Below are 288,358 nucleotides of genomic sequence, written 5' to 3' on the forward strand. Positions count from 1 at the left end.
CCTATGTAGTTTTTTGGGGAAATGTTTAGAGATTCACAATAGGTGTCCATGAATGAGGGGTGGGGTTTTGTTCTAGGAAATAGGTGGTACAGGAGAGAGGGGTTTCACGTGACGCAAGGGAAGAGAACAGCTGTGATAGTTCACAAGTAAAGTTAAACACATCTAAGGATTGTTATTTAAAATCTAGATTTGACTCTGTTTAACAGGAACCAGTTGTGTGTGTGTGTTTGAGCGCCACAGAGAAAGGGATGGAGAGATGGCTTTTTGCGCCTCTGGAACATGGCTCGCCCACTGCCTGGGAGAGGGGGAGCGGCACCGCGCAGTGGCCGTCCGCATGCGGTCTGCGGAAGCTGTATCAGCGGGTCCATGAATGCAAAACCTTTTTTATAATAATACTTGGTTGTTATTCAGTATCCTATTAATATTTAGCATCACACGTGTTGGCATTTGCACTGGTGGTACAAACGCAATGGGAGGCGAAACGGACGTGTCTTAGCGCCGTCCGGCTCCCGCTAGTGACACCGAAGAGTGTCAGGTCTTATACTCTTCACAAAAAGTCCCAGTTTTGCGTAAGAATTCCCGTGAAAAATCAATGAAAAATTATTAAATTGATCATATGTTGACCCTTGAATACATGTCTTTTTAATGTTCTGTATGACAAAATGACAAGTTTGCATAAAAATACTTCTGTATCAAGAAATATAGTGCTTGTTTCAAGAAAAAGTACTTGTGTCATTGTTTGAGTTGCTGGGTGAACTAGTATATTTTTTCATAGAATGCCATTTTTACTTGAAAGAACTATTGGCAGAAAAATAATGGTATTCAAGACTATATTTGGCTATAATTTTCTTAAAAGTGAACAAATGTGTCTCTTCAAGAAAGGAATTGACAGTATTTGTTGTCAATGACAAAAATGAAGCTGCCAAGTAAAAATTAGAATTATTGAAAACATGTATCCTCCATGGTGAGTTTTCCCAATTAAGAATTTCTGATGATGTGGTAGTTATATTAATGGATATGCTTTTTTTGATATTGTATAATGAATAATGTCAGGGTTTTCCATACAAGTAATACATGATGTTACAAAGCCATACATTGCTAAAAGGTCTATTCAAATTGTAAGAGAAAACAATTGATTTTAATGTAAAACAGAGTGTAAAAAGATAACTGATATGTTTTTACATACCAACTTGCAACTAAGCTTTAAGAAATATCTACTGTTGAGTTTTATTTCTGTTGAGGAAGGAAAGTGAATACAGAATAAAGGAAAAGTGAAAGACGGGTTTCAACTCTTAATTATATGTATATTCTCCTTAGAAATCTATTTAATCTTACATTACTTTAGTTATTTCCTTATTTTATTTTCAACTATATTTTATTTTTATTTGGTTAGCCTGGTAACCCTGACTTTCATCCATTTATACTTTCACATTTCTGATGTATTTTAATCATCTTATATTGGTTCTATTTCATATCTTTTTTCCCCTTTATTATCTTTGATTGACAAATATTTTCCTGATGCTTTCATTGTTCCTTCTGTTAGCTTGGATAAATTCTTTTTTTAGTCACTCATTGAAGTCACTACTGTTACTTTTTGAACAAAGGCCAAAGGTACTCAAGGCCTAAACCTAGAAACCTCTTGCATGTTGAAGCAGTGATTCTTCTCAAGCCACACAAACCATCATGGTCCAGGAATGGCAGATGGTGTAAGGAAAAGCAGAACCATTAAAATTAGTGGCCAATGGGGACATTGCAAAAGGTACAGCTGGAGAAGTCCTTGCCCAGCTCTTTTGAGGATGAATCACACAATTTCTTCTTTGGCTACAATGTCATTGGGAGGAAACAGGGTTTCCTCTCTTTAAATGTATGGCATTGGAAAATTTGTTAACTATTTATAAATTTATATTTTCTTTAAAACTGAAACCCTTCTACATATATATCTAATAGACTAACTTTATTTTTATTAAGCTTTAATTTTTATTGTATCTTTTCCATTACCATTTAGTCCCCTTATACCCCCTCCCCCCCGGCAATCACCCCACTGTTGTCCACGTCCATGAGTCCTTTGTCCTTTTTCCTCCATCCCAACAGCCCAACCCCCCTCCTTAGCTGTCTAATAGTCTAACTTTTAATACATAATTTGCATGTCTTCAAGGGTAAGTTGAATTATCTTAGGGCTTTATACTTTTAGCACTTCTAAAGTTTTCAGCACCAGAATTTCCTTTGGCTTGTTCAACCATCAGTTTGCTCTCCGACTGAAAGGTATTATATGAGGAGATTATGTATTAATCAGTATCACAACATTGTAGGAGAAGAAGTGTTATAAGCATGCTTGAAAGGATTTAAGCTCAAATAATTCCATTATTTGTAGGTTGATTTTAAGTTTTCCAATTCCAAAATGCTATAAACATCAAGTACTTTCTATGATACAGATCCAACCTCCTTATCCTAGTTTAAGTATGCAATCGCATTCTAGGGACAAATATAAAGACTTTTGGTTTCCTCACTCAGAGTTGAACTTAGCTTTTCAAATTTTCACATGATTGATAATACTATTGAAATGAACTATGCCTTCTCTAAATACTCTGAAACAAATATTTTGTTTCTGAGATTAAATAACCAAAATATACCCAAATAGGTTTGAAAATGTCTAATAGTCACTGAAGTTTCATGCTGAAAAATTGGAGTCAAGTGTTTATTCAATAAGGAGGACAAAAATTTTCTTTGGCAGACTTTGCTTTAGCTCATTGGCTAGAAAACCTGATGTCTGAGCCAGAGAAATATGCAAATATGTATTTGATTAAATAGAGATGAAAACTTTATTGCTGAGATGGCTTTTCTTCCCATGTCTAACTTCATTCATTTCATGCTCACTGAATCAAGCCTAACTAAGACCTCCATAACTTTTGATAGGACAGTGACCCTCTGCTTCTGTCAGAATCCTGCTAGTGCTGTGAGTTCCCTATGAGTTTAAGATAGTAGCCATAAGTGGACCTTCTATTATCCTATGGTATGTGTGTGATGGGGGGTATGCGGGTGTCAGGGTCTGGGCGTAGATGGATATGTGCAGAGTCAGACTCTTCATGACAAAGAAGAAAAATCCATTCTGTCAAAAAAGCATGTGCCGCTGCTTTATCACCATGATTACATGGAGCTTTTGCTTTGGAGAACCCTGGGTTTTAAATTGAAAGTCAAATATAATTTGCTACTAGGAGCATGAAGTGAGTGACTACAAAACTACTAGGAAGGCCCAGCATGGCAAATCGATATGTCAGTGATAATGAACCTCAGCAGTTGGTGAGTCACTGAAGCTCAATCCAGGTGGTAGAAGGAAAGTGGATAGCCCAGGATTGGTGAAAGGGCCACATGTTCTGGAATGGTTCAAATGATGTGATGGCTAAAAGCAGATAGATACCATTCAGTTCATTTGTTGTCAGGGAACAGTAGCACTATTTTAACTCCTATGTAAAATCAAATGATGTAGCTGAAGAGAAACCAAATCTGCATTGAGAAACAGTGAGTGCTTTGGGGATGGAAAGCAACATTCATTGAGTGCTTAACTTGTGCCTAGAACTCTAATAGGTACTTTGCACAATGCATTTTCCTATTTAATACTCACAACAGATTTTACTATCCACATTTTTCAAATGAGGAAACTGAAACCTTGAAAAACTAAGTGACCCACAGAAAGTCACACATTTAGAGCAAAGTCAGGGAAATTAACTTTCACTGAGCCTCTTCTTTGTGGTTCCATGTTGTTTTCTGTGCCCAGTACATGCATATGTGATATCTGGAGGTTGGTATTAAGATCATATTTTTGCAGTCTCAGAAAAGATAAATAGACTACCCTAAGGTGAAAGAGGCTAGTCAATGACAGAAGTAGGCTTTGAACCCAACTTTTCCTGATAGAGAAACCCATAGTTCTATTCCTATCTCCTACTGAAGTATGTGATTTGGTAAACTGAGGATAAACTAATTTTCAGAGTGTTCCACACCTTAAAGGTGGTCCTGGGAATCTTTATTTTCTCTCTTGTTGCTTGCTGCTTAATTCTTTCTGGTCCTTCCTTTAGGACTGCCTCATCTGATGCATCAGGCTTTTATAGCATGCTTGATAAGATGATAATATTTATAGCAACTCTATTCAATTTTTCCTCAGGTCATCTCAGGAGGAGGCTGAAGCATAAACTGCCAAGGTTTGCTCACTCACAACCTCCAGTCCCTTCTTGCAACTGACAACTTTATATGGCATGAGTGCATACAGTTCACCTACTAGATGTTAAATGAGGAGTTTCAGTCACATGACCAATGCTGAGGAGATGAGGTGCATAGCTGCCCTGCTTTCAGATACTGCACTGAGAAGGCTTAGTTTTGTGTTAGTAAGGATGAGTGCGTTCTGCTTGCTGTATGCCTTTCAGGAGACCATGTGGAAACACTGCACATAAATACAAATCCTCTTTAATTTTGGTAGCACTGGAGTGGAATTTGTCCTCGTGCTGAGAGCTATAGGTTTGTATTACATGTGTAGTTGCTGATAGCATAACAGGTTTCCCTGCCCGCCCCCCACCCCAGGAGTCTTTAAAATGTATCTAATGACAGCAAAGCTCCACTAATAAAAGTAGTAAAACAGGTGAACATTACTACCGGCTGCCCTCCTACTCTGTTTTCACCAGACATGGGCTTCAATGACCAAGGACTCAGATCTTCCCCTTAAGCCCTTTGAAGGAGACCTTGGGAAGCAGAAAACCCCATGCATTGGATTCAGAGAGCCCTGGGTTTAACTTGGACTTTTGCACTTCCTGAATTGGTTGAATTTGAATAACATAATAACTCCTCTGAAATGCTATTTCTCATCTGCAAAAGACGATGTTCTTATCCCTTTCTCAAAGGCTGAGAACATGACACATCAAGTGTGGAAACAACTAGTGAAAGACTTAACACATATTAAGGGCTTGATAAAAGCTTCTCTTGTTTGATGAAAGCTTCCCTTGTTAACTGTGTGATCTTAGGCAAGCTACTTAACCTTTCTTTTTAAAATTTTTTAAAATTCTTTTTATTTTTTTTATTTTTATTTTTCAAATACATTTGTCTCCATTTTCCCACCACCACTTTCCCCTATCTCACCCACCTTAACCTTTCTGAGTTTTAGTTTCCTCTTCTGTAACACTGCAAAAATATCTAATTTATAGGGTATTTGTGCAGATTAAATGGCATGACATAGGTAAAGCACCTGGCACTGAAGGCACTCCTTCATAGCAGCTTTTACTATTACAAAGACTTTCCAGGTTACAGTGGAAAAGACTCAGGTATTACCAGGCCGAACAGGTGCTGGTTGTTGCTTGGACAGAACCTGTTTATACCTGGTTCTGGCAAAATTATTAATAGCTCATTCATTACTCTCAAAAGTTTCCAAATAAATTCTATGATAACTCTAAATATAACTAATACATGGAGAGGAGGCTGGACTGTTGAAAAAGAGAGAACCTAATAACAACCCCTTACCTATAGCTATGTTTGTCTAATTCTTTCAGTGAAGTAGTTTGTTATTAATAGTGAGCTATTATTAGGCTGTTGCCTATTTTTAAGCAGATTACTATATATGAGTCAGAAATTAATTACACAGAAAATACATGGGCAGATTTTTGGTGAGGTAGTCTTGTCACTCCACTTGCTAATTTTCAACCAATTAGCATCAATTTTTCAAGAGCACGGGGCTCTCATGCTGCCCTTTGCCTGCCCCAAATCCCCTTGTACAGTTAGCTCTAACGGGTGGCCCATTAAGGGTCCTGGCTACCTAGTAAGCTTCTGGCACATGCTGGTGATCCTAAGAAGGCTGGACTTCTCCTCACTCAGCACCTCACTCCCAGCAGCATTACCTCCTCTGATTTTTGCTTCTGGAATCTTCCTGCTCTGCCAAACAGCCTTTGAATAGAGATAGCTATGTTTGCTAATCTATGCCCTGTGACCTAGTAAACTCTGCTGGCTCCCTCTGTACCCATACACACAGGAATTAAGAATCTTTGCCTCAAGATTGGCGTGAATGTAGGGAATATATTCCTGAGTCTTCCTTTGGCACTCTCCACCATTCCCCAGTGTGACCTCTCACTTCATCACATCAGTGTCTTCCTTGTCCATCTATGGATGAACAACTGATAACCAAATAAGAAACAAATGATCCTCTTTTCTGCCATCGGGAACTGTCAAACTTTAATGAGGACCCTGCAAGCAAATCTTAGGAAAATTAGAAGCATCAAGAGGAACAGATAACTTGCTTTCACTTTTCATCAACCCTGGCCCACTGTCTTTCTTTTTCAATCTCCTTTAAACTTCCTTTTCTAGAAAGAAAAGAAAGTAATTATCATGGGGCCAACTTTTATTTGTAGTGGTTACTGTCTCATACCTGTTATATAGCCTTTGAGCCAATCCTTTGGAAGGTAGGTCATCTTCCTTCATAGTCACTCAGTGGAGCTATAGGGGAAGAAAAAGGTTACCCATTATTTCACACGATTTCCTTGAATGAATATTGTCAGATCACTCTGTTACCCCAAAACTGGCCCTTTCTTTTAATTTCTTTCTACACAGTAGAGATTATAGTTGGTAAGTTAAAATCTATATGTATTAAAATATTGAGAAATTAAACAATGTATAAGATATAAGTACATTAAAAAGCAGAGGTTGTAGAGGTTCAGATAATAAATATTTTAGACTTTGCAGGCCACATACACCATTATTGCATAGTTTCCTCTTCCTCATCCTCCTCTTTCTTAACAAAGCTTTAAAAATGTAAAAAGCATTCTCAGCTTCTGGCCATAGGAGGGGGTACCCCCCAAAATCTGGAATTATCTTCTGGAGGGTGGGACCCTTGTAGTACATGCTTCCCTTGCTAGGTGAGTGTTCTAAGAACCCATTTGTGCACCAGCTGGCAACGTTGTGACAGGCTGTTTGGCCTCAGTGAATATTTTTTTAAGATTCTTTTAACACATTTGCCCATTTCATAATGGGTGTTTTATGAGTGTACTTGCCCACACCATGCTGAGCTCAGCAGTTTTTAACCAAAAACGGCATGATGCTTGTGCCCTACCCTCCCTATTCACCCAATCACACCCTGAGCAACTTCTTTTTGTTTGTTTCCCCAGATGAAAAAAAGTTCTCAAAGGAAAACATTTTGTCAATGTGGAAGAGGTGAAACAAAAAATAGCAGAATCACAAAAAGTATGAAAACTGACAAGTTCAAAAACTGTTGTCAGCAGAAGAAAAAGTCTTGATAGGTGTATTGCATCAAATGGAGAGTAAATTGAAGGTGATTGAAGTTTAAACATGTAAGAATAAGTACATAATTTTTAATAAATAAATTCTTTGTTTTATGGGGTCTCCCCTTGTACATAAGTATCCTGCTGGTCAATTTTAACATATGAACTGTAGTTGGCTGATCCTTAGGAAAGGATAATAATGTAGTAATCAAACTATTCACCACCCAGTTTAAGAAATAGAACATTACCAATAATGTTGAAGTTCATTCTATGCCTGACCTTACTGTATCCTTTTTCTTTCCTCAGTGAGTTAATCACTAGGTTAAATTCCTTATCCTTCCTTTGCTTTTTTTCCTCTTGACAGCTTTACCTTTTATACAGGTATCCCTTAACAATAGAGATTTTTTCCTAATGTAAGTCATTGCTTTATATGAATACACCACAACTTATTCATCCATTTTCCTGTTGATGGGCATTTCATTTGTTCCAGCCTTTACTTTTATAGAAAACACTATTTTGTACATTCTTGTCAATATTCCCAGGCTATAACTTGCTTTGTATTTTTTTTTTATTGTTTGATCAAAACAGAAAGGAGGCATAGCATAGAGAACATGTAACATTGGCGTTATATATGATCTTCTCAGAGCTCTCAGTTTCAAACCCCAATTGCTACATTTCCTTCACGGGGCAGCCCTTATTGATGACCTACCTTCTGGAATGTTCCCATGTTTATCTTTATAGTCAAATGCCCAGTAGAGATCCATATGTCCACAGGTACAGAAAATGGTAATTCCCTACCCTCAGTCTTATAACCAGCTTTTTAGTTTTCATTACCTATCCTAGGATGTGTCTCTTCCTCAAGAAATGGAGAATGGGAATACCTACTTCCTCCCAGGGACATCTCATTCTCCTACTATGACATGTGGATGAGTCCTTTGGCTCTGAGAATAAAACTAAGTGATCTTTCAGAAAATAACTATTCAATTTTAGATACCGATATATTTGGCCTTAAATAACATGAGATATATAGGTCATATGGTATTATAAATTGGTCTGGATTGGGCTGTGAACAATCTCAGTATAATCTACTTCCATGTTATAGTTCCCCCTGAAACAAGAAATAAAAATTCACATACATATGACTATCCCCCTTCTTTGCATGTTCCCATTTCTGTTTTCAATTGTTTTCAATTGTTTTAATTGTCAGAGTTTTATGTTTTAATGTAAGGCAGAACAAGTCCCTTATTTCTCAACATTTCTTTTGAAAAATGTCATATCATGTATGTTTTAAGATAAACTTCAGCATCTTATTTTGCTTTCAAGCCTATTACCATTTGTATTTCACTGAATTCATAAATTTATTATAATCCTATAATTTATTTTTTCTGATCATTCCATTTTTTTCCCACATGGTGGACCTATCTTTTATGTCTTGACAATTGAAAAGTTGTCTATGCCAAGAGATGATTTCCATACCTCAAATCACAGGTCTGTCAGTCTGAGACTGAGGGTTGCCCTGTTAGAAAGGTCTTACGGTCAGTGATCTATGCTGTTGCCCAACATCGATGGAATCTGACTCCTCTATTTTACTGGACTCAGAGGGGTCAAGCTGCTACAATCAGTTTCTTTTCAATAGCTACTCATTTTATTTTTTTCCCAGATGACTGGATATGGGTGATCTTTGGCCTGAGTGACCTTGGTGTCTACAGCTCAACAAACACAGAGTAAAAGTGTACTAGGTTAATTTTTTGTTGTTTTAATTCCAATATTAAACTGTGTCTATGTTGGTTCTTCCTCTAGAAGCCAATGCTAATATAATATAGTTTTTGTTAGGTCCAAATTAATACCATGCCATCGCATCTCATGTTTCATCATTGCTGCAGCATTTGTTGTGTAGGGAGTTAGGAAAGGCAGTAGGAGTATTTGGGATCCAAACCCTGGAAGATGGCAGTCATGTAGAAAAATTCTTTATTTTAAGCACTGGAAAGTAGAGTTTCTACTTATTTCAGTTCATGTTCATGCTTACTTTTCATGCATTTAATTTATGAAAAAAACTGTTGTCATGAACTGAAATTCTATTCTACATCAAAATAATAATAATTTAGAGAAATGTGAGTGAAATAAATGTTCATTTTCTAAATTTAGTTTTCAGTTCTAAGAATTTTTTCAGTATTAACATTTGAATATCACTTTTGGATTTGTTCTCACCTAATACTGCCAGTAGTTCAAACCCTCAGTCCAACAAGGCAATGAGAGGATAGGCCAGTGCCTGATATTATAGTGACTGCAAATGAAGTCCCTTCCAGTGCAAAACCTTATTAACATTAAAAAAGAACTAAGTCCATTTATACTTTGACTATAAAGAACTTCTGAGTAGAACTCACTGTCATTCCCAACTTTTCCCTCTTTTGCATTTACTGAAGTTCTTCAATATCAGCAGCACACTAAAAATTCTCACATAAATACACCAAATGAAACTCCATCTTTAGTTTCAGACCTTTCAACCCATTTCCCTTGTGTTCATATAACACTTAGGGCCTAATTTTCAGTAAACTGTCAAAAGGAAAAGTGACAGTCCATTTAGCAGTCAGCTAGTTGCTAATTAGTGTCCAACTAAAGTGCATCAAAATTTGAGAATTCCCAATTGAACTCTTTGAAAGATAAGCATTTTACTAATTTAACTTGGCAGTAGGTTGAGCCCTAACTGAGTTCTTTCACAGCAAGATGAGTCATGTTTCGTCTTTTCCCAACAGTAAGTCTTAGCCCAAAGCTAAAAAAACCTAAGCATCTCATTTTTTAGTCTTGATTGCCTTCTACATGGGGTACAAATTTATGAGGCTGTAGGCAGTGGGTCATCACACTCTTGACACAAGAATTAGAAAAGCACTGTGTTCTTTCTTGAGACAGTGTATGTATTTATTTAAAAAAAATAGGGAGATAGAGGAAGATATAAACATTAGAGAGACAATTGTTCCAATAAGTGAATTGTGGAAGTGGCGATTTGTCTTCATGAGATGCTGAACTTGACTTGGTCTTCCCAGAGATAATTATGCTCCTTTTCATACCTTGATGCATTTAGTCAGGGGACTAAACCTGCCATGGGAACTAAGTACAGTACTATTTCTGCAGAATTACACAGAGCTTGACTAGACCTGGAAGTCATTTTATTCTAAAGACTTGAATGAGTGTTTTCTTCCAGAATGTATACACACACACACACACACACACACACACACACAAAAGAAAGGGGCACAATTTTTCAAAGGTGCTATAAATGGTAACAACCTTGTGACATAGGTGGCAGTGTGCCTGGGAGCCTGAAAATGCATCAGTCACATAGCCTGCCTCTGAGTCCCATGCTCTTTCCACCATCACACACTGAACTTTTGAATTCTTAGTGCAAAGAAACCCAAAAGCACTAATGGTCTATTGGAAGAAAATAGTATTGTCCTAAATTTTTAAAAAGAAAAGGGAAATAGGTCAAAATGAATCTTCTAAGATCACTGAATTGTAACCATTCAAAGGTTTTTGAGAAAGGTATGGAAAAGGTACAGACTGAGCTAGCTTTGATGAGGTTAAAGTGACTGTGCAAACTTCATTTGCTGGAAATATTGTATCAGATCTGAGAAATGTGCATTACTCTTGTAGCTATGGTTCTTTCATGCCACAGCTGGTGTGGCAACATGGTGGGTGAGTCAGAGAAGGCAGGGAGTTTTGGAGAGTTAACAAAATCAATGTATATTTTAGAAGAGTTGGATTGAGTTTCTTAAGCATCTCAGGGTTGCTAGAATAGGTACCTGGGGAAGATGCTGAAAATGTAAGAAGCAAAGTCTTTGAAGACTGAGAAGAGCAACGAACTTTGTACCTTGGTTAGATTTCTACTTCCTAATTCTGCCTTTGGGTAGCTTTGGAAAGGAGAAGGAAAAAAATAGTCTCTCAGAATCAGCTGGATTTAAATATATGTGCACATAACTTCCCCTTCCTTGATTCTGTTCTTTCCACTCAGAAAAGATTTCTCTAGATCTGAGAATTCGGAGACTTTGATTCTACAGCTCTCTGTTGAAATTAAATAACTCCTTTACTTTTTGTGATTCTGCTTTTTATTTATTTAATAAATGGCTTCAACTATATTCCTTATACAGCTATGTACTATGGAGAGTGTAATTCTGAGTTCTTATTAGAATGTTCTACTCCACAAAGGACAAGGCAGATTCCTACCACAGTGTATGGACACATGGCTGTTACTCAGGGAAAAACAAACAGTTGAATGAGTGAATGACAAATTTTTTGTGGGATTTAATTATCTTTTGTATGTTTCCCATTTGCAGATTGAGCACAGTGCCTTGTATAAGGTGAATTTGGGGTAATTGTTGATTGAATACTTCCTGTTCCAAATTAATTATATGTAGTTTTCAGAAATATCTATGGGTAGTGATAACTATTGGACTTACCCTTGTACACAATCTTTACCATGTTAGGCCCCTATTTCATCAGGTTGTAACTTTCAAACAATTATCCATGCACTAGTTTGATCTGGGAACCATAAAGGTAAAAATGACAGAGACAACATGGCAAATTGAATAGAGTTCAAACCTGATGCCACCAACTAGATGGAGGACCCTGTGCAGTTTATATAATCTGTCTTCTTTCACATTACTTACTCTGAAGTTACATAGTTTTCACCAATCAGCCTCACTCTGTGTTTTTAAATTGACTATGTGTTGACAGCCTTAATCCATTATGCTGGCTCTGTTTTCCTGTTGCTAAATTTAGACCTTTAATACCTTGCAGAGTCCTCCTTAATAATTTCTGGAGGTTTCAGGGAATGTCTTTCCCTTTTGAACAATTCCATTAGCTTCCATATAGCATCTGTTATAGATTGCTCCCTATCTTGTGTATCACTCCTGTTTTTTGTATAGTATCATGTCTGGTGGGAATACCTGCTACTCCTTGTATTAGTTTTCTAGGGCTGCCTTAACAAAGTACCACAAACTTAGTGGCTTAAATAACAGAAATTTATTGTCTCACAGTTCTGCAGGCTAGAAGTCTGAGATCAAGATGTTGGCTGGGCCATGCTCCCTCTAAAGGTGTAAGGAAAGGATCTGTTCCAGGCTTTGTTCTTAACTTCAGGTAGATCCTTGGCTTGTGGCAGCATAACTCCAATCTTCACATGGAGTTCTCCCTTGTGTGTAAGGCTTTTCTTTTCTATAAGGACAAATTCTATTGGATCAGGGCTTATTTTGATGCTGTCACATTAACTTGAACAGCAAATACTACTTCCAAATGAGTCTTCATTCACATGTCCTTGGGTTGAAATGTCAACATATTTTTGGGGGACACAGTTCAGCCCTCTAATGAGTGAAGATGTACAGCTGTGTCTGCTACTCATCTTGACTCATTCCCTAGGCCTTGTTATCAGAGCTCTGGATGCATCTTTTCCCCCACTGCTGGCACTCTCGAAGTCTCTAAGTACCAAAGCTGCTCCATGTCGTCTTAAGCCCAAAACATGCTCTAAAAGGGACGTTTTTCTCCTTTTTCACATGACTCTTTGTTACAGGCCTCTCCAAGAAGCATAATTTTAGTGTAAGTGTTTGTGTGTGTGTTTGTTTTTTATTCTCCCTTCTCTTTCCTTAGAACCCAGATATGTATCTGTAGGATTGGTTGAAAACAAAATTTGAATGATAGACTCTGATGGTAAGCAATATTGTCGTTCATTTCTGACACTGAAGCTTATGACCATCTAGTTTCTTTCCTGTCACAGATTTTCTGCCAGGTACCTCTCATGCAATAGTCTTTGAAAAGCTCACTTCACTTATCTGCCAAGCACATTCAGCTTCTCTGAATTGTAGTGGTTAATATTGCTCTTGCCTAAACTGAGGTTCCTGCTACATTTAAAACTGGGATTACTAAGAATGTCTATATATGTAAAATATACCTCATTAAGAGATGAAAGAGAAAACTGATATGATTTTTTCAATTAGATATACAAAAAGTATTCAATAAAAATCATCAACATGCAATTTATACAAGGAAAAAACTAGTAATAGGACTTCCTTAATACAATAGAGTATACTTAAGAACATTACACTGAATGATAAAATGTTAAAAAAAATTGCCTTTGATAATGGAAACAAGATAAGGGTGGCATTACCAGTAGTTCTATTTGACATTGTACTAGACTTCCTAGCCAATGCAGTAAGGCAAGAAAAAGATAAAGTATATGAAGATTGCCAAAAAAAAAAAAAGGTAGTAGAATTATTTACAAATGACATGCTTGTATTTTTAGAAGATTCAAAAGGATCATTTGAAAGTTTATAAGTTTGATGGGTATATGCCAATATTTAAAACTCTATTATTGTATATCAGCAATAAACAATTAGGTGATAAAATACCATTTAAAATAACAAATGACTAAGAACCAACTTAACAAATGATGTGGAATGTCTCAGTGAAGGAAATGTTAACGGAAAAAAAATAAAATTTCTAAATAACTGGAGCTGTATAATATGTTCATAGATAGGAAGGCTCTTTATTGGAAAGGCATTTTTCTTTTCCAGATTTATGCCTAGATTTAATGTAAAGCTAATAAAAATATAAACAGATTTGCTCTGAGTGTGTGTGTCTGAGAGGAAGAGAGAGAAGATGAGTAAAATGACTCTAAGATGTATATGAAAATCCAAAGGGCTAAGTATGATCGAGATACTCTTGAAGCAGAACAAAGTAGAGGAGGACTTCCAATATCAACATTTGCTTTAAAGCTATAGCAATTAAGACAGTATGGTTTTGGCACAGCATAGACAAATATGCCATTGAAAAAGAACAGGAAAAGATCTATGGAGATTTCATTTTTGACAAAGGTGAAGATAAGGCAGGAAAATGTGGGAAAGAATGGCCTTACTTAATGGTCTGGGCCAATTGGGTATTTGCATTGAGAAAAAATTAAACTTGACCTTTATTTTACACTAAAAAGAAATTATTTCAGGTAGAGTATAGATTTCAATGTGAATGGCAAAATAATAAAGCTTTTACAAGACAGTATAGGAAAATATCTCAATTGCTGCAGGATAGGGCAATAATTTTTAAATAGGGTAATCATGCAAAAAGATTAATATGTTTGACTAAACACTTCTGTTTTTTAGAAGAAACCATTAAAAGTGTTAAAATTTAAGTTAAAGCCCTGACCGGTTTGGCTAACTTGGTTGAGCGTCATCCAACAAAGGGAAAGATTGCTGGTTCAATCCCTGATCAGGACACATGCCTGGGTTGCGCATTCTTTCCCAGGTCAGGGTGTTTATAAGAAGCAACCAAATGTTCCTCTCTCACATCAGTGTTTCTCTCCCACTCTTTCTCTCTCCCTCCCCGCTCTCTAAAAATAAATACATAAAATCATGAAAAATAGTTAAAGAAGATGAGAACACATTTGTAATTATTTTTAGTGGTAGCATATGAATTAATATGGATTTATAAAAATGGATAAAAGACTTGAACAGGCATTTCAAAAACATGACAGTTTAATACCTAGTGCACATCTGAAAAAATGTCAACCTTTTCAGTAATCAGGAAAATGAAAAATGATATACCATAGTACATCTACCTGAATAGGTAACGTGAAAAAAGACAAAACTAAGTTTACTAAGAAGGTGAGGCAACAGGAACTCTCCAACACTGCTGATGTAAATTAGTACAGTCCTTCAGAGAACATGTTTCTGTTGTTCACTTAGGTTGAAGAAGCACATCATGAAGAACCCCAATTCTACCACTAAGAGAAACTTATGGCCATGTTCCTCAAAAGACATGCATTAAAATGCTCATGGCAGATTATTCATGATATCTCTAATCCAAAACCCATCAACAGTAGAATGGATGAATAAATTGTGATAGTTTTGTAATGTAATATGATAGTAAAGAAATGAATAACTACATCACAGATTAAATCATGAACATTATAAACATAACTTTTTATTGGTCAAAAGAAGGCAGATACAAAAGGATCCATTTTGCATGAGTCCATTTATATCCAGTTCAGAAACAAACACAGCTAAACTACAACGTTTGGGAATGCATGCTTATGTGTAAAAGCTACAAAGCAAAGTAAGGAAGGAATTGACAAAAGTGGTACTAAATGTTGGGGGAGGGGCAGGTGGTTCATAGGCAGGAATATGCAGTGCCCTCCTGTTACCGAATATTGGACCTATTGGAGGGGAGCCCCAGAGGCTGTTACTGGAACAACTTCCCCCACTTCTCCAGGGTCCCTCTCTGTTCTAGGTTCTTTGCCCACTACCCTTAGAAGTTATGGCTCTCAATGGCAGAGTTTGGTGAAAAGGAAAGGAACTATTTATTTAAAAGTTATACAGGTTTTGAACAATGGCTAAATGTTGCCATTAAATCTCAAAATCCCTTTAAAACACCCACCAACACACACAGCCCTGCCTTGCCCCCTCTGTCCAATCCAGCCAGTCAGGGGTACCGTCCTTCAGAAGAAAAAGAAGAGAAGTGCGGAGCTCGGCTAGGCAGGCAGGCCTCGCATGGTTCATAGCACCATCAGCTGTGCCGTGGCGATCTTCAGTTCTTAATCCAAACCATGTGGCACCTTCTTATGGGCCAGGAGCAAGAGTCCTTTCTCCCCTTTCCTTCTCACAAAGCCTTCTCATTGCTCTCCTGTGTCTCTGTCCTGTTGTCTCTCTTGTAGGCCTGGTATCCCCTTCCCACTTACATCCTCCCTTAAAGTTATGCAAACCTTCCTTGCTTAGCCTTGTTGAGATGCAAAATAACCATCTTTGCATATGAGGTATGAAGCTATTCTGCTGTTATTGACATGCAAAACAACTCTCAATGGCCCTGCTCCTTGTCTCCCATCCTCCACAGCAGTCCACCTTGGGGGGCAGGTGGGAGAATGTCCTATATATTTTTTGGACACCCCAAGTTCTGGACCCCGTTGTACTCCTGAGATCTTGGCCATCTTCTATTCTTTGACCTGTGCAGAGTTATAGAGGAGTTTTTCTGTTTCTATACCATTGTAAGGATGTGGAATTTCACAATAAAATTTCTTTGTTATTTTCTTTCTTCAAAGGAAAAAATGCATACGAAACTCCAGGCCCCAGTAGGTGCCGCCTACACAGCAGCTACTTGGTAAGCATACTTCCTCCCACCTCTTCCCCTGTTCAGCTCTGCACACCTAATCTTAAAAAGCAATGAATAATCTTGGTGTGAATGCACAACACAGACACACATTCCCAGAAGAAAAGTTCCTGGAGCACTAGCAGATTGCAAAGGCTAAAGATGTTCATTCCTGTCTTGTCTGATTGTCCCTTACACCAGCACTGCAGTTGTCACACCAGTGACTATGAGTTTCAGGACCACATGTGTTAAGTCACCGAAACACCTGTGTTAAGTCACTTTTTGCTAAGCCACGATGAGAATGCGATGAGAATGCTCAGTGTTCAATCGCCCTCAAAATTTCTCATCTCTTCCCTGGGGTGAGGTGCTTTAGTTTAGCAGCTGCACATGGGGATTGCATTTAAATCACTTAATGTCTGGAGCTGGATATCTCCTAAAAGCAGCCTCCTTCTTTCACATTCTTCTTCGGGCATACCTGCATGTTTTTACTTCAAAGTGAGGGATGTCCTCATAAGGGGGAGGAAAGCTTTGAAATGCTTTAACTCTTTGAGGGCACAGCACACTTCAGGATGCCTTCAGCTTGCCTCTTCCCAGACTTTAACCTTGCCCTGGCAGTAGCTCTTTTACATTCATTTCACATTTTAGCAGCAAAAGCAGTAACAGTAAATCAGGTGTGTGGATAGCAAAAGGTCAAAGGAAGTAGTGGAGGAGAGGACATGAAAAGTCAAGGCTAATGTTACTGTTACCGAATGTGGACCCGTTGTTGGGAGGAACCCCAGATGCTGTTACCAGAACAACGCCCCTGCTTCCCCAGGGTCCCTCTGTTCTGGGTTCTCTGCCCACCACCCTTAAAAGTTATGGCTCTCAATGGCAGAGTTTGGTGAAAAGGAAAGGAACTATTTATTCAAAAGTTATACAGGTTTTGAACAATGGCTAAATGTTGCCATTAAATCTCAAAATCCCCATAAGCACACACAGTCCTGCCTTCTCCCCTTTGCCTCGTCAGGCCAGTCAGGCCAGTCAGGGTACCGTCCTTCAGAAGGAAAAGAACAGAAGTCCTGAGCTCGGCTAGGCAGGCCTCGCATGGTTCATAGCACCATCAGCTGCTTTGCCGTGATGTCCAGTTCTTATTTCAGAGCCATGTGGCCCCTTCTCATGGCCCACTAGCAAGAGTCCTTTCTCCCTTTTCCTTCCCACATGGCCTTTGCATTGTTCCCTCGAGTCGTGGAGCAAACCATCCCCGAGGTCTCATGCACACGCCCTATAACCAGGGGAGCTGCTCTGCATGGTTGCTACATCTTGCTTTCCTGCTTCCTACACCTTGTGGTCAAGGGAGTCCCCACTCTGCTCCCAAAACCATGAGGTCAAAAGCCTTGAGCATGGCTCCTGCACCTGGGTCCAAACCCCCGGGGAAAATCCTACCCTGCAACCCTAACTCCTACTCTTTCAGCAGGCACTGCAACTGGAGGAGCTGCCTTCCCAGTAACATCCTGGGTTAAATTTATGCAAACCTTCCTGGTTAGCCTTGTTTATATGCTATATATGTTTATATGCTTGTTTATATCCTTGTTGCAAAATGACTCTCAATAGCCCTGCTCCATGTCAGGTATGAAGCTGGCCTGTGACTGACATGCAAAATGACTCTCAACAGTCCTGCTCCCTGTCTCCTATTCCCCAAGGCAGCCCGCCTTGTGAGGGGGGGAACTGTCCTATATTTTTCTTGGACACCCCAAGGTATGGAGCCCATTACAAATCCTCCTTCGAGGGGCCTAGCTACACCTTGTTACATTACTTTTAGATAATGTAGCCTCCCTGACATAACATTAGAGGCCCTGCTACTGAGTTCCTCCAATTATTGTACTGCTTGTTATAGGTGGCTAAGCTTTTCATGAAACAATTAGAGTTATGCCTTAAAATATAAATTGTCTCAGTATCCCGTCACATTGAAAAACTTACTCTGTTCTATAGATAAGGGAGGCCAGAGCCTTTTCTGAAAGCAAGGTTTGGTTGAGAGGTGAAGGAGAACAGCTAATGGTATTTGTGGCTGAAGCAGAAAAAACATATTTTGGATGCCCAAAACAAATCTTACCATTTAATAATTATACTAAGCTCTAACGTTATTATTGTTAATTTTTTTATTGCCCTTAAACCCATCAGTACTGGAAGTGCATGAAGTCAATGTCAGTGAGCTCAGAGTTAAGTCAATAATTTGGGACAATTGATGTTGACTTGGAACAATAGATACCCTATTAGACGAAATCAGATTTAGACTTTTATGTTTAAAAGTCTTAGAAAATACTATAGGGAGATAAAAGAACAAGCTCCCATCTGTATTTTTCCATGGTATCAGGGATAAGTTTTCAATGCAGTACATTTTTCGAAGTATTTGTCAAGCACCTACTGTGGGTCAGGTACTCACTAGTACTTTGTAAAGACTTCTGGATTGGGTGGATGAGTCTGAGTCACTCTGCTCAGAACTGCTTCAGTAATCATTGTGCATGGGGTACCCAGGGCCTGGGAGACTGAACAGTACTAGACACCACAGGCCTGTGGGAGTTTGGATGGAGATTGTTAGAAACCATACAGGAGGCTGAACTCCCCCCAAAGTGAATCTACCGGCCTAGCTCCCAATTTAGACACACAGCTCATTCATTTCAGGATGTTGGGTATAGCTTGCCAGTCACTGAACGACACCAGCCCCGCTGCCCCCCACCCCAGAGCCAACTGCAACTGGTGAAAAATGACCCACGGAAGCTGGTGAACAGTTCCCACTGCTCTTCCTCTGCCTGCACACAGCTGTGACAGATGGCGTCCCAGCAGGGCCTGCAGCTCATCTGCAAGTGGGGGTGCCATCATCGTGGTCCTGACTGTAGGTCTGGGGCTCAGCTTTTATTTGTTCCAAGCACCTCTCACTCTCCCTCAGAACTACACCCTGTTGGAACTTGGCAACAAAAGTTGCTGGCTTAAGAACTAGAGATTCTTTTTCTGTCAATGTTTTAAATCTAAAGGGGGCTTCCGAGATCACTTTTCTAAGTCATCCTTTGTATTTAAGGGAGAGGGACTCTAAGGCACAGACAGGTGCCTTACATAATACTTGTTGGCAAAGCATTAAGCCTAAGGCCCTAGTTCCTGGTCAGTGGTATTTCCATTTTGGGCACAATCCTCATGCTATTAGGTCATGTATTTTACTGGGTATGTGTGGAATTGGCTGAGGAAAAAGGTACTTGCTTTTTGGAAATTTTCTGCTTAATACTTAGTTCCATGTGTTACTCATGTTGGTTTTATCACTGACCTTTGATCTGGTGTAATAAAAATGGTCTTAGGCTTTTTTGGTGATATATGCTGATGCACACTGTGCTTCCACCAGACAATCTTTGTCTTACCCATAGCAAGTAGAGAGACCACACTGAGTAATGGAGAAAGTTTCGGGTTTTAGGGACTGAGTTACATAAAATGGAATTCTGATTTCCCATTTACCAGTTCTATGATCTTTAACTGTCTTTAAAAGAGCAAAAGTTTTTAATTTTTATGGTCTCATTTACTGTTATTTTAATAGTTTATGTATTTCTGTGTCCTGTATTAGAATTCTTTGCATAACCAAAAACCACAAATAATTAAAACCTCTTTATTCTAAGGGTTTGATAGTCTTAGCTCTCAAGTTTAGGTCTGTTGTCCTTTGGATTTAATTTTTCTATATGTTTTGAGGTAAGGATTGTTTTGCTTCTTTTTCCTATAAATATCCAGTGGTTTCAGAGTCATCTATATAGGAAATACTATCTTTTCCTCATTGAATTAACTTGTTACCTTTGTTGAAATCAATTGACCATAAATGTTGGATTTATTTTTGGACTTTGCTCATGCCATACCACACAGCAGAGCTTATTGTAGCTTTGTTGTAAGTCTTGAAAAGAGGTAGAGTGAGTACTACAACTTTATTCTTGATTTCATGATTGTTTTTGGATATTCTAGGTCATTTTTCCTATTCAAATAAATTTTAAAATTAGTGTGTCAATTGCTTTAACAAAGTCTCAGGATATTATTGAAAACGTTACATCTATATATCCATTTTGGGGAGAATTGTCATCTGATTAATATTAGTCTTCTGACTCAGGAGGATAATATAGCACTCACTTAATTTAGGTCTTCTTTAATTTTCTTCTGCAATGTTTTAGAGTTTTCAGTGTTCAGTGCTTGCAAATCTTTTGTTAAATTTATTCAAATGTAGTTTTAATGCTATTGCAGTAGAGTTAAATTTTTAATCAAATTTATGGGGATTATATTGGTTACAACACAAAAACTTCAAGTACAGCTTTATAGTATGACATCTGTAAATATGGTGATGGAAGCAGTTCAAGTTTTAAAGTTTGTTTTCTAACCTCTCATTTCTAGTACCTAAACTTGACTTTGCTATATTGATATTATATCCTGAGGCATTACCTAAGTCACTTATTAATTATAGTAGGTACTTTTTTTAGCATCCTTAGGGTTTTCTATGAACACAACTATCTCCTCCATAATAGAGTTCATTTCATTCTTTTCATTCTTTATGTTTTTTATTACTTTTTCTTGCCTTATTGAACTGGCTAGGCCTTCTGTTGCTATATTAAGGAGAAATGGGGAGAGCAGACACTCTTGCTTTATCCCTGATCTTGGCTAAATATCATTGAGCCTTTTTCAGCTGAGTATGATGTTAGTTGCAGGTTTTCATAGATGTCTTTAATAAGTTTAGAGGCTTTCTCCTTATTCCTAGTTTTTGGAGTTTTTATCATAACTTGTATCAAATACTTTTTCTGCGTATATTGAAAATATGTGTGGTTTTTCTATTTTATGCTATTTACATGGTGAATTACTTCAATTAATTTTTAGATGTTAAGCCAACCTATCTACCATTCTTAGGAAAAGCCTCATGACCATGTTATATTATGTATTTTTTAATATTGTTGAATTTTATTTGTTAAATTTTATTCATGATTTTTGTATTAATATTCATAATGGATATTGATTTATGGTTCTCTATCCTTGTGCTGTTTTTGTCTGATTTTAGTAGCAGAGTAAAACTGGAAACTAAAAGGATTTTGGAAGTGTTCTCTTTTTCACTATTTCTGAAAGATTCTGCATAGTATTGGTATTATTTTTTAATATATAGGCATGGTTTAAGAGAAACATATCATAGAGAAAAAATAATCTTTGGCATTTACCAAATATCTACCATTTCTGATGTTTTTCCTTCTATTCTAACAATCCAAGCATTTCTCTTAAGCCTAAAAAAACCCCTCTTCTTTAGTACTATTATAACTCATCTATGCTGACAACAAATTTTATTAGTTTTCTTTTACCCAAATATGTCTTTACTTTCTGTCATTTTTGAAGAATATTTTCACAAGTTAGGGAATTGTTTTCTTTAATGTTGTTTTTCCAGTTTTACTGACATGCAGTTGACATACAGCACTGTATAAATTTAGTGTGTATGGCATAATGATTTGACTTGGATATATTGTGAAATGATTACCACAATAAGTTTAGTTAACATCTATCATCTCATATTCGAAAGTCCCCCTTTATCTGCAGTTTTACTTTCATGGTTTCTGTTACCTGCGGTCAACCATGGTTAGAAAATATTAAATGGACAAATTTCACAAATAAATAATTCATAAGTTTTAAACTGTGTGCTGTTCTGAGTTATGTGATGAAATCTCGAGCCCTTCTGTTTGGTTGCCCAGGAAGCGAATCATCCCCTTATTCAGAGTAGTCTATACTCTATATGTACCCTGTCTATGCACTAGCCACTCAGTCACTTAGTAGATATCTAGGTTATCAATCAGTCATCAAAAAGAGAATGAGAGAGAGCATATTTATATAACTTCTATTACATTATATGGTTATAATTGTTCTATTTTAGTATTAATTATTCTTAATATCGTACTATGCTTAATCTATAAATTAAACTTTATGATAAGTATGTATTTATAAGAAAAAACATGGTATATATAGAGTTTGATACTGTTTATAGTACTGCGGGGGGTCTTAGAATATATTCCCTTTGGATAAGGGGAGTAATACTGTAGATACATAAAAAGAAAAGGATGAAAAATGTTTTTTCCTTGTGATGAGAATTCTTGGGGTTTGCTCTCAACAACTCTTGAATATAACATACAGAAGTGCTAACTGTACTCATTACATCTCTAATATTTATTTATCTTATAACTCTAAGTTTATACATTTTGACCACTTTCATTCATTCCCTGCCCCCAAACCCCACCTCTGGTAACCACAAATTTGCTGATCTCTTTTACTGAGTTTATTTGTTTAGATATCCCATATAAGGGAGATCATACTCTATTTGTGTTTTTCTGTCTGTCTCATTTCACTTAGCATAATACCCTCAATATTTATCCATGTTGTTGAATATGGCAAGATTTCTTCTTTTTATGGCTGAATAATATTCTATTATGTATGCCACAGAGAATTCTTGATTGACAAGTTTTTTGGTTTTAGCTTTATACAGGTATGTTTCAATCTCTTCTTGCTTCCATGTTTTTAATGAGTAGTCTACTGTTCCATGTATGTGGTGTAATTTTCTCTTACTGATTTTAAGATTTGCCCTTTATCTTTCAAGATTTAACAATAGACTTGACATTGACTTCTCAATTTTTATTCTGCTGGGTGTTCTTTATGTCTTTTATGTTAAAGTTTTTTTTTTCAAATTTGGGAAATTTTCAGCTATTCTTGTTTCAAATATTTTGGCTATTCTGGGATTCAAATTAAATATAAGTTTGGCCATTTTATACTATCTAAGAAATCCTTAAGGATACTTCCTATTGATATATATGTTTAAGTTCATTTATTTTCTCTTCTATCATATTCAGTTGACTGTTAAGCTTATTCAGTGATTTTTAAAATTTCACATGTATTTTTTTAGTTCTTGACTTTCAATTTGATTCTTTTTTATATTTCTTATTTCTTTGATGGGGCTTTTTTCATTCATTGCAAGTTTAATTTGTTTTGTTGTATTTAGGATAATAATATCCAGTAGTCATACATTAATAGTTAATTCATTGTTTTGTTTTTCCAACATCTTGTTCATTTAGGGGACAAAGTAGGTAATTTAAAAAAAAATTCAATTACAGTTAACATACAATATTATATTAATTTCAGGTGTACAACATAATGATTAGCACAGTTATTGCAATATTGATTCTATTTCCTATGCTGTACTTTACCTGCCGGTGGCTATTTTTTATAGCTGCTAATTTGTACTTTTTAATCCCTTTTACCTTTTTCATCCACCCCTCGAACCCCTCTCCCATCTGGTAGCCATCAGTTTGTTCTCACTATCTATGAGTTTATTTCTGTTTTGTTTGTTCATTTATTTTGTTTTATAGATTCCACATATAAGTGAAATCATATGGTGTTTGTTATTCCCTGACTGAATTATTTCATTTAGCATAACATTTTCTAGATCCATCCATGTTGTTGTGAATGGTAAGACTTCATTCTTCCTTTATGGCTGAGTACTATTCCATTGTATAAATGTACCACATCTCCTTTATCCATTCATTTACTTATGGATCCTTAAGTTACTTTCTTATCTTGGTTATTATAAATAATAATGAACATATGGGTGTATATATCTTTTGAATTAGTTTTTTAGATTTACTCATATAAATACCCAGAAGTGGAATGGATGGGTCGTACAGTAGTTCTATTTTTAGTATTTTGAAGAACCTCCATATTGTTTTCCATAGTGGCTGCACCAATTTACAATGCCATCAGTGGTGCATAAGTTTATAGGGTATTTAAAAAAAATTGGATGTAAAACAAAATCTCTGCTTCTTGGAAGGGAGCTCTGATCACTGTTCAGATTTTCTGCCTTTAGTTGAGGTGTACTGAGTTTGTTCTAAATATTTATGGCCCAGGCCTCAATCAGAGATATAGATAGATAAATATGGACAATCTTCTCTTTCTCTTTTATTTTGGGATTTAATTTTTGTTTTTAAAAGCCATGCTTCACCTTGCTTCAGTTGTTTGGTTACCCAGGCAAAAATGGCAAAAAAAAAGGTGTGTGTGTGTATGTGTGTGTTCGCGCACGTCCATGTGTGTATTTACCCAACATCCTAGTGTACCAACTTCACTTCCCTAGACTGGAAACAATTATGTTGGAGACTTTTTTTGTACATCACCCCCCTTCTTTCTTCTGAATGTATACTCCTGCTAAAATCTGTATGTTTTTGTTCAACTGTAAGTACCTTTATGTAGTTGCCTTTTGTATTCCATGTCCAGGTTTTATAGTTATTTCTGGAGGATAATAATCTGGTAGGTTCTTTTTTTTTTTTAAAGATTTTACTTATTTATTTTTATAGAGGGGGAGGGAGGGAGGGAGAAAGAAAGGAAGAGAAACATCAGTGTGTGGTTGCCTCTTGAGTGCCCACTACCGGGAACCTGGCCCACAACCTGGGCATGTGCCCTGACTGGGAATCGAACCAGAGACCTTTGGTTTGAAGGCCAACTCTCAGTCCATTGAACCACACTAGCCAGGGCTTACCTGGTAGGGTCTTACACCATCATTTCTACAAGCTGAAGTTAGTCATAACTTTTTGACTAACTCAATCATAGTTCATGTAGGAGATTTTCAGTAATTTTGAAAATTAATATGATAATTTATAGCTCAATAAATTATTAAATATTTTTATGCCTCTGCTGTGTTACAGCTATGTTGCTTGGAGTTCTGTATACTTATGAACAATTTGACCCTGGTCTTTTCTCTGATGGAACTTTGAAGCTACTGGAGAAGATAGGTATTATAAGCAATTAAAATAATGTGTGATGAATGTCATAAGATGAATTACAAGGTGCTATGTAAGTAAACAGTATAATTCTCTTGTATAAATAACTCTAGAGGAGATCAGGGAGAATTTTCTGAAAAAATGATATTTTTAAATTAAACTTGAAGAAAGTGTAGGAGTTGGAGTCAGGTAAGTAGAATTTAATTTGCATATTAGAAAAATGATTTTGGGGACTTTTTGTGGAACTGTCAAAGTGAATGATGGGGTAGAGGGCAAGAGGAGAAGGAAGAAAAATAGGAAGTAAGTATAACAGTGGTGATGTACTATAAGAGGTGGTGATTATGGGAAAGGGGTGAATTGGAATATATTTGAATGATGTGTAGGAAAAAAATTAAATAAAATTTCATGATTAGTTTAATAAAGATGTTCAGATAGAGAAGGAGACATCAAGGATAACTTTTAGATTTCTGGAGTCAGCCTCTCAATGGATGGTGGTAGCTTTCATTGAGATAGGGCACACTGGAGGAGAAATCCATTAAGAACTAAAATAAGATAATTCATTTCAGGCTTTTGAATTTTAGGTACTTGTATTATATCCAAATTGAAATATTTAACATGCAGTTGGGTATGCATAAGAGAATTCTTAGCTGAAAACAGCACTCTTAATGCTGAATGTCAGGAGGAACACCTTTTCCTTATTATTCATAAGTCTATAAAGAAGGTAAAATTTCCACTCCACAGAATAAAAATATGAGAGGAATTCTCCCAAGTTCTTTATCCATCCTCCCTGACTCCTCACTGATAAGAGTGCCTTATCTTATTGGTAAATCTTATAGAAGGAGCTGAGCAAGCTGGGCTCTGTGCCTTCTGGGTCTCTTCTTATGCAGCTCATAGGTATTCAGGACACAGGTATGGTCTTCCATTTGGGTGGTTTTGGACTTGTTCCCAATGGCTAGGATTTATTTTAACATACCTATCAGTATTATAATATTGTTTATTTTTAGAAAAATTTAGGGATCCCAACTTAAGTCATGGTCTCCAGTTAGTTTGACCTGTACATCAGGTTCTACAATATTTGTTTGCTTCTTCTCTTACATTGTATTTTCTAGTGGATTCTAAACTCAAGAATAGAAGATAGAGTGGGATTTACTGGTTCTCCCAAATAAAAAACAAATTAATATTAATATATTATTTTTCTAAGTAAATTAACTATAGCTTGTGGGTGTTAGATTTTTTTCCCCTATGTTCACACTGATAGTAAATGACATAACTGGGATTTAGTCTAATTGAATATTTTACAAAACAGTTTCTTTCAGTACTTCATACCATTATTCCTCAAAAGAGTGGGAACAAATAGTGAAACATTACTCTTTGCAAATGATTTTTGTGTAAGATAATTGTGTGTATGTATATATATATATATGTGTGTGTATGTGTGTGTGTGTGTGTGTGTGTGTATATTTAACTAGCATGCTAGTGTACCTAAGATGATTTCTGAGTAATTGATTTTTGAGTAAACTAATTAAATGTCACCTAGTAGAGAAGTCAACTTGGGTATTCTGTCATTGAATGAAATGATGATAGAAGCTGAAAAAACAATTTTATCTGTTTGTGGAAACTCGGAAAAGTCAGGCTATGAAATATACATCAACAGGACATCTTCATGTAATGTTTGCAGGGTTTTTCCATCTGCACCTCCACCTTTGGTCACTTCTCTCAATTGAATGTCTGGGGAGGATTAACTGAATGCAATGACAAGACCATGGAAATGGTGCATCTGCTTCCCCAGAACCACAGGATATTGATAGTTGAAGGGGATTTCTGCCAGGATTAAACTTCAATCTCCTAGAATTAATTTTAAGAGTAATTTATAAGAGGATGTAATGAGTATTATTAGAATATTTTTATTTAATGGAGAGAGTATTGAAGTGGAAAGTATATGCTCCTTAAAGGCAAACAACTCAGGCTCTACCTGTGTGATGATGGTCAAGATATTTGACTCCCTGATCTTTAGTTTCTTCTTCCATAAAATGGGAGCAATGTTTTCCGTGGTATTGCTTAAAAGTTTTGATATAGTTTAAATACTAGATATGCATGTGTCAAAACTGCTATTCAGTTGTTGAAATTTCAAGGTAAAATGTTATACTTGCTTGTAAAGCCATCCATGCTCTGCAGAATTTCTCAGTGACTATCTCTTTAGGGGTAAATCTATGCAGTACACTCCAGAGTGAATTACCAACCTAGGACACAAGCCATTTGGTTATACTAGGAAAGAGCGGTTGTGGAAGCCACTGGAGGATTGTCATTGTAGGAATGCAACATGGTGTAAGGGTAAAGAGAGGCCTCTGCAGCCAGCTTTGAAGCTACCTCTGTTATTTCCCATCTGTGTGGCCTTGCACGAGTCATTAATTCTCTCTCTGCCTCAGATTCCTTGTCTATAAAAGGAGAATAGTACTACTATCTCCTTTATTAGGCTGTCATAAGGATTAAATAAATTAATATGTGTAAATTAATATGTGTTACTGTTTGGCACATAGTAAGTACTATATAATTGTTAGTGATGATAATGATGATATGGAGAAATTTCTACTGTCTGGTTATAGGTTTTTTTCTTTCTTATCTATTTCAAATGTTCAGCAAGTTTTCTTTTCATTAAATTAGATCATGTGACAAACAAGTAAATTAAAAGAAACCTGGGTAACTTTAGAAGAATCCTGGATTCTGTTGGCAGGTAGGATTTAGAATGAACAAAGGAACTGAGACATACTGGTGGTGTGGACATTTCTGTCCTGACTAGTGGAAAAGCACAGCCGCAAATGACAGGTGTGGAAATAGCATTGATAGAAGAGCTGGCATGTTTGAGGCAGCTTTAATATTAGTTGAGAAACCCCACTGGGAGGAGAGATAATAGGTCTTTGTTTGCTAAGTCTCAATACTCCAAAGAAAAGAATTGGAAAATAAAATAAAAGGCTTAACGGCTTCCCTCTCTTCCTGAAGAGTTTAGATTATTACTCAGCTTTTAGTTTTGGAGTCTTGTGCAATGCTTGGCCTCGAGACCCAGGAAAAAACCGAAGTTGAGAGGTTGGAGGTAGTGGTGACTTCTGCACAGCTAACGCCTCTCACAGAGCAGATGCTCCCATGAGCCTTATATAGAGCCACAAATCTTCCCCATGATTTGGAGGAGAGTCAGAAACCTTTATAGGAATTAATGAACCAAGACAAACTTCACAGTGGCAGGCTAAGTCAGAGACCATGGCAAGGAAACTTGCATCAGAATTCCAAAAAAGGCTACAAATTCTATGGTAATCATTGGTGAATAGAAATGGAAGCAGAGAATGTTAGACGTGACCTAACCTAATTCAGCCACAATCCATGGTTGCTCTAATTGTGAAAACTTACATGGATTCAGGTCTTATTTTACAGGTAGGTTTGTAGAACACTGTAAATTGGCTTAAAAGATGTTATTTTCTTTAATTTGAAAGCAAATGTGAAAATCTATGTATAGTTGTTCAGATTATTTACTTGTGGTTTTCTCTCTCTCTTCTTTCTTTTTGTTGGGTGAAAGCTAAATTAAATAATTGTAGGAAAACATTTTTAAAAATCCAAAAGTTAGATTTCAGGGAAAGAGAATTTGACAACTTGGAAGGACCATCTTAGGTAGGTTCACTCCCATTTGGGGCAAACTGCTCACGATAGTCTTTGGATAAGATAAGAATAAAAGTGGTAGGAAAAGCAGTACCTGTTAAAGAGAATAGTAATTGTTTTTAGATCTATTGTTTTACCTTTGTTCCTATGAAACTTCATTAGAACACAAAGGTTGAAAAGCAGTAAGAGTTTTCTCTACAGTGTTGTGGGAAGAATAGGTGGGGCAGCTTACTTTGCTCTCCCGAATGTGAGCTCCGTAGTCCAGGTTAGTCCCTCCATTTGTGTGTGTGGGTGAAGAGAAATATATTCAAATTTATGGATGGCCCTTGACTCCATTGACCCTTTCCTTAGACAGGATTGCCAGGTTGTATTATGTGAAGTACTGGGCAGAAAAGCTCAAGCTCTCATATTCAAAGAGTAGTACGTATTGAACCTAGAGTGAAGAAGAACGCATGTACACAAATCATTTTATAACAGTATCCTTCTTTCCACATTCAACTCAAGCGTAAGTGGAGATTAAGTAGATGCCAATTATAGCAACAGATTCCACAGAAGAAAAGATTTTTAAAAAATATCTAATGCTGGAAAAATTGATCAAATATTTTGGGCAAAAAGTTAAATAATGTCATATACTAAGCCCAAAATTAATTTCATGTGAATTAAATAATAACTACTATTGAGTGCTTACTTTGCATCATGTGTTTTAAATATATTATTTAATCTAATATTTACAACAATTTTGAGGAGTAGGTATTATCCCCACTTGAGAAATCGAATATCCAAGAAAGAGGTGGCCTGCCAACATCACTGAGTGAGTAAGGGGAAGGGCTAGGATTCCACACAGATCATCCCACCAAAGAGCAAACATGCTACACAACACAATGGACTTCCCTTAATGAAGCACAGGACAACAAATAATTAAACTACCAAATATTTATCCACTTGTGATTGGAAAGATTATGACTTTTGTAAGCATAAAGTCACTGAAGAAACAATAAAAGACTGACAACATTAAACCAAACATAAAAAAAACACCAAAATCTGAAATTTTCAGTAAGTATAATTTAAAGCAAACTTGGTGAACTGGGAAAAATATTTGATTCATTCATGACAGATCAAAAGTTATAAACCTTAATATGTTCGATGCTATTAAAAATTAATAATAAAAAGATCTCAGAAAAATGGGCAGAAGGCAAGATAATTCAGAAAATACAAATAGGCAATAAGTGTGAAAATATATTCAAACACATAAGTTGCAATTTTTCACCTTCGATTGGCAACACTTTGAAAAAAGATGCTGTGAATCAGGCATTTTCTTTTACAACTGTAGGCTTACAAAATTTTTTAAAAACCTTTCTGGAAACAGCTTAGATATGGGCATCAAAATTATTAAAGAGTTAAAATGTTTTTAATTTTTGACTACTTCTAGGGATTTTTTCCCCTATGGAAATAGAATTATTTACAAAGTGGGCGTCAGAGAACTAAATTCCACTATAGAATTTATCTTTAGTGTAGAATTCAATGTGTGTCACTGGCCAAATTATTTCATCATTCTATCTTTCATTTTCTTCATCTGTAAAATGGGAATGATGCTGATATTTGCAAAGTTTCTGTGATGATAACATGACATTGTGAACATTACAGAGTTAGCCATACACATGGCAATATTACGCTTAAGTAATATTACTATTTTTTATTCATAGTGTTGCTACTTTCATTGTAATTTTATTTATGAGTAAATATAATGGAAGCAAACATTTTGACAGACTAATAACATGAGTCAGTCTTTATAATAGATTATAAAATGAAAAAGACAGCTATCAATTATAACTTATACTGTACCCATGGAAGGAAATATGCCAAAATAACTAACATTGGTTATTGTTGGATGTTTATTTGATTCTTTATCCTTTTATTGATTTTCCAGTTTTCTTAAATGGAAAATTTTTTTACCATTAAGAAAAAAAAACCTATGTATTTTTATTGATGGGAGCATAGTGAAAAATCAGGGAAAACTGTAGCATTCTGGAGCAGGATTGGTGGAACAAGGGCCCGCAGCTGAGGTGGGGAGTCTCTCTGAGATGTAGAGTGATGTTAACTTAATCTGGGTTTCTGTAGGCGGAGTCATATTGCACGAAATTTGAGTCTCTGAATATTGATTCACTCTTAATGAAAGAGAAAACAGAACTTCAGTGCATTTATTTTCCATGATGGACCGAAGGAAGTCAAATGGAAAGAAAAATACATCTTTCAAACAAAGTCTCCAAATTTAGGATACCGGGATAGACTGAGAGTGAGTAGTAAAGGGATACTTTTAGATTCTTTCTACATGTCCTGTATTCTTTGTCTTGGAAGAAGTTAGTAAAGACATGAGTACTACCCTTAAATTCATAGAATATATTGACATGCTATTACTTAAAGCATGTAGTGAGCAAAAAAAGAATTACATACAACACACACAGACTTGGATTGAGGGAGTAGAAGGGAAGAATTGGTGGCATCAAAATGATGGGGTTGAAAATAGGTGTATTCTTCAAGATGAATGGAAGATTCATGCTGGGGTAATTTGTAGTTACAGATATGAGAATGCTAGAGTTTGAAACATATTAATGTGCATTTTTTTAATATTTCCTTGTACAAGGCTGTCCCCTGCTTTAGCCAGGGATATCCATTTCCTAGAGACAGATATAGGCAGCAATGTTAAGACAGGAACACAAACAAGAAGTTTACTATTCAAATTTTGACTAAAAATGAAGTTTTTTGAGTCCACTGTGATATAATATGCTAAGATTCACTGAAAGAGATTTTTTTTGAATTGCCAGAATCTTTCCTTTCCATCTCCAGAGTCAAGACTAGGAGACTTGTATCACAGAATTTTTCTGGAGCTATAGCCTAGGAAGGATTGAGCATGTGACCTAAGGAAAGATAACAGAAACAGGAGGAGGAGGAAGCAGATTTCAGTCCTGGAGAAGTTGTACACTGGAAGAGGATGCTAAGGTAAGGTGCCCTCTGGATCTCTCATCTGAAAATAGAATTTCTGTTCCTAGATCTTAGCCACAAGGTACTGGATATTTGACCAAAGTTCCATACCATTCTCTCCTTTGCATCCAGTGTGGTCTAGAAGCAGGTAGACAAGGAAGAACAGAGGAAAAAGGATGTATACATAGATTTACCTGCAAAAGGGCTCCAAACCTTATGACCTGCACAGGGTTTGCAAGAGACCTACAAGTTCCCACATGCATGGTATTGAGGATGGAGTGGATATTTAGAGAGGTGTCAAGAGGACCAGAGGCCCAACAGATAGTATAGGTATCAGGAAGAAGTGGCCACAGAGCAGAGGACCTCACAGCCAGAGACATATGAATGAGGCTGTGGGCTCTAGCAGCATCTTCAGCAGGGTGTCTATAAGACCAAAGCAGGATGTAGTGTTATCTGGGCTGATAGGCAGGTGGGTCAATACATACCTTCCAGGACTAAAAGATGAACTCTATGATGGTGAAGGCTAGTGACATGTCATAGTGACACTGAGTCTTCTGGAACATGACAAAGAGTCAGTTTCTTTTTGTAACAGTGTGAGAAGAAAAGAAGGGAAGAAGCAAAAAACCCAGCAAGAAGAGATGGACCCAGCTCTTACAGGGATTTTGAACTTCAAATTGGTATGTAATTTACCCATTGGATCAGCAGTTCTCAACCTTGACTTACACATTTAAATAATTACCTCAGAAGCTTTTAAAACTCCTCATAACCAAGCCCAATTAAGTCAGAATCTCTAGAGGTCGGTTTCTGGCATTAGTATTTTTAAGAAATCTTCATAAGATTAAAAAATGCAGCTAGATTTTGGAACTACTGTGATGAAGAAAAAGAAACTTGATGGACACTTAAATTGAAAGTTATCTTTAATTGTAGTTTAATTTACTTTAGTTTCCTCCTTCCCCCATTACTAAAAATGTCATATCCAGAGCAGGATGAATCTAAAGATAAGAAAATTTTCAAAAAAATATCTGAATAGAGTATTTTCATCTCTGTTCCACATAATAAAAACAAGAGCTAATGCACACCGATTGCTTACTATTTCACTGACATTAGTTGAAGTGTTTTATACATATTAATTCATTTAATACTGATGACAGCCTAGGAAGTAAATGCTATTAATATTCCTACTTTGGATAGAAAAACGGTCATGGAGACCTTAAGTAACTTTTCCAGTTGTACCCAGTTGGTGTCAGAACAAGTATTCACACTGGAACAGGCTGTGTCCAAAGCCCATTCTTCACCCAACCAGCTGCTGCTTTAGCTCACTCAAACAATATGATACCTCTTCCTAGGCTCTGCATTTATTATACCTACATCTATTCAAAATTTGTCAAGGTTATGGGAAGAACTTTCACATATCCTGTCTTAGTCATAATTTTCAGTTTTTCTAGCGTTTTTCCTCCTTTCAGAGTATCAGAATATGACTCATTAATGTTAGCCTGCTGAACTAGATTTACTAGGACACTCAACTCAAATGCCACAGCCTCCTTGAAGCCTTTTCTGATCTTGTGAAAGGCAAATCTCAGCTGTGTTGACCGTTACAGCACTCTGCTCTGACTTGCTTTATCACATTAGTACATAGCCCATATTATGTAACCATCTAAGCCTCATTCTCTACTAAGGTCTTCTAGTACTTGTTCCTTTGGGCAAGTTCTGACTTATCTTTGTATCTCTTTAATTATTAACATATTGTCTTATTCATCTTCAAAACCACATATTTAATAAAATTTTATGAGAATGGTCATGATTCAAATCTAACATATTTAAGAAAGAGGTTCCCCTTCAAAACAGTAAGTGCTACAAATATGGAATAAAAAGAGTTTCAAATAGAATATATTAAATAGTAACCTCTAAGTAGGAAAAAAGTATAAGGAGACTAAACAAAGGTACTTTTTTTGATTTCTCATTTCTAGAATAACTTGAGGTATCTTCAGTTATTTAAAAGTTGTGTATTTCTCAAAATAACGGGCTTAAGACTATTTGTCTTAAGCTGCCATATGGGAAAGGATTATTTTAGTCGATGTTTCTTATCCTTCTGTATTCTCATGACATGTTCTTCTTTTGATTATCACAGGCAGCATTGTAGAACTTCACTAGACAAATCCACAGTGAGGGGGAGGGGGTTATATGAGGGCTGAATAGCAATGGAAAAAATCCAATTAAAAAAGACCTAAACTTAAAAAAAAACATTAAACTTAAAAATAAGTAAATAAATAATGATGATAAAAATAACAATGATAAACAGAGGTATTTTGTTTTTTATTCTTTAAATTTTTATTTATCTTTAGAGTGAAAGGAAGTGAGGGAGAAAGAGGGAGAAAAACATCAATGTGTGGTTGCCTCTCGCGCGCCCCACATTGGAGAACTGGCCCACAACCCAGGCATGTACCCTAACTGGGAATCGAATGGGCAGCCCTTTGGTTCTCAGGCTGGTGCTCAATCTGCTGAGCCACATCAGCCAGGGCTGTTTTTTAAAATTTAAAAACTTATATCTTTAACTAAACTACATTTTAATTACTACTGGCATAGATTGCCAGGCTTTTACCTGAAGATTTCGCTTTAGTTTTTCCTGATGCATAAATATTATTCCTAGTGATTTCTAAGTACTTTGTTTTCCAAGTTGTGGGATCCAATTCTTTTTTATTTTATATTTTCTCGATATTTGCTACCTTGGAGAAGTAATAAAGAAATACATATTTTCCTTTTCTTTTATCTTGTAGCCTTTGAACTTAATGCTAAAAATATATCAGGCTTAAAAATAATTTTTTGGTTTTTGTTGTAGTTAATAAACTGATATTGCCCAACTGGCACTGAATTGGCTGGGAAATAAACATTTCAAATTTAATATCTTCATGAATGGACAGGTATTTGGTAAAATGATAGACCAATAGCTTGAAGGTCAAAATTTTCCTTATGACTTATAGTACAAACCAAGAATAATTGTTTTAAATCCTGTTAATATTAAACAGATGTTTAAAAGAGTAAACATTTTTAATCTTTTAAATTCTTATTATCCTATTGATGTGCCTTTCAGAAATAAGTATGCTAAAAAAAACTGAAAAATATTTGGCAACTCTCTGAGGAGAGCTAGGTAAATGGTGTATTTTGAATTCTGGCTCAATTACTTTATGATAAAGGATATTTTTATTCACAAATGAGAGCTGCTGGTTGAAGGTAGAGTTCTTCTGTTTATATACATAATTGCGGCAAGGCAATTATGATGAAACAAAACTCATTCTAGAACTCTGTTGTAACTATGGCAACAAGAATTAAATGAATTCTATTAGAAATATAAAAAGCCACCCAGCAGGATAGAGTAAATATTATCTCATTGATTTATGAAGGTTCCAGGTGATGAAAAGTGGTTAATATATTTCTGTCATGAAACACATTTGTTAGGGTTTCTTTTTATTAATAGAGCCATTGTCTATTTCAATAGTGTCAACCAGATAGCATTAATTTTTACATCTTTTTCCAATCACTTTGCCTTTATTACATGAAGCTATCAGCCTTTTCTGTAACCAAACATAGGTCCGGCTGCCCACTGCTTTGAAAGCCAATACTTGAGAGGCAGATGCTAATGGAAAGGAAAGTAGTTTTATTGAGGGGCCAGCAACCTGGAAGATGAGGGATTCTCATCTCAAAGCCCATCTTATTATCTCAGGCACCATGGCTAGTTTATGTAGGGGAACCGTGGCAAGAGGAACTAAGGAACTTTCGGCAATCTGCAGTTTCTCAGCTCTGCTCTTGGGTGGTTTCAATGTGATCTCCTGTGTGCATCACTCCATCTGCAATTTCATTTCCACCTGCAATTTCACCTCCATCCGCAGTTTTACTGCCAGTATCTGGGAACAGGATGCACAGGCTGTATTTCTGTTGGTTCTGATATGAGTCACTGACACTTGCCGAATTACTTGTGGTCCAGGACATTCCTTTGGTTAAACAGGAGCTGCAACTGCTGATATCTATGCAATACTAATAAGGAAACTTTTAATATATGAGTTTTCTATGAGATAGTACAGACTATTCTATAATTACCACTTGATTAGTGTATTATGTTTACTTCAATCACTATTACATTTCTATTATTTTCTGTAATTTATTTGAACTTTATTTAAGGACCATTTCTGAGTATATCTGGCTAAAATATGGCTTGATGAAAAATTGTTATTATAAATAGTGTGCCCATTTGTTTTGAGTAAGAGTTAGTTCATTTTGATATTTTATTTCACTTGTATTTGGACAAAATATACAACTCTCTTGGCTTCAGGTGGCTGGTGCTTGCAGGGGGATTTGTTGAGGATGAAAAATTAAACTTTTGGTAATATGTTCTGTAAGTAGACTAATTTAAAATTCAATTCAAGTAATAATGCAAGACTAAAATGGAACAGCATTATGTAGCGAGATTAGACTTTCTGTAGCCCAGAGAACTTCATGTGCAGGCGTCAGTGGGGCTCTGCATGCGAAATGCCAGCTCTCATTGTTCTTGCTTCTGCCTTTTCCCTAAAATCAACTCAGCACTCTGTGTCATGATTAAAATGGAAAGGTCACTGTGGCTTTTTTCCTCCAAAATACTGATGACAGTTGTAAGAATGAAGCATCTGTAAACCAGAAGGTAGGACACAAGACACATACTAGGCATTGGTCCCTGATGCCTTTAGAAATTTGGGTTTTATCAGATAGACTGTCCCCAAATTGTTTCTAGTCACTTTTTGTATCAGTGGAAATGCTGTTATGGTGAGTTAAAAAATATGTCTTCTCAAATGAAAGTGCTCAGTCATAGAAACAAAGCAGAAAATTCTGAGAGAGATTGAAAACTTGAAGACATTTAACTAATTTCCTACGCTTATGTTCTCTTAACTTTTAAAAATACTGAATTGTAATGTTGAAGGTGTGTTATATATCTTAATAATTGGGATCTTTTTAACTTCATAATATGTCTTATTTCTGACTAGTTTTTCTTGTTATATAGATATCATAATTCCTGAAATAAACTACAGTCAATCTAAGTGCTTGCCTAACAAGGTAAATAATAAAGGGACTGCACAGGCTTGCCTTGCTCTGGTCCTGATGCAACACTTCTTGAAAGTTTGCTGGGTCAATTGTATCAAAGTAATCCCACAAATGCCATTGCAGTCTGATGCTTTCTGCCTTCAGTTCTAAGGATCACGGAGGTCCAAAGTTTTATAGGCATTTTTACTATACTTCACAGCATTCCCACATCAGGTTGACATTCTTCTTTGAATCACAACATATGAGAATTGTAGGGGATTTCTGAGATCACCTAGTCTAAGCTAGTCATTTTGCAGATAAGACATTGAGGCTCAGAGAGGTGAAATGAATTGTCTAAGGTCACACAGCACATTAACAGCACAGCAGGAGTAAGACCTGTGGCCTTCTAACTCCAAATCCGGAGCTCTCGCCATTTAACCTCAATACTTCATGTTTTCTCATAGGTGCAGAGAAAGGCACTTCAAGCCTTCATTTAGCATGTAAGTCCACAGACCAAAAATAGGATTACCTAACCCCAACCAAGTGCTCCATCTATTACTGCCCAATGCATAGCTCTTAAGTTCTAAAGGAAAAAATAATCCTGAACATTTTGCTTTATATTAATTTTCTTCTTTGTATCTCTTCGTTCCTCTCTCTTTTTCTTTTTTTTTTGGTAATGCTTTTCACTGATTAACTTGGTCTTTGTAATATAAAATAGTGAAATGCATTAAACTGGGTAAATGTGATGTTATTAATGTGTTTTATTCTAGTTATGGGTCATTATTTCCAATAGATGTTATTGTCCCAGCACTGAGACCTAACAGGTGGTCTCACTAGAAGTCATAACAGTTTTTCTTAATGGTCTGGTAAGAACGTCATTTGCAGGGCAGCAAGGGCAGAAAGAAATTGGTCCCAGGGCTAACTTGCTTCTGCACTCATTCCTAAGCTTGAACAAGCAAAAGTAAATACATATTTCCTACTGATCAGTAGGGTATTTTTTCCTGCCTATTTATTTTCAGTAAAAGTGATGAGGATCCATGTACATGTTTCCTATTTACAGCCCCTCCCCCCCAATAATACTACTAATGACCCTGCAATGCTTTGCTTTCCTACTTCTTAGAGGAAACAGGCCTTATTGCCACCTATTGAAGGGACCAACACCCATCCATTCAAGCAATGAGATATGATTAAATCTAGCTGGTCAGACAAAAGACAGAGGCCATTGGGAAGCAGAAATAAAGACACAATTTTTCCATTAGAGATAGCTCACTCTTGGGAGAATGTATGATATCAATCAGTATGATAAGAGAAACATATATGTGTATTTAAATGCTAACAGCTTAGTATAGGTAAGTGGCATGCATGCCTGAAATTACTGCATGATTAAAATGATAGTATATATGATTGTCTTAAATATTTCCTCATATAATCACAATTGAATGACTTAATGTATAATTACAAGCATTAATTCCCTGAAGAGGTAAACTGTCTACTTTCAGAAACATATTTAGTGACATTAGTGTTTCTGGATCTATTCAAGGTGCATTGCAGCGCATGCATACCTATGTGTGTGCCAGCATGCTGTCGTGCATGCTTGAGAGGGAGAGAGACAGAGATACAGAGAGTTGTATGTCCAGAGCCTTTATTAATGTATTTAGTACAGCTGCCTAAAATACTAGATTAGTAATTTATGTTCTTCACTGATACCTAATTGCTGTTGCTGTATTTCATCAATCCTAAGAAGAATGTGCCACCCCTCCCGCCTCCCCCCACAACACATATATTTTAACTTTTATGAAATCAGGAGTATCTTTTAGCTGATAGTGTATGGGGTAGGTTTTGCCATGGCTGCCATCGCCTGTGCATGCTTGAAATTGGTGGTATGTCAGTCAACATATTAGTTAAGGACTGATTGAGAAAGCATATGAGGTTGTTAGTCTGAAGCCCCTCCAGGGAAGCACCAATATGAAATCTTGAATTAATACCAGTAGCTTGGAAGAAAATCCTAGTGCTGTTAGTGGAGCACTCTTTTAAGAAATGATGTATACAACGCTCTTGTTGATTAAAAAAGTGGCTTAGAAGAGCCAATTTCTGCACACGAGTTTTGCAAACATCTAAACCAATTTCTTTCATTTACATTTTCCTTTTTAAATGTATGAACAGGAATTCTATGCGAAAAGAAAAAGAACTATGTCTAAATAAGTTCTGAAGACTTAAATATATTTAAAATAAAAATCCTAAAGCTCAGGCAAATGTAGTTTTATTGTCAGCGTTTTGTTTTGTTGTTTTTTTTTCCTTGTAGTCAATAATGGTACATCTTACCTCTATGGCATTTTAGGTTAACTAAAATATGGCATTTAGTCATCATATCACAGAACTAAATATATCTAAAGCCAAGAGATTTGGAGAACTAGTCTAGCTTCTCCATTTCATATTTGAAAAAGTATGGTTCAAAGAAATGAAATGAGTTCTCCATGATTACATGGCTCTCTGGTATATGACAGTGCAAAACCCAATTTTTAAAGGTCATCACCAGTGACCATCATAAACTAGACTTATTTAGTTTTAATAACATGCTATCATTTTGTCCATAAGTGAAGGTACTTCTTTCTTCTTAGTATACAAGAATATTGTGTGATCTAACAAAGGAAAGTGATAAACTATTGTTTACATTTGAGAACCTCCCAGGAAGCATAAAAACACAGCTTTTCCAAGAATATACTGTAAGTTCTTTGGAGGATGGTGGCAGTTTCTTAATATTTTAGGAACTACTATTTTTGGGGAAAAAGAATAATGTTCCTTTAATGTCTAAAGAATTCCAGATAAAGAACAGGGGCAATAATAAGTGGTTATGAGAATGAAATAATGTAGTTTGACTATCTAGTATTCACTAATATTTTTATGGACTGTCCCACTGTTTTTAACCTTTACAACACATTAGAATTTCTTGTGGATTTTCCCATTTTAAAAGTAATTTTTATTTATTTATCAAAACAATACATTAAGTATAGGTCAAAAGATATAAAAGACATTGAAAACTGACAATCTCGTCTCCTTTCTTTTGAACCCCAGAGGCAGTGAATTTTTCTACCCATTTCCTTGGCATTTCTTTTTTTTTATTGGGTAACCCCATTACCATTTAGCCCCCTTGTACCCTTTACCCCCACAATCCCCACACTATAGTCCCTGTCTGTGAGTCCTTTTTCCTTTTTTGCTCAATCCCTCTAAAGCCTGACCTCCATACCCCATAGCTGTCATATTAGGGGATTTTAACACTCCTGTTGACATCAATGGATAGATCTTCCAGACAGAAGATGAACAGAGAGACAGCAGCCTTAAATGACACAATACATCAAATGGATTTAATTGATGTCTTCAGAAAATTTCACCCCAAAACAGTTTAATATACATATTATGAACTAGAAATCAATCACAAGAACACTGAAAAATACACAAAGATATGGAAGCTAAATAACATGTTACTAAACAATGAATAGATCAAAAATGAATCAAGGAAGAAATCACAAGATACCTTGAAACAAATGAGGTTGAGTACTCAACAATCCAAAATCTGTGGGACACAGGGAAAGTAATCCTAAGTGAAAAAAAAATAATCAGTGTTTTGAACTCTGCATCTTATCTCCTATCAGATTTCCTACCTCAAAAACCAAGAAAAAGCTCAAATAAACAATCTAATTTCACACTTAAAGGAACTTGAGTAGACGGTGGCATAGTTAAACACAGCTCACCTCCTTGCATAACCACATCAAAATTACAACTAAATTACAGAACAACCACCACTCAGGACCAGCAAAAATTGAGTTGACTGGAAGTGTGACAACTACAGAATTAAAGAAACCACAACCATCCAGACTTATAGGAAGGGGCAAAGACATGGAATGGCCTGATCCCACATCTACATGTAGTGGATAAAAATTCAGGAGGGATATCTCAGAAGCAGAGTCTTAGCGCCACACCAAGCCCCCCAGCACAGGGCACCAGTACCAGGAAGATAAGTCCCCATTACTTCTGGCTGCAAAAAATAGCAGAGATTGAGTTGGTGGAAGAACTTCTAGAGTCTCAAGCAGTTCCTCTTAAAGAACCCACACATGAACTTACTCAGACTCACTCCCTCTGAGCTCCAGCACTGAGGTAGCAGCTTGAAAGTCAACAGTGGCATACAGGGAGGAACTGCAGTGGCTGACATCAAGGCAAGAACTGAGGGACAGCTTTCTCTCAGACAGAAAGGCAGGCAGAGCCACAGAGCCTGCAGGTGGGTGCCATATTTAAAACTCCATCAACCTGGCTAATACTGTTTTCCCTGTCCTGGACATTCCCTGAGTCTCCCTCCCATCCAGTGTATAGCTCTTAACAGTAGCTTTTCCATATGAATGACTGGTCTTGGCTCAAGCTTCACAACCTCTTAAATCTTTTCAAATAAGCAACGGCTGGCCTCAGTAAGCCTGGAGCCCCTACACCTCTTGCTAAGTGTCCCCAGGCACAACACTAGCAGCAACCAGCCTAGATTCACAACTTGGCTTTGTGTGGTAATCTCCAAGCCCAGCACATTTGGCAGCCATCTCAGATTGCTCTAGAGCTCAAGCAGGGTGGCCCCAGGAAAAACGCAAGTGGGGGCTGAACTTGGCATGCACCACCCAGGAAACCCCAGGGCCTGTGCACCCAGTGTATAGCTATACCACATCAGAGCACCACCACCTTGCCTCTGCACTGCTGATCTTCCATGGAGGGTGGAGGTTGGTGGTCAGTGCAACTGATTGGCTTAGGTAAGTCCATACCATTGACCTGACAACAGTAACCAAGGCTCAACTACAGAGGAGTGTGTACACAGCCCACATGAAGGACACACTTTGAGTACCCAGAGTGAGTGATAGTAGAGGTTGTACCATAGGACACCTACTACATTACACCATGCTACCAAGTCAGGAAGTCATAACAGCTCTACCTGATGCATAAAAACAAACATAGGGAGGCTGCCAAAACAAAGAGACAAAGAAACATGGTCAAAATGAATGAACACATCAAAATTCTAGGAAAAGAACTAAACAGAATAAAGATAAGCAATCTATCAGATGTAAAGTTCAGAACACTGGTTATAAGGATGCTCAAGACCTTACTAAGAACTTTATCAGTGTAAAAAAAGATCCAGTCAGAAATGAAGGGTACACTAGTTGAAATAAAGAGCAATTTATGGGAAACAACAATAGAGTGAATGAAGCTGAGAAGCGAATCAAAGATTTGAAGCATAAGGAAGCAAAAAACAATGAATCAGAACAAAAGAAAAAGAACCCCCACCCCCCAAAAAAAGGACAGTATAAGCAGCCTCTGGGACAACTTCAAGCGTTCCAACATTTGCATTATAATGGTGCCAGAGGGAGATGAGAAAGAGCAATAAATTGGAAATCTATTTGAAAAAATAGTAAGTAAAACTTCCTTAATTTGATGAAGGAAATAGGCCTACAAGTCCAGGAAACACAGAGAGTCCCAAACAAGATGGATGCAAAGAGGCCCACTCCAAGACATACCATAATTAAAATGCCAAAGGTTAAAGATAAAGCTAGCATCTTAAAAGCCTCAAGAAAAAAAGCAGTTAGCTACCTACAGTAGAGTTCCCATAAATCTGTCAGCTTATTTCTCAAAGAAAATTGGCAGGCTAGAAAGAGTAGAAAAGAAATTCAAAGTCAGGAAAAGCAGGGACATACAGCTAGTATTGCTCTGCCCAGCAAAGCTATCATTTAGAAACAAAAGACAGATAAATAGCTTCCCAAAGAAAAAAAAACTAAGGGAATTCATCATCACCAAACCATTATTACATGAAATGTTAAAGAGGCATATTTAACAAAAATATCAAAACTATGAATAATAAAATGGCAAAGAATGCAAACCTATCAACAATTGAATCTAAAAAACAAACTAAGCAAACAAGATGAACAGAGACGGAATCATTGATACAGAGAGCATTTTGATGGTTTCCACATGGGAAAAGGGTGTAGAGTAATAGGTGAAGAAGTGAGGAGATTAAGAAGTACAGATAGGTAGTTACAGAATAGCCATGAAGATGCAAAATACAATATAGGAAATGGAGAAGCCAAGTAATTTATAAGCATGGCCCATGGACATGAAAAATGTGGGGATTGCATGAGGGTATGGGGGGTGGTGGGTGAAGAGGTGCAACAGGGGAAATATTGGGACAACTGTAATAGCATAATCAATAAAATATAATTTAAAAAGGAACTTGAAAAAAAACAGAAACAAAAAAAAAATCCCAAAGAGCATAGAAGGAAGGAAATAATAAAGATAAGAGTAGAAATAAAAGAAATAGAGTCTAAAGAAAGGATATACTAATACAAAAAATACAAAAGATCAATGAATCTAAGAGCTTGTTCTTTGAAAAGAAAACAAGATTGACAAATCCTTAACCAGTATCACTAAGGAAATAGATGACTCAAATAAATAAAATCAGAAATGAAAGAGGACAAAAATCAACTGACACAAAAGAAATCCAAAAGATTGTAAGAAAATATTATGAACAAATCTATGCCAACAAATTGGACAATCTGGATAAAGTGGATAAATTCTGAATTTCAACATACAGTCTTCAAAATCAGGGAGAATCAAGAGAACCTAAATAGACAGATTATACCTAGTTAAATTGAAACAGTAATAAAGAACTCCAAAGAAATGCCGTGTACTGGATGGCTTCTCAGGTGAACTATACTGAATGTTCAGAGAAAAACTGACACCTCTCCTTCTCAAACTATTTCAAAACATTCAGGAAGAGGAAAAAGCTCCCAAGATCATTATTTGAAGCCAGCATTATCGTAATTCCAAAACTAGTTAAAGACACTACAGAAAAAGAAAATTATAGACCAATATCTCTGATGAACATTGATGCTAAAAGCCTGAAAAAAATATTAGCAAGCCGAATACAGCAATGCACTAAAAAGACCATACACCATGATCAAGTGGGATTTATTCCAGGAATGCAAGGTTGTTATGACATTTGCTAATCGATAAATGTGATTCACCACATAAATGAAATGAAGTATAAAAACCACATGATCATATCAATAGATGCAGAAAAAGCATTTGACAAAATCCAGCACCCATTTATGATAAAAACTCTCTGCAAAGTGGAAATAGAGGGAACATAACTAAACATAATAAAGGCCATATATGACAAACATACTATAAGCATTATATTCAATGGGCAAAAACTACACGCATTCCCCTTAAGATTGGGACAAGACAGGGATATTCGATTTCACCTATCTTATTCATCGTAGTACTGGAAGTCCTAGCCATAGCAATCAGACAAGAAGAAGAAACAAAAGGCATCTAAATTGGAAAGAAAGAAGAGTCTTTATTTGCAGATGATATGATACTGTACATAGAGAACCCTAAATATTCCACCAGGAAACTACTGGACCTGATAAATGAATTCAGTGAAATAGCAGGATACAAAATTAATATCCAGAAATCAGTTGCATTTTATATGCCAATAATGATGTAGCAGAAAGGGAAATTAAGAAAACAATCCCATTCACAATTACTTCAAAAAGAATAACATACTTAGGAATAAATCAAACCTTGGCATTTCTAAATGATATCTATTAAGCAATTAGAATAAGACATGACTTTTTTCTTGAACAACCGTATGTTTCTTAAACAGTTTTATTAGGGTATAATTGACCTATTGTAAATTGTACAAATTTTAAATGTTCAAATCTATAAGTTTTGGTAGATGCACTAATTTGTAAAACCGTCACCACATCATCCATCAAAGTAGTGCTTATATCATTGCCTCTCAGATTTCCCCATGCCCCACTATGATAGCATCCTGCCACTATTCCCTGTAATTTCTCCTGTTTCCCCCTAGGCAATCACTGATTTGCTTTCTATTATTAAAATTAGTTGGCATTTTCGAGGATTTTATATACATGGAATCATATAGTAGTACTCTATTTGCTTCGGGTCTATTTCACAGAACATAGTTATTTTGAAACTCATTCATGTTTTTGCATGTTATCAGTTTGTTCTTTTTATTGCTGATTAGAATCTCATTGTATGGATACATTGTAGCTTGTTAATCTATTTACCTGTTGATGAATGTTTGGGTTATTTCTATTGGGTTATTTCTAGTTTTTGACTATTGCAAAGAAATTCATTAACATTTGTGTACAAGCCTTTCTGTGAAAATGTACTTTCTTTTTTGTGCGAATATTTTAAAACGGAATGATTTAATCATATGGTAGCAGTATGTGTAATTATTTGTAGGAAACTGCTAAAACTGCTTTTCAAAGTGGTTGTACTATTTCACATTCCCACTTCCAGTGTATGGGAATTCCAGGAGTTCCACATCCTCACCAACCTAGGAATGACCAAATTTATTTTAATCTTATATAGTCTAATAGGTGTGTAGATGTATTTAATTGTGATTTTAATTTATTTTTATCTAATTCCTATTGATATGAAGCAGAGTCAATTGTATGATAAAATGAGTGAGACCTCTCACCTTGGGCACAAAAGCTGAGGAGGTGCCAAGACTCTGTAATCAAACTAAATAATATTTTTGTAAATATTTAAAAATTTAAAAACACTGCAACATACCCACAATGAAAAAAATATAAAAATTTTAAATAATGTATTAATATTACTGAATTTTTTTTTTTGCTTCAGATTTTAATATGGCTTGCCAATGTACTTACGTTAGAGATTTTTTTCATGTGCTTATTTACTATCTGTATATTCTCCTTATAAAGTATCTCTTCAAATCTTTTGCTTTTTGTAAACTTTTTAAATTAAATTTGAGAATACCAGTTCATTACCTATGTGTTTGCAAATATTTTCTCCCAATCTGTGGTTTATCTTTTTCTTAACAGTGCCTTTCAAAGAGGTGAATTTCTTTTTTTTTCTTTTTTTTTGTACTTTCTTTTTCTTTCTTTCTTTCTTTCTTTATTTTTAAATACATTTGTCTCTGCCTCCCCCCAACCTCTTTCCCTTGCCCCCTCCCTCTTTCCCTCCCTCAGCTCTTCCCCTTTGGTTTTGTCCATGAGTCCTTGCTATATGTTCCTTGACTTTCCCCTTCCCTTCCCTTTCCCTGCCAGCCCCTCCCTCCTTCCCTCTTGTCTCTGTTGGTTTCTTTTCCTTTCAGTGTTGCTGGTCATATTTTCCTTGCATCTTTGTATTGTTGGTTAGGTTCCATCAGAGAATTTCTTAATGTAATAATATCACTTGAACAGTTTTACCATTTTTAATTTTAAGGATGTGCTATTTTCCTAAAATGTATTTTCACTTTATTTTTTGTTACAAATATAGGTTTAGTACCTCTTTATCTATTTTTATTTTTTATTTTTTTTCAGTGTTTACTCTATTTATTTTTGGGGGGGGGTTTATTTTAATTTATTTTTTCAAATACATTTGTCTCTGCCAACTCCCCACCACTTTCCCTTACCTCCTCCCTCCTTCCCTTTTATCTATTTTTGTATTAAATCATTTTTTATTTTTATTCTATTACAGTTGTCCCAATTTTTTCCCCTTTGCCCTCCGCCGCCCATCCCACCCACGGCTCCCACAGTCAATTTCCACATTGTTGTCCATATCTGTGGGTCATTCACACATACTCTTTGTGTAGTCTCTTCCCCTTCTTTCCACCATTATCCCCCTCCCCCTGCCTCTCTGGTCATTGTTATTCTGTTCCATGTTTTCATGCCTGTGGTTCTGTTTTGTTCTTTAGTTTATTTTGTTCATTAGATTCCTCTTATAGGTGAGAGAAAGAAAGAAGGAACCCCTACTTTTTGTGACAGCATGGATGGAACTGGAGAATATTATGTTAAGTGGAAGAAGCTAGTTGGTAAAAGACAAATACCATATGATGGATGGTGCATTTGATGTTGAAAGAAAACTTTGCTTTATCTGCTATATTTTCTAGTAGAAATTCTATAGCTTTAAGTTTTACAATTAGGTAAATGACCCATTGTGAGAGTTAATTTTTGTATAAATCAAAGTTTCTCTTTTTTATTTTTATTTTTTTTTGCATATGACTATCCAGTTGTTCCAGTACCATTTGTTGAAAAGACTATCCTTTCTTCATTGAATTTTTGTTGAAAATCTGTTTTTTTTCTCTCACGATTTTGTTATTCTTCAAAGATGATTTTGTTACGTCCTTTATCATTCCCTATGAATTTTGGAATCCACTTGTTAACTCCTAACAAAAGGCTGCTCAATTTTGATTTAGATAGTGTTGAACCTGTAGATCCTATAGATCAACTAGAGAAAAACAATGTGTCTTAAATGTAATGAATTCTCTGATCCATAAACATAGTTTATCTCCATTTATATAGGTGTTTGTAAATTGCTTTAAAGAATGTTTTGTAATTTTCATTGTCAGATTTACCCCATAAATTTAATAATTTTTGATGATACTGTAAATTTTTTAAATAAAATCAAGTTCTGATTGTTGCTATTCTATAGAAAGGCAATTGATTCTTGTATATTGATCTTGAATCCTGTAATCTTGCTGAACTTATTTATTATAGTACCTTTCTGATAGTGTCCATAGGTTTTTTTTACAGATACCATGTTGTCTTCACATAAAGAACACTTTACTTCTTCCTTTCCAATATGTATGTTTTTTATTTTTTCTACTTGCCTCATTATACTGGCTAGAACCTTCAGTACAATGTTGAATAGTTGTGGTGAGGGTGAACATCATTATCTTATTAATTTTCTGAGAGAGACATTATTAACGCTTTCAATATTAAGTATGCTGTCAGCTGTAGGTTTTGAGGAGATTCCTTCTGGTTTTTAGTTTGCTAAGTGTTTTTAATTAGAAATACATGAGGGATTCTGTAAAATTCTTTTTTGTATTTTTGAGATCATATTCTTTTTCATTTTTAGTCTGTTAGTATGGTCAATAACTTTGACCTTAGAACATCCAATTGATTTTCCATGGTTTTGATGTATTATCTTTTTTATACATTTTTGGATTTGATTTCCTAAAATTTTAAAATAGGTTTTGCAAAGGAAAAGAAATCAACAGAGACAAGAGGGAAGGAGGCGGGGGCAGGGAAAGGGAAGGGAAGGGGAAAGTCCAGGAACACATAGCAAGGACTCATGGACAAAACCAAAGGGGAAGAGCTGAGGGAGGGAAGGTGGGAGGGGGCAAGGGAAAGAGGTGGGGGGGAGGCAGAGACAAATGTATTTAAAAAATAAATTAAAAAAATAAAATCGGTTTTGCATTTCTACTCATAAGAGTTAATGGATTTAGTTTTCTTTCAATGTCATTGTCCAATTTGGATACCAGAATAAGCTGGCCACGTAGGATGATTGGGAATTGTTCTCTCTCTAGTTTTCTGGAAGTCTATATAAAATTGATATTATGTTTTCTTATAAGTTACTTAGAATTAATATTGGAAAAGAGTTTCTTTTGGGGAGGTGCTTTTTAACTAAAATTCAATTTATAAAAGAGATTCAGGTTATTGATTTCTCCTTCAATGAGCTGTAGTAGTTTGGTTTTCAAGCAGTTTTTATATTTTGTATGTGATATAAAAATCATTGGCATATATTTGTCTATAATATTTTATTATTTTTCTTCAAATGTGTTTTGAATGTATATAACATTGTTGCTTATCTTCATTTTTTGCATTGTTAATGTATATATTCTATCTTTTATTTCTGATCAGTTTGTTTAGGTGTATATCAATTTTATGGATCTCCTCAAATAACCACATTTTGTTTTTTGCTCTTTATTTTCTGTTTTATTTATTCCATTTCTGATCTTTATTATTCTTTCTTTTGTTTTAATTTATTCTTTTTTGAGTTTTCTAAGGTAAAAATTAAAGTCATTCATTTGAGATCTTTCTTCTACTTAATAGTTATTCAGTGCTATTAAATAAATGTTATTATTGTTACTTAAGTACTATTTGGCTGCATCCCCAGATTTTGATACGTTGTGTTTTTTTTAATTGAGTTCAGAAAAATTTCTAACTTTATTTTTTCAATTTTATTTTTTACCCATTGATTATTTAAAAATATATTTAGTTTCCGAATATTTAGAGATTGGCCACATATTAATTTGTTACTGATTTCTAAGTTAATTCTGTTGTCATTAAAGAATATTTTTGTTTTGAATATTTTTTCAAATTACTTAGGCTTCTTTTATGGCCCAGAGGGTGGTCTAACTTGGTAAATATTCCATTTGTATTAAAGGAATGTATATTCTGCTCTTGTTAGGTGGAATTATTATGTGAAGTTGATTGATAGTATTTTTCAAACATTCTTTACACTAAATGATTTTCTGTCTACTTGTCTTCTCAATTATCGAGAGAAGGGTGTTAAAATCTCTGACCATAATTTAGGAATCCAGACTGTTTTCATCTTACAGCTCTGTTATTTCCACATAACGCAGTTATCATCCAGGCTTAGGAAAGATATTGTAGAGAACCTAAGCCACTCTTAAAATTCTCGGACCAGAAATGGCAAATATGCTTAGTAACTGTTGGCTGGAAATAATTACATGGCCCTGAACAAGAAAAGCTGGGAAATATAGGGGAGAGAGGGGCACTTGGTATATTTGGTAAGGAATAACAATATTTTCTAAAATGAATTTTACCCAAAGTTAGAGATGAAAATACTTATATTTTATTATGGGTTTTAGTATATAAAAATGACTCTTTAGGCTTCTATATCATAAATTTTTAGACTTGTCCCAGGACACAAAATGCCACACATCTTGAACATAACCAGTGACTTGTCTATCCCTTTTTAAAGATAAGTAAGTCTAACTCTATGAACCTGTTTGGATGAAACTGGATCATCATTGTCTTAAGAAATAATATAGTAATGATCAATGTTTTGTCATTATGTGCCAACTTGCTAATTATAATATGTAAATAATTTCACATAATCTTTACAGAAACCCTATTTTTAATCCCAGTTTCTAAGATGATGACAATGAAGTATACAGGTGTGAATAATTAGAGGACTAGAGGTCAAACAGGTAAAACAGGTAAAAAATTGGCAGAGTTATTTTGGACCCGCATGCCAAAACCAGCTGATGCCAATGCCCGTTCTGCAGGTTTTCTCTGTTACTACTAAGATTAATTTGTTCTTTTCACTAGCTTCTGGAAGTGAATTCAGTGGGGAAAAGGTGAAAACAGTTTAAAAAGATGAATGATGTGATTTACTGGGTCCGGCAGAACTTATGCCATTGAGTGTGGTTAGTAGAGTACGTGAATGTCTCACATGATATGGACAGCAATTTGAACATTTCACCTAAAATGCCATATGGTGTGTTTGAGTGTGATATTGTTATGTTACAGAATTATGTGCTTATGATTTTGTAATAAAGGATTTTTAATGTAATAAAAAAGAAGTGTTATTTGTGCTGGACCTTATATTTTGAACATAATATGCTATCTATTTTCAACTCTGGAGAACTATCATGAAGAAAAAGATTATACTGGTTATATATGGCCCAGTTTGAGTCTATATGTAATTGGTTTGTACAGCACCATGATTAAAACACACATACACATATGTAAATGCACATATGTATATGTATTTATATATGTGCACATATACTATAATATATAGAGTCTATGCTATATGTACATATGTGTATACAGTAAAAAATACATACATGCATGTATATTTGTGTATATTTTCAATACCCATAAGATTCTTGGGATTCTTACTCCCCAAACTGCTGTGTCAGAAAAAGAATATCTTCCTGAGAAATCAGCACCTTGAATAATTCAGAGCTGATTTTTCTGACCTCCAGAAGAGGGTGTATTGCTAAGAGTAACCAGAACCCATCCTCCCATTCACAATTGCAGAATGCTTTACCTGTGAAGTATGGTTATTTTTTCTCCTACAAAGGTCAAAGACCCATAACTCAAGAAGCCTCAAGCATGACAGAGTTATTCTGATCTCTCGTATAAGTGATGGAACGTAATTATCACTTTTCAAAGGTGAGACTGAATTTATTTTTATTTTATTGCAAAAGTGGTGAGTAAAGAAAAAAGAAATAATATGAGACAAATTAACTTTGCCAACATGAATGGAAAATCAGCAGGGATGAATTACATACTATTCTAGATCTAACTGGAATCTCTTTTTCAATATTTGGTAAAGTTTTTCTTTTGTTTCATTTTTAAATAATCAACTCTCAAGCTTCTGTGTACCTGAAAAGTTTAAATACAGTAAGATATAGCTTTTATGGCATGTAAACATGTGAAAACAAGCAAGTGTAAAAACATGATAGGAAAAATGATCTGCTTTCTTGTACATTTTAGTTTAAATTTCTAAATTTTCTATCACCTCTCTTTTTGAAGTATTTAGTATCTTTTTTCCTGCTATGTTGACACTCTTCTCTCTTCTTTCTTCAAAGTCTGTTCAAATGTTTCTCCCTCTCATTTCTGTTCTATGCAATGAACACTTGAGCAAAACTATGTATGATACTGTGCAGTTTGTATATCCATGAACAGAATGAAAATCTGTGTCTGCTTGTTCAAGAGCTCTGAGTTTACACTTCGATTTAAGGCCTTAGAATCAGCTTTAGGCAATGGTGTTATCGAAAGGTAACTCCAAATAAACTTCAAGTGTAGAATACAATCTACCATATACACTATACAGATTATAAGGTGATTAAAAAAGTTTTAAGAATATCTTCTTTATGATAGTACCAAAAATATGCCACTAATATGATAGTGATTTTTTTAAAAACTTATTTTTTGTGATAGATATGTGAGATAATACAAGGTTTATATTGAATTTTTCTATAGTAATATGCATCTTCAATTTCTATCTCTATATCCATCTCATCTCTGTTTCTGTCTCTATCCTTGGGAAATGTGCTGGTACATAGTGTCCTTGGATGTGACATTTACAAAGGGCTGAAGTTCAGGTCCAAACTAATGGTGCAAACATCTGTAGCCATGGGGCATGTTCTATGTAGCTGGGTTACACTGATTTAATTCAGTTATGATCATGGTCATATTTTCAGTAATACCTAGCTGCTTTTCTGTCATTAGTGAGTAGGATGAAAGATAATCAGTAAAGTGGACATATTTTTGTGGTGTCATTATGCTTCAAAGAATAAATATTTTTCAGATTCTAAGAAATGAAAACTTAAAGCATCAATTGGAAAACAAAGGTAGAAAATAAAGGTGCAGTTTATAAGACTGATTTGGTGATTAATAGGACTCATGCATGTCTGCAGTTTGGTCTGTAATTTTGCATACTGTCCAGCCATTGATGGGATTTTTAGAAAGATGTGTTTAACTGGTAGCTTGTTTTAAGTTAAGATATACCACAATATATATACTTTTTTCTCATGGGTTTACCTATGTAAATTAACTGACCAGTGCTTTATGCAAGTTACTCCTCACTATGTTACTCCTTGTGCTTACTTGCCACCTCTGCAACCCCTTCACCAGCCTGTGCAGTTATTACAATGCTCCTCACCCCTAGGACAACGAATATACACACTGAATTTAGTCCAACTGCTTCTTCACTCCTCCAGCCCATGTTCAAGTTTGACCCATTTTCTGTTCTCTCAGCTAATACCGTGACTTTCTATACGACGCCAGGATCTTCTGTCTATTTTTGGCAACAAACCCGTATACTATCTAGACTTGTGGGAGGAAATGAGAGCAAATGATACCCTTTGTGCACAAGAACACTGTGGTGCAAAGTATGAGATGTTTCCCTTACAGATTGGATGTGGATACAACATGCGTCCCAAAGTAAAATCCTTTTTTTTTTATTAATTTGGGAAAACAGAGAGCAATCTGACATATCTCAGAACTCCCTCTAAAGGGACTATAGGTAATGAGAACTGAAGCTCTGACTGATCCCTGAGAATTGAACAACATAATGAGAGCTAACTCACAAAAGGATCTCTGCTAGAGCCAGGCTAAACTGGGAAATATCTCAAGCGTCCTCACAAATTTATGGTGTCTATCTTGTCAGATCAGAATTAAGGAGCTTCTGATAAATCACCCTTAAATATTAATTTATAAATGGGAAGAAGCTTGGACAGAGAAATACAAGATGTTGGCAGGAAGTCTTCTGAATAAGATTTGTAGAAATGGAATTTCCTAGGGGAGAAATTCTCCATTTAGTTCCTGAGGGATGACCATATATTAATCTAGTTTTTCAAATTATGCATTAAGACTTCTTTAATTATATTGGGAATGTAGGCTTTTTTCTCAGTCATTTTGTTAGCCTGTCATATTTGAGTATTAAACAAGATCCATGGCACCAAAAGAAAGTAAAGGACACTTATTTGCTATCACCTTTTATGTGCCAGCACTATGCTAGTTCTAGACTCTTTTATTATCGCCGTCCTCAGAATAACCCTACAAGTGGAATATTATTCTCACTGTTTGAGGTTCAAAAGAAATATGTTTCTGGTGGGGTTACTCACCTCAATCATGGGAGTGAGATCAGGGCGACAGTATAGTCCATCAGAGCTCATTTTAACACAGCATGAAAAGGACCAAACTACAATGGGTTTTATTTTGTTTTGACTTATAGACTTACGCAGTATGTATAATATCTCAACCTCTAACTTTGTAGTAAAAACATTGCAAGTTTTTCCCTGGCAGGGTAGCTTGGTTGGTTGGAGTGTCAACCCATACACCAAAAGGTTGCAAGTTTGATCCCTGGTTGGAGCATGTGTGAGAGGCAAGAGGCAACCAATGGATCTAGTTCTCTCTCTCTCCCCTCACCCTCTCTCCTTTCCTCTCTCTCTAAAATCAATATACATATCCTCAGGTGAGGATTTAAAAAAAAAGAAAACAACCTTGCAAGTTTTACAACTCAACAATAAATTTATTTTACAAAGCAATAATTTTGAAATCAAAAGTGAGTAATACTGTAAAAGAATATTGAAAGTAGTATCCTAGTTTGCTATTTATAGATGAGTCAGATGTCATAGCCAAGCAAATAGGTCAATGCAGTCTAATATAGTGAGCTCAATATGATTTTTACTTCTGGTTGACTATAACTTAACTATTTTACCTCTTCTTTATCTATTCTCTCTGACAGAAATGAAGGTGCTTGTATAAACCCTGGGTTCTGAATGCTGGAGACTGGTGAGTCGTTCTGCTCCGTGGGTTTTCTCTACTTCCATGAGCACATGGGCTTACTTCCCAGCCTAGAACAGCTCAGTGTCGGTTGAGTGAGGTTTTCCTCTTGACTTCGCATAAAACGCCAGATGTGAGATGCTTGAATAAAAGTGGGTTGGAAGTAGAGAAAGACAGAAATAATATCTTAGCCAAATCACATCCTTTTCAAATCTTTGGATTCATTCCGTCTGTTTTATGTGTTTTTGGCATTGGTACATCTCTTTTCATTCAAATAATTACAGCATGCCTCACTGCTGAGGGGTGGTAGGCTTGCTTTATTTTCCTTCTGCTCGACTTGGAGAAAAGAAAATCCTCCCTTTTGGGCCCTTTGATATTCTTTCTGACTTTTTTTGCTACTTCAAGAATAGAATAACTAAGCACAGGGAACCTTTATTCTTGCTACTGCCTGTGCAGGCGCTTGTTACATACATCTCTGAGATGCATACAAATGATATTGTTGATTTATCTCATCCTGAGAAGCATCTGGGTGATTTTTGGTTTCTAAGATTTGTTTATTTCAGAAGACAACAATGGTGCACACAAGTGCACTAGGCCCTGTGTTCCTGGAAGGAGTGAGAGTTTGAGGAGGGGAGGGATGGCTGCTTTCTTTTGCCTTTCATCAAGTCCTGCAGGGTCACCTATGAAGTCTGTGCTCTGTCTGATGGGAGGCTCAGGTGAGGTGGACATTAGAGATAAATGGATTTGCCTGTGCTCTTTTAATATATATTCTATACTGAGCTGAGTGGGAGAGATTTTCACTTGCCCTTTTAACCCTGATTCTAAAAGATGTTATTTGATATGGTATTAGCTTATTATTTTCTCTTAGCTTACTATTGGTCTGGAATGGACCAATGGGAAGGTAAAACGAAGTAGGTTTTTTTTTATGTTTTGAAAATGGAAATATATGAGTCCAGCCATTGTTTATATAACAAGAATGGTTTGCGAGACCTTGACATAACCTGGCAGCCAAGGAAGCGTGGACTGGAAGCACTGGTGTGAACAGAGGTCACTTCATTGTACTAGTTGGGGGTAGGGGGCAGTAGATGCCATTGAGTGAGCATGTGTACTGTGTCACCTTTGCATTCTAAATAACTGAGCAAGTAGAGCAACGAATCTACATCAAATTTTGCATTAAGCTTGAACATTCCTCTACAAAGTCTGCAGCTTTGGGCAACTGGTGATTGGCAGCTTCATCACAAAAATGTGCCCACTCCTACATCACGTGCAGAGTTTTTTCGTGCAACATCACATCACCCAGGTGACTCAGCCCCTCTACAGCCCAGATTTGGCACCCTGTGACATCTAGCTTTTTCCTAAAACTATAATCACCTTTGAAAGGAAAGAGATTTCAGGCCATCCGTGAAACTCCGGAAAATAGGACGGTACATCTGATGATGATTGTGAAAATTGTGTGAAGTCTCAAGGTGCCTACTTTGAAGGGGACTGAGGCATCATTGTCCTATATACAAAGTATCTTGTCCCCTGTATCTTCTTCAATAAATGTCTCTATTTTTTATATTACATGGCTGGTTACCTTCTGGACAGACTTTGTGTATTTGAAGTAGATTCTATTTTATAAGATCAGAACTTCTTCCAGTTTTTGGGAGAGGAAGAAAAAAATGTAGTCTTTAGTAATTCTTGCTATGGACTGGATGTTTATATCTCCCAAAATTCATAGGTTGATCCTTAACAGCTAGTATGATGGTGTTTGGATACGGGGCTTTTGGAATGTGGTCAGGCCATGAAGGCAGAGCCTTCAGAAATGGGGTTAGTGCTCTTATTTAAAAAAATGCCTTTGAGACATTCCTTCCCTTTGTACCACGTGAGGACACAGTAAAAAGACAGCCCTCTAGGAAGCCAGCCCTCACCAGACATGGACTCTACTTGAATCTCTCAGCACAGTTTTTTGACTACTCATTCTTCAGAACTGTGAGAAATAAATGTTTGCTGTTTAAGCCAGCCAGTATATGGTGTTTTTGTTATAGCAGCCCAAATGAATTCAGGCACTTCCCTACTTGGCGAGCCTGAAATTTTATTGTAGTTGTAACTATTCAAGGCCATTAAGGAATCATAATTTACCCCACTTGCTGGGTGAAGCACAAATATTTATCATACTAACCATTATAATTAAAAAACACTTTGAATTGGGAAATCACTTTCCAAATTTCAAAGAAATCCCCAACATTTTCTCATTTTATGTATGCACATATATAAAAACAAATATAAACACAGTGTCTCATTTTATGCATATATATATATATATATATAAACATATAAATATGTACACATATGCATGGCAATGGCCCCCAAGGTGATGTAAGGAACCTAGGAAGTAGAATCTGTTAAGATGCTTGGAACTCTAAGAGGTTTTCAAAGAAGTTGACTGGGTTGACTAATGGAATCTATCTCAAATGCCAAATCTTTCTCCAGATAAACATGCATAACTACCATTATCTGATATTTTGGTGTAACCAGAGTAAGAATTTTGGTAAAGAATATTATTCAGAGGAAGTTAAAGGAAAATAATTCAACCCATGGAGAGCTAGGAATAAGTTGTTGAGGGCAGAACTTGCCTCTGATTTTATGAATAAGCAATAAAATGCAGTTTGGGCTTATTTTCCTCCATGGCAAGACAAATAAGACAGAAAGAAAATAACTTTTGAACTAAAACAGGATCTTAATAAGAGTCACAATAACAATAAATTGGAAGCAGAGTTTAATTATTGTTTTTCTCTGCATGATCCGCTCTTTGCCTTCTTTGTAAACTTCCTAGCACTTAGTTTTGATTCCTTTTTTATCCTTCATCTGCTCATGCTATTTACATAAAGAATTGTGATGTGTTTACCATATTATTAAAATAGAACTGGATTTTAATTAAATATCAATTCAGGATCACAGCTTCTACCCACTTGCCAGCACTGATGGAGATCAATAGAAGATGCTGAACAAAGGAAATAAATAGATTTTCTGAATAGTCAAATATTTTTAATTTCCTTCTCTTCTTCCTTCTCCAGTTCCCTGCATTCCCGTTCCCCTCTAGAGTAGTTCACTCACTCCCATCTTCATTCCTCCACCTGCTTAATTTTCATACACTGCATATACTTAATTTCCTGTGTGCTTTGCTCACACTCTATAAACGTGCATTCAGACACTGGGAACCGGAGATGTTAACTGCCAGATCATCACGTTTGCTAATTCACAAATCTACTTCCAGTTGCCAGTTCCTTTAGATTAGGCATCTTTGAAATGGTTTCTATTATATGCTTGTTTCAGAATTGTAAAATGTTATTTGCTTGATTGTGCATTTATTTTACAACAATTAATTCACCCTGAGCTTTTATTTGGAAAACCATTGCCTGCAAAAAGTAAACAGTTCTACGTATTCTAGAATATTATAGCTAATTATCCCTTCATTTTTGTAACTGTACACCATTTTTTCCAAGTTTAGCATTTTGGTTAGTTTAACTCTTGCAGAAATTAAAACTCTTTGTAAGAAATACTGCTTAGGAAAATTCAGGACTGTGGGTTCAAAAGGGCTATTCTGAATTGGACATGTGATTTATGGAATGGTATCTTTGACTGTACATTATGACAATAAGGTGATGATGTATTTATTCATATGTACCAATTTACTTCTTTTACTTATGCACTCATGTGTTTTTGCCAAATTACCTGAATATAAAAACCATTTTAAAATTATTTATTGTCAATAGTCCACCATTCCATCAAACCATAATTCTGAGTTCACCTGTAGCCTTAATGTTTAAGTTCCACAAAGTTTATTGAAATAGTAACTCTGATGGTGTATATACAATGATTAAGAAAGTTTTATATTCTTATCCCTACTCCACATTTACATACATGTGTGTATGTTTGTACATGATAATTATACTGGTATAATGGTTCTGTATTTATAATATTTTCTTTTTTAAGAATATGTGTCCTTTAAAATTTCTCACACTTACTCACTTTTACATTTTGCTGACTGAACTTTCTTCTTTCTTTTTGTTTGCTTAAGAAGATTCCTGTTTGCCATTGCTTCTACACCAACAATTTCCAGAGCAAATTGCTGATTACCGTTAATTCTGTCTACTTCTGCTTAGATTTGTTCTCTTGACTTCTGGGCATATATCTACTATCTCTCTCCATTTTACACATCCCTTACCTTCAGTTGATCACAAGTTTCATGTTCATCCAATAAGCAATGAGCATTTGATTATTGCTTTCATGATTTCTCCTCTTCACTTACCTGTGCTCAACTACTACTTTGGCATACTGTGACTGATTCTCCTCTATCCTCATCTTTCTTTTTTCTTGGGAAGAGTACTGGGAAATATGAGGAGGCTGATCTATGCTGCAAGGAGTAGTGCTATGTGGACTGTGGCTGATGTTCATAAATAGAAGTGATTTGTGAACTTTCCTGATAAGTAAACGTGTGACTTGCCTCCCTACTGACTCATGTAGCTTTGGTATATTTTAATGGTTTATGGAATGAGTGAAAGTGTACATGAAATATATGTGTGTACTTATGAGTAATACAGTTGATATATAAAACACGAGCTTTACTAATAGCTCAGTACTATATTTAGCAAGGAAAATTGGTGTGAAAAGGTGGAAATTGAGATGCTTTATCAATAGGAGAAAAATCTTATTGAGGAAAGCAAAACCTGGGAGAGTAGACTAGCAAGAAAAGGCATATGAATTGAGTGAGAATATTCAAATAATAGATTTTTAAAAATAAGTCATAAGAAATAACATTGGAAGTCCCACAGACACTTTTCCTGCTACTCTAATATTTGAAATCATAACTATATTATATGCAATATTAAAAATCAGTAAATAATATAAGCCAGGTATAGGAGGGGTTGAATGGCAGAGGGAACTATGGAAGGGCAGTATAACAGAGCTTTCCAACAATATTAATGAAACAAATGACCAAAAAAAATCAATGGTCAAAGTGCTACCTAGAGAGGTGTTGGGGATAGAAGTTACTTTAACAAATCTATTGCTGTTCTTTACCTGTTTTTGCTGCCTTGAGAGCTGACCTTCTGAAATCCTAAGCATTCTGTGTCCACCCATCTTGACTCTTGTCAAATGAGCTCCCAGTTGTCTTGTTTCTTCCACACAGTTTTGGGGGATTTACATTTTCTTAGTGGAAAATTTTATGACCTATGAAAAGGCAGGAGTCTATTGAACATAGGTTAAACTTTAATAAAATAACATTATCTCCTTAAATTTTTTTTGTGGTAGAAATGGGGTAAGAGTTACCAGTGAGAATGATAAAATGCTCTTGAAATACCTGGAGGAGAATCTCCTAGTCCACCCGTTCACGTCAGGACTTCTGTAACCTTCAGCGTTCATTTGTCGCAGGAAATCACCGTTACGTTAATGGCCCACAGTGGCCATTTGGGGGTAAAGCATTTCATAAACCAAACACAGGTTGTTTAAATACTACTGGTATACTGGCAATATTTTTTGTTAAAAATAGAAATGTGTTTCTGGGTGAGAGTGAATCACCTTATAAAATAAGTAAGCAAGTAGGTTAACACTGCCATTTAGAGAAGAGCAGAAATAGCTTTAAATGTGTATAATCCCTCCACACACCCTCACCTCACAAATATCTCACACATACCTCCACATACATCCACACATCCACATTTCTGGGTATATAAATACTCAGGTATCTTTCTTTTAAACGCAGAAAAGATAAACTTTCTAGGTAAGGAATTACTTTTACTGGTTGCCATTTAAGAGGCTTATATTAGGTACGGAAGTGTTTTGTTGGATAGCTGATTGAGCCATTTAGCTTGGCTGCTGAGATAATTAATTCTGCTATCTTTTTCTAACAGAATTAACTATTTCTTACATGAGACAATTTTCTTCTCACCTCTTTTACAATTCCTAGATTTAAGTGAAATTTATTACTGGTAAGATCATCAGTCAATTATCTATGGGTACTAGGAAGCAGGTAAATCATGAAAGTAGGAAGCTCTAAAAGACATTCATTAACTCCAAGTAACTAGATAGTCAAACTCCCCTCAAACGATTATTAAATACTTATGGAGGGTATATCTTTATTCTACCTGTTCAACTTATTTTTAGGCCATATATAGCAAGATAAGGGGGAGTACTTAAGTAGTTAAATTGTGGTCATGTAAAAAATAAAAATACTTTCAATTTTTTTCAAACTTGAAATAGTCTATCCTCAGACAGACTAATTGTCTTATTTTCTTCAAGGTAAAATGAAGTAAAATGTTGCTGCATTAATATTCTAGATTCATATTGTGGGTAAATTGGCATGCCAACTCTTTCTAAGATTAGGGTTATCCTCTTTACCAGTGAAATAATACAAAGTAAAATGGTTTGGTATTTCAGAGAAAATTTTGTTACAAGCAACTCAGGAGCATTAACATTGAAGATATTTTTCTTTGAATAAACATGTGTATGTGTTGCATATGGATGAAATCACACATCTGCGAGATGGCTTGCCTTATTCAGGGGATATTCCTGGTTCAAAACATTGTCCTTGCAAGCTTGACTTTCCACTTGGAATGCTTATCCTTAGAGTCACTTTTTTTTTGAACCCCAGAAAGCCCCTCTATAAATACAAATATTTGATTCAGGCAAACTCTGGATTCATTAATCCACTATATTTTCATAAAGAACACGACACCTAAGGATGAAAATGCCACACAAGTGCCAGAGAAAAGACTGTTGCCAGGCAGTGTGGTGGGTTACATGCTATTTGACCCATTCCTTAACAGCTCTTTGGGGTGTTATTATTCCCATTGCACAGATGAAGAAAATGGGAGATTAAATAACTTGTTTAAAATCACAGTCTGTAAATTTTTTTCCTTTCATGTCACTGTGTACTTGTAGTTGTTTTTATACAGATGTGGCTAAAAGGAAAGTTTTGTTTGTCTTGTCGTCTTATTAGCATACTAATACCCTATGGAGAACGCTCCCCCAGCTGAGAACGGTACAGTTGGTTTAAGTAGTCCAGGTTATATTTGGAGCTGCACTCATGGCTGCTAAAGAACTTTCTTTTCCTGATGTTCTCCTGTTTTAGAATGTGAGGAGGTGGAGGTAGAGAATGAAAGGTGCCTGGGAGGTAAGAGTCATACAAATTTACCTGAGAACTGCACAGTGTTCATGGGAGGTTAATGGAGAACCCAAGTTCACTAGTCATGTCTTGTTGTAAGAAGGATAAAGCCAGACAGTGGGAACTCAAAATCATCAAGAAAGAACTCTTCTGCTTTTGCTTCTGGTATTTACAGAAACAAATGGGGTTTACAGAAAAGTCTATGCAATAACAATTTTCATGTCCAAGGCTATAGCAAATTTTTGATACTATGTTAAAAAGGAATTTGAGTTTTTCAAAAGGGAAGGCTGAGAGAATGACTTAATTACTATCTTCAAGTATATGAGGGATTGTTACAGTATTTGGAAGATGACAACCAGCTGTTCTCTCTCTCCAAAGAGGAAAACAGAAAATGAATTTGCAAAGTGGCAAGGACTTACGGTGGAGATAAAAGACCATAGTTGTTACATATGTTCTTAACCATGGGGACTATTAAATGCTGAAAGAGGTAACGCATGTGTGGGGGTGGGAGAAGGGAGATCCTGTGAACTTTTCTAAAGTGAAGTTTAGTGTGAATGTCATCTGGTCTATTTCTCCCCCTCTGGGTAAAATATACACAGTATTGAAGACACAATAACCAGGAACACTTTGGAGATGGCTTTGACACTACATGACTGGTATGGTTCCTTTCAAATCCTGTTTAATATTGGATTGATTAAAAAGTTCATTAATTTTTTTCTGTACGATGGCTCTAGTAGTGCTTAGTTGTTTTAAACTTCATTTAAAACAATTTTTTTAGATTGTATTGTGACAGCTGTCATACCAATATGTATTAAAAAACTCATCAAAATTGGTGAATTTTTACGCAGCCATTTTAATATTAAAGATGGAAGAAAATGCACATTTTTGATGCATTATGCTTTATTATTTCAAGAAACATAAAAATGCAACTGAAATGTAAAAAAAAAGATTTATGCAGTCCATGGAGAAGGTGTTATGACTGATCGAATATGTCAAAAGTGGTTTGCAAAGTTTCTTGTGCTATTGACATTTCGAGCAACTAATTCTTTGCTGTGGGGCTGTCTTATGCATTGGAAGATATTTGGCAGCACCCCTGACCTCTAACCACTAGAAGCCAATAGCAGCAGACAGCCGACATACTGAAAATATCCAAATCAATAAAGTTATTGATGATAATGAAAAATGGGTCTTTTATTTTATAGAAAAAGCTAAACAGACTTTTTGGCCAACCTGATACTTAGAAATCTATTAAAAAATAATTTCAGGTAAAAAATTAGGTTTTCTAAATTTATTCATGGCATTCACAACAATTTAATATTTACCTTTTTCTTCACAAAGACTCAATTTTGAACATTCATAATTGCAGGAGAATGCATATGAGTCAAATTATTAGTGAACTCCTAGGAATGTCTATCCTGTGACCTGGTCATCAATGATATGGGAGTAATACATAGATTAAGACAGTTCTTATAATAATAGACCTCTTTTTTTGCATTTCTAGGGTTATTGATGATTTATAGGATAAAATTCTCTTTGCAAGTTGAAACTCACAGTTGTAACTCTTCTACCTAGACAGAAAAAGATTCTGGAAGGTATTTGATGATTCTGTAGGTCTTATGTGTTCTTAAGTGCTAACTGATAAACTGTAAAGTGATGCAAAAATCACCTGGGGTGACTCCACATATGTGATGAGTAACTTTGGCACTCCAGTCAAAGAAACCAACGTGACTCTTTTTAAAGAAGGTAAGAATTTGAAACAGAATCTTCTGTTTTCTTAAACACACATTTTCTCTATACCTTTTTTATACTTCCAGTTTTTTCTGGTTCAGTAAAGTTATACAATATATACATACATATTTAATAAGTGTAATATATTTATATTATACATAACACTACATAAGAATAAATAAAACCTTTCCTGATCACCTTTGGTTAAAAGACATATTTCCAATAGTGGCTTAACTTTTTGAAACTCTAAATGGTGATAGGGATTTTATTCTTACAGAATGGGATTTGTGGCTTATTTAGCAGCTTACTCACATTGTACTTAAAAAAATTAAGATATCATTATCATCATTATTTATAGTTTTTCATATATTGCAATATATTTGAAGAGGAGAAGCAATACTTCTTATAAACATAGTGATATTACTTATTTTTTCCTAGGTAAACCTTAATTTCACTTTATACTAGAAAATGGCCCTTCATGCACTTTGTGATGCCAGTATGAGTTGTTTACCTGCCTGCTAATAACAATTACATTTCTTGTTAATGACCAGTTTGTAATTGAGTGCTGCAAGCAAATCATTAAAACCCAAAGATCAGAGGAAACAATTTCTCAGGCTTGTGGCACCTTGCTCTAAAGGTTTTAAAAATAGCTCCATGTAAATATATATTTTTTCCTTTTAAATTTACTACTAGAGTATAAGGGCAGTCAGTCACTGCTGTTTTTTGTTCACTATAGATACTTCATTAAGATAAATCCTTTCCTTGTGAAATTTCCATTTTAATGTAGCTAATGGAGATATCAGTCCTATGTATTTGCTGAAGACAAGCAGGACCCTAATGTTTTAAAATTTGAGTATCTGTGCCTATTCCGGAGTGCTCTAATGTATGTCTTCACTGTGACCTCAGTAAGCCTGGGGGGCTTGACAATGGCAACACTTTTGCTTAGAAAATTTGATTTGTTATGCTCCAAGCTGACATTTTCAAATTATTGGTTTTTTATCTTAATTTCTAACAGTTTCCTCCATCTTATGCCATACTTAAAGAGGAAACCAAGGCATAAATTTTAGAGCTAAACCTCTTTTCACCACGGGGTCCAGTGGTAAAATAGAGAAGGCAGATTGAGGGAATTCTCTCCCTAGAGGACACTGGAAACATCACTGACAGACCCTTCAACCAAGTTTTCAGAGTTAGTGGGGCTCTGTTGTCTCCCACCCTCTTGGGTCAATATAGAAAGCCCTTCTTGTTTGGGCAATTGGAACATATTAATAACTCTTTTTAGTTGTGCCCTGGCTCCCAAACACCTGAATTTAACCAATTTTGTTATCATGCAAAGTCAGCATTTGCCATATGTAAGAGTACACTTACTATTATATTTCATAAATAGTTCTAAGTACATATATGTGCATGATTAAATACAAATACACATCCATATATGAACATCCTTCATAGAGATTTAGAATTTCTAGGGGGATTGGGTTATGTTTTCAGAAATTGATAAGAAAATTTCTCATTCTGATCCAGTCAGTAAAGCAGCAAGTTTTCTCGAGCCCTCTCAAGGGCTGATTGCTAGGCAGAATAAATTCTTTAAAAGTTTTTTGCCCTTTAACTTTATTAAATGCCTGACATTTAACAATATTAGCTGATGGCAGAAGATGAGCCCTGCTCCGTGTGCTGTATCCTGGAGTAGGATGCAGGACATAAAAAGAAATTTGGTGAAAATGCTGCCATTAGTTTGGAAGTTGCTGTTTAATCTGAGTTATTTTGGGGAGGAAAATGACTTACAGAGGCTAAGCGTTCGTATGGATTGTGATATGGTAGGAGGCTGGCATGGCTCTTCATTAATCTTATTTCAATTAGAACTCTTCACAGCCTGCAATTAGAATGTTGTGCTGTGATGAATCCATACTGTACCTATTTCAGTGACTGTTTCTAATGAAGAAAAACAGGCTGCTTGACATTTTAAAGACAAATTTCCATTTTCGGTAAGTCAGTGAATGCTTATGCTTTGCCTATTCTCTCCTCACCCTAAGAATTGTCCTTCTAAGCTAGTGAGAAGTTTTCTATTAATCCTAATCATGCAAAACTTGACTCTTGCACATCTTCTAGAACATGTCTTATCTGTGATAAAACAAACCCATAGTAAGTAGATTAGACTAGGGATCTGCAATCCTTTTTCTTAAAGGGCCAGGTAATAAATATTTAGGCTTGTGGGTCATATGGTTTCTGTTGCAACTACTCATTTCTGCCATCATAGCTCAAAAGCAGGCATGGACAATATGTAAACAACTGGGTGTGTTTGTTTTCATACATCTTTATTTATAAAAAGAAGTAGCTGATCTGTGAGACATAGTATTTTGACCTTTACCATTTATCTATTTTCTGTAGCTTGGGGATCTGGGGAAAAAAATGTTAGTACTTTCATGTAATAAGTTGTATATGTTCTTTAGTCAAATTTATTCTTATAACACTGTTTTTAATACTTTTTTAATGCTTTAAATACTGCTATATTATATTTGGCTCTTGAGGATTATCCATAAATTTTTATCTTTATATATATATTCTTGGATCTCTGTTTCACCCTGACACAATGAACTAAATAGGACAAATCCCTTTCATAATTTCTATCATTACAGAATGACTTTTCTGAAGCATTAAAAATGTCACGAGGTGATAACAACATTACTTCCTTTTTCAAATTGACAAATATTTACTGTGCAAAGCACCATGGTAGGCATGGCAAAAGAAAATGCACATGTGTTAATTTTTAAATAGAAATAAAGAAATAGACTCTCAAAGAGCGTGGGCCTGTAATCACTTATTCCAGCATCTCATTTCAGACTTGGAATCTTTTTAAGGAGGCTAGACTTGCAGTTGTTAAACAGTAAACAATATTAAGTTTTTGTGAACAAGTAATATATTTGAAGTGCAGGTTCTATGGAAATTCAAAAAGGCTATGGGGATACGAAACTGATAAGTGCAGGGGCCCTGCTCTCACATGAACAGAGCTCAGAAAAATCCAACCTGATTTCAAAGATATGTTGGCTCTTCCATACCTCTCCCATTACTGACAAGATTCTTTTAAAGCGATTCATGCAATTGATATGCTTTTAAGTGAGAGACACTAACCTAGGTGCTGTGGGTCATCAGTGGAGATGACGGATCTCAAACTTGAAGAGGTTATAAACTAGGAGGCAAGTAAGTATACACAATTTAAAACAAGGCAGAACGTGAGTGCAGTTAGAGAGGAAAGAAATGTCTCAGATTCAGATGATGAGGCCCTAACAATCTCAATTTATCCTTTTGGAATTTCAGTGGGGTTAGGCTGTAGGACGATCCTTTCTCTCTCCCTCTGTCCCTTCCTGCCTCCACCTCCCCTTCCTTTCCTTCTCCCCTCCCTCCTCCCTCTTCCCATACCTCCCTCCTTTCACAATTCACCTTTATCATTAATCATCTATGATACACCAGGCATGGAACTATGTTGTGGAAGAAAAGAGGACTAGCACAGGAGTTCATAAGAGCAGACATGTATTTGAAGTAATGAGGGCAAAAGAGCAAAAGCTTGGTACAGTCTGCAGAGGTCAAGAAATATTTGTCAGAGGAAGTATTTAACCTGAGGCTTGCCAATCATATAAAGAAAACATTAAAAGATGGAGAGTCTGGAAAAAAGAAGAAAGTAGCTGCAATATGACCCTACCCTTATGCAAGTGCCATAACAAAATTATTTTATATCATGATGTAGTAAAATAAACAATGGTCTAGAAGAGTAAATAAGGAGTGTTGGAACACATTAATCAGAATGAAGTAGATTCAGATATGTACTCTGATATTACCACTTACTTACTATGTAACCTCAAGCAGTTATCAAACCTCTGAGTGTCAATTCTTCATTTTTAAGAGAGAATACTAATGACACTGTCCCTTAAGCTGTTTTTAGGTGCAATTAACTACGCAGTGGCTTCAAGATGGCATGATGGCTGCAGCAATTCTAGGCATTGCATTCCAGGCATGACAATGTCAAGAGGAAGAAAAGAGATAATAATTTCATGTGGCTTGCTTTACAGTGGATATAATTTTCCCAGAAGTATCTCACCAGATTTTTCTTTATATCTCATGGGCCAGAATTAATCTCCTGCCCATTCCTGAGCCAATCATTGTCGAGGAGAATCAGATAGGCCTCGAAGCACCCAGTGGAGGTGAAGATGTGATCAGGGTCTCCTGAAGAACATAATTCTATGGGAAAGGGCTGAGCACTTGTACGGAATCAGATTCTGGTAGGAAAGAATGGGACTTTATTAGGGTTAAAGGAGATCATGTAGAGACTGTCATAGGATGGCACTAGGTATACAGAAAACACTTAAATAATAGCTAAAACCATTGTTAATTTTATCACTTCATTTCCTATAGATTAAATTTACTGCAAAACGTTTTCTAAGTGTTCTAGCATTAATATTTTATACCAATTTTACTTCATAGTTTTGTGACTTTTCCTTAAACTAGTTTTAAGTATATTTAAATATAGCAAAATGTTCAGATCTTAAGTATAATGTTTGATGTTTAGACAAATGAATATGCTCCTGCAACTACCACCCCAATAGAACATTTCTGTGACCTCAAAGAGTTCTCTTATGTCACTTTCCAGCTCATTCTTGAACTTCGTATAAATGAAACTATTCAGAATGCCGCCTTATGTGTCTACCTTTTTTCAATAAGTACGATGGCTTTGAGTTTCACCAATGTTGTTGCTTATATTAGTAATCATCCCTTTTTATTCCTGAGAAGTATACCATATGGCTATGTTATTATTTCTTTATCCATTCACAAGTTAGTGGACATTTGGACTATTTCTGTTTTTCATCTATTGTGAATAAAATGATTGTGTAGATTTGTGTTAAAATCTGTCATTTTTCTAGAAATATACTTTCATTTTTCTTTTATATATAACTAAAACTATAGTTACCAACTCATAAATGAAACTTTATAAAAAACTATGAAACCATTTCTGAAGCGATTGTACCATTTTACATTTCCACCAGCAGTGAGTAAGAATGAAAGTTATTATTATACATTATCACCAATACTTGATATTATCAGTCTTTTATCATTCTAGTGGATTTGAAGTGAAATTTCATTGTAATTTGCATTTCTATGATGATTAATGATTCCGATTATCTTTTATATACTTGTCAAGTATTCATTTATTCTCTTTTGTGAAATGGCCTTTCAAGTCTTTGCTTATTTATATGTATTTTTATTATAATTGATTTGGTGTATGTAACTCCTTTCTCAGATATCAATATTTATTCCTTGTCTATGATTTGTTTTTTATTATAAAATATATTGGGGTGACAATGGTTAGTAAAATTTTATAGATTTCAGGTATATAGTTCTATAATACATCTGTATACTGCGTTCCATGTTTACCACCCAAAGTCAAATCTCCTTCCATCATCACGTATTTGACCCTCTTTACCCTTTATGACCCCCTACCCCCTTTTCTCTGTGGTAACCACCATGCTATTGCCTGTCTTTGAGTTTTCATTTGTCTTGTTTTTCATTGCTGTTTTCAGTTTTATATCACACATTTTAATGAAATAATACAGTTCTTGACTTTTTTTCTAATTTATTTTGCTTAGCATGATACACTCAAGACTGCAAATAGCTATTTTATCTTTTTTATGGCAGAATAGTATACCATTGTGTGTGTGTGTATGTGTGTGCGTGTGTGTATGTGTGTGTGTGTGTGTGTACCACATCTTCTTTATTCTATCATCTATGGAAAGACACTTTGGTTGTTTCCATGTCTTGACCACCACAAATAATACTGCAATGAAAATAAGGTGCATATACCTTTTCAAATAAATGGTTTCAAAATTTCAGGTAGATATCCAGAAAAGAAGTTGCTGGGTCAGATGATAACTTTATTCTTAATTTTTTGAGAGACCTCCAGACTGTTTTTCTTAGTAGCTGTACCAGAGTACATTCCCACAAGCAGTGAAAGAGGCTTCCTTTTTCTCCACAACCCTTTCAACACTTATTATTTGTCTTCTTGGTAATAGCCATGCTAATAGGTATGAGGTGTAGCTCATTGTGGCCTTGATTTGAATTTCTCTAATAGTTAGTGAAGTTGAGCATCATTTTATATATATGTGGGCCTTTTGTTTTTTTCATTGTTCAGTGACTTGATGAGCTGAAGTTTTTAATTTGAAGAATTTTAATTTTTATACATATATTATTTTTAGTTAGTATTTTTGTATTTGTCAATTACAGGGATGCTATATGAATCTCCTGCATGTTTTCTGAAATCTTTGTAATTTTATCTTTTTATGATTTGAGGCTATCTTTTTAGGTAATTCTTCTAAAACATCTTTCAACTTGGTTAGTGTTCAATTCATATTTCCTGTTTATTGAGACAATTTTAGAAATTATTTTCCAGAGAAATATCCTTTGAAATTCTGTTAGTTAATTTATACACGTGCACACAAATGCAATTTGCATTAATAAATAAGTGTAATTGTATTCATGCATTTAAAAAAGTTGCTGTCTTTTCTTTCCCATCCCCATCTTCCTACAGCATCATCCCTACATAAATATACCCTTATATTAACAACCTAACATCCATTTCTCTCTCTCCCTCTGCCTCTTGATCTATCATCTAATTATCTATTATTAAATAGCTTTCTTTTATTCTAACAGGTGAATGATATCTAGACTTAATAGAGAAAAATTGAGTCCCAGTCTTTTTTCCTTAATTTGTATCTGGTATTCCAGTTTTTTCTATATTCCAATATTGTAGGGGAGCTATCTGATGTAATTCTGATATTTTTGTGTCATTTCTCCCATTTTTTAGTTATATACTTTCATTTTTTTCCAATCATATTTGTATCTTCTTTTTTTTATCTCTAGTGATTTGGAAGGCATGCTTCCTCTTTTTAGTCTATTATTAACTGTAAGTGAAAATTTTCTGAACTTGTTTTTCTCTAATTATAAATGGTAAAATTGCTATTGTATATACTCAGTGTAAGATGAGAAATTCTAATACTTTCTTCCCTCCCCTCTTTTTTTTTCTGGCTGACCACTTAATATTTATAGGTAAATTGGTTTAGTTTTTCCTGTAGTTATTGGCATCTTTTTAATCCCCACACTTAAAAAATTTTGCCAAACTAGATTTAGAAATAGGTATTTTATCTTTGGAATATCCATTCTTGTGTGTGTATTAGTGTCTTCATCTGTGCGCTTGTGAGTGTGTGTGTGTATGCTTTGAAGGTTGGTCGGTATGGAGATACTTTTGTGTGTGTGTGTAGACAGCCTCAGTTTACATTGCCTCTTATTGAAGCTTCAGTACAGTATCTCCCACTCCTGTGACTGTGTACACAGCTTACATTCCAGTGCACCCTATAACACTTCTCATTTGAAACTAGGTGTACATTAGCTTAATAATCTTGTTAAATAATTTTCTTTGGTCTTTTAAATATGCTTCTATCCTAAATTATTCTCATCCCATAACACATAAACTTTGATAAAAAGAAATTTAGTTAAGAGAGAAAATTCTCCAAAGTCTATAGCAGTTTCCATAATATTCATGTTTCCTTCTTGGTGGTAAGAATATAAACTTCAGTTATGAATCATTGTATGTGAATATTAAAACATTGAAATCCATTTTTACTCTAAGTGTTTTAGTGCCACTGGGTTTTACGATCACAACATGTTACATGAAACGGGACATGTTTCTTCTGTCTTTTAATAGAGGAACAGGATACTCTTGAGAGATTGGATGACTAACCCAAAGTCATACATCAATTAAACAAGGTGTTCCATTTAGAACTCAGTTTGGCTGAGAGTCACTGCTTGGGGTTCCTACTGCATTTTAATGTAGCTCTTAAATATGTATGACATAATTCTTAGGTTGCCATGCTGTTTTGCTTGTCCAGAGTCTCCGTTCATCTCAATCTCTTGCCTGCCTGGTATCCTATCATTCCCTAAATTCCAGCATAAAATTATAAGCAAAACATTCCATACGTGTATTGGACAGAATACATGATCAAATTTGAGTAAGTATTCTAATAGAATCAGACATTTTCTTTTCATGCTGGGGTCTGTGGTAGCATTTAGAAATATTTAATCTTTGAATATTGGATCACTCCTTTGTTGTTTGCTTTGAATAATTACTCCTACACATTGTACTGTGAACATTTTGTCATTATTTAATTGTGACTAACGTCATAAAGGAAATAATTGACTTATATTTTTATAATTTTAATTGGCAAATGATATTCTCATATAAATGATATAAAGCCATTTTCTATTATGAATCAATGTATTTAGTGATAACTGTCACAAATGAATTTACTCCAAAGCACATTTCTAATCTTATAGAAAATCAACACCACACACCTCTTGGGTACGATGTATGCATGGCCAAAATTCCTGTAACCACTAACATTTTCCCATGTTTTTAGGTATTAGTTGTATGTATCTAATAAATGTTGAGCAAAGATTCCACAAGTTGTAAACAGGAAGTTAATTAGGTGTCTATATTATACATCATAAGGAAATATACCTTATTGGACCATAGAATCTGATTGTAGATTGTAGTAACTGAATTTGAGGGAAAACAAAAGACATTAATAGAAAATTAATAAACAGCTTCAAGAGCTTAGATTTTATAATCAGAAAGAATGGATAACTAAAATGTGATAGATGTTAACTGTATAATATTATAAAGTGGTTAGAAACAATGGATTGGATATATATTTAGCAGCATACTCAGTTCTTAAAATGTTAATTTTAAGAATAAGAGTAAGAATCACAACTATATTTATACCATTAATGGCAATTAAAAACACATTTTTACACATTTAAATACACTTACAATGAGCAAAGGAAATTTACACATTAGATATTACATATTGGTCACATTTGAATGAGTTCCTATATGGAAGAGTAGAAATGGAGTGGGGGTCAAGAATAAATGGGAAAAACTAAAATAATAATAATAGTAATAGTAATAATAATTGGCTTTATATTGACCAAAGATGATAGTGTGACAATAGCTAAAATTAAATGCATGATGATGCCCTTCTGGAAAGTCTACTGAACTGAGAGTCAGAAAACTTGATTCTAGTATGTCTTGTGCCGTATTTGCTATGCTACTGGCTAGCATTATAAACTTGACCAAGCCACATAAAAATTTGGATGTGAGCTTCCTCTCTGTAAGTGCAGGTGTTTGGCAATATGCTTCATAAAATTTCTTCTGACTTTAAGTTTTGATATAAATATATTCATTTATGTGTATATATACAGCAAGGATTATACCCATATGTATGATTAAAGAAATGGTATACTTAATTTTAATTAAAAATGTGTTGGATGAAATCCTGCTTCTCATTTAGACACTGTTAGGAAGAGAGCTCTTCTATACTGCAGGAATTTTGCTGATGTACATTTTGGGTACCTATGCTTTGGTAATGATCTCGTAAAAGCAAGAGAGCCCTGTTGTTGAGATAAATTATGGCTATGCCCAAGGATCAGGCACGTCCTTCCTGAAGCAGTGGGATGGATTAGAACTTCTGGAATTTTTCACCATTTCAAATTTGCTGCCAGAACAGATTTGCCCCCTGGATGCTCTCCTCATGCCCTGCTGCCCCCTGCTTTGTCACTCACGCTTGGAGTCAGACTCTGACTTCCACTTATCTGCTGGCTCTTTGATTTGTTCTATTGCCGTTGTGTGGCTCTGGCATAGATGGGGTATTTTGTTGACATATTTTGTTGACATATTTTGTGGTATTTGGTTGCAGGTGTCTACTCCCTAGAAGTTTCTCTAAAGAAAAGGCCAGATCCTCATTTAGTGTCTGGTAATCTCTTGGTGTTCCATAAAAATCCATTGCTGCCATCACCTCATCTCCTTTCATTTTGTCATTCTGGTCCCTGTTAGGTTAAGGGATTTATGATAGGCATTTGGTAAAAATGATAAAACTGTCTCGTTTTAGTCTTAATCTTGGATTAGACTAAATTACAACAACAATTCACATCTATTACCTTCCTTACATAACAGCAATGCCCCCCTCCTTGGTAAAAGAACAACATGTTTAATACACAACTGGCACTACCTCTATATAAACTGTTTCTGAATAAGATTTTCTCACCTCACATTTTCTTATAATTTTAAAATATTTTTATTCTTATGCCATGACAACTTTGAATAAAATCTTGGGGAGTTTCTCTTTCCATCTTGACAGCTTTTCATGGAAACCTGTAGTCCCCATAATCAATGACAGGGGAGGAGACTTCAGTTTTTAGCAACTTGGAAGACTGATTTAACACTGGCTTCCTCTTAGTAGAAATAAAAATCTAAATGCATGTTAAGAAAATTGAATATGTAAAAATTGATATATATAAACACTAAGACTGAAAAATGAAAAGGAAAACCCATATGCCCATACCAGGAAGCATCCTAGCTGATGTTACAGCAAACTGGGTTCTAAAACTCCTGGTTCAAGGAGCTAAACACGGGAGCTGAGTTTTTATAATAACATGTAAGGACAGGAGGTAAGAGCCCTGGCTTGTATAAGATGGGAACTTGAATTAAGACTCTTACATAAAGTTGGAACCTGAAGCTTTGGAGGTAAGGTAAAGTCTCCCATGAGTAACCAAAGCCACAAATTGCGTCATTTTTAGATTATGTGACCAAATTCATATTTTGGCATAAAGTAGAAATCACCAAGCCAGGAAATTAATTATAAAAATTAGTCCCATACTAGTACAGTCCTCTCCTCTGCATAAGAAAATGTGTCACCATTCTGTAGGCATTTTTCTATGACTCTGGCTATATGGAACTCCCAGGGTTTAAACAATCCCTGGCAAAAATTATAAACCTTAGATGGCAGTAATCCACTGTGGAGAGCCAGAAGTTACTGAGAACTTGGGTTAAAAATCTGAAGGTTAATATAAAATAGATATGCTTAAAATGATTTAAGGGATAAAGAAAGAATATAAAACAAAATGAAAGAACAGAGTCTGGTCAAGATAGAGGCATAGGTAAACATGGCTTGTCTCCTTGCACAACCACCTAAAAATTACAACTAAATTATAAAAAAATCATTACTCAGAAAGTATCAAGCTAAATGGAAGTCTGACAAGTTCAGAATTAAAGAAACAATCACCACTCAAAATGGTAAAAGGGGCAGGGATATAGAGACGTGGAACCAGCTGGTTCCACACCCATGGTGATGGATAAAAATTCAGGAGGGATATCTTGGGAGCAATGGGTCCCAGCTCTACACCAGGTTCCCTGGCCCTGGGTTCCAGTGCCAGGAAGATAAGATCCCATAACTTCAGGCTGTAAAAACCAGCAGGAAATGAGTGGTGAAAGGAGCTGCTGGATTCCCAAGCTGTTTCTCTTAAAAGGCACACACATGTACTTACTCAGCATTACTCCTTCTGAGCTCCAGCACCAAGATAGCGGCTTGAAAGGCACCAGTGCCATACAGGGAGGACTGATTGGCATCAGGGTGAGAGCTGGAGAAAAGCTTTCTTCCAGACAGAGCTGTGGGCAGAAGCCATTGTCCTGTTTCTAAGGAGTCCTCCTGCACAGAGCCACCGAGCCGGCAAGTAAGTGCCGTATCTGGCTCACATTATTTGCCCAGCTCTGGTGATTCCCTGAGGCTCTGACACCAATTTATGGGCCCACACAAACTGTTAACAGTGTCTTTACCATATGAATGGTTTGTCTTAGCTCCTGCTTCAGATCTTCATAAATCTTTTCAAACAAGCAACAGCCAGCCTCAGGGAGGCCCCAACTCCTGTACTTCTTGCTAAATTTGCCTAGCCTGGCCTGGCCCTAGCAACTGATGGCCTCAGTTCACAGCCTGGCTTTGCTTGGGCACCTCTAAGACAAGCAAAAGTAGCAGCCATTTGCAGATTGCTTAATAGCTTATGGTAAGTAGCCACAGACAGATCATAGGCAATGGCTGACTTTGGCGTGTACCACCTGGGAAATTCCAGAGCATGTGCAACCAGTGGACACCTATAGACCACGCCGGAGCACCACCACCCAAACACTTCCACAAATGACACACTCAAACAGCAGACTCAGTGGGCTCCAGAGCCCTGCTGAAATAAGTCCTGCTCTGTGGAGTGGGGCCCTGCACTGATCCTCCATGGAGGGTGGAGATTGGTGGTCAGTGGTCACAGCCAGTCTTCACAGCTGACTGGCTTGGGTAAATCCCTTCCATTAACCTGTCAACAGCCATCAAAGCCCAACTACAAGAGAAGCATATACACAACATACATAGAAGATGTACCTCACGTACCCAGCTTGGATGCTAGGGGAGGCTGTGCCACTGGACCATACAGGATATCTACTATATTAGGCCATGCTACCAAAACAGGGTGTGATAGCAGCTTTTCCTAATACATAGAAACAAACACAAGGAGGCTGCCAAAATGAGGGGACAAAGAAACCTGGCCTAAATGAAAGAACACATCAAAACTCCAGAAAAAGAACAAAACAAAGTGGGGATAAGCAATCTATCAGATGCAGAGTTCAAAAGAGTGTTTATAAGGATTCACAAGGAACATAGCATGTCAAAAGCATAAAAAAGATCCAGTCAGAAGCAAAGGATACACTTATTAAAATAAAAAACAATTTACATAGAATCAACTGTAGAGCGAGTGAAGCCAAAAGTCAAATCAATGATTTGGAACATAAGGAAGCAAAAAACAACCCATCAGAACAACAAGAAGAAAAAAGAATAAAAAAAATTGAGGATAGCGTAAGGAGCCTCTGGGACAACTTCAAGCATCCCAGTGTCCACATCATAGGAATGCCAGAAGGAGAAGAGAAAAGCAAGAAAATGGAAATCTGTTTGAAAAGATAATGAAAAGAAACTTTGCTAAATTGGTGAAGGAAATAGATGTGAAAGTCCAGAAAACAGAGAGTCTCGAACAAAATTGACAAAAGAGGCCCACAATAAGACTTAGCATAATAAGAATGCTAAAGTTTAAAGATAAAGAGAGACTCTAAAAAGCAGCAAGAGAAAAGCACTTAGTTACCTACAAGGGAGTTCCCATAAGACGTCTGCTGATTTCCCAAAAGAAACTTTTCAGGCTAGAAGGGATTGGCAAGAAAAATTCAAAGTGATGAAAAGTGAGGACCAACAGCCCATATTGCTCTTCCCAGCAAACCTATCATTTAGAATTTAAGGGCAGATAACAATCTTCCCAGAGAAGAAAAATTTAAAGGGGTTCATCATCCCCAAACTATTATTATATGAAATGTCAGTTAAAGGGACTTATTTAAGAAAAAGAAGATCAAAACTATGAACAAAGTGGCAATAAATCCATATCCATCAACAACTGAATCTAAAAAAAAAACACTAAGCAAACAAGAATAGAGACAGAATCATGGATACGGAGAGCATTTTGATGGTTGCTAGATGGAGGGAGGTATGGAGGAATGGGTGAAGAGATGAGAGGATTAAGAATTACAAATTGGTAGTTACAAAATAGCCATGAGGATGTAAAGTACAGCATAGGAAATGGAGCAGCCAAAGAATTTATATGCATGACCCACGGACATGAACAAAGGTGTGAAGATTGCCTCAGGGAGTAGGGAGTGCTGGGTCGATGTGGGAAAAGTGGAAAACTGGGACAACTGTAATAGCATAAGTAATAAAATATAATTTACAAAAATAGAATAAAGTGAGATTTATGAAGAAGAAAGCACTAAAGGGAGAAGGAAAGTTCTGAGCCCTCAAATATTAAAATATTTTATGCTCTTCCTTAGGTTTCTTCATGACTACCATGTATTTATGTTAGTATTATAACTTTATATAGTTATAATTTAACATAGTTAACTATATATAATATATAATATATATAGTACATATATAGTCTCACTTGGGATTGTGTCCATTATAACAAATGCCATTAAAATGAAATCCATAATAGAAAAAATTTAAGTTCCACCCAATGAATGACCAGTTAATCAACTAGTATTCTCATAATGAAGGTTGTTACTTGTAGGTTTGAAAATTTTCTTAGAAAAATCTAATTTTTTAAAAGATCCAAGTGTTCTACATCTACTTTTCTGAATAACTAAATTTCACAAAAAGTAGTTTTTAATCAGAGGCTATGTATTTACATTCTCTAATACTACAATTTAATAAAGTGCTTATCACCTCATTGTAAATTTGAAGTGCATGATGTTTTAGGTATTTTAAGATAAAGAGGTGGGGGGGGGAGGCAGAGACAAATGTATTTAAAAAGTAAATAAATTTTAAAAAATGTAAAAAAAAATTAAAATAAAAAAAATAAAAGCCAACATAAAATACTAAACTACTCCCCCCCCAAAAAAAAGATAAACTGTGTAATAAACAAGATAATTTTTTAAAGACCCCTGAACTACAAACACTGCCTTTAATGGTCTTTTAGTGTGTGTTCTTGTATTTTATTTCATTTTCAAGTCTTTCATTCTAAATTTAGTTCTGTGATTACTACTTCTCTCAGTTGAATTTCAATTTTAGCCTTTCCATTTTTTTAAAGTGCTTAATTCCTTATTTATGTGCAGCAGATTTCTCATACCTTATAGAATTCCAATCAACATTTTTCAGGGCATTCTGAATTCTTTCAGTCTTTTTTCCCAAAGTCAGAAATGCTTGTAGTATTTCATAAGCAGCCTACTTTTTTGAGCATTTCAAATCAAATAATAAGTTGATAACTAGATTTGAGATGCTCCGTAGCTTCAATCCAAATTATCATACATGGCTGAATTTTTAGGAAAGTTTCCAGAAAAATTGTTTTAAAGTAAATTAAGGCAAAAACAAAAACAAGAAAACTTCTTTCCATAAAGACAAACCAAAGAAACTCTTCATAACAAAACACAATGTGACCTGAAGACAGTACTTTTACTATTTTCTGTAATTAAATTGCCATCATCTCAATCAATATCAGTGCAATTACAATCTCAATTGATCACTATTCCATGGTTGTTCACTGTTAGTCTTAAGAAAAGTTATTCCCTACAGTTTCTCTATAGGTTGTTTTTACATAAAGCATGCCATTTTCAAGATTGAATGGATTTTATTTTTAGAGAGAAAAAGAGATAGAGAGCAATAGTGAGGAAGGCAGACAGGCAGAGAATGACAGAGAGAGAAAGAGTAAGGGGGGAGAGAAAAATAGTGATTTTTGATATTACAAATAATAGATTGGTTTTGACTGCTAATTACAGCTCCTTGATACTTCCTGGATTCGCTCCATATTTTCTTCTGAGTAAACATGAAAAAGAAGACTGGTTTAGTCTCTGTTGCATTTCATACATCACATTTACACATGTTCAAGGATTTATAAATGCTCAAGGATGTGTTCGGGGCTAGGGAAGTCAAACAAATATAAAAAATAAAATCAAATCCCTGCCTTCAAGACACTTACGCTCTAGACGGTAGTCAAGATGACACATCAATAAGAAAAGCAAAACATTACACTGATGATTAGTTTAGCTGTAGGATGTCAATGTGTTAATATTTTTCTTTTTGGTTTAAGGATTTGGTTTATGAAAATCTCTCTGTTAACTTTGCACGTCACGTAGTATTTCTTCATTTATAATCAGAGGACATAGACTAAAAGCCTGAATTTATGCCTTGTGGGATTTACAAAATGATATTTAAAGCTTTGAATTATCAGTTGACAGTTAAAATTTGAGAAATTTATTAAAAAATCCAGATTTCTGAGTTTTCTTAAATATGTCAAAGGTCCATTGACAATTGGGCCTGTAATTCTACAAGGAAATAAGTTAGTTACAGAAGACAAAAGGCTGCCCTTTTATGTTGGGTTGTTTGTCTTCAATATCTGTAACTCCCGCCTTGTCTGCTTTTACTCAGTTATATTAATTGACTATGGGCCGTGGATTCACAAACCTTGCCCACTCACTAGAGATACCCAGGGTTTTAAAAAGCATGGAAACCCACATCTTCCTATCACTGGGTTTTACATAGGTTAGGATTTATAGGTCCAGTAGATTGTGGTCATTGGTATATATTATCAAATCCCAAAACCGAAAAACAGTGGTTCTCTGTAACTACAGTAGAGAATCATTGTTGTAGCATTTGAGGTTTTATCTGCTGTTTTACATTTCCAATGGCATAAATTAGTTCTACTTCTGTCTCTTCTGGCTTTTAAATTTGAAGTACTAACTGGAATATAAGCCATGCTGCCTAGTACTTGTTGAGACTGGAAAAAGCATGCCACCTTGTATGATACAGGATCTGGTCACAGATTGGTAGTCCAGAACCTTATTTGGCTGTCTTTGTGCTCAGAGATGACTGGACTCTAGGGAAATGATTTCAGTTAGTTAAACTCATGGCAAGTTGGTATATTTCTTAGTCTCCAGTAAAAAGTTTAAAATGAAAACAAAACTTCCAAACAGAAGAGAATGCCATGTGTCTGTAAGTTTGCAAATCCTGTCCTCAGGATGAAAGCCTACACAGGAAGGCAAGTTATGATCAGAAGTCTTTCTGTGAGCCTGGTATCAGTAGAAAGAAAGTTAAGTCAATTGTCATACCTGTTGAATAAATCACCAGAAGATGAGTGTCTATTACTCAGGGTTTCCTAGATATCTATCTCAATACAACTACAAATTCTGCCATGTGTTTGATTGGATTTAGGTTTTCCCCAAGCTCCTTCAACTGTGCATATGCTGATTCTTGTTACTACTGAAGTCCCTAAACAGATGGCATGTCTCATCCATTAGGGATACAACTTTACTAGTTTAATTTCAGTTATAAAATCTGACTTTAAATTCTGTGGTCATCTCACTATAATCTTCTATATGCTACAATATCTTAAATTAACTTTTCATGAATGAATATATTTCATGCTTCACTGAAGTGGTAGTTCCTTGAGAGTAAAAATATAACATATTATACTTTGTAATTACCTTCAGTTGTCACACCCTAACATTACTGTGAAGACAGACTCTGCACATAGGGAAAGGAATAACTTTCCTAAGTAATTGTTATGGACTGGGATAATTAGTGCGTGTGTGTGTGTGTGTGTGTAATCTTACCTATAATATTTCATAATATTATTCTCATTTTATAAATAAAGATATTAAAGCTGAAGGAAATTAAATAAGTCATTCAAGTTTGTAGCTATTACATCAGGAGGGCCTGAATGTAAATCTCAGATTTGACCTCCAGTTTCTTCTGTACGTGTGTGTGTATAGGGTTGTGAAAGACAGATAATTGCTTTAAGCTGCCTTCTCATAAATATACCATGTTACCTTATACATACAATATGTGAACAATAAATTTGCGGGTGTTTTATTTGTGATGAAAAGTCATTTATTATATGACTTAATTGTTTTTCACAGCTCATTTGCTGTGAGATTGGGAAGTGGAGTGGCTTTTGTTTCAATCATTTAGTGCTAGACAGTCTGAACACATAGTGACTGCTCAATAAAGATCTCACATGGAAAGAAGTGAAGGGAATTACAGGGGAATTTTGACTCTATAGCTAGACATGCCAGGTATACATTTCTAAAGGTGGGTTCTATCATTCTCTTTTTATTCAGGAGGCAAAAAATATAAAATCATATTTAGTAACCTTAGTGCTGCATTATAAGTATGTAGATAAAATATATGCTGTTTAAAATGATTCATTGTAAACATAGAAAAATAAGAAATATTTTTTGTTGTTAAAATACACACACATACACAACAACACTCCAATGGATTGAAGCTTTGTCCTTATGAAGTCAGTGAGCATATATAGATGCCTGTATACACAGAGTAATTTCAAATCAGGCAACTCAGAGAGCACAAGCTGAGAATATTTGGGCTTGAAACATACCCATTTCACCAGAGGCATAGTCCTACAGCCTTGCAGCACTACTAATCAAGGGTGCTAAGAGGAGAAAGAAGCAAACCACAGGTTCTTTTATTATATAGCAAACATGTTCTTAACAATTGGAGAAGAGTCTTAGAAAAGAACTTCTCTGTGGCTGACACCTCACAGCCAGCCCTTTTGCTTACTCCCTCACACTCTATTTGAAGTGTCTGGCACAGATGCGCGTGAACAGTCCCAGATGAAGCTAAGTGACGGCTAGAAATTGAACTGAGGTCTCCCAACACCATGTGCATGCTGTCTTGGGCAGCGTGCACCGTCGCCCCTCCCAGCTCTCACCTACTGAATTTCAGCAGGCATTTGAAATTTGCTTTGGATAATTCACAATTCTTTATCTAAGAAAGTATTGATACAATACATTCATATAGGGTTATTAGTTCTGATTTATAATTTTATTTTTAGGACCATTTACTTTTCTATAGTATGTGCCTATTACAAAGTTTTTATTTTGCATGTGACAAAGTGACATATTTATTACCTATATACAGATGGGGAAAAAGTAGGTTTAAAGCTGTGAGTACATGAAACAGAGTCTATTCTTACATTATTTACTTACTGCATTACAGGTTTAGTCAAAAAGTTCATTTGTTTTTTTCCATTAGATGGCTCTAATAGCACTTAGTTGTTTAACTTCATTTGAAACAATTTTGTTAGGTTGTATTGTGACAGCTGTCATATCAGCATGCATTTAAAAAACATTAAAATTGGTGAATTTTTATGTAGTCATTTTAATATTGAAGATTAATAAAATATACAACATTTTCTCCATATTATGCTTTATTATTTCAAGAAAGGTAAAAATGCAACTGAAACACAAAGTAAGTTTTGTGCAGTGTATGGAGAAAGTGCTGTGACTGATCAAATACGTCAACAGTGTCTTGCAGAGTTTCATGCTGGAGAGTTCTCAAGGGATGATGCTCCATGGTTGGGTAGACCAGTCAAAGCTGATATCAATCAAATCGAGATGTTAATTGAGATCAATCAATGTTATACCATGCAGGAGATAACCAACATACTCAAAATATCCAAATCCATAGTTATTGGTGAAAATGAAAAATGAATCTTTATTTTACAGAAAAGACATACAGACGTTTTGGCCAACCCAGTATTTTCCATACCAGCGAACAACTCTGAACCTACTTTTGTCCTACCCAGTACAATGTCCTCTTCTAAATTCTATTCTCTTGGTATTTCTAGGGCAGTTAATTAATTGCTGAGGATTATTCTCAAAATTTTGTGACCTGGTTCTATAATTCTTGTTTTCTGTCAATCTTTCTATTAAAAATATGTTGAATTCTATATGAATGAAGAAAGCTGATGGCAAAAGCTGATCACAGATCCTCATTGTTCTTATAACTTATTTAATTATTATAATAATTCCTCATATACTACAAAATTCCAAACATTTTTCTTCCTCTCAAGGGCTATAAAGTTGATCTTGTATGTTATCAAGAAAGGTCTACAAATTACTATTCTTAATCCACTAATTGGGATTGTCTCATCCAGTTGTTATTGTTGAAGAATGTACAGATTTCAAGTTGGGGAAAGAGCTAATATCTGTTGAATAACTACTATGTAGAGACTAGCACACTGTTTACTCCAAATGTTTTGTTAAACCGATCCAGTTCTGCGAGGCAGAATACTCCCACTTAGTAGATAAGGGCAAGAAACTTGAGACATGGTAGGCAACTTGCCAAGTTAAGATCCTGATTCAAATGCCAGTGCACCTGCCATTATCCTTTCACTATTTTTGTAAATATTTGTACTTGTGATTTAAAAAATAGTTACAAAATGATTATACTATATATTCTCTAGATATCAGTACTTTCTCTACTTTTGCCTTCATGTATGGCATGAAACTCTGTTTTTGACAACCTTAACAGCCACAATTACTATTAAATTGTTATTTCAATTATCTCCCTTAAATACACTTGCGTCCTATTATTTATACTTCCCCCCTTCAGTTAGTATCTCTTCATGCACTTTTATTTCTGATGTGCACTTCCTTAACAAACATCCAAGAAAAGCTCGGGCTAATGGTTTTTAAGCATTTTTATCACATCTATCAATATTCACCATTCCAACTTACCTTCTTGCTAGTACTATCACTTTAATTACTGCACAAGAAAGAGTATATTGAGAATAATTTAAAGTTGTTTTGTTATTTTCAGGTAGTCTAAATTCTTCTTAGATTGCACTGTCCTCAGATAAGAATTCCAATTGATGTAAGTCATGTAAGCATGACCTGGGAAGACATATTTGGTTTCATACAGTAGTAGTCTTAGTAGTTGGGTTCTGAGGAGAAGAATGATAATGACACCACCATTGTCATCACCAACTTACATTAGCAAGACAGCTACCACTTATTAGGCACTATCAATGTGCAAAAGTATTATATAAGCACTTTATACATATGTATCTTAAATATATGTTTGACTTGATGTGTGAAGCACTCAGAACAGTGTATGCTAGTAAATTTTACACAAAATGTTTGCTTTTATTATCATGATCATCTCATTTAAAGCCATCAATGATCATTGATGTAGGCATTATTCTCATTTTATGGCTAAGGAAATTGAGGTTAATGGAGGCTGAATAACTTGCCTGTTAAATAAATTACAGAAACTTAATTTCAATGCAGGTATATTTAATATCTAAGGTCATTTTCTTCCTGTTCAGCTATACTATGTCTCATAGGGGGAAAGTCCACAAGAAAAATGTTTCCCTGATTCTTACCTTTACCATGTGGGAACCCCTTTTTGTCTTCCCTAGGGGAGCATTCTGACAGGAGAGACTAATCTAGAAACCATGGATGACGTTTTTGCTGCACTGACTGCTGTACAGCAATGTCCCTGTGGCCTTGAGGAGGAAACAGCTGAGTTCCTAGGGGATACTCTAAATGTCTACAATGTTTTGATTGCTCTGCTTATCCCCGTAAAGATAACCACTAAGACCTGTCTTCCCCAGGGCATTCTGATTTTCCACACAGAACTGGACTCTAGTTCTATAAATGCTCATCTTGTCCTCTTCTTTGCCCCTTGTCATCACTTCTGAACCTGACACCAGCTGTGTGCTATCTATTAACCTGTCATATTCGTTGATCTCCCTAAGAAATCAAACCATCCTTCTAATTCCCCTGTCTGATGTTGGTTTGCCAGAGCTTACTGACAAAATTGTCCCCTTGCAAAAGAAAAGTATAGACTATTTGCTTTTGCCCTAACAGCATCAAATGCTGTACAGTCAATACATGATTTTCTGTACACTTGAAACTTTATGGCCTCATTGAAAATGAAAACAGTTTGCAGATAACTCTGATCTGACCTCCAAGGCTATATAAAAATACAACCAAAATAAACCTAAGGATTAAGTAAGCTTATAAAGTATAAAACCTTTCCATTGGTACTTTCATTATTCAACAGCAAATAGACAGGTGTACTTTGTAATTCATAATATCAAATACAAACTGATAACTAATTTTCTCCTCACTAATTTGTTGGAGAATGATAATGGAGGATTACAAAATCTCCAATGTAGCATATGCTGACAATGAAGCTATGTCGTTCCCTTTTCTGCTAAAGGACCTCAAGAAATTCTCTGTTCCTTGGTGACTTTGTTCTTCATTGCCATGATGACTCTGTAAATTCATGACTTCCTTGCCAAAACTAGATCTTAATATTAAAGTAAGTGCATAGTCATTAATTCATCATTTATCTATCCATCTATTCATCCTTTCATCTATAAATTCTTTCATTATTTAGCCCTAACACTGTGATAAAAACTTATATTAGTCAATTTCCAATCAAGATAACAGATTATTTTAGGCATTTCAAGGAGAGAGAATTCAACGTAGGAAATAAGTTAAAACATATTGGATGTGCATTGTAGCATTATTTATGTAGGCAAGACATCAAAACAGCCTAAGAATCTATCTATGGATGAATGGATAAAGAAAATGTAGTGTATGTTATACACAATGGAATATTATTTAACCATAAAAAGGAAGAAAATTCTGTTATTTGCAACAACATGGATGGAACTAACTAAATGAAATAATTCAAACGATAAAAAGGACAAATACTGTTCGATTGCTCTTAAATGTGGACTCTGAACAAATTGAAGTCATAGATACAGAAAACAGAGTGATGTGTGCCAGAGGTGTAGGGAGGGAGGCAGGCAAAATGGGCCAAGGTGGTCAAAAGGTACAAACTTCCAGTTATAAGGCAATTAAGTCCTGGGGATGTAAAATACAGCAGGGTGACTGTGGTTAATAATACTGTGTTGTATATTTGCAAACTGCTAAGAAAGTAGATATTAAAAGTTCTCATCACAAGAAAAAAATTTATGTGACATGATTGTTGTATTGTGGTAATTTTGCAAATACGCATGTATCGAATCATTTATGTTTGGACTAATAACATGTTCTAAGTTAATTATATCTTAATAAAATGGGGAAAGGGAGAAAAGGATTGAAAGGATCAAAAAGAAAAATAGAAAAGCAAGGAGTGACTGAGAACTGGGAGCTGCTGCTCCCTGGGACTGATGGCTAGCAGCTCAGTGGTTATTGTGCAGGGGAGCAGGCAATATCTTTGTTAGTGCTGTCCCTGCTCTGCTGCCACTGAGCAGGTAGCTAGGAGCCTTCTCTCTTACTGATGCTGCTGAGAATGTCCCAGAGGCTGACAGAAATGAAAACTGTTGTCAATCTCTCTAAAAAGCTTTAGATATGCTATTCCCTTGATCTGAAAGTTACCATTTCTATTCCTAAAAAAGTTAGCTTGCTTTTAAACATTTAGCATAAAATGGTTATATTGGGAAGTTTCCAATTCTGTCATTCCTTTCTCTGTCCCTTGCATTACACTTATTATTGCATGTCTCATGGTGTATCTGTTACCTGTGTACTTAGTCTATCTTACTAAGTTGAGAGCTTCTCAAGGTTGTGCATTTTGTTGGTGTTGGTGTTTATACCCTGTCAACTAGCACAGATTCTATTAATTCTTAACTAATATTTGTCAAATTTATTTTAATTGAATTGAAATGTGCAAACACACATAACTATGGCATATTTTGATGGGTCTAACATGCCGGATCAGGAATTGAAAAGCTATCTTGCTGGTAATGGGTAATTGGTGCTTTGGAAGACTTTCAGAGACATGATGTAATTTAGGTAGCCTAAGCTGGAAAAAGTTAGAAAACAGGAGTGTGTAGTGCAGCTCTGTATCTGTAGTATTCAGAGGAGCTGAACATATGGGCTTAGCTTGACTCTTCAGTGACCACTGTTCCTTTCTCATTTGGGATATAGGAGTATTATATTATCTATCCTGCAGATAGGATTTTCTTCAAGATTAAAAACCATTCTTTTTAGATATTCTGAAGGTTTCTGGCTGCCAAGCTCTCTGAGATTTTATAATAAACCATTTATAATCATGAAATGTTCTAATTATAAAAAGTAATGTAGTCAGACATTCTAAATTACGTTTCCATTCACTTTGCCAAGTCCTATTCTAAAGCTTTTTGCTCTAGCATCCTTTTTCTTTCCCTTCCCCTTTCTCCTCCTCCTCCTCCTCTTCTTCTTTTTCTTCTTCTCCTTCTCTTTCTCCCCCTCCCCCTCCTTCTCCTCCTTCTCTTCCTTCTCTTTTTATAATACACAAAACTAGAGAGTCTAACTGTGAAAACAATATAGCTTAGAACAGATTTAAAGTTGTGAGTACCTGTGGTTCAAGATAAATCACAATCTAATACTCTGCCTCCCAAATCTAAACTCAACTGTTTCCTCCTGGAAAAAACCCTCTACAACAACAAGCCCATATGCCTCTCTGGCTGAAATTAAAATAACAGCAATAACCCAGTAGTACTTCCTGACTTGAGAGAGGTTCTTTCTGTTCCTTCCATAAGCCCCTTTCTCAAGACAGAGCCCAATATTATCTAGGCTAGTGGATTTCACACCATGTTCCACAGAGTCTTGATGATGCCTAAAGGGCCACCAAGGGGAGGAAAAAAGAGACAAAGAAGGCAGAGCTCCCACCGCTCCAGCCTCATCCATCTTCACCCCCAGCAGATTCACTCTCCTTCTTTTAATATATTTTATTCCCTATTAAAGTGATATGTACAAACAGAATCTGACTTTTAGAAACATTGTGAAAAACCACTGATCTATTTTTCACAAATATTAGGAGAATATACAACTGCATAAAAGGCTGTGTGAGGAAAATTCCATAGATTTAAACTTAGAGAACTTATTTGATTTTTTATTGTGAGGCCTCGGTCAATTTACTTAACCTCTCTGTACGTTAGTTTTCTCATTATGGATGATGTGAAATTTAAAATTACTAACAATTTTGAAAAGTAGTTTGCAAACTGTAATATTCTATTCAAACAAAAGTTATAATTTTTCCAGAGAATGCATCAGTAATGAAATTCTAGATTTATATTAATATGTCATTATTGATAAACTTTTTTGAATGCCTACTCTAATGGTTAATTTTATGTTGTGACATTAACATATACATTACTGGTCCTGAGTAAGCAGACTGTGTTCTGTAATGTAGGTGGGCCTCATCCAATCTGTTGAAGGCTTGAGTAAACAAAAAGCTGACCCTCTCAAGTAAATGAGAATTCTCCTGTCTGATGGTCTTTGAATTGGAGATCAGCATTTCCTGTTTCTATGGCAGCTTTTGGCCTTTGAACTAGAACTGGGACATTGGCTCTTGTAATTTTGAACTTGCCAGCCTCTGTAATGATGTGAGTCAAATCCTTATGCTAGATAGATAGACGGCCTGTCAATTCTCTTTCTGTGGAGAACCTTAATACACTTACTGAGGTGATCTTGAAATATGTTCGCAATTCTTTGATCCTCTTTTCTCCAAAATGTGGAGCCTAATTCCTCTCTTGAATGTGGTTGGATTTAGTGACTTGTTTCTAATGGATGGAATACAGTGGAAGTGACAGTGGATAGGTGGGTGACAACAGGCACTATAGCTTCCTATTTCTTCTGTTAGATCGCTCTGGGGAAGCAACTGCCATGTCTTGAGAACACTCAAGCATCCCTACACAGAATTACACATGATGAGGAACTAAGGCCTGCAGTTAATAGCTTCATGGGCCATATTAGAAGTGGGCTCTAGCTCCTGTCGAGCCTTCAGAAGACTGAAGCTATCATTAACAGCATCACTGCAGCTTCAGGAGAGACCCTGACCAGCGCTATGCAACCAAACTGCACCCAGATTCCCTACCTATAGAAACACTACATGAGACAAAAAAATGTTTACTTTTTTAAGCCACTATGTTTATGTTTTAGGGTACTTTGTTTTATTAACGGATAATTAATACACTGGCGTTGAGTGTGCATTGTCTTTCCCTGTTAGGTCTTCTTACTGCAGAAGACTCTTCCTCAACTTTCAGAAAAATTCAGCTTTGTTTTGAAAAACTACAATTCCACTGCTTGCATACTTAATTTTTATAGACTTAGGATTTACAGGTATACAGTTGCTCTGCCATCTTGGGAGACAGTTTTATTCCAGTTCTCCCAACTTCACTATTGCCTGACTTTTTCCTTTGTGAAGCTTGATTCCTCAAGTTGAGTTTTCAAGGAGATCTCAACCCTTGCTTAAACTTATGTATATAGTGAACATGATAAAATATATCAGGGTCACTGTCAGGATTAGAAGTTATTTATATAATGTGCCTATCTTACAGTGTTGAGACACCACAGATGCCCAAATACTACTACTATTATTGCTAATCCTGCTATCACTAATGATAACATAATAAAAATAATAACAGCCAGAGTGGTTCTTAATAGAGTGATCACCTGAAATTTTCAGGCTGGTATATTCTATTACATCAATATTAAATTATTGAGGTTATCAAGGTTAATATATGTACCTAGGACACAATGTTAATATTAGTATCTAGGACATACAATGTTTTCTACACAACACTAGATCCTTTCTTTCATACCAAGAGGACCCACCCTGTCCTTTCTTGATAAGCTGTGTTTCTGTAATATAGAGAAAGGTACACGGAACATTTTACTTTTTTTTTAAAGAGCACACTTCCATACCTATCAAGAAAATGAAAGCTTTTCAAGAACATTCCTATGAAAAGCCTAAGATTATTAAAAGAATAATTGTTAGAGAAAAAACAAACTGTTTATTTTTTTTTCTGAAAAGTTAAACATTCTACTTCACAAAAGCTTCTGCAACCTCCAATTTTATTCAAGAGCTAAAGAAACTAACAGTCCCCAAGGCTTGAAGATTTAATTTCCATTGCGTAAAATGCCTCTCACAACAGAATTAATCAAGTTTCACTTCCACCGTCCTATTTCCCTTTAGGAATCCTGTGGTATAAACCTCGAAGGTAAATAACAAATATTCATCTACTCACCTGTTTTGAACAGCAAAATGTTCAGGGAGGTAAATCATTAGCAGTGATGGGTATGCACTGACTTGGGTATAATTCATCTTCTCTATCTAAATGGACAGAGTTCCCTCCAGCCTCTCATGCTCACAAGGGTGGATGCATTGCTCCAATATCTCAGGCCAAATGAGTGGACATTAATGCTTTTTGCTGCCTGTGAGCAGATAGAACAAATTTTGATATTTTTTAAAAGAAATTAAAAAAAAAATCAGATGTGGGAAATAGCAGGTAACATTATCTGGGTATCCAGTTTTGCTACTTCTGCTGTGAACCCTGAGAAGAAAGAAAAGAAGGGCTCCTGGTGGCTAACTGGGCTCAATTTTTTTTTTAAACAAAGCCTAGCAGCTATTTCTACACAGGGGCCCCTCATGCAAACTGTATTTCAGGGAGAAGCCTACACTGAACTGCCTGCCTCTGCACTGAACTTCCAGACTGCACTGTGTTTCTACAATCTGAGCCAGCCCTTATAAAGGAGTTTCTGGAATCCTATTTCAACCAATAGGACTGAGCCCTTTCCCATCCAATCAGAGCTAAACAGTTCCAACCAATCAGAGTAGCACCATTCTGGACAATCAGAACAGTGCAATTGGACCAATCAAACTGTGAGGACCGGTCAGGGACCAGGGGTGTGGACTTCTATCCATATAAGCCAGCTTCCTTTTGGCTCTGAGAGAGTACTTTTCCTTTCTACTGAAGATTTGAGACTGTTTTTGCAGCAAAGCTGAAGAACCAAAAACATCTAGCTGGAGAAAAGTGGAGCTGACCAAACCAGAATAAAGCAAAGCGGAAGAGAGCTGAGCTGGGCTGAGCTGCCTACCTGAAGAGGCCTGGCCTGGGGCCAACTCAAAGCCATGCTGTTTTCATAGCCATATTGTGTCACAGTTGAGCTCTTTGTACTGAATAAAGTTTCCTTCTTTACTGCACCCCTAATTGGGAATTTCTGTTGGTGTTGAATTGGCACCAATGACCATCAGTTGACACTATAAACCTTCATTCACTGGTATTCTAAAAGTATAAGAAAATTACTTTTGATAGTATAAAGTACTTCCTGCTAGCAGTTTGAACATTTGCAAGACTACTTTCTTTGGTCATTTTTTGTTGGCAGAAGTTTAAGTTTCTCTCAAAAGCAAAGTAAACTTTGGCCTCAGCTCCAACGCTGTGAAGTGTTTAATTGGGTACTTACTTGTTTGTGGGAGGATGGGCCTGGTGCTGTGTATTCCCACTGGATCAGCTTTAATTTACCTGTGCATTTTTATTTTCTGAGCTTGCAGTTGTATATTGGAGGAATGAAGGATGAGATTTCCCAGAGTGGCTTTTGTGGCAATATAGGACTTAAATTATCCCTTCTCTCTTTCTTTCTGTTTCAATCTTTAGCAAAATCTGGTAATTGTTCCAGTTCAAAAAGTGGACAAAGGACAGGGAAGTACTAATTTGCAAATCCCTCTTTTAGGAGAGACTGTGGGGAATCAGAAAGGATGAAACATGTCTTTGGAAGCTTTCTATCCCCATGATAATTAGCATTCTCTTCAAATTCATTGGTCTCTGGAGCATTAGTTTTATGTTTGGGTTGGCTGTAAACAATATACAGGTATTGCAAGTAGAGAAGCTCAAGGGAGTTTGGGGTATACATTCAGAGCATAGTAAGTAGCTTAAACTATCTTATTTATAACATGTTTACTCGGTCCTAAAGGATTCAGGAAGTTTTTGAAGTCAAAAGATGCTTTATTTCAATTTTGATTGGACAAGGAGTACAGTACTCGAAGTTACTTATTTTTAGTTTATTTTGGATGTACAGGAAATAATTTAGAAATAAGAGTATAGCTTGTCCTTTCCTTTCTGAGTTTTAACAAATTCAAGGAAGGTAATATCACATTTGGTTCATTGTTGGAGAAGAATGTAAGGAGACACCCAGATCAGCTATAGGTTACCTCTGACTTTGGTAAGGTCAGTTAACAGGAATCCAAAACAACACTAATATTGCTGTTTTTTTCTGGATGTTGCTGTGCCTGGCTTTTAAATCTGCAAAAATACTAGAGAAAGTAATATGCCCCACCAAGCAGAGACTTTGTGGAACAAGCTGCCATGTGGTGGAACCAGCTAACCATTCTTAAGTAAGTGTGTTTAACTAAAATGAGACCATGGAGGAAAATGTCTGGATTCTAAAATCTTTCTTCAATACTTATACAACCTCACCGAAACCTCCCTTAAAATATGCCCTTGAAATTTCCTGTGTACTTGGTCCCTCCAACTACACTGTAAGCTCCCTGAGGGCAAGGACCCAGTTTTTTTCAACCAGGATACATCAGTCTAATGTCTGAATGGGAATAGCATTTGAAAAATGTTTGTTGAATTAATGTGCCAGATATCTTGTGTTAGAGGGAAATCTGACTTTTAAATCCTTATTAAAAATAAGAATAATAGTATTCAGTTATTATTTTGTGTCTGACACTGTGCTGAGCACTTTGCTTATCATCTCTTTAATTTTCACAACTCTGTGGATGTTGGGACTACATATGGTCAAACTAATGAGGCTTTAGAATCAGAGAAATCTGACTTCTAACTTGTGCTTTGCTCCTTCTTAGCTCTTGAGCTTAGTCAATCTATGTGAGGCACCAATTTTTATTTGCAATATGGCTTAATAATTACTTTCTCAAGGAATGCTATGAAAAACATTAATCCTTGTCTCATATATAGCTTTCACTCTTTAGTTGTTATTTCTATGCTTAAGATCATTGTATTCTTTGAGTCAATGAATATTAGAAATAATTTATTAGTTGAGAACAGAGATGGAAAAAGAATATTTTTTCATAGTCAACTAGTTTCTTATTCTTGTGTTTTTCTATACATCTATTCATTCCTTCTAATGTTAATGTAATTTAGCAGCTTTAAATTATTTTGAGTTTACTATATAACCTCAATTTTATAAATAATAATTCCTATTTAACAGAAACTTTTCTGATTATTTTTCATTGTCTATTCTATCCAGTATTCAGTTTTTTGATATCTCTTTGTTTCTCAATCAGTGAGAGACTGTGACAAACCTTACTCAGACACTTCTTCGAGTAGGTCTTGCTAATTACTTTTACATAGCAGTTCAAGTCTCTTCTGCTAGGAACCAGTATTTCAACAGAGGCCAGATGATATCTTTATGTACATAAAATACATTCACCATTAATATATTGCCACTGTTTTACTAAAATTAAAGGTTTAATTATAGTTTAAAATGGTTGCTTTCTATGTGGATTAAATAAATCAACATTTTGAGTCAACACATCCTTATGGACAAATTGTAAATAAGTGAGTCTTGAAGAGGGTGGGCATATTGGATGTTCAGAAGTGATAGGAATATAGCATTAAGAAGTACGAAGGGTCAGAGATTTTACCCTGCTAGCAAGTTAACAAGGTAGCCTGCCACAGTTTCATAGGTGCTGGTGGAAAACATGAGACTTTTCAGTCAGAAATGGATGACTTTATTATTCATTGTGCAAAGACCACAGAAGCCTTATGTCCCCACTGGTTCTTCATGTTCTCCAATTTCCACAGGGCAACACAAGTAGCTATAGATGAATTCTGTTTCAGTAGTGTATTTGTGTTTCACTGAGAAACTCTAAGCTTAGGAAATCCTAATTTTTTTATAATGAGCCAGAAGCAAACTTGTTTAACCTTTGCCCCAAAGGAGACATATTTATTATACTGGACAGCAAACAATGTACTTCCTGCTCTGGTGGAAGAAAGTTTTCAATTACCTATGCTCTTCTCTATAAAATATCCTTGAAAAGATAGTCTAGTACAGAGCTTGCCGATGTATTTATTTGCAAGATGTACAGAAATGTGAGGGGCCCTTGTAGATTCTCTCCTAACCTATGAAAGCCCAGAAGTCATCTGGCTGTGAACTAACACTGAAAAGAAGATTTGAACTTTTCCTTATCCAATCCATATGTTTAGCATCCTCTCTCTCTTAGATAATGTCCTAAATAAACAAAAAAATTCTACAGGAATCAGTGCCAAGGGCCCTTTAAACAGAAACTGAACCCCTGAGATGCCAATTGGCAGTGCATTGCTGAGACCAGTCTATTTTTTGTTTCTCTGGCCAAGTCTATGCATTTGAACTTTAAAGGTTTTGTTGTCATGGTCTGTAGTAAGTGGAAGATTACAAAATCAGATAAATACTCTATCAGCAACAAAAAAGTGAAAGCAAAAGCTTGTTGTCAAACCAATTTGATCTCCTTTTTCTTGTCTTACAATCCCTGCTTATTCACAGCTGTTACAGAAATCTGTAGAAGAAAGACAGGTGAGACAAAAAGTAGATACAAAAGCTGGAAAGACCCCAATGAGTTAAAAGAGAACTGAAATGTACCAATACAAAATGTATGTAGAACAAACTTCAGAGAATCAAGTAGAGAAAAGGTCAGGATATGGTATTTCTAAGAAACCAGAAGTGAGTCATAATGTGTCTTTATTACATTTCTGTTTGTGAAGCATTTCTCACTACTTTTTAATTATTTGTTCTCACTTAGAAACTTGGTTTTAGTATTTATTTATTTTTTTAGCAAACTTTATACCACAGTGCTGTTTCCAATGTGAAATATATTCATCTTAAATATAGGCTTTGTCACAATAGCTCACATTTTAAATTAGAAATATAATGATTTTAAATGCAGGCTTTGGCAAGAGCTCATTATATTCGATCCATGTCAAATGCTGATCTGAAATGAAGAAAAGGAAGTCTTGGGATGACCAGTTAAATTCAAGTAACTTATTTTTTCTCTAAGATGTGATAATCCCTACAAATTGCACAAAACTCTATATAGCTAGAAACCTTTAGCATCTAGTTTGAAATATACCAAACGACATGTAATGTCAATATACTGGGAGTAATTCTGAAGAATATACACATATTGATATCTTTTCTTTCAAAATATATTAAAAAGTAGAGAAAATATAGTTAGTGAGGACATTATAAGATACCTAGAATGAGAAGACTAACTGTAATACATTGGTAAATCCAATGTAAGTCCCAGGTAATTTTATACATAGTATGATAAATAATCTTTAATTTTTAAACAATTTATCAATCCCAACTGAGCTTTTACATTACAGCTTGCTATCATGTAGCTGTTTTATACAGCAAACATTATCTTATCATGTACACGAGAATATATACAGTTTCATCTACTTTTAAGAGTAATGTTAACCACATTTAAATGTGCATTATTGCTCATTTCGTTTCCCCAACTTCTCCTTTTTCTATTGTTGACATATTACAGACGTCCCCTATTTCTATCCCCTGAGACTTTGCCCACTTCCACGCAGTTCCCACCCCCCTCTGCTGCCCTTCACTACAGTGTTGTCTATGTCTATATGTTCTTTGGCTGATCCCTCCACTTTCTTCCATCCAGTTCCCCCCACCTGCCTCCCCTCTGACAGCTGTCAGTCTGTTCCATGTGTCCATGGCTCTGTTTCTACTGTATTTTGCCTTGTATAATGCACATTATTTTACCCAAATTTTTTTGGCAAAATAAGCATGCACATTATATATGGGTAGTACTAATTCTGTATCTATATAAATGTTTTTCATTCTTTTATTTATGCTTATGCATTAAAAGTGTAACTCTAGAAAACAATAACAGTAGCTGTATGCAAAATAATACCCTGGAATATGATAATCAGTTTTGTTTCTAAATATGAATAAATAAAAATTGAATTAAAAAATTAAAACAAAATACTGTTCTCCTGAAAGTTCTGGTAAAAATGTGGGTGTGCATTATACACAGCAAAATATGATATTTTGTTCATTAGAGTCCACATATAAGTGAGATCATATGATATTTGTCTTCCTCTGGCTTCATCATTTACATTTAAGCCTATTACTATTTCAGGTTGATTTTTAGGTATGGTATGAGGCAAGGGTCAATAACTTTTTTTTCCATGTGGAATAAAGATATCTAGTTGTTCTAGTCTCATTTTTTTAAATCATATTTTACTAAATGAATTATGTTGGCACAATCAATGGATCTTTATGTGTATATCTATTTCTGGACTCTATTTGGATTTAAGTTTGAATTAGCATTTAAACAAGTAATCAAAGTAATTCATTATGGCAATAGTAAAATCACCTCGATCGTTGCAGAAATATCATTAATTAAAATTAAAAAACCTAGTGTTATATAACTCTCATAAATTAGGAATAGATAAATCAAATAAAGGACACCTACAAAAATGTACAGTTGGTAAAAGACTGGATAATTTCCCTCCAAAATTAGGGAAGAAACAAAGGTTGTCACTTTTATCACTTCTCTTCATCATTGTACTGTAAGTTCTAGTCATTTAATAAGGTAAGAAAAACAAATAAAAGTCATCCAAAATGGAAAGAAGTAAAATTATCTATATTACTATTTGACATGATCTTCTATGTAAAAAATTTAACTGAATTTACAAAAATGCTATTAGAACTAATTTAGTTTAGCAAGTTCTAAGTATATAATATTTGTGTATCGAAATCAATAGCATTTCTAGGTATATACAACAAATGATATGAAGTGGAAAAACGTCATTTATGAAGCAGGAAAAAAAGAAAAAGAAGTAGAGATAAATTTGTAGAAGTAAAAGGCATGTACTCTGAAAACTATAACACATGGTTGAAAACTTAAAGAAATAAATACATGGAGAGATTGCAATGAATTTATTTGTCAGAATCCTCAGTACTGTTAAGATGTTGGTTCTCTTCAAATTGATCTATAGATTCAATGAAATCTTAGCAAAATCTCAGCAGACTTACTGGATAGAGATCTATGAACTGATTCTAGAATTCATATTGAAATGCACAAGACCTAGAATAACCAAAAGATTGAAAAAGAATAAAATGCTGGGAATAATGGTACATTATTTTATGACTTTCTATAAAGTTATAGTAATCAATAAAGTTTGGTGTTCATGTCAACAAAAACTAATAGAATGAATGCAACAAAATGAAAAGTCTGAAAATAAAGCCTTATATATCTCTCATCATTGATTTTTGACAAATTTAAAGACAATCAATAGATAAAAATATTTTGTTCAACAAATGGAGCTAGAAGAATTGAACACCTATTTCCACAAATTACCCTCTACACATAACTCACAGTATATATAAAAATAATTCAAAATTGGTTATAGACCTAAATGTAAATCCCCAACCATAAGACTACCAGGAGAAACATAGGAGAAAATTTTGTAACTTTGGGTTAAGTGAAATTTATTAGAAAAGACCTCAAAACATGACATAGTGAAGAATAAATTGACAAATTGGGTTTCATCAAAATTATAAGTTTTGATTTTCAAAATGAATGGTAATAGAACAAAAACACAAGCTACAGGCCATGAAAAAGTATTTGAAAATCATTTATCTGATAACTGACTTGTATGTAAATATATAAATAACTCTCAAAACCCAATAATCAGGAAACAACCAGATCAATAAGAAAAGACAAAAGGTTTGAATGACCACTTCATCAAGAAAGAGATACATATGGTAAATAAATAATATGAAAATATTTTCAACATTACTAGTTGTTAGGGAAACGAAAATACCACAGTGAACTACTACTATGTCTTTATTAGAATGGCTAAAAATAAAAAATAAACACAAGCATTCTGACCATAAAGTGTTGGTGAGGATGTGAAGCAACCAGAACTTTCATAGCACTGCTGCGAATGTAAAAGTGTCGGGTACGTGGAGGGAGCCTGGCTCCCTCACCTAGATGCCCGGGTAACTGGAGGGAGTAGTTCCTCACAACTTGGAGGAGTCTGACAAAGCAGTGTTCCCACAACCTTGAGCCTGGGTCTCACGGCCTTGAGCTCTGATGTGATAAACTGCCCTGTAATCCTTGAGTAGGATTGCATACGTAGCTCATGATAGTTACTTCACCTTCTGGCCTGATTGCTTGCTTTGTTTAGGGCTAGTATAAAAGGGATAGGAGCTTTGGATGGGGTGGGGAGTCAAGGTGCTGACTTGGACATGGGCTTTGTGGCCCGTGTGACTCCCTCCACATGGGCTTGTGGTCTGTGTGCTGCGTGGACACAGGATTTGTGGCCTGTGTGATTTCCCCAGACCAGGCTTATGCTTGTGTGACGCTCTCCAATAAAGGCATGTCAAGCATCCCTAAGGTTCCACATATCTTCTTCCATCTACCCAAGCTCCAAGCGGACCTGTCCAGCCCAGAGAGGCTGAAACACAAAAAGAAACTTTTGAACAAAGTTTGGTCACTTCTTTACAGGTGAACATTTAGTTACCTTTTGACCTACCTATTACACTCTTAGATATTTACACAAAAGAAATGATAGTATATATCAATATAAAGATATGCACATAAATGTTTATAGTAGCATTACCAGCACTTTAAAATTGGGGACCCAAACCTGGATTCTTCTGTCCAGTGCCATTTATGCCTATAGAAGGAGACTGAGTTCGGTAAAGCAGAGTGGGAACTTTATATTCTTTGATCAAAGAATGGAGAAGGGTGAGCTCATGCTCTAATGGCACCCACTGCCTGACTGGGAAGGAGTGTTCTGTATTTATAGGTTGTGATATGGAGTGATTAAGTTCTTTTAGGCATGTGGAAATTGTTCATCTCTCGCACTTGGCCCTTTTGCACATGATGCCCCATTACTCTCTTGTATTTTGTGCTAGGACCTTGAACTTCACTCTAGGCCCTCCTTGTTTTGAAGTCTGGAGTCTTTTTTAGTTCTTGTAAGCAAGCATAACTCATGACATAGTTCAGGTATTGAGAAACACAAAGACCCCTGTGGCTCAGTCGGTTGGAGCATCCTCCCATGGACTTAAATTTCGTGGGTTCAATTCCTGGTTGTGCCACATACCCTGGTGGGTTCAATCTCCAGTCAGGATGTGCATGAGAAGGCAACTAACCAATCCCTCTCTCTCTCTCTCTCTCTCTCTCTCTCTCTCTGTTTCTCCTTCTCTAAAAGCAGTGGGGAAAAAAATGTCCTTGGGTGAGGATTTAAAAAAATGAAATGCTAAGGTCTTTTTAATGATAGTCCAGTGATATTAGCTTTATCTAGAGGCCAAAAAATTAACCTCTACACATAACTCTTACCATATCAAAACCCAAAAACAACTCAACCATCAATCAGCAGGTGAATGGATTATCAAATTGTGGTATATCAATTTTATTAAATATTTATTAGGCATAAAAATGAATAATAATTAATACATGATACAACAAAGATGAACCTCAGTATATTATGCTATGCCAAGTAGCTAAGAGTACTTTATATATGAATACATTTATATAAAATTCTTGTAAATGTAAACTCATTAATATTGACAGAACAAAGACCCACTGACTGCACTAGAGAAGGAGCAGTGAAGAAAGGCCAGAGGAAAGGATTACAAGTCACATGAACAAACATTTAGAGGTGATGGATATGTTAAATACCTTGATTGCCATGATGGTTTCATGGGTGTATACATGTTTAAAATTGATAAATTTCTTCACTTTCAATATCGATATCAATATCAATTATAGTTCAATAAAGCTGTTTAAAATAAAATAATTTAAGGCTTGAAATGATAGTAAGTCATATTATTTTCCTCCATATGTATTATTTTGAATGTTGTCATTATAGTTTTGAAGAATAAAATCTGTAAGGTAATATACCATTTGTATTAAACCAAGGAGGCAGAGAGAATAACCCCTGCTTTTAAGAAACTTATAATCTATTAAAAATACCCAATCAAAACTTCAGAGTGAATTTTTAGAAATCAAATCATAGACTGATATTTCGATGTAGAACAAATTCAGTGCCTGAAGGGATGCAGGCTTTAGTTGTAATCAGCTAAATTCAGGTGTTTTTTTTTAAGACTTTATTTACTTATTTTTTAGAGAGACAAGAAGGGAAGAAGAATGAGAGGTAGAGAAACATCACTGTACAAGAGATACATCAATTGACTGTTTTTTGTATAAGCCCATAGAAGCAATATCAATTGGTTTTTTTTTTTGTGTACCCCCATCTAAGCACCTGGCCTGTAACCCAGGCATGTGCGCTGGCTGGGAATTGAACCAGCAATGTCTTGATTTGCAAGCTGGCACTTAACCCACTAAGCCACACCAACCAGGGTGTCACTCAGGTTTTTCTAAGGTTTCTAAGAGTAAGTGATTGTTTCCTATTATAGCAAAACTTTGTTACTTGCAGACTCTCAATTCTCAACTAAGTATAGTACACAAGTAAGTAACTTGCTGCAACATGTGAGTGGGAGTTCAGTAACCACTTTGAATTTACATTCAAGTATCTTATCCTGCACCTCAGTACACACCTGTCATTTCCTATGCACATTTCTGCATACATTTTTACATTAGATTTAAGACTATAAATGATGGTCTCTGTTGTCTTTAAAACAGATTTTATTTTTCTTAAATGAGTCATGGTTTTAGTGTTCCAAATAACGGCATTTCATTGCCTTGTATATTTCTTTAAAACCTAAAAATCAGAATTTTTGAGTTTTTAAATAATAATAATAATATTTATTGAGTACTTTGTATATGCCAACAGTTTCTCATATATTACAATATTTCTCAACTGAACCTCATGTTATTTTTCCCCTAGTTGTTAAGAAATGTTATATTACTATAGATTTTTGTCTATATTTATATACAGTGTTTTCTATTCATTTTCTTCCAAACTTTAAAGGCAAATGCCTTATTTATTAATAAAAAGAACAAAAGAATTACTGTTGTATGGAAATTTATTATGATACAGTAATGAATTCTGATACCCCGGTGGGATATATATGAACTCATAATCTCCCCATAACATAATTAGAATGCTAAATGTGTGATTGTTGTTTATCCTTACATGTCAACATATGTCAGATTATCCTACACAGAATATGTAAAATTTATTTGTATATAAACTATCAAATTCAGAATAAATGGTTTCAAAATACATTAGGGTTTATACAGTGGAGAATTTGGTACTCAGTAGAGATGAACAGTATTCAAATGCTTATTTACTGCCTCTTTACTTAGGAAGCTCTACTGCTTGTGCTATTTGGATGATTTTTAGAATAGTAAATCTATTTCTATGGCTCAAACATAATGTCATAAGAAAGATAACATGCTCTACTCAAAAGTTAAGAAAACATGTAGGTGGGATGCTAGGTTTCAATGATCCATTCAACCTGGAATTTAACCTAAACATAATCCACTAAAAATTAAATAGAAGAGAAACAAAACAAACCTTACCCTCCACAGAGCTGTGTTAAGTTTTGCTTTAGAAACAGATGGCAAAGTACAAAAGCTGTTAGGAAATCAACTGAATTGGAAAAATTAGCTATGGAAAAATCAAGTAACTCAACCAGCCCAATAGGTTCTTTTGGGGTTTAAGGATATTTTTCACAACACACACTCAGAATGTTTTGTCATATGTAATTAAGGTCAACAAGTGATGATGATGATGGTCAAGATGATGATGTTGATGATGATGATGATTTCTTTTTTATTTATTTATTTATTTATTTTTTAATTAATTTATTTACTTTTTAAATACATTTGTCTCTGCCTTCCCCCCACCTCTTTCCCTTGCCCCCACCCACCTTCCCTCCCTCAGCTCTTCCCCTTTGGTTTTCTCCATGAGTCCTTGCTTTATGTTCCTTGACTTTCCCCTTCCCTTCCCTTTCCCTGCCCCCCCCCCTTCTCTCTTGTCTCTGTTGATTTCTTTTCCTTTCAGTGTTGCTGGTCATATTTTCCTTGCTTCTTTGCATTGTTGGTTAGGTTCCATTTATAGGTGAGATCATATGGTATTTGTCTTTCGCCCCCTGGCTTATTTCGCTTAGCATGATGCTCTCCAGTTCCATCCATGCTGTCGCAAAGTTTAGTACTTCTTTTTTCTTTCTGCTGCGTAGTATTCCATTGTGTATATGTACCATGATTTTTTGATCCAGTCATCTACTGATGGGCATTTAGGTTGCTTCCAAGACTTGGCTATTGTAAATTGTGCTGCTATGAACATTGGGGTGCACAGGTTCTTTTGTATTGGCGTTTTGGTGTTCTCAGGGTATAGTCCCAGCAGGGGAATCGCTGGATCAAAAGGCAGTTCCATTTTCAGCTTTCTGAGGAAATTCCACACTGCTTTCCATAGTGGCTGCACCAGTCTGCATTCCCACCAACAGTGGACTAGGGTTCCATTTTCTCCACAGCCTCGCCAGCACCTGTTGTTTGTGGATCTGTTTATGATGGCCATTCTGACTGGTGTGAGGTGATACCTCATGGTGGTTTTGATCTGCACTTCTCTGATGGCTAGTGATGCAGAGCATCCTTTCAAATGCCTCTGGGCCCTCTGTATCTCCTCCTTAGAAAAGCATCTGCCCAGGTCCTTTCCCCATTTTTTGATTGGATCGTTTATCTTCTTGGAGTAAAGTCGAGTGAGTTCTTTGTATATCTTGGAGATCAAACTTCTATCTGATGTATCATTAGCAAATATATTTTCCCATAGGGTTGGCTCCCTTTTCATTTTGCTGATGTTTTCTTTAGCCGTGCAGAAGCTTCTTATTTTGATGAGGTCCCACTTGTTTATTCTTTCCTTTCTGTCCCTTGCTTTAGGAGACATATCAGTGAAAAAATTGCTGCGTGGGATATCTGAGAGTTTCCTGCCAAGGTTCTCCTCTAGGACTTTGGTGGTGTTGTGACTTATATTTAAGTCTTTTATCCATCTTGAGTTTATTTTTGTGTATGGTGTCAGCTGATGATCCAATTTCAGTTTTTTGCATGTAGCCATCCAGCTCTCCCAACACCATTTGTTGAAGAGGCTGTTATTGCTCCATTTTATGCTTCTGCCCCCTTTGTCGAATATTAGATGTCCATAGAGACCTGGGCTTATTTCTGGGCTTTCTATTCTGTTCCACTGGTCGATGGGTCTGTTCTTGTGCCAGTACCAGATTGTTTTGAGTATAGTGGCTTTGTAGTAGAGTTTGATGTCCGGTATTGTGATCCCTCCTACTTTGTGTTTCTTTCTCAAAATTGCTGCGGCTATCCGGGGTCATTTATGGTTCCATATAAATTTTTGAAATGTCTGTTCTATTTCTGTGAAATACGTCATTGGTATCTTAATAGGGATTGCGTTGAATCTATAAATTGCTTTTGGTAGTATGGACATTTTAAGGATATTAATTCTTCCAATCCATGTGCACGGTATATGCTTCCATTTATTTGTGTCTTCCTTAATTTCTTTTTTCAATGTTGTATAGTTCTCTGCATACAGGTCTTTTGTGTCTTTGGTTAAATTTATCCCTAGGTACTTTATCTTTTTTCGTGCTATATCGAATGGTATATTTTTCCTGATTTCTTCTTCTTCTATTGCATTGCTTGTGTACAAAAACGCCTTTGATTTCTGAATGTTGACTTTGTATCCTGCTGTTTTGCCAAATTCACTTATTAGGTTGAGGAGTTTTTTGGTAGAGTCTACAGGGTTCTCTATGTACACTATCATGTCATCTGCAGACAATGATAGTTTTACTTCCTCCTTTCCTATTTGGATGCCTTTTATCTCTTTCTCTTGTCTGACCGCTGTGGCTAGGACTTCCAATACGATGTTGAAAAGAAGCGGTGAGAGCGGACATCCTTGTCGTGTTCCCGATCTTAGTGGGAAAGCTTTCAGTTTTTGCCCGTTGAGTATGATATTGGCTGTAGGTTTTTCATATATGGCCTTTATTACGTCGAGGAATGCCCCATTGATTCCCATTTTGCTGAGTGTTTTGATCATAAATGGGTGCTGTACCTTGTCAAATGCTTTTTCTGCATCTATCGAGATGATCATGTGGTTTTTGTCTTTTCTTTGATTTATGTGGTGTATCACGTTTACTGATTTGCGTATATTGAACCATCCCTGCATCCCTGGGATGAATCCCACTTGATCGTGATGGATAATCTTTTGAATGTATTACTGGATGCGGTTTGCCAATATTTTGTTGAGGATTTTAGCATCTATGTTCACCAGCGAAATTGGCCTGTAGTTTTCTTTCTTTGTAGGGTCTTTATCTGGTTTTGGGATCAGGGTGATGCTGGCCTCATAGAAGGAGTCTGGGAGTCTTCCCTCCTCTTGGATTTTTTGGAATAGTCTGAGAAGGACAGGGGTTAGCTCTTCCTTAAATATTTTGTAAAATTCTCCTGGGAAACCGTCTGGCCCTGGGCTTTTGTGTGCTGGGAGTTTCTTGATGACTGCTTCAATTTCCCCAACTGTTATCGGTCTGTTCAAGCTTTCTGTTTCTTCCTCCTTCAGTGTTGGAAGATTATACTTTTCTAAAAATTTGTCCATTTGATCCAGGTTTTCAAATTTCTTGGCATATAATTGTTCATAGTAGTTTTTGACAATCCATTGTATTTCTGTGGTATCAGTTGTTATTTCTCCTCTTTCATTTCTGATATTATTAATTTGGGTCCTCTCCCTTTTTTTCTTGATGAGTCTGCTTAAAGGCTTGTCAACTTTATGAATCTTTTCAAAGAACCAGCTTCTGGATTGGTTGATCCTCTGAATTGTTCTTTTTGTCTCTATGTCATTCAGTTCTGCTCTAATCTTGACTATTTCCTTCCTTCTACTTGCTCTGGGATTTATTTGTTGTTATTTCTCCAGTTCTTCAAGTTGTAGTGTTAGGTCTTTTCTTTGAAATGTTTCTATCTTTTTAAGGTAAGCCTGTATTGCTATGAACTTCCCTCTCAGGACCGCCTTTGCTGTGTCCCATAGGTTTTGGACAGTTGTCTGTTCATTTTCATTTGTTTCCAGAAATTTTTTGATTTCTTCTCGTATCTCATTATTGACCCATTCATTGTTTAGTAGTGTACTGTTCAGTCTCCATGAGTTTGCAAGTTTTTGAAGTTTCTCTTTGAGGTTGATTTCGAGTTTCAAGGCCTTGTGGTCTGAGAAAAAGTTTGGTATTATTTCAATTTTCCTGAAATTGCTGAGGTTTGCTTTGTGTCCTATCATGTGGTCTATCTTTGAAAAACTGCCATGAGCATTTGAAAAGAATGTGTATTTTTCTTCTTTGGGATGTAAGGTTCTATGTATGTCAGTTAAGTCTCTTTGATTCAGTGTGTCATTCAGCGCCCCAGTATGTTTATTCATGTTTTGTTTGGAAGATCTGTCCATTTTTGACAGTGGGGTGTTGAAATCCCCTACTATCAGTGTGTTGCAGTCTATATCTTTTTTGAAGTCATCCAACAATTTCCTTATAAACTTGGGGGCTCCTATATTGGGAGCATATAAGTTTCCAATGTTGATGTCTTCTTGAGAGATTCTTCCTTTAAGTATGATAAAGTGCCCCTCTGGGTCTCTCTTTATGGCCTTTGTTTTCAAATCTACTTTGTCTGATACAAGTATGGCAAGCCCGGCCTTTTTCTCATGCCCATTTGCTTGGAATAGTTTTTTCCATCTCTTTACTTTCAAATTGCGTAGGTCTCTTGCTCTGAGGTGGGTCTCTTGTAGGCAGCATATGTGTGGATCATGTTTTCTTACCCATTCAGCTACACTGTGTCTTTTGATTGGGGCATTTAGTCCATTCACATTGAGAGATATTACTGATAGAAACTTACTCATCTTTTCTCTTTGTACCTGTGTTCCTCTCTCTCTCATTCTTTTCCTTCATCTGCTTAAACCAGTCCCCTTAGCATATCTTGGAGTGCTGGTTGGGTAGAGATGTATTCTTTTAGCCTTCTCTTGTCTGGGAAACTCCATATTTCTCCTTCTGTTTTAACTGAGAGCCTTGCTGGGTAGAGCAGCCTTGGCTGTAGGCCCTTGCTTTTCATGACTTGGAATATTTGTTGCCATTCCCTTTTGGCTTGTAGTGTTTCTGTTGAGAAGTCAGCTCCCAGGCGTATCGGGCCCCCCTTGTATGTTACTTTCTCCTTCTCCCTTGCTGCCTTGAGGATTCTCTCTTTGTCTTTGACATTTGCCATTTTAATGATGATGTGTCTTGGAGTGGACCTCTTTGAGTCCCTCTTGAGTGGGGTCCTCTGTGCCTCCTGGATCCATGAGAGCCTTTCTCTCTTCAAATTAGGGAAATTTTCCATCATTACTTTTTCAAGGAGGTTCTCTATCCCTTGCTCCTCTTCTTCTCCTTCTGGTATCCCTATTATACGGATATTATTGCGTTTCAGGTTGTCCTGCATTTCCTAAATGCCTCTTCATTGTTTTTGAGCCGTTTTTCCATTTCTTGTTCTTTCTGGGAGCTTCTTTCTACCTTATCCTCCATCTCACTGATTTTATCTCGGCTTCATCCAGCCTGCTTTGGATTCCTTCTACTGTGTTCTTCAATTCAGAAATGGTATTCTTCATATCCTCTTGTGTCTTCTTGATAGTTTCTATGTCCTTTTCCAGGTTGATATAGTTTGTTGTAAGATCCTGATTGTTCCTCTGCAGTTTCTCATAGTTCTCTTTGAGCTGGCTGAGCTCATGGAGCTTCCTTAGAACCATTGTTTTGAATTCAGTATCTGATAGTTCCCTTGCCTCTATTTCATTTAGCTCTCTCTGTGGGGAGTCCCGTTTTCCACTCATTTGGGGGGAACTTCTTTTTTTCCCATTTTTGTGAGAGTCTGTTAAGTAATTTACTTACTTATTTAATTATTTTTGCTTCTGCTTCAATTGGGCTGTCTAGATTTCCTGACTTTGTGGATTAAACTTCTATGGTAGTAGGTGGGTCTTTTTATTTATTTATTTATTTATTTATTTATTTATTTATTTTTCCCTTTACTTTTCTTTCTGGGCCTGCCTCTGATGATGTCAGTTGTTGACCCTATATGACCTTGCGTTGTTTGTTTGGGCCTTCCAGGAGTCTACTGTTTGTGTCTGACTCCTGCCTCTGGCAGCTCTGTGACTCCTTTGGCCGGGGATGTACTAATTCTGTGAGCTGCTCTGCAATTGCCGGCTGCATGGGTCAATTTATGCCTTACCTTGCCGCTCTGTGCACTGCCTCACAGGCCATATCGGTGCCAATGTGTGGGAGGCCTTGCCAGCCCGAGCGAGCCCTAGCCTGCCCACGCGGGTCACACACAGGCTCGCCAACCCTCGCCAACCCTCGCCAGCCACTCGGCACAAGTGTGCGCGCCTGCACTGGGTGGTTTTGGGGTGTCTATGTGTGCTTTTCGCTTTTGGCTCTTTGGGGTGTGGCCTCTTCCCGCACAATGGAGACTATGGAACGGGGAGGGAGTCGGGACTCCCCGGTTCCTCCTCCCGTTCTTTCCCCAATGCCTCCGTTTCCAGTCTCTCTTCAGGGGTCTCCGGGCAGTTCCGTGACCCTTTGGCCAAGGATCCACCCCCTGTGCGGACTGCCGTTTTAATCGCGGGCAGTCTGGTTCATGCACGCCCCGCTTCTGCCTCTTTGGGGTCGCGCCTTTCCAGCCCACAATGGAGACTACAGAACGGGGAGAGAGTCGGGACTTCCCGGTTCCTCCTCCCGTTCTTTCCCCAATGCCTCTGTCTCCAGTCTCTCCTCAAGTCTCTCCCAGCTAGTCTGTACTCAGCCCCCCAGCTCACACACACAAGTGGTGTAAAAGAGGCAGGTTAACTGATTCCCTTATGCCTGAGCGAGATGGTAGCTGCAGAATGGGAGGTGCGTTATCACTGGGGCTCCACCTGCCGCCGTCTCAGGTCTCTTCAGAAAGTTTTCCTCACCAGTCTTTTCCCAGGCACCAGCCCACCCTGCTGCCACCTCTACCCAGCGATCAAGGAGGGTGGCTGCCCCTGCAATTTTTGCATTGGCCCTTTAAATGTCTCTTTGCATCCCCAGCCACCTGTCTCTAGCAGAGAGCGCCCCTAAGCTTTTCAGGGTTGTGTTTTGTCTGTATTTTCTTGGTTTTAGCTGCTGTAGTTTAGAGGTCCCTTTTTATGATTCAGACCCCGTTCTTCTCGGGGGGAGCTAACTGGCCATTTCAATGTCCCTCTGGTGCTAGTGCCCGTGGGCACCCAGCCCACCCTCTCGAGCCTCCACCACACTTCTCACCCGTTGGGTTGTGTGAGAGTCAAATCTACTGTTTGTCCGTGGCTCCAAGGCTCCTCTCCCACTATCGTTGCATTGTTTTCCAGGTGATTACTCCACTATTTAGTCACAATTCCAGTTTGGTCTTGAGGGGAGAAGGTCAGTGTGACTCCCATTCACTCCTCTGCCATCTTAATCCCTCTGTTTACTCAGAACAGATGTTTCCAATATGCCTGAGATTGTGGCATTTGCAAGTTTCTGTTTCAATACTAAATATAAAAGTTGAGCTACTTGACTAAAGAGAAGAAGTACTGGATTTATGACTTTAAGCAAAACATTGTATAGACAAATTATGTTTATACCTACATATAGTGGCAGCTTGCTTGAAATTCACAGGAATAAATATGAGGCAGTGATACAGCCTCATAGCTAAATACTTAATATTAGCATCATACTTAAAATATTTTCATCCCATGATTATTCATAGAAAAGTAGAGAATTTGCTGTGAGAAGCATGTGAAGTGCTATGGTATATCTCTGAGTTTATAAATACAACAATATTAGTTGGCATTAATAAAGCACTTCCTCTGTGCCAGACTCTATTCTTAGTGACTTACACATTCACTCATTTAGTCCTCGAAACTCTGTGGAGGTGATAATTATGCCATTTTTTCCATGGATAAACTGAAGCTCCAAAAAATTAGTAAACCTCCCAAAGATCACACAATTAGAACATGGTTAATCCAGTTATACAGTTAGTCTGGCCCCAGAGCCAGTTACTGAACTTTATTGCCTTTCTGACTATGTACCTTTGTGAGATATCTTTTCTCAGCATGGTGCGAAGACATGAAAACCACTGAAGTGTGCTTCGATTGATGATTGAATAGAGAAGATGTGGTACAAATATACAATGGAACACTCAGCCAAAAGAAAAGATGAAATACTGTCATTTGCAACAACATGGATATATCTTAAGAATATTATGCTAAGTGAAATAAGTCAGATGGCATAAGTCAAGGACCTTACAATTTCACTCAAATATGGGATCTAAACTGAAAGCAACAAATGAACAAACAAAACAAAAACTCATAGACACCAGTACGGTGGTTACCAGAGGGAGGGAAGGGTAGGCAGAAGGTAGTAAAGGGTAGCTGTGGTCATATATATGGAGACAGGAGTTTTTTTTTAATCCTCACTTGAGGACATGCTCATTGATTTTAGAGAGAGAGGAAGGGAGTGGGAGAGAGAGCAAGAGAAACATCAATCTGTGGTCTCTCCTATGTACCCCGACCAGAGACTGAACCTGCAACCTAGGCATGTGCTCTGGCTGGGTATTAAATCTCTTTTGGTTAATGGGATGATACTTCAACCAACTGAGCCATACTGGTCAGAGCAGTGACAGGAGATTTGAATTTGGGCGGTAAATACACCACGCAATATACAGAAGCTGTATTATAGAACTGTATACTTGAAACCTATATAATTTTATTAACCAATGTCACCCCATTACATTTGATTAAGTAATTTTTAAAAACCCAGAGTAAACAGAATTTAGAAGTGGCAGACTTTTAAATTACTGCATATTTAGTTGAATTTCTCACAAAAATATTATTTAAAACATTTTAGTGACAAAATAAGCTTCTTAATTATTAACAAATACAACTAAAATACAATTTTTGTATTTTATCCATAGAATAGTTTTAAGATTTTCTATTTTATGTATATTTCATTACATATGTAGAGTAATTGTAACTGTATATGATGTATGTGTTATTGAGTGTGTATGGGTGTGTGTGTATGTGTGTGTGTGTGCATACTTCCAGTAGGTTATAAGTGCAAAAATGTTACTGATATGGGTAAAATAAATTTGGGGGGGATTTGTGAGGTAAAGAAAGAACTGGTACTAAATAATAAAAAACAATTGAAAAAAACATGAGAGATAGTGGGAAGAGGATTGCAAAGCCTCAGTATTAGGAGTAACCATAGATTGCAGTTGGTAGAAATATGGAGAAGAGAGTATAGGTGAAGCATGGAGAGCAAGAAAATTGGGGGGCATAGTAGATGATGAAGCTGCAAAGGGTGTTGTGGAGAACAGATTAAAGTGTGCCCTGAAGTTATGTCAGAAGGAGGTCAGTAGGAGATGATGGACCTTGGAATAGATAGGGTGCACTGAAATTGATAAAAGATATGTGGAGATTATCTATCTATCTATCTATCTATCTATCATCTATCCATCTGTCCATTCATCTATCAAAAAGGAAATAATTATCATGGTGATGAAGAGTAAGGCCATATAAGGTTAAAGAATGAGAATTCAGTATTTGACCACAGAGATTTTTAATTGCCTAGTAAATTAAAAACTAAAAATAAAAATAAATATGAAAATGGTGTTTTATTTTTCTCAATATAATTTCTGATATTTAAAATTATCTTGAAATGCTTTAGCATAGAGTTTCTCATTGTATGAATTCTTAATAATCTCTAAATAAAAACTTAAAGTGACCTATAATTTTTTTTATAAAATGACAAATTATTTGTATCCTTAATAAGTTTACTCTCTGATGTATGGGTTTGCAAGAGCTGTAAAGTGTTCTTTTTAATCATATAAGATTCTGTCCTATCCAGGGACAAATGTCAAGAGAAACACAGCATACAGCAATCTTTGCAGGTTGTTCTCTCTGAGTTTTTAATTTTTTAATAATGTCTCTTCTTTTGGACCTTTGAGATTTTAATCTTAATTACTACCTCCACACTGTTGCACAAAAGTGAACAAAAAAGCTTTCCTCTCTTTGAAGGGAGGAGAAAGGGTATTATTAAATCTGTGGGGATAGCTTGTCAAGATCACCATGGACTACTATGTTTCAATGCTTGTCAAGAAATGCTGACGAGGGGATCCAAAGTTCCTGGATCTTGAATCTGAAGGCAAGATTGGAGAAGAATTCCTAAAGATTATGGTGTTTTTTCCGTCAACAACATCATGGAAGACTGTGAAAATTTTGCTTATAAGACACAATCTCTGAAGAGACATTGAGACTAAGAGTCAGTAGAAAGTCTTCAGTTAATAATTCTCTAAATAAGTAAATAAATGAATAATCCAGGAAATTATAGTAAGAGGGAGCTTAATGAGCTTTGCAATGCTGGGTGAAAGTGAAATTAGGCTCTACAATGGCAGATACTTCACTTGAAGTCTAAAATAACAGGGATTCCGTAAATTTTGTGAGCATTATATACTTTAACTGAGAAATTTTTTTAAAATTTATTTTTATATCCAATATGAATTTTAAAAACTGTTGAAGATTTTTTTGCAAATGAAGGGTATATTAGCATGGAGGGTGCAGGACCCATTCGTACGAATCAGATTCCTTTGTCCTGATTTGGTAATACAAAAGACCTTAGAATTAATAGCTGCTTTTCCAGATTTGGCAGATTTAGGTGTTAAGAGCCCTTAAATAGCTTCTGTCTCTCTAATGAGACAATAAGGGAATAGAGCATAAGGGGTGAAAAGATGTGAGGGTCATTATTTTATCCTATGAATCTTTGCAGTGTAATAGCACATAGCTAATTAGGACAAAGATTTTTCAGTTAGTTATTGGGAATTTTGAAGTGCCCACAGTCCTTTCTACTTTTTCTTTTTTACTTTACATCTAGATATTTTCATGTTAAACTTAAATTAAGGGCACAGCAAGGTGAAAATGGAAAGTTATTATCTTGAACAAAATTTTGGTTCATCCCACAATTGTGAATTACTTACCTTTTAAGTTTCAAGTTTCCCCCCTCTCCCATTTAGACCTCTCATTAGTGATTCATGAATGAAGTTTTTTCCTAGTGTAATGTGCTTTTCTAATGCCTGGGTTAGATGATTAGATACACTTTACCAAGGTCAAGGAAAAAAACATCCATTCGGGTAAGATATGGTAAATAGTAACTTCAGCCATTAAAAATTTATTATAATTTTTCTATGTTCTTGGCACCCAAACATCATGAAACAAAAATGGAGCACTAACTCTGCTTAAATCACTATAGAATTTTAGGGTGGACAATACATGTTAGAGATGAGTTACACCCATTATTCTCTCCTAAGGAAATAGCAATCATTGTTAATTCAACTTTCTTTACTGCCGAGATTCAGACTCCGTATGTTTGTTAATTCAACTTTCTTTACTGCCGAGATTCAGACTCCGTAACACAGACACCACCAGTAAAGACTTGCAATGTGAATTAAAACAAATCTGCTATTGTGTATTTCCAACGGAAAGACTATAGTCTAAAACTGTATAACAAAGAGAACGTATTATGAATATACAGAAACGTTCATTGAAGGCACCTACAACATAGCAAGCCCAGGAGCAGTGCGTGGCACTGCACCTGTGGAGCCCTTTGACTCCTAGGTCTGTAGATCCAGTTATCGCTCTGATCTGACTGCTTTTCCTTTGTCATTTCCTGTTATATCTCTGCTGGAGAAGAGGAAATGTTGATAAGGAAATCTGATTAATAGTCGTTTAGAAAGTTCTTTTGAGGGAGGATATTCCAGTTGAGGATCACCAGAGGGATTGCTTTATATTTTCTAGAAATGCTAATTTACTTATTGATTTAAATTAATATCATTTTTTCCCAAAACTTCTGAAATATTAAAATATCAATTAAAAGAAAGATATGACCAGTTAAAAAATTAAAAATGAAATCATTGTTACACTATGTTAAGAATCATTAAATTATTCATTTAAAAAACATGAGAACAGAAGTATTTTGGAAGCATCAGTTTTTAAAATCACTACAAAGGACAATAAAATGGTGAATTTCTGGGTGCTAGGATTAGAATCTACACAAACTCATGGGTGAAATATTCATAATTTGAGGTAATTTCTACAGATTCAGAAACAAAGTAGCCTGTTACAGACTCACAAATAATTGTTATAATTGTCAGTGTGGATTCTCTGGGGAATCCCGACATGGGGACCTCCCACAGGCTTCTATCACCATGGCTCCATGATCCAAGCAAAGGAAGGAAATTTCTCCTTTCTTATTGTTTTTGTTATCACTCACATTTTAAGCTCCCCTTTGATGGTATCTCCTTTCTTTCATATCTTTGATTATTAATTTAGCCCAGTGTTACTTGTACACATTATTCTGTAAAAATGTTTCCACTGAGGACACAAAATATAGTTTATGCCAGACTCTGAAACTTTCTAAGAGTGAGCCAGAATTGGTTAACATTTATATTTTTTATTTTATTTTTTAATCCTCACCAGAGGATATGTTATTGATTTTAGAGAGAGAAAAGAGGCAATGAGAGAGCAAGAGAAATATCAATGTGAAAGATAAACATTGATCGGTTGCTTCTTGTATGTGCCCCAATCTGGGATTGAACCCGCAACATTTTGATGTATGGGACAACATTCCAATCAACTGAGACACCCAGACAGAGCAATTTTTAGTTGATATGTTAGTTATCTATTGTTATATGAAAATTACCCCAAAACTTAGTGATGTAAAATGACAAACGTTTATTATGTCTAAATTTCTGTGGGTCAAGCATCTAGGTGCATCTTATCTGAGTTCCTGAGGTTCAGGGTTTCTAACAAGTGTTTTTTGGGAGGTAATTTCCAAATGTGTTGTGCTCAAAGCAAACAGAAAATATTTCTGACTTACAATTGCTGTCCTGTGAGATGGTGGCCAGTTTTCCATGCAATAAAATGGTACATTAAGATTTGTAGGCCTTTCTCACTGTGAACATAGTGCAGTGGGAAAAGCATAAATGGTACCATTAAAGATGCATCCTACAATTGTCACAAAAGTTCCCTATTTGCTACACGGCATTATGTTTAATACAGATTTAGAACACATACTTTCTTTCATTTTACCACTTACATATTTGTGGTTTATTTGGTTTAGCAACCTGTTTCCACGTTAACCTTTCAAGATGGAACACTCCCATTTAGGTTTCTTCTCAATTATTTCTTCAGACTCCCATTAAAAGAAAAGTTTGTATTTTCTTAAAGTAAGTACAACTTGCCCTGGCTGGTGTGGCTTAGTGGACTGAGTGCTGGCCTGCAAACCAAAGGGTTGCCGGTTCGATTCTCAGTCAGGGCACATGCCTGGGTTGCAGGCCAGGTTCCCAGTGGGGTACATACAAGAGTCAACCACACACTGATATTTCTCTCTCTCTCTTTCTCCTTCCCTTCTCCTTTATGGAAAAATAAATAAATAAAATCTTTAAAAAAATAAGTACAACTCATGTCCTCTGCTCATGACCTTCTCAGAGACTGAGACCCACCACTGAATGAGGCTGAGCTTCCCTCTCAAGACATTCCTGGAGCAAGAAAATTTATTAATGTTTGTATTTAACAATATTTTTGGTTGGGATACATAGTCATGTGTAAAAAAGAAAGAAAGGGTTAGAAATCAACAATATTAATAAAGTTTATAAAAATAAGGAAGTGTCTTCAAGGAATATATAATTTGTGTAGTACTTTAGGTGCTGAAAAATATACCAGAAAAGTAGATTTGCTTTGGCCATACCCTACTGTGGCTTAGCCATCTCAGCGCTAACTGAGAATTCCCTGAGCATATCCAGTGCAAGTATATTTCAGGGATTTTCAAAGCTTCTATTTTTAAAATTAATATATTATGTTGTAATTCATATTATTTCATGCAGTATGAAGTATTTATTAGCTTCTAGCTTGATTTTATCTTTAGAGATTCTATCAGTCATTTATTGGGTCACAGCTCTCCATGATTTGATTAATCCATTCATTCAATTAATTTTTTTAACATGTATGTCAGAAACCTTAAAAAAAAGCTGGGTATCTTCTCCCAAGAAAAACTAACTTGTATATAATAGTATACATGCACAATCTTTGTCTGAAATTTTTGGGATTTATGTTCAGACCATCTAGGCATTTCTCAAGTTAAGAACACCTGTTCTATTTCTTCTTTCTCATTAGCATGTAAATATATTCTAAAATTGTTCTCTCCTGGTTAAAATAAACAACACAAATATATCTCTTAATTTAAATATTTTAGACTTTCCCATAGTTAAAACATGCATTCCTCTTTGAATATTCATTGTATTCTAGCCACTACTCTATTTTTATTTTCTTTGTACACCGTAGTCACTTCTCTAGCTTCCCACATCTCATCCATTCTTCAGTCTGCTGCCTTCTGGTTTCTGTTCCATTGAAATTGCTCTTCGTCAGATCACCAAATAATTTCCTAGTTTTTGACACCAATGGGCACTTTTTTGTTGTTAAAATCTTAGAATTTTAATATATGTTTTTCACAAGAGCATCTAAGAGTGATTTCACTCACATCAAAATTAGGATTTACGCACTTTAAATTATTTCAGTAGCTACTAATTATAGAATAATAAATGAATACACTCACCATATAAAATAGAAACATTATGTATAAAGCCCAACCACTTCTCCTGACAGGAAGATTCATGGTTATCAGTTTGAGTTGCATTTTTCAAGATCACTCTCTCAGCTTTTACATAATACAGATACACTCATGAAAGAATATACTCTTGTTTGTGTAGTATGTGTTTTATATAATTGATATGATATTGTTCTTATTCGTCTACAGATTTCTGCCCATTCAAAGATTAGGTTGGATTTCATCTTATAGGGATCCCAAAATAGACAATTCCTTTTTCCTTCTTACTATTTTAATCACTATCTCAGTGAACAGCTGAATTTTCCCAGGTGCAGCTCTTGAAACAATAATTGGAGTGTAGACAGTTTACTTGGAGGCAATTGGTGATCTCAGGAAATAGCAGCAGGGGACTGGGAAAATGAGACAGGAGTGAGAGTGGGAAAAACAAGCCAGTGCGTGTTTCTTCCATAAGTAGGATATTGCTTGGGACAACTGGGATGGGGTCCCACTGGCGTGTTCTCGGGGGACTGGCTGTGTTGTTAGACTATGCTTCAGAGAAGTCCCACTGAGGGGTGAAAAAACAGGTATAAGCCCACCAACTCCAGCTTGTCATTGAATGTAGTCTACTCCCTGGGGCTCCTCATCCTCTGACCCAGCTCAGGTGTGTTGAGCATGCCCCTACCTTCCTGTCCATAGACATTTTTCACTCAGGCACTCACAGTAGGAAGCCACTGGTATGCAGGACCAGGATGGCTGAAAGGCTGTGGGTAGGGCTTCCAGAATTTCTACTATGACACCCTTATGTGCCTTTTTGTGCATTTGTGTCCATATTTAGTAAGTATTTTTGGGAAAAAATTAAATTATTTTAACACATAACAACTCTGCCTTGACTTTTTTTTTTTTTCCTGTGAAACATTCTATTGCCGGGAAATCTTACTGACCTGCTCCATTGTTCGCTTATACACAGAACTGTGTCTGTTCCTTTTTAGCTTCATCTCCTGCTGACTCAGCCATTCACTTTGTTTTGAAACACTCTCTGGCTCTGCTGATTAACAATTCGACTCTGTAACTTTCTCCCAGGGGAGTTCACTGCTCCTATAGGTGGGTTTCAAATGAATAAAGTCAATAATGACTTTGATGTTGAATGCAACTTATGTGTCCAAGAAAATATCTTTGTTAGTACTGACTAAGCAGAGGTAATTTTTGTTGGTGCTCCAGGGGTGAATCAATGATTTACACACAGCCACTAGAGCTTCATTTTGAAAAGGGTGTTATGGTTTCCTCTAGTCCAGTAGCTCAGCAAGTAGGTCATCTTACCAGCAGCAGCAGTATCACCTGAGAATTTATTTCAGGTACACATTCTTGAGCTTCCTTCCTCCACACCTACCCAGTCAGAATCTCTGGAGTTGGACTCAGCAATCTGTTTTTAACAACCCTTCCAAATGTCTTTTTTGTTTGTTTGTTTAATCCCTTCACCTTTTTCATCCAGCCCCCAAACCCTTCCCCCTAAACAGCTGTCTCTCTGTCTGCAGATCTGTGTTTGTTCTGCTTGTTCTTTTACTTTGTTTTTTAGATTCAGTTGTTGATAGATATGTATTTACTGCCATTTTATTCTTTATAGTTTTTATCTTTTAAATTTTTTTTTCTTCTAAAAGAAGACTAAAATTTCATGTAATGCTGATATGGTGGTGATGAACTTCTTCAGTTTTTGTCTTGTCTGTGCAGCTCTTTATCTCCCTTTTGATTCTCAATGGTAGCTTTGCTCGGTAGAGTAATCTTGATTGTAGGTCCTTGCCTTTCATCACTTTGAATACTTCTTGCCACTCTTCTGTTCTGCAAAGTCTCTATGGAGAAATCAACTGATAGTCTTATGGGAACTCCCTTGCAGGTAACAAACTGCTTTTTTTAGCTGATTTTAAGATTCTCTCTTTGTTTATAACCTTTTGCATTTTTAATTATGGTGTGCCTTGGTGTGGACCTCTTTGGATTCATCTTTTGTGAGACCCTCTGCTATTCCTGGACATTTTTTGTCTCTTTCCTTCACTGGGTTAGAAAATTTTTCTGCTATTATATTTTTCAAATGGATTTTCTTTTTTTTTAAAAAAAATTAAATTTATTGAGGTGACATTGGTTAATAAAATAATATACATTTTAGGAGTACAATTCCATAATACGTCACCTTTGTATTGTATTTTGTGGTCAGCATCCCAGGTCAAGTCTCTTTCCATCACCACTTATCCCACCTTTACCCTCATCTACTTTTCTGGACCCTCTTTTCCTTTGGTAATCACCATACTGTTGTCTATGAGGCTGAGGGTTTTTTTCCTCTTAATTCCTTATGTTTTTCTTCCAGTACTCATACTCCCTCCCCTTTGGCAATTGTCAGTGCGTTCTCTGTACTCCTGATGGGAATGCAGATTGGTGCAGCCACTGTGGAAAGCAGTATGGCTTTACCTCAAAAAATTAAAAAGGGAACTGCTTTACAACCCATCAATTCTACTTCAGGAAATATATCTGAAGAAAACTGAAACACTAATTTAAAAGAATATGTGCACCCTTATGTTCACTGCAGAGTTAAAGCAGGCAAGGTTGGAAGGAGCCCAAGTGTCCACCAGTAGGAGTGTATTAAAAGCCATCAAACAGTTACACAATGGAATACTACTCAACCATAAAAAAGAAGGAAACCTTACCCTTTGCGACAGCATGGATAAACCTGGAGATATTATACTAAGTGAAATAAGCCAGTCAGAGAGAGACAAATACCATATGATTTCACTTATATGTCAAATCAAATGAAAAAAAAAAAACCTAAAAAAGTGAAATAGACTTAAATAGGTTTTCCATTTCTTTCTCTCTCTCTTTTCCTTCTACCACCACTGTGACTTGAATATTTGTACACTTGAAGTTGTTCTAGAGGCTCCTTACACTATCTTCATTTGGGGGGATTTCTTTTTCTTTTTTGTTGTTCTGACCAGGTGTTTTTTGCTTCCTGATTTGGTCATTTGCTATATTTACTCCACTGTTGATTCCCTGTAAAGTATTCTTCATTTCAGTTAGTCAATTCTTCATATCTGACTGGTTCTTTTTTTCATGTGTTCTATCTCTTTATTAAAGTTCTCACTAAGTTCATTGAGCATCCTTATAATCAGTGTTTTGAATTCTGCATCTACTACATTGTTTGTCTGTATTTTATTTAGTTTTTTCTGGACCTTTGTTCTTTTCTTTTCTTTGGGACACAGTTCTTTGTCTCCTCATTTTGGCTGCCTCCCTGTTTTGGTTTCTGTGTAATAGGTAGAGCTGCTGTGCCCCCGCCGCCGCTCCCAGGCTTAGTAGAATGGCCTTATGTAATACCTGTTCCTTAGGGTCCAGTGACACAATCTCTCCATTCAACCTAGCTAAACGATCCAGATATCCACCCTCCTGGGTGGGCTTTGTACACCCTCCGGTTGTAGTTGAGCCTTGATGTCTGTTTGCATATCAATGGAAGAGATTTACTCCCAGGCCTAACTACTGCAAGGATTGGCTGTGACCATTGAACACTGTGGAGGATCAGTTGTGCAGAGGCCCACCCACAGAGCAGGACTTAGTTCAGCAGGGTTCTGGTGCCCACTGAGTCAACCCCTTGAGTGTGTTGTCTGTGGAAGTGGTTGGGTGGCGCTTTGATGTGTTCTAAAGCTGTCCACTAGGTGTGCTGAATCAGGGGCCTCCCGGGAAGTCCAGGTCAAGGTCAATTTCTGCCTGTGTTCTGCCCAGGGCCACCCAACAGGAGCTACTAAGCAATCTGCAGATGGCTGCTACTTGTTCTGAGCTTGGAGGTACCCCAGTGAGACCAAGGACAGTTGCTACTAGTGCCAGGCCTGAGGTCACTTAGCAAGAGGTACAGGGCACACTGAGGCCAGATGCTGCTCGTTTGGGAGATTTTTGGAAAGTCTGAAGCATGAGCCAAGGGAAGCCGTTCATATGGAAAAGCCACTGTAAACAGTTTGGGTGGGTCTGTAATGTTGGCAGGGTGGGGTCTCAGGTAACCGCCAGAGCTGGACGAACAGTGTGAACCAGGTTGATGGAGACTCAGATATGGCACTGGACTGCTGGATCTGTCTGATTTTATATGTGTGTGCATGGTGGGGGTTGTCTAAGAAAAAGAAAAGTGTCCTCTGCTAGTACTTTAGTCTGGCAGAAAGCTGCCCCCTGCCCCAGCTCTCACCCTGATGCCAGACATTTCAGTTGCTCTCCATATGTCCCTGATTCTTGTCAAGTTGCTGCTTCAGTCCTGGAGCTCAGAAGGAGTCTGAGTAAGTCCATATGTGGACTCTTTAAAAGAAACTGCCTGGGACACCAGTAGCCTTCTGTTTAACTCTGCCACAATCCCCACTGGTAGGGATTTACAGCCAGAAGCTATGGGGCCTTTTCTTCCTAGCACTGGAACTCTGGGCTTGGGCCTGGTATAGAGCTGGGCCCCTTGCTCCTGTGGTACCTCCACAGGTTTTTTTTTTTATCTGCCATATAGGGTTATAGGACCAGCCCATTCCATGTCTCTGTGCCTCCTAACCAACTCCTCATGCAGTCTTCTTTAAATCCATAGTTGAAGGACTTCCATTCAGCTAAATTTCAGGTGGTTCTGAATGGTGGCTGTTCTGTATTGTCATTTTTGTTGTGGTTGTGGGAAGATTCAAGTACCACATCTTGATCTGAAATGCCTAATGGGCACTTTTTAAATTTTTATGTTTCTTTTTTTCTTTAGCACTGGATTTTTCTGTGGGAAGAAATAAAATAAAATAAAATAAAATACTTTTTATGTTGTTTTGATGGCACCTTTCTGACTTCCTTTACTCTTCTGATCATCTTGATACCATATCATGGAATCTCAACATCATTTTTTGCCTGTAGTATTTTGTAAGTGAATGCATATAGGCTGATGGCTTTCATAAGTCTATTTCTAGCTAAAAGTGCTTTAAGTACTAAACTTTTAAGACTAATAATTACTACTGTACATTTTCTCTTTGCAGTCTCATAGATATCTGAAAATCAAAATTTCAAAATTAAACTCATTTACTCTGAAAAACATATTATCCTTGTATTCTGTGTCTTAATGAGAAGCATTTTCACAAACTTAGTTATCTGATACAAAATTCTGGGAGTCATCCTATGCTTCTTTTCCCTCATTCAACATACCTAATTGACCAAATCTTAATAGACTCAGACTACTTCATATCTTTAAAATTTCTACTCTTCCTCTTACCCTCATGTCAGAAATATTTATGAAGTACAGATGATTAGTAGGAATATTTTCAAAATTATATATATGGCATTGATGCTGTAGTCTTGGGGCAGCATTTCTTTTCTGGGAAATGTCAATTTTTGCTCTTAAGTCCTCCTTCCAACTGATTGAATGAGGTTCACCTACATAATGGAGTACAATCTCCTTTATAGAAAGTCAACTGATTATAGATGTTAATTACATTACAACAGCAAAATACCTTCATAGAAACACCTAGATTTTTTTGATTAAGTAGCTGCATACTATAGCTTAGCTAAATTGACACATAAAACTAATCATCACAAGTGAGAATAGTTCACCAGCTTTCAGCCTAGTTTTGAGCCACTTGGGGTTGTTATGTTATCATTTCTAATAGATTCTTACTATTTGTTCTGGGGGATAAAGGGAGAAGAGGTAGGACTAGAATTGAAGGTACAATCCTCATACATGAATTGTAATCTTTTGCTTTCTCTGCCATTACAATCCCAAAGGGAAGCAACCTGATTTGTGCCAGCATGAGTGACACCCCCTCTAAAGACTGTTTGCAAGGTAGGAGACTATCAGAGAAAAAAGAGGGATCCTGAATATATGAATCTAACACTTTTATAATGGACTGACCTATTTATATCATAGCATGTGACCTTCTATTCATCTATACACGAGACTAGGCTGGCAGGGCACACTCATCTCCTCCACACTCCAAAGCTCATAACAGGAGGCCTGTGGCCTATGGAAGGGAAGTGAGCCCAAAGTACTGTAATGACATGGTCATTAAAACCTAGAGGTAAATAAATATCATCAACATACTACAAGTAAAAAGAAGAATTGGAAACAATGGTCCAATGAAAGACTTGTAGACTTGAAGGATGTAGGGATGATTATATTCAGCCCATGATTTTTTGTCAATTTGTTTGACTTTTCTTTCCCCCCAGGCAATTGAACTGTCTTTTTTTTCTTTAAAGCTGTTAACACTTGAGAAAGAAAACAACATAGGCATTCTAATTAACTTAGATGTTGTGTTTCCTTGAAAAATAGTAACTGAAATAACGTGGTCTCCTCTGCACTGGCAGCAGCAGTTTCAAAGGGTTTACTGGAAGAATAAAAGAGGCTTAAGTTTAAACTAAAAGTAACACAACAGTTACAAGCTCTGCATTCATGCTGTGTTCAAAAACTTCCTCTATTTCAATTTCCCTTCCTTTTTAGAATAAGTAGGGAGGAAGAGAATAAATAATATCTTGCAGAAGCTTTCCTCCTGCGGGACTCCATCTCTCCTCAGTGAGCTAGCACGCATTCCCTTGTCAAAGGACATAAATGCAGACCTCCAGGGGAATTTTAAAGAAGAAGATCACAGGAAAGGTGACACTTCTAGAAATAGTATCATGGTGTTCACTCATTAGCCTTGGCTGGTGCTGAGCTGTACCTCTCGAAGAATTCTTCTTAAAATTCTGCACTCTTAGGCTTGGTATCATAAAAGACATTGGTGACTTCACTTGAAAACAATTTATATTCTCTTACTATTTGATGGACATTAGGAATAAAGGATACAAAAATTACAGAACCTAATTTACCTTATTTACCCAGTATTTTAAGTTGTTCTTGCCTACTCATTTTCTATTAATCTATGTGGTAGGGCCCCTTAGAAGGTCCCCTATATCCTGTATTCTGGAATGAACACCAATGGGTAGTCCTCTACTCTTGTGTATAGATTTAACCTTGTGAGTCTCTCCCAGTAAAAAGCATGTGTCAGAAGTGATGAGATGTCTTTCTCAAGGTTACATTACCAAAGGGCTGTGGTTCTCATCTTAAGCACCTTCCCTTCTTTTACTGGTTCACTTTGTGGGATGCCAGATGCTGCATTCTGTGCGGTCTTATGGAGAGGTTGATACAGCAAGGAGCTGATACCTCTAGTAACAGTCTGCAAAGACTTGAAGCCTGTTATCAGTATCATGAGAGAGGTCAAGTATGTATCCTACCTTCCTTCAAGCCTTGAGATAATTGCAGCTCAGTCAACACCTGGATTGTAGCCTTATGAGCTACCCTGAGCCAGAGGACTGAATGAATGAGACAAGCTATGCCTGAACTCCTGACCAACAGCACCTATGAAATAAATAATATTTGTTATCTGCTAAGTGTTGGGGTAATTTTTAATTCAGTAGCAAGATAATACATATTTTATAATATAACAAATGTTATTTTTCTAAGAAACTCAGTGTGTGTGTTTATAGCTGACCCCCAAAAGGAAGAAAGAATAGGCAGATATCCAGATAATTGGATCAATTTAAATATGGTAGATTATTTGGCTTCAAAGAAGATGCTCTGTTTAATACTACTCAGTTTCAGTGTCGTAATTAGGTTAAATTAACTTAATGAAAGACAAATTCCCTGCTTTACTATTTTATGGCTTATGTAAAGAGACTATAATCTAGAACCCATTTTTTTCCTTTATTTATTTAAAAAAAAAGCTTTTCAGCAATACCAGCAAAGACTATTTAAAGAGGTGTTAAAGATATGTTAATGTCACTAATTTGTTTTGGAATAAAATATTTGGATATTAAAACACACAATAAAAATGTTTCCAAATGTGAAGACTTTAAGTGAGTCTTTACTTACTCAAGGAGGGTCATTTGTATATATGTAAATATGTGTTAAGTAGTGCAAGCCTGAGATAAGACATACATAATTGTGTTAAGCAAGTAGAAGAAAGGAGAATTGTACTATTCAAAATTATTATCATTGTGGTGGCATAAATGTGGAATCTGGTAATGAAGTTAATATTGATTACATAACACAGTTAATAATAACAGACACATATTACATTTGAACACTTTTTGCTTTCTATTCATTTTCATAGTTAATCTTCACAATAAACTTTTGATGAAGATAGTATTATTACCTTAATTTTACAGATGAGGAAATGGAGATTAGGAAAGGTGAAGTGACTTGTGTAAGATCACACAGTAAGTCACCAAGCAAGCACTTAAACCTATTTTTCCTGATCTCTTAGGTTATACAAAAGCTACATTGCATATTGATTGATTCACAATAGCTGGAATCTTCTGTAATTATTTAGAATATGTCTGTAGTCTTTCATTTCCACATTCATTCTATTCTAGGTAAAATGAATCCATTAAATGAGATTTCTATTGATCAGTCTTTTCTTTATATCTGAAATAGAGCTGATTTAAATATCTTCTAAATGATAAAAGAAATTGAGAATTATATGCTTTGAGACCAGGGAGTATACACCATGTAAAATCACATCTATCATTTAAGACAAAGTTTTAAAAATTAAATAATTTTATTTATCTTATTATTAATTTTAATTAATCAATTTTTTATAAAATTTTTAATTTATAATTAATTTTATCTTATTAACTTATTAATAGAGCATAACATCTATGCTGTATTATAAAAGAGCAAGTGATTCTAGCAAGATGGAGGAAGAGGAAGCCCCAGATGTCATTCCTCTGCAGAGGCACTGACTAAACAACAATAGATGGTCCCCAAAGCCCTTATTAGAATTACAAGAACTAGTTAGAAAGTTGCAGTACCCTAAACAAACTCAAAGCTAAGATCAGCTGCATTGAAACTGGTAAGAAATGTTCTTCTCTAAAGCTAGCATAGCTCAGTGCAATTAGGAGGAAAAAATCCAACATGCAACTTCTCCCTTGAGAGGGAGAGAGAAGAGTGGAATATTTGTCCAATGTTCCAGCTTTTCAGGCATCTGCACAGGGGACTGGTTTCTGTCTCACCTGACTCAGAGCACTGGTATGAAGCTAATATACTTTAGATGGCTGTGAGTAGATGGCAAGAAAAGAGCTTCATGTCTTTTTGCAGCAACAGCGCACCTCATGCTACTTTAATAAAGAAACCAACACAGCTAGATCAGGAGAAAACACCCAGTTTGTGGCTTCTCCCTTGGGAGGGAAAGTTTGTCCAACATTCCATATAGTTAGGGACCCTCTTGAAGGACTGGTTTCTGTTTTACCTGACTCAGTGCGTTGATTGAACTGGCATACTTTGGATGTCTGGGGGTCACCCAGAACAAAAGAGAGCTCAGTGGCTCCTTGCTGCACCAGAGAACATTCAGAACAATAGACAGAGACAGCAAGAGATTATAAACTCCTGAAAAATAAGCCAGAAAACTTCTCATATAGGGAAATGACATCAACAAGACAGAAGGACATATCCCCATAAAAGGGTCCAGGAATCTCCTGCCAGGATGACTGATGAAGTTTTTCCTCTGTACAATGCCGTTCCACAACGACTGGGAGAGGTGGCTGATTTTTCAAATGCACAAATTACAATAATGCAATAACAAAGCACATAGAGACAAGGCAACGTCATCCAATTGAAGGAATGAAATAAATCTCTAGAAAATTATTCTAAAGAAATATATACAAATTAACTGATAAAAAATCTGAAATAATCACCTTAAGAATCTCAACACACTGCAAAAGAACATAGATAGGCAACTAAATGAAATCAAGAAGAATATGAATAAAAAATGAGAATGTCAACAAACAGATATAAAGTATAAAAAAGAACAAATGTATTCTGGAACTGAAGAATACAAGAACTGAACTGAAAAATTTACCAGAGAAGTTCAATATTAGACGTGATCAAGTAGAACATAAGATCAGTGAACTAAAAAACAAGTTATTTGGAATGATTAAGAGCAAAATGAAGAAAAAGTAATGAGGAAAAATGAAAACCCAAGGGACTTATCATCGCATGAGTTCAAAGGAGAATTGACGTATGCAAGATTAGTACAGAAGCTTTCAGCATTCACCCTCTCACAGAAACATAAATTTGGAAAACTATCTATCCATACATAAAAATATCTTCATAATGGTCAAAGACTCCAGTTAAGAGATTACAGCACCTGGGTGGAACATAAAAATAAGAAAAGATGCATTGAAGAGGATAAGAAGGACAGTATCACTTTATCCCTGTCACTTCTCCCACAGGCCTGGGCAGCCCAGTGTGGAGAGACTTCCTCACCAAGGAGGAAAAAGAGTAAAGTGTGCCCCCTATCTTCTTTACCACAGACCTCAGCACCAGGTCTGCTCCATTAAATATCAGCGCCAGGCATCTATGGTCTCAGGTTTACCCTAGCAAGAGACTACTCCTTGGGGCTCTACGCTTGAAGCTTATCATAGTCCAGGTCTCTCCTGACTTAATTCCAGGCTGGTTATTATGAACCCAAATTGACAGCCTGCCAGAGTACCAGTCTAGCCTGTGTCATTCCAAGCCAGCTCTTTTAAACCAAGGTTCCCAGCATCCTGCAGTGCCAGTCTGGCCACTGTGGTCCCAGACTCCAGGCTAGCCCCTAAGGGACCAATGCGTCAATCTGTTGCTCTAGTCTCAAGCTCCAGACCTACCCCAGCTCCAGATTGGCCCTGGGGACCCCAGGCTGTAGGCTTACCTCAGTGTTATACTGGTCCTCGAACCCCACTTCAGAAAAACCAGGGTCAGGCTGCTCCAGTGTATTAATGCCATCTTCATGGATGCAGGTATTGGGCTCATCTAGTGTGAGGCCAGCTTCTGCAGCCTCAGGTTCAAGGCCCACTCCAGCACCAGCTCCCTCTCTCCTGCAAACATGGCACAATGCTGGCTACTTGAGTACCCAAGTGACAGGCCTGCCCACCTCCTGAACTGGGCAACAGACTGGCCCATCAAAAGGCTGCAGCAACAAGCCTGCCCTATGGACAACACTAAGTGGCCTGTGTAGAATCTTTGCATAGGCTAATTGGTGACTTCCTCTGTCAAAACCAGTCTGAAGGGAATGCTGCTTCTTCCAATAGGCAGATATCAACTCATGGCCACAAAGATTACAAATAATCAAGAAACACGACATCACCAAAGAAATAAAATGAACCACAAATAACTAACCTTAAAGAAATGGAGAGCTGTGAACTGGCTAACAAAGAATTCAAAATAATTATCTAAAAGAAACTCAGTGAGTTATAAGAGAACAGATAGACAACTAAACAAAATCGGGAAAATAATATATGAACAAAAAATGAGAAGTTCAACCATGAGAAACAAAAACCTAAATGCCCATCAGTAGATGATTGGATCAAAAAATTATAGTACATATACACAATGGAATACTACACAGCAGAAAGAAAAAAAGAACTACTGAACTTCGCGACAGCATGGATGGAACTGGAGAGCATTATGCTAAGTGAAATAAGCCAGGGGGCAAAAGACAAATACCATATGATCTCACCTATAAGCGGAACCTAACCAACAATACAAAGATGCAAGGAAAATATGACCAGCAACACTGAAAGGAAAAGAAATCAACAGAGACAAGAGAGAAGGAGGGAGGGGGGGCAAGGAAAGGGAAGGGAAGGCAAAAGTCCAGGAACATATAGCAAGGACTCATGGACAAAACCAAAGGGGAAGAGCTGAGGGAGGGAAGGAGGGAGGGGGCAAGGGAAAGTGGTGGGGGGTAGTCAGAGACAAATGTATTTAAAAAATAAAAATAAAAATACCATAAGTTCCAGCAAAAAATAAATAAATAAAATAAAGAATGTAAGGCCATAAAATAAATCCAAAAATATTTAAGAAGATTGGAATTTGATATATTTTTTCTGATCTGAATAATATGAGGGAAAGTCAAGGAACATATAGCAACGACTCATAGACAAAACCAAAGGGGAAGGATTGAGGGAGGAAGGGGGAAGGAGGCAAGGGAAAGTGGTGGGGGGAAGGCAGAGACAAATGTATTTGGAAAAAAAAAAAGAAAAATAAATAAATAAAAAATAAAATAAAAAATATGAAATCAGAAATCAATAATGGGAGGAGAATGTATAGATATATGTAGATTAAATAACACATAGATAGCAGGATGATAGCCATGTGGTGGGGGGAGGTTAAGGGGTAGAAGGATTGAGCAAAAAAAAAAGGATTCATAGACATAGACGACAGTGTGGTGATTGTGGGAGAGAAGAGTATATGAGGGAGTTACATGGTAATAGAAAAAATACAATAAAAAGATATGCAGGCAATTATTAATCAAAAGAGAGCAGGGGTGGCCATACTTATATCTGACAAAATAGATTTTAAGTCAAACACTGCCACAAGACACAAATAATTAATTATGTATAGTGTTCAATTCTCCAGTAAAATAACAATTATATGTGTACCTAGCAGCAGAGCACACAAATATTGATAGAATCAAAGAAACAAATAAACAGTATCACAATAATAAGAGATTTTAATGCCTTCCTTTCAATAAAAGATCAACCAGACAGAAGGTCAATAAGGTAAGAGAGGATTAGAACAAACTATAAGCAATTCGAGCTTATAGATTTATATGAAACATTCTACCAAAGAGCAAAGTATATATTCTACTCAAGTGTACATAGAACATTCCCCAGATAAGATTACAGTAGGCCACAAAACAAGTCTTAACTATTTTAAGAAGATTGAAATCATTAACTATCTCTTCTGAACACAGTGTAATGAAACTAAAAATCAATAGCAAAGGAAAACTGGAAAATTCTCAAATGATTTGAAATTAAACAACACATCTGAATAGGTCAAAGAAGAAACCACAAGAGAAGTAAAACAAACAAACAAACAAACACCTGAAACAAATGAAAAACAAAAATACCACACACAAAAACTTACATGTGGCAGCAAAAGCAGTATTAAAAGGGTAATTTATACAAGTAAATACCCACATTAAATAGGACTTGGAAGACATAAAATACCCCAACTCTTTACCTTAAGGAACTAGAAAAGGGACAAACTAAAGTTAGAGGAAGAAAGGGAATAATGACTATTAGAGCAGAAATAAAAGAAATAGAGAATAGAAAAAAAATCAATGAAACTAAAACTTTTTTTAAAAACCAATAAAATTGACAAACCCTTAGCTTGGCTAATGAAAAAGAGAGAAGATTTAAGTAAATAAAACCATTAATGAAAAATCATACATTATAATTTATGCCATAGAAATAAAAAGGACCATACCATAAGAGACTACTATGAACAATTTTTACACCAACAAACTGAGTAGCTTGAAAAAATGGATAAATTTTAGAAATATTGCAATATACCAAGACTGAATGAAGAACAAATAAATCATTTGAACAGAAGTAACTGTTAAGAGGATTGAATTAGTAATAAGAGAACTCCCAATAAAGAAAATCTGGGACCATATGGCTTTACTGGAAAATTTTACTAAATATTTAAGGATGACTTAACACTGATTCTTCTCAACATCTTACAAAAATTGAAGAGGGAGAACACTTTCAAATGTATTCTATAATACTGGTATGACCCTGATATCAAAATTAGACAAAGATACTATAAGAAAACTACAGATCAATGTCCCTGTGATTCCTGGTGCAAAAATCCTCAGCTAATAATAGTAAATCAAGCTAAGCAGTACATTTAGAGGATCATTACCTGTGAACAATTGGGACTTATTCCTGGAATGCAAGGATGGTTCAACTCATTAAATGCCATCAAGTTGATACACTATGTTAATAGAATGAAGGATAAAAAGCACATGATTTGTACCTCAACTGATGCAGAAAGAGCATTTGACAAAATTCAACACTGTTTCATAATAAAAACACTCAAGAAACTAGGAATAAAAAAATTAACTCAACAAAATAAAAGCCATATGTGAAAAGCTCACAGATAATACTATACTCAATCATGAAAAATTGAAAGCTTTCCCTCCAAGATCAAGAACATGGCAAGTATGCACACTCTTGCTACTTCTATTCAACATGGTGCTGGAAGTTGTCCTAGTCAGACCACTTAGGCAAGGAAAAGAAGTAAAGAACGCCCAAATTGGAAAGGAAGAATTAAAATGATCTCTGTTAACAGATGTCATGATATTATGTGTAGAAAAATTAAACAAAGTTGCAGGATAAATATCAATACAGAATATTAGTTGTGTTTTTACATTAATAATGAACAATCTAAAAACAAAATTAAGAAAGCAATTCTATTTGTAATATCATCAAAAAGAATAAAATACTTAAAGAATAAACAACTAATGAGGCAAAAGACTTGTACAATGTAAACTACAGAACATTTCTTCAGCATATTAAAAACACAAATAAATAAAAATGTACCCCATGTTTATGGATTGGAAAACTTAATATTGTTAAAATGTTCATACTACCCAAAATAATCTACAGATTCAATGAAACCTTTATCAAAATTTCATTTTTTAAAATAGAAAAACAATTCTCAATAGCTTAAACCTTGTGAAAGGAAACTAAAGCCAGAGGTCTTATATGTCCTGGTTTCAAGATATATTACAAAGCTACAGTAATGAAAACACTATGGTGTGAAGGCACACAGATATACTAATTTTTTTAAAAGCTCATAAATAAAATAATATACATGGACACAAGATTATTTACAAAGTGTCAAGGCTACACAATGGAAAAATAATTGGCTCTTCAACAAACATTGTTAAGAAAAATATCAACATGCTAATGACTGAAGTTCAATCTTTACATTAAACCATATATAAACATGAACTCAAAATGGATTAAAGATCTAACTTTAAGACATGAAAACAAACCTTGTAGAAAAAAATGAGGGAACATTTTTATGACTTTGGATTTGGCATTGATTTTTTTCAGACCAAAAAAATAGACAAATGGTACTTCATCAAATTCAAAAAATTTTAAACAACATACAAAACATACAAAGGCAATGTAGATAATGGCACAAAATATTTGTAAAGTGTGTATCTGATAAGGAATTAATCTCCAGATTATAACAAGAATGCCTACAACTCAACAAAACCCCAAATATTCTAATTTAAAATGAGCAAAAACCAAATAAATATGTATCTGAAGAAGATATAGAAATGGTCAACAAGTATATGAAAAGATGCTCAACATTACTAACCATCAATAAAATGGTCATCCAAATCTTAATGAGATATTACCTCATATCCATTAACATGACAACTATCAAAAAACAAGAACAAATAAAACCCCCAGAAAACAACTGTTGGCAAGGATGTGAAAAAATTGTAACCTTTGTGCACTTTTGGTAATACTGTCATATGCTACATTATGGAGAAAACTTGAGAACATTATACTAAGTGAAATAGACAAATCACAAATAACATATCTTTATAATTCCACTTACAGGAGGTATTTAAAGTCTTAGAAACTCTTAGACAGAAAGTAAAAATGTGTTTGCCAAGGGCTTGGGAGGGAGAGAACTGTCATTCAAGGGCTATAGTGTTTCAGTTTTGTAAGATGAGGAAGTTCTAGAAATCTGTTGCACAATATTGTGCATATATTAAAGTGACTGTACTTTACAGTAAAATAACTATGATGGTAAAATTTATAGTATTTTTACCAGAATTAAAAAGAAACCAGGAAATATACCTGGTATATTAATTCAGATATACCTCTATTCAGATAATCTTGTTCTTTCTCTGAGTTTCTTCATCCTAGTGATGAGTACATTTTGCTTGGTGCTTAAAGCTTCATTGGGAGAGGCAAGTGGGAAATGCCTGATTTTAAAGTCAAAAGATATGAGTTTGACTTCTGGCTCTTTCAGAGTTATTTTAATCCTTTTAGACAAGTCTCTAAGACTCTATTCTTCCAAATAGAAATAATACCTATGGTATATGGTCATTATGAGGTTTCAATGAAATAAAAAAAAAAGAGTCCTAATTTATAGATTCAACACAATCCCTATTAAGATACCAATGACGTACTTCACAGAAATGCAACAGACATTTCAAAAATTTATATGGAACCATAAATGACCCCAAATAGCTGCAGCAATTTTGAGAAAGAAACACAAAGTAGGAGGGATCACAATACCGGACATCAAACTATACTACAAAGCCACTATACTCAAAACAATCTGGTACTGGCACAAGAACAGACCCATAGACCAGTGGAACAGAATAGAAAGCCCAGAAATAAGCCCAGGTCTCTATGAGCATCTAATATTTGACAAAGGGGGCAGAAGTATAAAATGGAGCTATAATAGCCTCTTCAACAAATGGTGTTGGGAGAGCTGGATGGCTACATGCAAAAAACTGAAATTGGATCATCAGCTGACACCACACACAAAAATAAACTCAAGATGGATCAAAGACTTAAATATAAGTCGCAACACCACCAAAGTCCTAGAGGAGAACATTGGCAGGAAACTCTCAGATATCCCATGCAGCAATTTTTTCACTGATATGTCTCCTAAAGCAAGGGACAGAAAGGAAAGAATAAACAAGTGGGACCTCATCAAAATAAGAAGCTTCTGCACGGCTAAAGAAAACATCAGCAAAATGAAAAGGGAGCCAACCATATGGGAAAATATATTCTCTAATGATACATCAGATAGAGGTTTGATCTCCAAGATATATAAAGAACTCACTCGACTCCACTCCAAGAAGACAAACGATCCAATCAAAAAATGGGCAAAGGACCTGGGCAGACGCTTTTCCAAGGAGGAGATACAGAGGGCTCAGAGATATTTGAAAGGATGCTCAGCATCACTAGCCATCAGAGAAATGCAGATCAAAACCACCATGAGGTACCACACACCAGTCAGAATGGCCATCATAAACAGATCCAGAAACAACAGGTGCTGGCGAGGCTGTGGAGAAAAGGGAACCCTAGTCCGCTGGTGGTGGGAATGCAGACTGGTGCAGCCACTATGGAAAGCAGTGTGGAATTTCCTCAAAAAGCTGAAAATGGAACTGCCTTTTGATCCAGTGATTCCCCTGCTGGGACTCTACCCTAAGAATACCAAAACGCCAATACAAAAGAACCTATGCACCCCAATATTCATAACAGAACAATTGACAATAGCCAAGTGTTGGAAGCAACCTAAGTGCCCATCAGTAGATGAATGGATCAAAAAGTAATGGTACATATACACAATGGAATACTACGCAGCAGAAAGAAAAAAAAGAACTACTAAACTTCGCGACAGCATGGATGGAACTGGAGAACATTATGGTAAGCGAAATAAGCCAGGGGGCGAAAGACAAATACCATATGACCTCACCTGTAAGTGGAACCTAACCAACAATGCAAAGATGCAAGGAAAATATGACCAGCAACACTGAAAGGAAAAGAAATCAACAGAGAAGAGGGAAGGAGGGAGGGGGTGCGGGGAAAAGGAAGGGAAGGGGAAAGTCAAGGAACATATAGGAAGGACTCATGGACAAAACCAAAGGGGAAGAGCTGAGGGAGGGAAGGAGGGAGGGGGCAAGGGAAAGTGGTGGGGGTAGGTAGAGACAAATGTATTTGAAAAAATAAATTAAAAAAAATAGTCCTTTTCAAATTGCCCTATATTACAAGGGAATAATTCTTCCTGCAATTTGTGAAAACAATTTAAAACCACCTTAAATGCTTAAAATTTCTTTCCAAAAAATTTTTGAAATTAGAAAATAAAAGCAAGAGTTTTACTGACTTGACAGACTCTACTATTTGAATCTAAAAATTAATTTTTTCTACCTTTTGACCATTTTTAACCCCCTAGACACATTTAAAATATTTTATTATCATTGCAGCACTATTTGCTATTGCCAACTTATGGAAGCAACCCAAGTGTGCATCAGTAGATGAGTGTATAAAACAACTACGGGACTTTTACACAATGGAATACTACTTGGCCATAAAAAAGAAGAAAATTTTACTGTTTGAGATGGGATGGATGGACCTTGAGAAGATTATGCTATGTGAAATAAGCCAGTCAGAGAAAGACAAATACCATATGATTTCACTCATATGTGGAATCTAATGAACAAAATGAACTAACAAGCAAAACAGAGACAGACTTATAGAGACAACAGCAGGCTGACAGCTGAGATGTAGTAGGTTAGGTGGTGAACGGATTGAGCAAAAAGTCAAAAGGACTCCTGGACATGGGCAGCAGTGTGGAGATTTTGGGTGTAGGGAGGTATAAGGGGGCTAAATGATAATGGAAATAATATAATGAAAAATACTTAAAAGCTGTGCAACTACACAGGTATAGAGTGTATATGTTTTTAGTGGGTAAAATGATGGAAAATTCAATGGAATGTACTTCTCCACTTTAGTCCAGTTTTTTTCCAGCTGGAAGCGATTTTGCCCCCCAGGGAACACTTGGTCATATTGGAGACATTTTTGATTCCCGCAAATGAAAGGGTAAATTCTGCTGATATCCAGTGGCGGAGACCAGGGATGATCCTTAAAATACCACAGTGCACAGGACAACCCTACACAACAAAGAATTACCCAGTTGAAAATATCAATGTGCTGTTGTTGAGAACCCTGCTTCAGATGACACTGTGTAATACACACTGTTTTAGATTAAGCTGCTATGGGATCCTAACCAGCAAGAGGCTATAATGTCTACTATCTTATCCTCTCCTTTGCTTCTTTCCTTCCCTTCTCCACCTAACTTAAGGGCCTTGTCTCCAGTATCCCAAAAGACTACTTCATCCTTTATATCTTAAGTCAAAATTTATGTGGAACTACTGTGGAAACTCATAAGACATGACAGACCACAAAGGCATTAATATGCCACCAACACCAGCTGTAAATGTTCATCTCAACTGCTCTTGACAGTGTGATCTCGAAGAATTCGAAGGGCCTCTTGAGTTTAAACAAACAAACAAACAAACAAACACACAAAAAACCTGTCTTAGGATCAATCTAGGTGATGTAGAGGTAGTGTTGCCCAGTGGGGGAAAGCATTTTGAGAGCTTATCTGTTGCTGACTTCACCTCCAGTTCACATTTATACTGTCCTCCTTCCTTACAGATTTTCTTCACTTTTTTTTTTTTACTCTTAAGCCTTACTACCATACATGATCTACTTGTTATACTATAAAGGTCAGTCTAAAGTTACAATATTAGGATGATAGCTTAATTTCTTGGTGCTTTTTAAATTGGTTATTTCCCCAGTTATTCTAACGAAGGACATGGAGAGACTTTTAACTGATAATAATTAGAAGATGTCTGTAACCTTGAAGTGGAAGGCCAGTGATCTGCAACTTCCTGAGCTTTAGTTTCTATATGGATAGCCCAACCCCTAAGTGAACTTGACTCAAAGAATGCCACAGTTAGGTGCTGTGATACAGGAGAGACGCTAGATGAATACTGAGCACATTAAAACTCTGTTTTTCCTCATGCAAACTGCATTCATAGCTGGGGGACAATGTAGAAAAGATTGTTTTAACTACATTCTCTCTATTTTGATTCCAAGTGGAAAAAAAATAGTTTCTAAAGGATGCTTTAATACTTAGGAATAAGTAATAGTTTATTTAATTTTGGGACGTTAAATTGGCTATTACATGCTTGAGTAAGGCCAACAATAAACAAGGGTCATCAAGGCCACAGAAAAGTCTGGGTGTATGACTCAATTTCCGAATCTGTCTCACTTTAGAACAAAATGTTCTACAGGGAAGTAGTCAGGGTATATTTTTCTGATTATGTTCTTTTGATGAGGTTGCCACTCAAAGCATTTATTCAACTACTTGACCCATGCAGCTCTCTGAATATCAAGGAAATGTGAGGAAGAGGCATTTATACTTTTTAAAAAAAATAATACCTTAATCAAGTTAAATCAGAAAGAGATTTTGGCAACTGTATCTACTTCTGAAATTTGCCTTTAAAGGGTGCACTGTGTAATCAGAATTCTAACAAAGAGTCAACATCATTCTCTCAGTGAAAAAATTACTTTTTAAAATTTGTTTGTCAAAGCTGAACAGCTTTGAAAGAAGATGAAAAGATAGCCAATAAATTCAGTGTCTTACTGAGAGACTCAGCAAATACTGAATATCACTATTCTAACAAATCTTAATGAAAAGCTAAATCTACCTGTGAACAGAGGGAATTGATTGGGAATACATTTACTTCATAAAGAGTACAATCAAGTGGACATACAGTACTGTTTTGACAAGTTTAGGAAAACTTTCTTATTAAAAAGAAGAAATTTCTGTTGTGCTTGATGTTCAATGTTGCACGAGAGTCCTAAAAATTTTGTAACCAGCGGTATGGCCTGATGTGGGCAACTAGAGAAAAGGCAGGAGTGATTGAGATGAAGCTAAACACATCTTACCTTTCACATAAAAGGGGATATGGTATAAATGAAAATGGTCCCAGGAGTCTCCCTCCACTACATTGCCTCCCGCCCCCCACCCCCTGCCTCCCGCCAGTTAATTATAGTGTCTGGCTTTAGGATGTCTTTGGGGAGGAAACACATGTCTTTTCAGACCTGTGTGACCTCAGAAATATATTAGGCTTAAAATGACATGTGAAGAGCTTTGTACTTCTTAATTTTAGAAAAAAATGTGAGCACTGGCCTGTAAAACATTCTCAAACAAATAATTTACCATCTTCTCTAGGCTAAAAAGTAAATTGTTGTTCCAAAGGTTGCAGCTAAATCACATGAAATCCAAGCTTGTGAATTAAGATTATGAATAATTTAGCACACATTGGATTAGGGATTTCCAGGGGATGAGCTAGCAAACTGTATAGTGATCTCCCATCCAGTTTATGAGCAAGTTGAGAAATGAGAAGTAAACAAAGATAAACAACACATTTACTGCTGCAGTCTTCAGGGCAGGATTCTGAGTCTATTAGGAAAATGGGCTTTCTCATACCAAGCCCCAGAATTAGACATATCCTACACTCTAGGATAGCTGGACCAAAACCTTATTAGACGAGGTTGCTCCTGAAAGGATGAAAGATACCACTGATCTGACTGTGTCTAAGTAGCTATTCTTTGAAAAATTACTGCTCAAAACAGGCTACTTTACTAGGAGTAGAATGAGTCAAGGGTAGAGAGAGGCCAGGAAGGTATTTATGGAAATGTCCTCAAACCAAACTGGATTCCTTTTAAGTTCAGTTTTTGAGCTATTGTTTATATGCCAAACATTTGTGTGTATATGTGTGTGAAAGAGCATAATTTTTTTTCTTATGAAAGAAAGCATTCCTACGATACAGTTTATATTCTTAGCCTAAACTTGATTGATACTACAATAAATATGTGGAATCTTTACCAAAATTCAAATGAGATTTTCCCCAGGAATTTAGAAGAAGGAAGACTATAATTATGGACCTAAGCAATGAAATCAATAATTATCATATCAGAATAGAAAAATGCAAATGACATAAGGAGACAATAATAATTGGAATTGAATATTTCAATAAAATTAAAAAATAATATGACTATGAATAGAAGGATAAGCTGAGAGGGAGGGTGAGAGAGAAAGAGAGAGCAATGTTGAATTGAGGGGACAGGGCATTTCTTAGCTGGGCTAATCAGCACTCTCCACCTAAGAGAAAACCTTAGTCAGCCAACTCAGAAACTCAGGTCCCATTGATAAAGCCTTTCCTCTGGTCCTATTAACCATTTAAATTATCTGACTTCCATTGCTCTGATTCCTTGTTTGTTGAGCTAGCTTTGACTGCAGGGATGATGACCATGTAAGTCTTCTGAGGGAGGTAATGTTCTGGTCTTGAAACTTCAAGTTTGTTCAGTACCCCTGAAAATTTCTTTACGGCGCATGACTTTTTCTGTCAGTCAGAGGATGTGATGATCATGTGCTAGTTATGTTTTCCTTGGATACTTGTATTTTCCTTGGAAATTAATAAATTATCACTCCCGGTTTATAGGTGAGTTTTTGTGAACCTGGTTGGGGAGAAGTCTGCTCTTGAGGAGTAGACCCATTATTAGTATGCTGACCAAATAAAATTTCTATGCGTGTAACGCTGAGGGGAAAAATGGTTGCAAAGTAGGTCACATAAGCAGAGATTAGATTACAGAAAACATGGTTACAAGAATATAGCTGTATAATTACATGGGAACAATTCCATCGAATTTACTAAAACTTCTAAAACATTCACCAAATGTTTTTGCTACTATAAATTAAAGGAACATAAGGAAGCATGATCTGGTCATGCAAATTAGAGGAACATAAGGACATCAGTTAAAAATTAGAAGACTAAGAAATCATTTCCAGGTGTCTCAGAATTATTGAGAAGGTTAAATAGACATGTAGTATCTATATTAATGGAGGCATTATAATGCACAATGGTACTTGCTAGTGAGATCCATTTAAAAAATAGTCTAAATTGATTGTAAAATGCTTCCATTTTTTTTAAAGTTGGAAACTAATTTATTACCATAAATCTGCACGTAACAAGAAGACATTATCATTAAGAGAGGACATGGGATTATATAATATAAGGAATATTTGAGAAGGAAGGAAAGAATAAAAGGAGATTAAAAATACAAATAGAAACATGTAGTTGTGATGGCACCGCTATTTCCATGTATAGTGCAGGCCAATAATGATAAGAGAAAATATCCGACTGATATTTATTGAACTTTTGTTTATGACAGGCACGATAGTCATTGTTTTATGTTATATATCTTATTTAATCTTTAGAAGCTTATGAGTCAAGTGTTATTAATTAACCCTATTTTACAGACAAAGAAATGGAGGTTTAGAAGTGATGTCATTTGACCAAAAATATATCATTGATAAATGGAGCAGTTATTTGAACCAGGTCTCTAACTGAAGATCTTAACATTATACTTTATTACCAAAAAGAGTAATAAAGTATATAGAAAAATATATCCACCTTTGTGCTTTATGGGGCAATGTATCAAATTCATTTTTATGCAAGGCTCTTTACTTAGAAGGCAGACTGACTGGATTTTGAGCAATACTTTGAAAGATGGAAGCTCTGCAATTTAGTAGATAAAAGAAAACAGCATTTTCTTTGTTTTGTAAAGAGTAGGCAGTTTATCAATTCTTTTCAAAGAAAAGCAAAATTTAGGGAATAAAATGTACCAGATAATTTTGAGTCTTGTGTCTGTCCTTGAAAATTATACATAGAAAGTCACCAAGACAGTATAGAAGAAAAAAACAAACAAAAGTTTATGATGCTCTTTTACAATTCTATATTGTTCCATAGTTTTCAATGTAACTTAATATATAGTTTATAGGTAAATTCTGCTGAAGTAGATACCTTAGATACAGTATTTCCATTAAATTATGAGAATACTAGTGCTCAGAAAGATTAAATGACTTGACTAATTCATACAGTTAGTAAGATACAACATAGGGTGAGTGTTCATGTATCAGTTCTCTTGTAAAAGTAATGAATTGCTGAGTCATTACTTTCCATGAATCCACAACTCAGCACAGTAAAAAAGGTTGGACTTAGGTATGAAATAAGTCAGGCAAAATAATTATATCTGAAAATATAAAGTAGATAATAGGGATAATTGAGAAGACTTGAAGAAAAGCAATTTCTTCCTAGTGACAGACTCAAATAATGGATTCATCTTATGATTACTACTCACTTTATTTCCCTATATTTTCTTAAGACAAGGGACTTTTCTCAGGACCATTTTTGCTCACAGCCCACTGGAGGCTATCCATGGCATGAGTGATGGATACAATTGTATTCTTACTTTCTAGGAACACTGTTAACATATAGCATTTTAGAATTATATAGTCATTAAAAGCATTGGCTTATTGAAACCCAACTGTGTCACAAAGTGTTCCTGGGCAACTGATATAACTTCTCTAAGCCTCACTTTCCTCATAAGTAGCACAAGCATAATACCTTAACATAAATTTGCTGTGAGGATTACATATCATAGTGTATTGAAATGCTTAGCTCAATAACTAGTATAACAAAGTACTCAATAAATGGTAACTGTTATTTCTTTTACTAGAAAACAAATACCATCCATAGGAGTAAGTGAAGTTTCTAACATGGCACATGAGTTTCACTGAGTTTTAGGAGTTCTAAGGTTATATATGTGTATATATATATATAATCTTAGAACTCCTAAAGATTTATATATATATAAATCTTCCTTATCGAGAGAGATATATATATAGATAGATATATATATATACACACACACATACACACTATAGTGTATGTGTGTGTGTATATATATATATCTATCTATATATATATACTATATAGTATATGTATATAATCTTCAATCTTCCTTACTGAAATATGTTTAGTACATAGATATTCCAAGGGCACATCAAATTCACCATTTCCAAAATTGAACTTATTTTATTTTTCTCTGAACCTGCTATTTATCTTTCTCTAATGAAAGAAGATGAAGAGATTAGCCAAAGAACATACATGCATAATCCATTGACATAAAACAATGTGGTGATGGCCTGAGGAAAGGGAACCATGGGCAGGGTAGAGGGGAGAAGGCGGGGGAGGAAATGGGGACATCTGTCATAGTGTAAACAATAAAAATAAAGTTAAAAAAAGAAATGAATGACACAACCTTTTACCTGATTGTCCAAATTGAGTGTCTAGTTGTAGCAAATCAACCTTCATTTCTTTCATTAACAGTGTCTATTATCTACCGCCAAAATGTTGATGGAATCTAAACTGTCTCCTCCATGTTCTCATGTGGGTTGAAGCATTCACCATTTCTGGCTCAGGCCACAGAAATATTCTTCAGCTGATCCTATTGCATCTAGTCTTATTTTTGATCTAACTGCTCTCCACACTGCTCTCAAAGTCATATTTCTAAAAATAAAAATTTGATGTCATTCTCTTCCTCTTAAAATCTTTAAATAGTTCCTTATAGCCAGATGGATAAAAATTGAATTCCTTAGCACAGAATTCAAAAGTTTTCCTGATCTGGCCTACTTTTGCCTTTCCAATTTCATCTCTTTTCTTGGACTCTATATCTCTCTCACAGCATTAGACTTGCTTATGATTCTGTACCTTGTTCAAACTGATTTTCCATCTTTCTAGCAAATCCATCCTGATCCTCCAAGATCAGAGTGCCCAAGAATCTCATCTCCCTGGAAATCTTGTCTGGCTGGCTCAGGGTTCCCTCCATACTCTCCTCTCTTAGTTCCTACATTTCTCTTCTGTAGAACTTACCACAACTATATGCTTGTAGTTCAGAATACAGAGCATTTAAGGCTGCAAAGGACTCTGAGTTCTTGTGATGGTGGTTATTTAGGAAATCTTTAGATGTGTTTCCCAGACCCACCTTTGATATATATACATGGTTAAAAATCAAAGACAAGTTATTACTTTACCATATCTTATATAAACTCTTCATATTTTGACTATTTTCTTTCAAAAGAATCAATATCAATTTCAATGTTTTCACTGCAAAAGAGAACTAAGAAAAATCACTTAGAAGAAGTGATTATTCTTTTCACTCTCCTCTCCAGTACATTTTCTGGAATGACAGTCAACTCAAAGATCTATTTTAAAAGTTAACATTTCTCCTCTTTTAAATGCTCATTAACCGTGTATAGAATTTTTTTCTATAATGGAATTTGCAATGAGGTAAAGAATTGAGAAAGTTTTCAAAATAACTAGATTTCAAAAAGGCAACAAATGTGGACAATTCATACACTTTGGGAATAACAGCCTATTTGTTAATTTACCCAAATAGCATATCTGTGGAACAAAGATTTATTAAAGAGTGACTGAGATATGAGTTTTCTTGAAAACATAATTTTCTGTGTATTAGGAGAGGATTTTGTAAAATAGCACAAAGGACAAGAATTCAATGACTACACATATAAAGACTATGCTGCTGATGAAAATCAATCATGAGAGAACATTTATAAAATGAGAGAATATTTATAAAAACTTGATAACAAAGATGCAACTACAGTAACTGCCCTGTGATAATTAACTGAATAGATTATTAGGCACGACATAATGAATGCCTTGTTTCCAATCAGCTTTTATAAACAAACAGTGATAGATCCATCATCCAAAATTAGCAAAAAATCAGAGTGCAATGATGGTTTAATTAAAATAGGCAGGGTAAATAAATGCATCAAAAGTGAATGCCATACAAAAAATAATATGCTAACAAAGTGTTTTGAAACAAGAATCTTGAAGCACAATTCATATATAAATCCAATACTACTTCTCAAGATAATAAATTGAAACCATGATGTTGTTACAATTATTAGAACAGATTTAACATTTAATTTTGAATGAAAACATTTTCTGTATTATAAGAATAATTTTAACTTGGATTAACAGTGACATCAATATACAGCAGATTATGTTTTGAAGAAATTTTTACCATTTTTATGTGAATTATTCACATAACAGTATTCATTGAGTTAGTTTTCTAATATGGACAAACTATGCTGGCACATTTTGGAAAAATAACAATTATTGAATCATAAGGAGTTTTCATATACACATAATAGAACCAATTTATGATGTACAACTTTAGAATTCTAAATATTAAAATTTCAGTGGTTCAACTATTATATATCATTTTGGGAGGGATATTTGCTTTTATCTTTTATTAGAATTTCATTTTATTTTTTGAAAATATAGTACTTTTGGCTCTGGAACTTTAGACTGTGATATAAATTTCAATATTCAATAGCAATTTAAAAATTGCATAAAGCATACAATTATTTTAAAGTTTTTTGGTAGAAAGATACATTTTTTTTAAGTTTTGAAAAAGACTGATGGTTTAGGCTCTTACAAGGTCCAACATTTGATTATAAAATATTTTAAATGCATATGTAATACTTTCAATAATAATTTAACATATAAATTTAAAATAAAACCATTTTTTATCTTAATATAGATGTGTTCTTGGTAAATTCAATGTTATTGATAAAGTAATTGCCAGATGTGAATAATCATAAATATGAGACTCTAAATAAAAATTTAAGGGTCAAATTTAATTCAGAGAGTTAAAAGCTGGTACGCATATGGAGTAATTTGGAACAAGGAACACATCAGACATAGTTAGAAGGTTGACTGTTATCCTTTAAGTGATCTAAAAATTCATATATGAATGCTTTTATCCTTATTTAGTGGTTGTTTTGTGTAGCCTTTATTGAGACTTGAGATACAATTTTTAAAAAGACATATACATAGAGAAAATTGGGAAGGAGATTTGCTTAAAATGATCACTAGCAGCCAAGACACTCTTAGTTTCAGCGAACAGCCTCTCCTTTACTTAGAGACTCCTCCCTTTGAAGTTGATGCTTGTTCTTTGCAGACATTCAGGGCATGAGAAGAACTAAATCTGGTCTGAGAACTGGAAGACAGATGAATAGCTAAAAGAAATAACATTTATTAAGTTGGTATACATAAAAGAAGATACGGTTTATAGGCTCTGATGAAATTACATTTCAAAGGGATAGAGAAGTATATAGATAAGAAGAACCAAAGAAGTAGAGTTTGTGTAATATCTCAGAAAGTCAATTTCCACTTCCAATTCCAACAGTGATATTATTTCATTTTACTTCCTCTGTTCTGAGCTACATATTGCTCTTCTGTGTTACTGAAGATACTACTACATGGACTGACATATTACACCTTTTCCTCTTCACCACTAGAACATTCATCATTATGCTTTTTCCTAATTCTGTAATCTTGACTTGTACTTTTATTTTTTCATGTGTTCATTTTCTATCTATTCTCTCTCTGTTTTGGTTTGTTTTTAATCTTACCTTTTCCTCTGTCTTTAGCTGTGTTTTCTTTGCTTTTCATATGTGAATTTGGAAAGTAGAAATTTAAAAAATTTAACAATATTTACCAATGTAAAAAACATTTAAAATAATGGCCTTAAAATAAGACAACCCTCTCTCTCTACATGTGTATATAGGTATATCTATATACACATATGCATATATATATGTTTCTATCTATATATGTGGAGAGAGATGGATTGAATATATCAATCAATATATATTAATAAATCAATAGAGAATAGATAGATGTGTCTGTGTGTACATACACTTGTGTGTGCATACATAAACTCAATAAGTTGGAAGTTGTAGACATTATAGTATTTTGCCCATAAATATTTTGAGTTATTTTATGAGAACAATGGCATTTTCTTATATAACTATATCATTACCACACCTAACAAAGATAGGGTTGATTTACTAATATCTAATACATCATATCTGCTTTCTCTTTCTCTGTGTTGATTTACTAATATCTATTATACCATATCTGCTTTCTCTGTATTCTGTATCTATCATTGTCTTTCTGATTATTTGAAACTCTTTTGCACTTTTCCTATTCATTCTAAGAATACTTTGCAAATATATTCAGTGTATCTTGGTTTCATTTTTATTTAGTAATATTTCTGTTCTTTATTTGCCTCCAGTGGATAATCTGATTCTGCCTTTAGAAAATTGTCTTTGTATGTTATCCTGTTTCACATCTCATTTTAGTAGTATTTAGTCTTATATATTATTTTGTTTTTCCATCTCATCTTAGTAGTCTTTTTCTTTCTTTTTTCTTTTTTTAAAAATTTATTTACTTTTTAAATACATTTGTCTCTGCCTCCCCGCCCCACCTCTTTCCCTTGCCCCCTCCCTCCTTCCCTCCCTCAGCTCTTCCCCTTTGGTTTTGTCCATGAGTCCTTGCTATATGTTCCTGGACTTTCGCCTTCCCTTCCCTTTCCCTGCCTCCCCCCCTTGTCTCTGTTGATTTCTTTTCCTTTCAGTGTTGCTGGTCATATTTTCCTTGCATCTTTGCATTGTTGGTTAGGTTCCGCTTATAGGTGAGATCATATGGTATTTGTCTTTCTCCCCCTGGCTTATTTCGCTTAGCATGATGCTCTCCAGTTCCATCCATGCTGTCGTGAAGTTTAGTAGTTCTTTTTTTCTTTCTGCTGCGTAGTATTCCATTGTGTATATGTACCATTACTTTTTGATCCAATCATCTACTGATGGGCATTTAGGTTGCTTCTAACTCTTGGCTATTGTAAATTGTGCTGCTATGAACATTGGGGTGCATAGGTTCTTTTGTATTGGCGTTTTGGTGTTCTCAGGGTATAGTCCCAGCAGGGGAATCGCTGGATCAAAAGGCAGTTCCATTTTCAGCTTTCTGAGGAAATTCCACACTGCTTTCCATAGTGGCTGCACCAGTCTGCATTCCCACCACCAGTGGACTAGGGTTCCCTTTTCTCCACAGCCTCGCCAGCACCTGTTGTTTGTGGATCTGTTTATGATGGCCATTCTGACCGATGTGAGGTGGTACCTCATGGTGGTTTTGATCTGCATTTCTCTGATGGCTAGTGATGCTGAGCATCCTTTCAAATATCTCTGAGCCCTCTGTATCTCCTCCTTGGAAAAGCGTCTGCCCAGGTCCTTTGCCCATTTTTTGATTGGGTCGTTTGTCTTCTTGGAGTGGAGTTGAGTGAGTTCTTTATATATCTTGGAGATCAAACCTCTATCTGATGTATCATTAACAAATATCGCTTAGTAGTCTTTAGTATCATCCTGATCTGTTCTTATGATTTCCTATTCTTTTCTTCTTTATGGCCATATTTCATCACATCATGCTTATTACATTAAAATAGTATCATACACTTTTTCATGTCTTATTTCATTATGATTTTGAGATGTATTTTATCTATTCTAAATATGAAAGATGGTATTATTTTGCTTATGCTAAAGGATAAATTACAGTGATACCTCAGTATGGTTCAGCTTCAGAATTTGTCAAACCTGGTACTCATCACATTTGGGCAAGAAAAAATATTTCAGCACTTAGCACTTGCTTGCCACTTGACACACTTGCCACACTTGCCAGAACTTGTATGACTCATAACTTCACCTCACAAGGGAAAATGCTTCATCAATCATTGCTTTCTCATCACTCATTGAAATGAATTAATGATGACTACCAAGATACCACTGTATATATTTTTTTCCAGCTATCCTTACTTTAAAAAGGATAAATCTACTTATACCCGACAATGAGATTTTGGATTGTCATACCTTGCTCAATATCCATTTACTTAATTATTGACTTTTTTGATTTGCATTTGGAAGAGAGACTGCAACTTATAGTTGTTATTCCAATATTTGTTTTCTAGAAAAGAAAATTCTGGCATGTTTCTGATAGACTGATTTGGAAACTTACTGCCTAGTTCAGTGACGGTGTTGTAATTTACTGAAAAAAGACCCCCCAATAAATCATCTAATACTACTGACAAGTGTCCTATTCCAGGATTTTGCTTAAGGTACCATCCTTCCCAAAGTGCAGTCTGTTAAATCATCCTATCTATCTCCACCATGTTGTCCCTCTGCTTCCTCTGTTGAGTACTGTGAGACCAACAATAAATGGTGTATGAAGACATGTGGAAGAAAGATTTTTATTCTGGCCACTTCCAGACAAAATAATACACTACCATATGACGTCATGCAGAGAGGGATGTGATGTGACACAGTAGAATGTGATGTGACACAATTTGATGCACCTCAACACACACAATACAATTAAATAACCAAGCAGTTGAGGGACAGGTGTCTAGTTTTTTGATTGGTACAAACTCTTGATTTCTGAATCTTAGGAAGAGGAGGAGGAAAGGGTAGAAAGCACTTTTCTAACTTTCTTTCATAACACAGACATGAGTAAAATTTTTATTGCTTTTCTTAGTCAAATTCCAATGACTGGTAATTTGATCATTTTAGTGAGTCAGTATTTAAAGCAGTTTAATTTTTAGCACTTTTAAAGATATTTTTGAAGGGAAGGACAATATGCATTATGAGCAAGTAGCCAAAGCTACCATAAATTTAAAATTCATAGCTACTTTTGAATTTGATCAATTTGACTATCAAGCTCAAGAAATGTGCATTTCTCCACATTCTCTGTCTTTTGAAAGATTATTTCCTTAGTAAGTCTTTCTTATTTGGTGAGATGTATTGCAAACATCTCACATGATTATCACAATAATGTAGGGTAGGCATTACTATTGTTTTCATTTTTACAGAGTAGAAAACTGTACATCTGAAAATATTTTATCTTTTCCAAATTTTAGATCTGAAGTCCATGTTACTTCCTCTATAGTTATATTCCAAGAAGAAGAACATTTTAGTTGATATGTACTAGTTTTCATAATGCACAAGGGTAACAAATGTAAAATCATTATCAAAGAATATAATTTTGGGAAACTAATTCTAATCTATTGTCTGCTATATACTGATTTGGAAAGAACCAACAATCTGAAAATATTGGCAATTATTTGATAAATTAAATTTCCCTAAAGAAATATAAATGTCTGGACATGAAAATATTATAAAACTTCCATATTTTGTTATATGCAAATTGAATACACAGAAAAAAGTTATAATTTTTTAGACACCTAGATTCTTCCAATTCTTTCAGTATTTCTTCCTGAGTAAAGTATCACTATAACATTTAATCAATTATTGAGTCTCCTCCCTAGAAAACTATTTAGTAAAAATCTGCCTGGAGCTACTGAAACCTAAAATAAATTTGCTTAAAATGCTTCATGGAAATACAATAAAATGGGATGGTCTTTTTTTAGTTTTTTTATTGTATTTTTTTCATTACCATTTATCCCCCTTACATCTTCTTCCACCTCCACCTGCCTCTCCCCCACATTCACCAAACTGTTGTCTGTGCCCATGAGTTCTTTCTCTATTCTGTTTGATCCCTCCACTCCCCCACCAGATATCTCCCCCTGCTCTCCATGTATGAGTCTGTCTCTAGTTTGTTCATTAGATTCCACATATGAGTGAAATCATATGGTATTTGTTTTTCTCTAACTGGCTTATTTCACCTGGCATAATGCTCTCCAGGTTCCTTCACACTGTCAAAAAGGGTAAAATTTTCTTCTTTTATATGGCCAAATAGTATTCCATTGTATAAATGTATCACATTTTTTATCCACTCATCTACTGATGAAACAGGCTGCTTCCAAATATTGGCTAATTTAAATAATGCTGCAACGAACATAGGAATGTATATATTCTTTTGAATTAGTGTTTTGGGTTTCTTTGGATAAATTCTAAGAGGTGGAATCACTGGGTCATAAAAGCAGTTTTATTTTTAATTTTTTGAGGTATCTCCATACTGCTTTCCACAGTGGCTACTCCAACCTGCATTCCTACCAGCAACGCAGAAGAGCTCCCCTTTCTCCACAACCTTGCCAGCACTTGTTTTTTGGTTTATTGATAGTAGCCATCCTGACAGGTGTGAAGTGATATCTCATTGTCGTTTTAATTTGCATTGTCTGCTGGTTAGTAATGTTGAGCATCTTTTCATGTGTCCACTGACCATCTGTATGTCCTTTTTGGAGAAGTGTCTATTCAGGTATGTTACCCATTTTTTAAACTGAGTTTTTTGATATTTTGATGTTGAGTTTTAAAGTTCTTAATAAATTTTGGATATTAACCTCTTGTCAGGTGTACTGGAAAATATGCTCTCCCATTCATGGGTTGACTTTTCATTTTCATAATGATTTCCTCTATTGTGCAAAAATTTTTTAGTTTGATGTGGTCCCATTTATTTTTTCTTTTGTTTCCTTTGCTAGAGGAGATATATTAGAAAAATATTGCTATAGGCAATGTCAGATATTTTACTGCCTATGTTTTCTTCTAGAATTTTTATGGTTGCGGGTCTAACATTTAAGTCTTTGAACCATTTTGCATTTATTCTTGTGAGTAGTATACGATGGTGGTCTAGTTTCATTTTTCTGCACCTATCTGTCCAATTTTCCCAACACCAATTATTGACTAAACTATCTTTAGCCCATTGTTTGGTTTTGCCTCATCTGTCAAATGTTAATTGAATATAAAGTTTGGAGTTTCTTTCTGGATTCTCTATCTGTTCCATTGATTTATGTATCTGCTTTTATGCTAGTACCATGCTATTTTGATTACTGTGGTGTTAGAGTATAGTTTGATATTAGCTAGAATGATTCCTCCAACTATGTTCTTATTTCTCAAGATCATTGTTGCTATCTGGGGTCTTTTGACAGAAATACATTTGTAGTAGAAAACTTTAACACTTCATTGACTTCAATAGATATATCTTCCAGACAAAAAATCAACAAAGAGATGTCAGATTTAAAAATGACACACTAGATCAAATGGATTTAATTGATATTTTCAGAGCATTTCAGTCCAAAGCAGCAGAACATACATTCTTATCAAGTGTATTCTAGGATACATCATATATTAGAACACAAAACAAGTCTCAATAAATTTAAGAAGATTTAAATCATATCAAGCATCTTCTTTGACCATAATGCTATTAAACTATAAGTCACTCACAGGAAGAAAACTGAAAAATACATAAAGATATGGAGGCTAAATAGCATGTTCTTAAACAATGAATGGGTTAATAACGAGATGAAGGAAGAAATGAAAAGATACCTTGAAACAAATGAAAAGGAGAACAAAACTACCCAAAATATGTAGAAAACTGAGAAAGCAATCTTAAAAGGGAAATTTATAGCATTACAGGCCTATCCAAAGAAACAAGAAAAAATTCAAATAAATAATCTAACTTTACACATAAAGGAACTTGAAAAATAACAACAAAGCTCAAAGTGAGTATAAGGAAGGAGAGTCAAGATCAGAGCAGAAATAAGTAAAATAGATTCTATTTTTTAAATATATATTTTATTCATTATGCTATTACAATTGTCCCATTTTTTTCTCCCCTTTGTTCCCCTCCACCAATACCACCCTACATTCCCTCCTCCTTTTAGTTCATGCCCATGGGTTGTACAAATAAGTTTTTTGGCTTATTTCCTATACTCCATTTCCTATACTATTCTTAACCCCCCCACTGCCTGTCTTGTACCTACTATTTATGCTGCTTATTCCATGTACATTTTCCCCCATCTTCTCCCTCTCCCTCCTCTCTGTTTAACTATTCATAGTTTTTGGTCTTTTTCTTAGATAAGTCACTTTAACATTTTTTATAATAAGGGCTTGGTGATGATGAACTCCTTTAACTTTACCTTATATGGGAAGCACTTTATCTGTCCTTCCATTCTAAATGATAGCTTTGCTAGACAGAGTAATCTTAGATATAGGTCCTTGCCTTTCATGAACTGGAAAACTTCTTGCCAGCCCCTTCTTGCCTGCAAGGTTTCTTTTGAAAAATCAATTGAGAGTCTGATGGGAACTCCTCTGTAGGTAACTGTCTCCTTTTCTCTTGCTGCTTTTAAGAGTTTCTCCTCATCTTTAATCCTGGGTAACTTAATCATGATGTGCCTTGGTGTGTGCTTCCTTGAGTAGAACTTCTTTGGGATTCTCTGAGCTTCCTGCATCTCCTGGAAGTCTGTTTCCTTGGTCAGATTGGGGAAATTCTCCATTATTTTTTCCAATAAGTTTTCAATGTCTTGCTCTTCTTCTTCTTCCTCTGGCATCCCTATGATTCAGATGTTGGATTGTTTAATGTTATCCTGGAGGTCCCTAAGCCTCTCCTCATTTTCTGAATTCCTGCTTCTTCATTCTGTTCTGGTTGAATGTTTATCTCTTCCTTCTATTCCAAATCATTGATTTGAGTCCTGGTTTCCTTCCCTTTACTCTTGGTTCCCTGTATATTTTTCTTTATTTCATTTTGCATAGCCTTCACTTGTTCTTCCATTTTTCAACCATACTCAACCAATTCAATGAGCATCCAGATTATCAGTGTTTTGATAGGTTGGCTATTTGTTCATTGCTTAGTTTTATTTTTGGAGCTTTGATCCGTTCTTTTATTTGGGCCTTATTTCTCTGTCTCAGTGTGCATGTTATGTTGGAAGGGGTGGAGCCTTAAGTATTTTCTAGGACGGGGCAACCCATGTCACTGAGTTGTGATGCTGTATGTGGGGGAGGGGTCCGAGAGGGAACAATGACTCTTGCTCGACTCTCGGCCAGTTTTCAATCACTTTCCCTGCTATCCACATGCAAATTTTGCCCTTCTGGTTCTGATTCCCGGGTGGGTGGATTTGTGTACATTCTAGGACCCCATGGGTCTCTCCAACAGACTCCTGAGAGGCTGGGAGTTTCTTCTGCCACCACAACCCCCACAGGTTTTTACCTCCAGAGGTTTTGAACCTTTCTTTTCCTGAACTGGAACCCTGCGTTGTGTGGCCTGTCTCACTCCCCAGCTATTCCTCATGGTTTATCTGCATGACAATGCGGGACTGCCCAGTCTGCTAGCCACCACATGGCCTGGATGATCCTCCAGCCGCTGTCTTGCCACTCATTCTCCCCACCCTAGCTGCCCGTGTCCACCCTCCTACTGGTCTGGATGAATGTTTCTTCTGTAGCTCCTTGGTGTTGGATTTCCATACAGTTCAATTTCTGGTAGTTCAGGTTATTTTTGTTTTAAAATTTGTTGATGTCCTTCTTTGGTTGTGCACAGAGGCAAAGTACATCTACCTATTCCTCCATCTTGGCCAGAAGTCTAGATTTGAAATAAGCAATAAAAAAGATCAATTATTCTAAGGGCTTGTTGTTTGAAAAGGTTAACAAGATTGACAAAACTTTCACCAGACTCATCAAGAAAAAAAGAGAAAGGATCGACATAAATAAAATCAGAAATGAAAGAGAAATAACAACTGACACCAAAGAAATAAAAAGGATTGTAAGAAACTATTATGAACAGTATTATATGACAACAAATTGGACAATCTGGATGACATGGATAAATTTGTAGAAACAATCTTCTAAAACTACATCAGAAAGAATCAGACGATCTAAATAGACAGATCACACCTAGTGGAATTGAAGCAGTAATAAAAAAAACTTTCAATAAACGAAAGCCCTGGACCGGATGTCTTCAGAGGTGAATTTTACCAAACCGAGAAGAACTAACTTCTCCTTAAACTATTCCCCAAAATTCAAGAGGCAGATAGAGCCTGCACCAAATGGACCTCAAATCATTAATCACATACTCATCAGTCAGCCACATAGCACTTTAATTGTCGCTATCCTAGGGAAGACTGCCAAGATCAATTTATGAGGCAAGCATTGTCCTAATTCCAAAACCAGTTAGACACTACAAAGAAAGAAAATTATAGGCCAATATCTCTGATGAACATGGTTACTAAAATCCTCAACGAAATGTTAGCATACCAAATACAGCAATACATAAAAAAGATTATAAACCAACATCAAGTGGGATTTATTCTGGGGACAAGGTTGGTACAATATTCACAAATCAATAAATGTGATATACCACAGAAGTAAAATGAAGGACAAAAACCACATGACCAATTCAATAGATGCAGAAGAAACATTTCATAAAATCCAGGACCCATTTATGATAAAAAAAAAAAAAAAACTCAGCAGAGTGGTAATAGAGGCAACATACCTAAACATAATAAAGGCCATATTTGACAAACCCACTGCCAGCATCATATTCAATGGACAAAAACTACAATCATTTCCCCTAACCTCAGAACAGTAGAGGGTTGTCCAGTTTCACCTCTCTTATTCAACATAATATTGGAAGTCTGAGCCACAGAAATGAGAAAAGATGAAGAAATAAAATCATCCAAATTGGAAAGGAAGAAGTAAAATAGTCATTATTTGCAGATGACTGATACTGTATATAGAGAACCCTAAAAATTCCACCAAGACACTACTAGAATGATAAATGAATTTATTAAAGTACAGGATAAAAATTAATATCCAGAAATCAGTTGCATTTTTGTATGACAATAATGAACTCTCAGAAAGGAAATTAAGAAAACAACCCCATTCACAATTGCTTCAAAAGGAATAAGATATCTAGGAATAAATTTAACCAAGAAAGTAAAAGACTTGTACTTAGAAAATTATGAGACATGGAAGAAAAAAATGAAGAATACAAATAAGTTGAAGCATATACCATGTTCATACATAGGAAGAATCGACATCATTAGAATATCCATACCACTCAAAACAACCTATAGATTCAATGCAATTCCTATCAAGATACCAATTACATATTTCACAGAACTAGAACAGATATTTCAAAAATTTATATGGAACCACAAAAGTAATGGTATGGTCTTTTCAATAAAAGGTACTGGGTTAACTGAATATTTATATAGAGAAAACATGTTCACAGTAGCACAGTCAGTGATAGCCTAAAACTAGAAATTACCAAAAGTCCATTAGCAATATCTAGGAAAAATAAATAATTAGACCGTCACTCAGTAGAATACTATATTGCAGTGAGAATTAATGAGCTACTTTTAATGTGGAAAGACATGGATGAATCTTACAAACATTACATCAAGAAAAATAACATAGGAATAGAATAATAAAAAAATGCATGATATAATTTATGTCAAGCACAAAGGTTGCAAAACTAATTTATGGTGCTAGGGGTTGAGAAAGTTAATTCCCATTTAAGGTTTGAGGATGTTAGTGACTGGATGGTGTACAAGGGGAATTTCTGGTTAGTGGTTCTTGATCTGGGCACTTGTTATACAGTTTTGCATGGTTTTAGAAAATCCACTGAGGAGTCCATTTATAATATGTGAACTTTTCTGTATCTATGTTACACTTCAATGAAAACCTCTGACAACCAACCTTTAACCTGAAAGTTTATTGAGAGTTAAAAGTTTCAATTTTTCACAGGTAAGGAAGTAATGCAAAATGCTCTCAAATGTACCTAATACATTTGTTTTACTCTGTGATATAAACTACATTTGGTGGCCTGAATGATACTATGACATGGAAGATTGTAAGAGAATCTTAGAATTAAAAGATACCATGAAATCCTCTATTTCAAGTTATGATTTTGAGGCAATAATTTATTTTTGTTATTAAATAATATCTGTTCAACAGTTAGAGCTCACATGTGCCTCACAGCTCACACAGATGATGAGGGTACTGTGTTAACTTACTGGAGTCATCTAGGGACACTACTTCTTCACTAGAATTATGGAACTATCTGATTCTGTTTGGTTCAGTGTAGAAATCACATTTAAATTTAGTCCCAGGGCTAAATGTGGTCCAATGTCATTGAGAAGTTAATTTCTTAAAGTACTAGAGGTGTCTCCAAGGATTTATGATGGACTGATAATCAGACTTAACTTATCTAACATATAAAACCACTATCATACCAATATAGTATGATATGCAAGGTTTTTTAAGCTTTAAAAACTTCCCAAGCAGTATTACTTTGAAACTTAACTGAAGGTCATTGATAAAAAATTTTAATGTACGAATAGAGAGACATGTGTACTCTCTGTACAGTTAAATTTCTCATCATCTGGGTATAATTTCTAGAATACTTAACAGAAATAGCAAAATCATAACAGTAGCAGCAAGGAGCTAGAGACCTGAGATTTAGCCAAATTTAACTAGTAGCTAGTTTTGTTATAATGGAAAGTTGTCAAAACTGAGAGCATAACTTTTATTACTGGTTAAATAAAGGGATTGAATTTGATGATCAACAATTTTCTTTCTAAATTTCATGATTATGTGGTTCTCATGATAGCACTATCTTTTACACAACTTAAATGTATTTCATATATGCTTTTATAAAAGTCTATATTTATTTTTCTCTTATTATTTCTTTTACTTTATCTGGACCAAAATTTGTCTTTACTAAACCTGAAATTCATCTCAATTCAAGCTTATAAATTTAACATTAAGTATGGGAAATATAAATAGAAAATTACTAATTTTTGCAACTAATTTAGGTACCTCTAATGATGAGCAATTATCAGAAATAAAAGGGTATGAGTAATACTTTATAAGCCTAGTTAAGTAACAAAATCTTTCCTTGTGCTTGACAAAATTGAATACAGAGAAGACATTTATAGATAATCTCAAAATTGCTGCAATAAGCATATTTATAAAAATGTCAATTCATTCTCTGGCTAATGTTAAGAATAAGTTGAAGTTGAACAAGAATTCAAATCGTAGTAACATTGAGTTCATAAAAACTTTATCACATACCGTACTTTAAAATTATGTGACTAACATTTTTGTTCAATTTTAAATTCTTTTTTCTTAAGTCATCTTTCTAGAAATTTTGTTCAGAAGAGTTTGAAGTTGCACTAAAAACGTTTTGTCAGCATATTTATTTTATTTTGTTTAAGATTAAACTTAAATAAAAGAAATAGCTTTCTTAGATACTTTGAGAAAATAGTCAAGCATACAAGATAAGATTATAAAACTATGAGGATTTGAAAAAAAGAATATGGAACAATTTAAATCTTTTGAACTTTTTTTTAAGAATTCAGCTGATAAATGAAAAAACTAGCAGAAAGTCTTTCATTTGCAGATAACTGATGGAATTGAAGAGTCACAAGAATGAGAAATTACACAGGCAATATTTATATCCATTTACTAATTTAAAAATAAAGAAATTAAAAACACTATTCTAAGAGTAAATCTATATATGTACAATCCATAAATACCTTTCAAAGAAAATAAAAGCTGTAAATGATACCAAAAAATACATTTTTTTTAGATTGCAGAAAGTCATTATATAGCAAGCCTATATTGTAGAATTTTTTAATTTTTTAATTTTTCTATTACAGTTGTCCCAATTTTTCCTCTTTGCCCTCCTCTGCCCAGCCTACCACCCATTCCCACAGTCAATCCCCACACTGTTTTCTGTGTCCATGGGTCATTCATGCATGTTCTTTGACTAGTCCCTTCCCCTTCTTTCTGCCATTATCCCCTTCCTCTCTGGTGGCTGTCAGTCCGTTCCATGTTTCCGTGTCTCTGGTTCTATTTTGCTTGTTAGATTATTTTGTTCATTAGATTCCTGTTATAGGTGAGATTATATGGTATTTCTCTTACTACTGGCTTATTTCACTTAGCATAATATGCAAGACTTTACTGTAGAATTTATTGACTTCTTTTATAATATTAGAACAAAAGAATAAGATCATGGAACACTAAAGAGGTAAGTTAAAGAGTACGATCATCTCTACATCTCAGCCTTGCCAAAGAATTTTTAATAGCACCTCTGTTCTGCTTGGGAAGAAGAGCTGAAAACATGGACAATTTCTGCCCCACTGAAAGCCTGAAGCCATTGTTATCATTATATAAATTAATGGATGTCGACAACAGAGCTAGAAACTGGGCTTGGCTATTTCAGGAAAGAGCACGAAAGAAAACAATCTCTTCACAAATGCCGTAGAGATAACCTGGCCCGAATGAACATATAATCCAGTTGCTATGCAAAAAGTTCTCAAAAGCAAAATTATTCAGATCAGGTAATACACAAGCAAAGACTGAAAATTTCTTTAGGAATTATACAATGGTGTTGTTAAATGACTGGTTTGATTTTTTCTAGTCAATTTCCTTAACAATTTTTTCAAAATAATTTTAATAGTCCATGAGTTCAAAGGTTGTGCTTACAAATGCTACAGCTAAATTTTTCTAGCTCATGAGTCGATTGCAAAATACCCGAAGCAACAAATGTATATGTGTAATTTGGGTAATAAGAATTTATTTGAGAACTCAAATTAATTAAATGTGCTACATATTTCTAATGAATTTTCATGCGAAGCTATCAAAAATACATTTTTCAGTGACTTTGCCCTTTTTAAATCTATATTCATTTCAAATAGGATTCAAGCATACTTTATGATTCATTGAATTTTATTCATCAACACATTGCTTTCTAAGAGTTCTTTGATGTTTGAGAAATCTTGTGTCTTTTGGATAAGCTGTTTTAGGCCTTTTTCCCTCAAGTGAGAAAGTTATACTTCAGTAACTAAAGAAACATCCAAGGATTAAAATTTGCTTTGCAACAGAGAACCAAGAACGTTCCAAAGAATTGCCAACACACATCTCCTTTATCCACAAACCAAACAGAAGTCAGGGAGCAAATACTTGACAACTGATCAGTCTATTGGAAAATAAACAACAGCAGAGAAAGAAAGAAAAAACACATTACCAGGTTAGGGTAAAAATAAAAATAAAAACATTGCTTCAAAAATAAGGATATAGACCAGATATTTAATGAAAATGCATTCTAAATTGGATGTGTCTGATGTGAAAGAAGATGAAAGACAAATAAAATGTGGTCTATTTCTTTGATTTAGATTTACTCTAGAGACAAGCAAAGAAAAATTTTGTACTCTAGTTTGAGTCTTGGATCTAAATATTTTAAGAAGTTAAAAAAGGTATTATTTTTCTTTGCATTAATTACATTGATATTTACCACATTGCCCACTCACAAAAGATTATTAGCCACGTTAATTGCACTGTGGGTAATATTTAATATATTACTAGGGGATGCTTAGGAAAATGTGTATTCCTGAATAATACATTTTTATTACATTTTTTACCATAACATATAAACTAGATGGTTTAACTTCAGTAAAATCAAATATATCAGAAGCATTCCATGAAAATTATGTGCAATCACAGCATGATGTAGCAGAAAATTAGATAGATTTTGTGTCAGGAATTCATGCCCATAAATTCTGGATTTATTTAATCATTTTCAAGTTTAGTACCCTTATTTGTAAGATAAGTAACTAGATAATCCCAAAGAGTAAATAAAACAATATGTGTGAAGGACCCAGTACAATGACATTTCTCAGTAGCTGATTGTTATTACAAAGCATTTTTTAAAGTAACTTGAAGATGGATTTCAAGCTATGGAAAGCAGCAAGCATAATCTCAATGTATTGTAGTTGGCAGATTTGAGGGAGAAAAACTGCCAAGACTTCCCTGTGTAAACACATGGTTTGTGCACCAAATAAATCTATAGTAGCCCCTCATTTAACTAACATCTATGAATAAAGCGCCTAGTGATGTGTGTTAGCTACTGTCACAACTAATCATGGCAGTCTTGCAAACTACTCCTCAAACAGTGACACTTCAGCTGCTTCTCCTTTTCTGTTCAATTTAGTGCCATATATATTTATTGCCTAACATTAAAAGTTTCAAAGGTGAATAGTACATGATCTGCTGCTATTAGGCATTCACACAAAAGAAGGTCACAGTAAAGAAGGTCAGTACTTTCAGTAGAACTTTAAAGAAACTATTGGAGCGTGAAAGAGGAACTTCAAAATTATAGTTTTGGGAGGGAGGGTATTAGAGAGGTTGAGACAAGACTGATGGGGAGGTGAGTAACCAGCACTGAAGAGTGCACATAGGCTAGGCCTGCAGAAGAGTGTTGGCGGTACAAGGGAGAAACCAGCAGTCATAAAGGAACTAAAAGTTGGATATTTCTAGATAATTGATTAGAAATATAAATGGACTAGACTGATGTCAGTAGATGTGCTAATGAAGTAAAAAGGGCCAGAAGAAATTAAAAGGTGGTGACTTAACTTCCTACAATGCCAAAGAGCTATTGAAATAAAATCGTCACTTTTCAAATATAGCACAGAACAGTATTGCCCAGGTGACCTGTGCCCCGATTCCTTATCATTACAGTGAAAGCTAGGAATTTGCACTAGGACACTACCTGGATCTGGCTTTGAGAGAGAAGACAAAGAGTTCAAATGCAGAGGGGCTGCATTGGTATATCAGTAATCACAAAATAGACTAGGTAGAGTCTGGTATCAAAATATAGGGATGATGATGTATCATAGAAATGTACACTTAAAACCTATATGATCTGATTAACCGATGTCACCCCAATAAGTTTTATTTAAAAAAATGTTGTGTGGGAGATGAAAGATTAAAATAGGGGAAAAGGAAGGGAATGGGAGCGTCAGGGAACATGTAGCAAGGTCTCATGGATAAAACCAAAGGGGAAGGATTGAGGGAGGGAGGGGGGAGGGGTCAGGGGAAGGAGATGGGGGAAAGGCAGAGACAAATGTATTTGAAAAAAATATATTTAAAATGGCTTGAAAATATTAAAATATTTAATACTCAAAAAATAGTATATAAAAATCTTTCATTTCTGAGGACCATGGATTCTTTATTTGTAAAATAAAAAAACTAAATTAAATCTGTATTTCCAATATTTTGACACAGTATGATCTTATTAATAATATATAAATTAATAAATCTACTTAGTGCCCTTGTCATTTTGGAGCACAAAAATGATATACACGGTACTGTTGACATTTAATTACCAGTCATTAGAAATTAAAAAGCATGCATTGTCACCATATTCATTTCTTAGGGATGCCATAACAAATTATCAGAAACTTAAATGGCTTAAAACAACAGAAATGTATTCTTTCTCAGCTGTGAAGACCGGAAGTCTGAAATTAAGGTGTTGACAAGGATGTTCTCCTATAAGGGCGAGTCCTACCTTTTCCCGTCCACCATTTAGCAGCTCCAGGGCTCTCTTGGCTTGGGGTACATTACTCCAATATCTGCCTCCATTTTGTAGGGACTTCTCCTCTAATAAGGGCACTAGTCATTGGATTTAGGGCCCTACCTAAACCAGGATGATCTCATTTCAATATCTTTTTCTTAAATATATCTACAAATACCTTTATCCCAATTAAGACCACGTTCTGGGGTTCTAGGTAAACACACTTTTTAAAGGACCACTACATCACCAATAAATTATTGAGTGATGTTTTCATTTTGTTTTTTGTTATAAAATAATAGATTTTATCAGACACTCAGACCATCTCTCCAGCTAAGAACTTTGAAACCTGAATCTAATACAAAAAACAAAAACTGGACAAAAACTTTAAAGTCAGCTCGAAGAGCAGGCAGAAGATGCATATGACAACTGGGACTTAAAGGAGGATGTTACTGGGAAAAGCAGAAGCATCTGGAAAGGAGCCAGATGCTCTGCCACTTACCCTCTCGTCTATTCATAGACATCACCAGCTAAAATACCAGAAAGAGGTGACCAAGGCAGTTAGGATCCCAGTGACTAAGATTGTTGAGAAAAGGAAGCAGCAGAGAAGTTAGGTTGTAAAATTTTTTTTCTTAAAATATGTTTCATAAATTCCACCATATTACAGAAAATAAAAACAAAGAAACCATTGCCTAAGATGTTGAGAAGGTAAGTAAAGATGTGACAATCTAATGGTGCTGGAGAGACAAACCCACCCCCTCAAAATGGAACTCAGAGTCTACTCATAAAAAACAATCCTAGTAAATATCCTTGATGCTTAATGAAATCCCTGAAGGGTGAATCCTAGAAATATGATCAAGCAAAAAATAAGCCATATGCTTCAATTAGTGGAATTCATGATTGAACCACAGTGATATTCCTGCCCTCCATTTGTTCCCAAGAAGAAAATTAAAAACCAAATCAAACAAACAAGCAAACTAGGCCTGATAAACAGACCCTTTGATAATCATATTATTAGAGTTATCAGAAAAAGACAGTAAAGTAACTGTGATTAAAATGTTTCCAAAAATTGATGACAAGACAGTTTCAGTAGAGTAGTATTTGTGAAAACAAATCTAATGAAAATTTTAGATCTGAAAAATACAATACCTGAGATTAGAATGTCTGTAAATAGATTAAACAGTGAATTAGACACAGCTAAGAAAGATATTGGTGAAATAAAAAAAAACAATAGAAAATATTTCAATAGAAAAAGAGAGTGCTTAAAAAAAGATAACCTGGCTTATATTTTTAAATGGTTATATTGAGTTATAATTTATACATTATTAAATTTTTCCATTTAAGTGTACAATACACTGTAATAATATACAAATACAAATACAATATAATATATTTGTTGTAAGGACTAATGATTTTAAGCATTATATCATGTGCTCATTGCCATGTAAGTGAAGCATTTATTTGTCTTTGGCCTTCTTTTTCTTTATTAGTTGTTAGTCTGATTAATGAGTTATAAGAATTCTTTATATATTCCAGATACAATTCTTTTATTAGATACGTGTTTGCAAATGATTTATTTCTTCAAGTCTGTGTTTTGTCTTTAATTTTCATAATAGTGTCTTTCAAAAGGCAAAATGTTTTAATTTTGATGACACCCAATTTCTCAATATTTCACTTTTTTTTTTTTAATGGAGTATGCTTCTGGAGCCATATCAAAGAAAGCTCTTTCTAACCCAGGGTCACACAGATATTTTTTTTCTTTGCTTTCTTTTAGACTGTTTATAGTTTATTTATTACATTTATACCTGTCTTATATTTATAATCTGTTAATGTTCTGTTTGTTTCTAAATAAACCCATAAGAAAGGTTTTAAGCTGTTAAGAACTGTTTCACACATAATATATTGGGTTTTGATAAGTTTTACCTTACTTATTAAAATCTAAATTAAAGGCACTTGCCATTTTATTAAGACTTTTTATTTTTTAATCAAATTTATTGAAGTGACATTGGTTAATACCATTGTATAGGTTTTAAATGTACATTACTATGATACATGGTAAGTATATTACATTGCAGGTCCACCCAAAGTCAAATCATCTTGCACCATGTATTTGGCCCCCTTTACCCTTTAATAACCCCCCTCCACCCCCTTTCCTCTGGTAACCACCACACTGTTGTCTGTCTGTGTCTCTGAGTTTCAGTTTTATATACCACATATGATGAAATCATATGATTCTTAGCTTTTTTCTGATTGACTTATTTTACTTAGTATAATATTCTCAAGGTACATCCATGTTGTTGCAAATGACAGTATTAAGACCTATTAATAAGTTTTTAAAAAAATATAGTTATCTCAATATGACATGTTTAATTTTTGAGCAAGCAAGTATAAATCATTTATCTAATGAGCATCTTTATAAAACAAATTTCTTATTATACTTATAATTTTAATGTTCAATAGTGTTACTTCTTCCTTTTTTTAATCTATTAATAAATTAAATTTTTATTAAACCACATATAACAATTTATAATAATAACAAAGCAAAAATGAATAGGTGGTACTACATCAAACCAAAATTAAATAACAAAATGAAATAAACATTAAAAGAAATAACAAAATGTAAAGGCCACCTACAGAATAGAAAAAAAATCTCTAAATTATATATATGCTAAGTAATGTCCAAAATGTATGAATGACTCCTATAACTCAACAGCAGAACATACAATAAAACAAAAAAAAAACCCAAAACTCAAATAATCCAAAATTTTAAAAAAGAGCAGGACAATGAAAAAGAAGACATACAAATAACCTACAGGTATGTGAAAAGATGCCTAACATCACTAATCGTGAGGGAAATACAAATCAAAGCCACAATAAGAAATCGCCTCACAACTGTTGGAATAGCTATCATGTAAAAAACATACAATAAGAAGTGTTGGTGAGGCTGTGGAGAAAAAGAAGCCCTTGAGCACTGTTAGCAGGTATATAAATTCATACAGCCACATGGAAAAACTATGGAGCTCCCTCTAAAAATTAAAAATAAAACTACGATATGACTCAGTAATCCCAATTCTGGAAAAATAGCTATGGGAAATGAAATCAGCATCTCCAAGAAATACCTGGACTCCCACCCATTTTCATTGCAACATTATTCACAACAGCCAAGATGTGTAAACAACTTAAGTGACCATTTATGTATGAATGAATATAAATGATGTGATATATATACACATATATACACAGTTTTTTCTATGCGTATATTATTCATCAGAGAAAAGGAAAGAAATTCTACCTTTATGGCAACATGAATGATGGATTAAACTTGAAGGCATTATTATGCCGAGTGAAATATGTAAGAGAAAAAGACAAATAATGTGTGATATCACTTATATGTGGAATCTAAAAAAAGCTGAACTCATTGAAAGAGAGAGTAGAAGGGTGGTGCTATGGCCTTGGAGGTAAAGGAATTGAGGAGACGTTGGTTAAAGGGTACATATTTCCAATTTAAGATGAATAAGTTCTGGGATATAATGCATAGCATGGTGATTATAATTAACAAAACATTAAATACTTAAAAGTGGCTAACAGAGTAAATCTTAAATGTTCTATTCATAAAAATGAAATGGTAATTAGATGAGGTGATGAAAGTGTTAAAAACCTTAATCTGATAATTAATCATTTTGTCATATATAAGTACATCAAATCAAAATGTTATCTACCTTAAACTTGCACAATATTAAATATCAATTATATGTCAAGAAAGCTGGGGAAAAAAAGACAAATGGTCACAACAAATCTGGGATTTTTCTAGTTATACAAATGTGCTTTATACATTCAAACCACTTAATATTACTTATACCATTCCTTTTGCTTATATGCTTTCAGTAGTCTCACTGTAACAATGGAGTTCCATGGTACATTAACATATTTAACTTAAATTCAACTTAACTGAAAGAAAAACAAATATCCTCCCTCCTATGTTATTCACCACACAGGTGTAACATAATTTGCAAACAATAGCATAAGAAACCTGTAGACTTTGTGAGTCTTTCCCTTCCGTTTGATTAGGTAAGTGTACGATCCAGGTAAGTCTGAAGTAGTAAATGTCTATTGGCCAAAGCCAATGCAGAAAATCTGTAATTTTAATATGTTCCTGAAAATTAATGAAAAAGTGAAATATAATGTTCAGTTGTTCATGTAATTATGATGGCTTTGATCTGTAGAATTATTCATAGATAAATAGTACATAATTAAGAGTTAAAAGACTATAGAAAAGAGCTAATAAATAATTTATAGAAAAAATGACAATCAAGAGCAGAAAAAGACATAGCTTTACTCATATATTCCTAGCAACAAAACATCTGAGGGATTAGATATATGAAAATAGTTCTCTTTGAGATTACTTACCCTACTTTATTATTTGCATTAAACATCCATACATCCTTAGTACCATGCAGGATCGTATACACAAAATGTATACTATACTTTATGGGTGAGTATAAAAGTTTCCTCAAGGGTAATTTTATACTATGTGCTGAGTGAAGAAATTAACCCTCCCTCCAATTCCATCTGATATTCTGGTGTTCATTAACTTCCTTCCTTCCTCCCTCCCTCCCTCCTTTCCTTGCTTCCTTCCTTTGTTTTCTTTTTAAAAAGTATCCAGTCTGGATAAGATTCCATCAGAATCTCTTGACAATTTGATCAACCTTCTGTCAGAGCTTTTATCTTTTTGCTCTCTAGTTAGATGTTTGATTAGATTGTGAGAGTTTCTATGGCTGGGATTGACATTTTATTATTTCTTGGTTCTGCTCGGTTTACATAGCTGTGACTAAAGCATGTTATATGTGAAAGACATTTGGAGTGAATAAATTGTTAAAGTCTATTTTTGAAAAGACAATAAGATGTCTCTCAAATATAGAATAAATGCATGTCATAGATTTTATTCAACTCATTAATTAAGGAATCAGAAAATATTAAAACCAGTTCAAAGCGCTTTTGAGAAGCAAGCTGTGTGTGTGTGCAATTTAATTAAAACAAGAATATTTCTGGCTTAGATACAAAACAGATGACTTATAATGTAATAAACCATAATCTTTGAGATACCCATTCAACAGGGCAGAAATTATTTGCTTCTTTTCTGGACAAAAGTCTACAACTTAACCTACAACTTCAGTTAGTCTAAGGGTTTTAATCATTAGTAAATAGTGATTCTATTTATCCAAATAATATCCCTGGATACTATTTAAGTGACTTTCACTCCTGAATGATATTGAAAAGAATGCTTCCCCTAAACCACAGGGCAAGTGCCTACTGGCAATGGCAGATGGGCCGTATTACCAGACCCTGTACAGTGAACAAGGTGCTAAATCTGGACTGAGGAGGGAAGGCAGTGGTCCAGGTTCTCTAACTGTATGAAAAGGCTACTTGCTGTGTGATTCCAACTATATAATGTTCTGGAAAATGCAAAACTATGGATGCAGTAAACGTTGTGGTGGTTACCAGAGGTTAGGAGGAAGAGGGGATAATAAGCAGAACACAGAGGGTTTCTGGGGCAGGAAGAAATACGCTGTTTGGTAATGGCAGATACCTGTCATGACATGTTTGCCCACACCCACAGAATGCACAGCACCAAAAATCAACCCTAATGGAAACCACAGACTTGGAGTAATTATGATATGCCAATGTAGATTCAACAATTGTAACAAATATACTACTTTGTTTATGGAGTAATGGGGGGAGGCTATGCATGCTCAGACTCAGGGGTATGTGGAATTCTTTACTTCCTGTTCAAGGAACATAAAAATGATTGGAAAAATAAAGTCTACTAAAAACTGAATAAATATGTAAAAAAAGAAAATGTGTTTCCCACTTTTTGGCCCTATTTCCAAGTTTCGTCCAATTTTTCATAAAAGAGTGAGAGTATGTTCTTTCTAATGATATCTATTAGTTAAATGTAGGGACATTTCTGCTAAGAGGATTACCGCGTAGGTGCTGATCCTATTAACTTAAAAATTCAGTTACACAAAATGTACAATTTTCCTATTATTGCCAGATAATTGAGGTTTCACTGTAATGGTTTAGTGATTTGATTTCTCACCATTGTTTTAAATATGCTGTGTAACTTGCTTTTTGAGAAGGAATTACCTTTGAACATTTAGTGGCACTAAAATGAATGATTATAATGCAGAGGATTCTAATAAAAATCTTTGAATTCGAACAAGTTAACTTGGAAGTGGAAAATATTTATATTTTTAAAAAATTTAGGAGATTGCTTACCATATGGACAATTAATAAATGTATTAATCACCTTGTGCTTTTTAAAAAGATTTTTATTTATTTATTTATTTATTTATTTATTTATTTATTTTTAGAGAGGGGAAGAGAGAGAGAGAAACATCAGTGTGTGGTTGCATTTTGCAAGGCCCCTGCTGGGGACCTGGCCTGCAAGCCAGGCATGTGCCCTACACTGGGAATCAAACCGGCGACACTTCTGTTCACAGGCCAGCTCTCAATCCACTGAGCCATACCAGTTAGGGCTATTAATCATTCTGAATAAGACATAAGAATACATACAGTAAATTTCTGTTTGTGTATATATAAACAATGGAATGTTAGAACTCAATGGACTAGAGAAATCATTGACTGTGATCCCTTCTTTTTATAAAGAAATTGAAGTTCAGTCACACAGCTCATTAGTTAGTATTATAAAGCATTATATGATAATGAAGTAATATGCAGTTTTGTAAGAACATATCACTTACATGTATGAAGTATAACAGTTGTCCAGTGTTTAACTGTGCCACTTGCTGAATCATTAGAGGTATACAGGATAAGCACTAAATGTTCTTTACAGGCAATGAAATCAGTTTCTTGAACTGAAATGACTTATAAAACATAACTATCTTCACTCTATGTGATTTCCACCTTCCAAAGCAGCTGGATTTTTAAAAAAGTGGAAATGCAGTTGTGGGAAAAAGTACATTTACAGTTCTGAGTACCTGAAACAGAGTTTATTCTTGTGTTTTTATTTATTCTTATATTATATATTTTCCATATGGACAACTGTAAACCTACTTTTACCCACCCCTGTATTTTGAGGTAGTTACATAGTAAAGAGAAAGCATGAAACTTGTGATTAACTTTGAAAGAAAATTTTATCAACCCTCCAAATTTATGACTTCTAGGGGATATGAGTAAGTTTGGTGAACAAAAGCTTATCAGAAATTTTTTGTTGTTTTCTTTTCTGTTCATTTCCCCCACCCCTGGAATTTTTGTAGGTATCAGGGGCCTTTGCTGTTAGTATAAAGCATAATGGTTTAGAAAACTGGTAACTTTAGTATTCTGGTCTGGAGAAAACGTTGAGTTGAAGACAGTGGGGAAAGAAAGTATTGACTGCCTCCCATCCCTCCAGTTCCAAATTGTATGAATATCTACAGAAAAATTACCTCTGCTTGGATAGGGCAAGGGTAACTTTTTTTTTTTAAGTTTTAGCAATTAGTAACACAGACCTCAGAAAAAGGAAAAAAATTAAATAAATGATTGGTAAATTTAAACAGTATGATGTTTACTTCAGAATAATAGTTCTGTAATCGACTTATTGAGAAAAATAATTCTCAAGCCAAGTTCTACAGAGCACCTTTGCATAAAGACCAGAAACCAAGGCTTGGAGACCAGGCAAAAACTGACAGCAGCTGGGCAGCAGAGCCATGCTGGGGTAGCTGGGTTCCGCCTCTGGCACCATGGCACTGGCTTCTGTCTCTGCCTGCCCTCTATTCTTGATATCATGGCTTCTATTTTCTTTAAGAATAACTTTTTCGTCATCTTTCTGTTTTTCTGGATTCATTTTTGGGTCATTTCAAAATCCCTGTGTCAAGTAAGAACATACATCATTGATGAAGTACCTGTGTCTTAATTTCCCTTAAATTTGAATTTTCCTTAAATTGAATAATAGAGTATTCATTAGAAGAACATTTGGAAACTGGTAGGAAAAAAGAAAAGGAAAAAAGTAGACTAGTACACTGGTCACATCCCAAACCTATTGAATCAGAATCTTGGGAGACATTATGAGAATCAGCATTTTTAAATAAATACATTTAGTTTTGCTATAATGTGACATAGGTATTCCTCTAAAAAACTGCATTATATGAAACCATGCAATAATACCACAGGGCTTATGAGAAAAGCGGAGTAAGGAACACAGAGCTCAAAAATCTTAATTTGTGATACAATAAAAATATAGGAACTTTGTGAACATGGCAGTGCAGTTTGACATATGTTAAAATAACTAAGAAATATGTAACTACTACAACAAAAATGGTTCTTTATCCTGAAAAAAGACCTGAAATTTGTTTTTAAAAGGGGCCATCTGGAGGGTTACAGCTTGTGTTATTGGTAAGTGATAGAAAGAAGGTTATCCAAAACTGAGTGGAAAGTTAAAATACCAGATAGTTATGAATTTGGCTCACAACACATGTAGTGACATGGGGTAACTAGTAAAAAGTTTCAATTGTGTACTTGTGCACATTTTGCATATTTCATGTGGCTCAGTTCAGCAGGGTGCAGTCTTCAGAATTTGTGTTTCTCCAGATGAAATCTGACATAAGCAGAAGAGAAATTTACATTACGCTCAAATGGTTACCTAATATACCAGTAACAAATTCATACTTCAAAACAACTATTATACAAAATTAACTGTACTCCGGTGTGATTTTTACATAAATCAGAGCATTAAGACCTTTAGGGGTTTGGATCTTCCCTGACCATTCTATGTGTTCTTCTGTTTAAAGCTCTTAATGAGATGGGGCTCATGATTTCTCAACTCTCAGTGAGTGGGGGTCTGCACAGGACACTCCCCAGACTCATTGACTTCATTACCAGAAATATTTTTCTTCTATACCCCACCACCTAGTACCATCTTTAATGACTTTTTTTACTTCTTTTGTGATTTCTGGGTTGACATTTTTCTCTCTTAGAGCCTAACATACTGAACAACTACTGATCTTCCTCTTCTCTTTATAGCAACCTCTCCCTGCCGCTTACCATCCCTTGTCTTTCTCACCATATGTCTCTGCTGCATATTAGTGAGGCTAAATCAAGTTTGTGTCATTTTTTTCTGTTTTCCTTTTTTTCCAGGTAAAATATAAGCATGAAACATGTATAGTATTTAGCAATGGCATTACAGGTTTGGTGTATCTCATTTGCCTGTATCCAAGATTCTAATGTAACCAGCTAGGTCTGTACTTGGTCATCTGATTGACTTGCTTTAGCAAATATAAATAAGAGCAGAATGTTGGGATTCAACTAATACTAGGAATGCTGCAGCCTTTCATTTTCTTCAAATGAAAAACGGTATGAATGTCCTTTTAATACAAAGACATTTCTTCTGTATTTCAGTCCTGGCTGCTGTTTTTTTAACTTCTCATTCTGTTGGGGAGATTAAAGACAGAGGATCATTATGAGTCTCCTAAGAAGCCAAGGGACTGTACTTAGATTAAAAACTATTTATTCTGCACTTTGTATTTTCTTTGGTCCTTATTTTCAGATTGAACATAAGGTATCTGCAGCACAGATTGCTTTCAGAAAGATGAATTTGACTAAAAATCATACTATGCATTCATTCAATAAACATTTATTTTTGCCTCTGATAATTCAGGGTCTCAGTAAGCCTAGGGCACATAAAAATGAATTAGAAAAAGTTTTTGTTTTTAATAAGCTGTAGTGGATTCCACGGTGCTCTGCCCCTGTATCATCACCCCAGCTGCTGAGAATGTTGGAGGCAGGCAGCTCTTAGTGGAGTTTCCCTTCCAGCCTTGCCCATAACTAAAGAGACACCTTGCCCAAGATCATACTTATTTCCCAGAAGAAACCCACATCAAATGACTGGTCTATCTGGGGATTATTTATCTTGCCCCAATTTTTTTACAATTCTCAAGGGCCATCCCAAGTTTAGAGCTCCCCATAAGATTGGCTGAGGCTTTTGTTGGAACTGCATTAATTCCCATTTCAACTCCTTTCTCTGTCTACACCTGCTTCCTATACTTCCCGACAATTGTTCGTCCTGAAAACACACACACACACAACACTCTTTAGTAACTTCCTTTAATGCACACCTATATTTCAGAATCTGATTCCTAGGGAACCTGCTTGCAATGGGAATTCAGTATCTGGTTGGATGAGCCACAGATAGCATTAGTAATTGTGATAATATTTTGAAAATTACTTTATTGGAGGTTGCCCTATGTCATTAGGTAAGGCATTTAGCTCACATTGGCTGGAAGTAAGGTCATCATGTTATCATCAGTATTTAGTTATAAAAGGAGACCCAAGGGAACTAGACATTGAGTTTAATAAATTGGAAAGCAGGAGCCTGTTTGTTTTACCAGGAAGCTACAGCTTTGCACACTCCCCGGGATCATAGTATTGCTCTGCTAAGGGGATTAACATTCCTCCTTTTCCCACTTCGGTACTGGATTGTTGAGGCGAGCAGGGGAGAAGCTAGGCCACAGGGGTCTGTCAGTCTAACTGGGGGATCAACCCTATCAAAATCCCACAAAAATTTGAGAAGTTGATTTGTCATTTTGGGAAAGCACCTGGTCTGTCCTAAACCCAAGCTCCTGGTTATAAACCCAGGGGAACAAAGAGGATTTCTCTCTTGTTTGTGACCTGAATCACATAGTGCATGCACCTTTTCTCTCCATGGCCTTCAGCAGGGAGCCTGAATATCAACGCATAACAATGGATGACAGCTGGACACACACACTAAGCTAACCGAATGCTGGACCGGACTGCACTTTAATATGGAGCATAAACTCTGGGCAGTTGCGTTCATCCTGCCCACCTGAAGACAGGCTTGGACTTTTTCTATGGTGAGACATATGGAGATGTGACATTGGGAAACCAAAGGAAATCTCCTTAGTTGTACATCATCAATGAACAATACCATAGAGGCACATGCTCCCGTGTGAATCACAGGAAATTTTTTTCCTCTAGACACTGCAAGAATTCACCTCCACTGATAGTAACCATACCTTCCCATGGAGAAGGAGGAGGGAAAAAGAAAGGTTGTCTGGACAGAGAAACTAGTATTTGCAAAGACAAATACCTATTAGTGGAATTAGCACATTCAAGAAACTTCTGATAGGTCAGTATGACTTCAATCTATGGGGAAGAGAGAAGCAGGAAGACCTGATGATGAAGCGGTATGCAAGACCCAATTCATGAGACACTTGTATCTCACATTGAAGAGTTTTCATTTTATGCTGAGAACATTGGATTAGTAAAGTTTTAAGCAAAAGACTTAGAAGGGCATATTGACAGTTATGTGAGCATTGGTTGGAATGAGGTAAGGGTGTAGACAAGGAGGCCTTTAAGAAGATGTAGAAAAGCAGGTAAAGAAAAGTAGATAATATTAAGGCAGAAGACAGGAGCAATGAGAGGATTTTGGGTGTTAACTGGATATAAGGAATAAACATGAGAAGACATATCCTTATAGTGAATTGGGAGGGAACATAAAAGAAAGGATTCGAGGGACAAAATCCTAATTTTTGTTTTGACCAGATTGAGTTGGAAGGATTTATGGGACAAGGAGGTAGATATGTTTAAGGCAGAAAGGAAAAGAATAGGAGAGTAGAGAAGTGTGTATAGGTTGCACTCAAAGCTGTGGCTCAGGGAAGAAAAGATGGAGTAACAAGAAATGAAAGAAGAAACAATCACTTTGGGGAAATCATTATGTTAAAGTAAGATTGAAGGGAGGAGGCCATAGAGAAAAGCTTCTGGAACTGGTGCTGTTGCTATAGTTACTATCTACTTCATAACAAGATGAATACATTTTTAAGTTTTCAAGTTCATTATATTTTTGTCCACTTAATTATTTTTATAGTAGTCTTCTGTGGGGCGATTACCTTTTTGTCATAAAGGAGATAACTAAGTTAAAGATAGATTCTGGTACACTACTCTTATTATTCAGGAAGTTGATGTTTCATCCAGGTTATTTATTTGAAAGATGACTGGGAAGTAAAGATCTAGTGAGATTTCAAATTAGTTTACAGATTAATTCCTCCTGCTTGCAGTTGAATATGATTTTAGTTATTATATCTTCATGAACTCAATTAGTCTGAAAATAATTTAAGACATTCACATGCATTACATTTTCAATATCTCAAACTTTCCTTCTTTTACTCTCTCTCTTTTGAAAATCTTTCTGCCCTCTTCTTCTGACTTAAAGTTAACAGTTATCTACAAACACTTTATACAATAAAAATGTAAATATTGAAGCTTTACCTGATCTTTTAGTTATTTCTTTTAAGGTCATCCTTTTAATAAATGCATTCAAGAGGTGGGATATATAATCTCACATGGGATTACATATTATCTCATTGCATGGCATGTGGCATCATTCATTTTTAAAGTTATCTCTGTTTTTTATCCAATATAATTCTTAATGTGGATACATATGTCACTCCACATATTCTGAACGAGCTGCAGTTCTCTTTCTACCTTCCCCCAGACTTTGCTGTTTTCTTTATTTAGGAAAGATTGTTTTTTTCAGTGGTTTTCAGAAGTCACAGGTATTTAATTAAGTGTAGATTGTATGGTACATTAATGACCATTAAACATTATGTCTTTCAGCAGGCAATTAAAAAAGGGCAAAAATATTCTAAATGAATTTTTAAATACCTTCTTCCAATCATTAAGCACAGTTACCATGGCCATATTTTGTAAATGTAAAGCAGTGGAGTTCTCACAAGTATGCTTGTCACAGTCATTTTTATTGATGATCTATCTTAGCTTCATTTCCTAGTTGAGAAACCTTGTCGGTCAATTTATTCCAACATAACACCATTTGGTTGGGTGGTTATTAATCCTGCAATTGTTCATGGCATGCCAGGAATAATTCAGTTAATTATTACAATATTTCTTCCTTTGCTATGCTTCTCTATGTCAAAGTACCCTTTACATATATTGGAAGAAAAATCAGATGCTAATTTAAATTCTAGACATAAAAATTAACTAAAAACTAAAATTATAAAATAAATATATTTTTTGTTTGCCCTGTATAGAATATCTGCTGGCCTAAATGCAGTTTGATGAATTACAACATCCTGATTTTAATTGATCCATCACATCTATTTTTTTAATTATCCAGAAAAAGGAAAATTTTTAACAAAGTATCAGTTTCAATTAAGTGCCATAGTATAACAATTCATCCTTGATTGTATTCAAAAGAGAGTTCATTTTTTTCAGTTGTAATATATGGAAATAGAGCTAATGTCTACAGTTCCATTATACTCATGAAATTAAATGTTGTGCAGTTAGGTAAAAAGCGTGATGATGTATATAATAACTTTCATGCACAGAATTAAATTTGTTAAAGGTATTTGGGGTTGGATATGCCTGAATTGATTTCAGAATGCAAAACCTTATCAATAAAACATAATAATGTATGGATTATTACATTCTAACACTTAGAATAGGTTATTTTAGTTCACTATAGAAATGGGAAATGCAATATTCATTATGCAGCATTGCACTTGCATTAAATCAAGTTCAGCAGAGGCCTTCCATAAGAGAAAAGAACACAACCAGAGCTTTACAGTTAGCTTCTTTAGATAGCCTCTAACTTACAGTAAGCAAATGACCATATGCTTGTTAACCAAATTAACATCCTTCTCTATGCTCCAAGGAACAACAGTATTAATTGTCTGTGACCAAAGCAATGCGAAGGAATTTAAAGGCAAAGATGATTTCCTCCCTGTTAATGGTGGTGTGGGAGAACAGAAACAAAATTATAAACAAAAGATACATTTTTATTTTATCTGATAAAAATCACAGGCATGATGGTGCAAAGTATGATGTTAGCTAGAGATCATTTAATTTGGAGTCTGTTAACTCTACATTTGCTACATAGTGTTATGAGTTTAGGCAAGTCATGAAATCTTAATTTACCTGTAAAAATGATATTATAATATTAAAGTTGGACATAATGATGAAATGCTGTAGCATAAAAAAACCTCTTTTTTAATGTTTACATTTATGAGGGTGGACCCCCAAAAAACAGAATTTATTTATAAAAAATTGTGTATTTATTCTTACACATTTAAACGTCAATGACCTTCAAAGTACCCTCCATTTGATGAAATATACCTATTGAGACTTTTTTTCCCACTGCTCAAAACAGATTTTTAAGTATATTTTGTTGGTTATGCTATTACAGTTGTTCCAGATTTTTTCTCCCCTTTTTCCCTCGTCTGCCCTGCACACCCCCACCTTCTAGCATTCCTTGCCTGCTTAGCTCACATCCACGGGTTGTGTATATAAGTTCGTTGGCTTCTCTATTTCCTATACTATTCTTAACCTCCCCCTGCCTATTTTATGCCTACCAATTATGCTTCTTATTCCTTGTACCTTTCCCCCCATTCCCACCCCCACAAATAACTCTGTATGCGATCTCCATTTCTGTGATTCTGTTCCTGTTCTACTTGTTTGTTTAGCTTTTTTGTTGTTTTTGTTTTGTTTTCAGGTTTAGGTATTGATATTTATGAGTTTGTTGTCTTTTATTGTTCATAGTTTGTTTGGTTTTTTAATCTTCTTCTATTTCTTAGATAATGCCCTTTAACATTTCAATAATGGCTTGGTGATGATGAACTTCTTTAACTTTCTTTAACTTTACCTTACCTGGGAAGTACTTTATCTGCCTTTCCATTCTAAAAGTTAGCTTTGCTGGATAGGGTAATCTCAGATGTAGATCCTTGCCTTTCTTGACTTCAGATACTTCTTTCCAACCTCTTCTTACCTGTAAGGTTTCTTTTGAGAAATCAGCTGACAGTCTTATGGGAACTCCTTTGTAGGTAACTGGTAACTCTCTCCTTTTCTCTTGCGGCTTTTAAGAATCTCTCTTTATCTTTAATTTTGGGTAATTTAAGTATGATGTTCCTTGGTGTGTTCCTCTTTGGGTCCAATTTCTTTGGGACTCTCTTAGCTTCCTGGGCTTCCTGGAAGTCTATTTCTTTTGCCATACTGGGGAAGTTTTCCTTCATTATTTGTTCAAATAAGTTTTTAATTTCTTGCTCTTCCTCTTCTCATTCTGGCACACCTATGATTCAGAAGTTGGAATGTTTAAAGTTGTTCCAGAGGTTCCTCATCCTCTCTTTATTTTTTTAAATTCTTGTTTCTTCATTCTGTTCTGGTTGGATATTTATGTCTTCCTTTTGTTCCAAATTGTTGATTTGAATCTCAGTTTCCTTCCCTTCACTGTTGGTTCCCTGTATATTTTGTTTTATTTCAATTTGTGTAGGCTTCATTTCTCCCTTCATTTTGTGACTGAGTTCAATCAATTCTATGAACATCCTGATTGCTGTTGTTTTGAACTCTGCACCTGATAGGTTGGCTGTCTCCTCATTGCTTAGCTCTTTTTCTGTAGCTTTGATCTGTTCTTTCATTTGGGTCATATTTCTTTGTCTCAGCACACCTGTTTTGTTATAAGGGGCCCAAGCCTTAGGTATTCACCAGGGCGGGACAACCCTCTTTGCAGCGTTGTGACACTGTCTGTGGGGGAGGGGTCATAGAGGGAATAGTGTCGCTTGCTCTGCTCTAGCTCCACTTTCCAATGGACTCTCCTGTGAAGCGGGGAGTTCCTCCTGCCTTCACAACCCCCACAGTATTTTACAGCTGGAGATTCTGAATCTTTAGTTTCTTGGTCAGCCAGCCCTTCCTTTTCCATGTGGTCTGCCGTCTTGCAGCGGATCCTCTCCAGCCGTCCAGCTGCCCATCTTCGCCTCTCCTACCAGTCTGGATGGACATTTCTTTAACTTCTTGGTTGTCAGAGTTCCACACAGTTTGCTATTATGGTAGTTCTGGCTGTTCCTTGTTTTTAAATTGGTTGTTATCCTTCTTTTGGTTGTGTGAAGAAGTGAAGCGTTTTACCTACACCTGTATCTTGGCCGGAACTCCTGGTTTTATATCAAAACAGTTTTTGAACTCGTTGATTTTGATGCCTTTTAGTGCTTCTGCTGTTTTTTGTTTCACCTCTTCCACATCAGCAAAATGTTTCCCTTTGAGAGCTTTTTTCATCCAGGGAAACAAGAAAAAAGTTGCTCAGGGCAAGATCAGGTGAATAGGGAGGGTGGGGAGTGGGGGTCATGCCAGTTACAGTCAAAAACTGCTGAACACTCAGCATGATGCCAGCAAGTGCACATGTAAATCACCCATCATGAAATGGGCAAACAAGTTGAAAGAGTCTAAAAAAAAATCACTAAAGCCCAATGCAGCCAGCTGGTGCATTGATAGAGATGGGTTCTTAGAACCTTCACCTAGCAGTGGGGCCTGTATTGCAAGGGGCCAATCTCCAGAGGATAATGCTGGGGCATTTTGTGTCCCCCCGATACACATGTAAAAGTAAGAAAACATCAGAAAAATGATTTTAGATTATGAATTTGCACCTAGACTATTTAGAATTACATACTAGTGTTAATATAGATTAGGAATGAATTGACCTATTCATTATTTATTTATTGATTGATTTTCTGAAGTACTTTCTATGTTAACTGACATATTGTGACATTTTTGGTATATGTGATTGTAGTATAATAAAATGTATATACATATATATCTGGTCTTTGTTCCTGGTTCCTGGCATAGAGCTTCAAAACCTATGGACATTTCCTGAATGCTTTTGTTATGGTAGTGAATCAGCTACTCATAGGCCACTACATAGCTTCACAATGGGGACTGGTCATGAAAAAGGCCAGCCACAGGATTAGAGGGTTAGAACTCTGGGCCAGGAGGTCTTCCAGGGAGAGGATAAGAACTGTAGCTTGAGTTTTATCATATGGCCAACGATGTAAACAATTGTGCCTACACAATTAATCCTGTGGACAAAAACGGACCACATGCTAAGCCCGACAAGCTCAGAGAAGGCCTGTGTGATGACCTTACAAACTCAGAGGTCATAAGTAACCACATAGGATGATCTGAAGTTAAAAGCTTTCTAACTAGGAGCAGGTCATGATAGGCAGTTATGTTCTAGGCTGAAACTTTTCCCAACAAAAGTCAGACTTTACCTTAATTAAGCCTGTCTATTGTCTTTGTGTTATTTGTGTTATTGTCTTAAAAATAACACTTTTGGAATGTCAAAATAATTTCTTTCTTCCAGACCCTTCAAAGTACAGGCACCACACCAGAGGGAGACCACAAGTCCCCCCATTGTTATCATGTTAATTTTTGATTATTAACTCGTCTGTACCCACCTATGTAAAAGAGGTATGTGTTTATCACTCTATTTTTATCTAATCTTAGCGGTCCCCCCACCTTTACTTTCTCCCACTTGCTAATATATCCCCCAATTAGGTCTTTCTATAATTTTAATTTATAAAATAAGGTGCAAAATGGCCTTTTTCTGGAGCATTTTTCCAATCCATTAAGGTTTTGCTTCCTGTCAATTGTCACCAGTTTGGCTCAAATAAACTCACAAAAATTCTCTACAGGTTTGAATGTTTCTTATGATGATAAACCCCAGTAAAAATTCTAGATATAGAGGCCTAGTGGAACTTTTTGATTGATGAACTCACTGATATACAAGGAGGGTGGCACACCTGCCTCCTGTGGGGGAGGGCAGGAGAGCTCTCTGGAACCCTCTCAGGCCTAACCTTCCCTTTGTATCCTTATTTGGTTGCTCTTGAGTTATATACTTTATAATAAAACTATAATCATAAGTATAGCACTTTCTTGAATTCTATGAGTCATTCTAATGAATTATTGAAGCTGAGGTTATCCTGGGAAACCCTGAATTTATAACTGATCCAGCAGAATTGTGAGAAGCCTCCAAGACTATGGCTGACATTCGAAATGGGAGAAGCCATGTGAAGGTCTGATGATACTGAAGCTAGTGTCAGAATTGTATGGCCATACTGTATTTGGGGTAGGAATAGAACATTTCTGGTTCAGAAACCAAACAATGTTTTCCCTAACCATGACAAGATGATTTCAAACTGAAAAAAAATCCCATAAAATTACTATTAGAACGTGCAAGATACCATATTCAATTTTCAAGAGAATATAAATAATATATGATATGAAATATCTTGATAAAAATCAGTTGAAATAAGCCATATAATTGGATACTTTTAAATTAGCAAAAGTAATTCTATTTTTAAATCTATGACTGTGACATAGTAAATAGGTGTGCCAAAATCTTAAGGAACAATATGCGGGAATATATAACCTTATAATACATCTGCTTAAAAGATTATGGATACAGCTTGAAAGTGTAATTCAGTTGGCTGGCATCATCCCGCAAAATGGAAGGTCGCTGGTTCAATTCCTGGTCAGGGCACATGCTTGGGTTGTAGATTTGGTCCCCAATCAGGGCATGTTAGAGAGACAATCAATCAATGTTTCTCTCTTGCATCAATGTTTCTCTCCCTATCTCTCTCCCTCCCTTCCCCTCTCTCTAAAAATAAGGAAATAAAGTCTTTGAAATTTTTAGGAATGCTATAAGAATAATTTAAAATACCACAGTGTTTCTTTAAAGTGCATGCTGCACTTTAAAGAAATTAATTAAAATGCCCAGAAAACAAAAACAAAGAAGAAACTAAAACCGACACATGTCCTGTTTGAGCAAAGAGGTTGAGAATGGTTGGACAACATTGGTAATACATGTGCGGAGGCTTTAATGCCCAAATAATCCCAAGGGAAAATGTGTGAAGTCCAGAGATTTGAAAGTTAAAACTGAGGCCACCCTGTATAATGCTGGATCTTTTGAAGGACTTCATGCTCTATAAAAATGTGTATTAGAAAGATAAAAACTGCCATTTTTCTTAGTCTGGTAGATTTTGTAATCTGATCTCCCCTCTCATTGAATATATTAGAACACATTAATGAGCTAACAAGAATATGAAGCCTACTGGCCAAAAACTACATAATAGCAGATTTCTCACAGTAAAGAAAACAGTGAAGTTGGCTTAGGCCTTGAGGCTATTTGCCTTATGTTATGAAAATTGCCATAGAATAGTCTGAAGGATTATTTTACCAGCATATAGGTGATTAGCAAAAAACCTGTTTCCTATGGAACGTCACTAAAGAAAAGGTATCTGTCTTGAATCTTGTGGCTAAGTAGAAGTGAAAGAAATCTTTAAAATTTATATCTAAATACTGTACTTCAAATTGATTTGCAATGCAAATCCATATTATGTGGCATATCCAAGATAAAGGCACCGTAATGTTGATGTCTAGCGAGGGTCTGCTTTCTGGTTCATAGATAGTGCCTTATTCCTATGCCTCTTGTGTCAGGTAAAAGGGGTTAGGGTGGCCTGTGGGGTCTCTTTTATAAGAGCATGAATCCCATTCTTGAAGTTCCCACCCTTATGACCTAATCACTTTCCAAAGGCCTCACCTCCTATTACTATCATTCTTGGGGTTTAGGATTTCAACATATAAATTTGGGGGGAGGAGACACAAACATCCAGACAATAGCAATGATAGGAATATTTAAAAATATATTGAACATAATAGTGTGAAGTAAGAGATTATTAAATGACCAAAAATATTTGAAGAGCAAAAAAAAAAGAAAATGTAATTAACATTTTTATCAGCAGTTTTAAAACTGATGAAGGGTTAGTGAAAAACATAGCAGAGAGAGAGAAAGAGCTAAAAAAAGTTTAGGATATGTTAAGAAAAATGGTTAAACATTGTTCAGAAATTATAAAGGATTTCTATCCTTAGATTCTAAATAGGGTCTGAAACTCATATCTAGACCAATTGTAATGAATCAGAAAAGTTCCCAACACAAAAGGAAGATTTGTATAGCAAAAGGGAGAATAAAACAGACAATGTCAGAAGGAGTAAAATTTTACTGAAAAGTGAGTTTTCAATAATAACTAAAACCAGAAGACAGAAGATACTTTCAATAAATTCAAGTCAAATAACTATCCATTTAAAATTGTATACATAGTGAAAATATCTTTCAAAATGGAGATATATAAAAGATAATTTTAGACAAATAAACCTGAGAAACTTTGTCACCAACAGATCCACCTTGAAGGAAATTCTAATACATCTATTTTTGACAAAAAGAAAATGATAGCACATGCAAGTGAAAATTATAAGCAAAAAAAGTAGTACATATATGGCTAAACAAGCCTTAATGATAAGAAATAAAAATAAAATTTTGTGAAATTGAGAAGCATATATGAGAGTAAGAAAATTATAATTATAAATTAAGAGCAAAATGATTTATGTTAAATTGTTCTAAGTGCCTTACGTTGTGTAGGAGGAATATAATGATGCTGGTTAATTTTATGTTTTGGTAAACTAAGAATAGAGTATATAACTTTCAAAGTAGTAGAGGAAAAATTATGACATAAGACATACCTTTGCTTTGGTTAAGAAGCAATCTTTGAACAAATGAGTATAGTTTTTCCCCTTCAGGATTAGAGCTTGAAAAAAATTTTTTTTCATGTGAACCACCAACTCAGCATGATGACCAAAGTTTTTTGAGTTCTCTCTTAGGTCTGAGTAAATATACAAAGCTGGAAGGTTTCCCTAAAAATCTGCAACTATGGGAATGTATTTTATATCATATGGAGATTTAAATTTCCATAACTTGCATGATCCAAAAATCTAATATATAGGGAATTATCATAAGATTGGCCTTCAGCTGCTAGCATTACTTTGGGGACTAATTGAAGCCTGCAGGATTGCTCTGCATGTACCATACCTCAACTCAGGCTGCACAGTATTCTCAATCAGAGATGGCAAGCTCACAATACCAAATAATAAATACGCAGGAAGAGTACAGTACACATCATTTAATGATGCAGATACATTCTGAGAAATGTGTCAGTAGGTGACTTCCTCAATGTGTGAATATCATAAAGTAGACTTACATAAACCTAGATGCTATATTCTACTACATACCTAGGTTATATTGTTTAGTTTATCATTCCTAGGCTACAAAACTTAACATGTTACTGTACTGAGTACTGTAGGCAATTGTAACATAATAAGTGTTTGTGTACCTAAACATAGAAAAAGTACAGGAAAAATACAGTATAAAAGACTGAAAGTGCTATACCTGTAAAGGACATTTTCTAGGAATGGAGCTTGCAGGACTGGAAGTTGCTCTGAGTGAGTGAGTGGTGAGTGAATGTGAAGGCCTAGGACATTACTGCACATGACTGTAGACTTCATAAATAGCGTATATCAGTATTACCACAACAGGTGAATAATGCCTTGGGCTACAACAATACAACAGCTGCTATATAACTGTACAATAGGAATTGTTTGGTGCATATAATTTTACGGTACCACCATCACTTATGTGGTTTGTAGTTGACTAAAATGTCATCCTATGGCATATGACTCTATACACCAAATAAGATTCAGCTGAAACAATGGACAGCAGTAATAGTCCACACAGAAATCATATAATAAATAATTTAAGAACATTTAAAACAGTATGCTAACAATCATTGAAGACAGGAAAGCAACATCAACAGGATGGCAAAATTGGAAGCCTTAAAACTGTTGCCCCAAAAAGACACCAACTTAACATACACAGATAGTCTGAAAAGGCTTTATGAAAACTTCAGAAACCAGTTAGGAAGTTGAAATACCCCAGGAAAGCTCAAGGCCAAGAATAGCCACATTGAAATGAATAAGAAAAGCCAGTTCATTTTAATTGCATCGGTCCATCCGCCACGCTAGCATTGTGCACAGATAACAAGAGGAAGAGCACAGTTTGCATCTTCTCCCTCAGGAGGAAAAGGGAAGAGAAAAATATGTCTACTGCTCCAGTTTTGGAGTGGGTGGAAGACTGCCTAAGAGACTGGTTTCTGTCTCCTGAGTTGGAGGACTGATGGAATGGCATACTTTTGATGCCTTGTGGCAGCAGAGAATAAAAGACAGTCCAGGTTGCCTGCTCTGAGACCATCTCATTGACTTCTACCCAATGTCAGCTCCCAGGATGCAAGGCAGAGCCAAGTCCCAGGTTCCGTGTTCCTTGTTCAAGGATGTATGTCAGAAACAGGACAGTTACGAATACCAACTTCCGTGGTAATCCAGAAATCCCATAATGCTCTCTGTAATTTCCCACTTGATCATTTGCACTGATTTCTAGTTTCTCTAAGAGTACCAGGAAACATTTTAGGCCACTGGGGTGTCCAGCCCATGGCCCACAGGCCGCATATGGCCCAGGACAGCTATGAATGTGGCCCGACACAAAATCAGAATTTACCTAAAACTTTTTTTTTTTTTTTTTTGCTCATCAGCTTTCGTTAATGTTTGTCTATTTAATGTGTGGCCCAAGACAACTCTTCTTTTTCCAGTGTGGCCCAGAGATGCCAAAAGTTTGGATACCCCTGCTAGGGTTACAGAATCTAAGGCAAAGATTTTCAACCTTTTTTATCTCATGACACACATAAACTAATTACTAAAATTTTGCAGCACACCAAAAAAACATATGTTTTGCCGATCTGACAAAAAATAAATATAATTTTGATTCATTAATGTTGGATGGCTATTGTTGTGTTGACTGTTGTCATTTCTCTAATTTGACAAAGCAAGGGAAAAGAGTTAGTGCCCCTGACTAAATAGTAAGGCATAACACATTTTAAAAACGTTTGCAGCACATCCATTGAAAATGGCTCAGCTAAGCAGCTGTTTCTCATCCCCATTGTTGTTGTTACTTACCTCTCATAGCTTCTGTCAATTAAAGTATTGATTCTCTACAGGCCAAGAAAGATTTCCTTTGCTCTTAGACTGAGACTCACTTCAGTAAAGTTTTCTCTGCTTAAATTATTGGCATGACAAAATTGTTGAAGTATCCTCTGGAGGAGGTGAGGTTTCTCCATTCTGCTTACCCTGCTTTTGAGTTATTGACATGGTTTAAGAGAACAGGTGGTAGAGCCTTTTGTTGATATTCACTAAGGCAATATTCTTGTAGTTTTGGGGGAATATTTGAAAACCATATGTGAATAACTTTTGGACTTCCAGTCAATTTGATTTATATGTGTTGCAGTACCCATTCAGTTATGCAGATATCAAAAAATGTCTAGTAAATTATTCTGAGAATTCATAGTTGTGATCAAGTTAAGGTTTATAAAATTAAAAATGCATTTTTTTGTGGGGATCTTCATTGAACTTGGACGCAATATTGTCTTAAAACTATCTTGATAGTAAACTAAGTTAAATCCTGTGAAATTGCTATTTGACAATTTTGACCTCTAAAAGCTGAAATTACATAAACAGTTTAAGTAAATGTATGCTTATAAATTTTTTACTCACAAAATGCTATAGTACCATGACACTCTATATTTTGCTTATATATGCATGAAATATTTTTCTTACAGTACTTCTCAGATGACAGTGGCCAATTTTTAGGTGTGGAAAGTCTGTAGCATGAATTTAATTGAGAGAGAATCATATTGAGAGAGCTCTTTAAAAATTTCCTTACAAACAATTTTGAAAGGATTATTTGACCCTCTGCCATGAAAAATAGAAAAGACAGAGATTTATTTATTTTTCTTCCATCTGAATCCTTAACACTCAGAAGAACTTGGAACTAACTACTAGGCACTCAATAAATATTAGCTTAAATGCACAAAGAAGTGCTTATATTTTATAGCTAGTGCATCTGTAAGACAAAAGAAAAAACTCATAGATTACCTATTATATTCTAGACAGTTTTTACTTTTTTATAGTTATTATAATTTCCTATCACAAAAATAATATAAACATATTATAAATGATCTTAAACATTCCAGGAACATGTAACAGAAAATGGAAATACACTTAACCCAACTCCCACGGTTACTCTTCTGTTCACATGTTGTCAATATTCCCCTGGGTTTTTTTTTATCATGTATATTTACATACTATACATTTAAAGCCATCCTGAAAACTCAAATCTAAGTAATTGGTCTGGGGCTAATATTGTTTTGTTCTTCCTTCATTGGAGTTTTTTCTTTTTGCCTCAGAAATAATGTGAAGTGATGAGAACATGCCTTATGAATAAGATCCAGAGTTGAGATTTTTTACCTCATCCTCACAACACACCTGTAAGTAGGAATTATTAACCCCATTCTTAGTGAAGAAGGTCATCGATATTTACTAAGGATCTTGCCAGAGGTCACACAACTAGTGGAATATTTGGGCTTGCTTCACTAAAGTATAGTGCCAGTGCACCATGGATCTTGGCTTGTCTTTTCTACATAATGGCAAAATTCAAAATGAATAGAATTGTGTTGTTCTGGACACCCAGAGTTAGTATTATATTGTCTCTTTGTGTGGAATGGTTGAGTAAAGTTTGTTTCACATTTGCTATAAACTAAGAATAGTGTTTGAGTTTAAATTCAAATGTCAACACTTTAGCTATGTTTAAAATCATCAAACAAAGGGAACCAGTTTGATGGAATAAAGGCAGAACCTGGCTCCAGTAGTATAGAAATATACACAAGTAATTGAAGACTCATCTTGTTATTGTGGAGACCTGAGTTAGGAGATACGCCCTGCTTGGTTCTTGTCTCGCTTGTAAGAGATGAATTCAGTCATGAGACAACACATACAGTGGAAATGAGATAGCAAGTTTATTTATGAAATACACTTGAGCACAAAGCTGCATGCAGATACCTAGCTAGTCTGAGGGCCCCGGCTATTGGGATTTTAGGGGTTTTATGCTTGTGACCAGCTTCTAGTACCCCCTCCTCCTCTCTCCGGACCTTGGGATTAATATGCAGTTTCAAAGGATTTCTTTCCGAGATAGTGGAAATGATACATACAAAATTTCAAGGGCTCCCCTCTTCCTGTGCTACCATGGTTTTCTTGTGATTTTTGAGTACCTGCTGATCTTATTGGACCGGGCTCAGGACTGCTGAATTAATAAATGAGGCATGTCTCCCTTCCCCTCTCCACTTTGGTTTGCTAAGTATCCCACCTAACAATGCCATACTAGTGTTGAGATATTAAAAATTATCTTTAGAGAATTAAAAAATTACATTATAGGCACTAAGAAAAAGTTATGAAATCAACAATCAAATAATTGGTTAAAAGGCTAAATGACAGGAAGAGATTTCTCTAGAGACCCAGGGTTTTTCAATTTCCCCTTTAAGTGGTAAAGGTTTTATTTCAGTCTTAAAGGAACACTTCAACTTATTAACATCCTTAGTGTAAAAAAAATAGGAAAACATTTATTTGTAAATAAAAGTGACAATTTGCTTCTACATGTTTTAGAAATGTCATTTAGAAATGTACGTCAGCACGAAAGCTAGTGCGATAAAAGGAAGGTTACTGGAGGCCATTACAGAAGAAAAATGGTGACACCTAAACCTTTAGAAACAGAAAGCTATAGGAGGCCACCTAATCATTTGTCTTACAAACAGAGCATATGTTCACATACTGGTGTCTTATAAACCTGAGGCAGCAACTGCATTTGTCACTAACTCCGACCCAATATTTGTTTTCAATCATTTCTAACCCAAGAGGCCTGGATGATACAAACCCAATTTAAAGGCTAACAAAATTGTCTTTCCCTCTTTCTATTGCTACAAGTTATATACTTCACATAAAGAAGAAGACCTTTATTGCTCTCTGATGTGGCGGCTCTTATTTTGTTTCAGCTTTTCAACAATAGTCTGAAAACAGATGTATGAAAGATTTAGATGTGTTCCTGATGCCCAGTTTGCAGAATCGGGTTGTATTTCCCCTGTCTAACTTGGACCATAATCATTTTTATTTAAATGTTTATTTTTTGATGCCAAAAGAAAACACGAGTGACTTGCCAGATGTAAAAATTAATATGTCTGGATTGGTAGGGGGATGAAAACTGCCACCTTTTCTGAGGAGTATCATGGCATAAAATCCAGGGCATGGATTTTGCAGACATGAGGCCTCTGCAAAGTCCATACTTGGGCAGTTTGCCCAGTTTCTCGGAGCCTCATTTTCCTTCTCTCTAAAGGAAGCAACAACTACCTATCCCATGGTGCTACTGTAAAGACTAAATCAAAGAATATCACACAGAATATTTGAACTTCCTTCTCCTCTATGGATGTTGACAATTAACTTCTACTTGACAAAAAAGTACAATGTTGACCTTTTCCTTTCCCTGAGTGGGATATGGCATAAAATCTTCTGGATTTCAGCCAACCATGTTTTTTCTGCTTGACAAAATAAATTATAGAGATAGTTTGGCTCAATCTTGAAGATAGAACACTAAGAAATTGGGTCCATCTCTGTCATTTTCCTCTCAAATTTCTCTCATCTGTCACAACACAGTAGTTATGAAAAATGAAACCATAAATTCAATTTATAGGGCAATTTGCAGCTAATCTTTGGAGTAATTCCAGTGTGAATAATGCAGCAATTTGGATGCATGGTCAGTCAATTCAGTCCTGATTTATTAGTATTTAAGAAATCTTTCTTTTATTAATGGTAATTACTAAACAAGAGAAAATTTCTTCAACATTATCTACCTTCATATCAATGCTTTCAGTTCTGAAAAATGGCTACATTGTTTGTTAAAATTATGACAAAAAGAAGCTTTTGTATTGTTATTTAAAGACACAAGAACAAGATGTGTTTAGATTTTGAGCAATAATTCTTTCCAACTCTTGTGTGAACTTCTCTGCCCTAGTTTATATCTGCCTTTTTTTCTGATATGACTCCCATTAGAGTTAACATTTGTATATCTCAGCAGATGGATTCTGGGAATTGCTATTGATTTACCACACTCCTTATAACAGGAAGGATGTATTAAAATCTAGCTGCAAAAAACGGTGACATTTTTTGTGCATGTCTAAGAATTGAGTTTATCTGAGATGTTTTCCTACTTATTAAAATTCTATATTCTGACACATCTAATATTCTCTGAGTCAGTGAACTTACAAGCATATGTTTAAATAGAGGGTAACATCACATTAAGGTCTATAAAGAGCAGTCCTCAGAAAATGTTTACATTCATTTTCTTTTCTGTATTTTATTTCAAGAGTTTTAACTGTAATGTGTTGAACTATAGAAATAGGTATTGAGAAACAAAGAAAAAAAAACAGATGTAAAGTCTTCCATTAGAGAGAGAGAGAGAGAGAGAGAGAGAGAGAGAGAGAGAGAGAGAAAGATATGTTTATTTGTTGTTCCACTTTTTAATGCATTTGTTGATTCTTGTATGTGCTCTGACCAGGGATTGAACCCTTATCTGGACCACACTTTAACCAACCGATCTACCTGACCAGGGCTTAAAATCTTATTTTTTCTTTATCCCCGCATCTCTATTTACTCTGTCTAAAAGTCAGGGCTGTGAATCCTCCAGATTTTGTATTATTCCATTAAGCAGGGGCTGTGCTTGTAGTCCTAGGTGTATAAAATCCCTTTCAGTTTCAGCAATCATTAAGATAAAGTAAATAAATATGAGTTGAGTGATGGTCTCAAGGCTGTCTCTGGTGAGCCTTGCCACTTTAGGTGTTATACAATGCAAAGACGGGAGGGCGCTAAAGATGCCATTTGTAATGCTGGGCCAATTGCTTTGCAAATATGATGATATTCCATTTTATTCAATGTAATCTAAATTGCAAACTGATCAAACTCATGGAATTTCCCCGGAGGTTATATATTTGTAACTTTTTATACACATATTTACGGTTTAGCTTTAAGTAAAATGGGTTGATGGTGTTAAGTCCTTATGATTGCTTTTAAAAAATGAATTCGCAGTAGGGCATTTGTGGTTCCCATTAGGCTCATTAGCAGGGGGCAGGTACGCTTCCCACTTTGAAGAGATGGAAAACCCTAAAACTTGAGCTCTCTGCACATTTGTTTGCTATATTGCTACAAATTTTTCTGGTTGTTGTCTTTTGACTCTCTAAAACGTGGTCTGTGGCTGAGGTTAAACTCAGAGTAGCGAGAAGACGCCAGTGTGTGTTCAGAAGTGTGTGGGCCTCAGCTCCAGCCTTTTTTCACCTGCCGTTCGTTATAGGTGAGTGCTCTATCAGATGATATTTTAGGGCTGGTACAGCCCTACCTTCCTTTTCTCCTCCAAAAGCACAGCTTAAAAAAATTCTTCTAACATGCTGGAATCTTTATTCTCTTCACTTTCATGCTGTGAAGATTCTGTCAGAAGCCATTCGCGCGCTGGATTCTATTACACAAATTGCAAGAATGTTTTGGGTTTTAATTTATTTGTTTCTTTGTTTAGAATGATAGTTTTGTTTTAACATTCCACAAATTTTTATTTTATTGTCCACAATAAAGACCAGTGACTAAAAAGTTTGGGAGTTCACAGTTTTCCATTATATCAGAAAAAAATACTCTTCATTAGACTTTCGATATCAAGAACTCGAGCGTTCCAGAGTCAGAAGATGCCCTATCAGGACAGAGAGTGTTTGGAGGCGAAGAGTTCCTGGCCAATCAGAGCACCGGCAAGGCTTTAAATCTGGTCCGGGCACCGGGGCGGGACCCCCTTTTCAGTATGTTTTTGATTGCTTTGGGCTATGAGGTGTTTGCATTAACTTAAATCCTTAGGTGTCTGAGTAATTTTGTGAAGCATTATTTACCTTACCTGAAATCCTGTGGGCTTATATTATTTTTAAGGCGAGACTAAACATGTCTGCTGACTTGATTAGCTAAATTTGGGTCCCCAAAGTGAAAATGATTGCTTGGTCTTTTTAAAGTAGTGCTTTTTTTGCTTGCCTATTCTAACGATTATGTTTATTCAAATACGTTCAAAATGTTTATGTTGCACTTAGGTTTAATATCTCTGAGTCTTTTAGGTAAAATAAGTCATATTGACATTTCTTGGGGAGAAAAAAAAGAGACCTCTCCTTCTGTGCTGTTTCCAAACATTCCCTTTTAGTCAGAGCTAACTAGGTCATTATTTGTGTTTCTGTAGTGCTGTTTTATTGTGCTTTTATCATTGCATTTTTTGTATGTGTTTGTTTAATTTTCAGATTTCCATTCTAAACTTTATTGAACTTAAGATGGGGTATAATTCATTTTTGGGCACTAGCAACCTTTATAGTGATATGTGGCAGGCAATCAATATGTTCGTTCAATTGAGTTTCTAACAGCTCCCAGGTGATAGTTATGAGGACCCTTTCTACTTACTGTAAGTGGACTGTGGAAAAGCAACATCACCTGGAGCTTATTGCAAATGCAGAATGGCCAGCTGCACCCCAGACCTACTGAATCATAATGTGCGTTTTTCTAAGATCCCAAGTGATTTCTGTAAATTAAAGTTTTAGAAACACTGTTATAGATCTGTAAGTTCACGGTTCTACAAGTGTGGTCTGTAGACCAGTAGCATTAATGTCATCTGGGAACTGTTTTAAAAGGCCTAATCTCAGATGTACTGAATTAGAGACCCCAGTGAGATATAGCAGTAGCAGAAATTGCTTCAGGCAATTCTGAGGCCTCCTAGGTCTGAAAACAGAGATAACTGACTCTTAGTAAATTAAAATTCAAGTGCAAAGGACAAAATGTGCACTGGTGTATTAGACAAGAGAAAGTTGATTATGACTAATTATTTTGTACACTTATATTTCCTTGAGATTTAATGAAAAGTCATGAATTCTTATTATAAATTCTCACAAATTCAAAATATGTTAAATTTAAAGAGTTCTCACAGTTGGTATTTTAGCCCGGCAGCCTTATAAAACACATGGATTTCAACCTGGGCCATTAACCTTATGAGTACTTTTAAAATATAATGTTGAACTTAGGTATAGAAAATTTTTTCTCTTAGTATTGGTCCTAAAATATTATGATTTTTGTTATGTCCTAAGGTGGTAACTTAAGGAATAATCAATAATAATCAGTGTCAGACACTGACAAATTGATTGCTTTATGCTACCAAACTCCCATATTAAAACATTTTCCCTGACAGTGATTTGAATCTTCCATAAACCAGGTTACTTTCAGGTTTATTTAAAAAAAAAATTTCTTCAGTTTTAAATCATGTAACTATAGAGATAATATCCATTTCATAAAAACATTGAAATGATTAAGCAATGGTATCCAAGTGTGTCACAGATACAAATTGCAGATCTCAGTGATGAAAATTATAAATTATAATTGTTCTAACCCTTCACCTTTTGGAGACAAATTTGAAATACCAGATGGGGTAAGTTTGATGGCTGATTAACAGAAATGGAAAATTTTTCAAAAAGCATCCACAAACTCATTCTAAATTGCTTAAAGAAAAAAAAATTATAGGTTTATTCATTTATAAGAAAAAAATTATAGAATGATAATGTGATTTGTAACTAAAAGAATGAGGTGAAAGGAGAAACTCTTATTGTAAGATTTTAACTATTTAGTTGTATAACCAATGAAATTGAAAGGAAGAAAAAGTATTTCAACTAAGTTTGTCATTGTCTAGAAAATAGTAAAAACAGAATGTCAAACCTGGCATTCCTTGACCCTGTTGTAACAATATGGAAGGGAAATAAGTCACTGAAAGGAACTTGGTAGAAAAGTCCAATCTGAATTGAATGCAAAGTAGGTACCACGAGGGTGTATTCAAGAAGGAGGTCCTAATTATTATTCAAAAGGTTGAATAATTCAAAATGGTTGGAGGAATGAGGGATTTTAATCTGGTACAGGCCAATCCACACTATTTACCTCTCTTAAACCAGATTTGTGGAGGATTTGAAACTGCCTTAAAAGTCAATTTGGATTCCCTGTGTTGTGTATGCTATTGGCATTTCAAACAAGTCTAGGTCAATCCTGCCAAGTTCTGCTAATAAACTGTAAAGTTGAGTGCTATGTGAAGACACAATCTGTACATGAAAAGGGCATTAATGTATTAATATTTGTCTGTATGGTGTTGTAAATGCATTTGTTTCTTCTTGTTTCTAAGGTTGTGTATACCAAGACCTGATTCTCACCATAAAGCACCCTGTTCTGTGCAAGGTAGGCTGTCAGTAAATAATTATGGTATTTCTTTGGTTCAAGAGCAAAAAGGAAAAAGGACTTATGGACATGGACTACAGTGTAGTGATTGTGGGGTGGAAGGGGACTAAATGGCATAAGAAAAAAATACAATTAAAAAAACCCTGTATATTAACTGAATGTGCTTTAATTGAAAACTCACCAAAATAAACAAAAATGTAAACTAGTTTAAAATGCTGCATTGACACACATATACACACGCACACAAAAGACATTGTAAATTTTTGATTTAAAAAACTATGTTATCTTGGTAACCACATTCTATTTTTTTATTGTTATAGGGAAATATAGAAAAGTAAAATTAGTAAAGGTAATTCAATTTTGAGAATTTGGAAGAACTTCCAGTCATTCAATTAAGATTTTCTACCATCAAATATTTTTTACACAATTTCTCCAGTTTTAAAATTTGAATTTTGTGAATGTGTGAGACGTAGGTTTTGAGGAGTTGTTTTTCTTAGTTCTTCATTTTTTGGCAGTTCTGTTGATTTTCACCAAAATGACAGTGAGGCCACAGTTGCAGAAGAAGCTATAATAGAGTTGAAGGAGCCATACTGGGTGTGGAGGAGGTAAGCTCAGAGGAGGGATCTCACAAAGCCTCTAAAAGCTGAAAAAATGACTGATGTAAACTCAGGTAAAACAACGATGGTAGAGGCAGCAGTGGCTTAGTAATTTGTGATTTATAGGTGGAGTCTGAGGAGTGTTGCCAGCATTTGGAAGGGGTGGCAGGAGAAGAGGTGAAGGGATTTGAGAGATTGGGGATTTAAGGAGGACACGTGCTCTAGAGGAGAGAGAAGGAAGGCTGTTTTGGAATGATGTAATCCCAGAATGTCGCTTCTTCCCTAGGTTGTGTTCTAAGGACTCCAGTGTTTTTTTGTTTGTTTGTTTTTTAATTAAATTTATTGTGGTAGCATTGGTTAGTAAGATTATATAGGTTTCAAGTATACATTTCTATGATACATGATCTGTATATTGCATTGTGTTGTCATCACCCAAAGTCAGATCATCATTGGAAATGACTTTTGATATGTGGTCAGATCAGGAGGCATATATTTTATATAAAGGTTTTCATGCATGACCTCTTCAATGCTTTTGTTGGCTTCCTTATGTAGGAACAAAAGCTGTTACACAATTTAAATTATTTACATTGTTTATAGACATCCTACGCCTGTTCTCCACTCCCCACTACTCAAGTTGTCCATCTCTGTGACAGGAAGGATTGGAAAACAGTCTTCTACCTCATAACTGAACCTGAAAATGATTGAGCCAAAAGCTGACTTTTGCTACAGTCTGATATGTAGTCAGCTACACCTTGGGAGATAAAAAGCTTTCCTTCATTTTCAATTAAATAATTGGAAGAAGGAAGCAGTAGTGAATACAGATCATTCCACTACCTTTTGTGAGTACCTAGATAAGTCATGACAAATGAATGTTAAGAATTTGAAAGATTTCTCTAAATCCAATTTGTTGTTTTGGGATATTCCTTTATTTCTTTTTTAATGATTAGTATCAAATCACTGTAAAATAAAAGAGAGCTTGCACAGAAAGAAAAGATAACTGAGAAAATGCTATATACAGTCTTCTACAACTGTCTTGTTGTATCACTTTCTTCTCCCTCTTCTTGGAAAATGCTCAGACCCAGTGCCCTGGAAAAATGTTCCATTGGTGTCCCAGGGGGAGTCTTTTATTAAAAGATAGAGAACAATATGAAAAGTGCTATTCTGAGACACTTTATAACTAACCTATCAGCATTCAAGGCATACTCAGCAAAGTTATTAATGACTTCAATTTATTTTTTATTTCTCTAAAGAAACTTTTTGTCAAATGTGAAAAAGGAGGAAGAGATCTGGTTGCAAAGATTACTCATGCTTTCCTTGACTATGTGAGGAGTGCAAGAGGTGTAAAGCCAATGTTAACCCATGGGGAAGGCTAAAATGCCTCTGCTATATGGAGTGTTCAGAGCTGAATCAAGAAAATAATACATTAATGCAATTTTAAGAAATGTTTTAACACCAAATAAATCCACAAAATAATTATTCTTGCTATTTCATCTTCGTTGCTGGTTTCCCTCCAAGGTCTTATAGAATGCTTTTTTCTCTTTTGTGTTTTCTTTTACCAACAGAGAATTTTTACTTAGGGAATCCTGCAGTTTATCATGATTTTGAGGCTTTTACATTTAGAAGTCTATTGCTGTGTTCTCTGAAGTTAGTTAGATATTCTCCTGGCAATATTTAATTATAGACTTTAAGATTTTATATTGTTTATCATCCCTATTCAACAGACTCTGAACTTTATCTGTTTTCACACCAAGCACAATGCCTAGCACAAAGGCTGTGGTTTTATGAATCCTTTGGTAAATAAATGACAGTGTTATCTGCCAGAGTTCTGGAAACATTGATGGGATATGAAAAATTTTAAACTCTTTCAAGTGAGGAATCCATGTGTAACAATGTGATTTTTGCCCTTACAGCTACAAGTTTGTTAGCTTAATGATGTGTTTATTGATGATGTTGTCAATGACATGACACAGTCATCAGAATAAGAAATGAAGAAGCACAGACCCCCTTGTACGAGAAAGATGGGTAATAAGCTTGTTTCCTATTGAATTACGTATTGTACAAACACAGAACACATATTTATATGAATAGGAAAACAATTTCTCTTGTGAAGACAGGTTGAAATAAGATTTCCTTCATGGTAGAGGCACAGTCATTGCTTTTGGTAGAATGCATAATACCCTTGTTTTACAGCCTTGAGGGAATAATGGTTTTTACTTTTTATTTTTTTGGTCTTGCTTTCTTTTATTTCATTTGCATTTCTAAAGTGATTCTTCATTTCAGGAGCTCAAATTGATACATTTGAGGAACCACCAAATCTTACTGTGCTTATATTGTTCTGCGACATGTATTTCTTTCTTAGTTTTTCTCCCCTTACCCCCATCTCCAAACAAGAAGAATGCTTTATCACCAATTCATGGTGGTTATTAATAGGTTCTGGTCTAACTTGGCATTTCATGTTTATTTTTATACAAAGGATGAATAACATTGTGTTGTTATTGTTCTGCTTGTGTAATTCCTGTGCTTAAAATTAAGACTTTTTTTGCTTACCAGTTTTCAAATTTAGTGAGTTTATTCACTGAACAGATTTGGAAGAGATAATGGGTATTGAACTGTGATTTGTGCATCCTTCATACCCTGTTGATTCTGAGATAAATCAAGATTTCATTTCTGCAATTTATGAGCATGCTAAAAAACTGATTTACAAAAATAAGAAAACCAAAACCCAAACAATTTACGCACATTTTTTCTGTTATGCCAGCGCGCTGTTTACATCCTCATATTGTAGCATTTCAAACAGTTCTTATATAAGATATTAGAGCAACTAGCTTACAAAAGTATGCCAGGAATTACATGCTGTTATTGTGTAAAACAATGCAAGGCCCATGATGCAAAAACCCATACTTAGCTTTTTCATTTCTAGTGCCAACAGACAGTGGAATGATGGTGCGTGCTCAAGAAACAATTGATGAAAAAAGAGTACAGCCTGGAATAAATGATTCTGTAGGGAAATACATTCTAGCTTCCATGCTTAAAAATTCTTTTGATTTATATTTATACACATATGTGAAATTTCTTTATAAATAAGGAAATAGTATTGGGTTGGCCAAAAAGTCCATTAGTTTTTTCTTTCTGTAAAATAAAAGATACATTTTTCATTTTCACCAGAAACTTTATTGATTTGGATATTTTGAGTATATCGGCTATCTCCTGCTATTGGCTTCCAGTGGGTAGAGGCCAGGGGTGCAGCTAAACATCTTCCAGTGCATAAGACAGCCCCGCAGCAAAGAATTATTTGGCCAAAATGTCAATAGTACCAAGAAACTTTGCAAACCATGTCTGACATGTTCGATCAGCCACAGCACTTTCTCCATACACTGCACAAATCATTTTTTCTATGTGTATTTCAGTTGTGTTTTTACCTTTCTTGAAATAATAAAACATAATATGCCAGAAATGTTGTGTATCTTCTGCCATCTTTAATATTAAAATGGCTGTACAAAAATTCAACAGTTTTGATAACTTTTTAAAATACCCGCGGATATTTCAGCTGTCACCATACAATCTAACATAATTGCTTCAAATCAAGTTAAAGACAACTAAGCACTACTAGAACCATTGTACAGAAAAACAAACAAACAAAAATAATGAACTTTTTGGCCAAACCAGTATCATTAAGCTGCCAAACTCATTTTCCACCTGGTGACTATAAAGACTAGATATGCCTCATCCTGGCTGGCAACAAAGTCCCAGATAAACACGACCCAGTAGAAAGTCCTCTGAGGCACTGCAGCTGGGCCTTATGTGTCTCCCAAATTGCTGCTCATGGAGGAACAGGGCTCTCAAGACTACAGAACAGAGACTGAGTGATACCATGACACTCAAAAAAAGTTAATATATTACAGAATAACTAGTATGAATGTCTCTTTGCTACCTGATTACGTTTCATTCATGTTTCTGTAACACATAAGTCATGTGAAATTAGACTTTTATTGTGGTCAAGACAATAGTGATGTTTGGATTTTAAAACCATCCAAAATATTCTCTTCTCTGTCTTTCCACCTTTTCATCATTATCCTCACTTCTGTATGACACAAGTAATTAACATGAAACTGTTTTTTCTGCTGCCTCTTTTCAACTATCACTCCCTGACAGCCAGCTATGCAGATACATTCTGTGCATCACTGATGTGACTTCAAAGAAAAGCCACTGTTCTTATATTAAAAGTAAAATGTTTGAATTTCACGCATCTGTAAACAAGAAATGGGTGACAATCTCTCAAGATTGAGGTGATTTCCATTTTAATCAAATGGCATAAACTATTAATGTTTACTCTTAAATTTATAATAAAGGATTAAATAGTAATATCTCTATCTGGGAAAACAGACACCATAGTGCTGGTTGTCTTGAAATTGCATTAATAGATAACATTGTGGTTGTTTTGCCCTTTATCTGTCATATCTTACAATTCTATTTTCATTGATGTTTTAAAGTGAGAAACCTAAATCATTTCTACTAAGGGAAAAACATTATATATTACCCTACCTTTGCTTAATTGCTAAAATGTGTATTTTAATTACAGTTTATATTCCACTAATTTGAAAAACTTAAGTTAATAAGTAATTTTTCACATGGCATAGTCAGGTGTAGATAGTGGTTGCACAGAACCAGAAAGCATGAAAATATATTTTATCTCTCAGCTAAATTCTAACAGAGCCACACTTACGCTCTCTAGAGTGGAGAAAACCTTTTTAAAAGACTCAAATTTACTTTTAGTCTTCATTTTCCTCATGTTATAAACGGGATAAACTTGACCTCATATAATTGAAAGATTAAGGAAATTATACATGGCACTTAGCACACTGCCTACCATAAAACAGCTGTTCAAAAAAAAATTAACTATTGGTTTGGCCAATATGTTTGGTTCATTACTTTTTTTCTGTATGGTGGCTCTAGTAGTGCCTACTTGCCTTTAACTTCATTCCAGACAATTTCGTTAGATTGTATTGTGATAGCTGTCATATCAGTGTGCATTTAAAAAAAAATCAAAATTGGTGAATTTTTGTGCAGTCATTTTAATATTGAAGATGGAAGAAGATATGCAACATTTTTGGTGTATCATGCTTTATTATTTCAAGAAAGGTAAAAATACTATTGAAATACAAAAAAAAAAAAAGGTTTATGCAGTGTAAGGAGAAGATGCTCTGACTGATGAAATGTTTCAGATGTGGTCTGCAAAGTTTCTTGGTACTATTGACATTTTGGCCAAATAATTCTTTGCTGCGGGGCTGTCTTATGCACTGGAAGATGTTTAGCTGCACCCCTGGCCTCTAGAAGCCAATAGCAGGAGATAGCCGATATACTCAAAATATCCAAATCAATAAAGTTTCTGGTGAAAATGAAAAATGTGTCTTTTATTTTACAGAAAAAACCATATGGACTTTTTGGCCAACCCAATAGAAACCTAGAGTCAATTAAGAAGCAGTACAAAAATAAATTTAAGGTAATGAAAGAATATCCCAAATATTAGGGAAATTCAGTATTTAAAGGCTTGTATAAATGTTTCTTTACTGTGTTTTGTATGTATAGGAAGGAATAATTCATCCCAGCAGAAAGTCTTATTTTAGTGGAATTTGTACTTACCAGTTTATTAAGTGTGTTGATGACTTATTTACTGTTATGAACAATAGTTCTTGCCATATTAAGAAAGAAAGACGAAGGAAAGGAGGTAGGGAGGTAGAGGTAGGAAGGATGATAAGCATGTAGGGTGATCACTGATCCCACTTCTCTCTGGGGCTAGTTTGCTTGGCAATATTTCTAAATGTGTGAAAGAATTGGCCTCATTTTTTATTATTAATTTGCTTTCGCCCTTCGTTTTGGTTTCCATCACCTCCTATTGTTGTCTGATTACCATTGGGTACTGGCAATGAGTTAACAAAGTGGCATTTTCATTTTATAGGCTAGATTGGAAACAGACTCAGGGAAGTAAACTGTCTTGCTCAAAATCACCCAGTTTGTAAATATAGGCTGAGATTAAAATGGAGGTTTTCAGCATTAAAACATGTCTTTCGAAATCTCCTTATTTCGGTGTCTTCCTTTGACTTCATTCACTGGTTAAAGCCTTCCCTCCTCTCTCCTAATTCTAAATTTTTATCTTTCTGTCTCAGTGATGCTTTAAGAAGACCCCTAGCACAGTTGTTTTAGTTGGATAACAATTTCTGAAAGCTACCACTTATCGGATGGAGTGCCCACTAATGCCTTAAGAGCTTCATATGCATTTAATCTTTACCACAATGAACCAGTTCAGGGCCAGGCGGGGACCTGTGGTGCTTCAGGCAGGCTAATTTGCTCCCCCTAAAAAATATTCTTCAAATATTTGTTCAGCATTGAATTCGATGAGACATTGGACCTTGAATGAGGAAGAGGCACAGATACGATACCCCTTAAGGTGACCATGGCAGGTTTGAGAATTAAATCTCTACAATTTCTTCTCTCAAAACAATTGAGAGGATGCCAGTTTTACATTGAATGGCCTTTGGCAAGGTGGGGTAGGAGGTTGTTGAGAGCTCACTACTCTCCTTTGCAGTCTAAAAGACTGTAGTGTTCCTTTAAATCACACATAATAATCTTTTATAGGAAGTTTTTAGAAATGCAACTGTATTTCAATATATGTAGTAGATGCCCTCTGACCCCTTACTGACTGGTGCTTTGGATACCTGACCCAGGTGGCCTGACTTTAAAACCTCACTGATAATGACATTATTATTTTCATTTAATGATTTGTATCAGCATTCAAACTCAGGTGGGAGTTCAGACTCCTTATTCCTCTCTTTAATAGTATTCCTCTTTGGTCTCACCGTTGCTAGTTCCATATATTAAGTTTTTCATCTTTATCTACTTTTATGACAGAAGTTATTTTAGGGATTAAATGTTAATTGCACTTCTTTCACACTTTTCACCCCTTTCAAATATGTTCTCACTGTCTCCGTTTTCTCACTGTAATGGTCTCTCAGGTTGTTATTTGTATCAATACATTTTCTTCAAAGATGCAAATCTACATTTCCACTTAAACATCATACCAAAACATCATTGATCTTTTATCAAATTGGCCCCTACCCTATCTGCTGCTTAAGACATGTTCCTCTCAGTCCATCTTACCACTCCCAGGATAAACCACGTTTTAGGGCTTGTTGCTTTCCATGGCTTCATTTCCATCAAGCCTGCTTTATTTCTGTTATATGTGCTTGCACAGAGTTGGGCTCTCACCTCTTAACACCAAGACTTTTAGGAGAGGTTTTGACTGATTTCTCTGCCTCCATCCCCTCTATCAACCAGGACATTTTCACTTTCTTCTGAAAATCTAACTTGTATTTATCACCCCTCTATTTATGAAACCCCAATATCTTCCTTTTGTGATAAACTGAAAGCCATGCTCCTTAGTACTTCTCGGCAGGTCCAAAGTTACTTCACTTATTTTACATTTTGTTCTAAGAACATTTTATTTCTCTTTACTGATTGATCCCCAGTAGACTTGCTCTTAAGGTCTCCTGCCTGCCTGGGGTGCTGCTTCTTTTCATCTACCTAATCCTGTATAAATTCCAAAACCCATTATTATTTCTTCTATCACTCCTTCTCAGACATCTCCACAAGAAAAGGATCTTACTGTTTTCTGAACAACTCAGCTTTAGCCAGATACGTAGCCAGTGAATTCAATCAGAGCTCAGTCATTTCTACCCGCCTGCAGGTCAATACCTATCACAGTGGCAGGCAGAAGAGATCAGGGAAGTATCTCCATCTGTCATTAAGACAGTCAAAATGATTCAGTCACTCATGACCAGTCACGATCCAGTCACTTTGATAGTGAAGACAGACCCTGTCACAGTGTTTTCCTCTTTAAGCATTTGCATCCAGCTACGCTCTTTAAGAAGGGATGGGGGCAAATGGGAACCACTGTTCTGCTTTATAGTATGTTTTTAACTGCGCCACATACATTTTGGGGTATAATTATAAGTCACTAAATTTTATTGGCACAGGAACATAACTTTACAGTTTTAAAAAGACATTTTTGCTTGCTGAATCAAATGCAATGTGATGTTTCAGGATATTTACATTTTATTATTAACAAATTGATAGCACATGGGTTTCTTTCTGTTTCTTACAAAATCAGCAGCACTACTTTCGCTCTTTATTTTGTTCTATCACCAAAGGAGTTATTTGATACAATATAAATAAATATTCCTTACAGTACAGCAGAACTGGGATGCTTGAATGTTTTAACAAATCGAGTTTTTCAGTCAATTTGGGTTTATTCAAACTCACACTACTGAATGTCTTTGATTATTTAGGGGTATTTCAAGATATGAGACATCCTAAAATTGCATTTCAGCATATCATCTGCATATCTTTAAGTTTTAATATGTATAAACTTTTTTTTTGAGTTTCAAAGACCCGCTAATCTCAGTTTAAACCAAAAATTTTCTTGTCACCAGTTTGCACTATACAAATTTTAAGTAAAAACTGCAATAAATGAATAGATAATATTTGTTGAGCACCTAGATCATTATAGGTAGAGTTACCATATTAAGTGAATAAAAGTACAATATACCAGTTACATTTGAATTTCATATAATAATGAATAATTTTAGTATAGCCATGTATCACACAATATTTGAGGCATAAGTACTAAAAAGTATTGTTTATGTGAAATTCAAATGTACTTGCATGTTTTATATTTTATCTAATAATTCTAATTATATGGAGTATACCATTTATTTTTTACAACAAGGTAGTTGCTGTAATTAGTCCCATTTCGTACAAATGACTGAAAGCTCAGAAAGTTTGATCAACTTCCCCAAAAGTCATAAACTATTAAGTAAAAGAAATATTTGTGCCCAGGCAGGCTCAACTTCAGAGATGAAGCTCTTGATCTTATTTCCTCACATTAAATTTATATTTATTTATTTTTAATTTTTAAGATAATTTTATATTGTATTTTTTCATTAATATTTAGTCTCCTTATACTCCCCCCATTAAATTTTTAGAATTAGAATTTTGCCGTGAGATGTTACAGTTGTTTTAAAGTGGATTATTATCAGTTTGCCATACTGAACATGAACCAGTTTATAGTCTCACCAAAGTTTATTTCTCTGAACCCTCACCAACACTGGCATGATTTTCAAAAATCTTTGCTAGTTAAATTAAACCATAGAACAACATGTTTGTTTATTGGGCACTTATTTAATTTCTAGTGAAGGTGGACTTTTTTACATGACTATTTCTATTCTATTGTGATATTCTTTAGGTTCGAAAAATTAAGGTGCAATGTTTCATACCTCGAATCTCAAGCCTCAGTGTGCAGCAGCGTCACCAGGAGGACTTGTTAAAAGACAGATTCCTGGTCCCTGTCTTTAGAATTTACGATTCAGTAAGTCTCGACTGAAGCCGGATTTCCATTTCGAACAAGTTCCCAGGTAAGGTTGACACTGCTGCTCTGGGGACTGCGCTGTGGGCGTTACTGGCTTAGAGCCAGGCGCGAGGCTCACAGTAGGTATAAAGAAGCATTGCTCCATTTGCCGTTCATTGTTTAGCACACTTTTGCTGATCTCAACGTTATACCTCAATGCCAGATGGAAGAATCACCTAAATAAGAATTGCGTATCAAGTTTCGTAGAGGACAAGCTATTTTCGGTTTAAAATAATGCAATAAAAATACCTTTCAAGACATTTGTCAAAGATAAATAATGAACGCATCAGCTATTTAGGCTATGAATAGAACTTTAATGCTTTTCTTTCTGTTGCATAAAAAAACAAATTCTGGGTCTATTAAGTATTTGACACATCTTTCCTTGAGTTCAGAGCAGCTTTAACAACAATGATAACAAAAAGATTTATTTGGCATGTGCTTAATTGAGGACAGCATTTGGCTAAGTGCTGATATGTAATTAATGAGTGTTGGGGAGTCCTTGACCTTCGGGGAACTTCAGATTATAAAAAATGCACCTTTGTAAACTCTGTGGGCAGGGGTCATACCTGTCTCATTTGTTGTTGTATCCCCAGCACTTAGCGTAGTGCTGACATAGTGTTAGTGGTCAAAGAATATACATTGAATTACATTGAATAAATATAAGAAAGAGTTCCAAGTTTTCTAAAGCTTCACTCAGGATTGCTCCAGATTTTACTTTTTTCATAAGGGATATCAGGAAGTGTAAAAATGATAAACAGGTAAGTTACCAAGGGTAAGGAATGTAACCAGCCTTGGGTACGCAGTTCTGGGGTGACTTCCTTTCACAGGGTGAAGGGAAGACTTGATACCTTTGTAGAATAAAACGAAGTGAGAATACTCCAGTGCCTCACTTGAGACTGGGGGCCTACGAAGGAAGTACATTTTTAGGCAGAGGGTGAGTTTTTAGAAGAGGTAGGAATATGTTATGAGAATGCTGCAACTTTTTCCTGCATTGTTGTCTATTTATCTGTTAGCTTCACTTCTTATCAGAGCCCCTTTGATTATATCTCAAATCCTGCTGCCTGCCTCTCCGCTCCTCAGGCAGACGGTACTTTTCTTGGACTTAAGACTTTGCATATGCTGTTTCTTACCTCTGTCAACAGTCTATCTCCGCATTTATCTACCCCTACACATCCTTTTTTATTTTTTAACTTGGAGTTTTCTTTATCTAGTCTTTCTTGATTTCCCCACATTCTAGGCCTGTGTTAAATGGAGCACTCTTCCTTGTGCAGCCCTAGCAACCTGTGTTACTTTTCATCGTAACATGAATTGTATGATAATGTTCTATTATACATATGTGTTTCCTAGTTTACTTGTATCAGTAGTCCTGGAAATTTCTTCAAGTCAAGAACAGAGATTCAGTAATCATTATTCATTAGAATCTAGACATTCAATAAGCATTATATATGTTCACTGCATCACAGTTGAATGAATACATCAATGAATGAAACCAGCAGAACTAAGAAACCATGTGTATATAAAAAAGTGGTTTGAGAAGAAAAAATAGGCATAGGAGGCATAGGCACAGGGTACAGGACCAGAGTAGAGTTTTTTATTATAATTATACTGATTTATCTTTTAAAAGAACAACTGTTTAGATTTTCCATTTAAAGGTAAACATTGTTAGTTGCAAAAAAACAATAAAACCTATCTTGAATAAAATGAAAGAGACTTTATAAAGGACATTAAGAAGCATCCACATGTTTCAAGAGGACAAAGAGTTAAACTCTGGTTGGGTAACAAGGAGTTATATTCATGTTATGGAACAGGCTACTCCAGGGGAAACTGTCCACCTTTGCCCCCCAACGCTGGGGCTTACACCTGGCCTTCTGAGCAGGAGGTTCTCTGCCTAGGCTCCATGTTGCTGCCTCTGAGAACGGAATATCCTTCTGTCCTTTGCCACCTTCACATCACTCTTCCTAAGGAAGTCTCAGGAGCATGTTTCTGACTAGCCCATCTACAGAGCCTGCATATTTGTGCCTCGGCTGCAAGCGAGGCTGGCAAAAGACTTTCACCTAGAGAAGTAGCACTCATTGGGTAGAAAGTTACAGAATATAGGAATGTTCAGAGAGATGTTCAGAAATTTCAAATAAGACAAATGTCCACTGCACCGACCTTGAGAACATGCATGAGAGTGGGTGAACTCAGTAGCTTTTGAGCCTTTTTTTAAAAAATAGGGCTCTGTTTACATCCATTAGTTTCTATGGATAGGTCTATCCTAAAATGTTGGGGTAGAAAGTTTAGTTAACAGATTATTACATCTTTTCTATGGCTTCTAACATCTCAGCATTAATGTTTCTTTCTCTGCTATTCTTTGGAAAACATGCTAGTAAGTAAGCTCTCATTCCATGATCTCTTGGAATGCTCTGACAGCCTAAACTTTTCTTGCTTGATTCAGTTTGAACAAATGATACGGGACTTTTAAAAGTGAGCATGTTGACACTGAAATTACATCAAATGATGGTGAATAATAGAAGTTCACAGTTGGTCTCTTCAAGCACTTGATGGCTATATCTGAACCTGGAATGTAAGGAAATAAAAAGACCAAAATTAAGGACTGACATAGAAAAAGAAGCATTTGGTGGTAATTTTAGCCTTCAGAGCCTCTTATGGAGTCAAGGGGATGCCCTCTTCAAAGGTGAAATTAGAAAATAAAAAATAAAGTTCACTAGACTTGCTTTTTACTTAGCTTTTTGAGCACTTTTGAGTGTTTCAGTCGGTTGGGTCTTGTGACAGCTGTAGAAGTCAGTGGAGCTAGGATACCTCCCAGCACACTCACTAGTGAACAATTTGCTTTAAACAAACATACTCTCCTCCAAAGTATCTCTTTTCTCCCTAATCAATCAATATTCTTATAAGATCATAAATCCAAATAAAACTGTTCAGCCAAACTCTTGTTTTATAAGCTGAAGAGAATAAAGGCTAAGGGAGTGCAAGAAAGAAAGACATTCCCAGATCTCTCAGCAGAATCAGATCTTCTAATGTATTGTCTATACCACTTTTTTTCTTATACTTTTACATTCATTGTCTTCACTTTGTTGTTACCTGCTCATTGATCTCAGTAGTCCTCTCAGACAAGCTACAAAAACATCAAGTATTGTGGTTTTATTAGCATTCAGTAGACCATCATCTTGTTTTACCCCTTTCCCCAAAATTATATGGCAGTGCAGGACCTCATTTGCCTTGTCTTTGTTTCTAATCCTCTCCCTGACTGTTTCCTTCTTTTGTTTCTAAAAGCAGACATTTCCTGAGTTCTTCCCTGGGTCTTTCTGCAGTGTTCTGTGCACATTTGATGATCAGACATTGAACCTTTTCCAAGTTTTAAACAATCATCTCTTGTAAGTGATTTCCCAAATTTTTGCCATAGTATAAGTATCTGAATATGGTAGTTCAAAACATATGTGATGTGTTTACACTCAATGGCTAACCCTTATTAGCTGTATGACCTTTGGTAAGCTCGTCAAACTCCCTGGGCCTCTCAGTTCCTCACCGTTAGGAGGATTCAGATGACTTCGTATTTGTTAATGCTTACACAGGTGTCTGGCATAGTTAAGTACCATATACATGTTTATTAAATGAGGTAAAACATAGAAGTAGAAACTATTGGCATATAGATGGCAAAGTGGTAGATACGGAAAGAGAACAGGCCAGTAGACCTCATTTGTAAGATGAGGTAGTGGAAAAGGATAGCACCTGGAGTAAAACATCCTGTATTGTAACCAAAGTTAATGGATTTTCTTATGCGTCTCATCCTTATGACTGCATGGCTCCTTTTGCTGCCTCTGCCTAGATTATCACTCTCCCTCTTGCCTGCCTCTCTCACCTTATCTAATCCTCCTGGCTCTTTAGAGGTCACTCCAAATGGCTTCCTGACAAAAGGACTTTGTATTGAGATCACAATCTCTATAAAACAGTCTCACTATTAAAGACTATTGCTATTTGAGTATCTTTCCAAGTAATATATAAAACCTAGGAAAGTGTAAAGTTTGAGTCATGTACAAGTTTGTCTTCCTCAGACCCTCTAACATTTTTTCTTCCATATAGTGGGCATTCACTTTTCGTATAACTTTGTAAAATTGTTACATTGTGGATTGCTGTAGGTTATGGAGGATGGGGTGTGTGTGTGTGTGTGTGTGTGAGAGAGAGAGAGAGAGAGAGAGAGAGAGAGAGAGAGAGAGAGAAAGAGAGATTGTGATGGAAGAGAAGGAGAGGAAAGATGGAAGGAAGATTGGTGAGCAAGGCCACTATCTTTCTTCACACAGTTCTGTAAGAGCTATAATGCAGTTGTTATAATTGAGCACCTATGTGAATATGCCAGCCAATAGGTCCATGAATCTTGACAACTATTACTTATCTCTCATAGATAAATCTTGCAGTCTGAGTGTTTAGCCTCTGGCCCAGTCCTCTCCTTTTTCTGATGAGGGAACTGAGGCATGGAGAAGTAGAGTGCCCATGTGAAGTCCCAGGAGTCACAGAGGCAACCAGGAGTCACAGAGTCATCACAATGCCTCTGCTACTTAGTTGCTATGCCATTTGAAAATTTCTTAGTTTATCTGTTTGTTTTTACCTGTGGAATTAGCTGAACATCTGTCCATCCTTGTAATCAACTTAATAGGTGCTCAACATGTAACTATTTCATACTGCTTTTTTTTCTTTTTTAGTATCATTCAACAGTAGTAATGTTTCTTCATGAAGCTTATTGCAGTGGCATGATGGATGTGAACTAAGCATGAGAGCTGGCAAGGGTAGAATCTAGGTCTCTTGATTCCTAATCTATATTGTTTGTTGTACTATGTTACTTGATGACTTTTGTTATGTAGTACATTTTGTGAAATAAAAATAGGATGCAGAAAAACAAATCCTCATATACTAATATTTTACTTTCTCATAAAAATATATTTTATATTTTTCAAGACTTTTTCTATTTATGTGAAAATATACTCTGCAGGTGGTATTGCCCCACAAGAATATAATAGCATCATTGGATATATAGACCAGAAACTTACAATCTGTAAATTAATACTTACAGAGTGAAAGTTTTAAAAATTTGGTAACTAAGGATATCATAGATGTTGTTTTACAAGAAATCAATTGGCTTAAAATTGACAAAGTGACTTTGAAAGAAGAATATGCAATCACTTAGATCTTACTAAAGGATAATATATATTTAAGGAATATTAAGTAAAAAGTAGTCAAAATTACTTAGAGCTATCATTATGATAAAGTTATGTGCAGTTACATAAAAAGATCTTAAATAGTTTTATTAGTAAACTTGTAAGAGTGATTTTCATTAAAACCCAATAGTGTTATGGTTTTTCTTTTTAGAATATCAAAGTAAATTACAAACTAGCATATTTGAATTTATGCTGTATTAAGGTAGCACTAAGTTACTCTTAAATTTAAAAAAAGAAGACAAAAATTCATATAAAATACCTTAAAATAAAATTTAGCATTATAGAGAAATACTTGCCTTAGGTAACAAATGCTTTATTGGGCTTGGTTATTACACTATCAACATTCTCTTTGGATTTGAAAAAGGCACTAATTCCTTAATGAACAAAAGTTCTTTTGAATATTACATTGCCTTTATTTATGTTCTGCTTTGGACCAAAATATTTTATTAATACTGTATAAAAAATCACTATTCAGAAAGTTATAAAAGGAACGAAATGACTGTTTGAGTTTCTTTTAACCAACACAGCATTTTCATTACCTACCTTTGAGGTAACATTTTTTTTCTCCCTGAAACCCTCTGTCAACCAAGAAAAGCCCATTAATCTACTTCCAGCCCCAACAACTTTTTTCTTTTTGAATCACTGAGGCAGAGCTGCAGTACATGTGTTAATAGTTATATATTATCCTGATTTAAGTAGCCTATTATTTATCTGTGCTCTCCATCACATATTTTGTGTTAGGTTGTAATTTTTTAAAAAATTTAAAAACACTCAACTAATTGAGGCACACTGTAAAAATACATGTTATTAAAAAGAATTTATGAAGCAAAGCAGCAGTCTATTAAGCCACCCTTGGTAGCTGAAAATCATTTTTGATATTTGCAGGTCTATTAATTGCTTCTGTAACTATGAATAATCAACATTCGTTGATGTATTTAGTCACTTCAAAAGAAGTTGAAGATAGAGCTTACCAATACTAAATCCATCCATCTCTTCATCTCTTTTCCAAATATACATTTTTAAGATTTATTATCTTTATTCTATTGGTTTACTCATTATATGTAAAATAATATGCATAAACTTGTGCTTCTTGTCCCAAAAAGTCTAGGTCATTTCCCTTGACATCCTGTTGTGGAGATGAGGATATTAATACTCCCATCCTTTCTAGCACCTTTTATCAGTGATCAGTATTGATAAACGGTAACTTTATCTGTACATTTTAAAAATTCATTTTAGGTTCTTTTCTGTTTTCTTTTTGTATTATAGAGCTGAACATATTATTATTATTTACCTATGATTATGGTAAATATATTTTTCAGGACTTTTTTTAGCTCCTAAAGCTAAATGGTATACTGTGATAAGATTTTCTTTTCTGCTTTTCTATGAACTCTAATGAGACTATTTCAAACATCAAGTTTAAGTGGATTATCTTTTCTCACATTTCATCACTTGATCAAAACTGTGCCACATATTTTATTAATCAATAACAGGCAAAGATAATTTCTTATTTCATGTTTTTGTTTTCATTACGAAATTAGAGATATCTGCATTGAGTATCTGTTTAGTGGAATGCATTGTACCTTCTCCTGAGGATATTTTTGTTCATAATCACTGACTTCCTGTTCTAATTTAAACCAATATATTTCTGGGCTAGCTGTGTGTATTTTGGAGATTTTTTCTCCACATTCTTTCTTATATTTCATGTCTTCCTTCTTCCTCAAGAAATGAGAAATACAAGGGGGAACCCCCACAAAACTGGAAGTATCTTCTGGAGGTCAGGCCCCTTGTAGTACAGACTTCCCCTGATGAGTGAGTGCTCTAGGAACCCATCTGAATCAGTGCACCAGATGGCATTGTTGTGAGAGGCTTCAGTGAATCTTTTTTGAAGATTCTTTCAATGCCTTTGCCCATTTCATGATGGGTGAATTTATGAGCGTGCCTGCCCACACCAACACTGAGTGTTCAACAGTTTTTGACCAAAAAACGGCACGATCCTCATGCCCCACCCTCCTATTCACCTGATCTTGCCCTAAGCAAATTTTTATTTTGTTTCCCTGGATGAAAAAAATCCTCAAAGGGCAACATTAGTGCTGAGGTGGAAGACCTGAATCAAAAAACAGCAGTGGCACTAAAAGGCACCAAAATCGATGAGTTCAAAACCTGTTTTGAGCAGTGAAAAAATGTCTCAAAAGGTGTGTTGCATCAGATGGAGAGGACTTTGAAGGTGACTGAAGTTTAAACATCTAAGAATAAATACACATTTTTTTATAAATAAATTCCATTTTGGGGTCCCCTCCTCGTAAGCTGTTTATCAAAATTTTTTTATTGTGATTTTATATTAGATTGATAGTTTGTACTGATAATAGAATTAATTGCACTTTAAAATTATTTTCTCTCAGTACTTTCATAACATACAGGGTTGCTTATTTTAAATTCAATGCCAATTGTATTCATATGCTTTGTTTTTTATCACAATAGAATCATTTGTATTTTGTTTCTGTAACTGTACATGATTGAGTGTAGAACTGGTTCTTTTCATGTTCATTGGGCAATTTCAATTTGAAGATATGTGTCTTTACTGCTGGGAAATATTTTTATACTCTATAATTTTACAATTTTCTACCCTCTCTTTTCTCCATTATCCCTCTCTGGCATGTCTATTAATTGGATGTTCCACCTCTTTGTTGGATCCTCTGCCTCATGTTTTTCTTCTCTCTCTGTTTCTTTTGATTTACAGCAGGTTTTTCTTATTCCCTGATATTTCCACTTTTGGGCAATGTGTTACTTTATGTTCCTGAGGATACCAGTGAGATTAGTTTCTTTAGTTTTCTTCTAATCCATGGATTATGTTTGATTCTTCAGGGTGCAGGGGTTTTTTTTGTTTGATTGTTTTTTGTTGTTTTTGTGCTGTTCAGTGTTGATTTTTCACTTTCCTGTTGCTATTTTTTTCATATGTTTGGTGACCAGAAGTTTTCTATTGATAGTTTGTAATGATAGAATCGGATTAATTCTTCCGGGCAGCTAGCCTGAGTTTCGTTTTCTGTCACGAGTTTGCTTACAAAGTAAACTTCTCTGTGGACAAAGACTGACTAGTGCTTTTTCAGGGGAGGAGGTAATGAATTTTGAGGCTTCAGGTGGGGATAAGTGAGAAGGAGGCAGGCAACAGCATGGAAATGTGGTCTTTTTTTCTAACTGAAATTTTACACTGGGAGTTATCTTCTACTGTTTGTTTCCCATTGGGCCACTTCAAAACTAAAACTTACAATACAGAATGCATGAAGAAACTAGCAATCTGTATACTCTTCATTCCTGAGGAAAATTCTTGTGTTTTATGAATTCTTGTTTCCTTGAACTGAGTTGGTTTAGGCAATGTATATGAAAACCTCAAAAAAAATTTATTTGCTGTTCTCTTTTAATAGTTTAATTACACTATTTACAATGTACAGGTGTAGGATCCACATTTTCTCCATTATTAGTGCTCATGTTCTGGGTATAGATCTGTTTAGCTTTGGTTCTAGGAGTAAAGCATGTGACCCAGAGCTGAGGGAATTATTTTATCCCATTTCTCTGGGATAAAATGATTCATTCCAGAGTAAGCAAGAATTGTATTTATCCAAGTGGAAAAAATGTTTGAAATCAATTATATATTATATACAAAAAAATCAATTCCAGATGGATTAAGCCACTAACTATATTTAAGAAGCAAAAATCTAAACACTTAATGAAAAGCAAAATTATTTTATGATCTTAGGCTAGGAAAGAACTTTAAAAAATATAATCTAAAATCACAATATTTTTCATAAAAATTAAAATATTTCGTAATAGCAAAATATATATCTGTTGTATTTTTTGACAAACTGTAAATTTCAAGAAGAAATTGGCAAGACAGTTTCCGTTATTAAACCAAAGATTGTAATAGATTGTATTACAATCTATTATAAAAATATATTTTAATGTATTATAAAATTTTGTCAATTAAGAAAAACACAAGATATCCTAAATGAAAACTCTTTAATATTTATCAAAGGAGATACATATAAGAATGTTTATTTCAACTGTTTTAATAGTAAAAAAATTAGAAGCAACATAAATGTCTAACAATAGAATTAGAATATTATAAAGTTATTAGTTAATGTAAATCAACTTATGCTACACATATTTACCTGGATAAATCTCACAAATATGCTGAGCACAAAAATGTTGCAGGACCATACATATTTTAAGACCTTTATAAAACATTTGAGGCATGCAAAAATTATGTGTGTGTTTCTTTCTTTGTTTATGGATTAAGCTTACAAATAATAAAAGTATGCCAGAACAAGGTAATGATTATTATCCGGCAGGTGGGAAGAGGCAGGTGAGGGGAAAGGATCAAGGATCTATCCATAGTGATCTTTAAGTATATTTGAAGCGTTTCATGCCTTCAGCCAGGTTCTTTCTTTACTGTCTAAATGTGCTTTGGTTAATTAAAAAATAAAATACAATTAACCTGATCTAGATAACACCATTTGACCTTCTGCATCCAAATGAGCCCCAAGCCATCCCCAGCTCTGTGGGTACAAAGTACATTTTTGCATTGTCAGTTGAAACAGAAAGTGCCAACTTATACAGACAGGTACTACAATTATTGTTCTTTCCAATTGAAAATTAGAGATTTAAATATGCAATTGGGAAATGTAGAATGTGTGAGACTTAATATTGAGATATTAAAGGAACATAATATCTGGCAGAACAGCTTCTGTGAAGATGGTTCCAAAATGAGGGTCTCTAAACTTCCATTAGATGAAAATGAAAGAGCAAACCATGTTTTGCAATTCTGAGATTCTTTATTAAAATTAGACAAAAAAGTGGAAGCTAATATGTTAAATTCTTTTCTTTGTGCGTGTGTTTGAAGTGGGACACTTGTTTGTGAAGGGATGCTCTCATGGAAGGGTTGACCCTCAAAGTACTAGTTAGAGTCCAAATAGACTCCTCTTAAATAAGTTAGAGTTTGGTCCCTAGAGTGTGAATTCCTGATATTTATGACTTTTTCAAACTTGAGTCGTTACATTATTCAAGTAAAGTCATTATAATAGTTAAAAGAATATATATACCTGGCTGGGTGGCTCTGTTGGTGGGAATGTTGTCCTGTTCGCCAAAGGATTGTGGGTTTGATTCCTGATCAGGGCACATATCTAGGTTGTGGTTTCAGTCCCCTGTTGGAACGTATATGGGAGGTAGGTAATGGATCGATGTTTCTCTCTCACATCAATGATTCTCTCTCTCTCTTTCTCCCTCCCTTGCCTTCCAAAATCAATAATTAAAAAAAAAACATATCTTTGGGGGAGGACTAAAAAAGAATATAAGCACCCCTATATTCATTGCAGGCATTATTTACAATAGCCAAGATTGAAAGCAGGCTAAGTGCCCATCAGTAGATGAGTGAATAAAAAAAGCTGTGGTACATTCACACAACGGAATACACTCAGCCATGAAAAAGTAGGAAATTTAACCCTTTGTGACAGCATGGATGGATCTGGAGAGCCTTATGCTAAGTGAAATAAGCCACTCAGAAAAAGACAAGTTGCCTTATGATTTTACCTTATGTTGAATTTAGTGAACAAAATGAACTAACAGCAAAATAGAGAGACTCATACATAGAGAGCAGGCAGACAGCCCTGGAGATGGGGTTCAGTGGAGGGGGGTGGAGTGATTGAGCAAAAAAAAATAAGGAGAAAAACTCATGGACAAGGACAACAGTGTGGTGATTGCCTGGTGAGGACGGTGTGGGGGAGATGGAGGAGACTATAGGGAGGATAAATGGTGATAGAAGGAGACTTGACTTGGGGTAGTAAACACACAATACAGTATACAATGATGTGTTGTAGAGTTGTGCTCCTGTAACCTGTATAATACTGTTAACCAGTGTCACCAATAAATTCAATAAAAAGGTAAAAAAAATATGATGAGTACTCTAGATTATACATGATTCTCTTTATATTAATCTCATTTTATTTTAAATGGCCAGTGGTAACGTTGACTAAGTATTAATACAGTAGCACATTATAAGTACTGATTTTTCAGATGTTTATATAAATAATTCTCAGCTCTCATCCAAATCTCTGAATAATAATCTGTGGGGCATAGCCTAGAAATGTGTACTTTAAAAAAATCTCCCTAGATGATTCTAATCATTAGCCATATTTGAGAAGAAAAAAAGGGTTAAATAATTGCACCTCCACTCATATTTAGACTCTTATTTATTACCTTATATTTTATTATCACTTAAATATTGATTTTATGTTGATTATCTGATTTATTTTCATTGCTTGATTATAAGGTATGTTATTCCATACACTGAGATGCTTTACTGTGCCACATCAGTATCACATTAATTTAGTTTTATTAGCAAGCATAAACTACAACTTAATAGGATTCAACATATCTATAGTTATAAGGAATGTGTTCTTTCACAACCCATAACTAGTGATGGGAATTTGCTGTTTTTATTTCCCTAGTAAAATACTTTTATTATTTAATAAACTGAAGCAGGGTCTAGGTAAATGCAGCTAAACCAGATGGAGCTGATATTTAGACCTATGAGCATAAAAAAATATATATATTACAGTTTTACAGACCAAAGGTACATCCTACTTTGCTATCTCTGGAAGGTGCATCAGGAAGGTTTAGTGGGATTAGTTGGTCGTTGTTCTTCATGATATGAACTTCTAAAGTTGCAGGATAGATCCTGAATCCTCTCCATTGTTAAATACTAGTTATAGACTAATTTTACAAATGTACTTCCCAAATTCCTCTTCATCTTTTTCTGTTTTTTAGCTCTTTTGCTATGCATTCAGTGAATTCTGTATTTGTATTACCTACCCTATAACATAATAGGCTTCTTTGCTGCTCTGATTTGTTTTCTATAGCTTAAAGCATTAGTCTTTCTTATAAGTATCCTGGATAATTGGGCATGTTTGTGTCTGCTTTAGTTATACTATAATGATCTTATAGGTACCAATATAGCCTTTTTAGACATTTTCTCTATAGCATATATACAGGATGGAGCAAACTTAGGTTTATAGTTCCTATTGAAAACAATACAATAATCAATAAATAATAATACAAGAATAAACTCTGTGTACTCACAAATGTAAATCTACTTTTGTCCTACCATTTTTTAGAAATGGAAGCTACTGTACCTCTTTGGCTATTTTAACTTTCAGTTTTATGTATCTTTCTAAATCAGGTGTTTATTTAAACATGTAAATAATAATTATATTGTCTTTTGTGTAAGAATTTTACTTTTGGTTTTATTATCTAAACCTTTCATAATGAACACTATAATTACATTTATAAACATTTTACATTTTCAATCTGTTTAACCAAGAAGCTCTGTTTTATTTTTGCCCTTGAAAATCTCTGAATAGAAGACTATAATAGAGATTCTAAAAACTTTCTTGAGTAGGAAAGAATGAACATTCATTCATTTTGTCATTTAACACTTGTGTTCTGAATGTCTAACATGTGTCAGTCAGTATTCTATGTGCTAGAGATGATGAAATAAATGAAGAAAAAAATTTCTTTTACCAATGGAGCGTGCATTCTATGTGTATAAGAGATATAAAATAATTACAAGATAATAGTGTGATAGTTAATGATATGCCCAAACAGGAGAAAGTAAAGTAGGGGGAATATGAAATGTTGGAGGGAGATAGAAATTTTAGGTAGGTGACAGGGAAGGCTTCAGAGAGAGGATGACTTTTGGGTGAAGGCCTAGAGAAAATGAGGGAACTGGCCAAGTGGCTACCTATGAAAAAAGTGTTCCAAGCAGAGGGAAGAACATGTGCAAAGACCCTGAAATGGGACCTCCCTGGGCTTGTTTGAGTGACAGTGAAGGAGTAGTGTAGTCTGAAGAGAGAGAAGGATGGGGAGTAGAGAAAGGTAAGGTAGAGAAGTCACAGTGAGTCAGGTCACATTGGGCTTTCAGTGTAATCTAAAAATATTGTCTTTGAGTGAGAAGGCATATATCACTGGAGGATTTGAGAAAATATAGTAAAACCTATTTTTAGTAACATTAGCCTTACAAGTCGCATTCAGATGAGACTTTAGGGAGGCTAGGAGAATACCAAAAAGAACAGTGTATAGCCTAGTGCTTTAATCCATGTGAGAGAAGATGGTTTGAGCAAGAGTAGGGACAATGGAGTGGTGAGAAATGGATAGAATGTGGGTATATTTACTAAGCAGAACCAACTACATTTTTTAAGAGAGGTTTCAAAGGAATTACCATGCCCTTTGGCCAAAGTAATAAAAAACACATCAACTGAGATTGGGAAGACTCTAGAATCTACCAGTTTGAGGGGAGATTTCAAGAGTTACTGTATTCAAACCATAACATAACTATAATTTAGTGGGTAGTTTTAAAATCGAGAGTAGAGTCCTATTCTACAGATAGTTGTTGGAATGTAGTTGCCGTTAGAATGTGGGTCTAAGCAGAGTCATCAAAAGGTGAAACCACAGGCTCACTATTTAATATATCAAGGAAATGACCTGGAGCTATTTTGGGAGGCCACTTAGAGCTTTTTATCTCCAGTTGCTCTGATGTGAGAAGTCTTTCCTTGGTCATTCCTTAGCTTACCAAGAAAGTGAGCCTCAGCAAGCCCTTAATATACTTGAAAACCCTTTTGTTAATGGCTACTGAGCTGTCCTCCTCAGGGAAGCTTGTGTTGGCTGCAGAGGACCAGTCTTGGAAAGAAGGTCTGCTCTCTTGCTGTAGATTCGTACACCATGTAAGAATAGCTCGTGAAAGTTCCGTTGCTGACACTGGCCACAGCAGCCAGCAACCAAAGGCTGTGTTGGAAGCCATTAGACTTGGATCACCATACTCAGGATGATTATACATTGGGTGACATTCTGGCCCTTCCTGCAGTAAAGACAATAACAAATCTTCATACATCAATATTTTACTTTTTCATAAAAATATACTTTATATTTTTCCAGGACTTTTTCTATTTATGTGAAAATATAATCATTAGGTGTTTTTGCTTCACAAATATAAACTGGTTCTGGGTAAATGCATGAAAGAAGTTCATTTTAATAATAACATGTATACATAGCCCATAGACAAAGACAATACTGTATTATGGCCTGAGGGAAGGGGGGAGACAAGGATTGGGTGGAGGTGGGAAAAGAAGGAAAAATAGAGACATCTGTCACAGCATCAACAATAAAAATTAAAAAAAATAAAAAAAAGAATATGGGTATCCCAGATGGAAACTAAATGCTGAAGAGCAAACAGTGCAGGAAGCACATAAAGTAGAGCCTCTCTTGAGGTTTACAGCTGACAACTAAACTCCAATCGTTTTCAGTTTGTTTTCTGTTCTTTTTTCAAGAATCCACATCTCAGAAAAAGAACGCCCAATCCATTGCATCTTACGTCATTCTTTATGCCCAACCATTGGGCACATGATTGACATTTACTCAATAAAATGTTGCGCATTTATTTAGTGTAATGGTGTCATCATATAAAGGAGAAATAAAGACTAAAAACAAATATCATAAGTGTCTAACTCAAGGGATGTTCCAAATCAGAGAAGAAAGGAATAATTATTAAACACATTATTGAGAGTTCTTTGAAAAGAAATTATCTAGTAAATCAGGAGAGTTAGAGTTCTGTTTTCTACCAATATGAATTATAGAGTAAATAAAGAGTGAAGTATACAAATTAAACTTAAAAATAATCAGGGTAAGGAAAGACATCTAATATAAAGTTAAAACCAAGAAAAGATTAAAAAGGAACCTAAATTGGCATAATTTGTTATTTTAAAAATGAGGAGAATTCTATTTGTCCAAAAAGGCAAGAATAACTGGAAGGCATAAAGTTGGAAATTCATGTTTAACTTAGCAAACAATGAATGAATATTTCTAATAGTTTCTACAAATCGATATGGGAAAAGCGGAACATCCCAATGGAAATATAAGCAAAGAATTTTGACATTTTACAAAGGAGAAATGTAAATGATAAAAAATATGTAAAAATATATTGAATATTCCTAACATTCAAAGAAATAAAATAAAAATAACAATGAGGTGTCATTTTTACCTACTAAATTGCCAATGATATTAAAAATCATTATACCAAGTATTTAGGCAAGAGAAATGAAAGGGAAGCTCCCTTGATAATGCTTAGAGGATTTTTGGGTTGATTGTAAGTACATGCCTTTTTAAACTGAGATTTTAACAGTAAACATTTTGTTTCAGTTCTTTCTGTTGTTGCTGAAAGCAAAAGAAATCAACTCTGGTAAACTGAAGCAAAAGAAATCACTGTTGGGATGGGATTATGGTATCTCAGTGGTGTTGAACAGCCAGGCCTTGGTAACAGGAATCTGGGCAACACTTGGAAACTGATCAACAGCAGTCTTGACAATAATAGGAAGAAGCAAGACAGCTCTTGGGGATCCCCTCCCTCTAGAGCACTGTAGTGCCGCTCTGCCCGGCTGTGGCACGATGCTTAATAAGATCCCTGGAAAGTTGTTTGCAGACTATCCTACAGGACTCTACACTGAATCCTTGTCATGTGTGATGAAGTGTAGTTCTAGAGAGCTGAGCCTTCTCATATATCATTTTTTATATGAGCTAAAATAGAGATGGGAAAGGGGAAAGAATCTAGTGAGAATGATTAGCAGTACTGCCACTGATAGTATTAACTCACATCTGAGAACCAACCAACCAGAATCATGGTGGGCAGTAAAAAATTAATGCAACCCATCTCGCATTTTGTATAATTTTTACTCTTTAAGAAAAGTTTCATCTTGATATCTTGCTAACTCAGTTCACTGGATGTTTTCATTTATGTTTTTTGGTGTCATGTTTTTGTGGTGGTTCTGCCTGAGTGTACTTGTAATTTATAGATAATATTTCATGTATGTTTAATATTCTACAGATCCTATGTTTATATTTTTAAAAGAAAAATAATTGGATTTTTATCTTTGCTTGCATATGTTAGAAAAATTTCAGGTGTACTCAGTAAACTCTGAGATTCCTATTTATTAAAATAAATATGTGAATTACAAATCTTTAATAAAGAAAGCCACTTGGTAATTTCAGTATTAAGGTAACACATTATTACTTAACTCTAAGTTACTTATTCAAACACCTTTTTGCAGTAAACCTATGAGCAAAAAAGAAAAATAACTCATGGACACAGCAGTGTGGGGACTGCAGCAGGAGCGGGTGGGTGGAAGTGGAAGAGGGTATGGGGGGATAGGCGTAAAAAATGAACTATTAAGAATAAAAATAAATACAATTTTTTTATTTCAAATAATTTATTAATGAAGCTGTCTTATATCCGTTTTTAATAACATAATGATATTAGGAAAGAAGAATGATGCAGTAATTATATATGAAAAAATATATGTTGGGATAACACACAATAATTAAAATCATAGACTTTGTCCTTTATTAACTGGATGACCAAAAACATTCTCTGGGTCTAATTTTTGGTATATGAAAAAGGCAGATATTAATAGTTTGTGCCTCATATTTTTACATGATAATAAATGAGCTAATATATCAAATTACTTAGCAAAGTAACCAGCAAATAACTTTAGTCACTGTTCATATTATCATTAATATAAATATCAGGTATGTTGGAACAGTGATAAAAACAGATGTTAAGTAGGAAGTACAGGGCATATGTATTCCCCTAGGTTAATCTCTGAACAACTCATGATTTAAAAGAGATTAATATGATAATTCAAAGAACTTGAAACATGATCTATAGGAAGTGAGATTATTGAACCCAAATAAAGTGACCATAACACTGATTTTTTAAAAAAACCCTATAATTAAGACTTTATTATATTGTTATAATAGTTTTAAATTCCCAGAAAAATTGTGAGGAAGGCACAGAGATTTCCTTTATACACCTTGCCCCCGCACATGCATAACCTTCCCCATTAACATCTTCCCTAGTAGAGTGGTGCATTTGTTACAATTAATGAAACTATTACATTGACATATCATTATCACCCAAACTCCATAGTTTACCTTAAAGTTCACTCTTGCTTTTATACATTTTGTGGGTTTCGACAAATGTATAGTGACATAAATCTGTAAAACTGATTTTTAAGAAGTGTTAATGGGCACTGTGAATCATTAAAAAGTTGTCTAGAATTGGTTGTGAGCTGTATTATCCAAATGCACTTTTTGGCCTTTAAAGGCATTGGTTTCCAGCATGAAGAGCATTTGCAATGACAATTATGGAGGCTTAAGAATAAGGTATTAGTATTTGGCGTTTTTTAAATTGAGATGAAATTCACATACCTAAAATGAACAAATTTTAAGTGTACAATTCAGTGGTGTTTATTATATTCAAGATGCTGCGCAGCCACCACCTCTGTCAAGTCCCAGAACATTTCCCTCACCCGGTTAAGGGTCGTTCCCCTCCCCCTCCAACTCCCTCCTCTCCTGGCAATCAGAAGTCTGTTTTCTGTCTCTATATGGGTTTACCTTTTCAGGATGTTTCAGATAAGTGGGATCATACAAAAAGAGATAAAACTATTGAAAAGGTAAGAATTTATTTATTCAGCCTTTGTTTACCCAGAAGCAGCTGTTAACTCATGTGCATAGTGATCAAACTTGGAAAGCAAAGAGGAACATCTTTTGAACAGAACAGTAAGGTTGTGAATTTAAAAGTAACGAATAAGGAGGAGTGAAGATTAAACAGATGAATTTTCAAAGGACTAACTTGAAGGAAAAAAAATGAAACTCAATGAGATCTGATAATCTGATTAGAAGATGTGTCCTGGCATTCTTTTTACAGAAAAAAAAAATGTAGTGAGAAAGTAAAAGCAGGAATGTCATCACCTATTAACAAACTATTCAAGGCATTCATTTTAATTCCCATTTAGATGTTGAGTTTTAAAAATATCAACAAGAGCAAAACAAGAAACAGGTAGTAATAGAAATTCTATGAAAATATTAAAATATCTTAAAATGAGTGAACTCATGTAAATATGATAGGCTTCAGGCCACTTATCAATTATACATTTAAACGACTGGAGGACAGGGACTGCAGCTGACACAGCTCTGTATTCCCTGAAGCACTGGGCACAGCGACTTGCATATAGCAGATATTCAGCAAATATTTGTTGAAAGAAAAAAATCTTCGTGGAATACAAAATAGATATGAGACATGGTCCTTACATTTATAGAACTTATATTTTTTAGGAGCAGACAAAACCTATAAACATCCATTTACTGAACATTTATACAGTGTAAAATATGCGAAATTTTAGATGATAGTAACATAATAAAGTAGGACATTTTATGATTCCATAGAGTCAACATAGAGAATTTTTAAAAAATTGATGTGATTCAGAGAATGTATAGATGACTTTATGGAGAAGGTAGACGTTGAATTGGGCTTTGAAGAATGTGAAAAATTCAGAAAGGTGCAATGAGAAAACATAAGTAAAATACTGTCTCAAATGTATCAAGTTGAAGGTAAATCACAAAAATAATTTGTAATATTCACTGATTAGAGTGAACGTGAAACAAAGAAATAGTTACAGATACAGAATACTAGATTATGAATTTATTTTATCAATCCCTATGAAGCTGGCATCATAATATATTTCTGTATGATCAAACTAGTAACTGTCACACTGCTAGATCTATTAGAAGAAAGTATATCTTTTGGTTCAGTTAATTCAATTCCACAAGTATTTATTAAGCACTTATCTGAGCAAAGCACTATGGAATCATCCATGTACAAGCAATTAAATTTTTATTGGTTCAGAGAATATTTGCTACATCATTTCATTTTAAAAAGAGTTAACCGTTACCATATCCTTTCTTGATCTAAAGAAGTGCATTAATTTAGAGGTTTGAGATTAGAGTAAATGTAATATCACCCAAGTTGAGCATCTCAATTTTCATATTCAAACCGGGTTTAGAAAAATGGAATTATTAGAAAATAATAACTTGTCTCTTTAGAATGTCATTTGTCATATTCTTTAACATCTATTAACATTTTGGATTTTTTAGGACAACCCATTAATTTTGACTGGAGAGGTATAATTTTTATTTTGCTTATGAAGAAGCTGAAACTGAGATATTCTGTGATAATCTCTATATTATGGATGGATGCAACTCATTGTAGATATCTATAAAAATGTTATCTCCCTTTTACTTTTTCAACACTCATAATAAAAAGGAACAGGACAACTACACTACTTGCTTCTATTCAAAGAGGGAAGGAAAGGGAATCACACAGTACTCATTGATCCACAAGATTTTCTTTTTTTAATTCTTTAAAATCAATAAAATCAATATATTTTATTGATTATGCTATTACAGTTGTCCCAGTTTTTCTCCCTTTGCCCCCATCTGCCTGGTACCCTCATTCCCTCCAGCAATCCCCACCCTTAGTTCATGTCCATGGGTCATGGATATAAATTCTTGGGCTTCTCCATTTTCTATACTATTTTAACATTCCCCTGTCTGTTTTGTACCTACCAATTATGCTTCTTCCTTGCACCTTTTCCCCCTTTATCCCCTTCCCCTGTCCCAGCTGATAACCCTCCAAATGATCTCCATATCTATGATTCTGTCCCTGTTCTGGTTGTTTGCTTAGTTTATTTTTTCCAGATTCACTTGTTGATAGTTTTGAATTTGTTGCCATTTTAGTGTTCATAGTTGTGATCTTTTTCTTAGATAAGCCCCTTTAACATTTCATATAATATGCTTCAATTCTAAATGATAGCTAAACTAGATAGAGTAATCTAGGTTGTAGTTCCTTGCTTTTCATCACTTTGAATATTTCTTGCCAGTTCTTTCTTGCCTACAAAGTTTCTTTTGAGAAATCAGCTGACAGTCTTATGGGAACTCCTTTCTGGGTAGCTCTCTGCTTTTCTCTTGCTGCTTTTAAGATTCTTTCTTCATCACTAACCTTTGGCATTTTAATTATGCTGTGTCTTGGGGTGGTCCTCTTTTGGGTCCACTTGTTTGGGACTCTCTGTCCCCCTGGACTTGCATGTCTATTTCCTTCACCAAATTAGGGATGTTTTCTTTCATTATTTTTTCAAATAAGTTTTCAATTTCTTGCTCTTCTTCTCTTTCTGGCATCCCTATGATTTGAATGTTAGTTCATTTGAAGATGTCGTAGAGGCAATTATACTATCCTCATTTTTTCAACTCTTTTTTCTTCTTGCTTTTCTGGTCGAATGCTTAATTCTTCATTGTGCTCCAAGTCGTTGATTTGAATCCCAGCTTCATCCCCACCACTGTTGTTTCCCTGTAGATTTTGTGTTATTTCACTTAGTGTAACTTTCATTTCTTCCTGGGTCTTTTTAATTTTGTTGCTGTACTCAATGAGTTCTTTGAGCATCCTGATCACCAGTGTGTTGAACTCTGCATCTGATAGATTGGGTATGTCCATTTAGTTCTTTTTCTGGGGTTTTGTTCTGTTCTTTCATTTGGGCCATATTTTTTTGTCTCATCAATTTGGCAGCCTCTCAGTGTTTGTTTCTGTGTGTCAGGAAGAGCTTCTTTGACTCTCCATCTTAGTGGTGTGGCGTCTTGTAGAAAAGGCATCTGTGAATTGTGTGGGGCAGAGCCTTAGATACCAGGGTGGGGCAATGCGCTTCCCTGCTTTGTGGCTTTGTGGCTTTGTGACTTTGTATGAGAGCAGAGCTTGGAGAGGGGCAATGCCATTGCCTGGCTTCTGGAGGTTTTCCTGGCACTTGCCCTATGTGACTGGTGCCCTGGGTGCTGAATCCCAGAAGGGGTGGGTCTATTTGCATTTTAAGTCCATGTGGGCCCTTTTAGCTGAGTCCCCTGCAAATCTGGCAGTTTCTTCTGCCACCCCGACGCTCACAGGTTTTTGTGGCCAGAAGTTATGGGGATTTATCTTACTGGTGCTTGAAACCTGGTCTCTGCAGTCTGGCCTGGGGCTGGGATTGCTTCCTCCCAGGGTATCCCTCCTGATTTTTACCCCCCACATGTGAATGAGGGACTTCCTGTTCTGCTGCCACTGCCTCTCCATGCCACACTGTGTCTCTGCACCTTTCTACCTCCCTGCTCCTCCGACCCATTTGGATGAATGCAGCTTCTTTAAATCCTTAGTTGTCAGACTTCCATACAGCTTGATTTTCTGAATGTTCTGAATGTTATTTGTTTTGAGGTCTAGTTGTAATTCTTTCAGTGGTGGTTCAAGGACACAAAACATGTTTACCTACACCTTTGTCTTGACCAGAAGTCCTTTATTTATTCTGATCCACAGATATTATGAAAACCCATCAGGCAGATATTATGAGGCTCTTTATTCTGAGAATAGGTGATATTCCTTGATAGACTCCAGTTCTAGTCCTGTAAGTAGTTCTCAATTTCATTGTTCTCCAAGGTTTGGACTCTACCCTCTTGGTGGGCTTTTCTGTTCCATGACATTTATTTTTTTTTTAAGATTTTATTTATTTTTAGAGAGGTGAAGGGAGGGAGAAAGAGAGGAGAGAAACATCAATGAGAGGCTGGTTGCCTCTCGCAAGCCCCCTACTAGCCCCCTACTAGGGACCTGACCTGCAACCCAGGCATGTGCCTTAACTAGGAATCAAACTGGTGACCCTTTGGTTCACAAGCCGGCACTCATTCCACTGAGCATACCAGCCAGGCCATGACACTTCTTTATAAAATCTGAGGGAGTCACTGAAGAATGGTTTTCCTTGGTGGCTGACTTACATTCTCAGCCTGCTCCTTGTCCTTAGAAAGTTGCAGACTAGTGATTGTTTCATTTCTTTAATTAGAATTATCTTTTTTGTTCTAGTTTTATAGCCCTTTTGGTATTATAATTCTCAAAAACAGTTTTAAATGTATTTAATTCCAATCACTACCATGTGCCACCATATTGACCAACTTAAAATATTTTGAGATTATTGAACTTCTGTGAATTGTGTCCTTAGTGACTTTTCATTAAGCCATTTTATTAAAAACTAAAAAAAAAAAAAAAATACTGGAGGGCATCTTAATCCAATCAGAAGGCTTAACAAAAGATGTGACAGTCTTGCATTAGACTGGTCTTTATCCCCAGCTCTCTCTTAATCTGACAATAATTTAAGGCTGAAGAGGTTGGAGATGAAAATCAGTTGCATCTTTAAACTTTGAATTTTCTTCGTCTCTTTTATCCCTTCTTGTAAATAGGCCAATTCTTACCTAAGTTTTTTCTTTCTCATAATATTTATCAACTGAATCTAATGACAAACAACTCATGTTAATAATACCAAAATATTCTTGCCCAAACCTAGGTATATTTTCTGCTTTCTGAGTTACTGCAGGTGACAGCTTTGACGTATATTTGGCTATAAATAGTATGCCAACTTTAGTCTAATCTGAAATAAAAATTTCCATGCTGCCTTCCACTCAGCTCCAAATGTCACATATTTTAGGTTTTTGCTTTGCCAGCACATATCTTCTAGGTATCAGTTACTATATTTATATGCTACCATATTTTGCCATGTATAATGTGTACTTTCACCCAAAATCTTGAGGAAAAAATAAGGATGCACATTATACATGGGTATTACTAATTCTGTATCTATATAAATGGTTTTAATTCTTTTATTTATGCTTGTGGGTTAAAAGTGTAACTCTAGAAAACAATAATGACATCCATATGCAAAATAATACCCTGAAATACAATAATCAGTTTTTTTCTAAATATAAATAAAAAATTGAATTACAAAATTAAAATGAAAGATTTTTTTCCCTGAAAGTGTGGGCCAAAAATGTGAGTGTTCATGATACATGGCAAAATACAGTATTTTTTCAATGATGCTATCAACCCAAAACTCACAAAATTTCAGAGGTTTACAATATTATATATTTATTTCTCATTCACAAATCTGTGGATTGGCTGCAGTAGCTCTCATGCATGCTGTGGGTCAAGTTCGGGTTTATATTACTTGGCATCTCACTTAAGAACCTAGTTTGAAGGAGCAGTTTTAATATGGGCATATTGTCTTGCCAGAGTGAAAAGGGGAGGAGAGCTGGCAGAAACTGTCCATGGCCCATAAAGACTCCACTTGAAATTATTACTCTTTCCCTTTCACTCCTGTTCTATTGGCTGGTGTACATCACATGGCCAAGTTCAACACCACTGGGATGGGGAGGCATACTCCTCCGCAGGCAGATGTTTAAGGGAGAGTGGATATTACTGAACTCTAATCCTCCATAAGAAGTTAGTTATGTGTCAGCATGGTATGTGTTGGGGTCTATGTGGATGAACAAAAAATCAATGTTTCTAATGGCTTTTTAAATATTTATGTTTCAAAAAATAATGGTGTTTAAAAATCAACACCAGAATTTTTCTCCTGAGTATTTTTACAATTTTAAAACATTAAACATGAGACTAATTCACCTAATATATTTTATATACCTTAAAGTGTAACTCAGTGGGTAAGAATGGATCTAGTTTCTGTCAGCTGTACATGACCCAGAGTTATGGTATATTTTTTAAGGTCACTTATATATTGTGAAACTCATAACTAAGTTTAAAGTTTGCTTTGCTAGTATAATGCTTATTAATTCTTTCAAATAGAAGTTTTGGAAAATGTTATTTGTTTTAATTCATACATGTCCATAAATGTAGCATGTTTGCTATGGAATGACAATCATAATTTGAACCAGATTTCAAGAAATAATACTTATACTAAAACATCAAAGAATATTGTGGTGCATCACCTAAGAAAAAAAAAAGTACCAGTAATCAATTTAACATGGAAGAAAGATGACTTTTTCATTAAAAATCAAAGTATACTTTCAAAGTTCAAAAAAATACATATTTAAATGAGAAATGGCTTTTATCACTTTAAAACTTTACTAAATGAATTAAAATAAATATGATTCAATGAGTGAGAGAATAATACTGTATTGCCATGGAAAAACCCTTTGATAATGATAAAATCTTTAGATTAAAAGAAAAATTTTAAGAGCAAGAAGGAAATGATGCAGTGTTGACAACAAAAAGTATGGAAAGAAAGAAATATCAATAGTAATATGTTAGTTACTGTTCACCAAACAACAGAGGCGGTTGAAAGGTTGCACAGTAGCGCAAGAAACACATCCTAAACCTGAGCACAGTGGAAAGGATTTTCCCCCAGCTCCCTGAAGTATCGAGGTTTTGGTCAAGTCACATACTTAGGACTAGAATGCAGAAACAAGGATCTGTGCCAAGCCCTCAGCTTGTTGAATAACATCCAAATTAAATTTGCTTCAAATTCTTGCCTTAGTTTACCAATCACATAGTGTTATTTGCTAGTGTACTTTTTACTGATTTTCTTGCACATGACCTCCTCTATGTTCAGCCTGACGCATCCATCTGCCTTGAAGAATGTGAGGGAGGTTATACCATGAATGGAGGGAAAAAAGGAGGATAACAGTATGCAGCTCTGACACCCAACATATGATTTTCAAGCCCTTAGTAAGGCAGTAGGTTTGGGAGCTAGTTTTACCTAGAGGGAAAGTATTTCTTAATTTCATCATTTACTTTGATAGCGTTATCAAAAGCCTGGATTTCTTAATCATAGAATTTTCATACTTAAAAGGAGGCGAAACTAACAGCCCAGAACTGCCTTCCCCAGTTCATCTGGGTGCAGACAGATAGTGAGGTGGAGTGAGGAGTTAAGGGGCCTTTATAGCATCTGGTGAGAGAGAGGATAAAATGTAGCCAGACCAAAGAGGCTTTGATCTCACTTGGACTGGGACTCAGGGAGGAGAATCGCCTGCACAGCCTGTGGGGGATAGCCTCCTCAGGGCAGAAGAGGCCAGTCATTATGCGAGGGCAGTGGGGTGCAGGAGGGTGGGCTTTATACCAAAAAGTCCACCTCAGCTCTTGTGTTGATAGAAACATCTAAAGGAAAGGTTCAGAAAAAGAAAGGCGCATGCTTGCTGATATTTAGGTATGCTTGCTGATAAGCATGCTAGGAGGTTGAGGGGTCATGAGCTAAGTGGAAAGGCACTGAAATCGAGCTGCACTGCAGCCCACCTGGATGTGGGATCATGTGAGAGTATTGCTAGACTTCAGTGTCCTTAGAGACAGAAGGAGCCCAAGTAGATATGCTCAGCAAGGAGACAATGGCTTCCCTTCGAGCTCTGCTTGAGCCAAAAGGACACATCACTATCACCAGCCACCTGCTACAGAATTGAATGTCTCCAGGGTGGTCAGTTAGCCCACTGGCAAATGGCATCACTGCAGGTAAACAATGAGCTAGTGAGGAATATCAGGAAGGAGCCAAACACTCCTCATGTAAGTTCCTTCTAACATATACTCAGCTAACATCTTAGCAGAGAGTTATATGAGGCAGAAAAGGTGGTCTATAAAGCAAATTAATCCCACCAAAGATGAATTGTCTAAAGAGTTTGTGTTATTACATCAGAAGGCTTTTTTAAAAAAAATCTTTATTTATAGAGGGGAAGGGAAGGAGAAAAAGAGGGAGAAAAACGTGAGAGAAACATTGATCCATTGCCACTCTACGCACCTGACCTAGGGCCAAACCCTCAACCTAGGCATGTGCCCCAAGTGGGAATCCAACAGGTGAACTTTTGCTTTTCTGGACAATGCCCAACCAACTGAGCCACACTGGTCAGGGCAGGAGGACCTCCTTTTTTATCTGTACTGTCCAGTTGGATGTGCTTCCTTGAGGAAAGTTCAGATCAGTTATGTAGTAAATAAATTTAAAACACCACTACATTGTAATTCCACGTAGAAGCATTGGAAGTAATTCATAACCATACAAGTTAAAAATTCCAATTTAGTCTATGTGAAATTTAAGGAATCGGTGATATGAAAGAAAATAAAACCTTCTCTAGGGTTTTCCTGGGAGGCCACCACAAATGTGCCTGACTCTTTGTGTGTGTTTATACTTTGCCTAGTCATTACTGGTCCCGGATAAGCAATGAGAGTCGAAATCATACCTTGTGAAATGGATGCCAGGGCCTGAGTTTGGCCTGCAGATGTGTTCTCTTTCCCTAGCACAGTCTTACAGAACCTTCAACCAATATTGATAAGTACGGAGGTTTCACCAAAAAAACTCAACTTTCTGGATTTCTTTAGAAAGTATGCAGAAATTGTAACAAATGGCTGGATTTGAATAGAACCTTCCCTTTGTAAGTCCAGGAAAATTATTCCAATTTATACAGTCACCATTATCATTTTTAAGATTTTTTTATTTTAATATTCAGTTTAGGGCATTCATTTTCATTATTTGCCTGACCCATATATTCTCTTGAAATTGTGAATCTTGTCGTAAAGCTCGTGGGGAAAACAAGAACTCATGGACCTATTGGAACTAATTTTTACTTCATATTTTCATTTTTGTTTTTTATGCATGTTTTTAAAATATGGAATATGTTCTCTTAGTTTTGTCTAATTAGCAGAAGTTTACTTTCCCACTTGAACTGTATTATACCTTATAGGGACAGCATTTGGAATGCAGTATATTGTCTTAGGTAGTGCTGGTGTCTTATTAGGCTGTAATTCTACATTTATTCAAGCAGAATTTGCAAATAAGGAAAAGGTTCAATTTTGCCAATAAAAACAATCTGAAAAGAGAATTTATTATTTTATGAATTCAAGGATTAGTTGAATAAACTCAATGTCAGAGGGACAGGGTTGCAGCCCTGCCTTGGGACAGTTTCAAACTAAAATAGACAGTACTACAAGAACTAAATATCAGCCCCTCCTCAAATAATCTTCCTCCCTCTTCCTCCCTCCCTCTCTTTCCTTCATCCTCCTGCCTTTTCTCTTCCCCTCCTTTCCTCCTTCTCTCCTTCTCTCCTTCTCTCTTCTCTCTCTCCCCACTCTCTCTCTGTCTCTTTTTGCATGAGGGATTCATTCTCATTTTTATAGAATATTCCCTCCATGTGGTTGGAAGCCATCCTAACTGTGAGTCCCCTTACAGCTTGTGATAGTAATACTCTATGTAATTTCAAAGAGGCAGTGATTGGCTGAGCTTAGATAAACTGTGCACTTCTAAAACAGATAGCAGCTGGAATGTGAGGTTTTGTGTAAATACAGGCTGTGACAGAAGTAGGTTTTGAGTTGTTAGTATGTAAAACAGTACAATAATTAATAAATAATAATACAAGTATAAACTTTGTTTCCCGTACTCACAACTGTAAACCTACTTTTGCCCCACCCTGTCTGTATATCAATTCCTTCTAGAGCCACATGGAAGATGGACAGCTGTGTGTTACCAAAACAAGGGAAGAGTGTTAGGTAGCAAATACCATAGAAGTACCTGACAGTAACTGAAGTAGTAACGTAATTTTTAACTAAGCCAGTCAGTAATTTACCGTATTGCGCATTTGTAGTTAGATGTGTACTAGAATTAGTTCTTCTGCTTATAGCTTGAATTAAGCTTCCCATAGTTTCATTACTTCTAAAATGGGAAATGAATACCTTCATGGAGTTTTCAGTCAGTGAGATGATGAATTAAAATATCTAATACAATGTTAGTACTCAAAAAGTGTCAGGTCTTTTTCTTCTTTGTCATCAAAAATTAGTAAGGTATAAGATTTTGGAATTATGAAATGTTGGCGTCTGTAAGGACATTTAGGAGCATATTTTTCCCCCTGTCCATTCAATTTTCTGACATTCAAATAATTTGAATGAGAGGTTTTGGAATTAAAGGGTATTACTCAAAGACCGAGTACATGTTTGTGACAAATGGGAATTAGATCTTAAGTTTACCGACTCTCAGTCTACTAGAATACATTATTTATTCAATGGATATTAATGAGTGCTTACTGTGTGCTGGGTACTATCTTAAAAATTTGAGATCTATCAGTGGGGAAACAATAGACAAAAATTCCTGCCTTGTGGAGGTCATTCTAGTGTGGGACAGAAATTAGACAATGAAACAAAGAGTTAAGTAAATTATATAGTATGGCAGAAAATAATAAGGGCCATGGAAAAAATAGCAGGGGAGGTAAATAGATAGTTATGGACACAGTAATTCTTAAATAGGGCAGTCAGTGTAGGTCTTATTGAGAAGATGACATTTGAGCAGATATTTAAAGGAGGTGAGAAAGAGTTAAAGCTGCAGATATCTGAGGCAGGGTATCCTAGTTTGAGGTAACAGCCAGTGTAAATGCTTTAAGTCAGGAGGGTGTTGGGTATTTTGTAGAAACAGTAGGGTTGCCAGTGTAGCTGTAGAGATGTGGGTAAGGTGGAAACCGTATAAGATAAGGTAAGAGCACTAAAAGGCATATATGTTATTCTGAAATTTCTTCTTTTTATTGTTCAGTTATGCTTGTCTGCATTTCACCCCATGACTCTACCCCACTCTACCCACCCCCACCTCCCATGTTCAATACTCCCCCACCCATTGTCTTTGTCCATGCGTCCTTTTTACATGTTCCTTGATGACCGTTCCCCTTCTTTCCTGAACTTTAAATTTTTCTTTTTGAATGAAACGGAAAGATCGTTGGGAAGATTTTATTTAATAATTTCTGTAATCTGAGCTATATTTGAAAAATAAAACAATTGTAGTAAGTGTTAAGAATAGATTATAAGATAAGAAGGATGAAACAAGAGAGACCAGTTAAGAGATCAGTTGAAAGGTAATGACGGATTGGACCAGGTGTTTACAGTAGAGGTAGAAAGTAATGGTCTTATTCTCACTATATTTTGAAAATAGAACCTACCTGATTCCTGTTGATTGGGGTGTAGGGTATAAGATATATATATGGATGGCCAAAATGTTAGTGTTTTTCCCATAAGATGACTCTAGTAATGCTTAGTTGCCTTTAACTTCATTAGAAACAATTTTGTTAGATTGTATTGTGACAGCTGTCATATCAGCGTGCACTTAAAAAAACTTATCAAAAATGGTGAATTTTTTTGCAGCCATTTAATATTGAAGATGAAAGAAAATACACAACATTTTCAGCATTTGAGGTCTAGCCGGAGAAAGTCCAACAATTATTAATATAATGAGAAAAGTATGTGCAGCATTGATGTAAACTGGCAGCTAAAGAGAGTAGACTGAAATGAACTTGCATGAACAATGATGATTTCACTGTATTAGTCAGTGGCAGCAATAGATGCTGTTGAGTAAGCATGTGTACTGTGTGGCTGTTGCATTCAATATGACTGAATGAGTAGAGCAACGAATTTACATCAGATTTTGTGTTAAGCTCGAACTTTCCTCCACAGAAATTATTCAGATGATTCGGAAGGCTGGAACTATGGGAAAATGATGAAATGTGTGGATTTTTCATATTACATGACTGGATACCTTCTAGACAGACCTTGTATTATGCTTTATTATTTCAAGAAATGTAAACATGCAACTAAAAGGCAAAAAAGGATTTGTACAGTGTATGGAGAATGTGCTATGTCTGAATATGTCAAAAGTTGTTTGCAAAGTTTTGTGCTAGATATTTCTCGCTGGATGAAGCACAGATAGACTAGTTGAAGTCGATAGTGATCAAATCAAGACATTAACTGAGAACAATCAACATTATACCATGAGGGAGATAGTTGACATACTCAAAATAGCCAAATCAATAAAGTTAATGATGAAAATGAAAAATGTGTCTTTTATTTTATGAAAAAAAACCTTACAGACTTTTTTGACCAACCCAGTAGATGTCTTCAGTACTATGCTGAAGGTATTTTTTGTTTATTTGTTTGTTTGTTGTTGGGTTTTTGCCTTGAGAAATTAATTGATAGATTGTGGAAAGAGAATGCTGTGGGAGGAAAATCAAGGGTTCTGTTTTGGATGTGTTAAGTTTGAGATGCCTATTTTTCCACTGCAAGTGAGTGGATATGCCAAGGAAGAAGTTGCATGTGAGAGGTCTGGAATTTGGGAGATGAGTCTCAACTGTAAGTATCAAGTTAGGAATTACCTGCTAATAATATTTAAATTTATGAGATGGTGAGATCACAAAGAAACTTGAGTGTAGTTAATGTAGAGGACAAAGGACGTACCTGGGATACACCAACATTAAAAGATAAAGAAAGGAGGAGAAAGCAGTAATGAAAATAAGAGAATGTTAGACATGAAAATAAGAGAATATTAGACATAAAAACAGAGACTGTGGAGTTCTGAAACCCAAGTAAAGAGAGTATTATAGGAGGAAGGAATACTGACTGTGTTAAGTGCTACAAACCTAATCAGTCAAGTAAAGGGAGAAATACTAATTGGTCATCAAATTTAGCAACACCTTGGTCATGACTCACCTTGAAAAGAGTATTATTGAAGTAGTGGGGGCAAAAGCTGGATGAATTGGACTAACCACAAAATAGAGGAGAGAAATTGGAAAAAAATCAGTTCAAAAATCTTAGTGGAGTTTTGCTGCATAAGGAAGCAAAGAAATATGACAATAGATGGTATAAAGAAGAATATTTTTGTATGCTGAAGGCAGTTTAGTAGAAAGAACACTTCACGTAGAAAAGAAGTAGAATCTTTGAAGCCTTGACCTTTCCTAGGCATGAAGGGATGGCTCAGCCCATGGAGTGAGATTGTCTTTAGCCGATCTGGAGGAGTGTGAATACTTGATCTACATACGTACCGAGAATAAACAGGTACCTAATGAATGGTAGGAGTTTGTAAAACTTTGACTGCATCTAATTATTTTCAGTGAAAAAGAAAGTAAGATTGTCAGCCAAAGGTGAGGATAAGAAATCACTCATAAGGGTAACAAGAAAGAATGGAGGGACCAGGAAAATTTGTGCTTATGTATTTAAAAAGAAACAGTTGTGAGTTTTCTGCAGCCATGATTAGTGCATCAGGTAAGTTCCAAAGGAAGTGGTGGTTTGGAGTGACCCAGAAGGCACTAGAAAAGTGTATGTTAATGTCCTATGGCTACTGCAACAAATCAATAGAGAATGGGCGGCTTAAAACAACACTAATTTTTCACAGTTCTATAGGTCGTCAGTCTGAAATCAAAATGTCAGCAGGACTGAACTCTCTCCAAAGGCTCTAGGAGAGAACCAGTCCTTTGCCTCTTTCAGCTTCTGGTTGCTGTTGGTGCTTCATGCCTGGAGGTGACATTATTCCAGACTCTGCCCCCAGGGTCATATTTCCTCCTCCCCTACCCTCTGGCTTGTGGTCACATCACTCAAATCACTGTTTCTGGCATCACATCACCTTTCCTGTGTGTCCTCCGTACGTCTTTTCTAAGGATGCTTATCACTGGATTTAGGGTCCACCTGGGTAAACCAGGATGCTTTCCTTATCTCAAGATCTTTACTGAGGCCCTTTTTTCTGAATAAGGTAATATTCACAGGTTCTTGGAATTATCATTTTGGAGGCCATCATTCAGGCATTGTGAGGAGCAAGGAACCATGATTGTGTAAGTTAAACTATGGAAAGAACAAAAAGAAGACTTTATGCAGCATGAGATGACTGATGTGAAAAAGATGCAGAGATCAAAGTATTGGGAGTTTAGGTGAGATTGAAGGATTGTTGAAATCAAGTGCTGGAAAAAAATGACATGAAATGATTGAAATGTTAGACTGACACATACCAAATTGAGATACATATTCATTAAAGAAAGACAAATAAGAAAATACCATATAGAGTAAATTAAAAGAAAACTCCCTAATATAAAGTAGTTATTTCTCTTCCTATTTCAGCTGTCACAAAAGCTATATTTTCCCTCATTACTACTACAGCTATATGTCTTAGTAAGTGAAGCACATAGGGAACTGAGCTTTTAGGGGCTTGGAGGCATAAGTTAGATTGGCTCTGTGTTTAAAACTAAAGGCGTTCTCACTGGTATCTCAGTAGTTTCTTTCAATAAGCTTGTCCTTTAGGCAGGTGATGATTGCTGTCTGGGTGATGCTTCAGAAGAGTGTGTTTTGCCAGATCCTTCAGTGTTTTCACTTGACAGTCCCGGCAGAGAAGCCCACTGAACTCTCTATGCCGTCTTCAAAATGGCATGAAGAATTATTCTTCAACATCATAACTTTGTTCTCTCATCCTCCCTTCCCTGCTTCTTCTCTCCCAGCTTGTTTTCTCCAAGAGGTTAAGGTCAGATGAATTTTATCATGCTTCTAAAAAAGAACTTCCATTTCTGGTTATTCTAATGTTATATAAGATATGAGTTTGAAATTTTCTCATTCCAATTCTCAATTTGATTGATCCAAATATGCATTTATTCAGCAAACATTTACTATGTGCTAGCTCTGGGAATAATATCAAAAAGACATGACTTCTGCCTTCAACTTACATGTGATCTAATGCAGAGATCAGCAAACTATGTCCCATAGGTCTAACGTAGCCCACAGTCTGTTTTTGTGTAGCCCTCAAGCTATGAAAGTGTTTCATATTTTTTAGGTGTTTTCTAAAAAAGTAGAGTATGTGATAGACCATATATGACTCTCAAAGTAGAAAATACTTAGTCTCTGGTCTTTTATAGAAAGTTTGCTGACCCCTAGTCTAGTGGGAAAATATGTGGAGATAGTAGCACAAAGTGTTAGAATTTGTTGTGGGCTATGGACTGTTTTTGCCTGGCTGGCATACATCTCTCTTCTTCTAATAAGAGATTATCCTTGGTAACTGCTCTACCCTGATCTCAGACTGTGAGATATGGGAGGGCCTACTCCATTATTCTTAGCTTAGGGCAGGAGATTTAGACCTGGTTAATCCTGCTTTATGATGTCTCTGGTTACAGAAAATTATTCACTTGGGCCAAATAGGGTTAGTAAGAACCAGCCATGGGACTTTTGCTACAGTTCTTGGGAAAGAAGCACTCTATTTCTTTTGGAATTATTAGATGAATGACAATGAAAACCTTTAGCTGTTCAGGGCCTTTATAAGATTCTAACTGTGAGGAATGTAGAGAGAAAAACTGAAGAGACCAAATGCTGAAATGTTTGAGCCCTGAATTCAATTGCACTTGGAGCAAATTCTTGTTTCTGGTTTGTTTATTTATTTAGTGAGGTAATAAAGGTATTACCATTATTATTTAAATGAACTTTTTAAAGTAAGTACATTTTATTACTTATTTATTCTATAAGAAATACAATGGAACTTTGGTACTCATCAATAATTCTTTCCGGAATTTGTGAGGCGTGCTGAAACCAATGAGGACCAAACTACTGTGAGATTGATGTCTCGACCTCTGTTTCATTGTGAGAGAGGGGCACCAAGTTGTGAGCAAGTTACAGGTGATGAGAAACATTTTTTCTCGTTAAAATGCAATGAATACAGGGTTTGATGAGTTCTGAGACCAACGAATACCGAGACGTGACTGTGTGATATATTTACATTTATAAGATGTGTTGAAGATCATCTAATTCACTCTTTTGGTTAGCTGAACTGGAAACTGTAGAGCTCCAGCAAAATGAAAAGAAATTGAAAAATTACCTTCAAAATGGAAAGTCACAATGCTGCATGATAATCACTAATTGGGGTATGTTTAATTTTATATAGTAGCAGCTATAAGCAGCATATGATGTGTCTGTGGCAGTCAGAGAAGGCTTCCTGAGAGAGATGATGGCTCAGGTGGGTTTGAAGGAAGAGTGTCCTTACCTAAGTAAAAGGGGTAGAATCAGTTGGTGGTCCATAGAGCAAGGGAAATTACTTCCTTCAGAAAGAGTGTACTCTGTAAAGGTCAGAACATGAAAGAAAATGCACAGCTTTCTGTGAACTGCAAAGTGTTAAATGTAGACTATGATTTAGTAAGTATGGGTTGGAAGGATGAGGTTATGGAGGTAATTCAGGGTCACATCATGCCAGTCCTTGTATGCCATAGTAAAGATTGAAGACTATGAGAAGAAATGCACGTTTTAAATGTATGTCTTAGATTGACAACAACAACAACAACAACGTAGCAGTTTAGCTGCTGTTCTGTTGTTAATCTAAGAGAACAATATGAGGGTCTAAGACCTGACTGACCTGGAGATAGGAGGGTGAAGAAGGGGTGGGACTCCAGAGAGAGATACCCGGGAGGTGAGAGGTATTTAGGATGTTGACAGAAAAGCTTTGTGATTTCTGAGATTGACTGGGGAGTTGTTGAATGGGTTTAGGCTTCCAGCTGCTCAGTGGGTGATTCTGATTCTATCCTCTGACAACAGGAATAAGGAAGAGAGAGAAGCTTGTCTTAATTGTTACTTATTTAGTTTTGTTGTGAGGTGTGAGTGTGGGAGAAACATGTTGAGTTCTTCTTTTGACATTTTGAGTCTGAGGTGCTCATTGCCAAGTAGTTTTGACCGTTAAATAGATCTAAAGTGCAGAAGAGAGATTTGGGTTGGAGATACAGTTTTCAATAGTCATCATGTAAATAGGAGTTGAAAATATGTGATGGAATGAGATTTTGTGAGGAGAAAGAGTTGCTTTTGTTGACTTATTTCAGGTCTTTCTCTTTATAAAATTGAATATAATGAGCAAAATATTTATTTTAATATTTATATAGAATATAGCAATGAATTTTGAACACATCAGCAATGTAGTTTATCTTTACATACCTCGGTATTCCTATGAATTCTAAAAATTCCATAAAGAACTCTACATAGAACAATTTTTCATAGGGATTTCTAATCCTGTAAATTTTACAACATTATCTTCCTCTTACTGAAGAATGAGGAGATAATGTGGTATTATGGTTAGAGTCCCAGACTGGAAATTTGTAGAAACTGTGTCCTGGTCCTGCTTCCCACTAGTTGTGCTATCCTGAGGAAGTCATCTAACATCAGTGGAACACTTCTTCCCACCTACAAAAGAAGCAAGTTGAAGCAGATGTTTTTTTTAGGCATCCTGTCTACTGAAACATTTCTTAAAGTCTTAAGTATTTATGGATCTGTGAGGAATTTGTCATCCAGGTTATACTCTGACATGATTTTTAGAGATGTGGTCAGCTGATCTGATGAGATCACAGTTTGTATTTTAAAAACTAAGTAGAAATATGTAGACATCATCAATGACTTTGGGATTTTTAAAAAGCTGAAATTTGTGGTCAGCTATCATTTTAATATCTACTGTTGAGTTACCCTTCCTGATCTTCTCAGCTCGGGGAGTAAGGCTGACAGGGCCGGAGTGGTCAGCTCCTTTGCCCCACGGTCCCCTGCTGCTGCTGGGGCTCCACACAGAGTGCCAGGTTTCAGGACTCTTTGTCTGGGGAAACTGCCTTGATTTTTAGTGTTGTATGAGTTTATTAAAGCCATGGTGATACATAATTCAGAATATTGAAAGCACCATTTATTTGTGTCTTTTGCAGGCATATTTTTCATTTTAGCCAAAACATTTAACGTTCAATTATAAAAATTCCAATAACTAGATAATTGGGTATACAGAACATATTAATTTAAATCAAAGTAATTTAATTATAAAATGTATTTTAATCATGAAAAACTGACAGCATAATGGATAGAAATTGTTTAAGGGAATGAACACATTATCAAATAAAGAATGATTGACTTTTCAGAAGTTGCAAACCTGAAAAATATAAAACATTATAGATAAAATGTGTCATTCACTCTTGAAAATAGATAATCAGATTCAGTTTGAATGCTTTACTCAGATATGTCTACTCTTCTCCTTAGTACAGTAAAATAACAAATTTTAAGAAAAAACATGTGTATAAACTCTCAAAAGACAGCTGAGCATGACTTTTGGTGTCGTGTATAAATTATAGAACACCTATTTGTTTCTAGGTCTTGGCAGAACTACAGCACTAGTGAATAAAGGCCATGATAGTGGATGTAATATGTATTGATTTTAGTGAGGCATTTGATGTAGTGTTTAATGAAATCTTATTCCCAAAATAATTCAAAGTGGCTTGGCTAGGAGAGCAATCACATGTGTTGAAAACTGGCTGAAGGAACATGAACAAAATGTGGTGTGAAATGCTGACCTAGGTGTAGAGTGAACTACAGTTTCAGGTTTACTGTTAGCCCCTGGAAGGAAACAACAGGGGATGGAGGAAAAGATTTTGGAAAATATTCCAAGAATAAACTGTATGTTTGGTTCATTAGTATATTTTTTTGGTCTTATTAGAATGAATTATAAATAACACAAGAATCTGGTTTGATCTTTGATTTTTTTCTTCCTTTGAGCATTTATAACAGCCTTTTGCTTGTGTTGTGACTCAGCCTGGAATGGGGGCTAGCTAAAGATCTTTTATTCACATTTTTTAGGTAGTTAGAACATGGTTTGTGTCTAGCTTTTAGCATTTATTGTAATCTGGTTTGTATTATCATTGTCTTATCTCTGTATTTTTCCTTTATTTTTGGCAGATATGTATTAATTACTCCTTAAATTTATCACAACTATTCTTTTCCTTATTTGTAGCTTTTCTTGACTTGAACTTACAAGTAACCTCAAAAAAACAAAACAAAACTAAAAAAACTTTACTGACTTGTCTTACAATCTTGAGCATGTTTTTTAAGTGGAAAAATGATGGAAGGGAAAAGTAAGGAATCTGTTTTAATTTATTACATAAACATGCTGTATAAAACAATTTTAAAATATGCAAAGGTAATTAGTTCATTAAAAAATTATTCAACACAAATATGTATTACTAGAGTAATCTCCTTTTTTGATATCATTTAATAAAAAGACACTTGAAATAATTTTCAACAACTCATTCATAAGCCTGAAATATAATTATTAATAGAATGAAGGCCATAACATTTATATAGAATAAGAGAGCTCACTCCTAGAGTCTACATGGAGAATTTTTGAAATAATTGGTGAATTACTCATTGTGTTAATTTATTGTATGTTTTCCTGAAATAATTTTTACACCAAAGATTCGTAGCACTTTTCAATCTATGGGATTTTTATTTTACTCAAATATATCAGTACTATTCTCTTCATTTGATAAAGAAATTTAGACATGGTCAGGAGGATGAATAAGCTTATAAGGTTCTGAGAAGGATGGTAAAATAAAGTCTGAAATTTGTGTATGATAGTCCATTATTTTCTTATATTGTCAGGAAATTAATCTTTCAAAATTAGTAGTTGTGTTCCATCAATAGCCACTCTTTTAATTACAATGTAGTTTATTTTTAACTTTTTAAAATTTCTGTCTGAGTCATGGTGGCTCAATATAAAATGCTATAAAGTTTTTGTAATATTTGCTTTCAATCATTAAAATAAAATTATTCCTATTTATTTATTTTAGTTTTTTGAAGGGACACTTAATTGTTTGGTTCATTTACATCACTTTATTCCTGGCAAAATTCTAGGTGATCCTCAAAGGACTAGGGATTATTTTTACAGCATAAGACATAAAAGGAAATGCTGTTGTCTTAGAAACAGACTTTCTCTGTTATCTTCCTGTAGTGGCACACAACCTGCCAGTAACATACAGCATTAACATGGGGCTGAGAGAGCAGTTTGTAAACCACAAGAACATCCCATTCTTTTAATTTATATCATGTTTTGTATCTCAGAGGATAGATACATTTTGTTTAAAAGAAATGAAATAAATGTGTAAACATTAATTTTCATTTAACCTTTTATCAACTGTATATCCCGTGCATGAGATGCTGTATCAGGGACTGTGGGTTCCAAAGGATACACTTAAGAAGATTTCTGAATAATGCAATGATATTAGAATATCATAATAGAAATGCTTATCACCTAGCCAAGCTGTGGCAGCATTTAATGAAAAATTACTGAAGATGCTAAAGCCATTTAGAGAGTGACAGTTGAAAGCACTAAACATATTTTAACTGTGATGTTTTTAAAAAGCCTCAAGAAAACAAGGCAGGTCAGAGGTTGCAGGATAAAAGGGTCTTTATTTGAGAGAATCTCCGAATTTAAAGGATCTATGTAGCATAAGATCCTAACTATTTCAGCACATACTTACCGAGCACTTTCCACTTGCTAGATGCTGTTCTAGGCACTGGTAATGTGGCATAAAAAATAAATTCTCTGCCTTTATAAGACTTACAAAGGGGAACCCTCCAAAACCCCCAAATTATCTTGTTGAATGTGGGCCCATTGCATTACAGGCTTCCCTGGCTACATGAGTGTTCCAGGAACCCATCTGTATCAGTGCACCAGCTGGCATTGTTGTGAGAAGCTGCATTTGGCTTCAGTTAATTCTTTTGAAGACTATTTTCAATGCAGTTGCTCATTTCATGATGGGTGATCTATGAGCACACGTGCCCACACCAGGCTGAGTGTTCAGCCATTTTTTATTAAAATCGATATAACCCTTATCCCCACACACCCTATTCATCTGATCTCTCCCCCAGTGACTTTTTTTTTTTTTGCTATTGTTGTTGTTTCCCTGGATGAAAAAAGTCCTCTAGGGGAAATGTTTTGCCGATGTGGAAGAGGTAAAACAGAAAGTGGCAGTACTAAAAGGCATCAAAATTGACGAGTTCAAAAACTGTTTTGAACAGTGAAAAAAATACCTCAACTGGAGAGTATTTTGAAGGTGACTGAAATTTAAACATATAAAAATAAATACATATTTTTAATAAATAAATTCCATCTGGGAGGGGGACCTTCTTACACCCTGTGGATGGGAGAGACAGGTACTAAGTCAATAAACAAGTAAATTAAATGATGTGTTATCTGGTGTTGTGATATAGGGATGATAAGGGATCTAGGAAGAATCTAAAGCTAAAAGAAAAACGGGGAGAGAGAGAAGGAGGAGGAAAAAGAGTGTTTGGAGGTGGTAAGGTGGTTGCCATTTTAAATAAAATGGTTGAGAAAGACCTCCCTAATAAGATAATGTTTGAGGAAGGAACTGAATAATGTAAGAAGTGAATCTGTCTAGAGGGTACTGCTTTTATCTGTATAACAACGTAGCTCTGATCATTCTTGAAGTATTCAGAACTGAAAGAAAACTCAGAAATCACTTCATTTCAACTATTATGATTGTTTCCTCCACGGAATTATTGTATTTATAGTTCCATATACTGAGTAGAATGAAAATGCACAGCATTTCAGGATATAAACATAGAATTGATTACATGCATTGAAATATAACATGTTACAAGGTCAAGGGGTAAATGCTTGACACATAAACACATAGTGAAATATAAAGATGTTAAACTTCACTTTGTGACATAAAAAATATGTATAAATGGTGAATTGTGGTTCTTTTACTTGTTTCCTATTACTTTCTCAGATATAGCAGGGAAATATACCCTTACTTATACTATTGTTGAATTTTTTGTGTTCAATAAATACACAGAAGGATATTAGCAAACCAAAAAATAGCATTAGGAAGTTCTAGTCTTGCCTTTAATCATTTCCATGGATATTGGTTTCACTAGCCCATACATTAATCATTTCTTAGCAAAAAGAAATGAGCAATACTATTGTCCCTGTTTTGTAAATAAGAAAGAGGATGATAGGAAGGTTAAAAGAGCTGCCTCAGGCAGTTCTAACTATAAGTTTCTGGTAAAGCCTTTAGAAGAAGCTATTTGTCTTAAATGACAGTTCTGAGTTTTAACCACTAGAGTTCAGAGTAAACTAAATCTGAAACAATATATTATAATAGAAAGATAACAGGACTGGGAACCAAGAGCTCTCAATTCTACTTACATTTGCACTACTAACTAGCTCTGTGCCTTTTTGAATTTTTTTTTTTAAGTGGGAAGGTCACTACATATCATGATTTATTGAAAATCATTTATTGAGAGTGTTTTATACCAGGCATGGTGTGAAGTGCTGGTGAAGTTAAGCCCCATATCCTGAAAGAGCTCATTCATGTACTGGTGGAGCAAATTCAGAAACAAAACAAAATGACAGGGTAGTGTGCTCCTGTCAGAGGCAGGCACAGTGTGAGACAGGAAGAGGAAGAGGGAGACACAACCAAAAAAATTAGAATGGCAGAGCTGGCTTCTCATACTTGACTACAAAGCAACCAGCTGAAGCAAACTAGAAATGAGATTGATTGACATAGATAGGTATCACAAGTGCAAAATCACAGAGGTAAGACAGACTTATAGATGTATAATGATTTCAGTGTGGCTGGGCGATAGACAATAAAGCTCAGTTTTCAAGGATGGGTCAAGAAGTACCTGTTGACCACACAAAATGGTTTTGCTTTGAATGTGAATAGAGAAGGACTTTTTGCTATGCATTTAGGGACCTATTGTATTTTAAATTAACAAGGTTATATTAGAGGCAGAGTGAAGGATTTATTTCAGCCAGAGGAGTTGGGAGGATGTGACAAGGCTCCCAAGTGAGATTTTATGAGGGGGTCAACTAAAATAGTGAATGTAGAACAGATTAGAAAGGGTGATTCAAGAGATATTTAAAATCTATACTATTCGATGTGGAGGAGGGAAGAATGGATAATTATGATAGCATAAATCTGAGTAGGAATGTAGGAAAGATAAGGGTGTCTAGAATTTGCTGATATTGGAAGAGAACCTATCCTGGAGACATCTGTAGTCTCTAGTTGCATGTCACTGGGCAAAGGCATAGGATAAGACCCATTAGGTCCAAGCACACTAATTTTTATTTAAAGGTTAGGGTCTCTGGGAATAGTGTACCCAGAGTCCAAAGTCATTACTGACTCAACTTCTGTTCATCCTCTCTAATCTTCCTAAAGCCTTCTTGAGAGATATAAGATGGAGGTGACAGTTGCAAGAGGCACATTTGAAAAGAGCCATGCCCAAAGGCTCAAAGGAAGTCTCTGTTCTTGGTGTTGTCATTGTAGGAATCCCAACATTTTCCTACTCGCCTTCCTCAGCACAGCTCCCATGGAACTGGGAAATCCTGGATCTCATGCCCACCCTCAGCTTATTAATATGATGAGATGATGATGATTTGTTTTAGCAAATTGAGATTTAGTGCTGAGTAGAGGCTCAGTCTCTCCTGAGTCAAGTGTGAGAATGTGGAAAAAGGAAAAAAAGAAATCAGGGCTCTGCCCATAAAAGAAGGGAAAATTAACATCATGACATGGCCCCTATCTAACACAGTTTAAGAACACCTACCTTGAATGTGTATAAAAATGGGGGAAGTGAGCATAATTTGTCAAAGGGATGAGGAAAGATTTTATGTTGTGTGATGAGGGGCGGAGAGGAGGAAGTGAGAGTATAAAATGAAAAACTAAATACAAATTTTAAAGATTAGTTAATGTAACAAATATACCCGTAGTTCATCTTCCTCTGTCACTGAACATTCATTTTGAAGTATGTATTTGTTGCATTACAGTTTTATAGGTATATTGCTTTAAAAATCTTTGATTTGCTCCTTTGCCATTTTTTTAGAACAGAAGGAAAGCAGTTTCTGGTTTTTATTCTAAACAACATGAAGCGATCTCTTAGTGTGAAGCAGATCCGAGGGAAAAAATAACCCTCTAAGATATAGATGTTATTGCCATTAAATTAGTACCTAAGTAGATGTACATATAGGAGATACAGTTAATTTTGCATGAAAACGGGAAGGACCACTAAGGTAATGAACTTATTGAGAGTGCTTTTAATCCCATTATGCACTTTTGAGAAGCTTTCTAAGCAGAGAAGACCACTGAATTGATAAAAGAAGCATTTAGTTAGCAAATGCCTTTGTGCTTCCCTGCTCCCTTGTATATTTGCTTTAGAAATGAATGTTTCTCACATGTTGAATACAGACCTGCTTCTTTACCTGACTTGTCTCAGAAATAAAATGGGATGTGTGTGTATTGGGGGGTGATCAGTGTCAGGAAGTAACTAAAGAATACATTAAGCAAGTTTTCATGGATATGTGGATTGCATAATTTTAAGCTATCCTGGGGCACCCATAAATTATGCATAGGTTTTGTTTTCTTATTTTACATTTTAGAGGAAAGATACTTGATACTGCAATTTCTACACCTTTAGCACTATCGAAATCTCTCTCATGTTGAATGCTGAGCATCCATAAGGAGCCACACCATCTGCTGTTTAGGCTATTTTCCTAAGATCTTTTTCAAGTACTCATTCCTCCTCAAACCCTGTTGTGTTATGAAGGGGAATCAACTCTCTAATATGTGTAGAACAATTTCATTAGACATCACACTTACTTGCATAAAAACAATGGCTGAGACCCACTCAGCAATGATTTGGAAAATGTTTTAATAATTGATTTCTGTGCAGTATTTATATACTGTTTTGTGTAAAGACATATGAAGATAAGATAAAATAATTACATTGTTATAGTACACAAGTTACATAGATCCTAAATTTTCCCTGTTTTCTAGTGTTTTAGTACTATTGGCACCTTCTGTGGGTATACACATGCTATGCCAGGACACAAGCTACATGTTTTTCAAAGCTGATACTCTAAAGCCTTCCTGCATTTTGAATCAGTATATATATAACTAACCAACAAGTGATTTTAACAACAAAACCAAACCTGAGAATCTGGAGTTCAATATAATGATTTCAATTGCTTCAGGCACTTTGTTTTATAAATTAACAATAGGAAACACTAAGATTAGTTACCAGCAGAGCTCATTTTGTTTAGTCATTTACTGTCTAAAGATCTGGCATCATTTATTACTTTTACATCACTTTCAGTTACTACGTTTTAGGACATGGGGTATATGTTTTAATTGTCTCCTTTTCACTGAGGCGGTTTAACCAGACATTCCGCAGCCCTATGGACATTTGCTTTCTGGTGAATGCTGCTTTCACTGCACCGCTAGGTGGCAGAAGAGTTTTACAGTTCCTGGCTCTGCATCAGAGCTACCAAGTACCCTCTTAGATCATTCCTGCAGCAGCTGAGGCTGATATAAATGTATAAACAAGCAGAAGCTATATGTGACACACACCATCGTTATTAAAGCATAAAGCAACAACTCGAAGCCAAGTTCTGGGCTTCTGATGGTTTGCCGAAGACAAGGCTTTGCTGATGGGCTGAAATAGAGGAAGGAATCCTAAGAAAATGACTGCTGAGGTTAGGCTCTGTATTTTCATACAATCTCTGATTTTTGTACCATTGTCTAGGACTAGGGCGTCAAAGGGAGACAACTGGCAACTCACCTACCCACTGGCGCTGGAAGGACTCCCGGTGCTTCTGCCTGACTCTGCTGTGCACGTTCTTGTTTCAGTCCTGTGGAAGCTTAACAAGGAGGAGCAGAGAAACGTAAAAACGAAATTTGTTAGATTGAGGTTCCTTAGCAGTGAGAGGTTAGTTGTGGTGTTGAATAGGAGTAGGATCTGACAGTAAAACATTTTACTAACTTATGAAAAAAATTGCCAAGTAAATAGGATATCACCGAGAAAATATATGAATTCTTGCAACATATGAAAGATCAACAGTAAATTCAGGGAAATACTCAGGTCACATGAAAAGACAGATACTTGCATTCATAGACTATATATTTGTGGTTTTTGGAGAGAAAATTTTTTTTGTTGTGCTTTGATTTTTATATTTTTAATGAGACCATTTTACTCCAGTTAAGAAAACTTTTCCACTTAGAAAAGCATGAGAGGTGGTAAAAAGAAAGAAAAGAGTGTGTTGTTCCCACACCAGCAGGGGAGAGACCCAGCAGCTGCATCATTCTGGAAAGGCAATAATCTATAGGTTGTACTCAAAGTTGATCCACCTACATCTGCCATCGCAGCCGGTACCTGGTGCAGGGTGAGTGACACAATACTCCCCAAATGTCACTGCCCAGCCGTGTCCACCAATTAAAACTAATAAACATTTCTCCCCATGCCGAAGATGTGCCGCCAGGCCAGCTAGCAGCAGGGCAGGCAGTGGCAGAGCATAATGACGGCAGTGGCAGCGGCAGCAGCCAGAGCCCTGGGCAGCAGGTGCACTTGGCTGGGAGCAGGGAAGGGCACAGTGTGGTGCTGGCATTGCCTGCTCACATATTATGCAGGCAGAGCTGAGTTGTTTACAAATTGATAGCAGAGGGGATTTGGTTGGAGACAGAGCTGAGCACACTGCCTTCGGTGCTCAGAGAAAGACGAATGGGGCTCCGTGCTGGTTGGTTGGGTGCCATTCACCTTAGGGTAAGAAAATGTACTCCTCCTCCCCGCCCCCCAAATACACACCCTTACCAGGTAGCACAGGCCCAGTTCCATAGGCCAGCAAAAGAGTTCCTATGAGAAAGCCAGGGATCTTCAATGTTGAGGCCAGGAAGGCCCTTTTCTCACTAAGTTTATATCTTCCAGGTTGCCTAGATATGCCAAATCCCAGAAAACCCCCCAGAAGGTAAGCAGCCTGCTCCAAGTCCTGAGCATTTAGCGAGACAAGTTGGAGAATGCTGGCCGGGGAAGGGGGGATGGCAGGGCAGGGCTCAGATGTGCTTGGCTCCCCGGAGATGGACCGGAGGGGCAGGGGAGCACAGACAATAAAGCTTCCCATGTGCAGTTCATCGTGGATGGTGCTTACACTCAGCAGTGAGGCATTATGGGGGAGTTTTTCTCGCGTTCAGTGTTATTTCTACCAAAGGCAGAAGAGCATGTCTGTTTTCCGTCCTGTCACTAGTGCAGCAACCTATGTCAGTCTTTGTTTTCACCTCTGCTGGTTTCAACTCTGCTGCCTGGTGGTGTCAGCGCTGTCAATTTAAAATCATGCTTCTCTCTGCGAGTGCCGTTATGATACAGGACACCTGAAGGTATCATTTCCTGTGGTTAATTAACCTTGGGACCAGAGGCACACCACACAGCCCCTTAATTACATTTATGTGTAACCCTGCAAACACAGGGTGATGAGGGGCCACTAGTACTGCTGTCATCTTACCGTTCCCACCTGTCTGACCCCTAATCGGGGGTTGTTATACCATTCTGATTTCTGTCCTTGACATGGATTGTTCTGCATTCTGAGTTCAGATGGCAAATCTTTCAGTGTCTGAGTAGGACCTTTTGACAGGTATATGCAAACACTTGTAGTGAAGAATTTCTTTTACAATAAAAAAAATAAATCAAAGCAACCTCCTTTGCCTCTGCCTGCTATGGTTGCTTGACCAAAAGCTGGAAAAATAGACATGATGATTATGACTATAATAGTAGAAAGCCACAGAGGGTATATTTCTGCTGCCACTGCTTTCATAGTTTCTAAAATTGAGTCAGTTTTTTAATTGATACCCTGGTCTCTCCCTTTTTCACAATCTGAGTGAACCAAGCCAAATCTTTTTTTCGCAGTTAACTGCCAAAAACAGTTGACTTTTGCATGCTGGGTCTTGAGCTATAGGGATAGAGTGGTTTGAAGCTGAGGTTTGAGGTGGTGAGGAGAGAGAGAGGAGAGTGGCAGGTGGTTGTTTAGCCAAATCAATAAAAGTGGGAAAGAGGAGGCAGGAAGCAGATGATGAAGCCCAAAAAGTTCAAAACACAACCAAGGACAGGAGCCCAGCCTAGTAAACTGAAGGCCAAGATCCAAGCTAAGGATTTGGATCACAATGAGCCAGGGACATGAGCCAAGAGCATACACATTGTGGCTGGTTCAAACCTAGATAAGAGGACTAAAATTAAAATGTGAAGTAGACAGAATCAACAATAGAGACATATTATCCAGGTTCATGGTCTTCTTATACCTTTCCCTATTACACTTAAAGCAGGTTCATCATTCATTTATTTAAAAATGAAACAAAAACTTATTACATGCTTGCTACATGTCTGAAAAATATAGAAAAGTGAGAAAAAAATAAAGTCTATGTAGTATGAACCAATCTTATATTTGACTTTCTCTCTGTAAGATTGCTGCCAATTATTTTTCATTTTCTGCTTAAATACATTGAGTGATGGGCTCCTTTCCAGTTATTGGTGGCTTCTATCAATTAATGGTTGTTTCTTTTGTTCATTCCAGCATGGCCCCTCCATAGGTCTCTGTTCTATTTCTGGAGCTATATGAAGGTAGTTATCAGTCTAGCAGGTTTCCTTAAATATATTTAAGGAAAAAGAGGGCTCACGACCCATCATTTAACTCATTAAGTCCATCATAAATACCAAATACGTTTCTAAACTCTGGAAGTACAAGGATGAATACAATGGGACCCAGTCCTCGTGGAACTTATGTTCTTGCTCTGGAGAAAGGGATGTATCCACGTCACAGAGCTCAGTATTGTCAAGAACCACAGGTGAGTCAGTAAGACACTCTAGGGGGCTTGGAGGATGTAGAGGAGAATGGGGCTGATTACGGCTCTATTTGGGAGGGCCACACCTTCGGGGATAAGCAAGGATTCAGAAGGCATAAATATGGACCGTTTAAACACCTAGGGTTTGCAGGGAGAGAAGGAGAAATGACTCTCTTTGACCAAGATCAGAAAAACATTCTGGGATCTCTTTTTGAAAACATAAGCATTGAGGCAAGCACAGGGTTTCCCAGGGGGACTTGAGCTGACTCTCCACTGGTTTTGACTTTTGAAATATATTTAAAGAGTGGCAATAGCATTTGGTTGTCTGGCATAAAATGGAGTTTACTAGCCATTAGGTCAGTAACATGAACTCTACGAGAAAGTGTGGGAAGAAGGCAGAGAGAGGCTTCTAATACATTTATTTATTTATTTTGTTGATTTTTGTCACTGGTTTAATAGAGCTGAAATGAGAGAGAAGGAGAAATTTACAGAGATTTTTAGTGTGCATATCTTGAGGAGAGGGGCCGTAGCTTAGATATCTTCATGTTTCCTGTTGCATCTGATAAATTCTGCACAAAATGGTCAACAAAAATATTTGAATGAATGAATAAATTATAATGGCAATGTAAATTCTGTTATGTCTCTTTTATGAATTGGCTTTTCTTAAAACTATAGCTTTATTATATGAGTTATTACTATGAAACACATGCTCTGCTATTCCATGGCTCTGTGATTTAACCTTCAAATCTACCCCTGTCTGTGTTGCAAATGGATCTTGTAGAGTTAGTAATGCTGGTTAAAGAGTATAGGATGCTAAACTGCATATGGTTTATTCCCAAGGGAATTTAGAAGGAGTCATAAATCACCATGGTAACATAGCACATGTGGTCCTCAGGAGGATAAAATACTGTAAACCTTTTCTAATGATTTACAAATCTCCCAAATGAATTGTCATATTGACACCACTTGGGCCACAGCAGGGAATAATTGTTCTCGGCAGCTATGCATCCCAGATCAGAGGGGGAAATCTTACACCGAAATCTGCCTGAGAGTTCAAACCACACTCACTGTACTGTCTGCTTTTAGCTTGTTTAATAGTTTTAAAAGAGAAATACCATCCATACCCCCAGGGATTCTGACTAAAACAAGATTTTCTTTTATAATGAGATGATACAGCTAACAACATTTTAAACAACCTAATAATTTGTACTTTCATAACACTCCTAATTTGATGATCCTCAGGTTTTTAAACATTAAAATCGTATTAAGTCTGGATCTTCTGAGATTCAAAGATCTCTGAGCATCAAATCACAGTAGCTCCATTTCAAAGACAGCAAAGATGAGTAAATTTGTCTTTGAAAATTCAGCCTCTTTTTCCCCAAATATACTTAAAATCTTTTCATAACAGCAAGTCTCTCTTAATTCTCCAGTGACATAAACATAACATTGGAAAACTTCCAATTTTTAGAGATTTAAGATCATAAAAACCAGCTTATCATTAAAAGATTAGATCATCTTTGATAAAAATGCCTTCTATTATTTTCAATTATTAAAAATAAGTAATTCTCTACCAGACACTGAACACTGTAAGGATGAGTGGGGGAGTTCTTCCCCTGGAACATGTAGACTTATAGAAATGGTCCTAAATATTTATTTTAAAGAAGAGAGGTGAAAGAATGGGGTTATCATATATACCAAATTCTGCAGCCTCAAGTAATTGCAGTGGTCCACAAATATTGTGTCACTATAGCTGATATACAGCTGTTTCCTGCCATCCCTTGGAATTATTATACCTCTTTAATAATGCAAGATACTTTTGGGACCTAATTTCTGCCTCAACTAATTAATAATGCATGCTTTGTATTAAATGAATATTTTAATGAGAAAACCATATCTAGTTGGGGAATAACTGTTGATTCAATTTGAATGTTATTTTGAATAAACTAGCATTGGACTAATAAGATTTTACCACATTGTTTTCTCATTTATATCCTAGCCTTATTTTTGGGTCATAATTACTCATCTTACATCATAGTAAGTTGAGAAAGTGACAGAAAATTGAGAAAGTTAACTTTAGACTAAATGATGGAAAATTTAAAGGGGAGAATCACTGACAAGAATAAATAATGTACAAACTTCTTTGAGTATTCTTTCAATTCTCTCTGACCTTGAGATTCTGCAGATGATAGTTTTGTATCAGTTCTAGTACTAAGATGGGAAAAAAAATTGGTTCTCATAGCATTAACTCACTTTTCTTTGAGCTGTTTATCAGTAAAACATTTACATTTATTTTTCAGAGTATTTGAATAATGGCATTAATGTAGTACTGCATAGTAGAGAATGCATAATAGAAATTTAGGAGTAATAGTACAAACAGAGTAGTCAGCTGTAAAATCCATAGGAATCAGGATGAATGCTTTTGTGAAGCTAGCACCTAGAACAGTGCTTCTTACATAGTTGGTGTCCAATGAATAATTGTTAAATGCATGGTGGGCAAAAAGTAAACAGTATCAAAGAAAGCATTAATAATATGATTAATTCTAAAACTATGATGATTAAATATTATCAAATTAAAAGTAACCATGTACAGACACTGATTAAAGTGGTTTGCATACACTAATGTATAATTTTTACTAAGCATACCCAATGAAGCAGGTGCTATTATTGTTCCCATTCTATGGGAGAAGAGAGTGAGGATTGAATAGTTGAAGTAAATTGCTTAAGTTCGCATAGAAAAGTTTGAATGTAAACCTAGATTTCACTAACTCTAAATGTTGTACTCAACCATTGGACAACACTGCTGTCTTAAAGGCCTATGGGGCTTGGTATTCATATCCTGTCTCCCACACAGATATTGGGAGATTTGAACCTGCTTTGCACTCATCACTTACAGCTGGGTGTTTTCTGAGTGGTGTGAATGTAGACATTATTCCTATTTAATATTGGACCACTATTAAAATGTTCTTCTGCTGAGCTCTTGACTTCATAGTTTAATGTATGAGTTGAACATGGAGACAATTAACTGAAGTGTCTGTGGGATGTTAAGAACCTACACAATTAAACTGGGACAGCCACATTTTACTAATATCTCACTGTCTTAATTTCTCAGTACTCGTATCACAAGGCATCACAAAAAAAGAAAGTATGGTCCACATCATGAAGATGTTTTCATACTATTTGAAACAAAGAATGAAACATGTGGAAAAGACTTAAGAACATTTACAAAGCAATTTGCAGATAAACTTCTGTCTCCTGTCTGGTTTATGCTGATTGGGGATTAAAATCGTTGCTTATTTCTCAAAGTTGACAACTTAAATATAGAAAATAGGGGTTGAAAGTGGGTCTATATTAAATAGTAATTATATTTTAATTGCAAATATATAAACCAAAATCTTAATTATTAGATGTGAACATAATTCTTTTATGTTATATATGTGTGTGTTGTGTGTATATATACACAAATAAACTACTCTTCATATCCCTAAAATTCTTATGATTTCAACTGAGTCTCTGATTTTACTGTAAATTAATTTAAAAAATGTAATTTGGAAATAACAGAGGATATATAGGCAAAAGCCCTAGGTTTCTTGCTCTTTTCTGAATCACGATTAAAATAAAGTTTTTATATAAGTAAATGGTATAATACACAAAAGCTCATATATATTTATAAGTTATAAAGGAGTATGCTTATATTATTATGATTATTAATATAAAGTAGAAATAATGATGTCATTTCTAGAATATTGACTTAAATAGCAGTGTTACAGATTGCCCGTTATTGTCTATTTTCAGCTCACAGCAAAGGAAAAAAATCATTCCTCCTACTCCATTTCTCCTTTCAGAGGCTAGCAGGAAATTAACAAAAGAAAGGAGTTCTGTGTAGTATCTCTGACAGCAAATTTCTCAGAATCTAGAAATACTTCTCTTCACTGTAATAAGTTGCTGCAGTTACAAGGAGTACTTATGATTGATGACGATCTCCGTTTGCATGAGCGATAATTCCTGAACACACAGTTCTCGATTAAAATACAAATGCATTTTAAACTACATATTTCTTTATGTTTTATTCTTACATGACAAAATATGAAAAGAATCATGTAAAGCTTGGCTCTAGAATATTGCAAAAGTGAAACTGAAGCTGAGGGGATTTTTAAGTAGGGAGGGATGTTCTCTTGCCATCCATTTGGTTTGTGAACATGTCATTCCCGTATGAATAATTGAGCATTTACTCTTAAACCTAAGAGTCTTGGCAACGGCTTGTGTGGCTCAGGGGACTAAGTGCTGGCCTGAGAACCAAAGTATCACTGGTTCAATTCCCAGTCAGGGCACAAGCCTGGGTTGCGGGCCAAGTCCCCCGTAGGGGATGGTTGAGAGGCAACCACACAGTGATGTTTCTCTCCTTCTCTTTCTCCATCCCTTCCCCTTTCTCTAAAAATAAAAAGTAAATAAAATCTTTAGAAAACATATATCCCTTTAATAAAAAAGAGTCTTAGACTTTCTGACTAAATAAGTCATTTTAAAAACATGTAAGCTATTATATCATTTGAAAGTGGAAAATCAAAACCCAGATCTCATGAGTGAATAAGTTCCCATTTTAGTAATTGTCAGAAATGATACTGAAAGAGGGATAGAAAAGACAGTGTGTGCCAGACATGGTTTCAGGCATTTCCATAACCACCATCTTATTTAATTTTTACTGAAACTTTGTGAGATGGGTAGCTATTTCATAGGTGGTAAACTGAGGCTTGCAGAAGTAAAATAGCGTAGTTGCAAAGCCAGGAAGCGACAGACTTGGAAGGGGTCAAAATCTGTTTGACCTTGTAAGTTACATTCTGCCCATTGCAACATGCTACCTCTCAGATCTACCAGGGCTTGGCATAGAGTGTGTATTAAGGGTTATTCAAAACTAAGTAAGATATTCAATGTGATGAAAAAGGGAGACAAATGTGAATTTATCCCCATTGAAGAAGCACTTATGAATTTCAGGTAAAGAAATAGCTTCCATGAACAGGGACAACAAAGTAAAATAATAAGCAGATATAATTTGGACTCCTTTAAACTCTGGGGTAACAGCTCTCCTGTAGTGGAATGCCCCTGAAGGTCTCCTGATATGCGGTAAGCATTTAGTTCATTTGCAGGTAGGTGCAACTATTTATATACTAGCTCACTTGCACATGTGGAGTATATGCTACCTGTTTGAAAACAAAATAGAGGAAAAAAATAAACAGATGAATTATTCTCTTATTTACATTTTAGTTATAAAAGATAATGATTTGTTTAAGTAACAAATTTTGCCTTGATTAGAGGACATTAATAGTCATTAATTATTAAAAATATGTTTGCATTCTCAAGTATGTTTGACTTTCACAAGTCTCATCAAGAAACAAAGCTTAACTAATCCTGTCTTTTGGTAACACTTGTATTACTTCCTTAATAAGCATTTCATGAATAAATTTAGATAAGAATTCAGAAAAGTACAATGAGTAAACCTTTATTCTACATGTCTACGTAAAACAGTATAGCAAAATAACTAATGATATATTAATATCTTTTATAAAATATTGACAATATTTTAAACCAGGAGTGTCCAACCTTTTGGCATCTCTGGGCCACACTGGAAGAAGAGTTGTCTTGGCACATACATTAAATACATTGTGACCTGTAATAAAAAAAATCTCATAATGTTTTAAGTAAATTTATGATTTTATGTTGGGCCACGTTCATAGCCATACTGAGTGGCCTGCGACCCACAGGCCTCAGGTTGAACACCCCTGCAAACCTTGAATTTATGATAAAAAGTGTATGGTTTTTCCTTTTATTTCTTCTAATTATATCTTTTCTCATGGTTCTCTTCATCCACCCATTCAAAAAATACTTATTACTACTACATGATATGAATAGTTCCAAGCACTCATCATAACAGATAAACAACACAACAGACTCCCTGTACTCATTGAGCTTATCCTCTAAGTGGCAGAGATATACAATAACCAGGTAAAAACAGGAAGATAATAAGCATAATGGCAAAAGTAAAGTTGAGTGATAGGCAATGACTTAGGATGAATTACTTAGAAAAGAATGCTAGGATAGGTCCCTAGGAAGTTACTTTTGAGAGGAGAGCTGCATGGGCAGGGAAGCTAGCCATGCAGAGATGTAGGAATGGTAAGAACTACTAGAAAAGCAAAACCAAGTTTAAAGTATTAAGATAAAATTTTTAAAAGGCCACTTTGGCTATGGAAAGTATTAGATAGAGAATGAGGCAGGGATCAGACCAAAAGCAGGAAAGCCATCATAAAGAACAGCTTCTACTGTTAGTGCTGTACAGAGAGTGGAAAGTTGTGAAGTAGCAATCAACAGAGACTAGATTAAGGCAATCCAGGCCAGTGATGATAGCTTTGGGGACATTCCTAGCAGCAGTGCAGGTAGCATGACAGAGACTCAGCATAAGCTTTGTAGTTACAGCTGAAAGGACCTTAAGAATTTCATGGATAACATAGGAGAGAGGAATCAAGATAAACTTAACTTTTTGGCTAGAGAAACATGGTAGAGGATGCCACTTACAAAGGTGGGAAAGTGTTTTACAATTTAAAATGTTTCCACTGTGACTATTATGCCCAATTTTTTTCAGGCACAATAGGACTGAAGTATTAATTAAAAGATGTTTTCCATACTCACAATTGTCCTTATTCATTATCTTGAAGATTTTGCCTTTGTAGCCAGTAATTGGCTTCACTCTTTCTGTAGAGCATTGTGTGGGAGGTTCTTGGAATGCATATCTGTGAGAGATGATATTTGCAATGAATCATATGATATCTCTACCTCTGCACAATAAGGTTATAAAGATATTCTCAAGTGTTCTTGCTTGGCCCCAAAATGGTAAAGAATTGATGAATAAACCAGAGAATAAATCAGAGATAAGAAATATGCAATTAGTCACTTTAGACCTTGCTGCCATATAACAGGAGCTTGCCTCTCTGTTTAGAAGGGCTATGTACATCCTTCTGAATGCAGTGATAGTCAAGTACATTATAGGATAAATTTAAAAGAAAGCATAAGACTATTACCACATAACTCTGTGAGGTAGAAAACCATCCCTTTGTGGAAAAATCTTCAGTGCTTTGCAGCCACAATTCTAAGACTGACAGCAATATCAGGATGCTGTCCAAGAACAGGTTTTACAGTTCCTTAAGGCTACTTAATTGTAGCTTCCAGTGCCCTTTTTACTTGACTGTCCTACTCAAAATCCCTCAAGGACCCTTGGCTCTTTGCCTTTTAAACTCTGCTCTATATTATGGATCTTTTTGAAACACAGTTCAGCATGTAAAATGAAATATTCAGGGTGAAGAAGACAGAGGTCAGCAAATGAGCTGACCCCACAGTAACACAATTTCAAGAAAAACAAAACATCTAGCTCAAAAAAGTAAGCTTAGATTCTGATCAGAAAGGATGAGTGACATTTTATTTAAAACCAATAAGGATTGCAAATCTTTCCTCCACTGTTACCAACCTAGTATTTTTATTGAGCTCTCTTACTCAAGTTCTGCAAAGTAGTTACAGAACCTGAACATGACAGTGATATGTACAACTTTTAACAATACACTTTGTGGATGAGAGTTTTCTTTGACACCCTGTGTGTTCCTGTTTTGGAGGATGATACGCAGCTACTGTTCCCAAAGCTACATGTGTAACTCCAGTGGGCCGAACTGATCAAGGAGGAAGTATAGGCGACTGAGCATTGGATACCAAAGGTTCATGAATGGAAGCATAACAACCACAAGTAAGGGCAGGAAAGGAGATAATGCAAGTAAGATTATCCTGATGTGTCCCAGAGAATAAGATGGAGATGTCAGGACTGCCAATAAGTGCGTATTGTTGTAATCTAAAATGTTTGTGACACTTTTCTGTGTGTGTGTTTGTTTTTTAAGTAGTTTTGGGATTAGTTATTATGGCTACAGTGGCAGCATGACACAATGAGGGGACTGAAGTGAGGCTTCAGACTCCTGTTCTAGTCTACCACTAACCACGGCAGTTGCCTTGGTAAAGTCACTTCAGTGCCTTGAGCTTTAATGTTCTCATCTCTAAACTGCAGATAGTAAGGATATCCAGTGCCTGGGGATATAATAAGGCATTTGAAATACTTTAGAAGGCTAAAATGCTCAAAGGAATTCCAGTTTTCTCCATTAGTCATTGAGAGAAATTGACCCCACATTCTGATACTGCGCTATTGTGGACATGCGTGATAACTTTAAAAATATAGGATTAAGTGATAATGTTTATTGAGTGCTTACTTTGTGCCAGAATATAAATCATCTCATTTAACTCTCACCACAACCATTTGGATAGATGCTACTGTCTACACTTGGCAGAGGGGATAATCAAGACTCAGAGAAATGAAGTAACTTGATCAAGGTCCCATAAGTAGTCAATGGGTGAGCTAGTACTTGGTTTCTGCATATCCAGTTTAAAAGCAAGTTTTTTAGCTGTGAATTCTGTTTAGAATTATAACTCCATGTATACTATGAAGTAACTCTCAGAATGTAAAGCTATAAAATCCTTCTAATAGTTTTAAAATAAACTATAATAGCTCAATTAAAACATGGATGTTAATGCTAATAAAATGAGATTATAGTGCCAACACTGTACTTTACTGCAGAATTTAATTAATATGGTTACTTCGTCCACACAAATCAATTGACTTTATAGCAATTGTTGAGTATGTGTATATCAATAAAAATCATCAGAATGCCATAATTTTCAGCATAGTTCAACTATCTCCAAAGAATAGACAGGGAAAGTTCCCTGAGTGCTAAGCAACTAAATGACATTTGTAAGAAATGAGGAGCTGTCTTAAAATCTAAAAACGGTGAATGGTTTTCTCACCTGCCTGTATTTGTTCTGGAGATAGCAACATTTTTAGTATCAGGTTCAGCATCTGAAATTGACAAACTACCTGGATGGAGTTTGGAATATACAGCAGACTTTACTGTGTTTTTGTGGAGATAGAATGATAATATAGCACATGTGCAAACAATCTGGGGTTGAAGTTTAGAAATTTGTGCTTTTTTTTTTCTTTTTTTACATCTCGGGCTATTTTGTCACATTGCTTTGCAATCCACTCTCTGCCCCACCCAACATTCTCTTTCCTCACTCTCAGGCAAGAGCCCTTATTTCTTGTATTTATTAAGTGGAACCTGTTTAAGTCGATTTTCACCCAACTTATCATGGCCAATACATGAAGGTTTGCATTTCCTCTAAAGGCTCAACTAAGCTCTAGGACGAGCAAATGCGCATTGGTCTCTAGAGGCAGTTTTCATCCACTGGTTACATAATCTTGTAGTTTCTGCATCAGTTTGTGGTCTATTTTGCCAGGAAATGATTCCTGATTTAATTATAGAATGCTACAATTTATAATATTTACTTTTAAGCATATCCTAATAAATTTTATTTGGTGTGCTGCCACACTTATATCATTCTTTACCCCAAGAAAATAGCTTGCTTTATAGATATAGAATATGAGACAATGTGTGAGAAAATAATGTTGATGATAGAGTCATAATTTATTCATTAAAATCAGTTTTCCAGTATATTAAAAAGCAAGGGCACCAGGAAAAGGTTTGTGCCTTTTTTTTTCACCAAATATTTTATTATCCTTTAAAAAATAATGCTTGGAAGAGAATTTCAGAAAACAGGAAAATTTATTATAGAAGATGAATATATTTTCTCTTTTTATTTTATTCTTGTTTTTATTAGTATTGGTGGCAGAGAATGGAAGGATGTCCTATGAGTGCACATAGAAATACTAATAAACGTTTTTCTGCTTTTTACTGAGTCTACTCGAACAAAGTTTTAAAATGTGCCTTCTAATTTTCACAAATTAAATTGTAGTGCATTAGTTATATGTTGCAGCAGAAAAAATCTCCATAAAACTTAGTAGCTTAACACAATACTAATCCTTTGTTATCAGTCTACTGCTTTGGAAATCAAGAAGCACTTGGTTCTGGCTTAGGGGCTCTCATGAGGTTGCAGTTCTAAGACTCCTTCATTATCATGTCCAAGTGCCGTATCTGGGAAAATTCAAACAGCTTATCTGCAGGTGGTAAATAGATGGCCTCTGTACCTGAAACAACTAAATCCTAGAAGATCATGTGGGACCAGAAATGTTACTGGGTTCCTTTTTGGAAAACACAATCTGCCACAGGTAGGCATTATCATCTCTAATTTAAAGATAAGCAGCCCTAGGCTCAGTGATCTTAAGAGCCCTGAAGTCATTTGGTAACATTTGGTAACAAGATCTCAGAATTGCTGGTTTATACGCCTTTAATTCTATCAGTAGTGCCTTGTCCTATAGTCCATGCATCACTCAACTACCTTTCTCACAAGAATCACACCAAAGGGCATAAAAACTCCACCTCTAACCTCACAGAAGAAAATGCTTGGAATAACCAGGTAACTTCACTTCTACCCCTCCCATCTTCATATGAGCCAGAATATTTATTTCATCACCGTCCAGCTCATTTGACAGGTAGAGAACTAGAGTAATATTGTCTTTCCTAAAATTTTTGACTTCTTGTTTGTACCCTCAAGTTTATGTTGACAATATGTACAACAGGCCCAGCTGATGTGTGCACTGTGGCTAATGAAGGACATAAATGCTTCCGGGTGGAAGACGTGAAAGGAGGATATGGGTGGGCGAGGGGCTGAGAGTCAGATAAGGAACAAAGAGAAGTTAGTTTTCAAGGAATGCCGAATTCTGCCGTACACAATAATATTTTATTTTAATCTGAAGGAAATGACAAAGTTGATACATTGTGAAACAAGGTATTTTAACAGTAATATTCTTGTGAACTCTGCCAAACTATTTGTGTTTTATTTTAAAAACTTTTGTGCTATCCTAAGCTAAACAAAGTACTTCAAAGACTATATGGACATTTTAGAACACTACTCTTAAAAGCAGAAGAAAAATGGACATCAACACATGATTCAAATGAATAAATATTGAATTCAAATAACATTCAAATGTTATTTTTATCTGCGACTTGCTGCTGTAGAGATCTTTATAGTCTAAAAACAAACATAATATTTGTTAGTGACTTCTACCCAAAAGTGAGTTTGCAGCATTCTTTTCATCCAAAAGTTCAGTTAAGTGCTCTTATGTTGCTAATGCGTTAGAAGAATAAATTCTTTTCTGTCTTTTACAAAATCTCCATTACAATGGCAGATAGCTATGAACTATAGAAATGTTTTATTAATTTACAGTTATTGGTTTTTCATTCTATGACCCAGAGTACTGAAAACTTCAGAAAACTACATATTATTTGTTGAGTGTTCAAAGTATATAGTGTTAAATAACATGTCATCGCTGGGAAAGGAGATGATATTAAAAAAATAGCCAGCACTTCACCTTCTCTCTAGAAGTTTACCATCAAACTGAGCCAACATAAAACTCCATCAATTTCTTATCTCTAGACTTTAGGGTTTCACTCAGATGCACCTAGCCTTTCTCTCTGCCTCTTACTGCAACAGAGGATTTATTTAACCTTCTATCTAAAGCCAACACCTTCAACTCAGTTCTGAAAACTGGAGATAAGATACAGAACATGGTGGAAGAATATATATTGGCATATGTGTGTCCAAGGTGTTCTAGGAATTCACAACACTTCAAAAAAAATGTGGTGTTCCTGCTACAGATAAACCACCAGTATTATATATTATTTTCTTGAATGCATATGATTGTACCCTCAAATTTACAGTATTCCTTCTGACATTAAGGCAGTGTACCAAGCTTACATGAAACCTATATCTATGCCTTTACTTGCTACTTCTGGTTGATACCATATCTAGATTCTAAGATGTTCTTTCTTTTATCAGGTGTGCTGCAGAAATATAATGGCATTTAATAGGTAAAAGAGTGTGTGCTGCGTGTTCACTCCTGTCTAATCACTCTGCAGGTATGATGCCACATAAACTTGCCAGCAACCCTATGAGTTAGGTACAATTTTTCATATTCTGCTAATGCAGAAATGTTGGCACAGAGAATTTGTGTTACCAAAGAACATGAAACTAATGATAGAGGCAGTATTTGAAACCACATACTTCAGGACTCATGCTGTTAATTACTACTGTAGGTTGTATGCCAAATACTAAAAGTGTAAACAAAGTCAAATGGTAAGAAAAAAATTACTGATTACTATATAGCAATAAGATGTGAATGCACTAAAGGATCTATTTCACAAGTTCCACATTTGTGTCTTTTTTTCTTTATATAATATTTCTCCTAACTCAAGGCTTACTAGGCTTCATGGATATTTCATAAGGAGTTTTTAGGTATAAGGAAATTAAGATAAACTCTGATGTGGTAATGTGGCTTTACATGATCTTGGTGACCACAATTTTGCATTTTTTTAATTTCTTTAGTGTTGCTGATATATTAGGCACACACTGAACCATCTTAGCAGCAAAATGTTGCCCAACATCACTAGACATTTGTAAAGCTCAATTTTTTAACTTTTTAATTTTTAAATTACAGTTGATGTACAATATTATATTATCTTCAGGTATGTGATCCCATGTTTAGCCATTATATAACTTATAAAATGATCACCTGATAAATCAAGTGCCCGTCTGACATCATATATAGTTATTTCACTGTTATTGACTGTATTCTTTATGCTGGATATACTGTACTTTACTTCTCCATGACTATTCAGTAACTATCAATTTGTACTTCTAAATCCCTTCACCTTTTTGACCCATCCTTTCTATCCCCTCTCCTGCTTGGGAACTACCAAAATGTCCTCTGTACCTATAAGAGTGTTATTGTTCTGCTTGTTTATTTTGGTTTTTAGATTCCACATATAAGTGAAATTACCTGGCATTTGTCTGTCTCTATCTGACTTATTTCATTTAGCATAATATCCTCTAGGTCCATTTATGATGTTGCAGATTGCAAGATCTCCTTCTTTTCTTATTTTTTAATTGACTTTATTGGAGTGACATTGGTTAATAAAATGATATAGGTTTCAGGTGTACACTTCTATAATCCATCATCTGTATATTGTGTTGTGTGTTCACCACCTCAAGTCAAGTCTCCTTCCATCTCCATTTATCTCCCTTCAGTCCCTTCTACCTCTCTACCCACTTTTCCCTCTGGCAATCACCATACTATTATATGTGTCTATGATTTTTTTTCTTAATCCCTTCACTTTTTTTACCAAGTCTCCCAACCCCTTTCCCCTCTGACAGTATCAGTCTGTCCTCTGTCTTTTTGAGTCTGTTTTCTATTTTGTTAGTTTATTTTGTTCATTAGATCTCACATATAAGTGAAATCTTATGGTATTTGTCTTTCTCTGACTGGTTTATTTAACTTAGCATAATATTCTCCAGATCACTCTATGCTGTCCCAAAGAGTAATATTTCTTTTTTATGGCCTAGTAGTATTCCATTGTGTAAATATACCACATATTTTTTATCTACTCATCTACTGGTGTACGCTTGGGGCACTTCCAAATCTTGGCTATTATAAATTACACTGCAATGAACAAAGGGGTGAATATAGCCTTTCAAATTAGTGTTTCAGGTTTCTTTGAATATATTCCCAGAAGTGAAATCCCTGGGTCATAAGGCAGTTTCATTTTCAATTTTTGGAGGAAACTCCATATTGTTCTCCACAGTGGCTGCACCAGTCTGCATTCCCACCAACAGTGCACTAGAGCCCCTTTTCTCCACATCCTTTCCAATACTTGTTTATAAATTTATTGATGATACCCATTCTGGCAGGTGTAAGGTCATATGTCATTGTGCTTTAAATTGTATTTTGCTGATAGTTAGTGACATTAAGCATCTTTCAATACGTCTGTTGGCCACTTGTGTGTCCTCTTTAGAAAAGTGTCTATTCAAGTCCTTTGCCCATTTTTCAATTGAATTGTTTGGGATTTTTTTTTGGTATTGAGATGTATGAGTTATTTGTAAATGTTGGATATTAACCCTTATTCCAATACCAGTTTTATCATTGCTGAATATGTTCTCCCATTCAGTGGGTTGTCTTTTCATTTTGTTGATGGTTTCCTTTGCTGTGCAAACAATTTTTAGTTTGATGTAGTCTCATTTACTTAATTTCTCCTTTTTTTCTCTTGCCCAAGGAGACATATCAGAAAAAAAATAGTGCTATGAGAAATAACCAAGATTTTATTGCCTATATTTTTTAATTAGTGAGTTAATTTTATTTTATTTTTATTGAATTTATTGGAGTTACACTTGTTAATAAAATTGTGTAGGTTTCAGGTGTCTAATTCTATAATTTGTCAACCGTATATTGTGTTCACCACCCCAAATCAAGTCTCCTCACATCATTATTTATCCCATCTGCCCTTGTTTTCTTCTAAAATGTTTATGGTTGCGAGTCTAACATTTAAGTCTTTAATCCATTTTGAGTTTATTCTCTTGTGTGGTGTAAGGAACTATTTTCTTTTTTTTTTTTTTGTGCATGTTATCTGTCCAGTCTTCCAATGTCATGTATTAAATAGACTATTGAAGGGGGAGCACCATCCCACAGTGTCCCCCAGTGTCATGGATGAAATGAAAATGCCCAAGATCTGTTTGGGGAGGAAGGGCTGGCTAATCTCTCAGAGGAGAAGAGCCCTGAGCACCTTTCTCTTTGGGCTTTTATTGAGTTTAACTTGTTTAAGGATATATAGCATGCATCTAAAACTCATCAGTCAATATTAAACAGTAATGATTAAAAGAATGAGATATGGTTTAAGGATAACAGTAAAGGGATTAAGAGAGTCTTTCTGAGTCAGGGTCTAGTAGACAGAGTAATGCCCATTTGACCCTAAAACCTGGGGAAATAAACTTATCCTATGCTCAGACCCCAAACATCAGTACTCATTAACTCGAGGGCATTCTTAGCAAAGCAGGTTTCATAGGATTTAATGCATTCCTTTCCCAGGCCTAATTCACTCCTTCCTGATCAAATTTAGGGCTGTACCTGCCTCTAGCATAGTTTCAAGCCTGAGTCAAGCAAGGGGAACAGAGCAGCCAAGAGATGAGAAGACATCTTTCAGATAGAATGAGGACTCCGGCCATGACAAAGTCGAGGGGTGAGAGTCTTCTTCCCCTTCTCTGTGTCCCCCAAGTCCTTCCTTGATAGCCCCATGTGATTGTGCCTGTCTTAGGTTGCCCCTGCCATCTAGGGATCTTACCTGTCATTGACTAACCAGCCATCCTCCAGGGCCAAGCAGGGTGATGTGAGGGAGGTAGGGGGACAGGTTTTTCTCCTCAGTGTCCTATTTTCCCAAGGTCTCCTTGCTCAGCTCCAACCTTGGGACCCTCTCACCTGCCGGCAAGGCAACAGTTGCTGAAACCAGGCAGGACGGTTCCCAACAGACTATCTTTTCCACATTGTTCACTCTTGCCTCCTTTTTCAAATATTAATTAACCATAAAGATGTGGGTTTATTTCTGAGCTCTGTATTCTGTTCCATTGATCTCTGTGTCTGTTTTCATGCCAGAACAATGCTGTTTTGGCGTCCAAGGCCTTATAGTAATGTTTGATTCTAGGTCAAGATGTTTTTCTGTGTGTGTCGCTGAGTCATATTCCATTGTAAATATGCACCATTTCTTTATCCATTTTTTTATTGATGGACAATAGATATTAGGTAGATTCCATATATTGGCTATATAAATAATGCTGCTATAAACATATGGATGTATATATCTTTTCAAATATTGTTTTAGATTTCTCCAGATAAATACTCTGAAGTAGAGCTGCTGCATCCTTGTTTATTTATTGTTATAGGCTTTGTTTTAAAGTCCATTTATTTGGTATAAGTATTGCTTCCTGAGCATTTTCTGTTTTGTTTCCATTTTCATGAAATATCTCTTCTATTCCTTTACTTTCAGTCTTTGTGTGTCTTTTGGTCTCAAGTGAGTGTCTTCTATGCAATATATATAAGGGTCTTATTTTATTATTAATTCAAAGGACACCGTATGTCTTTTTTAAATTAATTAATTTATTTTTTTAATACATTTGACTCTGCCTTCCCCCACAACTTTCCCTTGCCCCCTTCCCTCTCCCCTCCTTCAATCCTTCCCCTTTGGTTTTGTCCATGAGTCCTTTCTATATGTTCCTTGACTTTTCCCTTCTCTTCCTTTTCCCCCACCAAACCCTCCCTCCTTCTCTCTTGTCTCTCTTGGTTTCTTCTCCTTTCAGTGTTGCTGGTCTTATTTTCCTTGCATCTTTGTTTTGTTGGTTAGCTTCTGCTTATAGGTAAGATCATATGGTATTTGTCTTTCGCTCCCTGGCTTATTTTGCTTAGCATAATGCTCTCTAGTTTGGTCCATGATGTCATGAAGGGTAGTAGTTCTTTTTTTCTTTCTTCTGCGTAGTAGTACATTGTGTAAATGTACCATAGTTTTTTGATCCAGTCATCTACTGATGGATATTTAAGTTGCTTCCAACACTTGGCTATTGTAAATTGAGCTGCTATGAACATTGGGGTGCATAGGTTCTTTTGTATTGGTGTTTTGGTGTTCTTAGGGTATAGTCCCAGCAGGGGACTCACTGGATCAAAAGGCAGTTCTATTTTCAGCTTTTTGAGGAAATTCCACACTGCTTTCCAAAATGGCTGCACCAGTCTGAATTACCACAAACAGTGGACTAGTGTTCCCTTTTCCCCACAGCCTCACCAGCACCTGTTGTTTGTTGATCTGTTTATGATAGCCATTCTGACCGGTGTGAGGTGGTAGCTCATTGTGGTTTTGATCTGCATTTCTCTGATGGCTAGTGATGCTGAGCATCCTTTCAAATGTCTCTGGGCCTCTGTATCTCTTCCTTGGAAGATCATCTGCCCAGGTCCTTTGCCCATTTTTTGATTAGATCATTTGCCTTCTTGGAGTGGAGTTGAGTGGGTTGTTCATACATCTTGGAGATCAAACCTCTATCTGATGTATCATTGGCAAATATATTTCCCCGTAGGGTTGGCTCCCTTTTCATTTTGCTGATGTTTTCTTTCGCCGTGCAGAAGTTTCTTATTTGGATGAGGTCCCACTTGTTTATTCTTTCCTTTATGTCCCTTGCTTTAGGAGACATATCAGTGAAAAAATTGCTGCGTGGGATATCTGAGAGTTTCCTGCCAATGTTCTCCTCTAGGACTTTGATGGTGTTGTGACTTATATTTAAGTCTTTGATCCATCCTGAGTTTATTTTTGTGTATGGTGTCAGCTGATGATCCAATTTCAATTTTTTGCATGTAGCCGTCCAGCTCTCCCAACAGTATTTGTTGAAGAGTCTATTATTACTCCACTTTATGCTTCTGCCCCCTTTGTCAAATATGAGATGCCCATAGAGACCTGAGCTTATTTCTGGGCTTTCTATTCTGTTCCACTGGTCTATGGGTCTGTTCTTGCACCAGTATCAGATTGTTTTGAGTATAGTGGCTTTGTAATATAGTTTGATGTCTGATGTTGTGATCCCTCCTACTTTGTTTTTCTTACTGAAAATTGCTGTGACTATTTGGGGTCATATATGGTTCCAGATAAAGTTTTAAAATGTCTGTTCTATTTCTGTGAAATACGTCATTGGTATCTTAATAAGGATTGCATTGAATCTATAAGTTGCTTTGGGTAGAATGAACATTTTGATGATATTAATTCTTCCAATCCATGAGCATAGTATATGCTTCCATTTATCTGTGTCTTTCTTAATTTCTTTCTTTAATGTATAGTTTTCTGTGTACAGGTCTTTTACCTCCTCAGTTAAATTTATTCCTAGGTACCTTATTTTTCCTGTTGCTATATTGAATGGTATTTTTTTTTCTGGTTTCTTCTTCTATATCATTGCTGGTGTACAAAAATGCCTTTGATGTCTGAATGTTGACTTTGTATCCTGCTGTTTTGCCAAATTCACTTATTAGGTTGAGGAGTTTTTTGCTGGAGTCTACAGGGTTTTCTATGTACACTATCATGTCATCTGCAAACAATGACAGTTTTATTCCTCCTTTCCTCTTTAGATGCCTTTTATTTCTTTTTCTTGACTGACCACTGTGGCTAGGACTTCTAATACGATGTTGAAAAGAAGTGGTGAAAGCAGACATCCTTGTCGTGTTCCCAATCTTAGTGAAAAAGCTTTTAGTTTTTGCCCATTGAGTATGATGTTGGCTGTAGGTTTTTCATATATGGCCTTTATTACATTGAGGAATGCCCCATTTATTCCCATTTTGCTGAGTGTTTTGATCATAAATGGGTGCTGTACCTTATCGAATGCTTTTTCTGTATCTATCGAGATGATCATGTGGTTCTTATCTTTCTTTTTGTTTATGTGATGTATTATATTTATTGATTTGCATACATTGAACCATCCCTGCATCCCTGGGAGGAATCCCACTTGATCATGGTGGATAATCTTTTTAATGTATTGCTGGATGCGGTTTGCCAATATTTTGTGGAGGATTTTAGTGTCTATGTTCATCAGCGAAATTGGCCTGTAGTTTTCTTTCTTTGTAGGATCTTTATCTTGTTTTGGGATTAGGGTGATGATGGTCTCATAAAGAGTCTGGGAGTCTTTTTTCCTCCCCTGAATTTTTTGGAATACTCTGAGAAGGACAGGGGTTAGCTCTTCCCAAAATGTTTTGTAAAATTCTCCTGTGAAACCGTCCCGCCCAGGGCTTTCGTGTGCCTGGAGTTTCTGGATTACTGCTTCAGTTTTTTCAGCTGTTATCAGTCTGTTCAAGCTTTCTGTGTCTTCCTCCTTCAGTGTTGGAAGATTATGCTTTTCTAGAAATGTGTCCATTTCATCCAGGTTTTCAAATTTCTTGGCATGTAATTGTCCATAGTAGTTTCTGACAATCCTTTGTATTTCTGTGGTATCAGTTGTTATTTCTCCTCTTTCATTTCTGATACTATTTTTTTGGGTCCTCTCCCTTTTTTTCTCAATGAGTCTGCTTAAAGGCTTGTCCATTTTATTTATCTTTTCAAAGAACCAGCTTCTGGATTGGTTGATCCTTTGAATCGTTCTTTCATCTCTATGTCATTCAGTTCTGCTCTAATCTTGACTATTTCCTTCCTTCTACTTGCTCTGGGGTTTATTTGTTGTTGTTTCTCCATTTCTTGAAGTTGTAGTGTTAGGTCTCTTCTTTGAAATGTTTCTATCTTTTTTAGGTAAGCCTGTATTGCTATGAACTTCCCTCTCAGGACTGCTTTTGCTGTGTCACATAGGTTATGGACTGTTGTCTGTTCATTTTCATTTGTTTCCAGAAACTTTTTGATTTCTTCTCTTATCTCATTATTGACCCATTCATTGTTTAATAGTCTACTGTTCAGTCTCCATGAGTTTGCAAGTTTTTGAGGTTTCTCTTTGAGGTTGACTTCCAGCTTCAAGCCCTTGTGGTTTGAGAGAAAGCTTGGTATTATTTCAATTTTCCTGCATTTGCTGAGGCTTGCTTTGTGTCGTATGATGTGGTCCATCTTTGAAAAACTTCCATGAGCATTTGAAAAGAATGTGTATTTGGCTTGTTTAGGATGTAAGGTTCTATATATGTCAGTTAAGTCCATTTGTTTCAGTATGTCGTTCAGCTCCACAGTATCCTTGTTGAAGTTTTGTTTGGAAGAGCTGTCCATTTTTGACAGTGGGGGTGTTAAAATCCCCTACTATCAGTGTGTTGCTGTCTACATCTTTTTTGAAGTTGTCCAAGATTTTCCTTACATATTCAGGTGCTTCTATGTTGGGTGCATTTAAGTTTACAATGTTTATGTCTTCTTGCTGGATTCTTCCTTTAAGTATTATAAAGTGTCCCTCTGGGTGTCTTTTTATGGCCTTTGTGTTGAAATCTATTTCTTCTGATATAAGTATTGCTACCCCTGCTTTCTTCTCTTGCCTATGTGCTTGGACTATTTTTTCCCATGCCTTTACTTTCAATCTGTGTAGGTCTTTTGTTCTGAGGTGGGTCTCTTGTAGGCAGCATATGTGTGGGTCATGTTTTCTTATCCATTCAGCTATCCTGTGTCTTTTGATTGTGGCATTTAGTCCATTTACGTTGAGAGTCATTATTGATAGAAACGTATTCATTTTTTCTCTTTGTACCTGTGCATTTCTCTTTCTCACTCTTTTCCTTCATCTTCCTCAACAAGTCCCCTTAGCATATCTTGTAGTGCTGGCTTGGTGGAGATGTATTCTTTTAGCCTTCTTTTGTCTGGGAAACTCCTTGTTTCCCCTTCTATTTTAATTGAGAGCCTTGCTGGGTAGAGCAGCCTTGGGTGTAGGCCTTTTGTTTTTTCATTATTTGGAATATTTGTTGCCATTGCCTTCTGGCTTGTAGAGTTTCAGTTGAGAAGTCAGCTCCTAGCTGTATAGGGGCTCCCTTGTATGTTACTATCTCCTTCTCCCTTGCTGCCTTTAGGATTCTTTCTTTGTCTTTGATAGTTGCCATTTTAATGATGATGTGTCTTGGAGTGGGCCTCCTTGGGTCCCTCTTAAATGGGGCCCTCTGTCCCTCGGGATCCGTGAGACCTTTTCTCTTCTCAAATTGGGGAACTTTTCCATCATTACTTTTTCAAAGAGGTTCTCTATCCCTTGCTCCTTCTCTTCTCCTTCTGGTATCCCTATTATGTGGAAATTATTTGCATTTGAGATTGTGCTGCATTTCCCTACATGCCTCTTCATTATTTTTGAGTCTTTTTTCCATTTCCTGTTCTTTGTGGGAGCTTCTTTCTACCTTATCCTCCATCTCACTGATTCGATCCTTGGCTTCATCCAGCCTGCTTTGGATTCCTTCTACTGTGTTCTTCAATTCAGATATGGTATTCTTCATATCCTCTTGTGTCTTCTTGATAGTTTCTATGTCCTTTCCCAGGTTGATATAGTTTGCTGAAAGATCCTGATAGTTTCTCTGCAGTTTCTCAAAGTTCTCTTTGAGCTGGCTTAGCTCATTGAGCTTCCTTAGAACCATTGTTTTGAATTCAATATCTGATAGTTCACTGGCCTCTATTTTTTTTAGCATTCTCTTTGGGGATTCTTCCTTTCCCCTCATTTGGGGGGAACTTCTTTTTCTTCCCATGTTTGTGATAGTCTAATTTTTTTATTTTTTTGCTTCTGCGTCAATTGATCTGTCTCGATTTTCTGACTTTATGTATTAAACTTCTATCGTAGTGGGTCTTCTTATTTATTTATTTATTTATTTATTTCTCTTTTCTTTCTGGACTTGCCTCTGATGGTGTTAGTTGTTGACCCGAACTGACCTTGGGCCTTTTGTTTGAGACTTCCAGGAATCTACTCTCTGTGTCAGTTTCCTGTGATTGTCAGTCAAGTCACTGTGTCCTCATCTTTCAGGCTTAGGCACCACAGGGCATAGCAGTGCTTCCTGATGGCGGGACTATTGTTCTCTTATAGGCTACTGTCACTCACGGGAGTCATCCACCTGAGCAAGATGTAGATTGTAGACTGGGGAAGAGTCAACACCAGGACTCCCCAATGCCTGTGTCTCCAGTCTCTCCTGGAGGGTCTCTGGGCAGCTCTGTCACCCCTTCGGCCAGGGATCCACTATTTCTGCAGACCATGTTGTAATCGTTGGCTGTCAAGTTTGCGTGTGCCCACTTCTGCCTCTTTGGGGGCGTGGCCTGCCTGTGCAAAATGGAAACTCGTAATGGGGATGGAGTCAGGACTCCCTGGTTCCTCCTCCTGTTCTTTCCTCAACACCTCCGTCTCCAGTCTCTCCTCAGGGTTCTCTAGACAGCTGTGTGTCCCCTTTGTTCAGGGATCCTCTATTTCTCCCAGCCAGTCTACAGTCTGCCCTCAGCTCACACGTGCACAAGCTGTGTGCAGAGCACACAAAAGGCAGGTTTATTAATTCCCTTACGCCTGAGCGAGATGGTAACTGCAGAGTGGGAGGTGAGTTATCACTGGGGCTCCACTGGCCACTGTCTCTGTTCTCTTCACAAAGTTTTCCTCACCAATCTTTTCTCAGGTACCATCCCACTCTCTTGCCGCCCCTTCCCAGAGATCAAGAAGGGCGTCTGCCACTGCAAATTTTTTGTCAGCCCTTTATATGTCTCTTTGCATCTCCAGCCGCCTGTCTTTGGCAGAGAACCCCCCGCTAAGCTTTTCGGAGTTGCATTTTGTCTGTGTTTTTTCCTGGTTTCGGCTGTTATAGTCTAGGGGTCCCTGTTTATGGCTCAGCCCCTGTTCTTCTCAGGGGGAGCTAACTGGCCATTTCAATGTCCCTCTGGTGTTGGTGCCTGTGGGCGCCCAGCCCACCCTCTCGAGCCTCCACCACACTTCTCACCCATTCAGATGTGTGAAAGCTGATTCCAGTGTCCATCCACAGCTCCAAGTCTCCTCTCCCTCTATCCCTCTATCGCTCTGTTGTTTTCCAGGTGATTTCTCCACTTCTTTAGTCATAATTCCATTTTGGTCTTGGGAGGAGGTCCGCATGACTCCCATTCATTCCTCCGCTATCTTTTCTCTCTTTGTCGTAGTCATTTGCAGTTTGAGGGATATGTGGGGATGATTTTTCTCTATGTTGTCATTACAGGAGTCCTTGTCTTCAATTTCTGTGGCTTTACCACCTTTATGTTAACTCCACTGTATTATCTAATAAGACACTTGACCGTTGAATATGGGTTTGAACTGAGGGGCCCACTCATAAGTGGGGTTTTTTCAATATCACGGGCCCTCAGTATCCACAGGTTTCACATCCACAGATTCAACCAACCCGGGATCAGCTTTCTTTAATTTATTTTATTTTTTTATTGTTCAAATACATTTGTCTTTATTTTCCCACCACCACTTTCCCTTGCTCCCCTTTCCCCTCCCTCTCTCAATCCTTTCCCACTTTGGCTTTGTCCATGGGTCCTTTATACATGTTCCTTGATTTGACCCTTCCCTTCCCTTTCTCTGACCCCTCCTCCTTCCCTCCTGATTCATTGGTTTCTTTTTTATTTCAATGTTACTGGTTATATTTTCCTTGCTTGTTTGTTTTGTTGATTAGGTTCCACTTATAGGTGAGATCATATGGTATTTGTCTTTCGCCCACTGGCTTATTTCACTTAGCATAATACTCTCCAGTGCCATCCATGCTGTTGTGAAGGGTAGTAGCTCTTGCTTTCTTTCTGCTACATAGTAGTCCATTGTGTAAATGTACCATAGTTTTTTGAGCCACTCATTTACTGATGGGCACTTAGGTTGCTTAGAAACTCTCAGATATCCCACACAGCAGCATTTTCAACAATATGTCCCCTAAAGCAAGGAACATAAAGGAAAGAAAAAACAAGTGGAACCTCATCAGAATAAGAAGATTCTGCATGGCTAAAGAAAACATCAGCAAAATGAAAAGGGAACCAACCATATGGGAAAATATATTTGCCAATGATACATCAGATGGAGGTCTGATCTCCAAAATATATAAACAACTCACATGACTCCACTCCAAGAAGACACAATCCAATTAAAAAATGGGCAAAGGACCTGAACAGACACTTTTCCAAGGAAGAGATACAAAGGGCCCAGAGATATATGAAAGGATGCTGAGTATCACTAGCCATCAGAGAAATGCAAATTAAAATCACAATGAGATACCACTTCACTCCAGTCAGAATGGTCATTATAAACAGATCAACAAACAACAGGTGCTGGCAAAGTTGTGGAGAAAAGGGAACCCTAGTCCACTGTTGGTGGAAATGCAGACTGGTGCATCCACTGTGGAAAACAGTTTGGAATTTCCTCAAAAAGCTAAAAATGGAACTGCCTTTTGACCCAGCGATTCTACTGCTAAGAATCCCAAAACACCAGTTCAAAAGAACCTATGCACCCCAATGTTCATAGCAGCACAATTTACAATAGTACCTTTAAAAACAAGATTATTTAAGGTTCAGTATAAAATTCACTTAAAGACATAAGATATCAAGAAGTTAAATGTCCAAAGCATATGAAAAGACATTAAAGACCAACTCTAAAGCATTTTTTATATATACATAAACCTGTATATATTATATATTATATAAATGTAGCGAGGATTTATAAGGAACAAGTTGTCATATCAATGGGGAAATCACTGTGCAACTACACATTAAAATATGTTTTCATATTTTGTGTTAAATAATCCTTGCTGTGCAGGCATAAGACCAGATGGAAGCTTATGGCTGCTATGTCAATACCTACCCGAACATTGTGTCTTCTTAGCTAGTCCAGATAGAACCATTCTATATGCCATAAACAGTGGTCCCAAAGGCCACATTTATAGGTTACACTAAAAAAGTTAAAATTATTTTTACAGTGAAGGCATTTTTATAGGTTGAGGGAAAAAGGGAATTCTATGTGTGTTCCAAAATACCTATTCTCTGGTGAATGTGAGTGCATTTTCACATACACAAGTGTAGAGAAATAGTAAAATAGCCTTAATAGGTCTTTTTCATGAAAGGGGAGCAGCCAGTATTAAATTAACTATGCACTATTATTGTTTCCCTGGGTATGAGATTGTGCTGATTTTCTTTAGTTTCTGCATCTTGGATTTTCCCATGATGATGATTGGTTTTATTCCTTTTTTTCTCCCCTAACCACTTGATGGAATCCTTCTCCAAATGGAACCTATAGGGTATGTCCTTGTCAAAAAACCAAAAGGTAGTCAAGCAGAAGACAATGAGGCAGATCTAATTCAGTGAGAATTTTAAGTTGTTTCCTTTCAAAATGAGATTTTTCATACTGTATGAAAGTGCCAAGAAATCCTGGACCCAAGTTTTTAGGACCTAATAAAAGCCCAAAAGATCTAAAGAAAAGAGCATCTGTTAGTCATTAACTGTCTCAAACCTACTTTGTTGTAATATGCCCAGCCTCCAGGAGAGAGTAGGCACCACTGCCCCCTGCCCTTGTTGCCATTTGAGGTAAAGCCAGTGACACAGGCATTAGGTATGTACTTAGCATCTATTTGTGAAATATAACATAACTGAAGGAAATCTCTTTTGTATTAGCTTATGATAGCGGTCAAGCAGGACTCATAAATCTTTGCTCACATTCTTAATCTTTTGCTCAGTGCTACAGAATTTTATGTTACAGACCAAACTTAAATTCACTTAATTAGAATTCTGTAAAATACAGAAGCATACCTAGTTAAAGTGAAGAATAAAGAAGAAATAAAGAGGATTATTGGAGGCTCCTGTATTATAAAAAAGCTCTGGATACTAGGTAATATTCTTCTAGAATTATGCCAGCTTCCACAAGAAGAGCAAAGACGAAAAACCAACTCTGGTGTCATCTTTCCCTCCATCTAAATTTTAGTGTGTAGTCATTTATTCGTGGTGGGTTTGTTTGTATGAATCAAATTAAATAATCCACTTGAAGAAACCTGAAAGTCTCAAATGCTACAAAAAATAAATTGGATGAAGAAAAATTTTAATTATTTTTATTACCATAAAAATGTTAAGTTATTCATGAGTATTCAAACTATACTCAGTATAAAATGGTGGAGGAAAAAAAAAAAAGGAAAGGATATTGTCTGCCCAGGAAAGTAAATTGAAACAGAGAAGACACCAGACTTGCGTCAAACTCTGGTACACATTTGTTAAGCTTCCAGATAATTCCCTGTTCTGAGAAAGGTTATCACCCAAAGTTGCAGGAATAAAAAGTCTAGATATCAAGTGACTAAAGCTGATTGGTGTGGACCTGTGATCAAACTCAAAAAATTCCATGTACATTCTCTTTCCCAAAACTTTGGAATCAGGGTGTTAAAAAAATTTAATCTGTTAAATAATGATATATCCCTAACCGAAAGGTTGTATAGTCATAGCCAAGGGTAGAGGCATAGTCAGTCCATGCCATGTACAAGCTGAATTTCTAGGAAAGAGGGGAGAATCTAAATTCTGAAAGGTGGGAGAGGAGAAATGGAGACAACAAGAAGCAAAGAGCGTGACTATGGGGCTCTATGAATCAGGAAAGATATAGCTTCAGTCTCTAACTTCCTACTTCCAGTCTTGCTACAACGTGGCTAACTTCATTCTCAGCTTTGGAGTTAAGTGTTGTTGGCTTAAAATAAGCACTCTTTTTATAAGCCATTTAAAATTATTTTATTATATATGCCACATATATAATATGTGCACATCTTTTTCTTAATGCTCTTTGAAAAGTCTGTACCACATTACTGAGTGTTTGCAAAATACTGCAACCCAGTTCTTTCCTGTCTGCTCACACTAGTTTTAACTTAAGAGAAAGAAATATGCCTTCTATATTGAACATACACTGACATTTTTCTACAGAAACTAGTGACATAATACACACAGATTCATTTGACTATTATCTCTGTTCAATTATTTTCAGTCAATGGTAGTTGCTAACTATGAGGGACTTCCTAGCATAAATATTCTGTCAGTCTAAATTTCCTCTGAAACATAAATTATACTTGAGATTGGATGAATGTGGAAGGCCTAGTAGCTAGAACTTACTGCTACACCTGAATGGTATCTTTATACATATGTCTTATAAACAAGAATTTCATTAAGGAAGATCCCATGTTACTAGGAGAAGCACCATAAGAAGGATACGGCATGCAGAATTAAAGAATTAAAACTAATTAAATAATTAAGACTAAAATAGATAACCGAAGAAACTCTACAGATATAAACTAATATACAAACTTTGAAAGATTTCTGAAAGCTCTGTAACTTGGCTATATTTATTCTTTGCATTGCTCACTTTTTCTTCATGTTAATTGAAGGTCAGGCTCTTAAAGGTGAAAGAGTCTACATGCTTTTCAATAATGGAAAGGAGGAAGCAATGCTAGGCAACATCCACAATTTCTGAAGTCATATTTTATTTGGAAAAAAAAGGAACTACAAAGCACGGGTAGCATGGTCTCTGGAGCATGTGCCTGAAGGAGAGGGAGAAAGGGGGGTGGACGAGAGGAAGAGAGACCCTCGGAGGTCTCTGTCACTCCCCATTTCACCAAGATTTTCAGCACGCCTGGAAGCTCCAGGATTCTCTAGGAAGACTAGGCCACTCCCTGCTCTTTGTTTTCCAAAGAGAAAGGTGCTTTTTTAATAGTTAAAAAAATTTCAGACAGTCTTCAAATCCTGATTATCAGAGAATTCTGTGGAAAATTTATCCATTTGTCCCTGGAACTACCTAAGTAGAGTGAATATATGTTTAAAATGTATGAGATTTGATTTTAAGCCCATCAATGACTAAGTAATATACTTCAAAATATTCCTGAAGAAAAACATTAAATTCTAGCTGTGACTGACAAAGGCCAGGTGCCCTCTTTACATATACAGAATAAAATATTTTTGTGCTGCCATTTTGAGAACATCCAAAGCTAAGAGCAATGGTTTCACTATAGGTAAAAACCTGACTCTACAAAAGCGAAATTTATAGAAAATTTACTAGCTTTCCCCAAAGACAATCTATTGAAAACATCCATATATATGGGAGAAATATTTTACATTTACCTTTATGTTATAATGCAAGTGCCAAACACTGAGTCACTAAAAGCTTTCCAAATCAAGTCCTTGTTAGAGCAAAATGCTTTGTGACATTTTTTTTGTTTGTTTTGTTGAAATGTGATGTTCCTTAAGCAATCCTGGCCTCCAACCCTATATCTTAATCTTCCAATGGAGGTTGAGTGAGGCGATAATTGGTCCACATTTCTCTTCTGGGAGAAGTTAGCCTGTAAAAATCCTGAATGTAGACATTTCCTTCTTAGCCTTTCCCTCTAATGGGCCCAACAAGAGGCAAGGACATAGACTGATGTTTCTGCTCTGAAAATGCAAATTTTCTATGTCAATTTGGACAGTGGAAGAAATATAGAGCAAAGGTGGGCTCGTGGTAGCACTCCCCCTTCTATTCTCCAATTTACCCTTTTACCAGCAATCAAGGCCATGTTTGGGCAATTCATTTGCAAACTCGTTTTCTCAAAATTCATCAGGAAAAGGGCCACTTTATTTGACCCTGCAGTCTATAGTGATAAAGAAGGTATATTTTTATATAAATTTGAAAATTTAATTTTAGGTTACCAATTAAAATCTACAAAATAAATTTAGTAATATTCAGGAAGAAATAAATTACTGATTGTCCATAAAGAACATTGACTAGTTAAGCTAATAAACTTTCAAAATTATTTTTAAAAACAACAGCAATTCATACATAATTATTTGAGATTAAGAAATAGATACTCTATAACATTTACCGCAGTCAAACATAAAGCCATATTTAAGTCCATAATTATAATTTCAATTAATAATTAAAGGATTATGAGCATAGGAAAAGTATATATAAAGCAGTAAATGGCTTTTTCAGGTAATTAAACACCTAAATGATGTCTCCCACTAAAGAAAAAAAGGAAGTTTATTGTGACTATATTCCAGAGCTTGAATAAATATCCTCCAACACAATAAGAACATAATTCAATGAGACTAAAATAGCAGAAAGGGGAGTGGAGTTCCTTCTGCTTATGGAGCTCTGAATGGCTGGCCTGAGTGCTTTCTTCAATTTACCAGGGATATCACAGTGACTTCAAGTAAGAGGTGAGTAAAAGAATGAAGAGAGGGCAGGTATGAAAATGGAACAATTATGAGAGGCTGTATTTAAAAATGTGCATAATATGCAGCCAAAATGATCTGTATAGAATGGCAGTTATATAATTAGACATTTTAAAGCCAATAAGAATTTCAGGGTCGTTTGTGAGGGGGAGAATGTTTGGATTTTTTTAAGCCAGCATTAGCTAAATCCTTCTCTTGACATAGCGCTGCAATTACCCTCCCATAAGCCTTTCCAGGATACAAATTGGACAGTGTACAGGGCATTACTGATGCATGTGAATGTGCTGCTCAGCGATGAGCTGTTTTCATAGAAACAGAATGAAGTAGATGGAAAAGGTATTCTTATCGACTCTAAAGAGATATATCCAAAGATAATGTGCATACTACAAAAGCTTTGAGAAGAGGCGTTTCAGTAATGTTATTATAAAGGGTCATTTATACAGACTTTTTAAAAGGCTTTTATTATAACACTCAAGAGATTGTATATAACAAACAATAAATACACATTTTAGCTTTTCAAGGCATTATGTATGATAAATTATCACTTTCTATTCCTTTTAAGACTTTGATTTTTAAAAATTCCTGCAACTGAAGATTTAAAGTTTACATAAAATATCATGTCATTACTAATGGAAATTAAACACTAAATTTCTTCCTGTTTCAATATTTATTTTTGTTTTTTATTTTTTCCCTTTTATCAGATTTATTGTGGTGACATTGGTTAACAAAATGATACAGGTTTCAGGTGCATGATTCCACCACACATCATTACACTGTATTTTTGTTCACCGCCCCAAGTCAAGACTCCTTCCATCACCGTTTATAACCTTTGTATCCTCCACCAGTTCTCCCCACTGCCTTCCTCCAGCAATCACCACACTGTTGTCCATGTCCATGAGTTTTTTTAATTTTATTTTTCTTTTTTTCTCAATCCCTCCTCTCCCCCAACTGAGCTCCGCAAACACCTTCCTGACAGCTGTCAGACTGCTCCCTATCGATTATTCGACCTCTATTTTGCTTCTTAGTTCATTTTGTTCATTAACTTCTACATACGAGTCAAATCACCTGTCTTTCTCTGACTGGCTTATTTCACTAAGCATAATGTTCTCCAGATCCATACATGTTGTTACAAAACAAGTAAAAGGTTCCTCCCTTCTTTTTTTTTACAACCTAGTGGTATTCCATTGTGTAAATGTACCACTGCTTTTTATCCACTCATTTAATGATGGACATTTGGGATGCTCCCAAAGATTGGCTATTGTAAGTAATGTTGCAATGAACGTAAGGGTGAAAATATTCTTTCAAATTAATGTTTCTAATTTCTTTGGATAAATTTGAAGAGTAGAATTGCTGAGTACCAAATAAGTTTCATTACCTATTTTTGAGGCAACTCCATATGCTTTCACAGTGGCTGCACCAATCTGCTTTCCTACCAATAGTGAAAAAGGGTTCCTCTTTCTCCACATCCTCACCAGCACTTGTTTGCTGATTTATTGATGATAGCCACTTTGACAGATGTGAGGTGATATCTCATTTTGGTTTTAATTCACATTTCTCTGATGATTAGTGATGTTGAGCATCTTTTCATGTCAATTGACCACCTGAAAGTACTCTTCGGAAAAGTGGTGATTCAGGTCCTTTGCCCAATTTTTAAAAGAATTGTTTGAATTTTTAGATGTTCATAAATTTTGAATACTAACTCATGATAAGATGTGTGATTGGTGAATATGTTTTTCCTTCCAGTGGCTGTCTTTTCATTTTGTTGATGGTTTCCTTTGCTATGCAAAAACTTTTTTGGGTTGATGTGGTCCCATTTCTTTATGTCTTCATTTCTTCATTTGTTTCCCTTGTCCAAAGTGACAAATCAAAAAAAATATTGCCATGAAAAATGTCCAAGATTTTACTATTTATGTTTTCTTTTAGGATTTTTATGGTTTTGAATCTAACATTTAAGTCTTTAATCAATTTTGAGTTTATTCTTGTGTATAGCATAAAAAGGAGGTATAGTTTCATTTTTCTGCACTTATCTGTCCAATTTTCCCAACACCACCTATTGAGTAGACTATCTTTGGCCTATTGCATGTTTTTGCCTCCTTTGTCAAATACTAATTGACTATAAAGGTGGGGGTTTATTCTATTCCATTGATTTTTACATCTTTAGACCAGCTCCATGCTGTTCTGATTATTATGACATTATAATATAGATTGATGTTAGGTAGCATAATTCCTCCAATTTTGTTCTTTTTCAAGATTTCTGCATCTATGCAAGATTTTTGGGGGGAGGGTTCTACATAAATCTTTGGACTGTTCTACTTTTGTGAAATATGTCATTGGCATCTTGACAGGAATGGCTTTGAATGTAGATTGCTTGGGGTAGTATGGATATTTTAATTATGTTAAGGCTTCCTATCTATTAATACCATATACTTCCACTCATTTGTATCTTCTTCAGTTTCTTTCTTTCATGTCTTATAATTTTCTGTGTACAGGTTTTTCACATTCTTAGTTAAATTTATTCCTAGGTATTTTTGAAGCAATTATTAATGGGATTGTTTTCTTAGTTTCCTTTTTGATAGTTCATTATTGGTGCATAAAACTGCAACTGAGTTTGGGATATATATTTTGTATCCTGATACCTTACTGAATTCATCGATCAGTTTTAGTAGCTTTTTGGTGGAATCTTTCACATTTTGTATATACAGCATCATGCGTTCTGCAAATAATGATTGTTTTATTTCTTCCTTTCCAATGCAGATGCCTTTTATTCCTTCTTATTGTCTGTTTGCTGTTGCTAGGACTTCTAGCACTGTGTTGAATAAGAGTAGTGAAACTGGACATTCTTGTCTTATTCTTAATCTTAAAGGGAACACTCTTAATTTTTGCCCATTGAGTATAACATAGTCTGTAGGTTTGTCATATACGGGCTTTATAATGTTGAAGTATGTTCTCCCTATTCCTACTTTGCTGAGAGTTTTTATCATAAATGGGTCCTGGATTTTACCAAATGTTTTTTTTGCATCTATTGATATGATTATGTGGTTTTTATATTTCATTTTATTTACGTGGTATATCATGTTTACTTATTTGCAGATATTGTAGCAACCTTGCATCCCAGGAACAAATCTCATTTGATCATGATTTATGACCTTTTTAATGTATTTCTCTTTGCTAATATATTGTTGAAGATTTTAGCATCTATATCTAGCAGGGATATTGCCCTATAATTTCTTTCCTTGTAGTGTCTTTATCTGGTTTTGGAAATAGGATAATGCTGGCCTTGGGAGTCTTCCCTACTCTTGAATTATTTTGAATAGTTTGAGAAGTGTTAGTTCTTTGAATGTTTGGTAAAATTCACCTGTGAAGCCATCAGGTACAGGACTTGTTGGCTGAGAGTTTTTTTATTACTGCTTCAATTTCAAAAGTTTTAACCTGTCTATTCAGATTCTCTATTTCTTCCTGATTCAATTTTGGAAGACTGTATATTTCTATTAATTTATCCATGTCATCCAGATTGTCCAACTGATTAGTATATAGAGTTTTTTAAAATTGTTTTTCTAGTACAGATGTCTCCATTTTCCCCCCACCACTTTCCCCTGCCTCACCCACCCCCACCTCCCACCATCAATCCTACCCTACTTTGATTTTGCTCATGGGTCTTTTAAACATATTCTTTGGTGACTCTTCCCTCTTTTTACCTCTGTTATGCCCTTTCTCCCTCCTCTCTGGTTACTAGTGCTGACTGTAGGCATTTTGGGAGGGACTCTGTTGCAGGCCAATATACGATGCTGCTTGTGCCTCAGCAACCTGTTGGGAGCTCCAAGTGACCTGCTGTTTGTGGCTGCTTTTGCTGTGCCTGGGTGTATACATAAGAGACCAAGCTGCACACCAAGTCTGGCTTTTACCATCACCAGGCCTGGGTGCAGGTCAGCAAAAGTCCCAAGCCACCCTGAGTCCACCTCACCTGTGTCCACCTTTTCCTACTTCTTAGGCTCAATCGCAGAAAGAGCCCATGGCTGTACTCAAGTTGCATGATGTAGGTTCACAGCGAGTCACCAGCTAGGGGCAAGTACTATTCACCAAACTGATACCAGTGCTGGGTCCGAGGCCATTCAGCAAATGTCCCCTTGTATACAAAGTCTAAATGCTATCTGCTGGGTGCTCACACACCTTTCTCTTTGAGGAGGGTGTCAAGGAGTTGTCAGGGTGAGGACAGCAGTTTTTATCATGCCTGAACACACCAAGGTTTGGCCATGTGAAGAGAGGGGCCTGCCCTGGTCAGGGGTGTGAGGAAAAAAGGACCCCTGTTCTAGAGCCATACAGCCCGGTCTGTCCTGGTTCCTGCCAGCATGCTGGAGCTGCCAGGAGTCAAGAAGATGGGCTAGTGGATCTCTCAGGAGGGGAGGTACTAGTCAGGCTTCAGGGAAGATAGAGGGTGTGGGCCATAAACTGAGCCACACAACTAAGCCAGTCATGGATCTTGCCCAATTTCAGCAGGGCAGAGCCACTAGGGCTCAGGCAGGTGGGGCCTTCAGTGCCAGAGCCCGAGCCCAGAGGGTGCATATGTCAGAAGCCCAGAGGTTGGTTCTAGAAGATCTCCCACAAGGAAAGAGAGCTAGTCATGGTCATTGGAAAGTGGGGGAATGACGCCTGCCCCAAAGTTACATAACTCAGTCACTGACATCCTCCGAGTCTGCCCAGACCTCTACAACCAGAGGGAACTGACTCTTCTATAGGGCTTAAGTTCAACAAGGTATGGTAAGAGGGAGCCCAAATGGTGGGACTATTGCTTTCCCCCCTGCTGGTGCTGCACAGAGGGGAGTGGTCCACCCAAGAAAGAAAGCATCTGCAATATGGGAGAATCACTCAGCACAGGGATTCCGGCAGCTTTCCCTTCAGCTCTCTCCCCAGAGCCACAAAATACAGACTCTACTAACATGACTCTAGTCTGCTCTGCCCTCCCTCCTTTGGAGCACAGGTTGAGTGGCTGCAAGAGATGCCTATGTCTCTAATAGACTCCCATCTCTCCCTGATGAACAGAAACCCCACTGCTTTTCTCAGCCAGATGTTATATGGGTACCTCTTCCTGGCTCTGGTAATTTGAGATGGGAATCCCAGTTTGGGATTTAGACCCCCTACTTCTCAGGGGGAACCCCCTGAAGCTGAGCTATTTCTCTGGAACCTCAGCTGCTGCCTGTGGGAAGGGGACCATCCCTTTTCACATTTCAGCCCTTCTTATCGGTCTCAATGAGGCTTCTGTAAATCCTTTGTTATGAGTCTTCTCTTCAGCTAATCTTCAATTGATTATTCAGGATGATTGTTCTATAATGAAGTTATAATTCCAGTTTGGTCCTGAGTAGCTTCCCCCTACTCCACTGTCATCTTGGATCTCATAATAGTCTTTTTTTAAAGATGTGCTTAATTTCATTACAATTTCATTGTAAAACATCTGCACAGGGTTGGACAAAAGTAGATTTACAATTGCTTGATGGAAAATACAACGATTAATAAATAATACTACAAGAATAAACTTTGTTTCACATAGTCACAACTGTAAACCTAATTTTGCCCACCCCTCTATATTCTCAGAAAGATTAATACAGATATGCATATAGTTTAAAAACATTGTTATTTGGCCATATTTGGTCTACTATCTTTGCTTTATATTGTTCTTTTCTTCTTTTTGTAAGAATTTATTTTTTGATTTATTGGGATGAGATTGGTTAATAAAATTATATAGGTTTCAATTGTACAATTCTATAATACATCATCTGTATGTCGTGCTATGTGTTCACCACCCAAGTTAAGCCTCCTTCCATCACCATTTATCCCCCCTTACCCTCTTCTACTATTGTTTCTTAATCCTTTGTGCATTCTCTTCTCACAGCCATGTGGTTTCACAATTCTTATGTGCTGTAGTTCCACAGAGCTCTGCCACATTCAGTGCAAGAAAAGAGCCCTGAATTTTGGAACCTTTCTGTCAGAATGACAGGACATGTGCAAGAATTAAAATGAGTTTTCTGCATTGGTCTAAACTCTGTTCACTCTTCAAAGAAATAGAAATATAAATTACAGTCCACAAGATAAGACATGTTCTACGATTAAAGTTTATGTCACAAAGTACTAAATTATTTACTATTTGATATACCACTTTAATAATGCATTAAATCAACTTCAGAAATATGCTTATATCTCGGCCACCCTCTTTCTCAGAGCTTTGACTGTTATCTCAATGAAAGAGCAATCTTAGGAACTAAAAGGAGTAGAGTTTCTAGAAATATTGCCAATACATAAATCGTCCTGCAGAATATCCCTCTACCCCTTTCAAGATAAATGACCTTAGGCAATTTAATTTTTCTTGACCTCTGAGGATTGTTGTGGGAATTAAATGAAATGTCAATAAATATTTAATCAGAATTCACAGCCACTCATCTTAGCATCCATAGTTTTTGCTAAGAGCTGCGGAGAGGCTAGGTTCACTACTAAAGAGTGGTTCATCTCTTGCTATAATTATGTTCATAATTGTCTCTTATTTTACTGTCAGGTATGTTTTGTGCAATTTAATTCTGATGATGAAATATAAATACTTATAAAAAGTATGGAGGTACCTCAAAAAATTAAAAATGGAACTGCCTTATGACCCAGTTATTTCACTTCTGGGAATATATCCAAAGAAACCCAAAGCACTAATTTGAAAGAATATATGCTCTCTTATGTTCATTGTAGTATTATTTACAATAGCTAAGATTTGAAAGCAGCCCAAGTGCCCATCAGTAGATGAGTAGATAAAAGAGCTGTGGTACATTTGCATAGTGGAATACTACTCAGTCATCAAAAAAAAATCTTACCTTTTGTGACATCATGGATGGACCTGCAGAGCATTATTATAAGTGAAATAAGCCAATCACAGAAAGACTAATACCCTGTGATTTCAGTGATATGTAGAATCAAATGATTTTATTTTCAATATCAAATTGGAAAGATCTCAAGGTATAAGTGCAAGGAATTCACTTCTAAGATGCTACCTTCAATGGTAATGCAAGGGGTTGAGTTACAACTGTTGTATTAGAAGCTGCCCACAGACCTGTCTCCTCCAAGGAAGAGTATCTCACAATGTATATAAATATTCATTTGCATGTATTGGATTAAAAAAATTGAAAACACTCCTCCAAAGGATTGCTCTTAAACTTCCAAGTTTTAAAATTACAGAAAACATAAAAAGGATATTTAAAAAAATTTTTAATCATCACTCACGGATATTTTTATTGATTTTAGATAGAGAGGAAAGGTGGGGAGAAAGAGGGAGGGAGAGAAAGGGGAAGAGAGACAGAGACATTGATATGAGGGAGAAACATCAATCAGTTTCTTCCCGTACACCCCCCAACAAGGGATCCAACCTGCAACCTAGCTACATGCACTGACTGGGGATGGAACCTGCAACCTTTTGGTGTACGGGAGGGTACTTCAACCAACTGAACTATGTGGCCAGGACAAGGAGAATATTTTAGCAGTAAATGAAACAAAGAAAATCCACAGGTAAGCTTAAGAACAATCCTTTGGAGGTCCAGAAATTTAATCCACTCAATTTTATACTTTTATACTTTTCACATAAATATGTACTTGAAATGTACTGAGGCATAGGAGGAAATTTAAGAGAATTGAATATAATAGATTATATGGTGTTTTACGCAAGTAGCACATGTTCATTGAACAAATATTTATTAAGCATCTTCTGTGAGCCAGACACAACTCTGTCCTGGGTGGTAGTTATAGAGCATTTAAAAAATCATATATTCATAAGTGTGTGTGCATGCTCTTGTGGGATAGAAGAGACAGAACTTCACATAAGTGAGGAAAAGATAGATTATTCAAAAAGTGGCACTAGAAAAACTGGTAGCAATTTGGAATAAAATAAACTTGAATTGAAAGCTCATATTTTACATGTGTACATTCACATACACATACAAATCCAAATGAATCAAAGATTTAAACATATAAAATAAAATGAAACATTTTATTTTCATTACTAGAAAAAATTCTGGAAGAAAATCTGAATAAAAAAATCTTATCTGTATGAAATAGTATGCAGAAGTTATAAAGTTAAAAATTAATATTGTATCCTATAGAAAAATAAATAAAACTTTTGCACTGGAAAATCAATCATAATCAAAGTCAAAATACTACAAACATCTATTTTTCTCAGTATGTAAAAATCACATTAAATTCAACAGAAATAAGATCCACAACCGAGAAAAATACAGAGAAAAAATTCTCTGTAGTTGATTAATATATAAGAAAAATTAGATGAACAGCTAAAATAGAAATTATCATTATAAAGATGAAAACAAAACACTGAGTATATTTTTTCACTTTATACTTATGCTCTGATTGGCTTATGTGCTTTTTCTTCTTTAATAATAGAAGATATTTTACAAAAGAAAATATGAATTAAGTGATTTTGAGGATTTTGAATTCCAGATAAACAATTTATTGATTTAACAACATCAATATTAATTTAATTTGATTCTTATTCAAATGTGTAAATAACATGTCATTGAACTTTTTAATGTGCAATTTGCTTCATTTAAAAATACTTTATTACAGCAAACTATTGTAATAAATAATAAAGGAATAGTCATAAGTAAAGAAAATCTTAATGTTGAAACATATTAACAACCTCCTTTTCAGCTATAAACTATAACCTTAGCCCATATTAATTTTTGTATATATTGAACTATAAGGAAAACACCAAGATTACATGAAACCAGTTTCAATGACCTCCAGGCTGTTAGTAAAATGCAATGCAAAGATTTATTTAGTTGCATCATATTTAAAATAAGGGTAAAAAATAAATAAATAAAATAATTGTGATGTATAGGACACCTTTTTACACAAAGACAAGAAAATTACTGGTCAATATTTCCCAGTTCATTTTTAAATAGACAGTTTATTTAATAATAAAGCCTAAGTGAGAATTTCACTTATTTTCATCAACTTTATAAAGTTTTGCATGAATGCAAAGCTTTAAAAATCATAAAAACTACAACAATACTTGACCAAAAATGTTTGTAATTGAGACATATAATATACTAAGGCAGACCTTAAATACAAAGGGTATATAGACAGTTCTTATTAGAAACTTCAATACAGATTTTATAAACCTTTAAGCAAAAGTCAAAAGAAATAATGGGTACTGTAATATTTCAAAAGTGAAAACTTAAGACTTATCAAGATCTTATAGATCTATAGAACTGTAGTCTATTGCATACCCCATAGTGCTTTACATAAGCAACTTTAGAAAGAAAGCCCACGAGCCTCATGGAATAGTCAGGATTCTTGTTATAGTAAGCAAAAAAAGCACAACTGAAACAATCTTTAAAAGAAAGAAAAGAAAAAAACAAGAAAAGGAATGTTTTGGGCATAATGGCATCAGAAAGGATCTAGTTGCTAAAACAATGTCATTGATACTCAGATTAGTTCTCTCCATATCACAAATGGTCAGAAATGTGCTACATCATATCCCTCAGCAGCCCCACATTTTATTCTACTAGGTTTCAGTTTATGGATCTAGCGTAAGAAAAGAATAATAACTCACAAGATTGGTAATTGCTGGACCAACCCAGGCATCAGTCTATCCCAGTTGACTTGTGCTGTGTCAGGTCTGAGTCATGCTGAACCCCTGAAGCCAAACTGACCCTCATCTACTGATATAGGGGAAGGAGCAGTTTCTCATAAGTAATTAGAGCTTTTGGTTTCAGAAGAAAAATAAGTGGATGTGAGAAAGGCAAAAGTATTTCCTTCGCATCTGCGTAATCCTCATTACCACATTGCTTTTTACTTCCTATTCTTTTTCATCTGCATTTTCTCCTGAAATTTACCTTTTCTTTCCTCTAGATATTTGAGAAAAGCATGTTATTGCTCTTCTCGACTCTAGTCTTGCTCTCTCTTACAAACAACCTCCTCCCTGTACTCAAAGTGATCAATTTAAAGCATAGACATAACACTGTAAGTATTAATAATTCAATCCCAATAAATACCCATTCCCATGTCTCAAATCTTTGACACATTCATTCTAGACATTACTTCAATACCCAATCTCAGGAGATAATTTTGTCTCATGAGATAAAAACAAATTATAGAAAAAAATAAGGTATTTGAAAAATGATCCATTTCTCTAAAAGTAATTAAATAAAAATCTGATATGGAGTTGAATTTTTCTCCCTCCTGATATTGTACTTCCAGTACAACTAAATTGAATATTTGCTCAAAGATTAATTCACAGATATGTTATAATAATAAGACACTTTATAGGATTCATAATAAACCAAATTCTTTAAAATGTAGCTTTGAATATTCTTTCCTCTGTAGGGTGGAAGTATCTCAATGTTTGAAGTTTTTTGTAGTGATTATAAATAAGAGTAAGCTATTATAAACCTCTATACTCATCACCATGTTTTCTATTTATATAAAAAACCGGTGCTATCATTTTCAGTAATGTTGATTTATAGAATCAAGGACATTTTGCACAAAATAAAACCATATTATCAACATACTACATTGGACATTTTTGAATTGTTAAAGCGCTTAATGCATTATAGGAACCCCCACTTATCTAAAAGTAGACAGTTCCAATGAAAACATTGATAAGCCTAAGTGATGTAAAGTGAAGAAATGATTACCATTGATATATACAGAAGTTTTTTTGAGCATTACCAAACCCAAAATATAACCTCTGAAATAATAGCAAATAACACATAGACCTAAAATAAAACTGATATAATAGAAGTAGTGCCATTCTCATTTCTTAGGTTGTATGCTGCCTCTATAATGGCTCATTGAAAAATAAATGTTATATGCTATTTCTGCTTTTCACCTTTTTTTTTTTGTAAAAGAGAAAACCCTCTTATGATTTCTTTCAGTTAATGAAACCAGGTACTGATATAAGTACTTCATAAAAACAAAGTGGCATAATGCAAATTTTCCAAAAGTGAAAAATACATGTACGATCATAGTTTTCTCTCTTCTCAATGACCTCAAAGTACAAAGACAGCATCTAAACTTACCTTGCAATCAATTCATTTTAAAAATGAGTTTTACCAAGCAACATTAGACCAATGCCTAACCTATACCTTTGGCTAAGTGGCCCCAGATCTGACTCCAGTGACAGCCACCCTCAGTTAGAAGCCTGGCCTCTCCCGGGCACCTCCAAGCCCAGCAAAAGTGGCAGCCATCTGCAGATCACTCTGTTGCTCATGCTCTGTGGCCCTGGGCAGGGCACAAGCACGGGCTGACCTTGGAACTCCCAGGAGGCCCCAGAGCTGGTGAACCTGGTGGACAGCTTTAGAACACACCAGATCACAACTCAATCACCTCCACAGGTGACATGCTCAAGGGGCACTTAGCAGGCCACAAAGACCCAATGAAGTGAGTCCTGCTCCATGGGATAAGCCCTTGCACAGCAGCTCCTGGTTGTAGTAGCTGGTTCTTGCAGCCACTCAGCCTGTGGGTAAATCCCCGTCCGCCCCGCCCCGCCAGTGATATGCCAGCAGTAATCAATGTGCAACTATAAGAAGACAGTACACTCACCTCACACAGGGTGCACCTGGAGTGCCCATCTTGGGTAACCAGAAAGTCTGTGCTACTGAGCCCTACAGGACTCTTACTATATAAGGCCACTCCTCTAAGTACTGGAGATGTAGCAACTCTACTGAATACATAGAAACAAACACAGGGAAGCAGCAAAACTAGGGAGACAAAGAAACAGGTCTCAAACGAGAGAACAGAAAGAATCTCCAGAAAAAGAACTAAATAAAATGGAGGTAAGTTATCTACCAGATACAGAGTTCAAAACAATGTTATAAGGATGCTCAAGGAACTTAGTGAGAACTTCAATAGCATAAAAAAGGACATGGAAAGCATAAAAAAAGAACCACCCAGTAATGAAGGATACACTAAATGAAATGAAAAATAACGAAGAAATCAACTATATAGTAGATAAAGTAGAGATTCAAATCAGCAATTTGAAATATAAATAAGAAGAAAAACACCAAGTCAGAAAAGCAAAAAGTAAAAGAATTCAAAGAAATGAGGATGTTTTAAGGAGCCTCCAGGAAAAAATCAAATGTACCAACGTTCACGTTATAGAGGTTCCATAAGGAGAAAAGAGAGAGCAAGGAATTAAAAACCTATGTGTGTGTGTGTGATTTGTTTTTTGTTTTTAAGAAAACAGCCCTGGCTGGTGTGGCTCAGTGGATTGAGTGCCAGTATGTGAACTAAAAGGTCACTGGTTCGATTCCCAGTCAGGGAACATGCTTGGGTTGTGGGCCAGGTCCCCAGTAGGGAGTACACCAGAGGCTACCACACATTGATGTTTCCCTCTCTCTCTTCCCTTCTAAAAATAAATTTTAAAAAAGAAAGAAAACAGTTTCATATATAACATAAAAATACTTAGTACACACCCACATATGCACACACACACAATCAAAAAGGTGAAAGATCTGTATACAAAAATCTATGAAACATGGAAGAAATTGAAGAAAGCACAAATAAATGGACAGTCCCATATTCATGATTTGGGATAATTAATATGTTAAAAGTTCCACACTACCAATAATGATCTACAGATTCAATGCAATCTCTATCATAATTCCAATAGCATATTTTACAGAATGAAAAAAATGTTCTGAAAGTCATATGGGACCACAAAGACCCCAAATAGCCAAAGTAATCCTAAACAATAAGAACAAAGTTGGATGCATCACTCTTCTTGGTTTTAAGTTAAATTACAAAACTATATAATCAACAATGAAACAGGGAGTCCAGAAATAAACCCATGCTTACATAGTGAACTGGCATCTGACAAAGATGTCAAAAATATCTATTTGAGAAACTAATGATGTGAAACTTCCCTAACCTCATGAAGGAAACAGACATACAAGTCCAGCAAGCACAGAGCGTTCCAAACAAGATGAACCCAAAGAGGCCCATGCTAAGATACATCATAATTAAAATGCCAAAGGCTAAGGACAAAGAGAGAACCTTAAAAGCAGCAAGAAAAAAGTAATTAGTTACCAAAAAGGGATCTCCCATAAGACTGTCAGCTGTTTTCTCCACAGAAATTTTGCAGGCCAGAAAGATGCAAAGGCATGAAAAGCTAGGACCTACAACCAAGATTACTCTTCACAGAAAGATACCATTTGGAATTGAAATTCAGATAAAAAGACAAGAAGACCTCCCAGAAAGCATCCCAGACAAGAAAACTTGAATACATAACATCCAAATCAGTATTAGAAGAAATGTTAAAAGTATCTTGAAGAAGAAGAGAGAAGAAAGAAAAAGAAGAAGAAAGAAAGAAGAAGAAGAAGAGGAGGAGGAGGGGAGGAAGGAGAAGAGGAGGAGGAGGGGGAAGGAAGAGGAGGGGGAGAAAGAAGAAGAAGGAGGAGGAGGGGAAGAAGAAGGAGAAGAAGAGGAAGGGGAAGAAGAAATAATAAAGGTAAAAAATATGAACAATAAGAGGGCAATAAATATCTATCAACAGTTACTCTAAGAGCAAATGGATTAAATGCTCCAATCAAAAGACATATGGTGAGAGAAGAAAAAAGATGGCGGAAGAGAGAATGGGAGTCACGGTGACCTCCTCCCAAAACCAAACTGGAATTGCGACTAAATAGTGGAGCAATCACCTAGAAAACAATGGAACGATAGAGGGAGAGGAGCCTTGGAGCTGTGGACAGACAGTGGATTCAACTCTCACACATCCCAATGGGTAAGAAGTGTGGTGGAGGCTCGAGATGGGGGGTTGGGTGCCCACAGGCACCAGCACCAGAGGGACAGTGAAACGGCCAGTTAGGTCCCCCTGAGAAGAACAGGGGCTGAACCATAAACAAGGACCCCTAGACTACAGCAGCTGAAATTAGGAAAACACGCAGACAAAATGCAACCCCAAAAGCTTAGGGGGCACTCTCTGCCAGAGACAGGTGGCTGGAGATGCAAAGAGACATTTAAAGTGCCAACACAAAAATTTGCAGTGGCAGCCACCTTCCTTGATTTCTGGGCAGAGACGGCAGGAGAGTGGGCTGGTGCCTGAGGAAAGATTGGCGAGGAAAACTTTGTGAAGAGAACAGAGACGGTGGCCAGTGGAGCCCCAGTCATAACTCACCTCCCACTCTGCAGCCACCACTTCGCCCAGGCATAAGAGAATCAATTAACCTGCCTTTTGTGCACTCCGCACACAGCTTGTGGGCATGTGGACTAGGGGCTGAGCACAGACTGGCTGGAAAAAACAGAGGATCCCTGGCCAAAGGGGACACACAGCTGCATAGAGACCCTTGAGGAGAGACTGGAGACGGAAGGGTTGGGGAAAGAGCTGGAAGATTATCTGAGATCCCAGAGCAGAGTCCCTCCCCATTCCATAGTCCCCATTTGCACAAGCAGGCCGAACCCCTAAAGAGGCAGAAGCGGCGCCGGGAGCCATAAGGCTTACAATTATGGTCTGTAGAAATAGTGGATCCCTAGCTGAAGAGGTCTCAGAGCTGCCCAAAGCAGGAGTCAGACACAGACAGTAGATTCTTGGAAGGCTCAAACAAACGACCCAAGTCAGATAGGGTTAACAACTGACATCATCAGAGGCAGGCTCAGGAAGAAAACAAAAAATAAATAAAAAGATATACTTACTACCATAGAATTTTAATGCACAAAGTCAGAAAATCGAGACGGATCAATTGAAGCAGAAGTAAAAATAACTAACTAACTAACTAACTAACTAACTAACTAACTTAATAGACACTCACAAAAATGGGAAGAAAAAGAAGTTCCCCCCAAATGAGTGGAAAAGGGGACTCCCCACAGAGAGAGCTAAATAAAAGAGAGGCAAGGGAACTATCAGATACTGAATTCAAAACAATGGTTCTCAATGGTTCAAAGGAAGCTCAATCAGCTCAGCCAGCTCAAAGATAACTATGAGAAACTGCAGAGAAACTATCAGGATCTTACAGCAAACTATATCAGCCTGGAAAAGGACATAGAAACTATCAAGAAGACACAAGAGGATATGAAGAACAAGAAATGGAAACAAGACTCAGAAAGAATGAAGAGGC

This window comes from Pteronotus mesoamericanus, unplaced genomic scaffold, assembly GCF_021234165.1.
Source record: "Pteronotus mesoamericanus isolate MK-2021 breed Mesoamerican mustached bat unplaced genomic scaffold, CSHL_Meso_final contig_94, whole genome shotgun sequence".
Lineage (NCBI taxonomy): Eukaryota > Metazoa > Chordata > Mammalia > Chiroptera > Mormoopidae > Pteronotus > Pteronotus mesoamericanus.